This window comes from Chlorocebus sabaeus, chromosome 9 (assembly GCF_047675955.1).
Source record: "Chlorocebus sabaeus isolate Y175 chromosome 9, mChlSab1.0.hap1, whole genome shotgun sequence".
NCBI lineage: Eukaryota > Metazoa > Chordata > Mammalia > Primates > Cercopithecidae > Chlorocebus > Chlorocebus sabaeus.
Genome location: NC_132912.1, coordinates 79,492,371 through 79,740,794, shown reverse-complemented (window position 1 = coordinate 79,740,794; position 248,424 = coordinate 79,492,371). Strand labels below are relative to the sequence as shown.

General features: G+C 38.9%; 1 protein-coding gene and 1 pseudogene across 17 annotated transcripts; both read right to left on the bottom strand.

The window, feature by feature from the left end:
- Positions 1-5,580: 5,580 nt before the first annotated feature.
- RHOBTB1 (Rho related BTB domain containing 1) lies at positions 5,581-137,921 on the bottom strand. 17 transcript variants are annotated; one of them, XM_038009189.2, is made up of 15 exons: positions 137,843-137,921; positions 123,217-123,317; positions 78,267-78,317; positions 73,869-74,030; positions 72,666-72,737; positions 68,877-69,070; positions 47,952-48,153; positions 47,498-47,601; positions 29,426-29,611; positions 24,855-25,828; positions 22,749-22,867; positions 14,389-14,539; positions 11,102-11,190; positions 8,326-8,431; positions 5,581-7,795 (listed from the first exon to the last, which is right to left on the bottom strand). In XM_038009189.2, exons 7-15 carry the CDS (start codon positions 48,141-48,143, stop codon positions 7,626-7,628), a joined length of 2,091 nt encoding a protein of 696 aa, XP_037865117.2. In that variant the 5' UTR covers positions 48,144-48,153; positions 68,877-69,070; positions 72,666-72,737; positions 73,869-74,030; positions 78,267-78,317; positions 123,217-123,317; positions 137,843-137,921; the 3' UTR covers positions 5,581-7,625. The 17 variants fall into 17 exon arrangements, with proteins under 17 accessions (XP_037865117.2, XP_037865122.2, XP_072875218.1 ...); XM_038009194.2 differs by lacking the exon at positions 73,869-74,030; XM_073019117.1 differs by lacking the exons at positions 123,217-123,317; positions 137,843-137,921 and adding an exon at positions 81,110-81,215.
- Positions 49,345-49,498, bottom strand: LOC119628247 (U2 spliceosomal RNA; annotated as a pseudogene).
- Positions 137,922-248,424: the final 110,503 nt, after the last annotated feature.

Genomic DNA, 248,424 nt, shown 5'->3' with positions numbered 1-248,424 from the left:
CATCCTTTTTAACTTGTCTGGGTGCCCCTCCCCAGCTTCTGTGTTCTTCGGTTTGCGTTTCAGAGTCCATATTGGAGACTCCCATTGCAGGACTCCTCCTACACTGCTGCAGCTACTTTCCCTGCCTCCGGCCTGAAATGCAGGAGTTTCCATTATCCGCTCCCCCTCCGCTGCCTGAGCACTTAGCCGTCGACCACTAGTGCAGGAATATAAAAGCGCCCTCTGTGGCGTAGTCTATACTCCAGAGCACCCCTTGAGACCAGACTGAATGGGGGCTTCCTGGCGTGGCTTTTCACCCTTTCCAGTCTCCCCCTTCCTTACTGGTCTCATGGAAGGGCATTTCCTAAGTAAACCACTTGCCTGGGAATCTTCACCTCAGGCTCTGCTTCTGGGGACCTCACTATCCTCTCCATAAGGAGTGGTTGTGGGAACTAAATAAGACCAATGCAAACAAGGCAGTCATCACAACGCACGGCCATAACATAGACTCAGAAATGTTATTATGATGGTGATGAGTCTCACATCACTTTTTTGGACTCTGGTAGAGTGGTGCCAAGACTTACACCTTTGATCCCTCTGGTTGGCCATGGGAATATTTGAATAAAACGGAAACATTTGAATAAAACTGAAAGAGCATATAAAAGTGCATCTTAACATGCCCGCGACCTTGCCACTGGGGTAACTATGCAAACATAAGCAGAAAAGAGCAAAAGCAACCAGCGGAACAGCATTTGCTGAAAAGACAGTTCACATTAATTTTTCTTTTCTTTTTTTTTTAGATTGTTAAGCCCATTTCTCTAAGAGTTAAAAATTTCAAATGACTACTTATTTTATTATTTATTTATTTATGTATGTATTTATTTTTTGAGACAGAGTCTCACTCTGTTGCCCAGGCTGGAGTGCTGTAGTGCGATCTCAGCTCAATGCAACCTCCGCCTCCGAGGTTCAAGTGATTCTCCTGCCTCAGCCTCCTGAGTAGCTAGGATTACAGGTGCCTGCCACCATGCCTGGCTAATTTTTGTATTTTTGGTAGACATGGGTTTTCGCCATGTTGGCCAAGCTGGTCTTGAACTCCTGGCCTCAAGTGATCTGCCTGCCTCGGCCTCCCAAAGTGCTGGGATTACAGGCTTCAGCCACTGTGCCCGGCTTGACTACTCATTTAAAAAGAAATCTCAGGTATATAAAGTGAAGTGGTATCCTGGTGACAGTGGTAAAGGGGTCCAAACCTGATAATGGGAGAGGGGCTGAGAGAGAAAACACAGTGATTTCAGCACTCTCCATCTAATTAGGTGGTGTGCTCTGTGGAGGGGGGACAGGAAACTAGGAGATAGGGAAGTTTTATGTCCAAGAAATAATTTATCCAGGACTTCCGAGGCAGTTTCAACAATCTCCAAAATTTGTACTGGAAGGTTACTTTTCTTCAGATTTCACATGTGAAATGAAATTAGAAGACATCCTTCAACACATATGCACAAGCTCACTAGGGAATTTTCCCTCCGGCTTTATTAAGGTATAATTGACAAATAAAATTGTACATATTTATAGTGTGTAACGTGATGCTTTGCTATCTGAATACACTGTGACATGATTAAATCAAGCTAGGGAAGCTTTTTAAACGCAGAAAAACAGGCATCTTAGTATTTAGGGAGCTCTTAAGAAGTCACCTTGGCCTCTTGCCTTTCACAAGGGTCAGATGATACAAAAGGCCAAGGCCAGATGGGATGGAATAACTCATTGTAATAGGTAATAACTTTCACAATCAGGGAAGCCTCTTGAAGCCTCTCAGGTGGCAGGAAGCTAAACCTAGTTTCTCTTCTTGCTGGTCAGAGGAACCAGTCTCTGGGCTGGCTCATAGCCTTTCAGATTCTTTGCATGTTGTCTTAGTGCTAAGGTAGGGAAGGATTTTGGTCATTGAATTCGATGTTCCCTTCCCACACATGCCTGTCACCTTGGGAGACTTTGATTCAGTACATCTGGAGTGGGACCTGGAATTCATTTCTATTTTTTCTGAGACATAGTCTCTCTCTGTCACCCAGGCTGGAGTGCAGTGGTGCTATCTTGGCTTACTGCAACCTCTGCCTCCCAGGTTCAAGCAATTTTCCTGCCTCAGTCTGCTGAGTAGCTGGGATTACAGGTGTGCACCACCACACCTGGTTAATTTTTGTAGTTTTAGTAGAGACAGGGTTTCACCATGTTGGCCAGGCTGGTCTCAAACTCCTGACCTCAAGTGATCTGACTGCCTTGGTCTCCCAAAGTGCTGGGATTGCGGGAGTGAGCCACCATGCCCAGCTTGGAATTCATTTTTAGATCTGGACCCCAGGGCATGTACAAGAAGGCTCACTGTAGGGCCAAGGAATGGGAATTGGCTAGTGGTTCTATTACCAGTTGAATGGAGGAATCACATGGGGTAGATGCCGCCTATGGGAGGCTAGGCAGCCCTGGGGAGCCATGGACTAGATGCACACATTGTAAAATGGCTAGATTTCCAGAACAGTGTGGAGTCAGAAAAGTAGATAGAAGAAAATTTGCTATGTAACACCATTTGTGTAACAATTATGAACATGAAACAACACTGTGTATAAAGAAACCCACATGTTTAAAGACATACATTGAACAGAAGATGGGAGTGGGTATTTTGGAAGAAAGAGAAAATATAAAAAGAGAGGGCCTTGTGTTGACTGAGGATGACAATGTGACAAGCACTGAGAAGCATGGCTAACTAGACTTTTTGCATCCAACCCTCAAGAAAAGAAGGAAAAAAATGATTGGGAGAGTGAAGACGAATTGCTCCTGAGTCAATCAGTGGTTCAGCCAAGCTCAGCCCTGAGGTGGGCTGGCTTTACTTAATAGAGAACGTGGAGGCCCTAGTGAGGGCAAATGTTCTCTTAGAAAGGGTCACCCTTTCTTCTTTTCTCCCACCACCCACCTTTCCGTCCAGCCCATTATTATTAATAACAATAATTATTTACCTTATCACAGCTCTTATTTTCTAATTGTGAAACCACTGTCATGAAGCACTAAAGCAGCAACGTCAGCATTTGGTTGAAGAGACTGGCAGGAAAAGACCACACTGCTCTGTTCTGCAACATGCATCTCTCTTGGATTTTTGACCTTGGTTTTGGCCTAGAAAACCAAGGTCAAAAATGCTGAGCACACAGGTTCCATTTCATCTGTTTTTCACTTCCATTCACTAAGTACTTACTATGTCCAAGATATTTGGCATATGGGTGCCTTACCTGAATCATCTCATTTAACTTGTACTGAAAACAGTGATATCTGTTCCCATTCTCTAGATGACTAAAGCTTAGAGAAGTTATGTATCTTTTCACATGACAGTTGAACTTAACCTTCCAGGGAACTATCACCCCAATTGGGACTACCATGAATCATCAAATCAAAGGAGATATATATATATATATATATATATATATATATATATATATATATATAACCATATTGGAAGGGAATTTTAAGAATAGTCAGACTTTGGTTGGCATCCAAGTGGAAAGAAATGAACCAATTCTGTCCTCACTGATTGCCTGTAACATCTAACCATTCTTGTATTTGGGATTGAGAACATATTCAAAGAACTTAAATACTCCTTCGAAGCATGAGGCCACATTTAGGTAACACCCATTTCATCTATGTTCTGTTGGAAATCCATGTCACTGTGGAAACTGAACGACAGGAGAGGCAGGTCGCTTCACGTTTGCTACTGTCGTTGATAATGCTTTCATGTCTGTAGATATCAACTGCATGATTGCTTGGTTTCCACCCAAGAGTTACCTGTTCATAAATTACTTTCATATTTCATAGGCTACAGTCTGTAAATATCTAACTGATGAGCACCTGTATATCAGCCCAGTAAAAAACTATGCATCTAAATGGCTCAAGTAAAAATATCCAATTTAGAAGCACTGTCAGCATGGGAGAATTTTCTAATGCAGCCAAGGGGTATAGCATTACTTCTACAGAAATGTAGCTTTTAAAGAAGGTCACTAGTATTGCTACCCCAGTGTCTTCACTTCTAAGTCTAAACCTTTCATGATGCATATATCACCTGTTTCCTAATTGGAAATTCAAGAAAGCAGTCTTCATCATAAAATAAATTACGTCGAGGGATATGCAGTAATCTCTCGACTTAATTTAGCACTTTGAAATAAATAATATATCCATGACTCACAGTGTTTAATTCAATTCTGTGTCTTTCCTCAGTAGTCCTTTCCCTCCCTCCCTTTCTCCTTTTTTTTCTTTTTTTTTTAAATTGCCCTTTTCTTCATTATGCTGCTTCTGGTTACACACACATACATGTACAACACAAATGCATTCTCCCTGGCTAACTTTTACCTTTACGACTTTTATGCAATAGTCACATTCTTCTAGAAAAGAGAAACTATTGCTATTTGCCCTCCAGCATCCAACTAGGAGATCTCTGTCTGTCTATCATCTATCTATCTATCTATCTCTGTGCCAATTAAAAAAAATACCCAATTCATGAAAAGGGCTGGCAAATCTTCAGCTTGCAGATAAGCATTCATTCAGAAGTGTTGAACTCATAAAACTGTTTCCAAACTCAAGATTCACTTTGTTTTTTTCCTCTGACTAGTAGTATTTCTTCTGCCTAGCCAGTGTCATAGTGATGAAAAACGGAATTTTGACAACTAATATACCATACATTGGAAGCAAGCATGAAAAAACCTCTTAGAAACATTGGACATTTTGCTTCTGAGTGTCCATAATGAAAATATTTGAGTTCCATTTAGACCAGCAGTATCTGTGGTTCTCAAAATGCCAGTGTAGGAAACTTTGCTGAAGTTATATAAAAGAAAAAGAATGCCAACATAAGGTGCTGACATCCCTGATGATTTGCCAGACATTACTCCCAGAAACTTAGACCACGACTTTCTACAGGGAAGAAGAAACTGGTATGCTTTATGTAATAGGTGCCACGACTGGGACCACCCACCTCTGAAAGGTAGAAAGGTGTTGGGAATCTCATTATCTTCCTTTCACGGCTATTTCTTACAGTGGTCAGCACCTTCCCATAGAGTTATACGTAGCCTGTCACTCAGAAAAGCCCCTCAGTGAAATCTCACTGGAGACTTTCTTCCCTCTGAGCTTGGGTAAACACTATATTACCTAGAAGTCCAGAAATTGTCCAGACATTTTCACAAAGGCTTTCTCAGACCTGCTTTTCAAGAAACTTTTCCTGAACTCAGCAACTCAGACCTATCACTTAACTGCTGGTGGAAATTATCTAAACCGAGATTATGCTAAGTCCTTTAGGATAGTTGTAGTTTCTCCCCCTGCCCCCTACCCGGCCCCGGGCAGCACTATGTCTAGTGACATACTGTGTTAGCCAAGAACAAAGCGCCAGGCACTTCATTTACATTATGACACTGGAATCTCTGCTGACACCACCAAATACAAAAATGACAAGTCATTCAAGCTTCTTTGTTACTGGAGCATGCACAAGCTCCCATGATCCAGCACCCTCAACGTTTTGATTGATAGTTTAAAAAGAAGCTGTTAAATTACACACACAATATGATGTCTGTCCTTAAAACAAAACTGGAGGCATTTTATAGCTAAACAATTTTATTGGCTTTTTGTGAAATAAAAAACACACAAGAAACCACCATGGTTAAAGGCCATAATCAGCATCAACCAAATGAACCAGCCACTTGGTTACAGCAGCTGATAACAACACCAGTGGATATTATTGCTTATACCCCAAGTTCATTTATACATCCATTACATTTTGGCAAGATTACAATCAAATGGGAGCTTTGGTTGTAAAAATTCAACTATGACTACTCATTGAAAACTCAACTTCTACCATTTTATGATGGGATACATGTCAATTCTTCTGCATCTTGACATTTATCCTCTCCTGTCTCCTTTCTCCTTCCATTAATAAGATGTACAAGCCTACTGAAAAAAATTAAGGTGGATGCATTTGTAACTATCCTTCCTCTGCTGCCTCCTCTTTTGTCATGACAAGGTGCTGCATTTCTGGGCCTCTCCCAGGATCTTCTATCTGGTGTGTTTCCACTGCCAGTAATAAATGCCCGTCTGTAATCTAGATAGATTTTCAAATGCATATGGCTGTCAACATTGGGGTTTGGACTTAACTGTCTCATTTCCATCTTCTGAAAAGCTAGAAGAAAAAATAAAAATAAAAACAAAATCAACAGCCCTTGGCATTGGTAACTTGACCTCCCAACAGAATGAGCCCCATCCGCTGCCACATAACATCCCATGGCAGGTGTGGAGCTGTGGCCTCGAAATGCCCTCTGTGTGTGTATGTGTGCTGTCACATTTTACTTTGCAGAGAAGCAATGACTGACTGCCTCACAAAAGCTCCCCTGCTCTCACACTTCCTAGTTTAACACTGAAAACTCAGAATGAGAAAGAGTCAGAACTAACTCACAATAGCACCATTTCCTAGACTCTTGGAATGAGATTCCTTTCCGTGTAGGAGAACGCAGGCGCCCAGCCTCCAGCTGTGTGCTTTCACAGGCTCCCAATGCATTTCAGCAGAAGTGGGTGGTCTGCCTTAGCCTACTTCTGCAGAAACATGAATTTTCCCTGGGAAGAGTTAAAAATATGGGTCTTACAAAGTGAAGTTGGCCACAGGTGAGAAGCCTGAGGAAGCCTGTTTCTGGTGGTGAGATGTGACAAGCCTGTAGATGGCAGGAGGGAGTCCAGGGACCTTTTCCCTTGCCCATCTCAATTCAAGTCAGTGAAGAATCTGCATGCAGAAGCATGGCAAGTTCAAGGAATACTGAGAGACGTAAACCCTAATACAGCAATCGGAACACCAGCGCGCTAACGGTATCTTACGTATTCAGGTCCACCAGTGAGTTTGCCCTGGATAATGTTGGGATTTAATAAGCCCTTCTAATGATTATAAAGATTATCCTCTTGCAACTAGACATTGGAAACAACAGAATATTTGATATCACTATATTTTACATGGCACATATAACCATATAATTACCAGCACTTAACACGGCAAATATTGTAAATACACATTCTTGGAGTTGACTTTGTAATTACACCGATGTTATTCAACAGAACAAAGATTAAACACTCTCTAATTTGCACTTTGGGGGATTTCAGTCCCCTCCTTCCCTTCACAACAAAAGGATAACCCTCTAATTACGTAATAATGCTCGGTGGTCATGTGGGCAAAGAGAATCACAGGGTGACTTCATAGTCAATTGTGGCCTGTAAAATAAAGTAATACACAGTATTTTCATTTCAACAAAATACAAGAGACCATATAAAAATATTTTCCAATTTGGAATCAGAAACATGAAAGCTGGATTTTTTTTCTTTGTATAAAAAGAAACAAAATAACAGACTAAAGTTTATTAAGCCTCCTAACAAAAAAAATATACATATCAGTTTAAGGAATGCAGTGAGAGTCAGCTTCCCTTTTTGTCCAGGCTCATTGATGGTGAGCTTGTGCTTTGATCCTAACAAAGATAAATGCACAAAAGTGGAGGAAGGTCAGTGTCTGAAACCTGAACTATGTCGTATCTCTAACAAGACGAATTTTACAGTAGTGCTTTGAAAAGTGGTGGATCAGATTACCGATTTTTTTTTTCTCTTCCTCTTCAGGCCACTGCTGGAGATGAATTCCAGAAGCACCACTTTCGTCTCGAGTGATGCTTATTTAGTGCAATATCTTCCTTCTCTCGTTCCCTTTTCACACGTTGGTAGTGATCTTCTTCCTTCAGGTACCACACAGGGGGCCAGCGGTGCCGCTCGAAGTATTCCTGGTTGTCTGGTGAAGGAAAGAATCAGACCATAAGACCTGCAGCTCATTGACGCTTTTTACGTGCTAGGCCTTGAGCTTAAAGCTTCTCGAATATTCTCTCAAAAACGTGATGTGGCAGGGACTGTGATTAGGGTCATTTGCAAAAAGTAACACTGTTTTGAGAGGAAGAATCTCTTGCCTGTAGTCATGCGGCTGGGCACAGAGAACCTGAACCCAGGACCACCTGATTTGAGAGTCTAAGCCTGCTCCTAAGCTTGCCTCCCTAAATAAGGGGAAGCCCCCGACCTCTGCGCTCTCTGCAACAGGGCACCATGGACTCCAGCCCAGCCAACTCCCCTCAGCATCAAGTTCTTCAAAGAGAATTCCCAGCCTTCTATTCTTTATGTCATCTCACATGAATATGTGACCACCAGCTAGTCTCAAGGAATTATCCATGAGCTGCCTGCTGACTGTGTTCCTTTCCAGGGACATAGAAGGTAAAAGCTTCCATGAGAGGTGAGGAGAGCTGGATGAATGGGGGCTTCGCACAGTCTCACCTGCAGATTTTGATTTGATTTCCTTGCGGAACTTGGAGCATACACTGTTGTAGTTGGTGCAGATGTGGTGCAAACACCAGGCGGCCAACTGGTGGGCATTGTGAAACTGCAGAAAAGTGAGCAAAAGGAGGGTAAGATTCTATTTTTTAAAAGGGGCTACAAAGAAATTGGGGAAGCCATCGTAAGGATGAAAATAAATGAAAGGCTTATATAACTAATTTGGTAAACCTCTTGTTTTGACCTCAATGTTTTGACTTTGGTCATGGCCCTGATGCCAGCCAATGTAGTGCTGGGCACACCCCTCCCTTCCCCACTGTCCTAGGTGCACCAAAAATAATTGCTGTATCAAATCACGAGCTTAAAGTATGCCTCGCCCTCTCACCCTCCCCTGCCACCTGGCCCTCTAGTGCTAAGCAACCGTGGCCTCTGGAAGACACCAGCCCACAGCAGAAAGCAGCGATGTCATCTCTGTTTAAGGAAGCCTCGGCAATGGAATACTTCGTGTCGCATGTCAGGGCTCAGCTTGCTGGGGCCAAGATCCGAAAGAGGAGACTGCAGAATGTGTGACTGTCCTATACCTGTCCTTTGGTTACATAAGAAGAGCAGGCAGTATGGGCAGGGTGGACAGATCCAGATACTTCACCCTTCCTTTCTAAGCAATGCTCAGGAAGGTGGCAGCTGAGGTAGCTATGATTGAAAAATACGAGATGCTCAAAACTCGACTGTCAACTCCCCCATTCCCTCTCCAGACCTGGCGGGCCTGCCGTGATCCCTCACTCTTTCCGTCTGTGCCCTTCTCTGACATCCCTTCTGTTGTCTGTCACTCTTGATGTTTCTTTGGTCAGGTGGAACCTTAGAACCTACAGCATGCTTCCTCTGCAGCCCTGTATCTCCACTGTGAGGCCAAAAGCCAGAGATCTCAGAAACCCACTCGAGGGACTCATTGAAAATCACAACCCAAACATCAGAGACAGTTTTAGCTGGTGCTTCCAACTTCTCTTGCTGTTAGATTTCTCTCTGAAAACAAGACTAGGGCAGTGTTCCGCCGGGTGGGCTTGTTCCAGCTTGAAAGAGCCAATTGTGTGCATTTCTTCCCTACTTTGAGTTTAGTGACTTCATATGCTATAATCAGCCATGATGGGAGTATTTATATAATAGAAATTGGCAAATGTAACAGATTAGGGTCCCACTTGCCCCCAAGCTGACTGTTAAAACACTTACTAGCACATCACTGGGTTAGGGTCTAATGGACGAGCTAAGACATGAAAGAATCCATCCTAAGCTCGTCCTGCCAAGGCTTGTCAGGGCTTAGCAATAATCATATTATTTCCTTGTAGTGGGTATGTGTGGGGGTAAGGTGGGAACACAGTGCAACAAACAGACACAGACACAATTGCAAATCATTCCCTCAAGTGAGTGGTCTCGATATGAAATTCCGGATCATTACATTTTTCTCTAGGAGGAATACTTGCTGGAGTGAGTACAAGTTATAAACCATCCCCCAGAACTGTTTCAAAAGACCCTAAATTCCAAGTGTGGACAACCAGTTTTGATGGGGGCTTGCTGATTCGATTGCATTAGATGTCTACTCTCAGTTTCAATGTAATCCCTAATTGGATTTTAATAATTTGTATTTGTGTCTGTTTCCTTTACTTGCCTATGATTGCCCTGGGGCAGAGGATCTACCATTTATATGTACACGTCCTTTGCCTAGGGCAGTGCCTGGTATTTGGGGAGAAAAACAACAAATATTTGCTGAATGCTAAGTCAAAATGAATCGGTCGCTGTAAAGTTCAATTCCGCCTTTTCTCCCTTTTGCACCCGAGTCATCTCCTTTGGCCACAGTAGGAAGGGCCTGAGCAGCACCTGCTAGATGCCACCTCCTCTCCCTAAAACCACCTCCTTTCCCTTGATTGAGAAATATTGATTTAAATGGACTGACATAAGACTTAGTAAGCCATTGTCTTAACGGAAAGAGGCAGCACAGGAAGCCAAACCCAACAGGCTGAAGAAAAGACAGAGGAATTTATTCTTAGTTCCCTCAGAGTGTAAATTCATTGTTAATCAGCCTATGCCAGGGACTAGAAAATTCTGCAGATGTGCCTGGCATTCTAAGAGGGCTTACACTCTTCAGTGCTCGCTCTTGAACATTCTCTCCCACTTGATTCTCAAAATAATCTGTAAGGTTGGTAGGATGCAAACTGTCATCCCATTTCCTGTGGATGAGGAAAGTGAGGCAGAGTTTAGCTTGTGCTTTGAGGAAGTTACTCCATGGTGAAGCTGAAGCTGAATCTTGGACCTTCTCTGGAAGAAGACGGCAAGTCTGTATTGGGATTATGTTATTACAATCTGAATATTAGCAACTACTGACTTTAGAAAACTCCAGGACAGCTGTAGTGAGATGTTCATTAACAGAGGGTCATTGCAGGGCTTCACAGGATTCTAGAAACTGTCTGTGCTTGGCCAAATACATGGCCAATAATTCAAAGAAGGAGGAGAGACAAAACCTCCCCCAAGTGGTTCTCCCACATGTGAAGCTGGTGCCTTAGGTGACAATGGGACTGGTGTGGGGACCGTGTTGTTTATTCAAATGAAGCCCAGCAGGCTGAATGGTATGTGAAAGGTAAAACTCTCAGATCTTCTTAGTGTACACAGGGGGCCTCTGTGACTCAGTGGTGACATCATTATTTAGACAGATGCAACAATGGAATGTTTTATCAGCATTAAATGAACTGATTGAACACACTTAAAAGGTGAAAAGCAAACTGATACAAACCTGAGCCAATTCCAAGTAAGAGAGCACTTCTCCGTCAATGCCCACGCCACTCATTGCGGCCTTGGTCAACTCCTGAACGGCATGCTGTTCTGGGGAAGAAAAAGGGGGCCGGAGAATGTTAAACCATGCCCTGCAAGCCAGGTAGCTTGCCTGGAGGGTTGGTCTGGGACCACTTACGAAGGGAGGAAATGTGGGACACAGCTCTGGGCAGCCATCTGAATTAAATCCAGAAGCTGCTCTGATGTGTGGTCTTTCACTACTTGGGGTTCTGGTGCCAGCCACTTCACCCACACCTCTGGGGACTCTTGTTCATGGCTCTAAAATAGCCAGAATCCTCCAGACCTGCAATGTTCTGTGCAGGATGGTAACTCCTGGCCACACGAGACTATTTAAATTTAAATTACTTGAAATGAAATGAAATTAAAAGTTCAGCTCCTCATTCACACTAGCCACAGTAAGTGCTCAACAGCCACATGTGGCCACTGTTTGGACCATCCAGATATGAAATGCTTTCATCACTGCAGAAGGTTCTACTGGATGGAGTGGCTCTAAACACTCTAGCACCTTCCTAGAGTCCTCTAGACTTTAGACACGCTCCAGTTTGACAGTTTCCCCACTCACATCACCACAATCCTTAATACCCCTGACAGTGAAGAGGTTGAATGACACAGGAATGAGTCTATTCGAGGAATTAAAAATGTGATTGCGTACATCTGTCTCAACAGCTACAGATGGTGACGTATTGTTCAGCCTCTTGGATTCTAAAGACTGGGGAGACCCGCAGTCCGAAGTAACAAAAATGCAGTAGGGAGAGCCATTTCTGCTTGGGAGCTTGAGTCCAAGGATTCCAAGCTGAATTTACATTGTGGCCTGAAGCTAAGACATCTCTTTCCTTTGTAAAGGCTGTTGCCTGCCTCTGAGACTGACATGTGAGGGTACAGCCTTGGCTCAGCATTTCTAGGTCTTTGACATTGATGTCATCCGTAGCACTGCATTTGTTTTTCTAATCCAGCACATTGTCTAAATCATGCTTACTTTCTGCTCCAGCTCTGCATGCTTACCGGTCAGTATGCCTATATCTGGTCAATATAGTATCGGGAATGGAATGATTTCTTTGGCACAAACCTCCTCACCTGGATTGAACTATTTGGAACTAAACTGCCCAGAGAAGTCATCTGGGCTTTGTCGTTTTAAGTAACTGCAACATTTCCTGACATTTATTTAACACGGGCGCACAAAGCATCGTCACTAGAAACTGATTTTTAAACACTATTTAAACACCATTTAGAAACTGATTTTCTAAACACTCTACACTAGACAGTACAAAGCAAATACTATAAAGGATTAAAGGAATCATCTTGGGAAGCTGTATATTAAATAATCGTAACAGTAACAACAGCATTTAATAACTAAACTAATTGTTCATAGAAGTCTAGAGTTCACACAAAAAGCTTTATTTGGGTCAGTTAAAAAAAAAAATTTCATGGAGAAATCAATCCCATGTTTTCATTGCCAGACTTAACATTTAAGCAAAAATGGTACTAGTCTGAGATTGATCACAAACCTTGTTGGGCAGATTTGGCTCCAAATTACTTTTGACAATTTCAAAAATAAAATAAAAATTTATCCTCAGGACTAATGTCATAAAACCTGTGGATAGTGAGATGGCTTGGAACCCATGTTTCTGAAGAAAGTAATTGCCCACTGAAGCCTCCCAGAGTCAGTATTTAAAAAAACTAGCACCCTCTTTTGGATCTATTAGGTATATTGGTTAAAAAACAGTTTTTAAAAATAAATCTAATATTGATGCCTCAACTCGCTATTTCTATCCAACAACTGGGGAGGAAGTAGGACAAAGAGAGGACTTTGATCTCCAGGTGGTTGTGTGTAGTAGAAGCCTAGAGGACAGAGAAAATAATCTTTTTTTTTTTTCTTTTTTGAGACAGAGTTTCGCTCTCCTTGCCCAGGCTGGAGTGCAATGGTGCAATCTTGGCTCACCGCAACCTCTGCCTCCTGGTTTCAAGCGATTCTCCTGCCTCAGCCTCCCGAGTAGCTGGGATTACAGGCATGTGCCACCACGCATGGCTAATTTTGTATTTTTTTTAGTAGAGACGGGGTTTCTCCATGTTGGTCAGGCTGGTCTCGAACTCCCGATCTCAGGTGATTCGCCCACCTCGGCCTCCCAAAGTGCTGGGATACAGGCGTGAGCCACCATGCCCGGCCTATCCTTTATTTTTTCTAAAGACATTGCCAGAAAGTCAAGTGCAGATAGGACTGGTTGGTTTGTTCATACACTCATCTTCATTCATTCAATTGTTCAACAAATATTTATCGAAAGCTAATATGCTCAGGCACTCAGAAGAAAGGCCAGTGAACAAGACAGGCACTGTTTATTTCTGCTTTGATGGTTAATAGGAATCAACTAAACAGTGTTAAACACCCAGCTTGCGACTCAACACCTCTGGTGTAAAGTGAATGAGGCTGAAGATCTGAATTCCAGAGACAGGCATTTAAGTGCATATATCCTATACAGACCTGCTTCAGCTTCCCAACTGAACAAATCTAGAAATGATACATAAAATTTTGTGAAGTTAAGCCAAGTTTCCCTTTTTTCTCTTTCTCCCAAAATGAACTTGACAATGTCAGAACATTTTCTAAAATAGCTTTAAGAAAACCACTTACATAATGCTTACTATGTGCCAGACGCTGTTCTAAGGACTTTATATTTTAACTCATTTAATCTTCAAAACAGCTCTATGGCTGAATAATATTAGCCCCATTTTAAAGAACGAGAAAGCTGAGACACAGAGCGAAGGTTACAGGACAAAGTCACCTGGTCTGTAAATGGTGGAGTCAGGGCTTGATCTTAGGCAATCTGGCTCTGTCATCTGTTTTCCTAAACAGTGCATCTACCGCCTTCTTAAAGACTGTGTCTATGCAGTTATTATGGAGATAATGTTGACAAAATAGTATTATTTCAAACTCTGGGGTGCACAAATGACTCAGCATGCATACAGTGTGTGCCTCAAGGGCCGGGGTCATGCATTACTCACCTTCATAGCTGTATCACCTAACAGGGTCCACCACAGAGTGGGTGCTTAAGGAGTATTTGTTGAATTGAATTGGGCTGTCTGATGTAATTTGATTAGTTCATATCATTCTACACAAGACAGTCCTATTTTGAGTGATAAAAAATCAACTTTTATTCTCTGTAAACATATTTTTATTTAAATGTGATTTTGGATAAATATGACAGACACTGCATGGCCCTGAGTCATCAGCCTTACCTGCAAGTGCAACCAAGTGTGGCAGGCAAAATCTGTTTGCCAAGGCAATTAATTCCAGCGGGTCCAGATCCAAGTTAGGAGACAACTGCTTGGTATAGAGATAATCCAATACTGCTTGCATTGATATCTTGTTTATGTTCGGGAGATACACCTGAAATGTTATACAAAAAACTAAATTCTGCTGCAGAAAGCAGGGAGTGGGCACATTTTCAGGCTATGCTGCTTATAAATATCCTGTGTGACTTGATATTGGCGAGTGTTGGACACCTGCTTTGAGGCTGTGCATAGGAATCTTTCTGTATTTATGACTTTAAACATAATGGTTTGATTTGTAGATGACAAAAGAGTGGAGCTGCCTGACACAGCCTGATGTGGAATTTTTAAATGACTATTTGGACTTATAAATCAGACAAATGGGCTGGAAATGTATGATAACATTAGGGGCCCTCATGCCAAACACCTTGTAATACTCTATTGTGGGGAAAGAAATCTCCTAGCAACATGACAGGTGTTGGGGGGAGCTGCAAACCACACTGTTGCTGACACGATGGAGCCTAGCTCTCCAAGATGTCAAAACAGAGGATGAGGCTGAGCAACCACCCTAGCTGCCACAGTGACCAGCTTGATTTTGACATTCTGTCAGTATATGCACAATATATTACAATGTACTACATAACGTATACACTTCATTATTTTTTCCTACAACCACATGGATTCAGAACTACTGGAACATTATCAGTTATCAGTAGATTCAGAGAATCCAAAGGAGTCCTTGCTTAGGACTTCCAGGGGAGTATGACTGGGTACAGGTGAACTGTCCCCTGTAGGATTCCCACAGTCTCCTTCATGAGTGCCTGCAGTTGTCCATATAAATGCATGCTAGAGCTTGCTAGAGAGCCAGGCACTGCCTGGGAGGTGGAAAGCTGGAGAGGTGGGCATGGATTAATGGAGATGTACACTGTGTAGCAGCTACTCTTTATTTTAGGTCTCTAACTCCATGAGACACGCCCTGGAGTAGTTCAGAACTGTACCACTTGGATTATTGGAATACCGACAGTTACAAATATTAATCGTAATTGAAGGCATCCTAGGCACAGGCACTGCACTAAGCTTTCCACACACATTCTTTAATTTGACGCTTATATCTGCCCTAGAGAGAAGAGACTTACTTTTGCCATTCTACAGAAAAGGAAATGGAGGTTCAAGGAGGTTCATTTAAATCTTGTGTCCAAGGTCACAGAGCTAGGAAGCGGTGACTGGGATTTAAACCCAGGGAGTATGATGCGAAAGTGTATGTTCAGAATTGCTGTGCGGTGCTGGAAACGTTTAATGCCACAGAAGCACAGGTTTGAGTTACAACAATAAAGCATCATAATTTATTAATGGTTTGTAAGAATTCTACTTCAAAAGGATGAACAATTATGAACTTCTTTTTCTTTCTTTTTTATTTTATTCATTTTTTGAGACAGGGTCTAACTCTGTTGCCCAGGCTGGACAGCAGTGGCTTGATGATAGCCTGGGCCTGGGCTCAAGCTATCCTCCTACCTCCACCTCCCTAGTAGCTGGGACTACAGGCAGTACCACCATGCCCGGCTAATTTATTTTATTAATTCTTTTTTTGTAGAGATGGCGGGCTTGCTATGCTGCCCAGGCTGGTCTCAAACTCCTGGCCTCAAGTTATCTTCCTGCCTTGGCTTCCCAAAGTGCTGGAATTACAGGCATGAGCCACTGTGTCTGGCCAGTTATGAACTTCTTAATTCTCGTACTTAATAAACCTCTATACAACATATAAAGATATATATCTATATATTATATATGATTACATCTTTATAACATGGTTACATCTATATATTTTATACGATCGCACCTCTCTCTCCATACACATGCACATGCACACACACACACACACTCAGGCACACACACACAGGCACACACATACTCAGGCACACACACACAGTCAGGCACACCCACACACTCAGGCACACACACAGGCGCACACACACACACACTCTCAGGCATATACACACAGTCAGGCACACACACACACTCAGGCACACACACACAGTGTCAGGCACACATACACACTCAGGCACACACACACACACTCGGGTACACACAGGCACAGAGCCAGACCTCTATATCTGTGGGTTCCACATCTGTGGATTCAACCAACTGTAGATCAAAAATATTTGAAAAAAGGCATGACTGCCTCTGTTCTGAACATGTACAGACTTTTTTCTTGTCATTATTTCCTAAACAATACAGTATAACAACTACTTACACAGCATTTGCATTGTATTAGGTATTAGAAACACTCTACAGATAATTTAAAGTATAAAGGAGGATGTGCACCGATCTATGCAAATACATTGCCATTTTATATGAGGAACTTGAGCATTCATGGATTTTGGTGTCTGAGTGGGTGGGGGGGTGGTCCTGGAACCAATCCCTCACAGATACTGAGGGATGACTCTGTGTGTGTGTGTGTGTGTGTGTGTGTGTGTGTGTGTGTGAGAGAGAGACACAGAGAGAGAGAGAGAGAAACAGTGAGAGAGAGAGAGTGTGTTATGTATGTATGTATAATGGCTCCACATTCTACAGGGTGCTTATGGCTCATGCATTCTGGCAGTGTGGCTCCAGAACTGTTCTAAGCTATAGAAACCTTCTTTGTTATTCTCCTATGCAGCCATTAGCCACCTCAGAGAGGGAATATCCTTTCAGATAGGTAGACCTGTCCCTTAACATATCACAGGGAAGGTTTAGAAAAATTCCTAGAAATATTAACGAATTTATCCCCCACTTTCAGACACAGTTGGTGAAAACAATAATTCCATAAATGAGTTACATAAGTCATTACCATAAATGATTTGATAAGCATGATCATTTCAGGTTTCCAGCACAACCTCTACAACAAATAGAACTCAATGAGTTGAAACTATTACTGGGATTACTTTAAAATAAAGTAGCTGTTGGGCTTGCTAGATCATCTGCAATATACAGATGTTGGAATGTTATTCTTCCCTTTAACCAGCTGTATCCACATATCAATAATTATTCAACTAAATCTAGCACCAGTTACACCGTGTGTATGCTCGCATACATATATGTTTACATACATGTGCATTTATCTTACACAAATAATGGATTTATTTACAGATATCCAAACAAATTTGTTTCTGTGTGTAGGAACACGTAACATTTCATTTCTCTGATGAAATAATGTTTGGATTAGTGATATGGTTTGGCTGTGTCCCCACTCAAATCTCATCTTGAATTATGGCTCCCATAATTCCCATGTGTTGTGGGAGGGACCTGATGGGAGATAACTGAATCATGGAGGTGGTTCCCCAGACTGTTCTAGTGGTAGGGAATAAGTCTCACGAGATCTGATGGTTTTATAAGGGGTTTCCCCTTTCACTTGGTTCTCACTGTCTCTCTTGCCTGCTGCCATGTAAGATGTGCCTTTTGTCTTCCACCATGATTGTGAGGCCTCCCCAGCCATGTGGAACTGTGAGTCCATTAAATCTTTTTCTTTATAAATTACCCTGTCTCTAGTATGTCTTTATCAGTAGTGTGAAGATGGACTAATACAATTAGTATAGTTTTTTAGACAGTTGAAGGTCGAGTTGTGAAACTTTAAAATTTGAATCATTTTAATAGTGAAAGTACTCACATTTTACAAAGTGCTAAGTGCTCTAAGATGTTAGTAATTGTTAATATACAAAGTCCCAGAGCTTCCTATTAACACCTGCTCTCTCAGAGTTGGGGATGTTTGGTGCTTCTGAAAACAATGCCTCTAGTGATAGTGCAAGAGCCTGGGGCAGGCCCAGGGATATATCACTAAAGTGCTGCATGACCTTTGATAAATCACTCACCCTCTCTCACCCTCAGTCTCATCATCTGTTACATGGGAGGAATTTGGAATAGATGCTGTTAAAAGTTTTTTCTTCACGGAAACTCTGGGTTTTGAAGATCTTCAGATTACCTTAGCATTTTTTGGGAAGAGTGTGTTCTAAGTCATGGCTTAAAGAAGAAATAGCAAAATGAACATCCTAAATAACAAGAAACTATTTCTGGCTGCAGCAGATGACAGATTCGAGTAAGCAACGCTGCCCAAATACCCTCAACGCCCTCGAAGTGCTCCGATGTTTGTAATCACCTATGACCTGCTATCTTCTTTTAGCTGAATATAACGTTAACATTTTTTGAAGTGATGGCTCTATTTGGCAAATAACGTTAGAGACCCTTAGAAAAAAAAATCAAATTAGAATAAACTCAGAACACTTTTGGAGCATGCATTTTTTTTCCCCTCATGGCTGATTTTTAAAAAAGCCTGTTTCTGTGATTTCAACATTTATAATTAACTGCATGACAACAGAAAGACCTTTATTTATAGCACTTTAAAAATAGTATAAGCAAAGCTTCATAAATAATGGAATAAAAAAAAATTTGCATCCTACCTGCTGGATATAGTTTTTTTTTCTTAAAAAAAAAAAGAGTTATCAAAGAGAATATAATGCTACCCTAAACAATGTTCTATCTTGCAGTTTAGTTGGTTTAAAATTTTAATTGTGAAGATTAGCTGAGACTATTAGGCTTATAATTAGAGACAGTCTCATAGAGAATGAGAAAGTATCCTAGATCCAAAGCATTGCTTACTACAACGCAGGCATGCATTTTTAATGAACCACTTGCTGAGTACCTCTGGGGAGAGAATTATGCTTACTGCTACATTAAAAGTAATGAGAAAAAATATAAGTAAGATACAATGTTTTCCTGAATATTAAATGACAAAAAAGTTAAATTAAAATCAATGGACATAGGCATGTTTCATTTGTTTCTGGATTAATGCACATTAATTCTATTAATTCTCCAAAAAAGGCTGAGTTTCATGGTGGGGGGCAGGAGGGTGGCGGGCATCAGATTTTCAGATTTTCTCAAGATAATAGAAAGTTAAAAGGTGGCCTACAAAGGCCAAATCCCAAGTGTGAACATGGACCTAGGTTAATCATGAAGCATTAACTGAGTGCCTTTCCCCTACAACTATAACCACCTGAATTGTACTTTCCTACTTTAGAAAGGGGACTGGCGGCTTTTTAACTTAGAGCTTTCTAGGGCAAATACCTTTAACCCCATATGGAAAGAATTTAACAAGAAAACTCCAGCTTAATAGTCGCTAACATTTATTGAACATTTGTATGTTCTAGGCATCAAATTCAATGCTTTACACATGTCCTCTCGTGCCTTCTCTGCCCTTTGACGAAGGTTCTCTTGTTATCCCCATTTTACAGATGAAGAAACAGGTTTAGAGTGAGCCACTTGCCCAAGGTCAGGCTGAAACTATATTATAGTTTGCACAGGAAATAAAGTGAAGGGACGGGAAGGAGTGAGAATGTCAACAGCTCATTGCATTTTCAATATACTGGCTAAAGGAATTGTGGCACAGGTCTTCAGTGGCTTGGTTCCATGGTCTTTGTCTTTTGAGCTGGTTTGAATCTATACAAACCTATTAGCCTCAACTCCAGTTCTAAGCGGTGAGGGACCTCGTCTCTCCAGCAGGGTGTGCTAAACAGGTGGCCTCCTCCAGGAGAGGTTATCAAACAACCATATACATGTGCATTCACATTTGCTGCCAAGTTTTTGTTTTGGTCACCTCTACTGCACATTTTAATCTGGAGACGATTACAGTCCATTCTTGGAAGGGATAAAGGAGATTAGCATTCGTGAGGTCAGCTCTGACAGTGTCCCTTTGTGCCTGCGTTCCTGACCTCGATCAACTTCTCCCTGCTCTGTGAATAGCAGGTCCTCGGCTGCACAATCAGCAAGCACTTCAGTGAGCTGGACAAAGAAGGGGAGCAAGCCTCCCAGCTCTTTATCTCCAGAGATTGCTGAAGTCAGTGAAATACCAACTGGATGAGGTTTTACAAATTGGTGGCTACCCTAACTTTTTCCTGGACACAAGAGGGAAAGAATATCATCACTACCAACAACATCAGAATAAGTCCAGCGGCAGCTACCATTTATGTAATGCTTCTGAAGTGCTTTGCAAGTAATGACTCTTACACCCCACAACCACAGTATGGGTTATAACTGTTTTCCAGATGGGAAGACTTAGAGCCAAGAAAGGTTAAGTCACTTGCCCAAGTCACTTGTAAGTGGAGGAGTTGCAATTTGAGTCCCACAGTCCTGTAACTGTGCAGATTCCATGTACTGCAGTTGTCTTAGTAATGATGCTCCAAAACACCTCTGACCCAAGCTCAGGAGACATTTTCATTAGTCACAGGTGAGAGTCTTGTAGTTTAGAAACGCTGTTAGACACCGTAAGAGGCCATCAGGATAACTCTAATATTTTTTCCCTGAAAAGCAGATAGCCCTTTGCTGGGAGCGGAGTGGGGGGCAGTTGGTTTAAGAGCAGCTGCAGTTTGTTCTGGATGCACGAGAGTGGCCTAGTAATCTTAGCCCCTGCTATCCAAGGCTTGTGATTCTAGGATTCTGTTTCCCTACTTGGGGATGCAAATGCAGGCTCCTGGGTCACAATGGGAGTGCTCGAATTTCTTGTGCTACTGCCTCATTTGAAAAGTTAGCTATTGTTTTCTGCGTTTCTTTGAAAAATCTGGAAAGATGCTGAGACAAGCAAAACAAGCCTCTTAGGACAATAAACTGCATGGGTGTACCCATGTTTTTATTTTTACTTTTTAAAAAAAGATGTTAAAAATACTTGCAAAACTCCACAAAAATGCTTGCTCACTCCTAAAGTTAGAAGTGCTTGAATTGAATTTTTTTCTTTTCCAACAGTTTTTAAAAAGACAAAGAGGATGTACTCCCATGTTAATTGTAGCACTATTCACAATAGCCAAGATACAGAGTCTGCCTGTGTCCATCAGTGGATGGTTGGATAAGAAAATGTGGTACATATACACAATGGGATACTATACAGCCCTAAAAAAGGAAAATTCTGTCATTCAAGACAACATGGGTGAACCTAAAGGACATTATGTTACGTGAAATAAGCCAGGTTTAGAGAGACAAATATCACAGCATCTCACTTATATGTGGAATCTAAAAACGTTGAACTCCAAAGTAGAGAGTAGAATAGTGATAACCAGAGGCTGGGATTAGCAAGTGGATGGGGAAAGGAAAGCCATCTGTCAAATATACGAAGTTTCAGTTAGAAAGGAGGAATAAGTTCTGGTGTACTTTTTTTTTTGTCTTTTGTTTTTTTAGAGACAGGGTCTCACTCTGTCTCCTGGGGTGGAGTACAGTGGCACAATCATAGCTCACTGTAGCTTTGAACTCCTGGGCTCAAGTGTTCTTCTCACTTCAGTCTCCCAAGGACCTAGGACCACAGTTGCATATAGTCTAATGCACCTATAATTTTTTTGGTGGTGTTCTGTTGCACAGTATGGTGAGTATGGTGAACAATAAGGTACTGGATATATTTCAAAATAGCTAAAAGAGGATTTTAAATGTTCTCATCACAAAGAAATGGTAAACATCTGAGGTGATGGATAGGCTAATTAGCCCGATTTGATCATTCCACAATATATGTATATTGAAACATCAGGTACCCCATGACTATGTACAATTATTATTTGTCAGTTAAAAGTAAAACAACAAGAAAGACAAAGACATAGGGTCTCCAAGATGTTGTTTGCTCTGCTCTAAGCATATCCCTCTTCTAGAGATAGAGCCAGTGGCTGACAAGTGATGCAGCTAATTTCACTAGACCTAAGTACCTTGAGAAGTGTGTTCAGGGGAGTAAACGTTCGCTCCATTACTGTTGCCCTAAACTTAACAAACCCTCATACCCCCTCAACACAGGCAAAGTCAGGGCAGAGCCTTAGATAGTATTGTAGCTTATGGTAACCTGAAGGACAATTTAGAGCATCCCTCAGCTTGCAGATGAGGAGGTTGAGCCACAAGAATGTGGCTTCTCAAGGTCCCCTGTCTGGTTAGGGGCACAGCTAAGCCCAGGACTTAGGTGGCTGACCAACTCTTTTCACTTTCTGAACTACTGGGAGACATGCTCCTCTTGTACTTGGTTTTGATAGTACCATGCCTGGTGACATTTGCAAGAGGTACAGCTGATCTTGTCTTCATGGATGAGGACGGCTCTGAGGATGAAAAGATACAAGGCATGTAAAGCACCCAGGTGCCCCCACACAAGTGACTGATAAACAATAACTCCTCAAAACTGCAGAGCTAAGAGAAAGGTGACCAAACACTCAAGCACTGCTAAGGAGCTATTTCATGGAGCCAGTTTAAGGATGAAAGTCATCTGGCTATTTACCCACTTTATATAAATACACAGGCACACACACATTCATAAAGACACCACTATGCTTTAGGAAGGCACGTACCTCACTGTTGGCACTTTCCACAAATGACCCGCCGAACATAGCTGCCATCCACTCACAGCTACAGATCAGCAGCGGCTTGTGGGCACTGATGGCTCCATCGTCCAATTTAAATGTCACATCTGCCAAGGAATTGAGGAAACACAACCATAAGCCAACTTTGCTGAGAGCTTCAACCAAGGTTTCTGCTCCCATATCCACTGACCTGTGTCTCTCTCACTCTCTCACATGTCTTTACTTGCTGATTTTACGTCAATCCCCATCTTTGGGCTTTGGCACACCCAGCTCCCACCTAAGCGAGCATGTTGCATTTAACATCATCACACATAAAGTCACGGCACAAACTCTCTGAACCAGAAAGTAACAGAAAGGAGGGAATATTTTTTCCTCCTTACTATGCAAAACTTCAAGCATATAAAACAGTGGAACAAACAGTATGATGACCACTCATTTATCCCTTGTTAACATTTTGGCATGTTTGTTTTAGGTATATTTTTAATTTACACCATTTTACTTATTAATACTCAATTAAACCTTACGTTTATAATATGCTCTACTGGTATGCTATACCGAAATGTAACCGGATTACTGTTTTCTTAAGAGATGTCGGGGGGTCTGGTTACGTTGCCAAGGCTGGATTTAAACTGCCGGGTTCCAGTAATCCTTCTGTCTCAGTCTCTGAAGTAGCTGGGACTATGGGCAAATTAGTCACCATGCCTGGCTATATGTGTATTTTTGTATAATTCTATATATGTGTATAGACTTTTTTTTTTTTTTTACAGATAGCATGGCACTTCACTCCTAACTACCTTATCACAAGTTTTCCCAAAATAACAACAGTCTCCTAAATAACCATACCATGATTACACCTAAGAAAATTAAAAATAATTCCCTACTATCATCCACCATATAGTTCATATTCAAATTTCTCCAATTATCTCTAAATTGTATTTCATAGCTTTTCTTTTTGTAAAAAAAAAAAAATAACAGAATCCAACTGAGACTCCCACATTGTATTTGATTATTATGCCTCTCCAGTAAGGAGGGGGTGATTTGATCAGCTCTACCTAAGGCTGACTTTTAAGTTACTGTAGGTTTGTAACATATTCTTTTCATTGATTTTCAAGACTATTTCTGTACCACAATGGCCAGTGTTTGAAGTAAATACTACTCATAAGCTTTAAAATGAATGAACTGAGTCTTCAGGAACCACTTACTAAATGTGTAGTGCCCTGGCAGAGATTATAAAAGATAAAGACAAAGGTAGACGTATCCATATAAATAGAAGTCAGGAAGTCAACATTTTACAATGAAATTACACACACCCACACACCCGCCCAGAGGACAATTTCAGAACAAAAATAGTCCAAGTGTAAGACAGTGCAAACATGGGTCAATAACCCATATTGGATGCGGGCCACCAGCGGGCTTAGCAATTATGAAAGGGTGCTGTGGGCAGCATATGGCATAGTTATCAAAGGCATAGGAGGTGCAAGAAAACTGCAGAAGTGCAGGGCCAAGGAGCATGAGGACAGAAAAGGAGAGGGGATGGAAACAGATGGGGCACCTCTTGTAGGAAGGTGGAGGGCCACCAAAATTGCCTCAAGGACTTTAGTGGCCTCAGAACTTGAGCTCACTGATTTTTGTCAAGGGTCAGTGCTGAAGGGTCAATGGAGAATAGAATTAATCAGAGAATAGATACTGAAGGGGAATTGTATGCAACAAGCCCACTGGAGATAGACTCGGGGTCCCTGATCCACTCTTGAGGAGCAGTGTGGTACCACAGTGGTTTATGGAACAGGTTTTGATACCCACAAAAGCATAGGTTCTAATCCTGGCTCTACCATTTATTGCTGGTGTGACCATGGGCAGATTAGCTAACCTCTCTGTCCCTTGGTTTCCCCATCTGCAAAATGGAGACAATCACATTTAACCTTTAAGTCTGATGAGGATGAAAGAAGTTAATGACTGTAGCTTAGAAAGGTACATGGGAAAAAATAAGTACTTATAAATGTTAGCTATGGTTCTTCTTTCTCCTGCTCATGTCTGGCTAATGTTCAATGAAATACAATCAAAGGTATTAATGGCTCTGCCCCGCAGCCCACTCACCTGAGAACGTCCCCTTGCTGAGACACTCTTTTATCCGATTGGCTTTCCTGACGTGAAAGGCTTTCGTAATCTCCTGGTTCATGAAGGCTTCCTTGTTCATGATGTTTTCCACCATCATCCTCAAATCGAACATCTCTAGGACCTCTGCGATCTGAGCCAGGCCCACCAAATCCTTTTCCTTTTCATCCAGTTGTCCTGTATAAAGAAACTGGAGCAGGGTCCGAAAAGGGCCTGGCTGGACTGAGGCGTCCATCCTGACTACAGTCACAGGGCCCACCCGCTTTGAAATGGGGTTGACTTGCATTTCCCTGTGCATGCCAATGAACCCCTTACTCCAGTCGGCCAACGTCTGTGTCTCAGGGACTGCACCCTCAGCTTCCAGCCCCAGAGCCTCCACTAGGCTCTTGTTTGAGGACTTCCACTGCTCGGCCTGAGGTGTCCTAGGCGGGCCCTCCTCCCTTTCCTCCTCTGGGTTGACACTCAATATCTGCTCCTGGAAATCTCTGCTCTGCTTCTCTTTCTCACAAGCTCCTTCACTCCAATTTGGGGATTCTTCACATTCCATTAAAAACAGATCATAAAATTTGGAAGAAGAGGTAGCAAGGTAAATTCGATGTGCAAAGATGTGTTCCTGGTCCTGAAGGATGAACAGAACATCGGCACACAGAGGATTGTCCAGTAAACAGGCAGCTTCACTTGTCCCCATGGAAGGACACTCTGGAATTTTGATGACCGGTGGAGGGGCTTTTGGAGGTAGGAAGGGTGCCTGAAGTAAAGGTTTCTGGACTTTCTTTAAGTGAGATTTCCAGAATTGCAGGTGCCTGCGGGAAATCAGCGCTGCTCGGATTGCATTGTCAAACACATCCTTGATCCCAAACTGGTCAAACACGCTTGTTTCATAGTATGGTATGCCAAGTTCCTTCGCTACCTCTCGGCCTTTTTCTGGGGGCAAAATATCCCCTCTCTTTATGGGTCTGAAATAGAACATTTTAAAAATTATAATCAGCCTTATTTTAGGAAAAAAATAGTAACCAGGGCCTATCTAAGCACCTAATGGAACTATACACTGAAAACTCTAGTCAGGCTTTTAGTCTCTGGAAAAATCCGCCACCATCTCAAGTCTTTCAACTGGAGCTATGATTGCAGGAGTTATGATTGCAGGAAAAAATAATGCTTTCAAATATTTCAGAGTTTCAATGCACATAATTTGTGAAGCTTATCCATAAATATTCCATGTTTTTATGTTATTATAAATGGTATTGTTTTTAAACTTTATTTTCCAATTGTTCATTTCTTAGTTTATACAAATACAATTGATTTTTGTGTATTGACCTTTTATCCTGTTATTTTGCTAAATTAATATGTTAATTCTGATAGCTCTTTTTGTAGATTCCTTAGAACTTTTCATTTACATGACCATGTGCCTAAATAGGGAGAGTTTTACTTCTTTAAAAAACAAATGCTCTCAGCAGTAACCACAGTAACTGAAGTATCATCCCTTTACTAGCTATTTAATCTTGCGTAAGTTACTTAACCTCATTAAACATAAGTTTTTCCAACTGTAAAACAGGAATAACAATAATAATGAGTAATCATATCTTGAAGAACTATTGAAAGGTTTACATTATTAGCATGACTATGCTAAGCATAGTATTTGGTCCACAGTAAGTGCCTGATAAATGTTAGCTGTTATCATCATTATCACTATTCTCTTCATCACCTTCATCTTTATCAACAGCATCTTATGCTTGAATTTTACTTTATAACTTTAAAATGCATTCATATACATTTTTCATTTGAGCCTCACAATAGCCCTGTGAGGTATTATTTCTGTTCTACATTCTGAGGAAACTGAGGCAGAAAGGTTAAAGGGTTTGTCTGAGGTCACATTTGCAGGCTGCTGAGAGACTTCTACTAAGCAATTAGAGTCAAGACTTTCCCACTCCTAATCTCTGCTGCATTTTGTGAATTCTCTTTCAAACCCTCCTCTTCTTTTTTCCTCCAATCCCTTCTTCAAGCCGTCATCATCTTTTGCTTAGACTGGTGTATCAGCCCCTTAACTAATCTTTCTTCACTCCCACTCCCCACATTTTGGTCCAAAGTCCTCACTGTTGCAAGAAAAGTCCTTACATAAAACAGCTATGACTTGGCGGCAGTTCTGTTTTAACTTCCTCTGATTTCACAAAGCCCCAGGAATAAAGTCCATACCCTTTAGGTTGGCACACAAGTCCAATTTACAATCTAATCAAACCCTGAGAGGACAAATCTTTGGAAACAGCAGACTCAGGACAGTGCTGGGGTTATGGCATAACCATGGTAAAGGCATAGATGGGTTCCAGAACACAGGCAGGAAGTACTTTGTTGTGACACTCATTACAAACACTTGCTTGATTCTAACACATACCCTTAGGACCTTATCTTCTTATTTGGCCTTCAACACCAAAGGTAATATATAGGACAGACACTGGTCTTAGGAGGAAAAAGATGATACTGGATAGAATTTGGAGTTGACGACTTAGATGGAAAGGAGGGGAAATTATAGGGTGTGGACAAAGGTGGAAGGGACGTGCAGGGAAGAAGGTTTAACTTAAAAGTTTGCTCCTGGGAGCATTGTGTTCCTTGTTCTTAAGACTGACTTGAAATTTACCAACTGATGAAACTCTTCAAGGCTTAGCTCAGATACAAACTCCTTCACAAAATCTTAGAATTGCTCCGTAGAAGGGATTGTCCTCTCCACTGTTCTCTACAGCTCTGCAACTCTCCTCCAGTCCATGACTGTGAGGCCTGATTATCATAACCTACTCTTTTTATACAGAAAGTTGCCGAGGCCAGGACAGTCTCTCATTTACTGTGGTCTTCCTAACCTCTATGTGGCTCCTAATATTCAATTCCTAGTCCATGCATTGAAGAACAGAAGGATTGTGGAAACTGAATATAAAGTGTTTTTAGAAATGTAATGCAAAACATACCTAGAACATCAGAAATTGTCTAAAGAAAGCACCATTTACTTTTGCTTGGAGAGAATAAAAAGTTGTGTCAATATAAAATTTTGTAATAAGCCTGTTAGGTAAACGTCAAAATAAGATTTTGTTTGTTGTTGTTGCTGTTTGCTTTTTTTTTTTTTTTTGAGACAGGGTCTCGTTCTGTCACCCAGGCTGGTGTGCAGTGGTGCAACCATGGCCCGCTGTAGCCTTGTCCTCCCAGGTTCAGGTGATCCTCCCACCTCAGCCTCTCAAGTAGCTGAGTGCACCACTAGTCCTGGTTGATCTTTTTTTTACTTTTATTTTTCTAGTGACGTGGTCTCACTATGTTGCCCAGGCTGGTTTCAAACTCCTGGCCTCAAGTGATCCTCCCACCTTGGCCTCCTGAAATGTTGGGTTTACAGGCATGAGCCACTGTGCCCAGCCTAGAGGAAGGTATTAATATCAAAAATTTTTGAAAAGGAATGCTTTCCAGCCAAAAAGTTCAACATAAAAATAAAAACATAAAAAGTTGTTTATTTTATAAAGGGGATTTGAGGGAGCTCACATTTTAAGAAATGTATTTCCCTCCATATGGTTTGGCTATGTCCCCACTCAAATCTCATCTTGAATTGTAGTTCCGATAATCCCCATGTGTGATGGGAGGGACCCGGTGAAAGGTAACTGAATCATGGGGGCGGCTTCCCCCATGCTATTCTTATAATAGTGAGTAAGTTCTCACGAGATCTGATGGTTTTATAAAGGGCGTCCCCCTTTGCTCGGTTCTCATTCTTCTCTCTCCTACCGCCATGCAAAGAAGAATGTGTTTTCTTCCCCTCTGCATGATTGTAAATTTCCTGAGGCCTCCGCAGTCATGCTAAACTGTGAGTCAATTAAACCTCTTTCTTGTATAAATCACTCAGTCTCAACTATCTCTTTATTAGCAGCATGAGAATGGACTAATATACCCCACCAAAATCAATATCTACATTTTATATATACTGAAACAAATTCTCCTTCAAGTTGTATTTTACATTTGTGATACTTAAAAATATAACCACTAGAGAGATTTAAAAAGCCGTATTTGTTTTGCAACTATAGGCCCAAATTATTTTCAAAAAGTGGACAGTGTCATCTTGAGAATGAAATACTGTAACAGGTTGGACTGAGGAATACAAGGAAGATGAAAAACACTTCAATATGTGTGTTTGTATGAATCTGATGTTCTCTGAAGTCCAGATACCTCTAAGTGTTAATTAATTTTATTGTAATAATTATAATTTCAAGGACGACGTTATTATGAGTAACCAATATTTTGTCTAATACTTTATGCTTTTCAAAGTGCTTTTATTCGCATCCTTTCATAATTAGAGAATTTACTTCAAGTGCTGTCCAATCATTTGACAAAAATGAGTTCTGACATCAGAGATGATGGTGCCTGTTAGAAGGGCTCAGGGCACACCCCTCATGATTCATGGGCTGACTTAAAGCCCATGGCTGATTGATGGGATCCAGGAGTGTTGAAGAGTAGAACACCAGGCTACAGAGACACCTGCTGCCTGTAAATTTTAACTTGGCCAGGACAGGGAAACACTGACTCCCTTGGCTTACCTTGCTAATGGGCGCCTGGCTCGATTAACAGCTTCCAGGTCGGCGTAGCGGAGATCGAGCTGGCACCCAACAAGGACAACAGGTGTTCGAGGGCAAAAGTGCTTGATTTCTGGATACCACATGCTTTTCACATGATTTAGGGAATTGGGATTAGCGATTGAAAAACAGAGGACCACAACATCGGACCTAAAAGGAAATCACAAAAGAAGCTTGTATTGCCTTTTAACATTTCTTTTTCTTTTACCATTATGGTTCCTCCCAAACCCCATCCTTCTAATGCCATCTCATGTCACAGTTAAAAAAAAAAAGAAAAGACCAGATATTAAAACACATCTTGGAGTCATGCAAACAGCCTGATAAGCCCCCACATTCCAGCACCAACACAGCCTAACAGTTCATGTCCATATTGCACTGCAGAATGCTGATGCATTGACGTTTCCGATGAAGTTTTTTTATGGTAGAGATGATAACCCAAATTTGTCTCAGTCCTGGAACCACAACATGCTGAACTATTTCTCTTCATCACAAGAAATAGTTTCAAGAGAAAAGAAAATAATACAAACTACCTTTCACCAGTTTAAACAACATAAAGGTGATGATGACTCATCCCAATGAGATAAAGCAAACAGTTTAAACATTACTGAAAATGTAACAAGTATTTGCTGTACAGGGTCAGCAAATACACAGAAGGATTTCTGCCCTTCTTCCCACTTATGCACACATGTAGACAGCATAGCCACTTATCTGTTTCCGAAAAGAAAAATCCTGAATTTGCAGGAATTTTGACTCTTTACTAAGTAAGGCAAGAAGGTAATATTTAACATGTAACTAGGCAAGAATTAGACTGATGGCTAACAAGATGAGGAAATATTGGAAGCAGATTTCTCAGATGTTATATGAGATACAAAGCAGGTATATGGGGAAAAGAAAAACTGCTTTATAGTAAATTTTGACATAAGGGTCTTCCATTTTTACATCATAACTTACCATTCTAGAAGTCAAAGAACTATTTTACAAAACAGTTGTCCAATTATGGTGTTTGATAAATATCTGTTAAAAGGTATCCTTCACAGGAATTATAAACCATCATTCTAGGTTAAAATGTGCTGAATGATGACTTTCAAAACACTGAGGCAAAAGGATATAAAGAGTAAGAAAAGTTACGCCCAAGGATTCAAGACTATCTTGTGGCTAAATTCAGAAATAAACTCTTATAGTTTCATTTGATGTTAATTTATTGCCTTTATTGTTTATGTAATGAGAAGAATCAAGTCGATGAATCAAAACACCTTCCTTTTAAATCATTAATGAGCTTTCCCCCCTACATATCAATGAAGACAAACAAATATACACAGGCAACCATAAAATTTCTAAAAATAATCATTTGCAATGCAGAAAACTGTAGGGTGCTTACATTAAATGTAATTCACAAGCTGTGTCTTTAAATTTATATCCAAGAAAAGCTGCACCAGACCACAACAAATAGAGGAGAAAATCCTGAGATTAAAATATTTCCAAATTATAAAAGAGGACCTAGGACTTAAAGCAGATGAATGTATTAATCTGAATGTTCAGAATCATCTTGAATAAAGATACCAAGATTCTTGGATGCTGGGATAATATGAGTGAAAATATGCATAAATATATAAATGAAAAGGAAACGTCTTGTCTTTGGGATTCTGATTTACTTAGTGAAATATTCTGTGCTCAGTCTTACTTACAATCAGCATAAATAACAGTATCCAGTAAAGCCAAGAATGCTTTGAATTTTACATTTTTTATGGGCTGAGTTTTCTATTATTCATAATCCTATTTATATCAGGTATCCGATGAGACTCTGCTATAAGCTTCATTCTGATCATAAAATAAAGCCACCAAGAATTTTGGCACAGTGAGAATAGAATGAGAATATCTGAGGTTCAAAATTATACAAAAAGAATCGAGGAAATATATCCAGCACCTAAATGTGTTATAATACATATAAAATAGTTCTAATTGGTGCCTTCTATTTCCCTATTAAGGCACATGGCTCTAAGGGGAATCATTCTCAGAGCTTAATTTATGTGACAGACATGTAGCTAAATGTCAATTCTGTTCTCTAATTTTATGATACAGCATGTGAGGTTTTGAAATCAGAGCTAGCTTGGTTGTCAAGGTTACCATGATAACACTCATGGTATTGAACACATACTAGCTGCTATCCATATGACCTGTAAACAAGTACAGACAGGACCTTGGGGGTTGGAAAAAAAGGAATCTTGTGATGATAGGAGCACAATGCCATCACACAATACAGGTCCTGAGGGCCCAACTTCTAACTATGTCACATCAATATTTAAATGCATGAAATGCCATTGGAAAGCTGGAAAGATAATTCAATGTCCTATAAATATTTTGCCTCAAAATAATGATAAAGAAAAGAGGTTGTGCTGAGAGCAATACTAACTCTGAAGATAAAATAACTTATTGAGTCAAAATTCTATTTGTATATCAGAATAAAGGTCTTTTTTTCATATTCACATTTAGGTGCTATAAGAATCTGTGCTCATTATTTTACACTGAAAGCAGTTAAAAAATAAGATAATTCTTTTTTTTTTTTTTTTTGAGACAGAGTTCTGCTCTTGTTGCCCAGGCTGGAGTGCAATGGCATGATCTCAGCTCACCGCAACCTCTGCCTCCCAGGTTCAAGCGATTCTCCTGATTCAGTCTCCTGAGCAGCTGGGATTACAGGCATGTGCCACCATGCCCAGCTAATTTTGTATTTTTAGTAGACAGGGAGTTTCTCCATGTTGATCAGGCTGGTCTCGAACTCCCGACCTCAGGTGATCCACCCACCTCGGCCTCCCAAAGTGCTGGGATTACAGGCGTGAGCCACCACACCCGGCCCAAGATCATATTTTAAGTACCACAATGCTTAAATGTCTTTTGGTTAACCTTGTTGATCTAAATACAAATGTAAGTTAAGAAACCTTTATATAAAGATTACATAAAATTCTATTCTTAAGGTCTGCCATATGAATGTAACTCCCTAAAACCAAGTTTAACCAAAAGGCTGAGCATTGGGAATCAATGGACACAGTGACAGAGCTATAGAAAGATGTTGCTTTGATGCATTTCTCCTTACCAACATTCTTTTCTAATTCCTAATTCTCAACACATCAGTATCCTCTGTGATATAAACACATATACAATCAAGTAACTATTTTCAGAATGCCATTTATTCTCTCTAGATTTTGAGCCATTTTTTTTTTAATCTAGTCAAAGAAGGCACAAGACCTGCAGCTAAGAATATCTCCAGCTTGAGGCATAATGCCAAGGAACCAGAGATATTAAATAACTTTTAATCAAAACATACATTCCCATGTGGAGACTGTTCAATGTCTGACATAAGCTTGTGTTTAAAAAATACCATTCCTCTGAAAGATAAAAAGAAACAGGCAAGTTCTAGCATTTCTATTTCTATGGCTCTGTTACATTTTTTAACTTTGAAGAGTCAGTTTAAAAATAATTGGGAGTGGTGAGTGTGATGAGGACATTCTCACATATCAGGCATAGGGTTAGTCTAGAAATGACCTCAGGGGTCCTGTTTCAGCTGTAAAAAGAATCAAATAGGATTTAAATGGAGTCCTGCAGCTATTTGGGGTAGAAAGCATAAGAATTCGAGAATGCAGAGGCAGAGTACAGGGTACATGAGATTGTAAACTCCAGAACCTGAATACTGAGAAGGGGTAGGAAGGAGTTTCGAATGTTTATTGTATTTACTTTTATTACATATTTAATGTTTCACTGGGCTAAACAGTTTTATCAGAGAAAGCCAGAATTACAAAGGACTTCAGGGTATATGGTCTTAGCTGCTTGCCCACAGAATGTTTATATCTTAGGGAAAAATGACTTCTTCTTTCTAAGGAGAAAATATCAGTATAAAAATTTCACTGGGTACTAACACATCAAATAATGTCCATGAAATAGTGTTTTGACTAGTCAAGTCAAAAACAATCTGAAATAAATTGAAATGTTGAAACAATTGGGCATCTTGTTTCATAGAGTGAATCAGAGAGACCAAGTCATCCAAAAATGCCTGAGCTGATAAAGCCAAGCTCAGCTGCATCAGTTTTACTTCAGATATTAAACAAACCAAAAAAGCATATTTTTTTTTTCAGTTATCTTTCGAGGGGAACACTGGCCAAAGATAGCATGTGAAAGATTGGCAAGGATATTTGAATAACATAAGGAGTACATGCAAAGTTGGGACCAATCTTTGTTGGAGGATTAAAGAAAAAAAAATCCAAAAAAAGTGCATCTTACCCACATATCTTGGCCCTAGCTAGACTTTGAACAGCAAAATACCACACATGTTCTCAGAGACTGTCTTTATAATGTCTACAGTCAAATATAGCAGAGTCAGTGGGAAAAGATCAGAGAAGCAACCAGAAGCTAAACTTTTTTTCCAATCTGAAATACCAAATTCATCCTTTGAAGACGTGGTCAGAAAAGGGTTGATAATCAGTAACAAACTTTTATTGTTAAATGAATTTTCTTCTAAGTTCTTTCCCGTCACAAAAGTACTCTGTTTTCTTAGTTTGACTTTCCTTTTCCGGTCCCATCTATTTTGCCACTATCATCCAGCTTAGGAGCTGTGGGCCTTGGGTTTTCTTACCTGGTTAAGTGAAAGAATAATTCTGACATTATCTTTTTATCTAGAAACTTCAGATCAGGTCATTTTTACAGGCAATGAGAACTGTAGACTCCACCGAGTTCTCCAGAAAGCTGTGAGTGGGACAGCCAAACGCCCTTCTCCAGTGTGTCTGAGTCTGGTTGGGTCTCTTGATACATTAACACTTGGTGACCAAGAATAAGCTAATAATTGTGTATATATATGTGTATATATATATAATTTTTTTTGAGATGGAGTCTTGCTCTGTTGCCCAGGCTGGAGTTAAGTGGCTCAATCTTGGCTTACTGTAACCTCTACTGCCCGGGTTCAAGCAACTCTCCTGCCTCAGCCTCCTGAGTAGCTTGGACTATAGGTGCATGACCACGCCTGGCTAATTTTTTGTATGTTTAGTAGAGATGGGGTTTCACCATGTTGGCCAGGTTGGTCTTCAACTCCTGACCTTGTGATCTTCTCACCTCGGCTTCGCAAAGCGCTGGGATTACAGGTGTGAGCCACTGCGCCTGGCTGCTAATAATTATATTTACCCAAGTTCTGCTTGAAGTATTTCCTTTTAATGTACATTTGTACAAATTCTTTCATTCTGTGGTAGGATCCCACCTCTTTATATGTCATCATTGACTATTATTACTTATTTTTTTTGGGAGAGACTCCACATATCCAGCATATGGGCAGACATTGTGGTCACATTTTAATGGGCTTCTTTTCTTTGTCACTGTGCATGAGTCCCCCTCTGGCAAAGATTCAAGTAGGAGTGTCTGACCTCCTTCCTTGGGGCTTCAAGCTTCTTTTTCCCTGCTGGTAACTGAGGTAGGTTCTTTACAGAAACATTTTCAAAACCATTCATGTTGACAACATATCTTTCATGCATATAGTCTGACAGGGCTATGCAAACAGACAGATCAAAACAGCACAAAACAGCTGGGAGCATGGCAGAGAAAAGGAATGTGTAACACGTGGCTTTGGAAAATTTTAGTAGGGGAGCAGCCCAGTGTGTATGAGATGCAGAGGGAGTTGTCAGTGATGGTGCACATAACCACCAGGAGATGAATGGCCGTGTAAGCTCATACTCATGGAGGATGGAGAGGCCTGTAGGGGAGCGCCTGGCGGGGGATCTGGGGAGAGCAGGGCAAACCATGCAGCGCCCTGGATGTGAGCAGAGAAATCAAGTCAATACTTTACCAATAGCGTGAGGCTTCTTAAGTACAGATGTTATGTGGGGAAAACTGTCAAAACATCCTGAAATATATCCAGATTTGGGAGTGATTAGCATGTGCAACTATTTTTTTTTCAAGCCCGTATCTGCATGTTTAGTAGGAAGCAATATTTTAAACCAGTCTTCCACCACCCTCTGAAAGTGGGGCCAAAGCAACGCATGCTCTTAAGTGCAGGGAAGTCACATCAACATCCCAGCAATGCCACCAAACCCTAAGATAGATACTATTAGGTTGGTGCAAACGTAATTGCATTGAAAGCAATGGCAAAACCCGCAATTACATTTGCACCAACCTAATACTTGAGTCTTAGAAATGGTTGGTTCTACCATCATAGTACAAATATCACAGCGGGCAATGGCCTTGCCAAAGAAGATTGTGGGTTATCATTCAATGAAATCAGGCCATTTTCCACCCAAAATCTCATTTTCTATACTTGGCAAACCATACTCCCTTTAGTATATTCTTACACCTCACGTAATCATCAGAAGTTGAATGCATGTGAAATTGCGTGAAGCACAAATAATTTATTAAAAGAAACAGCTTAAACAGTCTCACTTAACTCCTGGTCAACGAATGCAGGAGGCACTGAAGTAAAGAAGGCTTGTTAAACAGAAGAAAGTGAAACTGTGGTAATAAATTCCCTTTCAACTCCATCTGGAGTTCACACTCCTCTTTGGCATTCCCTGAAGCTAAATGACTGAGGAACTTCCTTCCTAAACTTTTCATGTTTTCTCCTGAGGGCAAGTTGCACATATAAGAAAACTTCAGTGTCAGCTGCAATGCTATATGGGAGGTTTCTGGGATTAACCTCCCCGACTCTTCTGAGACCAAACTGGGTAAACCAGCACGATCATTTGATCACGATGACAAAGGGACTCTACCCAGCGTCCTTGGCAACTCTCTTTGAATCAGTAAAGGTATCAGGAATGGTCAAGTCACTTATCCAGTATTATTCATCAACCATCTAATCGTTTCTTGCAGAAATAGTAACTGAGAACCTACTGTGTACCAGGTACTCTTCTAGACATTGGGGATAGAGTGATTAGTAAAAGACACAAACTGCTGTCCTTGTCGCACTTGTCCTCATTATGTCTACATTCTAGTGAAGACAGACAATAAAGAAGAAAAAATATTTAAAACAGGTAGTGCTAAGTGCTAATTAGAAAATAAAGCAGGGAAAGGGGACAGACATATTGGGGAGCAAAAATTGCTGTTGAAAATGAGGTAGCTAGGGAGGGCCTCGCTGAGAAGGTGACATTTCCAGAAGCCCTGGAGAAAGGGAGGGAGTCAATATGCCAGTGTGTGGGGGAAGAACCTAGCAGAAGAGGAAACAGTTAGAGCAAAAGCCCGAGGTAGGAGCTTGCCTGCAGTGCCCGCCCTGGGGGAAGGGACCATGCCATTCTGCTGGAGCACAGTCGTGAGGGGAAACTGAAGTCTCTGAGCAAAACGTCGTGATATAATTTATGTTTGAACAGTGTCAGTCCATTGCTTTAATGAGAATGGACTAAACTGGTGGCAAGGTAGGAGTGGGAGAGGATGGGGAGGGTCAGGGGATAGGGAGGGAAAGGCAGGAAGAAGCAGAGGACCAGTTAAGAGGTAAGAATCCTGAAAGAGAGGATGGTGACTCTGCCCAGCCTGGGAGGGGTCCCCTACAGGTGGAAGTGGTCGCATTCCGTATACACACGCTGAAGGTATAGCCTGAGGACCAGATGTGTGATGTGAACCAAAAGAGTTCAGAATAATGCTAAGCTTTTTCCTGAGCTATTTATTTTTGCTTCCCTGTTCTGGGAAGTGACACCTTTAGTTCAGCATTGTTAACACTGAACTGTAATGGTTTATGTAGCTGTCTTTTCCACCATACTATCAGGTCATTTTCAGGGATTTTTGTCCTGTTCCTATTAGTTTCTCTCCTATTGTGCACACACAGTGTAAGAAAACGGGCCATCAATTAATTTTTATTAAATTAAAAGGCCTTATGGATATCAGAAAGTAAAACCTGCATATACAAATGTGTCTGCAGACTCAAAGTCTAAAAGAGATGAATTTAGGCTTAACGTAAGTCAGAGAATCACTTGGAACTTTAATAAAGAATGAAAATATAATGTGAGCCATTACAGTTCTTCAGACTATTATTGCTGAAAGACTGTCATGTAATACCTCTGGTATACAGCAGAGGTTAACCGGTTAATCTCTATATATTTTAATTATTTGAATTTCTCTAAAAAAATCTCTTTACCCCATGTAATTGGATAATTTCATAACACCAGAATAATAATGCATTAATAATTTCTTCCAGGAATTAGATTATCTCCAGAAGCAAAGGAAATGTAAAGAAATGGACAGGTTACTTTCAGGATTAATTCCAGGTAAGTTACAACAGAATTAAGGCTTAAGAAAGCCCTCTATTACACAGACCATCTTGCTTTTTAAAAAACACATGAAACAAACAAACAAATCACTAAAAGGATAGTCAAGATGATAAACTGGAAAAAGAATTCACTAATGTGCTTTCTGTGTCTGCAATTCAGAACTTCCTCCTTTTGACTCATCCTCTCTAGGCTGGGGGCAGAGGCATTTTCGGGGGAGAATAAAGTGGTGGACTAATTTGAAAGTCAGATCATGGCCAATATTAGAAATTACTGGTAGAACTGTTGTTAAGATTCACTAAGGCAAATCTCAGTGAAAGTGTTCTATAAACCGTTAAGTGCCAATTATTGTCAGACAAATATAATTATGGGTTCAAAAATCACCAAGAATGTATCTTGTATGTTGACTTTAATAAGAATGGCAGACCACTTTCATCAAGAGATCCTTTCCTTTTGGATTACCAGCTGTGTCCTTTATTGATAGGGAATAGCTGAAAGATAGGTAACAATTATCCACTGAAGATATGCAGAATTATTTAACAGTCTCTTTGTTTTCACCACCTACTTTAAAAGGAAAAACTGTATGGGCTGGAATATATTTCTTCCTCAGAAAGTTCCAGTATAAACACATCACAAACTGATGTTTTTTTTTCTTCTTTCATCGTGAAAAGTCAACACACTTAGTTGTATTTGACCCAACTTGTCAAGTTTCCTGTTATTAAGCAGTAATAGAAAAAAAGTAAAAGGAACGCAGAACACAAGACATTAATGTACTGAACAATGCATATATTCCCTATTCTCTTTGCCCATCGCTGTGGCCTCATTAATTGCACTCCTGTGGACTCTCTTGGGCCCATCAGTGCTTTTCTGGGCTGAGCCACAAAGAACCCAGCCATGTGACCAGTGCTTGGGCAGCAGCCAAAATCCTTCCTGGCCCTGGCACATGGGTGAGCCCCAGGCATCAATCAAGCCCTGTTGCTATCTCATTTGGCACTCCGCTTTCCAAGGACAATTTCATCCTGGGGACAAGCCTGGGTCAGGCATAGGAATCCCAGCTCTTCTGTTTTTTCTTCTGGATAGAATACAAGATGTACCAGTTCAGAGCGGGAAGGACAGTGTGGGACAGCAGGCCGAGGGTGGCACAGAGAATGGTACATGTATTTTCTGTGCGCCAGATGATTCAGCTTCACTGCAATCCTATGCTTGAGTTCTTTAGTACAGAATCCCTAAACTTCCACTACAGATTTAATTTTTTGAGTTATTTGTATGCATGTAGTCTAACGTGTATCTGTTTGTTTTGGATGATCACATAACAGCAATAATCCACCTTTAATTGTTCTAGTTAATGCTCTCATCTTTAGGCAAATGGATTAAAAAATGTCTCTCTCTATAATTATTCTTAAAAATTATTCTTATAAAGATCTTGAAAATGATACCCAGAGGAGAAACAACCTATAATTGGAAAAGCATTATTATTCATACAAGTAATTCGCTGTTTAAGAATACTCATTCATGAAAGGCATTACTAAAACAATTTACAAGTCCAAAAACTTGGGGAAAACAAGGGAGGATTTGAGGGTATGGCTGACTGTAACTCTCTCCTTTTTCTCCTGGTTTTGCAGCTGATCTTTCTGTTTGCTAATTCACTAAGGAGAGGCTAAGCACCGGTATTTTCCATCTTCATCACCTGCAGGTTGATCCATCACTTGTTCTTATTATAAAAGTGCACATGTAAAATTCAACTTAGGAAAATAATTTGGCATTTATTATAAGACTATTTCCTTGTCTATGCCTTAGAAGATCCTGGAACACATGAGAGATCTGTCGACTCATTCAACTAACATTGACCAAGCTCCTACAGGACACCAGGCCCAGGTACAGGGGATAGAGAATAGAAAGAAAAAATCTCTGTCCTAAATATACTATGATAATAGGATAAGGGGAATGGGAGAAAATTAAGGAGCCAGTTTTCCCACAATACAGTATTGCTACAACAGGAATTTGCAAAGGTGTCCTATGGGAACATAAGGAGAGACACCTCACCTAGATTCCAAAAGTGACAGAGAGAGTAGGAAGAGTGCAGAGAGGAATTCTAGGAGTACGTGACACTTGTTCTAATTCTTAGAATATGAGTAGTGATTAGCTAGCTTGAGAATAGGTAGGATAGAGGTCTAAATTCTAACATAATGCACGTTTGTGGGCCTGGAGGGTACAAAGGACACGGAACTGCAAATACTTTGTTATGTCTGGACCAAGACAGGCGGCTGGGAAGGTAGGCTGGGATTCAATCCAGAGAAACAAATAAGAATGGAGTCTCATGCCCATGAGTCTAGTAACCACCCCCAGTGAGAGGACACACTTGATCACTCAACTCAGCACCCAATTTCCAGTCAGAGTGACTGGGTAGAAAATGGAGTCACATGCATGCTCCCAGAGATTACCACCATGTGCAGCAGTTTCAGAACCAACCAGCTACAAAAGACAAAATTGTTACTATTTGATGAAGAAACGGAAAACTTTCACAGAACTTGGTGTTCTCTATTTGGCTATCACAGGGTATCTGGTGAAACGTTTCTTGTTAGAAAAAGACATAAACATAACCACAGGCTGAGATATAGGCCCCTGGGTCAGATTATGAGCCACTGAGTGGGGGTTCTATCTCTGAGAAAAGGAAACCAGCATGATTTTGTGTGACAGTATGACACTGTCCCATCCTTAGTTTCAGGGTTATATTCAGCTATTAAGGATCTCGTTCCATTTTTTTTTTAAGTTCACATAGTGATTTATGTTTTCAATGAGAACTAACTTAAAGTTCCATAAATAATTTAAAAAAATATAGTCTAACATGCAAACCTTTCTTCACATATCATAGACTACTTTGTCCATCAAGATATTTCTTTTCTTTTCTTTCTTTCTTTTTTTTTTTTTTTTTTTGAGACAGAGTGTTGCTCTATTGCCCAGGCTATAGGTCAGTTACACAATCCTAGCTCACTGCAGCCTCTACCTCCCACACTCAGGTGATTCTTCCACCTCAACTTTCAGAGTAGCTGGGATTACAGGTGTGTGCCACCATACCTGGCTAATTTTTTTTGTATTTTTAGTGGAGATGGGGTTACACCATGTTGGCTAGGCTGATCTCGAACTCCTGGCCTCAAGTGATCCACCTGCCTCAGCCTCCCAGAGTGCTGGGATTATAGGCATGAGCCATTACACCCGGCCTATTTCTCTTCTTAAAGAATTTTTATTGAGATATAATGGAAATACACCACATTTGCATATTTGTTGTTTAATTTGATTAATTTTGACATATGTATTCCCCCGAGCCATCATCATGATCAAAATGACAAACATTTCCATCACCCCTAAAATATCCTTATGTTCCTTTGTGATCCATCCCTCCCCATCATCCTCTTCTCTAGGAAACCAGAGATCTACTTTCTGTCACTATAGATTAGATTGCATTTTCTAGGACGTTACAGAAATGGAATCACACAGTATGTGCTCTTTTTTGCTTGGCGTCCCTTACTCAAAAGCTCTGTCTCTCATCATCAAAGATTCTTCCCTTCTGACTGAGGTTTGGTAACGAGCATCAGAAAATTCCAGGACAGTGTTTACCAGAGTGGGGCCAGAGGACCATCTGCCTCAGAGTCATCTAGGTACTGGCTAAAATGGGCTGATTCACCTCTTCCAGAACTCTTACATCCGAATGACTGCTCTGTTCAAATAGCAGAGCTAACAGTTTTAACCTAACCTCTTAGGGAACAACTATTTCTATCTCTTGGTTCAAATTGCTGCTTTTCTTTCATGTCTTTCTACCTTTTTTCTGTAACCTGAGCAATTTTTAGTTCTTTTTGTTACAGCGGCACACTGAACTGAATGTCTTTAAGACACAACCAGTGATAATTTTCCAAGACCTCTTGGTACCATATATTTAAAAGTGTGGTTTGGATTACTTTTCCATAAAAAGCACATGCATTACTAACTTTCTTCCCTTACTTTGCTATCTATTTATAAAGTCTGCCATTAGGGCCAGGACTTGAATGAAGAAAACAAAGCACTTGCTTCAAGTGCAAAATGTAAGAGGGTACCAAAAAAACCTCAGTGATCCAGACAATACTTAAAAAAACAAACAAACAAAAAAATTCAGGCTGGGCCCGGTAGATCACACCTGTAATCCCAGCACTTTGGGAGGCCAAGGCGGGCAGATCACAAGGTCAGGAGTTCAAGACCAGCATGGCCAACATAGTGAAACCCCATCTCTACTAAAAATACAAAAAGTTAGCCGGGTGTGGTGGTGGGTGCCTGTAATCCTAACTACTCAGGAGGCTGAGGCAGGAGAATTGCTTGAACCTGGGAGGCGGAGGTTGCAGCAAGCCAAGATCACACCACTGCACACCAGCCCGGGCAACAGTGCAAGACTCCTTCTCAAAAAAAGAAAAAAAAAAATTAAGGCAAAAAATCCATGGTGGACAAAGTATCAAAATTTTAAATAAAGTCAGCATCGGTAACAGTGCCATATTGTGTCTGAGGCAGAAGGAGGAAAAAAAAAACAGCAATGGTGATCCTGTCTTTTTAAGATTATTATTATTTACATTTTACACCCAAGACAAGTGACTCCCTTAGTATGCCCTAGTCCTGGCCCTGGTCCACATCCTGGTCCACTTGACGTTTCACTGTGCAACAGGCTATTTGCCATCCTAACATCGTCATTACAATGTTACTTCTGGCCCAGCCTTTAGAATGTGCTATGAACATTAAGAGCTAACTCAAAATGCTCTATCTAGACACATACACTGATCCTTACTTTTTCCCTTGCCATAAAACACAAGCACAACCAATCCCAGGCAAAGATACAAACACCAGTCACTAGAGTCCTGAATTTTTTAAAGGGCCTCAACAGTGCATTGAGAATGGGGTGTGTTCATTCGTGTCTGATTACAGGTACCTTCATCATGAAACTAGACACCCAGAAACCATAGTTCTGATTTAAAACATGTACTTTACTTCTCATAGGAACTAACGTTTGAGAAAAATCAGTGTGTAAGAATAAGCTATATAATAAATGGGTTCCAACTGGACTGAAAATATGCCCAGAAATTGCTGGGGATAAGGGGAAGTACTTACTGAATGTTTTAGTTAAATGATTTGGGGAAAACATGCCAAGATTCCCATTCACTCTCAGAAAGTTTGCTTGGATGTATCACTTTTACCGAAAACAAAAGGACTCATGCTCAGCTAGTTAGGGATGCATATAAAGAATTAAGTTCTTTGCTGTGGAATAAAGAATATAAGAGGAACACTGGAATATCAGAGCTGGTAACAGATTGTGAGTGCTGGTCTTCAGGGTCCACATGGGACTGTGTAAGATTCAGACTGTACCAGGAGGAAATTTCAAGTAATTTTGTCATCCATCATTATCACCAGCTACAACAGCATAGTGGATGGGGAAGATGTGGGCTTTGGAGTCAGATAGACTCAAGAGGAAAGTCCAGCTCCACTCTGTCCAGGCTCTCTGACCTTGGTCCTTTTTTGTGCCTGTTTCTCCAACTGTGAAATGAGTCTATTTTGCAGACTCGCCACAAGAATGAAGCAGGACAGGACACGTGCAGCACGTAGCACAGGGCTGGCACATGGGGCGCCCTGATTAAACTGTACTTATTGTTATGACTGTCAGCAACATAGGCTTTATTCAGTGTCTGGAGGTTCTCTGACCTGCAGGCAGATCAATGAAGGAAATTTTATAGGGGGAAAAAAAAACCAATAGAATCTGTGATTACCTACCTGTGCGTGACTAGACAAAAGGGAGTGATATGGTTTGGCTGTGTCCCCACCCAAATCTCGAACTGTAGCTCCCATAATTCTCACATGTCATGGGAGGGACCCAGTGGGAGGTAACTGAATCATGAGGGCAGGTCTTTCTCATGCTATTCTCATGATAGTGAATAAGTATCATGAGATCTGATGGTTTCATAAAGGACAGTTCCCCTGCACATGCTCTCTCTCTTGCCTGCCACCATGTAAGATGTGACTTTGCTCCTCCTTTGCCTTCTGCCATGATTGTGAGGCCTCCCCAGCCACATGGACCTGTGAGTCCATTAAACCTCTTTTTCTTTATAAATTACCTAGTTTCAAATACATCTTTATTACCAGTGTGAGAACTGACTAATACAGGGACAGAAGGGCCAGATTCCTGATAAAGGCAGAGCCCATCCTGTTTGTCTATATTTTCAGTGCTAAGTCCCTAAATGTGGACATTTCATTCTCATAAGAGCTCCAGGAGACAACTCTTGAGTTGAGCGACATCCCTTTAAGAAGAGGAGCTTTCCTTGCCAAAAACGAGCAGCTGATCGAAGTCGCGGTTACTATGTACGGTTTTGTTCCTGACATTTTAAAAGATCCAGAAAAGAGCTTCAAAAGTTCATCCAAAAGTGGATATAAAGTAGGTGGTGGGAAAAAGGCCATAAGAGAGCTGGAGTTATTCACTCCAGAGAAGAGAGGGTCGACAGTTTTCAAAGTGCAGAGCATTACAATGCTCATGCTACTCTGTTTCTTTCATCTCCATGGAATAGAAGGGCTCCTATCCATACTTCTTTTTGGATAGATGGATGATTTCCCTTCCTGAAGACATGGGGTCAACCAGATGACCTTTTGAAATCTCTTCTAGTTCCAATCTTTGCACAAATCCAAAAGAGCAAATAGAAATCCAGTTCACCAATGTAGGATCCCAGTAGGTTGAGGTAGCTTGGCACAGTGGAAAGAGTGAGAGCCAGGAGTCAGGCAGAGTGACTTTGAATCTGCCTCTGAGACTCAGTTGTTGGGAAAATTTATGGTAGTAAAAGAACTCAACCCTTTACTCAATGGTAGCACCAAGATCACCTCTGCCTCCTATAGTTCCTGAAAGGATTAACTAATGTTGGCAAAGGACCTAATGTGTTGACTGGCACACAGCAGGTTTTTGATAAATTGAAGACTTTATTCTAATTGGCAAAAAATGGATAGAATAGTTCCATTTAAATCATAAGAGAGCAATAACACTGTGGTTATACCACATCAGGAACATTGCAAATTCAAGTTGGCCAACTGCCTACCACTGACAACTCCTCATCCCACAGAATCCTCTCTGCAAACTACAGCTTGTCCATGCCAAAGAATGTTTGAGGGGCAACTTATTAACTATCTTTTGCTATGAAGCAGAGGAAACTGAAGGCAAGGTCTAAGACATGTTGGTTTAAATCTGGCTTCTCTCACTGTCACCACAAGAATCAAATTAATTATTCTAAAAAGGTTTCAAATACATTTCCAAGTATAGGGAACGTATTTCACATGCCTCAAAGTTTATGTCTGAGTACATCCCACTGAATTGTAATTCTCACTAAGTATAGTAAAAACGTCAGTCACAAAACAGGTTTGCAAAACAAACATTGTCAGAAGCTATAATTATGATTCCTCGCCTTCACGAATGATATAAAGGTAAAACTTGAAGTCATTAAGAAATTAAACAGCTCTCTCAGAGCAGGGAAATGTACTGGTCAGGGACCTAGAGTGAATAAAAGAACTACTTCTCTCAGGTTTTTCCATAAAAATATAATTTTTTTTTGGCATTACGTCAATGTGATCTTACATATTTAGCATTTACAGAGAGATGCTGGAGTGCAAGAGAGAGGAGCTCTGGTTTTTGTTCTTTAACTAGAGGTGGGGTCTGTGTCAAGACACCTGGAGGCTGTGAGGAATTGGAAAAGACAGAGGAAATACAAGGTACAAACATGCACACAAAGTGAGGCCCCAAGGAGAACGTGGCCAGAAACACGGGAGTGTTCCTGAAGCCCCTCTATGTTCCTCAGAGAATCAAAGTTGGCTTGGGGGAGCACTTCCTGTTTCTACCAAAGGGATAATGGGTTACAGTTGACAGAACCAAATGTTACAGACAAGGGAGCAGAACAAAGCACTTTGAACTGATGGAGTCACAGGAAAGAGCAGCTTATTTTTGTTGGGAGGGAACACACACGCAGGTATGGCATGTTGTATTGTAAAATGACTCCAGCTATGTCAGGTAGCTGGACAGGGCCCAGTGTGGATCTACGAAGGCCATTGTGCCATTAAATAAACGCTATGCAGGAATCTCACAAGATAATGAAGCAGCCCTTTTATTACCACCGCACCAGCTTTACGCTGAGGGGTCATGTTAAAATTCATTGTTTGAAATGAATATATTTCATTGTTGTTGTTTTCTCTTTTTTTCCGTGGTATTTTTTTTTCACAGGTATTGACAAATGCATACATTTCTAGTGGCAACAAATCACTGAGCTGTTGAAATAGTTTCTAGAGTCTAAACCCAAATATTTCCATTAACTCATCATCAGGCTCATCATTTTCACAACACCGTTTTAGAAGTGGGGATATAAAAAAGTCCTTTGAAATCTATTGTATTTATCCTTACACTGCCTAAAGTCATCAAATCAAGCTTCCTCAAAACCACAGGGGTTACAAACCTGACTGCCCAGCAGTTACAAGCAGGTTCATTTATAATTGTTATTTTTACACGTAGAACAATTGGACAAAAGAAAAAAGCAAAACGGCAACTAAGATAACAATCAAGAACATTACAGGAAGAAAAAAAAATCCAGGAAATTCAAGGAAAAGAAAACTATCTATGATGTCGGATATTAAGTTCAAAAGTCCTTGTTACCAAGCGGACATTAAAACCGTGTTTTGCTTCCATATCTCTCTTTCTGAGTCCCCTTGAAAAAAGTGGTCTAAGTCACAGATTCTTTCAGTGTGTGAAATAATTCCTAGGAATAGGGCAAACTCTTTCAGCAGTTTATTCATTATTTTAGGCCACTTAGATAAATGACAATAAAAGTCTGTTCAGAGAGCTACTGGCTTGGACAAACAGAAGAATCTTCAGAAATGCTTATCTCGATACCAAGGAGTAATTCATGTGCTTGGAGTTCCTAACTAATAAAATCCTGTAAGGTAACATGATGTTTAATGTTAAGAAGAGACAACAAGGCCATGATATCTACATTCCACACTTAAAATGAAATGTGTTCATTTATAATTAAGTGGCAAAAAAAAAGTCTCCACTAATCCAGATTTTAATAGCTATAACCCTTTCACTGAGAGAGACGTTAAGTTATGGTGGCAAGCAGAGGTTGCTAAATATTTTAAGGCACTTTGACCATGTTCCTACCCATATTAATGTCCTTCTAGAGGAGTTTTCCCATTACTAGATTTTTTTCTCCTTTTTTTAAAAATAAAAAATAAACATTAGTGTTTCCGTTCATTTTGGAAGTATGTCTTGCAAAGGACTTCAGAGATGTTTTTCTTTCTTTTTTAAAAATGACCTTCTAATAAAAATAACAGACTTTTCAGATAACACAAAACCCAAAGCAAATAACATTAGACTCTGCCAATATGGTCATGAAAAGACCAAAGAGTCCTTCTGAAGTAGGGTGACCGAGTGCCAAAATAACATAAAACATTCTAACAGAAGGCAAGTGAAGTGTTACACAGAGAACCAGCAATCAAAGCAGCCTGCAGTTGGAGGGTGTTACAGAATCCTCATCTAGCCAACCTTCCAGCTTGACCACTGCTTGTTTTCAACACAGTACTTCCTCATTGGCAGGGCATGCTGCTTTTCTTGACATCAGGAAACAATACCATTTTTTTTTTTCTTTTTTCTTTTCTTAGACACAGTGCAGAACCCAACACATTTCAAGGCCATATGATGTGGTTTTTGTTGATTTGTGAACCAGCTGCTGGTTTTGAAAAGGAAATTGCACTCAAGCTCAACCGCACTGTACTAGTCTTGGTTTACCTGCCATATGCAAAGCGTCTGTCTTTGTGATGATCACCAAAAGTATCCCAAAGCCTGAGAGAAACACTCACTTCATCAACAACATCCCGAGAACGCTCCAAGACCTGCAGGAGAGAGAGACAGCATCTGTGCTCAGTGTCAGTAAGAAGTTCCCCAGGAGAAGCGTGTTCAAGTCAGCACCTTCAGTGCCCCTCAATTCACTTGCATTAAGTTTCCTTATTCTATCTAATGGGATTTAAGCTAAGTCTTAATTCCCTTTTTGGAACCACCTGTCTCAACCCTCATTCAGGATACCCAGAGCCATAGTCTCCGGTTTGCATTTTACTTTTGTGGCACTAAAAAGGTTAGTTTAGTTTTGAATGTGCAATTTACCCATGCTCCTCCTTGAAAAAATCAGACTGGTAACCAGCAATGATGCGCCCTAGGGATGCTAAAGACACTCTGTGCATCTTACCTCCTGGCACACGCGGTACTGGTCAATCGCCCACACGGTTGGCACGTGGGTGGCCAGCAGCTGATACTGCGTGAGTGTGGTATTGCATGCCCTGGCACAGATCAAGCGCGTCTTTCCCACGGCATTGTCACCCACGACCACACACTTGATGGTTTCAACGTTGGGTCTTTCGTAGTCCATGTCAGCGTCCATTTATAAAACTCTGTAAGGAGAGAGTGAACACCGCAGTAAGGACACCAAGGCTTTCCAGAGCAATCGAAGACGTGAGAGGTTCAGGGAGTTCTGCCTTCGTCCAGCCACTTCCTTGGAGGTGCACAAGCATGGGCAAGAATGTTTGGAAGTTCATACTAAGCCTAATTGACACTCAAGTTTTCTTTTTATATCTCACACAAGTACAAAAACATGGGACTGTTATTTTGACCCCAAACGGTTTATTCCCGTTAACATGTTATTTTCTTCTTGGTTTTCTCTAAACACAACCTGCCTACTGGAGCTCCATTCAGCCACTGTCGGGACAGCTGGCACACATTTATAGCCAACTGGCTACTCATGTTGGCCTGCTAGCAAGTCCGGTCACCTGTAGGGCTAAACATCAACACTGGGGCAATAGGCAGCCTTGGCAATGCTAGCATCTACTTCATCACAATATTGCCCATTAGCCAATATCTGTTGTTGAAAAGCAGTTTTCTATAGGTTCAAAACTGTTATGGGGACTTAGAGAATAATCAAAAGTGCAGGCTGAAAGACTACCTGACGTCAAAGAAGAGTAAACTGTAAGTCTAAATTTAATCAAATTAACATACTTATTTGTATTAATCAAATTCATAATTCATAAATATATATATATATATATAGAGAGAGAGAGACAGAGAGAGAGAGAGATAAGGAATCTCACTCCATCGCCCAGGTTAGAGCACAGTGGTGCAATCCCCACTCACTGCAACCTCTGCCTCTTGGGTTCAAGCGATTCGCCTACCGCAGCCTCCTGAGTAGCTGGGATCACAGGTGCCCACCGCCATGCCCGGCTACTTCTTATATTTTTAGTAGAGATGGGGTTTTGCCATGTTGACCAAGCTGGTCTCAAACTCCTTATCTCAAGTGATCTCCCCACCTTGGCCTCCCAAAATGCTGGGATTACAGGCGTGAGCCACCGTGCCCAGCCACAAAAAAGATATTCTTAAGAGGGCCCATAATAAGATTCAAAAAAATTATCTTCCGTGTTTTCATCAAGAAATCTGGAACATATGGCAAAGAATAATTTTACCAGGAGAGTTACTTTGGAATCTTCCTGAAATCATCCAAGAAGGTTTAAACAGGGTTGCTGATGAGAGGCCAAGAGGAAGAAAAAAAGCACCTGCCAGCTTGGTCTCCCCAGGGACAGGACCCTTCACAAACGGGGTGCAGACTGCTTACCAGTAGCAGCTGGGTAGAAGGCCAGCCATGTATGAGTTTAATATTGTAATTAATTATAATTGCCTTTTTGAGGGAGTCTATTGTAATAAGAACAGATACTACACTTGATCTTAGTCAAAAGGCTGACAAGCAATGGAAGTCCATTGTTAAACTGAAAAAAGTGGGTGGACAGTCATTTTTAAGGAGTCAGTAAAGATTTTAATGGCTATGGTAAAGAAACTGTTCAGAGTAAAGCCTAATACATAATTGGGACTCAAGTGTTTGTTTAATTCATCTGATTTGAGAAAAACAATAACTTGGATAACATGAGATTAAGGGCATTGACAGGGATATAGAGAAAGAATATTAAGAAGAATTATTTTTCACAGTTACGACTATTGGAACATGGGCTGTCTCAGAAAGTGAAGGGTATGGAACTGTCGACTGTAACGCCATCACAAGACGTGTTAAAGCTGAGGCTGGAGAACAATTTGGCAGGAATGGAGTAGAGTGATTCAAGGAACAGATGTGTGCTTAGGTTAGGATTGGATCTGTAATTCCTACACCGTGGAGAGGCTTAAAACAGTCAGATACCTGTCCGCCTGACAAATACTTATCCTGAACATCCTGGGTGGGGAAAAGGAGTCTTTAAAAATCTCCAATTCTGATGATCAACCAGGCATGGTGACTCCTAAAATTGATTTCTTGCAAATTTAGTTTTAAACTTCTATGGTTTTCTTAGTTACCCGTCTAACAGTGTAACATAGCAAAAGCATGAATTTGGTGTTAGATTGGCGGGTCCTAAACAAATCCCAGGGAACACTCTGCAGTATCTGGAGACATGTCTGGTTGTCAGTTAGTGGAGGGAGTTCTGCTTCTAGTGGGTAGAAGATCAGAGATGCTGCTGCTAAACATTTTGCAATGCACAGGACAATGTCCCACAACAAAGAATTACCCAGCCCCAAATGTTACAGGGCTGCGGTTGTGAAACCTTGCCTTAGAAGGATGTGAGTTTGAATCCTAGCTCCCCCCTTTTCCAGTCATTGGACTTTGGGCAAGTTGTTTGTACTTTCTGAACCTCAGTCTCCTCATCTGTTAAGTGGGAATCATAATAATACTCATCTCCTAAGGTTGTTGTGAGGATTATGTGAACTGATGAATTAAGTCCTCAGTGCAGTATCTGACACGCTGATGGTTTCAAAAATTATAATCATGATACTGAAGACAAATGCATTCAGATGACAAAACTGAGTCAGGTGGAAGGTCACAATTAGATGCAAACTCATAAACCTAATAATAACAAAGTTCTATAAAAAGGATACAACTTGGAAGAATTAACCAAACAGTAACTCACTGAAAATGAAAGAACACAGAAACAAGACGTGGTGTAGCTGATCTTAAGCAAAGAAGACAGAAAAAGTTTTGGGTGTGGAGAGGGCGGGGAAGAGGTCACAGTTAATGAAAAGATAATAGAGTCGGAAAGCTGTGTTAAAAATGCTTGCCTGAGGCATTTCTAAATTCCAGAATAAAAATGGTAATACTTAACACCCTTTGAGAAGTTTCTGGTTACATTAGCATGGGGTAGTAGCCGGAATCAGAAAAACAGATTCTAGTTGGAGTCTCACAACTTTGGAAATGGAAGTTCATTACTTTAAATGTCCTCAGTGGTGGGAAACCTTACACTTTTAAGGGCGAATTTTATTTATTTATTTATTTATTTATTTATTTATTGATAGATAAATGTCACATAGAGCCAATCCCTAAAATTTGGGAGAATGTTTAGACTTGGTAAAAACAGAGAATAGGACACTAATAATACAGAATTGATTTTCTGGTAGGCTTGCAAACTAGCCCTGCTAGCAGCCCCCAAGAAGGAATCCCCCAAATAAGTTGAATCATAGCAGCACTGATGAAATGGCTATGTCGCTTTCACTGAAGATGACTTCGAGAGTAACAGAAGCCCTTCTAGTTTCGTATTAAGGCTATGATTACAAAAACTATCATTACTTCACTTATTTTTAGATACATTTAATGAGTAGTCCTAAGAAGAATTTCTGTGTCAAAGGTGAGAATAACATCCGTGGGTCCTCTAATCCCTAACAGTCTGCTCGAGACCAAAGTGACTGCCAAAGGTGCTGACCCTTGTGCAAAATGGATAATATGTAAGGGAAAATAAAAGGCCGGGCAGAGTTAAATATTCATGGCCCAGATCACTTGCTGCAGATATGGAATTTCCAGGAAGCATTCACTGAATTTCCAAATACTGAAAATCTTTTATTTGGAATAAAAATATCTCTTGTGGTATTCTAAAAAGCATTTTAAGAATGTGAAGTCACAGCTAAGGATGGAAACTCATGCTACAGTTGCATTGTTGTAAATCATTTGTTCATTTGTTACACATAAACACAGAAACATTAAATTATGGTAGTAATTATAAAAATATGCAATTTTATCCTTCTCCACTTGTTACAGGCTCTAATTTATTCATATCTAGCATTCTGATGCTGATGGTTGTGTGTACTCTTAGGACCATCTGGATAATGACTGTCTGGTTTCTGATTTTTATTTACCTAGAATGAGAGTAATAAGTATTATTCATTTAACACTATTAATAAATGTTACCACTATAAATCCTGCTGATCGATGTGGAGACCCTCTCATACTTAGATACATACCTGAGGAGACAAGGAAGGTAGAAAAAAAAAGAAAAGCTTGAAAGAATGGACACTGGTAATCTGCTACCATGGCAGTTCTGTCATCTTACTCAAAACTGACTTGAACGTTATTTCATATTTTCACCAATACCTGATGAATCCACTTGCACAGTATTCAGAAATCAGAAGGGACAAGTTTATTTGAAAAACTGTTAAATAAACAAGACCGTGCAGGTGGGGAAGTTAAAGGCATGGTGGAGTAGTTCTGGTCCCCACCACTCACAAGGCTGACCTAGAAAAGCGTGATCATGCTCTTCATGGTCTACAGAATCACCCCATCTGGTCTGATCATCTCATACCTGCCCGCTATTATTGCTGTCATCTCCTGGACTTCATGTCACTCCTCCACACTCCCTGCCCACACAGTGTTCTTGGGCCTACAGGATGGTGCAGCCCAAATCCTAGCCTCACCATTTCTTCTCTCCTTCAGTGCCAGTGCCACATTCTACTTGAGCCATCCATCTCCTTTTGGACACGTGCTGGATATTGTTGTCATCCAGAAACATTTTACTTCTGAAATCCCAAATTTCAAAATTCCACTCTCAGAACAAAAACTCCTACCTGTACAGCCTGTGCTGGATGAAATAAGGCCACGGCAGCAACTCCCATCAGGAGGTGAAATCTATTTCCCTTCCTCGAATTAATGCTAAGCTTCTGACTGCTTGGCCCAAAAGCATGCAGTGGAGGTGATGCTGTGTGAGGTCTAGAGTCTAGGTCTCCAGAGACCCTGCAGTTCTACCTTCTTGCTGTTGGAATGCTGCCACAAGCCCGCCATGTAAGGAAACTGGCCTAGCCCAGCAGGGGATGAGAATTCACATTGAAAACCACTGAGGCAGCCCTGCCAATGGCTGTCACTACGTGCCAGATAATGCAAAGCCATCTTGGACCTTCCAGCTCGGCCAACCCTACAGCTGAATGCAGTTTATGAATGAGCCCAGGTGAAACCAGCAGTGGAATCACCAGCCAACCCTCAGAATCTTGAGAAATCATAAATCATTACTGTTTTAAGCCACCAAGTTTTGGGTTTATGAACCTATAGTCAACAGAAACACACTCATTATACCTTATGAAAATCTCCAGTACCTTCACTCCTCTATTTATTTTTAAATGTCAGATGATAGTCCCTTTTGAATGGATGATCTTTTCCACCTAGGGTTGATGGGTCATGCCATCTTTACTCTTTATGGTCACCCTCAATGTCTTGCATTGTATATGTGGTATGCAGAATAATGGCCTCCCTGAATATGTCCATGGAATCCGCGAAATCTGTGAATATGTTCCATTGCATGGCATGAGGGAATAGGGTTGCAGATGAAATTAAGGTTGCTAGTCAGCTGACCTTAATATAAGCAGATTATCCTGGACTATCTATGTGGGTGCAACACAATCACAGTGGTCCTTTAAATGAGGAAGAGGTAGGCAGGAAGTCAGAGTCAGAGGGAAACATGAAGATGCTATACTGCTGGCTTTGAAGATGAAGGAAGGGGTTGCAAGCCAGGTAATGTATGTGATCCACAGAAGCTAGAAAAGGTAAGGCAACAGATTCTCCCCTAGGCCCCCCAAAGTAACACAGCCTGCCAACACTTCAAGCTCAGTGAGACCCATGACAGACCTTTGATTTTCAGAACTATAAGAAAATACATTTTGTTTTATGCTCCTCAGTTTTGATAGTTTGTTACAGCAGCAATAAGAAACTAACGTAGCACACTTCAGCCACACAAAATGACTTTCTCAAATTCTAAATGTTTTTTGTTACCTTTATACACACGTTTCCTTCTTGCCAACTCTCCTCCATTCCTTGTATGCCTGGCAAATTCTATTCATTCTTTAAAACCTTATTCAGATATCCTACTGTGGCAGCCCTGTCACAAAAGCCTTCCTAATACCCTCTAAAAAGCTTTTCTAACTACCCCCTTAGTCAGCTTCAGCTGCCATAACAAAATACCAAAGACTAGGTGGCTTAGCCAACAGAAATTCATTTCTCACAGTTCTGGAGGCCGGAAGTCTGAGAGCAGACTGCTGGTGTGGCTAGGTTCTGGTGAGGGTTCTCTTCCTGGCTTGTAGGCAGCTGTCTTCTTGTGATGTCCTCACATGACAGGCAGAGACAGAAAGCTCTGGTGTCTCTTCCTCTTCCTAAAAGGACACTAATCTCCACCCTCATGGCTTTATCCAAACCTAATTACCTCTCCAACACCCCACCTCTTAATACAATCACATTGGGGGTTAGGGCTTCAACATATGAATTGTGGGAGGATACAGACATTCACCCTGTAGCACTATCTCAGTGCCTATAGACACACTACTCCCTCTTGCCAACCCTCTTCCATTCCTTGTCTGTCTTGCAAATTCTAGTCATTCCTTAAAACCTTACTCAGAGATCACCTCCTCTGGAAAGGTTTCCTAACAATCCTCTGCCTCATAAACTATTTTTTTCTCTGCATCAATAAAGAGTTCTAGGAGAAGCAACGACAAACAAAAACAAATGTACACAGATCCATACACACATTTTTTTCCTGTATTAACAAATCATGGAATGGTAGCTTGTGAATTTGTGTGCATGTGTGTGTGTTGGTTATACCTTCAAAATGCCCCTTTCATATACTTAATAAATCATCAAGTGTTTGTGGGGTACAGCTATTTGCTAAAGTGCTTGGAACATATGCTTATACAACACCCTTTTACTGCAAAGCCTTTCTTGACTACCCCTCTGGTCCAAAGGTCCCCTCATTTAATGGTGACTCTCTCTGAGGGCCACCCATTGGAAAAATAGGGACAGAGCCAAATGTGACCTTAGTTGTTCTGGTCTTCTCTTCACATCATTTCCCTCTCTTTGGTGGTACCTCAACCCAACCTTCAGTCTTTGCCTTGATGACCTTCATGATGTTCTGTCCCTCTCTTATGAAACAGACTCCCAGGAAGTTCGGTGCATGCCCGCTCCCTCATTTACAAGACACCTAGAAGACCTCTAGAGTTCTGCCCCCATAACTCAATAACTCAGGGCACTGTGGCTGAAGTACTTGTTTGCTCAGATAGGCGCACTTCAGTGTAGGGCCACTAACTGATTTCAGGCAAGTGTGCAAGACTCCTCTAACATAAGAAACTCAGAAATCAAGATGAGTGGGTAGGAAAAGAGTTATCATTTGCCTAAGAAACCCCACTAGGTGTCTCCTAATTGCTGCAAATCATCCAGGCATTCGGATATGCTGCATCTTATCATTTACGCTATGTCTCTCGTTATATTTGCTATTTCTTTTCTTTTTCTTTCTTTCTTTTTTTTTTTTGGAGATAGAGTTGCACTCTTGTTGTCAGACTGGAGTGCAATGGCACAATCTCAGCTCACCACACAAACCTCTGCCTCCCAGATTCAGGCAATTCTGCCTCAGCCTCCCGAGTAGCTGGGATTACAGGCATCTGCCACCATGCCTGACTAATTTTTTATTTTTAGTAGAGATGGAGTTTCTCCACGTTGGTCAGGACTTAAACTCCCTGACCTCAGGTGATTCGCCCGCCTCGGCCTCCCAAAGTGTTGGGATTACAGGCATGAGCCACCACGCCTGGCCCTATATGCTATTTCTATCAAGGCATGGTGAGCAGTCTGCTTAAAAACAAAACTTGAAGGCCCATGGAGTGACCTTTGTACTCTTATCTCCATTTAGCTGTTCACAGACAGTCTGAATGATGCTATTGCACAGACACTACATTTTCTTATTCCTCCCAAAAGCATATAATCTTAACTTTAAGAAATAATTTAGCTCAGCCATTAGAAAATACTAGTGCAACAAATTTTAGTGTATTTGAAGAGTTAGCTCTGAAATAAAAAACTGAGAATTTTATTTTATTGACAGGAACAAAAGAAAAATGTTAAGAGTTGCATAATAACTATAGCCAACAGTCAAGTTTCGACGGTGCAGATTTCATTATTCTGAGCTTTTAATCAGCAGTCGTAGGTAGATGGGAGCTGTTTCATACATAAAATAAACATCTCAGCTGGAATAAAGAATGGATCCAGAGCTGGGAAAGAGATGCAAGGGCTGGGTTGGACTTTTCCTAAATCAAAACTTCACAGAATTATATCTCCAGGATAACATTGTGTTCCACCATTTAAATCAACAGATTTCATTGTTGTAATCAATATTATTTTTTCAATGGACTGTTTTGATTAAAAAAGAAAAGAGTAAGTAACAGAAAGGATGCTGCATAGAAGTCTATGGATGCAAATACTACAAAACCACCTGCTGACATGAAAGAAGTACTTTTTGCTACATCTGCTCATGATTCTCACCAGGGCTCTATGACAGTGGAGACCCACACAAGAGCGTGCTCTCTATGTTTTTAAAACTCAAGGTCAGTTGGGGAGATGAACCAAGATTAGAAACCAACCTTCTTTCCTACCTTATGTACTGTTCTTAATAAACATTGCCTTCATTGAAAAAATAAAGACTGCATTTATTTTTTGAAAAACTAAACCAAAAATTTAAAAGATGCATGAAAATTCCAGGGCAGATTTCAAAACCATCATAAGTGAACTGTGCTGGGTTCAGACACACGGGTCTACTTTCTTCTACAAATACACCAGGGAACCTCTCCTTTGACAATTTGCCTATGTCATTACTTCTGCTCAAAGGCCCTTTCCTCGTGCCCTTAACTCACCTGCTGAAATCGTTCTCCACCTGTGGGACTAAGGCAGTCTTAATTTAAAAATTATATGCTAAGCCCTGAATGAGTGCCAGGCCTATAGGTATACAGTGAAAAGCAAGCCGGGGGTGGTTCGCAGTCAGGTGGAAAGAAACAACTAAACAGATAAATACATCATCACAAATTTGAGGGGTTCCTTGAAAAAAACCAAAGGATGTTGAGAAAAAATAATGGATGGGAAGCCTGAAGGCGCAGACTGGCTGACCTCTCTGAAGAGGCCTCATTCGGGCCGTCTGGAGAATGAGAAGGGCCCAGTCAAGAGACGGGAGAGGAAACAGGCCTGGAGAGCTTGAGAGAGAGGAAGTGGGGAAGCGGGAAGGTTAGAAAGGTAGGTGGGGATAGATCATACTCAGCCTTTCAGGCCATAGTCAGGAGTTTGGATCTTATTCTAAATGTAGTGAGAAGCCACTGCAGTATTTAAGCAGAAGTGTGGTAGGTTCTGATTTGCCTTTTTTTTTTTTTAAAGTTTTGTTTTGTTTTGTTTTAAGTTGAGGCTTGCTCTGTCACCCAGGCTAGAGTATAGTGGCACAATCTCAGCTCACTGCAACCCCCACCTCCATCTCCTGGGCTCAGGCCGTCCTCTCACCTCAGCCTCTTGAGTAGCTGGGACTACAGGCATGTGCCACCATGCCCGGCTAATTTTTTGTATTTTTGGTAGGGATGGGGGTCTCACTATGCTATCCAGGGTGGTCTTGAACTTCTGAGCTCAAGCTATCCTCTCACCTTGGCCTCCCAAAGTGCTGGGATTACAGGCCTGATTTGCTTTTTTTTGTTTTTTTATGAGCCAGTGTCTCGCTTTGTTGCCCAAGCTGGAGTGCAATCGCGTGAGAGCTCACTGCAACCTCTGCCTCCTGGGTTCAAGTGATTCGCTGCCTCAGCCTCCTGAGTAGCTGGGATTACTGATAGCCACCATCATGCCTGGCTAATTTTTGTATTTTTGTGGAGATGGAGTTTCACCATGTTGGCCAGGCTGGTCTTGAACTCTTGATCTCAGGTGATCCTCCCTCCTTGGCTTCCTAAAGTGCTGGGATTACTGGCATGAGCCACCATACACAACCCTGATTTGCTTTTTAAAGGAATTACCAGTATCACTGAGACTGCTGTATGTACAGAGAACACGTCATGTCGGCAGGGGTGCAATGGCAGAGGAATGGTGAGGAAACCCTAAGTTCTCCAGGAGAGAAAGGATGGTGCCTCCAACAGGGCAGAATCAGCAGAGATGCAGCCAAGTACAGATTCAAGTTACATTTTGGAAGAAGACACACTGCAAACATCCTTCCTTCGCACAGTCTCTAAGGGGGTTTATCAAATTCTGATTTGTAATACTGATTATTATGTTTATATGCATTCCACTTCTACCCCACCGAGATTATACATTTTTGGCAACAGAAATTGTGATTCATCCTCAAATCTTGTCACAGTGCCTGGCCTATAGGTAGCTTTCAATAAACGTTTGTTGAATTGAATATAAAAATACAGCCACTCCACCTTTCTTAGAAAACCTTCCACCTGGGGCTGGCAGAGAACTTGCACACAGCTATCTCTGGTGACTGATCATTAAGTTCTGTGGCCTCGAAAGCAGCAGTGTGTGGCTAAGCCTGCAGTTGGTGAGAGGAACACCTCGAGGGACATCTGTGTGGCCCATCAGAAGAGCAGTGTTTGACAGATGGCATTGCACCAACCATTGCTTCCTGACAGGAAGTGCATCAGTAACCACGGGAACCACCAGAGACCAAGGACCACACCCTTTCACCAAATGGGAAGGTGGTGGCGGGGGGGAGAGTCCCAATATGTGCAGACAGGAGGTCCTTAGGATTGGACTGGATTTAGAAAAACAAATGAGTGCTTGTTTATTTTGTTCTAGTTTCTAGAGTCGATTTATAAATCTTAATAATATTTACATATAAGAGTCTCATAAAGTTCTCATCCACTTTTAGACTTAAATATCCTAATTCAAGGGATTCTCAACTTTTTTTGGTGAGTCACCACTTGGCTGGAAAAGAAAGGAAAAAGAGAGGCACATGTACCCATTACATATGGATAATGATTTATCACTAACATGAAAGTGAGTCTTGAATAAAGGAGTTCAGACTAAGCCCAAAAGAGCCACATCACATAATGCAATTAGCTGTACTTCAAGACAAGATGGCAATGAAGGCACTGATGACTTGAACCCTCCTCTACCATCATCTCACTGCAAGTAGCCTTAGTCTGTACAGATAGCAGCCTCTACAACAGTACCAGAAATTAATGGTAAAAAGGAACCACGTACCAGAAACTTGAAGGATTTCTGCCAAATTCACTTCCATGGAGCCAAGTGAGAACGTCACTGATGACCAGCAGACTGCCATGTCCACAAGGAAAAGAACTGGCCCAGGAAGTAGGCAAACATTTTTCACCACAGATGCCCATTATCTGGAGTAATGAGAGTCACACTGACTTGGGACAACGGTGAAGAAAGAAGGGTGGAGGAAGAAGGTTTCCTAGTGGCTCCAGTAGGAAACCAGCCTGCTGCTATCAGCATGGAGTAACCCTGCTGACTGTCCCTTGCTGAGGATGGACCAGGTAGAGAGAACAAAGTATGGAAAAAGATGCTCTCTGTTCTGCTTTTGCTTCCTCCAGCCCACTCAACCAGACCCTTTCAGTTTTGACCCTATGACAGAACTGATTGATCTTGTGGGGTTAATGCAAGAGGGAGTCAGGTGAGGGGGTGCTGCCTCTTAAGACTGAACATTAGTGTAACTTCCATGGTCACATTCCTCACTGTTGTCCTTAATTCATTCACCCTCAAAGGTTCTCTTAGCTCATATTATATTGAGTTCCTTTGCTTGTCTGCTCTGGAACTGGGTGATTTCCTGGAATGCTATGAGACAGCCCTACCTTGATCTTTGGCAGAGCCTATGGTTATCCAAGCATTTGGAATATGCTTCAGTCCTTGGCCTTTGTGAATCCTTTTGTGTATGGATAGTGTAAACAGAGACCATTCAACACATGACCTATTAAAAACACTGAAGCATAGATGTGTACAAGCAATTACCTAAAGGCACAGAAGAAAGGTCTTCCACTTAGATAAATGTGCTATATAAAACAGCAGAATAAAAACTTCAAAAATCAGATTCATGAACTTAATCATGTAAAAGAAGATAATATACATTTATAAACTAATAGTAGATGAAATTATAAGTAGGTAATGGGACGAGATAAAGAAAGACCACGTACAAATGAAATATAAGGTCACCAAATTGAAAGCCATGCTGGCAACAGTACATAGTAGACTTGAAAATGTTGTAAAATTAATTAGTGAGGTACAGGTCAAGCATAAGAAGCTCTCTCTAAATACAGACGTTAAGACAATCTTTCTTTGTCTTTACTGATGATTGACCAAAGACAATAAAGAGACTGACTGTCAAAATGCAATCTCTTGAATAGTATGCGATATGGTCGCATCTAAATCTTCATCCAAATCTCATCTTGAATTGTAGATCCCCTAATTCCCACATGTTGTGGGAGGGACCCAGTAGGAAATAACTGAATCATGAGGGGTGGTTTACCCCATACTGTTCTTGGGATAGTGAGTTGATCAAGATCTGATGTTTTTGTAAAGAGTTTCTGCTTTCACTTTGATCTCATTTTTTTCCTTGTCTGCCTTTCACCTTCTACCATGATAGTGTGGCCTCCTCAGCCCCATGGAACGTGAGTCCATTAAACCTCTTTTTCTCTACAAACTACTCAGTCTTGGATATGTCTTTATCAGCCATGTGAAAATGGATTAATATGGTATGTGTTCCTGAAGAACTAAGGAGCATAGTGTGATTTAATAGAACAAAACGTTCCCACTACAAAAAACAGGAAGGAGCAGGGAAAAGCAAGGAGGAGAAGGAGGAGGAGAAAAACAATGGAAGGCTCCAAATCTATGCATTTTTTTCAGTAAAATGTTTACATATCAATGACAAATTATATAAGAATCCCATTGTATCGTATCAAAATATCTTCTAAAACTAATGGACACAAATCTTCTCCATAAAGAAATAATGATATGAATGACTATAAATTTCACTAAGACACTATTTGAAGATGATTTTAAAAACACATAAGAGAGTCTTAAGGATGGAAAAAGGTATTCCATGCAAATAAAATCCCCCAAAAAAGAGCAGAATTAGGTATCTCTATATCAGATAAAATAGATTTCAAGACAAAAACTGTAAAAAAAGACAAAGAAAGTCATTATATAATGACAAAGGGGTCAATTAAGCAAGATGATATAGCAATCAACACTGCAGCACCCAGGTATATAAGGCAAATATTATTAGAGCTAAAGAGAGAGAGAGACCCTGATATAGTAACAGCCAGGGACTTCAACACCCCATTTTCAGCATTGGAAAGATCATCTAGACAGAAAATCAAGAAAAAAAATTGCTATAGACCAAATGGACCTAACAGACATTTACAGAACATTTCATCCAACAGTTGTAGAATACATATTCTTCTCCTCAGCACATGAAACATTCCCAATGATAGACCATATGTCAGACCACAAAACAAGTCTCAAAATTTTTTTTAAAAATCATATCCAGTATCTTTTCTGACCACAATGGAATAAAACTAGAACTCAATAACAAGAGGAACTTTGGAAACTATATGAATACATGGAAATCAAACAATATGCTCTTAGATATAGTTTGGGTATTTGTCCCTGACCCAATCTCATGTTAAATTGTAATCACCAATGTTGGAGTTCAGGCTTGGTGGGAAATGTTTAGATTATGGGGGTAGATCACTTATGAACGGCTTGAGTCATCCTCTTGGTGATAAGTGAACTCTTGCTCTCAGTTCACACAAGATCTGGTCATTTAAAAGTGTGTGGCTCCTCCCCCACCCCACTCACTCTCTCTCTCTTGCTTCTGCTCTGGCCATGTGACACTGCTGCTCTCCTCTCACCTTCCACCATGATTATAAGCTTCCTGAGGCCTCCCCAGAAGCTGAGGAGATGACAGTACCATGCTTTATGTAAAGACTGCAAAACCATGAGCTATTTTAATCTCTTTTCTTCATCATTTATTCAGTCTCAGGTATTTCTTTATAGCAATGCAAGAAAAGACTAATATGCTCCTGAATGAACATTGAGTCATTGAAGAAATTTAAAAGAAACCTTAGAAATGTATTGAAATAAATGAAAATGCAAACACAACATTCCAAAACCTATGGAATACTGCACAAATGGTACTCAGAGGAAAGTTTATTGCAATAAATGCCTAAAATGCCTATATCAAAAAGGTAGAAAAACCTCAAATAAACAACCTTATAATATATCTTAGACAAGCAAGAGCAAACTAAACCCAAAATTAGTAGAAGAAAATAATTAATAAAGATCAGCACAGAAAGAAATGAAATTGAGATAAAAACAGAAAAAATCAACAAAATGATTTTTTTTGACAAGATAAGTAAAATGGACAAATCTTTAGCCAGACTAAGAAAAAAAAAAAGAAGACCCAAATAAATAAAATCAGATATAAAAAAAGAGATGTTACAACTGATACTGCTGAAATTCAAAGAATCATTAGGGACCATTATGTATAACTATCTGTCAATAAACTGGAAAACCTAGAAGAAATGGACAAATTCCTAGACACATGCAACTTACGAAGACTGAGCCATGAAGAAACACAAAATCTGAATAGACCAATAACAAGTAACAAGATTGAAGCAGTAATAAAAACGTCTCCCATCAAGTAAATAGCCAGGACATGGTTGGGCGTGGTGGCTCACACCTGTAATCCCAGCACTTTGTGGGGCTGAGGCGGGCAGATCACTTGAGGTCAGGAGCTCAAGACCAGCTGGACCAACATGGGGAAACCCCATCCCCCGTCTCTACTAAAAATACAAAAATTAGCTAGGTGTGGTGGTGCACGCCTGTAACCCCAAGCTACTTGGGAGGCCGAGGCAGGAGAATCACTTGAACTCGGAAGGCAGGGGTTGCAGTAAGCTGAGACTGCACCACTGCACTCCAGCTAGGGCAACAGAGCAAGACTCTGTCCAAAATAAATAAATGTCCAAACAAACAAACAAACAAACAAACAAATAAGGACAGGAACTGATGGCTTCACTGCTAAACTCTCAAACACTTAAGAATTAGTAGCAATCCTACTCAAGCTATTCCAAAGAATTAAGAAGGAAGGAATACTTCCAAACTTACTCTACGACTCCAGTGTTATCCTGATACTACAAACAGTCAAAGACACAACAAAGAAAGAGAGCTACAGGCCAATATATCTAATACACATAGATGCAAAATTCCTCAACATAATACTAGCAAATCAAATTCAACAACACACTAAAAAGATTTTCATCATGATAAGTGACATTCACCCCAGGGATGTAAGGATGGTTCAACATATGTAAATCAATAAATGTGACACATCATCTGAACAGAATGAAGGAAAAAAACAACATGATCGTTTCAATAGATGCCAAAGAAGCATTCAGTAAAATTCAACATTCCTTCATAAAATTTCCCAAAAACCTGGGTATGGAAGGAACATATCTCAACACAATAAAAGACATATATAACAGACTGACTGTATCATACTGAATGAGGAAAAAGTGAAAGTCTTTTCTCTAAGATCTGGAACAAGACTAGCATGCCCACTGTCACCACTTTTATTCAACATAATACTAGAAATTCTAGTCAGAGCAACTGGACATGAGAAAGAAATAAAGGGCATTCAAATTGTAATGGGAGAAGTCAAATTATCCTTGTTTGCAGATGATACAATCTTATATTTAGAACAAACTAAATATCCCACAGAAAATGATCAGAACTGATAAACAGTAAAGTTTCAGGATATGAAATCAATACACAAAAATAAGTAGCATTTCTATATGCCAACAATGAACAATCTGAAAAAGAAATCAAGAAAGTAATCCAATTTATCATAGCTACAAATAAAACAAAATGCCTAGAAGAAGTGAAAGTTATCTAAAATGAAAACTATGAGACATTGAGGACACAAAAAATGGAAAGTTACTCCAAGTTCATAAATGGGAAGAATCAATATTGTTACAATGCCTATACTACCCAAGGCAATCTACAGATTCAGTTGACTCAAGTGTTAGTCTCCTTTGGCAACACCCTTACAGACGCACCCAAGATCAGTACTTTGCATCCTTCAATCCAGTCAAGTTGACACTCAGTATTAATCATCACTGCTTTCTTAAGCAAAAAGAATAGAGCTGGAGGCATCACATTATCTGACTTCAAATTATACTACAAAGCTATAGTAACCAAAAAAGCATGGGACTGGCATAAAAACAGACACACTGACCAATGGAAGAGAACAGAGAACCCAGAAATAAATTCCCACATTTACAGCCAACTTGTTTTTGACAAAGGTGCTGAGAACATACACTGGGGAAAAGGCAGTCTCTTCAATAAACGGTGTTGGGAAAATTGGAGATCCATAAGCAGAAGAATGAAACTAGACCCCTGTCTCATGCCACACACAAAAATTAAATCAAAATAGATTAAATACTTATATCTAAGACCTCAGACTATGAAACTATTATAAGAAAATATTGACGAAACACTCCAGGACATTGGGCTGGGCAAAGATTTCCTGAGATCACACAGCAAAAATGGACAAACAGGATTACATCAAGCATAGCAAAGGAAACAATAAAGTAAAGAGACAATCCACAGAATGGGAGAAAATATTTGCAAATTACCCATCTGACAAGGGATTAATAACCAGAACATATAAGGAGCTCAAATAACTTAACAGAAAAAAAATCCAATTTAAAAATGGTAAAAGAACTGCATAGATATTTCTTAGAAAAGGACGTACAAATAGCTAACACATATATGAAAAAATGCTCAATATCATTAGTCATCAGAGAAACACAAGTGAAAACTACAATAAGATATAATCTCACCCCAGTTAAAATGGTTTTTATGAAAAAGACAGGCAATAATGATTGCTGGTGAGGATATAGAGAAATGGGAACCCTTGCAAGGTGCTGGTGAGAATGCAAATTAGCACAGCCATTTTGGAAAACAATATGGATGTTCCTCAAAAAACTAAAAATCAAACTCTCTTATGATCCAGCAATCCCACTGCTGGGTATATATCCAAAACAACAAAAAAAAGGAAAATTACTATATCAAAGCGATATCTACATTCCCATGTTTATTGCAGTACTACTTAAAATACTAAGATATGGAATAAACCTGTGTCCATCAGCAGATGAATGGAAAAGAAATCCTGTTGTTTGAAACAACATGGATGGAACTGAAGGATATTATGTTAAATAAAATAAACCAGGCACAAAAAGACAAATATTTCATGTTCTCACTCATATATCGGAGCTAAAAAAAAATTTGAGCTCATGGAGGTAGAGAATAGAATAGAATGGTGGTTAGCAGAGGCTGGGAAGGGTAGTGGAAAGGGGTACAGAAAGGGGATGGCTAGTGGGTAAAAAATACAGTTACACAGAAGGAGTAAGATCTAGAGTTTGGTAGCACAACGGGGCAACTATAATAAATTAACAATAATTTATTGCATATTTTAAAATAACTAAGAGTGGAATTGGAATGTTTCTAACACAAAAAAATGATAAATGCTTGAAGTTATGGATACCCCAATGTATTAGTCTGTTCGCACATTGCTATAAAGAATTGAGAATGGGTAATTTATAAAGAAAAGAGGTGTACCTGACTCACAGTTCTACAGGCAGATAGGAAGCATGGCCTGGGAGGCCTCAGGAAACTTACAATCATGGTGGAGGGTGAAGGGGAAGCAAGCGTGTCTTCACTTGGCAGCAGGAGAGAGAGAGCAAAGGGGTAAGTGCTACACACTTCTAAACAACCAGATCTCCTGAGAACTCCAATATGAGAACAGCAAGGGGGAAGTCTGCCCCCATGATTCAATCACCTCCAACCAGGCCCCTCCTTCAACATGTGGGGATTATAATTGGATATGAGATTTGGGCGGGGACACAGAACTAAACCATATCACCCAGTTACCATGATTTGATTATTATACATTTTATGTTTGTAGCAAAATATCACATGTACCCCATAAATATGTACAACTAACATGCATCCATAATAATTGAAAACGAAAAATTAAAAAAACAGATTATTGAAAGAAAAAGGACATGATAATAAATTTCTGACTTGGGTCAAATTGATATTTATATGAAAGCAACATAAAGCTGTTCTTAGATATCAAAGACTCAGGTCAAAAAACCCAAGTTCCCTTAAGGAAACTGCTCAAAGATACTAGCCAAAACACCTAGAGATAACTGAAAATTAAATACTAAAAACAAACAAAGGCATCAAGGCTTTAAAGAACTACGGAAACCAAAGCCAATAAAAACGTAAGATCATCCTACGTAGTTATTTTGAATTTGGTTACAAAATGGTATAGAAAAAGTATCTGCCAGAGATAATCTAGAAGTTTACAAAAGGCCAATTCATAATAGAAGTCACATGAACCTTCATAGACCAAAAGACATAGAATAAAACGAAGAAAACTTAAGTATAAGGAGAAACTCACAACAATAACAAATATATGGGACAAAAAATCAGAATAAAGCAATGTCAGATTAAGAAAGTGAAAATAAACAACACATGGGTGATCTGAATAACAAATACTAAGGCTAAATTAATAAATATCCCACATTTTTAAACCTATAGAAAGATAGCTTTCTTTCAAGTGTTCTTGGCACATTTAAAAAGCTGACCACATACTGGGCCATAAGGCCCCAAATCCCCCAAAGTGTAAATTGTTGTCAACCAAATTCTCTGCCCACAAAGAAGTAAATGAAACAATTGAAAGGAAAAGCTCTATAACATGAACAAAAAATCTCAACCCTTGTAAATTTAAAAAATACTTTCTAATATATCCATCTAAGGTAATAATTTTATAAATAGGCAATGTTTTAAAAGCAAATATATTTACCACATCTTTAAAAAAAAATGAAAACAACCTATGACAAGTGAGGGAATGATTAAGATACTTGCTAAGTGATATTAGACAAATTAATCTGTCGGAGCCTGTATTTTCTTATCTGTAAACTGGGGATAATTATCTCCTTCCATGGGTTGTTGTGAATATTATATTAGATAATGCTTGTGAAATATTTCAACCTCTGTGCTTAGTATCAAGAGAACATCAGTACGTCTCATCTATTAAGATTGTCATCAAAGTTATGCTTATGATGAGTTTGCAATAATCCAGAGAAATGCTGATATTATTGAGGGGAAAGTGTGGAATAGTAATGTGAAATACATTGGACTGAAACAACAGTAAATAAGTATGTGTAACCCAAATAAAATTGTGCCTCACGCACTCACCCAAAGCACTGTCTTAGCACAGTGGCAAAGCAAAAGAAACACAAACTGATTCTTAGAAAGCTGTGAACCATGTAGCTGCTTATGAATAGAGAGGTGTGACTTACCTCACCTGTTACGCATCTTACAGTGAACCTCCTAAAAAAGTCTCTTTGAAATGTTGCCCTCTGGAGTCTCACCTTTCATGACAACTGCTCAAATCTGTCTTTCTGCCTCTCAGGACCTGGGATCTCTTCCTTTCAGGTCCTTCTTCATCCCTTCTTACAGGGCTAGCCATCATTCTCTGCTTGTCTTACTTGCATTCCCATCCATTACTTCCCTCTGACAAATAAACAAATCTTTCTTGGGACTTAACCCTTTTTTAAGGGGGTTGGGTTGGTTTTAATATGTGACTATTTAAAATTCAATAACTGTATCTCTGTCATGTAACAGGAAGCAACACTGACATTTTCCCTCTGCAACAACAATACATGAAAAACAAAACAAACTGGAAGGAAATACACTAGAAAGCAACACTAATTGTTTCTGGACAATGAGGCTATAACTTGTTCCTGCCATTTTCTACTTTACTTTTGATTTCACATTTTCTACAATGCACGTCTTACTTTTTTAAAAAAAATGTGAGATAAAATCCACATGCTACACAACTTATTCTTTTAAAATATACAATTCAGTGGTGTTTATGATATTCACAGGGTGGTGCAACCATTCCTGCTATTTAATTCCAGAATATTTCCATTATCCCCCAAAGAAACCTTGTATCCACGTATCCACTAGCAGTCATTCTCTATTCTCATTCGCCCCAGCTCTGGCAACCACAAATCTACTTTCTGTCTCTACAGATTTTCCTATTCTGGACACTTCATGTGAATGGAATCATGCAATATGTGGCCTATTGGGTCTGTCTTCTTTCACTTAGCGTAGTATTTGCATTTTCATCCATATTGTAGCACCTTTCAGTACTCCATTACTTTTTATGGCTGAATAATATTCTTAGACATATTATTTCTATAATGAGAAAGATGTTTTAGCTTTTTAAAAACTAATGGATAGATTAAGTATAACCCTTGATTGTCACTTCTACTAAGAGTACACTTCACTAAGAGTACAACCCAATCATAACACATGATTTTTGATAACACATAAATTGTTTTTCAAAACCATATGTACATAAAAAGCATAGAGAGTCTGCTAAACCTGTTTCTTTCTCTGACTCGAGCTCTCACATAAAAAAAAAACCCCACAGGAATCAAAATGTTTTTCTGAATATCAAACACAGAAATTGAACCATATAAAAAGACAGCTGTGGATATTCAGGACAAACACATACAATTCTATCTCAAACAGAAGATGAAAAATTCTTGGCTTTTAAATCTTGAGCATTCAAAGGGAATACTTACGGTAACTGAAATGAGAATTTTAAAAAACTGGAAACAGGGCACATGAAATACTCTGTGGCAATCAATTGTAGTTAAAGATAGTCTAAGCTCAGATCAATATAGCATAATTCAGCTTTACATTCATTAAGAAGAAAGTAGTTCCAGATTTGTTGGTATGCATGCCATGTATGTATTTGTGTACCTGGAAATCACAAACACATAAATATTGATGCACACTCAGTGCCCAAATTTAACGTTGCAATCTTTACTTGGAAAGGCAGCTTTCTACACATTTTCAGTGACAAGGGAGACATCCTGATGGAAGCTAACAGTAGCTAGCTCATATAAAGTAATGGTTCAGGCAAACATAGAATTCTGTAAATGAAGGACTTACCCTGGACATAAAATGTGAGGTGTTTCAAACACACTGAGGGTGAAGTCGGGTGGTGACCAGAAGTAGGGCACTGGTGGTGTACTGGTTCTTGATCTAGGTGCCAGTTACATAGGTATGTTCAGTTTGCAAAAAGTCATCAGGACGTACATTTGCGATCTGCATACATTTCTCTATGTGTTATACTTCAGTACTTTCTTAAAGTAAAAAAAAAAAAAGAAAGAAAGAAAGAAACAAGAAACTCTACACATTGATTTTGGAGGCCCTATCATCCTCATGGGGGTGGGGCTTAGCTAAGAGCTGGATGGGGAAGTTTTGTCAAGAATTAATAATCAAAATATTGGTCAAGTCTTTAGAGATGGCAAAGTTGTAAGCGCTCATTTAAGAAAGCTAATACCAAGGCTGTAGACTGTGGGTGTTTAAAAACCCATACTCATGAAGAAAAGTCTCCACAGCCTTCTGTAGTAAGTTACTCATTGAAAGCATTCTCTAAAGATGTTACCAGGTTAGCTTCTGGAGCAGCAGGATGACCACCTGCTGTGGTCTTCTGATACAATGACAATCAAGCAATTGTATGTAAACATTCAAGAGACTATCATATGCTCGTTAGGACTAGGCTGTGCTTTGATTCAGGCAAAGGAAGAAACGTTTTGTCAGGTTTTCACAGCAACGTTAGACCATAAATGCAAAAGTGCTGGTGGAAAATTAACCAGACTTCCTAAGATCTCTTACTTTATTTGAAGTTATTGGCTAATAACAATGAATAGTTTCCAGCTAGTATTTTTCAGGGCATGTTCCTATACCTTCCAACTTTAGGTAGAAATTATTACATGAAAGATTGTACTATTTTAAAAAGCAGGATGAAGCACTGTTTGTGGAAGTGGAAAATGATACCAGTCTGGAGTGCGACTAGAAATTTTAAGCCAAAAGACTTTAAAATGTCATAACTTTCATCCAATTTTAAGGTTTTATTCCTGGAAAAATAATAAATGTATAGAAAAATATTTCATTTAAAGAATGTTCATCAGCTGGGTATGGTGGCTCAAACCTGTAATCCCAGCACTTTGGGAGGTCGAGGCAGGCAGATCACGAGGTCAGGAGTTTGAGACCAGCCTGGCCAACATAGTGAAACCTCGTCTCTACTAAAAATACAAAAATTAGTTGGGTGTGGTGGCACACGCCTGTAGTCCAAGTTACTTGGGAGGCTGAGGCAGGAGGTGGAGGTTGCAGTGAGCCGAGACCACGCCATTGCACTCCAGCCTGGGTGATAGAGTGAGACTCCGTCAAAAAAAAAAAAAAAAAAAAAAAAGAATATTCATCATCGTATCACTATTTGTGGAAACAAAAATAACTTTAGAAGTCCAAACAAAGGAGATGGGTTAAAGAAAAATGAATATATGTCCATCAAAAATGTGCTATAGGAGTACACTTATTGTTATATTAAGATGTTCATGATAAATCTTTACATTAAAAAAGATTTAAAAATTTACAGAATAACACCACTCCTTAAAAATTATGTGCCTAAATTCACACAAAAAGATTGAGATAGAGATATACTAAAATACTAATGCCAACATCTTTTATAGGACAGGATTATAAATCATTTTAATTTTTTTATTTTTCTCATCTATATATTCCATCTCTTCTATAGTGAACATATGCTTTTTGTGAAACAAAGAAATTTTACAAGAAAGAGGGCATGGAGGTAGGAAAACAAGGAAATAAAATACCTTCATGTGTGAGAAAACATTCTTCCTTCATTATGTGAAATTAACATCTACTCTTGACCTTCTCTCTGCGTACCTTAAGAACTTTGTGTGAAATGTCTTTTATATGGTAGGGAACAGCCTTGCTGTTCCTGGACACTTCTTTTCAATCCTGAGCAGATGTCCCACTCATCAATATATCATCTTGGAGTTCCTGGTTATTCAGCTCCCTTTACTTCTATCAAAGGAACTAATACCTCAATAGGCCCAACCACAAAAACTACATAGCCCCTCAGCCTAGAACAATGCAACAAGGATATACCTGTTGCATGCTAGGTGTAGGAACAAGGCCATGGGAAAACATTCTCTAATCTTTCCAGATCAAGTCATGAGACTTTGAGAGATTTCAGTAGTCATGTCAGAAGAGAGTCCCTGGTCTACTTCAAATAAATAGAGTTTAAAGAATATTAGAATCTGATCTAAGGGTTCATTGTTGACTTTTGTTTGATACACACAAAGGGAAACAAGTTCCTTTACTTGAAGCCACTTTCCAGGAGCCTTAATGATCAGCTGCCAAATTTAGCCTTTGGCTCCATGTCCACTGTGTCGATTATTCTCCCATGCTTACTGAAGTGAGGCCAAATCTCATCCCTATTTAGAGAGAACAAATCTTGATGAAATGGAGAGCTGGTGAACCTGTATTGTAAAGAGCCAGAACATACTCTAATGAATGGAAGCACATGGGCCTCATGGCTTATGTTTTAAAAGTACGTTCACATGAAAGGATCAATGGCCGTGGGCGTGCTATATGAGACATAGAGAGGAGGGGAAGATACAGAGAAGGCAGTCGAGATTGGCTGCTCATTGGACTCACTGGGGGATTTGTTTTGTTTTGCATACTGCTATCTGTACAAGAATGTTCTTGGCAGCACTATCCAAAATAGCCAACAACTGGAAACAACCCATCAACAGTAGAACGGATAAAAACTAATAAATTGAGGCCTATTTATACAATGGAATATTATACACCACTAAAAATGAATGAACTACTGCTACACACATTATGGATGAATCTCAGAAACATAATATTGAAGCCAGGTACAAAAGAATACATAGGATATGATTTCATTTATATAAAGTCCAAAAGCAGGCAAAACTAATTTATGGTATTAGAAGTCAAGATAAGGGTTACATTGATTGGGTAGTGGCTAGATAGGGGCATGAGAAGGGCTTCTGGGTGCTGGTAATGTTCTGTTTCTATATTTAGGTGCTGGTTATGTGAGTGTATTCAATTTAGGAAAATTTTTTATATACTTATAATTTGTTTTTCAAATATAAGATATACTTCGATAAAACAGTTTTAGTTCAGATTCCTGGGCCCTAACACGGATCTACTAAAACTGTAGGCTCTAAGTTCTTTGAGGTATTCAGTGTAAAGCAAGGTTGGGAATCACTACACCAGATAATCTATATCCATTGGTGTGCAGAAGCCAGCCCCTACTAGACCACAAGAACTAGCTGTTAAATTTTTAGGAATTTTGCAGGCCCATTAGTGCCAGTATTAAAAATTAAATTACATCAGTTTACAATTACATAAATTATACTAAAAACAAAGATAATAAGTACTCAAAATGCATCACTTTCTAGCTATTTCTGTTTACTATTATCTATATTTTGAGGCTATTCACGCCAATTTTATCTATATGGTGAAAGTACAATACAATGGTGTGACACCGCATCATCTCTTTCCAACTCTGTGCTCAGCCACATCAGCAGCTTGAAATTGGACGTGGTGGGAATATTTACACCACAGAAATCAGCAGCCACTACCAATCAGTGCTTGCGTATTGTTCTAGATCTAAGAAAATAATTTAAAACTGTTAATAATGGAGATTAAACTTAAAAGTGTGCTATATGTGTAGGTGTGGCACTATGAATAGTACGTTTGAAAAATATTCTTTCAGTATTAAAAATTATCATCCGGTTCAGCAAGGAAGTTATTCACATCATGGATGAATGAGTAGAGTTCTGACGTATGTCTTTGATGTTTCACTTTTGTCTTACTGATTAACATAAAAGAAAATACCTGCCAGCATTTATATGGGAGCTGCACCCCTTAATCAACTGCAACATAGGTTGGCCTATGGATAGAAGAGTTCTGCAAAAAACAACAAAAGCATACTGTGAGACCTAATCGGCTATACTGAATTTACAATAACAAGTACTACAGAGTTTATTATTATTTGTAAACAGTGTACTACACATTCTTTATGTCATTAAAATTTATGTCAATTTGTGTATGCACATACATGCATTTTACTTTTTTCCAGGAGAGCTGGTTGATTTACCAGGTCATCACCACCTACATCCCTCCTATGTTTAAGATTCCATGACTCTCTATTATGATTCAAGAAACAAGCAAACAAAATAAGGTCTGGTTATGGCCTATTAAGCATGAATTTCAGCATAAGATATAGTAACCACTATTCTTTAGGACCTCATGACTCAAAGTGTGGTCCACAGACCAGCAGCACTGGCATCAATGGGGAGCTTGTTAGAAATGCATGATCTCGGGCCCCATCCCAGAATTACTGAATCAGAATCTGCACTTTAACAAGATGCCCATTCTTGTACACACATGAAAGCCTGAGCACAGCTTTAAAAGCAATTAATTCCTTGGTAAGAATAAAAACTTACATATAATCAGTTTGAGATTAGTAGAAGGTTAAGGACAATATAGCAACTGGTGAGTTCTCAGCACCTAGCCCCAGTTCAGCCACTTCATAGCACTGGGAAAGACGTATACTTGCTACTTTTAAATTTGAAGAAAAGGACATCCATCTTGTAATATGCATTTACCAAATACTAAAAGTGAAATTGTACCATCAGGATAATAAAGTCTATTCTAGGCCACTTGGATTATTACTAAAAAAGGAAAAACAGGTACAAGTATTTAAAAAATATATATCAAAGCAGTAGCTTTCCTCCACATATGTGATGAATTGGAGGTGTTGGCAAGGACTCAGTTCCAAAAGTCCAAAGCAGGGCAGCAAGTGCCACATGTCGAAATGTGGCAGCTGGGGAGAGGAGTGCAGAAAACACTTCCCAGCGATGTAATTTAGGCCAGGGTACTTATCAAGTGCTGCCGGTGAAATGGGGAAATTGTGGTGTTTATGCTTTTCCTATCAATATATCAGTCAGCAACACGTGACAAAAAGAAAAGGCAGGAGCAGCATACCTCAAATACTCAATACTACAGTGAATTGAAATGAAGGTAGCGAAGTCTCACCTTTCAAAATTGAAAGCAAAAATTTTCTACTGGCAATAATATTCTCTGGAAATATTTCTTAGTTATCTGGCTGGAAATAGTGGCTTTGAGATACAAAGTTCCATGTAGAACACACGTTAGCTACTTAGGAACAGTGTCTGGAAGAAAATGAGAGCCACAAATCTGCAAAAGAAGCTTGGTATTAGTTTGCAGCAGAAACTAAGGCAATAAAATAATTCAATGCAAGTAAACTTTGGCAACCTTAGAGTGTGAAGAAAACAAATGTAATGGAGACTGGGCCACTGGAACCCAGAGAGACCACTGGGCCTGTTGTGTTCAAGAAAAAAAAGGTTCCTATAACCATTCCTTGCAAATCAGAATTCAAATGACTCCAGTAAATTTAGAGACAAAATGATACAACTGCCCTAATATATTAAAACACTTTCTTTTGACATACTCTAGGAAGGCTAAGAAGAGAGCTAACCCTTATTGAGCACCTACTATGTGCTTTACATGCATGAGGCTTTTATAACATCCTCATAACCCTCTGATGGGGGAGGGGATACTGTTCCCATTTTACAGTTGAGGAAAGTAAGGTCATATTTCACCTAAGTTGCATAGTTAATGAAAAGCCAGAGTTTGGTCAAAATGAAAAAGCGCCAAATGGATCACATAACAAAGACAGCTTGGAAGGGTTCTTGTAACAAAGACAGCTTAGAAGGGTGTTATGTTTTGAATAAGAGAAAAAGACTATTTTATCTCAGCACCACCGAAGATAAGTGAGGTTTCTCCTAGTACCCACCATATCTTTACACGACTAGAATTCTCTTATCAGCATTTCTGGATGTACCTTGGGTTTCACATGTATATCATACTTGCTAGTTGTATTTCAGGCTATGTTGGAAGATTTAGAAGACTTGGCACTTTTCAGGCAGTGTTAGGTAACGGAACTGGGCTTTGGCTGGGACTTGGAAGCCTGGGTTCAGTTCAGATGGTGTCACTTATTAACTATGAGAGTAGTCAAGTTACGTTGCCTCTCTGGGTGCCAGTGTTTTCCATCTACATGAGGTTGGGCTAGGTATCCTTAATAAGGACATTCCTGGCTCCATGATTCAACTCTCTATGACCCAACTGTTTAAGATTGTGACAACTTCCATCAAAATACATTTAAAATGACCTAAACAGTTAGCCAATTTATCTAGGCAAAAATGTTATGTAGTTCAAATTTAAATACAAAATTTAGAAAGTAGAAACAAACCCAGAAGAATAACTTCTATACTCCAACATCTGCAAGAGTAACCTGTAATGAAATGGTTTAAAGTGTTGCTTTTGGTGGTGGGTTGGGGGAGGTGTTATTTAGAGCAAATATATATTCAAGTTCTTAGACAGCATTGGGTGCAAATCCAAGCTCTGTTTCCTAGTAGTTCTTTAACATCTCTGAGTTCCATTTCTTGCCTCTGTAAAGTTGGAATGGATAATGAATATTAGCTGCAATTTAGTTAACGTGTCTGGCATCTAGTAGGGGCATAAATGCTAGTTTATTGTTATCACAGCAGTCATTAAGGGTTTGGTCTATGGTTGGGTAACAATTCAAAGGAAATTTCTCCACAGAGAGATGGAACCTAAGATCATAACCTTATTAACACTGGGAACTTGCCATTAACCTGTGTCTATGCAATAAATAAACTCAGGTGCACAGTGGAGACATGTAATTGCTTTCTTCTAGACCTATTGGCATCGCTTTCTTTGTAAAACTTGCTAATTCGTTCTTTAGTGGATAAAGCCTGACTGGAGGCATGCTGATGTATTTGATGACAGAGCTCAAGGAAGTTTCTGAAGACAGGAGTGTCCTGGGACATCTGGAAAAAGTGACAGTCATAATCACATGTCCATCCTTTTTGGCGTTTTTTGCCAGTTTTCCAATATCTGTCCTATGGGCACAAGGAACAAAAGGTGCCAGGAAAAGGAGGAAGTGGGTCCTATTTGTTTACAAACTAAAAATAAAAAAATTCTGATGCTAACAAATAACTAATCTGTAAATATCCCATCCATTGGAGTGACTGCTTCTTGATCCTTCCCCCAAAAGCTTTCCCTTTCCTTTTCCTCTTCCCTGCTGCCCATACACTCACCCATCTCCTGCCCTCGTCTACACACACTTTTTGGAACTCATTTTTCCCTCCCTCTCCAAGTTTTGTTTTGGTCTTGTGATGTTGGTGGGAAGCCTGGTGGAGAAGAGAAGAATTCAAATCACCTATGCTCTTTAAACCCTAAAACATGAAGCCAGAGGGAAACTTGAATGGCTTATTTTCTAAAAGGAAGACCAAGAGAAAGTTTTAAACATTTCTCTGTTTTCTACAGGTATATTTCTTGAGCAAAAAAATGGCAGAATTTCAAATGTTTCCAGCGATTTTAAAAGAGGTAAGTCATGCATACTAACCAAAGCCTTATGAAATTCAAAAGAGAAAATAAATGATTGCTAAATGATTATTATTAGAGATACCATGCTAATTCCTAGATCTCTTTTGTTCATAATGTTATGTGATTCAAAGTATAATTTTAGTGCTTAAAATTATAGGTTTATGTTTGCTATACTGATATTTTTGTTATATACCATTATCACAACTAACCCTGTTGATGAGGTCTTGGCCTGTAATGGGATCTTCCCAATAATAATAGTGCTGTTATAGAAAGTGACCTATTTTGTAATGATCCACTATATAACAACTTTTACAGGACAGACGTGTTATAGGACAGCTTATAACATCCCTTTAAATGCTTAAAAAATATCTTCACTAATTAAGATTTTAGAGCTATTAGCTTGAATGGGGGTTATCAGTACATTAAAAAAGATGATATCCTAAGGTTTGCTTTCATAATTTGTTTCCCATTTCATTTTTTAGTACCCTTTTATATAAAACTAGCTAAGAAGGATTAACAACTGTTACAAATTACTTTATGAAAAGAAAGAGGGGAGAAAGGAACTAGGGGAACAGAAGAGAGAGAAGCCTGTCAATTCAGGCAAAACCTGAAAAAGGCTTGCTTAACATTTGGTTGTTATCAGGACTTTGGTTAGGATTTATCTATTATGTATCCGAATCCATCTACGTGGTGCCTTTCAGACAAACTGAGGTTCCAGGAAAAATCCAGTACTTTTAAACATCATGCCAAATTATTATGCTTTCTCAAAGACGCCGTGCAGATTCAAACAGCTCACAATTTTAGGTTACTATGCTTGTGAGGCAATAACATCCTTGAGTTTGAGATACTGCAATTTAGCGGTTCTGGATGACTACATTATCTCTCCCTGTTGGGTTGAAATTCTACATTCTACCCTTTCCCAAACTCTCACCCATTAATCATCTACCCAGACAAAAAAAATGTGCTTGGAAATTTTTTTTCATGCATATATGGAATTGCAAAGTAATTCCACAGAGTGGAAAATGCTGAACTTCTCATAAATGTACCACTGATCCCCAATTCAGCCTTCTGGCAAGTATAATCTTGATTTATTCTCTATTGTTTCATACCTGAATATTTAACATCTTGCCTTTTAAATCTTCCGTAAAATCTTCAAGGCCAGAGACCCCACAATAAAAACTTTCTTATATCTTTGACAGTGTCATGCCAGAAAGTACACATGAATACTTACAATTTCACTAATTTACTTAAGAGAATAGAATTTATTATTTTGCAACAGCTGGGCCATTGTTATTATATGTGCTAGTAATTACCAAGTTATCTTAAACAAGTCACTTAACCTTCTTTGTCTTCAGTTTCCCTAGTGGAAAACAATTTTTCAACTAGAGAGTTTAGGTCTTAGGGTAAGACAAAAACTTTAAAAAAAATCCTATTTGTGCCATTTAATAGAAGTAAGAATTGAACATATTATTTAATGTCTCTCAACTTCCAACTCCTCACCTGTAGTTTGGAACTCAAGGTAGTGGTTTCACCTCCTAGAGATTTTTTTTTTCTTTTTGAAGCAGAATAAGACTATTAATATAAAGAATGCAGCACATTACCTGAACCGTGATTCATGCTCAATAAGTCAATTATTATTATATCAAGTTTCTTCCACCCCAGAGTGCTAAGATTAGCATAGAAGTAAACCCTCAATTATCAAGCACCCAGATCCCCAGTATTCTCAAGCGTGGGCACCATTCTGATGCCTAAAGTGAAAAATAAAACGTCGTATGAAGGACAAACTGGTTTGAGGCCCATATTTGTACCATGGTACTCACAGAGTAAGCAATAATTTTAACAATCATTGAACTCATGACATTCACAACTGAGTCCATAAAAAAGTCAAAGACAAAATTTTTAAAACACAAATGATTAAGAAACCTGTTCTGAAATGCATGCTCAAAATTAGATACAGAATGTTACCAATCTATAGTCATGGGTTTGCACAAAGACACTGACCTGGCTTGCTGGAAGTGAAGAACAGAACACTCGGCTCACAGCTGGACTTACCTACATAAAAGAGAGAAATACTTTATAAATTCTACTGCCTGCCAGGAGTACATGGGGAGCCACTAAAATTTTCAACATACGTTGTTTTCTTTTTTTTCCCCCGAGAAAGGGAAGAATCTGCTTTACTTTTGCTAAGTGCCAGTGTTAATGTGGCATTTCTTAGGGTCAAATACATCCTGAAATAGCTAGGTTAACATTTTGCAGGATTTGTGAAAATATATTTTTGAGCACTTGGGACGATACCAAAAAAAAAAAAAAAACCCAAAAAACATTTGGCCACAAACCGATAGATAACAATGAAAATCTTACAGGCATTTTACAATACAGAAGTCATAGATGTGGTCATCCTATTCAAAATAGCATTTTTAGACAATATAATCATAATTAAAAGACCAAACAATTTTGTTTTTTCCTGTTGTATTTGTATAACTTATCATTTGTATTATTGAGCCAATAACATCCAACTGTTACATGTGTTTCTATTTCCACCTGTGTGATCACACAGCTTGCGTTATGCACTTTAAAAATTTTACACTATCTTCAAACTCTGGGAAAGCAATAATGGGCAAAATTAGTATATTGACTATGATATTCTTGCTTCCTAATGATTTTCCAAAGCCTTCTGTACTAGGATCAACTGGTTAAAGCTTTTTCCCATTAGTATGTCCAAATATGATCCAGGAATCTCAGAGGAAACCATGTTTAATATAATAATTTACTGCCCACTCCACCTGTGGAGCAGAATGCAGACATTATTTATACTGAAAAGAGCTTGTGTTTATTTTCTAGCAAACAGTGACTCTGTTAGGCATCTAAAGGTTACTGGAAATGAAACGTAGTTCCAAATTTCTAAATAGCGTTTGTAAACAAACTTACCAGAGTATGTTTAAAAAGGTCTAAGGCTTGCTAAGACCAAACAAACACAGCCTATTGACTATTTACTATCTGCTGCTCGTCAGAGGACTTATACAAAGATGCAACCACCGATAACGGTATTTTTTTTTTCGGTTTAGAGTATGTTAGTGTAGAACGTACACCACAGCCTCGGTTGGGGGTGGGGGAGCCCCAAACCAGTGAAATCTCAAGCTGAGCGTTTGGCTGGAGTTCAGCAAGGCTCAGTGAACAGCACAGGATGGGGAAGTTCAAAGTCAGGGCGACTCTTTTGGTCTTAACTTCCTAGATTTTCCTAGATCTGGGTGCCCCTGTGTATATATTAACCTTCATGCATTTTTGCCCCCAGCAAATGTGTACAGTCAGCTCCAAAGGCACAGCTTGTGTGCTAACGTGCAAAGCCAAGTCAAAACCCTGTGCTTGGCGCTCTCTTCTAACTTTTTGGCTTGTCCAAGTCTAAATATTGACATTGCTCCTCAGTTGAGATGTTTGATACTGCCGGGGATGAAAACGGTGCAGCTAACAGTAGGATCTAATGATATATTTTTACATAGTTGTGCCTGCCTTCCACTTCCTTTCGGGGGGCAGAGGGCTGGATTCTCTTGCCTGCACATCTCCCCTTGGTTGTTTTCCCCAAAGCTGAGCACACACAGACAAGGTAAGGTGTTCTGCAAGCCCCTCATGGCAGCTTCTCCTGTTGTCACAGCAACTCACAACAGACTCCATAGACACGGGGTTGCGGGGGAGGGGAGGGGAACGCCAAACTGTGGGCTGGCCAGTCAACTCTCAAGAGGGTGCAAGCGCCAAAGGGGCTAGCTTATTCCCCTGTTCGGGTCCTCCGGTACCCGCCCTGCCTCCCCACACTAGCCTTCGAAGGGGAAGCGCCTTCTCGTCGGCGCGGCACCACCCCCTCCCTGGCGCAGCCAGCCTGATAAGGGTGCCTGTTGTACATTTTCTCAGCTCCAAGTTAGGGGTGCGGCTGTGCGGGCGCTCCTAGAAATCTCTTGTGCTCGCCTCTGATGGGAGGGTTCCTGGCCTCTCGGAGAGGCGAGGGCGGCCCCCCTAGCGGCTCGGTCCCACAACTCTCTCTCAGGGCGCTGCTGGCCGCGTGGCACGGCCCAGGGCCCGCACTTGCCACCCGCTGGGGCCGGGGCGGTGGGGGCTCCGCAGCGGCTGCTCGGAGAAGTTTCATAGCATAGAGCACTCACGACACAGAACCTACCCTGAAGCCGAGCGAGACGCGAGCTCTCTCCGCCTTCAAGGGCCGGGGGGAGCGGGGGGGCCCCCGCCACTCAGCAGCAGCCACGGCTGCGCGCGGTCGCGGGTGTGCGGGGCCCCTGCGCGCGGCGCGCCGCCCGCCGCCCAACTTTGCACAAAGGCAGCATGGCACTGCCTCGCCCTGCCGCCTCGCCCGGCGCCGCGGCCGCTCTTCCCAGTCCCGGGCGAGAGGGGCTCGCCCCTTTCCACCCGCAGCCCTCCCCTTCGCCTGCCCCCACCCCGCTCCCAGGCGGGGCAGCCGGGCGGAACGGAGCACCCGGCACCTCGCTCCGCCGCCGTGGCGGCCGCCGCTCGCACTGTGACGTTAGCAGCCTTCGCGGCTATTTATATCCACACGATTGGATTTCATTCATGAAACCGGGGCCTGGTGTGTCTGTGCTCTGGGACACGGGTGGCAAAGGTGCCTCGGCTCTACACAGACCCGACGGGCCCGGGCACGGAAGCGGATCGCCCGGGACAAACCGACACAGAGCATGGGAGACCCCCGCCCTTTCCCCGCGCTGCCGGGAGGGGAGAGTCTGGGCCATCTGTGTCCCCGTACCCCATCCCCTACATCCCATCCACTCCCGTGCCTTTGCTGGCCCTTTGTCCCAGGCTTTGGAAAAGTAAGTTGGGCCACTAACCGGCTGGGCAGCATGGCTCTCTTCCCCCTAGGAGCTGACCGGCCGCGGACTCCGAGGGAGGACATTGGCTTTTGTTTCAAAACCGAGCCCAGCTGCTGACTAAGGGCTGCGTTAGCCCAGCCTCCTCCTCCCTGGGCGGCTGCACGTGCTGGCCGGCTCCTCCATTCTGGGTTACCTTCCTCTGCGACTTGGCCGGAGGGGTCCCAGCAGGGGGCGTAGGGACGCACCACTGACCCCGACCCGGGTACAGAGGTGATTTACAACCTCCTGCAAACGGCTGAGTGAGGAGGTGAAATTGACTGTGGCCTTCCACAGACAGCCCATGCCTCCTCACAGAAACTGCTCTCTCCCAGGCTGACGGTGAGTTCTGAGGACAGAACCAGGGGTAGTTTTCATGCATTCGCATAAATGCTTATAGAGTGACAAGATGCCAGGTGTCTTACCAAGCTCTAAAGAGGTGACATGAAAGCAACCAATTGGGTTCCTGCCCTCAGGGAGCTTTCAGTCAGCCTACTAAAATTAGTATGCCTAACAAAACCTATCACTCCCAGCCTGCAAAGAGACCACTGGGGAATAAAGACACGACTGTGTTCAGCTACCCAGAGGAATGAATATATTCATTTAATATACCTTTATTGTGTAGGCTGTATGCGGAGAGCGGGGGATACAAAGATGGAAACAATGTCATTCTTGGCCTCACCAGTTCTCAGGTAATGTGTTCCTGAGATACTGAAGGACTGGGAAAAAGAGAGCCCATCCTGTTATAAGGGCTACTTCTTTGGCTTATCCCCCCAAAAACAGGATGCGTGAAAAAATTCTAAAAGCAAACACACTTCTCCGTCCCTCAGTTTCTTCCAGGAAGGCGTCTTCAGTTTCCTGATGAATTACCCTACGGCCAAGATTCCCAGGTGAATTCCAGTCCAGTGGATATTTCTATTCTTCCTCGCTTGCTTATATTCTCTTGAAGTCAAAGGCTTGCCTGGTGCTCTCTGAATCCCCAGAGACCCCAGAAAATAGTGGAATCCAATGTTTTTATGAGGAAAGGTATCACCGGTAACCTCCTTTGTTTAAGCCATTTCCATGGCAGTATCTTTGAAAATGGAGTTACCAAGGTCGTAGTCTTTGATACCAGAGAGAGTAGTGAAAAGTCAAGCACAGGTGTCTACTCCAAGAACACATCCAAGAGGTGGGTGATCATTTACTTGGCATAAAACTGACTTCCCATCCCGGCGCGGTGGCTCACGCCTGTAATCCCAGCGCTTTGGGAGGCTGAGGCGGGCGGATCACGAGGTCAGGAGTTCGAGACCAGCCTGGCCAATATGGTGAAACCCCGTCTCTATTAAAAATACAAAAATTAGGGCCGGGCGCGGTGGCTCAAGCCTGTAATCCCAACACTTTGGGAGGCCGAGACGGGCGGATCACGAGGTCAGGAGATCGAGACCATCCTGGCTAACTCGGTGAAACCCCGTCTCTACCAAAAAATACAAAAAACTAGCCGGGCGAGGTGGCAGGCGCCTGTAGTCCCAGCTACTCGGGAGGCTGAGGCAGGAGAATGGCGTAAACCCGGGAGGCGGAGCTTGCAGTGAGCTGAGATCCGGCCACTGCACTCCACCCTGGGCGACAAAGCAAGACTCCGTCTCAAAAAAAAAAAAAAAAAAAAAAAAAAAAAAAAAAAAAAAAAAAAAAAAAAAAATTAGCTGGGCGTGGTGGCACATGCCTGTAGTCTCAGCTACTTGGGAGACTGAGGCAGAAGAATCGCTTGAACCTGGGAGGTGAAGGTTGCAGTGAGCTGAGATTGCGCCACTGCACTCCAGCCTGGGTGACAGAGCAAGACTCAGTCTCAGAAAAAAAAAAAAAAAAAAAAAAAAAACCACAAACTGACTTCCCTTAGTATTTTGCAAAATGACTCCATCTTGAAAGGCTTAATCAAAATACATTCTTTTCAGGTACAAATTTCTTGGGAAAAGTTAATTAACCCTGTTCACTCCTAGCAATCAGCCCTCTTCATTGCAAGCCATTTCTCTTCAAACTGCTCTGGCAGCTAAAAAATAGGGTAGAAACTCAAAAGAAATGGGAATCAACATGTATGGCGGCCCCCATATGTGGTGGGCACAGGGCTGGGTGGCTTAAAACACATTTTCTCATGTAATCCCCACAACAACTGACAAGGCAGATGCTATTATTATCCTAATTATTTTACAGACGAGGTAACAGGCATGGAGAAGTTAGTTTTCCGATGTCTTGACAGTTGCATTTGCACCTGGGGTGGTCTGTGCCAAAGTCTTATTTTATCACTGACTGCTTTTTAACAGCCTGCTTTTCCTCAGTTTCTTCCATTTTCTCAGTTCTAAACTAAAAAGAGTTCAGTGTCATACTTCTCTTAAATAATAGGCAGGTGCCTATACCAGAAAGACACACAAAGACCCCACCTGGCAGGGTACCCTTCAGCTCTTGACCTCCACCCCCAGGGCACACCAAGGCTCACAGGCTTCCAAAACATGTTTCTTCTAAAGGGGATAAAGAAAGTCAGCCATCTTGGAATTACCTAGTTGAGTGCCTAAATCTGAGGGAAACTGGAAGCACTTTCAAGAAAATAAGTTGGTATCAACAGTAATTCAGACACAGCAGAGTAAAAGTCATTGTTCTAGGAAGTCCTTCCAAACAAGGGCAGTGATCAAAGAAAGACGTTGCCACATGGTACTATGCAGCCCCAAACTTTACGTATAAAACCTCAGACTGGAAAAGTTGAAGAAAATGCAGCAAGTAGTACAGACTGTATTTTGCCAATAGGAGAAGAGAGAAAGGGAATCATAGCAAATAACGCCTGTAATCACTGCCATGAGTGTATCCCTGCTCTTGTTATTTCCATGAAACGATCAATTTTTGTATACTAAAATCATTGCTTGCTGATAGAATCAGTACCATTCCCTTTAAGTAAACATAAAAAATAGTACCTAAGTGGAATTAAAGCAACATTGTGTATTTAAACACTTTCATGTTTCTGTTGCACAAAGGTGACTTAAAAACTTTAGATTAGCTTTTATGGCAGCCATTTTATCAAAGTCATAGGATTAAAAAAATCCCACAGGCCGGGCGCGGTGGCTCAAGCCTGTAATCCCAGCACTTTGGGAGGCCGAGACGGGCGGATCACGAGGTCAGGAGATCGAGAGAGACCATCCTGGCTAACATGGTAAAACACCGTCTCTACTAAAAAATACAAAAAACTAGCTGGGCGCAGTGGCGGGCGCCTGTAGTCCCAGCTACTGGGGAGGCTGAGGCAGGAGAATGGCGTAAACCCGGGAGGCGGAGCTTGCAGTGAGCCGAGATCCGGCCACTGCACTCCAGCCTGGGCGACAGAGCTAGACTCCGTCTCAAAAAAAAAAAAGAAAAAAAAAGAAAAAAATCCCACACTCTAGACATAGAATTGTTCCACCATCACAAAAGAATCCTCTCATACTACCTCTTTATATTTGCACCCCCAACCATAAATCTGTTGTCCATCTCTAGAGCTTTTTTATTATTGTGAGATTGTTATATTAATGGGAACGTAAGTATGTAATGTTCTGAGATTTACTTTTTTTTCCTAAGCATAATGCTCTTGAGTTTCATCCACGGTGTTGAACATATCAGTAGTTCATTCCTTATTATTGCTGAATAAATTTTTATTGCATGGATGTACCAGAGTTTGTTTATCCATTCACCCACTGAAGGATATTTGAGTAGTTCCCAGTATTTTGCTATTAATATTATGAAAAACACTTCCATAAACATTTGTGTATAGGTTTTGTGTGAGCATAAGTTTTTATTTCTGTGGGATGAATACTGAATAATGCAATCGCTAGGTCACATGCTAAATAAAAAACTGCTGAACCATTTTCCAAAATGGCTGCACCGTTCAGATTTCCACCAGTAATGTATGAGAGATCTCCACATCCTCAGTAACATTTGTATTGTCATCATTTTTTAAAAAGTTTCACTTGTTATAATAGTTGTGCAGAGACAACTCATTGTAAGTTTTAATTTGCATTCCCCCAATGAATAATAATGTTGAATATATTTTCATTGGCCTTTTTGCCATTCTTATCTCCTCTTTGCTAAAATACCTGCTCAAGTCTTTTGCCTATTTTATAATTGGATTGTCTGTCTTTTTACTGTTGAGTTTTTAAGAGTTTTAAAAAATACATTCTGGGGTGGTAGAATTTTCAAATTGCAAATTAAGTACTACCATCCCAAGGGAACTCTATTTTCAACTCAAATGTATTGTTCAACATTTCTATTGCCATCAATTTTATCAAGAACATTCTTAGGTAAGAGAAGTACTTACATAAAACTCCTATAGAAAGGGTCTTTTCAGGATTATTTTATAAGACTGCATTTCAATGGTTGGTAAGACACAGGGAGACCTTAGCCACGTGTAGCCGAAGCTGAGCCTTGTGACAGGTGCAGATGCCTCCTGGGGCCAAAGCAGCTGGACACAGCAGTGGCTTTGTTCAATCAGAGCTAACCTAAGAAGAGAGATTCATGCTGTCCATCTCTCTGCTCTGGATGCAGCATGTGATGCTGTCATTGGCTATTTACAAGAAATTATCCTGGATGATGAGTTCCAGGTGTTACAGAGAAATTTTGGGGACTAGTACTAATAGGGGTTTGAAGCACAAAAGAGAATACGCTCATGTATGGCCCCATTTTAAAGAATAAGTGTTTGGTAGAAAGGTATATTGAGAAACAGTTGTTGGAGTAGATTTTTGCAGTTAAGCCAGTGGCTTTAATAACACCCGACAACTTTTTGGCGCCCTAAAGAGGAAGACATATTTATGTCTGCTCTGCTGGTGACATATTTATGCTGCTCATGCTTATGGATTTTCTGACTTTTAAGGAAATGCTTCTGGACTATGGAGGAGAATAAGAAGGCTGGGAACTGGCCTTTAGCAGTGGTTTAGTGGCAACTGCCTTGTACAAATCATTTTACATGTTAGCTTCTAGCAATGAGGTCAGTCTGGACAGCACGGGCCTAACAGGCTGTTGGGCTCCAGCTAGTGAGGACAAACAGGAAAGACTGACTGTTCTGAGGCTCTTCATTAATGCTAAGTATTGATGGGTCATAAGGAAAATGACTTGACCTCCTGGGACCTGTTTCTCCTAAAATACCTTATTGCGTTCAGTCACTCTAGTATTCCTGCTAAAGTATATACTTCTCCAAGGTGCTTCTGAGTGAGACTAGTCTCGAACAAGATGATGTCCAGCCTTCCATCTAGGGTCCCTTCCCCAGCTTTCATGTCATGGATATGTCAACATCATGGCGTAACCTACCATCACTAACCCTTTCTGTCCCAAATACCACAGGCTGTCTTTGAACAAATCTGTGTGTTCATAGTTTTTGCATATGTGCATAGTTTTGCACAGTTTGGGGTAAAAGTGAAAAACCCTTCAGTCTGAGTGGCCGAGCTCTGCAGGATTTTGACTACTTGGGAATTATTTCAGGTATTACTCAGACCAACTCTTCAGATCTCTAAAGCTCCTATGTCTTCCCACTGTTGTGGGGGAAGTCAGAGCAAGTTTTGGTTGTGGGAATCAACTAAAAAGTGATGTCTTTTCCCTAAAAGCTACAGGTGGACATTAACTCTTAGGTTTGTAGTCCAGTTATGACTGTTGGTGTTGATGTGGTTTCCAGGAGAAGCTTCTTTTTAAAAAAAAAAAAAAAAAAAAAAAAAAAAAAGTATAATTTTGGAAACAGATTTATAGATGAATACTCAGGTTAACCTAATGGATCTATTCTTGGCATTTCCTACGATTACCCATTTAAAGACAGAAGCATTAGATACTGTGCATTTTTCATTGTTAGTTCTATGAAGACAAAGTGTCTTTTCCATAGCAGTTTCTATTTTACTGGGCACCAACGAAATGCAGGCTATGTACTGAAAATAGACCAAAAGGTATCCTTTTCTTATAGCATGTTAAATTATTTGTGTGGGTTTGCCTAAAGTCCTTTCTGTGTGGATTCATTCATTAGGTTTTCTGTTGGGGTAGGGTGATTTTGGTAAAAATGTGATTTTGCAAATTCTGCAACTCTAACTACAGTCTTTCTGTCAAAATTTATCCTACCAAGATGGTGTTCCACTGGTCTAACTTAACATGCATAAGAGGAGGTAGCAAACAGTTTTTATGGTCATCTCTCTGACTTTGTTTAGGCATGGCTTAGCAGATTGAAAAACGTGTATGTCACAACTCCAGAAAAGAAAAAGACAACAGTTTAATGTATAATGTGTATCTTTGACTTTTTAATAAGCAAAACTATGATTTTGTACTGGAAAAAATCTACATTTGAGAGAGAAATTTATTTCATGAACTACATTCTTAATATTACAAAAGGTGTTAATGCTAGATTTCAACTTTACCTAATTAAAAATTACATTTATGTGTCATAGCATGTTTAAGGCTATCTTGCCTGACCACCTGTTTCATATAACTGTTTCTTTTTATGAAACAAGTTTAAAAAACCAAAAACGAAACACAGATTAAAGGGATGAGAGGGTAACACAAAGAGAAAGAAAACGGAATTGTATTTTGGCCATCTCACTAACTAGGATATAATTCTGTGCTATTTCCTTAACCCACTGCACTGCAAAGTTCCATATATCAAGTGGGGACAAGAATAATAACTTTCCAAAAAGTCGTTAAGAGGGCTAAATGAAATAATGTTTGTGGAAAATGTTTTGTAAGATGTAAAGCTCTACACCTACTCATAAGTGTAAAAATGGGCTCATTATGAGGCCCCTTAAACAATGCTGTGCAGCATAGGGTATCATTTGATTTGGGAGTGCCAAAAGTTAATAATATAGCAACTATACCATTCCCCTAACTCCTCCCTCCCCAAATGCTGACTGTAAGTATTATACATAAAAGCTTCCACCAAATTGTATGAGGTAGAAAGTTTAGTATTTGAGGTTTGAATATTTTGCTCTGCCATTGACTTGCAACTGCTGTGTGTTCTCCCATCTGTACAAGTTAGCTAACTACATGCAGAAACAAGGAAAATAAGTGGACTACAGATACATACACAACACCCTATTTCAGACAAATAATTTCCCCTATGTTCATATTACATTTTCCTGCCTACCAAGCATCTGTAATATACATGTCATTTAATCTTTATGACAACCTCAAGAATTATTCCAAATGGGGGAGATGGGGAAAAGACATTTCCCAGAGGATAAGTGACTGGCTCTCTGTTAGCAGAGGGGGACCCAGAATTCTGACCAATACAAAATTCTAACCCTGATCTTCTGACTATGTGGATGTAAAGCTTTTGAAGTAATTTAGTGTGTAGTGCACTAACTTGTATATAGATACCACTTCAAAAGGAATACAAGTGCTTTAGAAACACCAGTGTCCTGGAAGGAGACCTACCCATCAGTTCCTGGAAAGAAGCTGAATTGTGAGGCTTTCCTGAATTGGCACCACTCCTCCTTTCATAATGGTTCCTAATCTAAAAGCAAAGATGACCTCACTTCTTACGCTGGACTCAATAATATCCTTGTCTCTGCACACAATTTCAGAGTCTCCTTAGCTCTGTAAATATTTATGCCTACTTTAATATTTCATATGACCAAAATTTATCATTTGGTAAACTCCCCCTTTATGGTCAAGTAGCTAACAGTATCACATGTGGGTGACCTAAGCCATTAAACACTTAAGGATCAGCATCGACGGTGCACAATCACTTAGCTTGTAAACATAAGCCGATGACTCCAGGGATCAGGGGCTAAGGCTCACATCCTGTCACAGTATCAATCTTAGAGGAGCTTGAAGATTTGGTGAGAGGCACGGAAGCTTCGTTGCTTCTCCATCCCCATGGTGCTTTGAATGGCACTTTGGGCAGGAAAGTGCATAGTCAATGGTTGTTAATAATGGTAAATGATTTGGGAGGCCGAGGCAGGCAGATTGCCTGAGGTCAGGAGTTCGAGACCAGCCTGGTCAACATGGTGAAACCTCGTCTCCACTAAAAATACAAAAAATTAGCTGGGCCTGGTGGTAGGTGCCTGTAATCCCAGTTACTCAGGAGGCTGAGGCTGGAGAATCACTTGAATCCGGGAGGCGGAGGTTGCAGTGAGCTGAGATCATGCCACTGCACTCCAGCCTGGGCAACAGAGGGAGACTCTGTCACCACCCCCGCCCCCCAAAAAAGAATGGTAAATGATAAAACTTTTATAAGACACCTTAGTTATAATTTCTTCTAATCACTCATATATAAAGGCTATCTGTATGATTTATGACAAAGCTGGAATTTTAAAGCTGGATTTTAAAAACTGTCTTATAAAGTGTTATCTGTTCTACTGTGATCACTGTCAACACTGATCACCCATGAAAAGGCACTTTGAGATCATAAAAAATGTTTCACAAAGATTACAGTGTCATAAACAAGTATGGGACTAGTGTGCATGATAATATTAAACACCAAGATCACCACCTGTCTTTTTAAGCTGTAATAATACTAATTAGCACTTAGTAAGTACCCACTATATGTCGGGGGTGGAGCCAAGTCCTTTTACACTCACTTTCATTAACTCCTCACAATGACTTAATGAAGAAGGCACCACTAGTATCCCCATTTTACAGATGAGGAAGCCGAGGATCAAAAAGAGCAAGTCACTTGCCACAGGTCAAATACTTAGAAAGTTATTATTCATCTTAAAGTGGGTACTACTGACAGAGAAAGATTCTACCTTCATATAATTAGCATTTTATATTTACCCTTCCTTATTCATTCAAAGTACTGCTGATTACAATGCATGACATCACCCTGTGTACTTGAAAGACTAATGGGCTACAGCTCATCTTAAATTCTGATATCAAACTCAGGTAAACTACCTTAGTATTTTATATATCCAAAGTTTCATGTAGATTAAAGGTTGAGTAGAGTTGAAGAGAACTGATCTCTATGAGGTGACAACTTCAGGAGTCTCGGGGTCCTTGACAAGCAGCTGATACTTGTGGATCAGGTGTCGATGAGTGATATGCCCTCATAAGCACGAATTCAAAGAAAACACAATTTGTAGAAAAATACAAAATGCAATCTTTAGTTCACTTCTTGCTATTTCCTTAACAAATTAAACTATTGCTCCACTTTCTGATGAAACAAGCAGGATACTACAGTGATTGTATCTTGTGCCAGCAAGGTCGGGTTGATGAGATAAAATGGGAGAGTCATGAGGAAAAACACACAGCCCATTTCAACAGATGGAGTTATTATAAAATTTGATTTAAATATATGGACAACGTGGGTAAGGCTAGCCTCCTTGTGAGTGTATCGTTTATTCTCAACTACTCAGTAGAGAATAAAGATTTCTCGATGTTTAAATACCCATATCTATCCAGTGGGGGAATAAGCCATACACACAAGACCCCATTAGTTCTAAAGTGAGGCTCCTTCCTTCTTAATTCTTGGCCAATCCCATATCTTTGCTGAAGGCCCTGCTTCTCTCATGCCTTTCTCTGAAGTTACACGGCACCTGAAGAAACAGTGGCATTTGTATGGGATGAATACCAAATGAGACACTCCTAGGAAATAAAAAGTAGTACCTAAGCGACTTTTGTCTTAACAGTTTTCAAAACCTCAATCCAAACAATTCCTCTTTTTAATAACAGAGGTGATACGCCATGTACTGTGAAGATAAGGAGTTCTGCTTTCTATAGAAAGAAATCTATCACACCTGTTGCTCTTATAAGCATTATTGTTTATACTGTAATTACAGTGTACAGTATACTGTTATTACAGTGATAACAGTATAGAGTAATAACAGTATCTTATTTATACTGTAATATTTCTGGGCTTGATGTTTCTTCTCAATAAAACAGTTGCGGTGGCTAATGATGAAAAAAAAGCATATATATCCTGAACAATAGTTTATAAATAGAAACACAGAGACATGAAAAACCCTTTGAAATTCACTTTCAGTTTATACTCTTTCCCCCTACACATTAATGAGGGACTGAGATATTGAGAGATAGTAAAATGCCCTGTTAAAAGAAACATTAAGTTATATCCAGTATAATTTTAAGCTTTAAATTTATTTTAACTCTATTCCGTGTTATTGTGGTTTAATCAATTAAAGTGGTAAACCTGGCTAATTATAACCATTACCTTTTTTTAAAAGTGTGTGTGTGTAGTTTTATTTATTATTTATTTATTTGGCTCTACAAATACAATGAACATTAGCCTGGTGAGAATCCAGACCATTGGTTTGAAAATAGAAAACGCCTCAAGCCTGGCAGCTATCAGCTCCTGTGGGAGAATTTCCCTGGGCAAGTCAAGTCACTTCTCTGAGTCCAGTTTCCTCCTTTGTAAAATGAAAGTGCTCTGAGTGGAGTAAAAGAGTTTATGGCAGACCAGAGTACCAGGGTTATCACACTCCTCATGTTGAAATTATTATAAAAATACAGAAGACATAGCAGTCTCAAAAAGGCTTTATACTTTTAATTTGGAAATACTTAAAAACATGTTCAATGAGCACTGAATGAATTCTTTCCATGTTCTTCTTATTAAATTAAACTGACAGTTTCATTATTTACTCACTGATGGCTATCATTTGCCTTGGGTTTAGGGTTGCCAGATAAAATAGAGGACACCCAGTTACATTCAAATATCCCACGCAATATTTGGGACATACTTGTACCAAGAGATTATTCAGTTTGTTTAAAATTCAAACGTCAGTGCTGTCATGTATTCTTATTTGTTAAAGCTGAAAACCTACTTGAAAAAAGGGATGAGAGAGAGGAGAAAAATTGGATGGAAGGAAAGGTGACAAAATCATTTTTTAAATTACCCAAATAGTGAATTTAATAAATAAAAGGAGATAAGTTGGTCAAATAGTATTCCCAAAGTGTGTGCCGTTGTACCAGCCCTGAGTGAAACTATTAAAAAAATGGAAATAGTCTTTTAGTTTTTAATATAAATGATCAAGTTTTGGAAATAGTTCACATTTCATCCCCCACCCCCCTTTTTTTTTGAAACAGTCTCGCTCTGTCGCCCAGGCTGGAGTGCAGTGACCGGATCTCAGCTCACTGCAAGCTCTGCCTCCCGGGTTTACGCCATTTTCCTGCCTCAGCCTCCCCAGTAGCTGGGACTACAGGCACCCACCACCATGCCCGGCTAATTTTTTGTGTTTTTTTAGTAAGGACGGGGTTTCACCATGTTAGCCAGGATGGTCTCGATCTCCTGACCTCGTGATCTGCCCGCCTCAGCTACCCAAAGTGCTGGGATTACAGGAGTGAGCCACCGCGCCCGGCCTGTCATCTTCTTAAAGAAAATTATAATTTTTAATAAGAGTTCTCAGGGCATTTATATGTGAAAGTAAATTATGCATTTATAAGAGGGAAATAGTCCACCTTGAGCTGCCCATACTTATTTGACAAGGGGAACCTCTTCCTTTCCTTTTTCCTTTCCTTTCCTTTTTTTTTGATGTAGTCTCGTTCTGTTGCCCAGGCTGGAGTACAGTGGCGCCATCTCTGCTCACAGCAACCTCCGCTTCCTGGGTTCAAGCGATTCTCCTGCCTCAGCCTCCTGAGTAGCTGGGATTATAGGCGTGTGCCACCACTCCTGGATAATTTTTGTATTTTTAGTAGAGATGGGGTTTCACCGTGTTGGCCAAGCTGATCTTGAACTCCTGACCTCGTGATCAACCTGCCTCGGCCTCCCAAAGTGCTGGGATTACAGGCATGAGCCACCGCACCCGGCCAACAAGAGAACCTTCTTTATGGTTTTAAAATACTGCAAATCAATTCACATGTTAACAGAACACTTTGTGAACACTTCGTAACACTTTGTGAACATCATAGTAAATAACAAAAAAACGCTGTACAGACACGGATCAATCATGCACAGGAACGTAACAAGAATGCTTCCTTCTGATTGAGCAGGGTAATTATTCAAGGAGTATCTGTTCCGAGCTATCCCAAACCACAGAGAGTTGCCAGCTATCAATACACAGCACAAATACTTCCATTTAAATTGCCAGACTACTGTGTACCAGCAATGCTGATTAGAAAGCAGAGCAATTAGGGTAGTAGAGAGGCAGCTGACTCAGTGTTAAGAAAGCTTTCCCTTAGTCTAAATTTGTAGTCTACAATGTGTCAGTTACAGATACTCAAAAGGGTCCAGAGTTTGAATGAAAGGGAAACAGGAACCCATATGTGCACCAAACTTGTTTACAGCTTGAAAAAAGAACATAATCACTATCTTGAACACTAAGGATGTACTATCCTGATTGATGAAGTAGTTTTCATTTAAACATTTTGTTACATTTATAACAACTTTGGGTCATTAATTTTCTCACTAAACACCTTGAACTACTATCATGTGGTATTCTGCAAAAGTATTACAGTGGGCCTCATTTGTTAATAGTCTGGTAATACAGGCATGCGTCCCTTAACAACCGGGATAGATGCTGAGAAACATGTCCTTAGGCAATCTCATCATTGTGCAAACATCATACAGTGTGCTTACAGAAACCTAGATGGCATAGTCTACTACACACCTAGGCTGTATGGTAGAGCCCATTATTTCTAGGCTACAAACCTGTACAACATGTGACCGGATTGAATCCTGTAGGCAACTGCAACACAATGATCGGTATTTGTGTATTTAAACATAGACAAGGTACAGTAAAAACATGAATAACAGGTTAAGAAAAGGGTACACCCGTGTAGGGCACTTACTAGGAATGGAACATGCAGGACTGGAAGTCGTTCTGGGTGAGTCAGTGAGTAAATGGTGGGTGAATGTGAAGGCCTAGGACATCACTCTACATTCCTGTAGGCTTTATAAACACTGTACTCTCAGGCTACACTATATTTATAAGATAATATTTTTCTTTCTTCATTAATAAATCTTAGGTGACTATAACTTTTTTATTTTGCAAATGTAATTTTTAAAAATCTTTTGGCTATTTTATAATAACATTTGGCTTAAAATACAAACACATTGTAGAGCTGTACAAAAATATCTTCTTTATATCCTTATTGTATAACCTGTTTCCATTTTTTTAAGTGTTTTATTTTCATTTTGTTATTTTTTTAGACTTTTTTTTTTTGTTGTTGTTAAAATCTAGAATACAAACACACACATTAGCCTAGGCTTACACGGGGTCAGGATCATCAGTATCACTGTCTTTCACCTCCACGTCTTGTCCCACTGGAAAATGTGATTATAAAACAGAGTAATTAGGGTAGCAGAGAGGCAGCTGACTCGGTATTAGAAAGCTTTCCCTTAGTCTACATTTGTGGTCTACAATGTGTCAGTTACAGATACTCAGAAGGGCCCAGAGTTTGAATGCAAGGGAAACAGGAACCCGTATGTGCATCAAACTTGTTTACAGCTTGAAAAAAGAACATTATCACTCTCTTGAACACTAAGAATGTGCTATTATGGTTGATGAAGTATTTTTCATTTAAGCATTTTGTTATATTTATAACAATTTTGTCTTCTGGGGCAATAACATATATGGAGCTGTCCTCTCCTATGGTAACAATGCCGCCTTCTGGAATACCTCCTGAAAGACCAGCCTAAGGCTGTGTGACAGTTAACTTAAAATATGTATAAACAGGAACACACTCTAAAATAACAACAAAAAGTGTAGTAAACACAAAAACCAGTAATAGAGTCCCTTGTTATCATTACCAAATACTATGTGCTGTACATAATTGTATTAATATGTTCTGTACTTTTATATGACTATCAGCGTCGCACATTTGTTTACAGCAGTAGCATCACAGAATGTGAGTAACGCGTAGTGTTCAGATGGCTGTAATGTGACTAGGCAATAAGAATTTTTCAGCTCCATTATAATATTATGGGACCGCTGTCATATGTGCTGTTCACAGTCAACTGATACGTCATTATGTGGTGCAGGACTGTAGTCTTCTGAGGGACTTAAACGGTTCCCAAATTGGTGCAGTGGTGCAACCACCACTAAGCCTTTGGGTCAACACAAATTCCCCTCTTCTCCCACCCTTGAAACCAACCAAACTGAATCAAATGCTAAAATGATATTGAAAGTGCTAAAAGGCAGATCCAAGTGAGTAAGTAGAGGTAAAGAAAAAAAATGGTTTTTAGATAACCTGGAAATTTGATAACCTGAAAATTTGATAACACGCTTCTGAATAACTGAAAGATTCATAATTACTTGTCCAATGGTAATGATTTTTATTGAATGCTCACTCCATAGATGACACACTGTTCAGTGCTTTTCCTGCTGTATCTTGTTTACCATTCCCACCATACAGACAGGAAAGCTGAGGGATGGTGAGGTTAAGTCACTTGTGCAATACCACATCCCTAGAAAGGGGAGTTCGAGGATTAAAACTGGAAGTCTAAATGAAACTCAAATTCACAACCATAGTACAGTATTACTGAAAAGTGGAATGACTTACTGTGAGCAGACACCACTTGTGAGTGCCTGCCGGAACAGACACAGACCCCACAGTTAATCTCATTAGTAAGTCAGTAATTGGGTCCTCGGGACATGTGGTGAAAAGAGTCCGTACACAAAACACCCAATGCCAAACTAAAGGAGGCAGAAAAGTCAAGCACCTCTAAAGGAAAGAAATCATAAGGAACTTGAATTGAACCCATTTTTATATGCATAAGGTTGAAGCCCGAAAAAATTTATTTTTGAGCACAGCATGTTATAAAGAACACTATTGGGATTCTAAATTTTCTGAAAATATGTCCAATATAAAAATGTTCAACTCTTATTTCTTTAGAAACTCAAACTTCTGAGCCAGCCGTCTTGCAAAAGGAACTCAACAGATTTTTAGTTTTTAAGAGGTTTGGGACCTTAATATTGCACAGGTCAGAGAAGTTAAAATTTTTCTTTTTTATTTGAAGAGTAGGAATAAATGGATCTATAGAGCAAAACTTGGAATTGAAACAGTCTATAGATACGGATTTCCAAAATTTTTTTTTTCAGGAAAATCTCACAAAATATCAACCAGCAACCACATTTTCAACACAGAAGACAGAGTAGAAGCTTTCTGGGTTTATGTTGTTGTTTTGTTTGTTCAAAAAGGGGTCTCACTCTGTCGCCCACGCTGGAGTACAGAGGCACGATCACGGTTCACTGCCTTGACTGCCTGGGATGAGGTGATCCTCCTACCTCAGTCTCCTGAGTAGCTGGGACTACCGGCGTGCACCACCATGCCCAGTAAATTTTTGTACTTTTAGTAGCGAAGAGGTTTCGCCACATTGTGCAGGCTGGTCTCCAACTCCTCGACTTAAGTGATCCTCCTGCCTAGGACTCCCAAAGTGCTGTGATTACAGGTGTGAGGCACCATGCCTGGCCCAGAGTAGGATATTTAAATAAAAAGACTTCATTTTGTAATTAATATAGTGGCATCTTCATTTTGGTAAACTGTTACTTTGGTGGCCTCCAATTAGCCCTGCCTCCCAGTATATACAAAGGATAGTACATCAGGACTAAGTGGTCAGGAATGCAAAGTTGCCTCAACATTCAAAAATCAGACATAAATCACCACATTAGTAAAACAGAAAACCATATGTTCATTTCAACAGATACAAATAAGCAATTGGTAAAATGTAACACCCGTCTGTGATTAAAAAAATACAAAACAAACTCTTATCTGAAGGTTTAAAGCAAGGGAAAGGCATGACCACATACTTGCTGTTTAGACTGAAAGGTTCGTTATGAAACAGTCACAGTTCTTGCCCTTGAAAAAGGGTCCTACAGTATGGCACTCTCTGGGAAGAGTTTCCAGGGATGTGGGAGAAAGCAAAATCCAGATACCTAACTCCACCATTTGAGGAACAACGCCAAATATTGATTGCCAAGTGAGCAATAGATTTACTCCAGATCACTTTAAAAGCTACGTGGACAAGAAAGGACTCAGACACACAGTCCATTAAAAATGTGATTGCTCTATACATCACAGGCAGCAGTGCTAATGGATATTGCTCACATGTCTCCGAGCCTGGCTGCTATTGGCTGAAACAAAAATGAAACAAACAAACAAACAAGGAGCTGAACTTCTCAGTCCTATAGTGAGGGCTCTGGCAATAAAAATAACAGGCAGGAGTCAGAAAACCTGAGTGTGTTTTGTCTCTGCCACTTTCCAGTTATGTGTACGTTGGAAAGACACTTTATCTCTCTGGGCCTGTTTCTGCAACTAAAAAATAACTAGATGGGACTTGGAATGAATCAGAACTGGCAGTCAATCCTGGCTGTCTTCTTTACCATCTAAGTGATCTGTGCCTCAGTTTCTTCCTTTGTATAATGGGAAGGAAACCTCGAAGTGTTTCTTTGAAGATTAAATACAATTATGTAAATGGAGCACTTAACATATTCACTGCACATATTAAACACACAATAAAGGCAGATGTATTAATGTTAAGATTGAGCTATTAAGCTCTAAAATGCCATAATAATAAACAGTAGGCTGGAAATACTAATTTGTTCTGACATGGAGATTGGTAGGTGGTGTAGAAAGCTTTGAAATTCTGTGTATCCTGCCTATCATCACAGGTGGTACTGTAAGAAGCTTTATAATTTTAGCAGAGAGGAAAACAGAAGGGTAGACATTCTTGTATGATTTAATCTTGGTAATGTACCAATGATTTCATTACCATGTGCAAAAAACTATGATGACATTTCTTATACTCTGGTAAGTACTAAGTGAAAAATCTAATTAAATGATGCTTCCATAGAATTTCCATAGAATGTAATTAATGTGACAACCAGAACCCCCTATTGATTATGCTGGTGAATTTAATCAAATAGTATGTTTACGTAAGTAATACAACTGTTTGACGTCTAGTCAGACATGTGGTTCTTGCCAGTTGTAAATAAACTACTCACACGAACAAAATATGCCCTTAGAGAACTAGAAATTTAATAATCTGTATTTGTAACATAACATATTGTACCAAATAAATGACTGTTTTATCTGAAAGTCATATTCATAGTATCTGTATGAGAGTTTGAACTATTTGGTTGCATGGAGTATTAATACCGGAAATATTCATGAGTGGGGTTTAAGTTATATTCCTCTTGGATCATGTCCCCACCATACATACATCTGATGCTTTCTTTTTATGGGCGATCATAATCCAAGTCGTAAAGAACTTGAAATGATTACAATTAGATTGCATTTTCTGTGGCCACTTGGGCTACCCTGGCAGCTACCCCTACTGGCCTGCACCATGGATGTCAGTGGGTGCTGCCTCTTGGCAGCTACCCCATTGCTTACCACTGCTAATATCCATGAGCTTGTTATTACTACTTCAGGAAGATGTTTTGTCACCATCATGTCCACAGGGCTGACAGCAGGATTGTGGTCATTGTCAAACTCTTCCCTTCTAAAGCTCTTCTTTATCTTTTAATTGACTTGGGGTTCATGGGGGTAGAGGGTGCTAAGTATGGGGATTCACCAACTCTATCTGTGCTGTACTCAGAGAGTCAACTGTGCTTTACCCAGCCCCTTTTTCTTCTAGCCCTTCAGCCAACCAAAGGAAAGGGGTGTGGGGCTGTCATTCTCAAAGGACCCTGGGGCTTCCCAGGTGACTTCAGCTGGTCTTCTGTTGATGCTCAAGAGGCACTGTGGCATGCCATGCACATTACACTCAAAACAGAGCTCACATTAATGTCCTTGTGAACACATAGGAAACCTTATAGTCAGTAAGAACATACTATGAGACACAGTGTGCCTAGAGTTGGACATACTTGGATTAGAACCCTGGCTTCACTGCTTACTAGCGGTACAATTCTGGATGTATTATGTGACCTTGCAGAAGCTCCGCTTTCTCCTCTCTAAAAGGGGGCAAATAATACCGGTGCATTAAGTATAATGCCTCTCACACAATAATAGCACCATTGTGAATATTTTACATCAACATATAAGTAGGCTGCCTTGTACAATAAAATGAATACAATGATGTAGTAAATACAGCCTCATAAGAATGTCACATGGATCTAGATTCAGGTGAAAGCTTGTCTGAGAACCAGCTTAGCAATTTTCAAACTATATGACCTTGAGAAACTCCCCCAACCTCTCAGATTCTTAGAGACATCTGAAATGGACTTAACCATACCCACCTAGGATCATCGTGAAGTTCAAATGTATTGCTGTATATATGAAAGTGCTTTTACAAGCTATACATTCTAAGGAAGATAAGTTATTTTTCTATGAATATGTTATTGCAATGTTATTAATGCAGTGGTCATTTATAATTTTTTTTTTTTTTTTTTAGACACAGTTTCCCTCTGTCACCCAGGCTGGAGTGCAATGGGGTGATTTTGGCTCACTGCAACCTCTGCCTCCTGAGTTCAAATGATTCTCCTGCTCCAGCCTCCTGAGTAGCTGGGATTATAGGCATGCACCACCAGGCCTGGATAATTTTTGTATTTTTAGTAGATATGGGGTTTCACCATCTTGGCCAGGCTGGTCTCAAACCCCTGACCTTAATTGATCTGCCTCCCTCGGCCTTCTAAAGTGTTGGGATTACAGGTGTGAGCCATCGCGCCTGGCATATATATATATATAAAATATATAATATATATATAAAATATAATATATATATAAAATATACAATATATATATACACACACACATTTTTTTTTGTACCTGAGATCCAATGATAGGACCATTGTAAGTAGAGATTTTCATAATGAGCCACAAATTAGAAAATATCTACTCATTATAAAGTTTATATGCCGTTAGCAGTCTGTAATTCTTTGTTAGAACTAAAATTAAAATAATCTGGTTGTCTGTGACCACCAATATAACTCTTCACAACAGAAAAAGAGATACTTACCTACAATAGATAATATATTAAAATATGCCCAATGACTAAGTTTTCCTTTTAAATACAAATGCACAGACATGATAGGGGAGGAAGAATGATCATTTAACAGTATCCATTTACAGGTTTGTCTCAAATTGCAAAAAGTCAAGAGTACTTATAAAGTTCAAATTGGATCTTATGTATAAAGTATGCTCTTTATACAAAACAATATTTTTTGCTTTTTAGGGAAATTTCCATACCTCAGGAAGAAGCAAATTATATAGTATTTTTTTCTGTATAAGATAATTTTCTAGGTCTTTATCATAATTTTGGTTTCCTCTAAAGAAGTTTTCCATTTAAGAAGTATTTAAACTTCTGTCCTTTGGTAAAGTCTTAAAACAATTTACCATGGCCTTGGAAAAAACGGCTGGCCCAGTCAATTTTGGGGAAGTAGAAATAGTTTTTAAAGTGTTATGATTTCTGGTCCCATCGTAACAATTTTGTCTTCTTTCTGAGTCAGTCCCGGTTTCCCAAGCATAACCTGTACACTAACAATACTGTGATTCTACTACTTTAACTCTTCAAAGCAATGCCACTTAAAATATCTACCAGTTTCAATGTATGTCATTCCTAATCTAGAGTTAGAATATCATAATCCCCAGCCATGTTGTTAGGACTGAAAATCTATTTCCTAACATCTAAATAGTCTTGATTGTAATACAGACCATGGCTACAGATGTGATGGCAGAATTCTCCCAAGAAGTACTGCAAATATGTATAATTTGCAACCAAAGCAATCTGCATAAACAAGTGACCACATAAACAATCCACACCATTTGGTTTGACCAAAAGTTATGGCAGGAATGTTCTGGAAGCCACACATTGCTGTATGGGTAGGCAGTTTTCATTGCCCTCCGCTCCATACGGAAACCCGAATGGCTCAGCAAATATTGACTGAATTATAATTTTGATGTCATCAATCTTTTTCTTTGCATACTTGAGGTTTGTATCTTGCTCCCAATTTCAGATGATGAAAGTGAATTTAATCAGCAAATATTCTGATTACAATAAAAGAGATCCTGAAAGATAAATTCTCAGGTATTATAAGAGGCTTTTAGGGCAAACCCTGCAAAAAGGCTCCTTTGAAAGTTGCACCCTTTACATAAAACTGTCTCTCAGAAGAATAAAATATTTAGACAGCAACATTACAACAGAACGCCTCTGCTTTAGAAAAAAACGCAAATTCAGGCTCTCCTTTGTCTATCTAGGAAGCTTCCTGTGGTTAGTCATCACCTTTAAAACATGAGGTCATGTGTTCCATTGGAACAGGAAAAATATTTCAGATCTGTGGTCCTCCAAAAGATATCCAAAGCATTTGTAAAGGAAGCAATGGTTTTTGTGTTATGTTGCTACTAAAATTCACAAGTAGGATACCTTCCTGTGTCATCCTTCCTTATACCTGTATCAAGTAATTTAGTATCACTTTCCAAATTATAAGTTCCCTGAAATATTTTCTTTGTTTCACACATTACCAACGATAGCATCTAATAATGGTCTTAGACTATTAGGCAACTCCTCAGTAAATAAATGATTAGATGAGTAGTCATTCAGTAATACTTAAGGATTGTTTCAAAATGAATTTCCAACCAAAGAGAAAAAAACTTTGATTTGTTTGCCTTGACACATCTTGTCACCTTTCCCCACTGTCTCACAACATTCTCTATCCCCAAATTCATGAAAAATGCACAAAAAAGACCTACTAAGCTTGCTGCATGTGTTAAGGCAGGCAATACACGCAAACATAAAATATAATCTTCGCACAATGAGATTTTTCTTTTCCATCTTTGTAAAAATATAACGCATGCAACGTTCTTTTCTAATATGTAGTAGTTTTGCTAGTTAGGTACTTAGGAATAAACACTTACTGCCAATTTGCTCACAGAAGACAGATTTGTGAGGTGAAATAGCAAAGAGGCTGGAGAGAAGGTTGGCGCCAGAGAGGATACAACTGATTATAAACCCTCTCCTGGGTTTTGGGCCACCACTGCCCTCTAGGGGACACATGGAAAATAAGCAAACTTTCTCAAGCTGAGAATTTGAGACCTTGGGACATCATCTTGTCCATTCAACTTGTATTAAGGAAGACAAAAACTAAAATTACTTCAAGGATAGCTATATAACCCTTAAAAAACTTTACACTGCATCCTTTTCGAGGGCCACCTGCTTTGGAGTCACTATTGCCAGATAAAAATTTCTTTATTGTGTCTATCCTAATTTTCCTGCACCATTTTAAACATGTCATTTCTTGTTCTATTAGAAAACAGCTGCTTACTATGACTAATGGGTTAGTCATTGCTTAGACTTTCAGCTTTTCGTTTTCAACGCCCCAGAAACCAGAAACTCCAGCTCTTTTAGTCTTTCTTAAAGAAGTTAGTTTGTACAGAGAAAAATATGCAAACATTTCCAAATTGTTACTTATTTCTGGGAAGAGAAGCTTCAGTAATTTCAAGTGGAGAGCAAAGATCAACTTGTGGTTTTTACAGGGTGGATTAAACTTCAACCTTCTTTATAAAAATTAGGGATAATATCTAACGTTATCCTACTTTATAGGCAGAAATTAATCTGCTCTTTCATTCCTAAAGTCTTAAGGAAGAATTTAAATTAGTAATACTAAAATGAAGTCTCTGGAAATAAATCCTCTGCCTTTGGGAGAGAATTTCACAACTTTAGGGTGATACTGTGGGAAGAGTGAGTTTCTTATAAGGCATCTATTTGTTCAACCATTTAACATTCGTTGAGTATGCCATTACTTATCAGATACTACGTTAGGGGTTGTACATATACAAAGAAACTTACCATTCAGTGGAGAAGATAAATATTATAGCAGCATATTTTGTCATGTATTAAATTTAATTGTATTCAGTATTATTGAAATGCTTAAGTTTTATGTATATCATATACTAAACTCCAAGTACCTTGAGAGTACAGAATTTATTTTGCTCATCTCTGTATCACTAGAATCTTGGATGACTTAGTTTTTAAAAGTCTCATAATAGTCCTTTAAGTGGACTATTATTAAGTCCTCAGTTTATAGATGGAAAAAAATGCTTCAGCAATTTATAAGCTAGAGCGTAGTAGATTTAAACTCGAGTGTGTTTGTATTGTTGGCATCATGATTCTTCCTTACTTGTGTGCCTAGCATGGTGCCTGGCATGTAGGAGGTGTTCAATAAATATTTGTAAGATAATTAATTGGTGTGCCTTTCATAAGTAATGTGCTCCTTGATTCTAAGATGGTATTTCAAGTGCCTCCATGTTTGACACAAAATAGGTCTTCAGTAATTAATAAATGAATGAATGAATGAATGAATTCAGGTTTCTCGGCAATTCTTCAAGATTTTTCCATTACCTTCATTCTCATGGTATATCCATAGTTGGGGAATAAAGTCATAAGACTAAATGAGATAAGTGTTTTTATGATGGTAACCTCTAACCATCCATCCTGGAATTCATTTTCTGGTAACCTCAGGACATCTGATAGGCCATTGTCTTGCCTTGTTGGCAATTTCATTGTTCCAAATTTTGAGGAAATAAAGGGAGGAACTGACATTTCAAAAAAAAATCAAATTCTAACTCATTGGGGGAAGTGGTTGGCCATGTGGAAGTAACAGGAATCTTACAGACAATAAATATATAGTTTTTAAAACTGTGATGGGGATAGGTCTGAAAAAAAACAGACAAATACGGCAAATTTATGAGAACAGAATTTTTTTGAAGTTCAAAGAACAGACTAGAAGAATTCTACAGCATAAGAATTTGAAAGGAATAATGTCTTGAAAAGATTGAGATGTTTGCAAAAATTCTAAACATACCAAAAAAACTTTTAATATTAGTTTTCTCTGATGTTAGGATTATGAGTAATTTCTTTTCAAGTTTATCTGTCTATATTTTTAGTTGTCTACAAAGTGACTTTTCAGGTGATCAAAGCAATTCTGATTATATTCTAAAAAATAAAACAAAAGTTACTTTAAAATAGCAAGTTCTACCATGTAGTTGCACATAATTCTGAAGTGAAAGACAGTTGGATGCCAGGCATGGTAGCTCACCCCTGTAATCCCAGCGTTTCGGAGGCTGAGGTAGGAGGATCGCTTGAGACCAAGAGTTTGAGATAAGCTTGGGCAACACAGCCAGACCTTATCTCTAATTAAAAAAAAAAAAAGTTGGAAACTATAATGAAGAAACCACTGCAGTGGTTATTATGTGATCTTCTTTCTAGTTTCTATGTATCTCTGCTTTACATAATCTTTAAACCATCTATTTTGCTTCATTCATAGGGCACATGTTTACTGAGAAACTTCTATATAGCAGCACTGCGCCAGGCACTGGGGACACAAGTGTCAGCAAGACAAAGTTCTTGGGGAGAAATATTATAAATAAATAAGGCATGTCTTTAATTCCAGTTAACAATGGTGCTTTTTGGGGAAATAAAGCAGGGTGGGGGTGAGGGAATGATGCAGTATGGTTGTTTTGGACACCGTGGTCAGGGTTTGAGGAGGCACTGACTCTAGGTTGGAGGCCTGAATGGTACGCATTGGTCTTGTGAAAATCCAGGTAAAGAGTAGTAGTCCAGGCAAGCGAATAGCAAGTAAAAAGGAAAATTCTCAAATGAGCTAAGACTAATTAGAAATATATATATATATATATATATATATATATATATATATATATATCAGAATACATTTAAGTTTTTCTTTGTTTGCCTGGTTTTTTTTTGTGTGTGTTTTTTTTTAGACAGAGTCTCACTCTGTTGCCCAGGCTGGAGTGCAAAGGTCCTGTCTTGGCTCACCGCAATCTCCACCTCCTGGGTTGAAGCGATTCTTGCACCCCAGCCCCCAAAGTAGCTGCGATTACAGGTATAAGCCACTGTGTCCAGTCTTTGTTTGCTTTTTAGGTTCAAGGAACACATTGTTCCCTCAAAAGACAGACCTGCAGCTGAGAGAGGATGGCAATCCTGATGGATGAGAAAAATAACAGAACTATATGATTTTTTTTCTTTTTGTTGTTTATGTCAAGGAGAGAACGATGTTTGGAAGGGAAACGATAGACTCCTATTGCAGAGAGGGAAGAGAAGATGAATAAAGAGAGTGTAAGGGGACACTTTGCATTCTAAATTCCTTCAAGGGTGAGAGCTGTGTCCCTGTGTATCTATTTCTTTATTCCTTGGAAATTACTGCAACCCCAGGGCAAAAAGACAATGCTGGTGTTTCTATAGTTATTTTGATTAATCCAAATAAATTACCAGAATTTTATTGAAATGTGAGATTTGGTCATCATTACCCTTTTACTTGTGTTCAGAAGTTGTTGTTTCACTCAAAATGTCCCTGTCCTGGCTTAAATTTACTTAAGGAGACTGAGGAAGGGAGAAGTTCCATTATGCTCTTGGAAAAGTGGTCTCGTCCTAGGAGAATTTAGCCCTTGAGGGAAAGAGGGGAGCTGAGGGAATGTGGTCCTAGAAAGACAGAGGGACTGAATTGGAAACCTACCCCCAACCCCACTTCTCTGAACCCTGCTCTGCCTTTCTCTTATTTTCTTCAGTGTCCCATGCTTTTCTCTCCTACCTGTCCACCAACCAATTCAAATGTAGCTCCGTCTGCACCTCTACAGGAAAACTGGTGCTCAATGTGTCTCCGGAGAAACGTAAATTATCTTTCTGGAAACCCAGAGAAAGTCATTTAAAACCACAGGAAGATGACATGGAAGGGTGGTAAGTGGGTGTGGCATGTGGTCAGGTGTAGGAGCGTTCCTTTGTTCAATTCAAAATTCAAATGTAGTGTGTAAATGAATTTTGTTTCCAGACATATGTAATTCCTAGTTCAATGTTTTAAAACAGGAGTATGAGCACCAAAATAACAAGTTTTGAGTGTTTTGATTCTTAAAAATAGCAGGGTGTCTCTTATGTTGCAGACACAGAGCGGGGTGCTAGGAAGTCCCTGTTATCAATGAAACCTACCGAGTCCTTGCTGACCATCTTTGAGGAGCTGCAGAAAGCACAAGAGGTGTACACAAGCAAAGGATTGTTGAAGGTGGATCTGATTTTCAAAGTGGGGAGGGAGATAGTTTCTTAAAACCTACATATCAGTGAGCCTCAAATAAAACATGGTGAGACTGACAGCTGGGCACTAGATGATTCACTAAGGAACAGATTTTGTACATGAACATCATTTCTTTTCCCTGAAAGAGTTACTAGGTTAACCAATGGTGGTTATTAGTGTATCTCAATTTCTACAGGATATTTGCCAAGGCATCACATGGCATACTTGGGGCTAAGATGAAAAAATATGAGCAGGACATCAGGGGTGTTGGCAGTTTGTTGAATGGTCACAGCTAGAGATGGCAATGGATGGCAGTCTAGAAGGACATTTTTAATGCTGATGCCCCTGTTCTTGTTATTGTCAATATTTTTTAAAAATCAGGTATTTGAATAAATAGAAAGTATAAGTATGCTAGGTAAATTTACAGATGGTGCAAAGTTAGGATTTCACTTAGTGAATAAGTGAAATGACAGAATTAGAATACACTCTACATTCCAAATGAAAATAAAATTGAAGTTGAGATGGAACAAATTTAATGTGATAACATTAATGGAAATAAATGTGAGGTCTCCTATGGAGGCCCTAAACAAACAAAAAACCCAAACCCAACTGTGCAGATACAGGGTGGGGCACATATGACTTGGCTTAGATATTTGAGAAGCACTTAGGAATTTCAGGTGTCACTCTGATATAGCAGCCACAAAAGCAACTTAGGTGTTAAGAGAAAGACAGTGCTTAGAATGAGCTGTTGCTAATTGTGTTTTATCCTGTTTTTGCAATACCCTGGGTTTGTGAAACATTAAAAAATCAGAGTATGTTCAGGGGAAAGTGAGTAGGGTGTTGAAGGAAGGAAAACAGAAGAAATAGTGAAGTGTTGGAAAGGAGCTTGTCAGGGCATCAAAGAGGAAGTCAACAGTTCATTAGCCCGAAAGGTTATATCTGGGATGAGTAAGGGAAATTTATAGAGAGACACATTATGGCTCAATTAGGATTTTCTATCAATCAGAACAGCCTGAATTTGGAAGGTCAAGAGAGTCCTATTGTCTGTGTGTTTTAGCATCACTTCAGTTGTCAGAAGAGTTTAGGATCATCATCTATGACCTTTAAGGTCCCCTTCAATCTTGAGAGTCTTCAGTTCCAGAGTTGTTTACTAGGCATTTATTGCATCATAATATGACTTAGCTTTTTGGATCACTTTTAGGCTATGCTTTTAGTATTTAAAGAAATAGAATAATAATACCTTGGATGATAATGGAATATAAGGCTTATAATCCCTTCCCCCATTCTCAGGTGGACACCTAAGAGAAGACTACAGGACTTCAAACATCAACTCATTTCAGTTCTGGTGTCAGCAAGGAGAGAAATGGCAAACTGGGCCAACTGTTTGATTGACACATAGAAGGCCAACTGGGTAAAATCATTACTTAAAGACTGGATTTCCAGTGTACTCTCCAATTGTATCTGGCCAGGGCCTCATCCAATGCCATGGATGAAGCTTGCTTTCATTTAGCAAAATGTCATAGTGATCACCGATTGTTTGTCTGTAATAGTAAATAGCAACCTTTCTGTCAATGCTATAATAAAAAAAAAAACAGGTTATTGATGGTTACAAGTCTATTCCAATTTTGCTTATTATATTAAAAATGCTTCCTCATTTTGAGTACAGTGGGGCTTAGGTGATTTGAGTAGTAGTCACAGCTTATATTATATCAGCATAACTAAATCCTACTCTCTTCAGGTATATAAACTCATGATTCCATCCAGAAGTCATGTATTTATTCAAGAGACAGGAATATTAATAATAACATGCATTTTCCTTTTTAGTTCCTTAGATCAAATATTTACTGATCCATATAATTCAGATCTGTATTGAATATTAATTCTGTATTTCATGGATCTTGGTGATTGTATCAAGTTCAATGCTTCACATTTACCTGAGGAACTAATAAATTTTTGATAAAAATAGTTCACTATGAAACTTCAGAATCATTTTGGACAGTAGCATAATTATTTTTGCATTTATAGTAAGCACAATAGAAACGTTACCAAACAACGTAAGTCCAATACTTTTTAATAGTACCGCGGTCAGAAAAGAGCTTACATAGCTTTTTTCTTCTGCTTGCTTTACATTTATATTTTTGTCACAATACAAATAGGGTTCCTACAGTGCAAGATTAATGCTATGGTTTTCTATGTTCATTCTATATCATCTAAACTGCAGTTGGACCAAATAACAAAAAATAATCAACAGAATGCTAAACAACCCCTTGTAAAAATATGCATGGAGAGTCAAAGTCAGTATCATAAAAAATGTCCCAGAATATATGCATAACTCACCATTTTTATTTTGGTAAAACTTCAGAGAACTTTTGTGATGATTCAATGAAAATCATACATATAAAGCTTTGCCACAGATTAGCTCAAGGTAGCTAGTTTTTATGGGATGCTCTTACCATCATCATTATCATTATTGATGTAATTAATAATAATAACATTAGCACCTGATTTTAAGTAAATTATCCATCTGATACATGAGAGGTCTATTTTTTTCACTTTATATTTGTAGAAATTATTCCTAAAATTTTCTACTGGTTCCAAAATAGCTGAAAAAGAGCGTGTATAGCCAAGACAATCCTAAGCAAAAAGAACAAAGCTGGAGGCATCACACTACCTGACTTCAAACTCTACTACAAGGCTACAGTAACTAAAACAGCATGGTACTGGCACCAAAACAGATATATAGACCAATGGAACAGAACAGAGGCCTCAGAAATAATGCCACACATCTACAACAATCTGATCTTTGACAAATCTGATAAAAACAAGCAATGGGGAAAGGATTCCCTATTTAATAAATGCTGTTGGGAAAACTGGCTAGCCATATGCGGAAAACTGAAACTGGACCCATTCCTTACACCTTATACAACAATTGACTCAAGATGGATTAGAGACTTAAACATAAGACCTAAAACCATACAAACCCTAGAAGAAAACCTAGGCAATACCATTCAGGACATAGGCATGGGCAAAGACTTCATGACTAAAACATCAAAAGCAATGGCAACAAAAGCCAAAATTGACAAATGGGATCTAATTAAACTAAAGAGCTTCTGCACAGCAAAATAAACTATCATCAGGGTGAACAGGCAACCTACAGAATGGGAAAAAAATTTTGCAATCTATCCATCTGACAAACTGCTAATATCCAGAATCTACAAAGAACTTAAACAAATTTACAAGAATAAAGCAACCCCATCAAAAAGTAGGCAAAGGATATGAACAGACACTTTTCAAAAGAAGACATTTATGCAGCCAACAGACACATGAAAAAATGCTCATCATCATTGGTCATTAGAGAAATGCAAATCAAAACCATAATGAGATACCATCTCACACCAGTTAGAATGGCGATCATTAAAAAGTCAGGAAACAACAGATGCTGGAGAGGATGTGTAGAAATAGGAACGCTTTTACACTGTTGGTGGGAGTGTAAACTAGTTCAACCATTGTGGAAGACAGTGTGGTGATTCCTCAAGGATCTAAAAGAAATACCATTTGACCCAGCAATCCTATTACTGAGTTTATACCCAAAGGATTATAAATCATTCTACTATAAAGACACATGTACATGTATGTTTATTGTGGCACTATTCACAATAGCAAAGACTTGGAACCAATCCATCAATGAGAGACTGGATAAAGAAAATGTGGCACATATACACCATGGAATACTATGCAGCCATAAAAAGGAGGAGCTCATGTCCTTTGCAGGGACATGGATGAAGCTGGAAACCATCATTCTCAGCAAACGCACACAGGAACAGAAAACCAAACACCGCATGTTCTCACTCATAAGTAGGAGTTGAACGATGAGAATACCTGGACACAGGGAGGGGAATATCACACACTGGGGCCTGTCAGGGCATGGGGGGCTAGGAGATGGATAGCATTAGGAGAAATACCTAATGTAGATGACAGGTTGATGGGTGCAGCAAACCACCATGGCATGTGTACACCTATGTAACAAACCTGTACGTTCTGCACATGTATCCCAGAACTTAAAGTATAATTTAAAAAAAAAAAAAGAAAGAAAACTAATAACCTAATTGCTGTGCTTCTAAGTATGATCATCGGCTTAGTACACAATACCAGTAGTGGTGGATTAAATGGCAAACTCAAGCTTAATCTAACTACTTCTTAATCTTCCCCAGATAGCCTTGTCAAATGCAATTTGCTCTATGGCAACCCTACTCGGAAGGTAGCCTCACTTGGAGGCAAAATATCCACTGATGTTAACAAAATTCCCCATTTAAATAGAAACAAGTGCAGTGTCGAAAGCGAAAATGATTTTAGTTTGAAAAAATGAGGTTCATGAATCCTTAAACCATGACTATAGAAGTAAATATTTCTAATGCCGGGCAACAAAAGCAAAAGTCAAGGACTGATTGCATATCATTATATAGTATGTCTGTTAATTTTTTGTTTATGATTTTCTCTGTATTTAAGGATTCAATATGGGCTGCTTCAAATACAAAGGTAAGCATTATTAAGAAAATTACTTCCGAGAAAACAAGCAGAGTCTTCACTTGATTAAAAGGTTCTCATCTGTTAAACACTCACATATCTCAGGGCAGATAAGATTTTAGTGGTTGTAGAAAATGAGATGTTACAAGCTAAGATTATTACAGAATCATAGAACTAGGAGATCATCAGGGAGCCACTGAGTTTATCTTTCTGTCTACATTCAAAACAGCATCCAAGAGAGAAAATTGTCCATCCTCTTCTTTAAAATTTTAGCATAAACTGTATTTGAGCCTTCTTAACAGCCTTCTTTTTTGTTGTTGTTTTTAATTAGCACTTCATTTCCGAAGGAATTCTGAAAAAAGTAACTTAGGGATTACATCATAGAAATATCAGAACTAAATGAGGAGGGCAACACTTGTTGAGTTTCATATTCAAAACAAACAACACCAACAACTGAGATAATGCCATCAGTAACACAGAAGGCCCATGAAGCTATACTAGACTAGGAGAAACCTGGTGGCCTGGGATAATGGGAAAAGAACATAGATTCAAACTGAGCTTTAAAGGATGAAAAATCAAGAATAAGCAAAATAATTAAGTATTACATTACTTGCAGAAGAGAACATATGGGCCATTTGGGGACTGACTTGGGTTATATGTCAGGAAGAATTTCTTCAAAGTGAGGAAGGACACTAAACACTGAAATGAGCTCCTGGTGTAGGTGATACAATTTTATCTTTGATGATGATCTTTTCTCAAAGTAAAGGTGCTAATGTTTGAACTAGTTTAGGCAAAATAGTTTACCTGAAGATGGAAGTATGACCTTATTAAATTAAATCAAAATGACTGAATAAATGCCATTTGGTGTCTGTTATTCTTTAGGATAAAAAATAATCATCAGAATTTTCTATCTCCATAACACGAAATATAATACTCCTAATACCTAATGTGTGTGGTGCAAACCTAAAATATTTCACCTGTGCATCACTAAGTCTATAATCAGTTAAGAGTGTCATCACTCCTCTTTCCAAAGGTTTCAAATACATATATTTAAAACCATTTTCGAATTAGTTATAGGTAAATAATATAAATGTATACTTGGAAACAAAACAATATTTCAGTTGACAAAACGTAATAATGGAAACTGGGTTCATGACTAATTACATACTCTGACTAAATCAGGAGATATAAATAGACATGAAAGACAACTATCAAACTGCTTGATAAAATAACTATAGTTTCTCTTTGTTTTTCAAATTCCAAGATAAGGAGAATACAATGAATACCTAAGTTTACCATGAACAAAATGCCTTTGTGTTGCCATTCATTTTAAAATCAGACTCCAAAAAATATACATAGCTAAATGATTAGACAAGGTTTTCCCACACATCCATCAAGATTGGGGGCCAGTAGAGAACACCCATTTCTCGGGCATGGGATTTGAGTTTAGACTTGTTTAGAAGAAGTAACCAACAGGATCAGTGTTTATTCTCTAGCAGCCAAAGAACTCTCATCTGTTTCTCCTAGTCAGGGCATGTTGCTAGTAGTTGATTCTAGGCAGAGACACAAGTTTCATTGAAAGGACATCTGTCAGAACTGAGTTTTAATGTCACCTCTAATTACTTACTGGTTGCATGAACCTGCAGAAGAAACTTTATTTCTCTGAGGATAGTGGTAAACTGACCGTAATTTCTTATAAACATTAGTTCTCTTTTCTGTGGGTTAGAGGAGGCATCATGATGGCATGTATGGGGATGACTATACTTTTTATAAGCAAATGTGGGTAAGAAATGATTCTCTCGTCTCTTGTTCTAGAAATGGAACTTCTACCTCTGTATGTGTGGCTGATACCTGTATGATCTTAAAATGACCTCATTGGTAACATCCACATTAATTAAAATGCTTCCAAATAGCAGCATGCCAACATACTAATTTATAATAAAAATATATCCATCAAGCTAATGAGCTATATTGACTGATTGCTGTATTTTTCCCTAAAGGTATAGATATAGATATAAATCCAAGTATATGGGAAGGAGAATCATAATCAATGAACTGGTTCCAAGTTAGTCTGGGTTCAGAACCAGGGGAATTCACTGGAAGGTGTAAATGGCTGGTGTATTTAGGCCATGACAACCTAATGCATTTTTCTGTCACCAGGGACACATTTGCTACATGGTCCAGAGACTTCTGTTCCTGTCCCAGAATCTCCACATCCTATCAATTGCTGGAAAGATACTGCCTGCATTTGCCCTTTTGAATCTCCTTTTTCTGTACTTGCACTATCAAATAAAAACAATTTCTGATGGATAAGCATGTTTACTCATAAGAGTTTTTAAGTGATGTGTAGGCTAAATGCTGGAATTTTAAGCTAAAATGCTACTTACTCGCTTGCATGGAAATACTAGGTAATAATTGACTAAGTGCTGTGCTGACTTTATATGGAAGCAAGATGGAGTTTCAGTAACATTCTCCACGTGCTGTTCTGAAAAATCATGAATACCTGATTATATATAAATTCTCTTTGAAAGGGAATACAGTGTTTTTACTTAGCATGAACAAAATGATTTTTCAGTTTTTCCATAGCATCTCTCTTCAAAATGTTACATTTTGGCAAAAGCTAACAGAATAATATATACAAAGATGACAATCAATGAAAACAGAAATGCTATAATAATGGGTTCTGAGATTACAAAACTGAGAACCTGGGAATCAAGCCCAGTTCAACATTTACAATAATGGGATGTCACTTGCACCTCATGGTCTATAAGGGGATGGTGGAAAAATGAGGAAGTGGAAGGGAGGAGTCTTATCTGGTTCTCTGCCCAGTTAGTTCATTGTTGCACTAGAAAGTGATATAAATTCACAGTTCTCCTGTAAGGCTAGGTAAGGACATGAAATTCTCAGGGGAAAATGATATATCCAATTTAGAAGCTGCAATATGGGTCAAATAAATGTAAATGGGAATAATAAATGCCATCGAAAAAGTCCTAGACTAGGAAAAGTCCAGGGGTACTAGATATTGCAACAGTGGCACATAAGGAAAGCAGTAACAGCATTTCATTAGGATATTTTATTAGCTGGAAGGATTTTTTTAAAGGAGAAAATTTATGTACTTCATATAGTTAATTTGTACTCAAATATTTGAAATGCTTCTTTTGACTATGTGTGTGTGTGTGTATATATATATATTCATTTCTATTTTTATCACAGAGAGTAAGATCGCCGAAATCTCCCTATTTATATACATATAGTAAAAGCCTTCATTATATAAAAATAATCTACAAAGCCCACTCACAGGTCAAGTGTATATAACTCTGAGTTAGGAAACTGTATACTGAAGTACAGCCCACTCTTGTTCCTTTTACAGCCAGTCTCTATGCAAGAAGTCTGAAACAAATATTTCAGTGACATTCCTCTGTGCTAATGCCCCTTGTTTGTTTTAAAGATTCAGTTTTTAAAACTTCTGTGTCCCAATTAAGTGGATATTGTCCAATAGACTTGATAGGAAATCACACATTTAAAAATATTACCTCATAGTATGTTGTCTTATTGGTAGATCTAATGTAATGGGTTTTATATTTCACTATGTACAAAATTTTTAATAATAAAAATATTTCCTTCAAATTCAGATCAGAGCACTTTCTGGATTGGTAAGTACTTTTTGGTTTCAAAAATACATTTTAAATTTGAAAGAGAATTTCTGGATTCAGAAAGAGTTTAATATTTAACACACAAAAATGTGTTTTAAATCATCTGCCTTTGACAGCTCAGCTAACAAGCCAATCTTTAGACTTTACCAGAAACTTTTGCATGTGGAATTAGGGCAGGGACTCCTTGCAATAAATTTTTTAAAATCTTAGCTTCATTGGCTAAATTCAAGAGTCTTGAGATCTGGAAATGAAGGATAATTATATATTATAAATTATCATGGAAAGAAGGTACATTTCTAATTAAATGAATTTTGACTTAGAATAAAATGACTGAAACTTTTGGTGCTTTTCCTGTCTAAATTGTAGGATTAGAGTAGTAGGATGATATTAGAAGTGTATTAGCTGAGTCAGTGCTTAGGGAGCATTTTGAGATCCTTGGCCTTTAAGTACCATACACTTTGAAAGAAGCAATTTTACTTATAGCTCAATATAATATAATACAATATGGAGAAATAATGTCAACGACAGCTTCAGGGGGTGTTGCCCTATTTATGAAACCTTAACATGTCACTTATGTGTGGCTGGTTATGCTCCTCCATACAAGCAGCTAAGACAACCATTTTACTGACGCAAAAATTAATAAAGAAAACAAAAGTAAGAAATGAAGGCAGAAAGTGAAAGAAGAAAGAGACCAAAAAAGATGCCTCACAATCACAAGCCATTCCACAGGCAGAGGCAAATGATAAGATTTGTTTACTTTGTTCTCACCAAATGTAATTATAAACCACTTGGTTCTTTGTTTTACCGTTAATATTGTAAATTCTGTAAATCTCAATACATCTTTCCTGTCCCACTCCCCAGATGCCACATGGTCATTTTATAGAAGGACCATTTCTCACCCACATGAACCAAGGGGGTGAAAAAGGGATGACTGATTTAAATATCCTAACTCAGAATTTATGTGGATTTAAAAATCTCTGACTTAATGTTGCATTAACTACTGGTGGCTGCTTTACTGCCTTTAAAACATGCATATATAATTGGATACTGTAATGCTTTGCGGGTAAAATAAATACCAACTCACATTAAAATAAATACTCTGCATGATGAAGTTCATGTAGACATAAATTAATCATTTACCCGTTAACCAATATGCACAGGAAAGAAATAGATCACTTATTAAAGGTTGCCTCATCTATAAAATGGGAAAATAAAATGCTGATATATTTTACAGTGCTGCTGTGAGGAAAAAATGTATAAAATTATTGCTAAGCCGTTTATAAACCATAAAATGCAGTATGAACATTAAATTAATAATATTTGTACTAATTCAGATTCAACACCCTCTGCATTAAATATATATTTTTGCCTATTGGAGCATACACAAACCTGAGCTGAGGCTTTTTATTTAATTTTTAATGGTGTCTTCAGAATTCTGCAAAGCATCACAGAAGTTATTGGCCATGTGAAAACAACTTTTCAGTGGCTTATTCCCACCATTTCTGAGACAAAGTTCCTGGCTGTTCACATCTCCAACCCCATATTTAAAGTCTTCTCCCAAAGGGCCTTATGTCTCCACTTGTATAGACACAGCAGTTACAAAAGGAACATGGGTTTGAATTTCTCAATCAAGTGGAAGTTATTAACATGCTTTGGGCTTTGTTGTATTCTACATTATAGATGGAGATAGAGAATTAATGCTAAGTTGGGAGTGAGAGTGGGTATGTTGGGTCTCTGCATATTGTATCAAAATGATCTGCACTGTAAACCCGTGCTGGGACAGCAGCATGGCTATGAGTCAGCAGGGTCTCAAGGCTATCAAGCTGCTCAAAATGTTGCTGGCTCTAGAGATAAATCAAGCTTTTGTTTCTCAGCTCGCATCCAGAAATGTCATTCAAGGGCACAAGAGAGAGTTAAGCAACATAGAACATAGTTCCTTTCTTCTTCTACTTTTTCTTCTCTTTTTTTAATAGAGTATTGTTATTTTGAAGACTTACTTGTACAAAATCTGTAATACACTCAGCACATTTTTAACATTGTCAATGTCCCTTTGATTCTCAATGACAAAACATATCAGACGTTCCTCCACTCACTTCCTTTTATAGAGGCCATTAATATAGAAATATCTCCTCTTCTATAAAATGATAAATGGCTGGCTGGAGATGTCTGAAACACTGCCAAATCTCCCCCAATGTATCATGTGTCACCAGCAATAATAAACAGTGACTAATCTTTGGTCATGAATTATATTTATGGCTTCCTTGTCATCAGTAGGTAGGTATTTTCTCGAACCAGGTTCAAGGCTCTAATATTTATGCTAGGAACATGTGTGCTAGGACAAGTGTGCCTAGGTTCAAAGGAAACTAATCCTCATTTGTTTTTTTCATTTCATTGCTTATGGAGCTTGTTATTTTCATCTGTATCTACCTCTTTTTGCCTCAGGATTTACCCAGGAGTATTTTGATCAGGATTCTAATTTATCCCAGTAAATTTACCATTTTGGTGATAACAGTGTCTTGCCCAATAGGAAAAATAATAAGGAAAGGAATATGGCTAAAATGCAAACTTACCTAGTTAAAGTTTATCAATGGTCAAAAAGAAAATACAATGAAACCATGCCCTCCATCTCATAAATCCAGCTGTGGGTAAGGGGATCAAAGTTTTCCTAAACAAACTCTAATAAAGGCAGAACACCAGAATACACAATCACTATATTGCAGAATGGCAAATTAAGGCTCTGAAGGAAAAGAAATGAGGTGAATACGGGTACAATTCAACTTCAATTCGATTTAAACAATACCAGGCACTGGAGTACATGGTTGGGATACAGCAGTGAAAGTCAACAACAATCATTGCCTGCTTGCAGTTTATGTTTTAGATGAGGGAGAAAGACTGTAACAATGAGTGAATTACATCATTTATCAGAAGTTGGCAAGTATCACAGAGAGAAATAAATCAGAAAAGGGAACTGGAAAGTGTGGGAAGAGATTACATTTCTAGAAGGGTAATTAGTGAAGATCTTATTGAGAAGGTGAGATTTGAACAAAGACTTCAAGGAGGTGAGAGAGCAAGCTGTGGATGTGTGACTAAAGAAAAGTGTTCCAGACAGAGGAAATAGCAAGTGAAAAGGTCCTGAGGCAGAAACATACTATGTGTTCTGGCAGAGTGGCTGGAGTAGAGTAGAACGGGAGAGGGAGGAACCGGAAGGAAGTGAGGTCAGGCAGGTCATTGCTGGCTGACTCTGCGTGAAACGGGCAGCCAATGGAGGATTCTGAGTCAAGGAGCAAAATGATATGATTTATACTTTATTGAAAAAAAGACTGTAGGAGGCAAGGGTGGAAGCAAAGTGATCAGTTAAATTCATTAAAATTAATACTTCAATTCTCCTCTTTGCATTAGCTTAATGAATATGAGCAAGACATTAATGATAGGGGATAGTTTAAAATTAAATGCAAACATATTAGAGTTGTAATTACACAACACTAAAACTGGCTGGAAGAGAGAATTCAATACAAAAATCAATAAATGCCCACTGGACCAATTGGTAAGTTGAACACATTTTTGACTAAGTTGTGAATACATGATTAAAAAAATGATTAAACTTTGGGAACTTCAAGCATCGAATGCTAAGGAATAGATTTAAAATGTTGCTCCTTAACATTGACTGGGTTGTGGAATTAAACAAGTGTCTATCATGACACTGAGATGCTCTTCTCAGGTACCTTTCAGTCCTTTGCTTATTGAGAGTTGGAAGTTGGGGAAACATGAGCAGTTAAGCAGAAAGCATACCACCAAGAAAGATGAAAGAACCCAGAGTTTGGATTCATGGTAAGTGTTTTATTTTCAAATTTAGAACATATGAACGATGGGAACACACATAAAAAGTGGGGTCTTCTCTGGGGAATAAAGAAAAAGGAAAAATCTAAACACTGATGAAAGGCGAATTTAGAATTCAGCCTTCTTCTTAACCTTCCTGGCTGTAGAAATGATTAGGTTATGAAACAGAGCTCTTTCCCATCTCTCCTGAGCTGTTTAAGTTTAGAACAGATTGGGACTGAAAAACTGTCAAATTTCACAGTAGGAATGCCCATTCAAAGAGCCACTTCCCCTCTCTGAAGTAGGTTACTACATTCACCTGGGGAAATTTCTACTGGTTTATAATTAGGTGGTAATTAAAAAGTGGATTATCAACTATATTAAAATATGCTAGAAAGATGTGTACATTTTTCTTTCTTTAATTTTGGAAATCTGCCATTTCCTTAAAAATATCCTTACTGGGAAATTCCATGTTTGATATGTAAGTTTTCTTTTTTCTTCAGAAATAAATTTTTTTGAAGTGAGTCTAAGATTTCTGTTTATTGAGGTAATGAATGTAATTTGATGTTTCTCTGTCAGTAAAAAGTACTTAACATCATAGCTATCATTCTTTACAATCAGAAGAGAAGGCTATAATTAGAACTCCAAGGCAATGCAAGGTCCCCAGAATTACTTTAGAGTGAAAATAATAAAGATGATGAAAATAATAACTGTTTTCATTTACTCACTTATATGCCAAATGCTTTGTGTCTCAATTATCTCAAGAGCCCTACGAGGTAAATTTATGCCCATTAAACAGATGAAGAAACTGAGCGCAGAGAAATTAGGTAAATTATCCAAGGTCACACTGCTTGAAGATTGTAAAGCTGAAATGCAAACTTACGTCTGACCTCAAAACTCTTGCATTAACCAAGATTTTTTTCCCCTCTTAAAATAGTTTAGCATCAAGTCAAAACTATTTTGATGTATTCAACTGGTCTTGAAATTGATAATAGTCACGTATCACATAAGCAATGAATCAAGATCTTATATTAATCAGACCATATTTCTGAGCCATTTGTCCAAATATTAGCTTATTTTACAAAGTAAAACGTGATCATCAGGAGACTCCTGATGCATTACTAACAGCACAAGTTAAAAAGTTAGCAGTCACTTGGTACTATGAGTTAATTTTTTTTTTTTTTTAACATGGAGTTTCGCTCTTGTTGCCCAAGCTGGAGTGCAATGGTGCGATCTCGGCTCACTGCAACCTCCACCTCCTGGATTCAAGCGATTCTCCTGCTTCAGCCTCCCAAGTAGCTGGGATTACAGGTGTGCATCACCATGCCTGGATAGTTTTTTGTATTTTTAGTAGAAATGCAGTTTCACCATGTTAGCCAGGCTGGTCTCAAACTCCTGACCTCAGGTGATCCACTCGCCTCAGCCTCCCAAAGGGCTGGGATTACAGGTGTGAGCCACTGCGCCTGGCCTGTAAGTTACTTTTTATTTGTCCTTTTCTATTTCTTTCAATTTCTGAGAAGATTAAATGACTAATTTCTGAGAAATTAAATGGCAGCCCATGAACTTTGCTATAATCATATCTATGTGCCTTCTAGACTAGTCAAGTATTAAGTGGGTAACTCTACTCCTAAAGGCACCTATATATTTGCCACTTCAAGTAGATAACTTAGCAGACAGGCATAACTAACTGTACTGGGATAGGCTTACTGAACTGTTGATAGTACTCAGTACTGATACCATTTGGGTGATGTGGAGTTCCTTCTCAAATGACAACAATAACAACATAATTGTACTAATATTTTTGAGGGTGTACTGTGTATCAGGCATTGTGCTCATTGCGTATATTACTTCACATTATTCCAGGGTTTCTCAACCTTGATACCATTGATATTTTTGGCCAGATGACTCTTTGTTGTTGGGGGCCATCTTGTGCAACTAGGATAATTAGCAAGCATCCCTGGCCTCCCTAGATACCAGTAGCACACTCAACCCCTCCAATTGTTGCAGCCAAATTTCTCCTGGCGGGCAAAACTTCCTCTTATTGGGAACCTCTGTTTTACTTCCTCTATGACTCTAGGAGGCTGATACTGTTAGACTAATATTACTGATGAGGAAATTGTGGCTCCCAGAGACTTACATAAAATGCCTAAGGTCTCATAGATAGTAAGTTACATAGCTAGAATGCATATAAATTGTCTCACTCTTGAACATGGTTACATTGAGGTTGAAATTCACATGTGAATTTCATGTGCATTTCATTTCCCCTCTTTCCTCTTCTTCCTCTCCTCCTTATGGTGAGCATGGGACAGTGGGAGGGAAAGGCAGTGCACATGACATAAGGCACATAACTTTTATTGTTCCATAGTCTTTTAATCGACAGATTAATTCCATTTTAACTGGAATTCTGGAAACTAATGAAAAAAAATTACAAGTGCTAGATGGTCTATTCTCAGTGTTCTTGAATCTGTCTGATTTAATTCTAACCAATTAGCATGCCATTATGGAGGAATATTATGTTGGGAATCAATATTAAGCTAAATACTAATATTTTATTCAGTATTAAAAATTTATACAAATGGTAATACAAGTGCTTTATCCCTACTTTCTCTAAATGAGAAGAAATGCTTCCTTAGGGCGATTTCAGTGAAAATGATATCTTCTTAGGAGACTATTGGTATTATGCTTTACATAGATCATTGCTTAAATGAATCAATAACAATTAACTGAATGAAATTTGCTTATTATAAGACAATGAGTTTTTCAGGGTTTCAAAAATTGTTTTTCTTCTTATAGTTACAGTGTAATCCTACGTTGAGAACAAAAGCACATTATTGTCCAATATTATTCTATGTAAAAGAATAAAATAAGTGTCACACTTATCCTGATTTTAGTATATTATTTCTTTCTTTTTTCCTCTTGGATACTTTACTCTTTATTGATTCAGATATAATACTAGCCTGGAATTTTTGAATCTAAATGTATTCAGATTTTGCATTTTACATCTTTGCAAAGAGGAATACACCTAGATGCACTCAAATACACCTAAACACTGAGCGAGATGAGCATGTAATAACCCCTTAAAGACAGTTTAGTAAGGCATGATTTCAAAACTAGATTTCAAACCTGCTTTCCAAATTGTGCCCCTGGGTACCTTCCCCAATGTCTGGCCTTGCCTTGCTACATAGCATGGACCCTGCAGAGCTTCCGGGCCCTGCCCTCCTTCTGGCCTGTCCCTCTATTTCTTCTACCTCCTAATTGCAGTAACTTTTTCCAGCTTCCAAGGTAGGGTAGCAATGAAAGATTTCCATAGTTTGGATCTAATGAAGACATTTACAATTTTTATCACTTACGTACTTTAATTCCCAACTTCTTGGTCAAATATTTGACAACTACCTGAAAACTAAACCATTTAAAATCTCTCTAACTTTCTGAATTATTGTACTCTGTTCCTCAGTATTAAAATTAGAAAAGTTTTGCTCCATATTTTTGCTCCAATTGGGTAGGCAAGATCTATCGGTTAATATGCACGTAGCTTGTAAAGGGTGCTTGTAACTCTAAAGCCGTATTAGAAGTTAAAAACTGATACGCAAAATCAAAGGAAAAAAATCATTGAATAAATTAAGTTAACTGAAACATTACAGATTGGAAGTCTGTTCAGCATAGTAATCACCATTGCCAATAGGAAAATTTAAACGAAAAAAATAACATTTAATGGATTGACTTTTCTAAAATATTGATAGGATTTTATTAATAAGTGTTTTATGCATATGGCTATTCTGAACATTCCTTTAAAAATGAAAGACTACAGCCTTAATGAGAGATATTATTACATGAACATATTTGAATCTGGCTTATGAAACATAGGGCTTGAGAATTTGAAATGTGTGCATAAAATGCAAATCGATTTAATTAACTGAAAACCCATAAGACAGAACTTCTTCAAATAAGCAATTACTTTGGGGACTAATAGTGTAAATAGGATCCTGGTTCATTAGCACAAACACCCATATGAGAGAAGGATCAGCAAATTTTATTCTTTAAGTTATTTATGCACACATGGTAATATCTCATTAATTTGGGGCTTCAATAAATTTAAAATATTTTGGTAATTTGTTCATGAGCTGGGTGGACGTTTACTTTTGCTTTATAAACACTTTATTTATAGGTGGATAATATATGGTGTTTTAAACATTTATTTTCAGTCTTATGTACACTTTTTAGACAAAGAATAAACAATTTTCAAGGAACCTCAGGCACTTTACAAGTTCCTACATACATCCAATCTATATGCTAATAACAAAATGTTCATATGATTTATTATAACAGGTCTCCTTAAGGACTTCTACTTTATAAGGTTTTGTTGAAGTTAGTATATGTAGTTAAAGGTAATAAAAGCCACATTTGTTTAAGAGTTATCTATAATTCAGCTTTCCCACAAATTCATATATACCCACCATCTTAATTCTTTGGAATAAATGAAATGTTACAATATTTGCAGCTACACACAGAGAGTTTTCCTTTTAAATATGCATTAGACCATATAAACATATGAAGAAAAATAAAATATAATGAAGAGTGAAAATAACAAATAATTTTATGGGTGGACAAAGGAAAGTAAACTGTCCATACTGTCCTTTTCAAATAATTCTACTTTTTTTAGGCACAATACTCTGGGGAAAAAACTCAATAATGTGGACCTTTTTTCAAAAGCTGATTTTACTCACTTGGGATGACTCTAGTTCTAATAAGATTTTCTAATTAAAGACATTCAGTGCCCAGGCCAAAAAGGGCGGATGCTCCAAGCTAAAGCATCTGGGAAAAAGAGAAATGCCACGCACAGCAATCTGGTCATTTCTAAATCTTTCTTGTATATGGCCATGACTTTTCAGAGTCCACATGTCAATTTCCTGTACAAAATGCTACGCACTAAAGAATTTTAAGTGCGTATAAAGTGGGTAGAAGAGTTATGTTATTTTAGTAATCAAAACTCATATGTAGGTCCAAATGACTCAAATTCTAAACCGGAGAAAACATATTCAACTAGAATTTATAAAACCCATAATTGAACTAAGAAATGAAATATTTCTATTTTTTGTGAAACATAATGAAGACAATCTAGATATTATTCATAAGTCATGCCATCTTTACGCAAGATGGTTTTCCATTTCTTTGTTAAATATTGTGAGAAAGGGGAAAGCCAATTCTGTTACCTAAATTAGTAGTTACTCACCATATGAAGGGGGAAAATCAACTTCAATTCCATTTTCATAACTTAGTCAAGAATGCTTGATGAAGAGGCCTCTTTCATGTGCTTCTTGATTATTATAAAACCTAGGAAAGAGATACATACAAGCATGGAATGTTTCACTCTCAAGAAGAAAACCAAACAATATCAGTTTCTTATGTCAGTGATTATTTCTCATGAGAATGAGAAGTGTGCCAGCCAACTACATGCCATTTACAAATCTCCTAGCTGCTTACAAAAGTCAGAGCAAAGACGGCTGGAATGACTACTGCCTTTGGAGACAGAATATCTGGGGTCAAATCTCACTCATAGTTTTCATCTGAGTGAACTTTAAGTTCTTAACTTCCTGGTGATGCTGCCCTCATCTTCCAGGTGGAAGTAATAATACCAGTTACTCAGTAGGACTGTTTTGACAGTCAAATGAGATAATGTTTGGAAAGGAATTTCTTTAACAGCAACACTTTGTATTTATGCTATGACTTTCTTTTTACCTTGAGGATGTGAGGTGCTTTCCAAGAAATTAATGAAATATAAATAAAAGATATATATATATATTTTATATATATAGGCCTTATATACTGGTCAACACAGTTGAAGTGATTGACGTTATAATTTGAATTTCTTGGTAATTTAGGTGAAAGGAAAACAAAGTCCTATTCGTAGGAGAAACCCTGTAAGTCCTATTCTTAGGAGAAAGCATATCACTTCCTCCAAAGAAACCAAATATTTTATCCTCCTAATAAAAAATTCATTGAGAAATTTTTCATGTAAAACCTGAAATAGAGGCATTGAGATAAAATGGACTATTTTATGAGTAGGACTGACTACCTAATATAAAAACTGAAGGGCAAAACAGTAGTTTTGCTTGGAGGTAGTTATTATTGCCATAAAAACTGTCTTATTCCTAGAAACAAACCTGAAGCTTGAATCAGGAAAACCTTAAATACAAAACCAATAACTCCCAATTGGCAAGTCATCCAGCTTTCCTCCCTTTCTGTGCCTCTCTAACAAAGACACAAGCAGCTTCTTTACTAAGTCATTTTCTCAACAGTAAGGAGGAGTTTCTGAAGGAAATTGTTGATTGCCGGTGGCTCCAGGCCAGTTGCTGTTCATTAATGAGTAAGGGTAGAGCTGCAAAAATGAAGCGTGGACCCAGATGTGAGACAGAACGGATAGCTACACAGCCCATTTCATGGGGCCGTTCCACAGGGAAAAGAAGAGAAACAGAAAAGGCACAACCTAGTGATTATATCAGTGAAACAAATCACAGCATGAGGCTTCTTCCTTGAAATCCACATCTTTTTCTTGTCTTTCCTGAAACCTCAATTCCCATCTCAAAAAACTCCGCTGAATTTTCTTCTTCTGGCTTTTCTTCTTCTGCCTTCCCTTAAACGTGGGCCTTCCACAAGATTCTCCACTTGGCAGCAATTTCATTCACATTTAGAGCTTAAATTATATCTTTTTGGATGCTTTTGTGAACTAGATCTTCATTCCCATCCTCTCCTGAATTTGACTTTTTTCCCTGTTCCTTAAAATCAGTGGCACTGCCACTCTCCCTGGTTCAACACTTGGCATCATCTTCATTCTCTTACTTCCCACAATACACATATCCAATGATTAGATTATGGCCACCTTGCATACAAAAAGCCCTATTTCTCATTGACATATCCAAGGTCGCTGACATAGTTCAGAAACTCACCCACCATCCTCTATCTCCCATGTAGGCAATGACCTCTCATCTAATGTATTCCTGCTTTCAATCTCCCATCATTTCCCAGGTTCCCAGGTGCTTCTAGTCTTTTTCTTAAACCTCATGCTTCTCCCCTTGCTTGAAAACTTCTAACAGCTCTTCAACAGACCTGTACAGGATAAACTTTCCAAGCACAGCTTTCCAAGATCTGAGATCAATATACTTACCACTTTCCACATAACCTCTCTAGTCATTCTAAACCATCTCCCCTCACTATCAAACCCTCCCCACCCCCTAACTCCTGTGAAAAGTTGTTTCCTGCCTCTGAGACCCTGGTTAGTAGCTTTCTGCTGTCTGAAATACTCAACTTTTAACACACAGTTACATTTATTTATTTCAAGGAACCAAGATTTTATTTTTAAAAAAATATAATCTCAACTTTTATTTTATATTCAAGGGATACATGTGCAGGTTTGTTACATAGATACAATGTGTGGATGCTGAGGTTTGGGGTACAAATTATCCTATTACCCAGGTAGTGAGCAGAGTACCCACTAGGTAGTTGTTCAGCCCTTGCCCCTCCTTCCCTCCCCCTCTAGTAGTCCCTAGTGTCTGTTGTTCCCTTCTTTATGTCCATGTGCACCCAACATTTAGCTCCCACTTATAAGTGAGAACATACAGTATTTGGTTTACCATTTCTGTGATAATTCACTTAGGATAATGGCCTCCAGCTGCATTCATGTTGTTTCAAAGGACATGATTTTGTCACTTTTATGGCTGTGAAGTATTCCACGGTGTATGTACACCACGTTTTCTTTATCCAATCCACCACTGATGGGCTCCTAGGTTGATCCCATGTCTTTGCTATTGTGAATAGTGATGCGATGAACACATGAATTAATACCAAGTTTAAATACCACCTCCTTCAGGGATCTTCCTGAATCCTTGGTTAAGAATTCATTGTACCCTCCTCTTCTACAAACCAAGGATCCTTAATTGTACCCTTCCTATGAAAGTAGCATTTATAGTACTCTGGCTTTATTCTGGATAGCTATACACCCAGCAGTGCCTTTACTATCAGGAAGTTTATAATCTAGCTAGGGAAACCTTGCTTTAATCACATTTCTAACTTCCATGGGGTAATACTGAATGCTCTAAAAATTATAGGAGATTAAAGCATTTTTTTTTTTCAGTCAAATAGCACTGTGAAAGGCCCTGAACATAGGGTTAAGGACACCATTTTAGAAAATATTTTTGAACGATAAGTGACAACAGTAAGACTGTCTGATTTGAAAGACAAAAAGAATGAAAAGAGAAAATGAGAGAGAGAAAAAAGTAGAAGTTGATGTGTTACTTTTCTTTCTTAAAACACAAATTTGACTATTTTATAAAAATCAAGTAAGTATTTACATCTGAGGAAAAATGTTGCATTTGTTTTAAGACATCAGATTACAAAATGCATTTGAGATTATTACATGAATTTATTTTATGGCATAAGTATATTTTATGGTAGATTTTCCATGGGGAATGGAAAATGTCTTCCTGGTGCCTGTCCTAGTCCTAATGCCTAGTACATATAAGATAGGTTGATATTTGTTGAATGAATAAATGTTTACTCAGCCTTATCTCTCTCCAGTTGCCCCTAATCTCTCACTTCCTCTTCATAGGCAAACTACTGCAAATAATCATAGACACATCTTTCTTCTCTTACCTCCCAGTGACAGCTCACAGCTGTGCAATCTAACCTCTGCCTTATCACCTTGTCCCTGTGCTGAGACAGTGACGTCCACTCTGCCCCTACTCTGGGTGGGGTTCAAACTTTGGTGCTAAAGCAGAAGCAGGAAGGAAAACTGAGGCTGCAGTTCATGGAAGTCCCCAAGCATGCGCTCTGTGATGTCCCAGGCTCCCCCCACTCCCACACTGCACCCCACATAGCAATGCAAGCAAGTGGGAGAGGCAAGCCAGCATTGCTTCGTGACATTTATTTACCATGGCCGTAGGAGCACCACTGATGGGACGAACAGGTGGGGCTGTGCTCATACAATACTCTTGGTGTGCAGGTTCAATCTTTTCTCTCCAATTCATATCTCAGAACCTCAGACTGTTCTATGCACCATCCTAGTTTCTCTCTCTTTCTAGTGGTCACCAATAGGCCAGTGATTTTTCTATCTTGCCTATTCCTCAAGAATCTTTTTGAGACAGATGCAAGATGTGAACATGTAAAATATTCTCAAATAGGCAGGATGACAGACAGAACCAGTTACAACTGTTATTTCCCGTACATATCACTTAGCAATTTCTCTTTATTTTAATTCAAAAATAATTCTCCCCTGACCAGTATTCTCCCTTCATGCTCAATAAAACACACATTTCTCAGTCTTCTTCTTTCAACTCAGCTGACCCCTGCTACTTTCCTAGAACCCTTGCTCCTCTGCCCACCATGACCCAGGAATCCCTGGGTTTCCTTCTGTTTCTTTTGCTGTCTTTCATCCTCTGTGGGCTCATCTTTCACTGCTGGGCCATTATGGGTTTGATTTCCTCCAGGCATTTTGGTCTCAGTGTTTTCTTCTATCACTTGCTTCATTATCCTTCTCTAAGCAATCATATCTGCCTCCAGACCTATGAATGTCATGATGAGTCAGAAGTTTATATCTTTGACAAGCCCCACACCCATAATCCAATGTCTGTCTGCTGTCTCCCGTGATGTCTCAAGACATCTCAAACTCAACATGTCCAACACTGAGCTTAGCATCTGTTTTCACACACATGTGCCTCCTCCATCGTTCCCTGACACTTCCTCATGGGGTGCACATAGATAACACAGAAGGTGGCCTGTCAATTTTACCTCCTATATATCTCTTGAATCCATTCACCTTTCAGAAGTCACTAACACCTCATCCTTCTCCATTAGGCCAGGGTATCACTCTCTCTACTGAAATATTTCACTGATCTGCATACCTTTCCCCCTTGTCAACCCATATTCCACATGGTAGCCAGAAATATATTTTCAAAATGTAAAATTGATGTAACTAACTACAGCACTCCCTACCCCCCACCAAAAAAAACCAAAAACAACCAAAATCCTCAATCTTCTCACTGGTCGTAGGATAAAGGCATATTTCTTGATATGGCTAAAAAGGCTCCCATGGTGATGGACCTGATGACATCTCCAGACTTAAGCAGTTCACTCCTCTTCTGTACTCCAGACATTGTGGCCTTCCCTCAGTAATTTTTTTTTTTTTTTTTTTTTTTTGAGATGGAGACGAAGTCTTGTTCCTTCCTCTGTCACTCAGGCTGGAGTGCAGTGGTGCAATCTCGGCCCACTGGAACCTCTGCCTCCTGGGTTCAAGCAATTCTCCTGCCTCAGCCTCCCGAACAGCTGGGATTACAAGCGCATGCCACCATGCCCGGCTAATTTTTGTAATTTTTTTTTTAGTAGAGACAGAGTTTCACCATCTTGGCCAGGCTGGTCTCAAACTCCTGACCTTGTGATCCACCCGCCTCAGCTTCCCAAAGTGCTGGAATTACAGGCACGAGCCCCCGCGCCCGACCTTCCCTCAGTCTTTCATGCTGCCTGTTCTGTCTCCTGCTAGAGGACTTCCCTGTGTAGCATGCCTTCTGCCTATATGCCTGGTCTAGTTGATGCCTGTGCATCATTTGGATCTCATTTTACAGAACCTTCTATCTCTCTTTTGTAGCACTTAGAACAGTTTCGATTTCATATTCATGTATGTCATTCTTTTACTGTCTGTCTTCCCTTCCTAGTCCATAGGCCAAATGGAGGAAGGGAGTATCTGATGCAATTCGGTGTCTAACACATAGTAGATTATCAATAGAGACAACTTTTTTGAAACTGTGAGTGTGTGAAATCAGTATGAAAAGACATAAATTCAGTGAGAAACATGTACCAACCCAGGATTTTTAAATGCCAGGCTAGGAGTACATTTTGCACAGAATTGGGGTCAGTCACAAGAGCAATGAGAGCTTTGAATGGATATAAGAAATGAAAGGAGGAAGATTTCCGTTCTCATTCAGGTTTAGTAGTGGGTGAATGGGAATGATAGGGGTTTCTGAATGAAACATTTCACCTGAGCAGATGCAACTGGTTTTATGATATAAGATGTGTGCTAAGATATGAAGGTAGCATTTTCCAGTCCTATTATCTTCATTTTTGCTACTGTATATATTGAATAGAAGTCATTGCAAGGGGAGGAAAGGAGGACAAGGTCCACAGACATGCTGGGGACACAAAGGAGAGAAGAGATTTCAAAAATGCCTAAGTCTCTGGATTGTAGATATTCTGCTGGATATGCCTTTTTATATCTTAGCTTCTAAAATTCATGTCATCAAATGCAATATAATTGTCTCTGCTTCCATATGGTGACAGAATTCTAGCAACTGTATCAGGATCTCAATAAATAGGCGAAACATAAATGTTGCATAAGATGTTTTCCCTCAGTCACATTTTTCTCATGCCCCCAAATCATGAAACACAAATTTTGTAAATTAGAATAGTATCAGTTATGAATGCATTTTTGCAATTATGTGAGTAAAAACATTCCACATTGAAATAAGAAATGTCATCTGATTTTGATCTAACACAAAGGGGAAAAAAAACACATTCCATTTAAGAATGACAAATAAAGCTGTCAATGTGATCCATTTATAGCCCCTCAGAGAATGCCACAAATCCACATAATGTTCTAAGAAGCTAGTTATTGTATTTGCTCTCTCAAATAAGGAAGGCATAGAAGTCCCAGATAGACTCCTATCCAAGGAAAGTAAGGTTAGCAGGAATAACTTGCTTTAGTCAATGTCCTAGGTGCATGCCTCTTAAGGAGAGAATGAGAGCTTCTGGCTTTTTATTAAATAGTGTGCAACATTGGAAATGGTGGAGTGATGGAGGGGAAGTGTCTCTCTGCTTGGTTAGGTAAAAAGAGGGACTGTAAGAAAACGGAGAAAACCCATTGTCTTCATTACACAAGCTCCATCTCTCCTTACTGGTGTAATGAGGCCTCCTTCCAAAGGTCTACTGCTGACAAAAATTACAATAAGCCATAAAACCTTAATTATAAACATTCAAAGTGCTAGTCATTTTAAAGCATTTTTTAATGGGTTATTTCAGGCTCAGCTACAAGGGCACATGCCAAAAACAAAACACCAGAAATATATCTCTTTATTCCTTATTACAATACTCAAGCTTTCTCCTTTTAAGAGGCAGTTTCTATTATATACATATACATATATTCATGTGTAAGTATATATAAAATATGACCCTCTGCAAGGCATAACTGATTTTTTTCTCCTTTGCATTGGCTGCTCAAAAACTGAGAACAAAATTTGTTACTATCTTCTAGAAAGAGTGTTGAATTTCATGACATAAATTTTGAGTATGAATCTCTCTCATGACCCTATCTTATGTTCTTACCCTTATTTTTTTCCTTTGACTCATTTTTTTCTTACCTACTTGAAATACATTTTATATTGCTATATGGTATATATTTTTATTAGCCTTTTTCTGTAGGCCCTAAATCCTTTCCAGCGTATAAATAAAATATATAACATTTATATGTAGTCTTTTTTTTCCTCTGGAGGGTTGCAAAATTCTCCAAAGGCAATATGTAATTGGTTAGTGTAAAAATATGAGCATTAAAATTTATAATTCATTTGTAGTAATTAACTTTTTGGTGACATTTAGCTCAATAGTGCAATTAGATTTTCTTAATATTTGTATATACACCTTTAGAGCTGAGGTTCTTAGCCTGAGATCCATGAACTTAAATTGTAGGCAAAAAGTCGTGTATGTAAATTTTCATTAAGGAGGAGTGTCAAAATTTTAATCCAATTCTGAAAGGTAAACGTGACTCAAAATATTAGAAATTACTGCTATGTGTTAGGATAACACTAAAAAACCATATCTTGATCTTTATTAATTCAACAAATTGACAAAATATTTGTTGAGTATCTGTGAAATGCCTGGCACTATACTAGATCCTGGGAAGATAATAGTAAACATGTAGGCTTGACCTCTGACCTCAGGGTACTTCTAGTCCAGTAAGGATGAGGATAAACAATTAAAAAAATGAAATAATCACATGGTAATATACTACAATAAATAAAGAGATGTAATAGAAAGTGAGTGAGAGTAGGTGGTCAGGGAGGACTTCTCTGAAGAGGTGATATCTTATCTGGGCCAAGCACCATCTGAGGGAAGAATATTCCAGGGAAACGGAACAGCTAATGCAAAGACCCTATGGGAGAAACAGGCTTGTGAAAATGATAGCACTTCCAGAAAATACAAATGGTAGATCTCCAAGTTCACATTTTCAATAATACTTCGGTCTAGAAATATCTGCATGATCTTTCCTTCTCTTTTTTTTTTTTTTTTAAAGTTAGATTTTCTAATGTGAGATAAAGATATCCTCAGGGAAAAAAATGCAATGCATCTTATTATACATCAAATTCATTCAATAAATATTTGAGTCTACTATCTTTAAGGCACTGTGGGAGATGCTCTTCAGGTGCTTAGCAAAAACCAAATACAAACTAACTGTCATACATGCAACTATAATGTACCTTAAACCAGTCTTATATTGTTCTGTCTCATAAGTTTATGAGCCAAGTAAATTCTAGGGCCCAGACATTTTAATGCGCAAGAAACCCAAAGCTCTTTAGAAAGGCACCAATCGCCCTGTTACAGTTGAAGATAGACAAGTAAAAAAAAGAAACACGTAACGAAAATTGCAGCTAAAAATTCTTTCAAATTTTCCAAGCCGTAGAGTAATATTGTACTCTATGGCTTAGAGTACATGGAGTACAATGTTACTCTACGGCTTGGAAAATGCTCTAAACAACCCTGGTTGGGTACATCAATACATTAAGCTGTGACTAAAGATCATAAATAGCTCTCACATTATTAGACGCTTTCCTGAACTAAATTCTTTATGAGTATATTAAAGAAAATAATATACCAGTAAGATGACTATGTTGCTTTGATCATAAAATTTCATGCTGGGAAATTTTTACATGCTGGCAAGTGCTTACCGTGTACCAGGCACCTTACTGAGGACTCAGTGCACATACCCTTTGAGGAAGGAATGTTACTACTTTTATTTTACCTATAGGAAGAAACTGAGGTTTAGAGAAGCAAAATGACTGACCTGGGGGAGGAGCCACCAGAGACTGGAACCTAAGCAGTCTGACTCCAGAGCACCCAAGAAATCATTTCCAAAATTAGTGGTCAGCCTTATTACCTACTCGAGGGGAACCTGGCTGCTTTGTAAATTGTCTCTGATAACCTCATTTTCTCTTACTGTTTAAAAGGCTTTGGGGAACAACAATCACATGCTGATTAATTTAAATACTGGCCATAAAAGATGGCAAACTGCTATTAAGAGTAAGATATATAATTTTAAAATGTTTATTTGGATCAGAGTAAATTATCTGAATTATCCATCATATTTCCTCTTAGGAGAAATAATAAAGGGTTGAATGTACTTATTTTAAAAATCTCAGAAGTACACACGGCATTTTGCTCACTTGTTTCTGCCCTTTCTGTTTTTTGTTAATGCAATTTCAACTTGGAAAAGGGAGGTTTTAAAGCTATATTCAAATCCAGTAATCAATCATTTTCCTCTTTTTTTTACTTCCCCAAAATAAAAAAAAAAAAATCAGGTTCAAGCAGGTTGCTGAGACTTCTCTTTCTTGAACAATATTAGGGGCAGCAGGAGCATGTCATAGTACTTATGCACCATTAATTGAATATTTATGCAGTATCACACACTGTGCTAAGCACCAAACAACTTCATTTTATTCGCACAACTACCCCATTAGTAGCTTCTATTATTATTCCCAATTCACAGCTCAGGAGATGGGGACTTACAGAAGTTGCTCACACGTCGAAGACCTCATAGCTCATAAATGAGGAGCTTGTACCAGGCTGACTGACTTGGGCTTAGGCCTGACATAGGAAGCTTGGACTTCCTATGATTTTCTTATTCTTTCCTTTTGTTCGATCATGTTCTCCCCACTGACATATCAATGAAGACTCTTTATTTTCCAACATGGGCAGTCTAAACCCTTTAAAACTTAAGAATGTACACAATCCAGTTTTTGTTTTTTTTTTTAACCTGCCCAAGCTGATTTCTCAGTATTCTGCACTAAATACCCTCAGGGCCTGAGGGAATCTGCCTCCTCTCAAAGCTTCAGATGTCTTCCCACCCACAATCCAGCTAAATTCTGCTCCTTAAGGCCTAGTTCAACTATACTTTTCACAGTCACCTTCCAGACCTTTCCAGCCCAGAGAAAATAGCCTGAGGAGCTTGCCTCACTGTCTACCACTGTAGATGACCTGATGTCCCCCATTATAGATGACCTGATGTCCTTGAGAGCTTCGGCAGCCTGGAACCCAAGGGATGGTAATGCGAGGCCTGTTGGAATGTGCCATGGGGGCATTTTTCTCAGGAGCACGTCCAGAGCTTTTATCAATTTCATTAAGCTTAACAACCACCGCTCAGCACCCTTACTTCTAGAAACTAATGACACTGAACACTAATGTTCTCTGATCAGGAATGCCAGATTTAGCAAATAAAAATATTATAGGGGAGACACAATTTTATTAAAACATGATTTGTTGTGTATTTGAAATTCAGATTTAACGAGGCATCCTGTATTTGATTTGCAAACTTATCCTGAATGTTTCGTGGATATTAATGTTATCTCTCAACTGTACAGAATGTAACCATCCGGAGAACAACGGACTTCACTATTTCCTCATGAAACTTAACACTCAACTCTTATTACTCTTATTACTACTTATCAATTTATTTTTGTGGTCCAATAGAAACATTTTTGAACATGCTTGATTTGAGGCCAATATCAAGTCTAGTAGCCACATCATGATTATACACACACACACACACACACACACACACACACACACAACTTTTGCTACAAAGGAAACAAATGTCATCATACCTAGTAAACAATTTTAATCATCTCTGCTATTAGCTGGATTCAAACACACTGAGTTCCTCCCCAAATATCTTTTTTTAAAATATCTTCTTAGGAAGAATCTGGGGAAATTAAAAACATACCAAAATTGTTATTGGATCTCAAAATGAGATCTTCAGATCATTTGATTGAGAAATCACCAAAGGTATTTGTTAAAATGCAGTTGTGTGGGGGCAATCTCAAACCTATTAATTCAGAACTGTGCAGAATGGCTCCAAGCAATCTGTGATTTTAAAAAGCCTTCCAGATGATTTTTATGCCCTCTAAACTTTAAGAACTGTTTGTTTATAAAATGTAATACTTTAGCAAGGATTGCTGTCTATGTTAGAGAAGAAAAGTTATCATTTTGGTGCTTAAAGATAAGCCACCAATATTTTGAGGTTCAAACTAGCAATCATCTTTGAAATGTATCTTTAATCTATCACACCAGTGTTAAATGCTCAGCACTGTAAATTTTCTATTTGGACCATCTAAGCATTTAAATAGAATTCGTAAACTAATGATAGGCATTAAAAGGCTGCTTGATGGATTATTAAAATAGTAAACGTGTCACCGAAGTTTACAGAGACCAGAAGAAATTTGAAAATAGACTATACATATTAAGATGTTCTAATGCTGCTATTCAGGATTGGTCTGGGCAACATAAGTCTCTTTTGAATTTTTGAAAGAAAGCATCATTGTCCAAAGCTCCTTACTCCTGTTGACTGTGTGGTTCTCACTATTTTTGATCTCAGAGTGAAAAGAATGCTGGTTTATAAGTCAGAAGGCTTAGGTTCACACATGTCTTTTATAAGAGATAACTATTTATTCAAACATACAGACTAACAAATATGTGCCATTCATCATTGTGCTAGGCCCTGGGAATACAGTAATGAAAAAGTCAGAAAACAGAGTTCTGGCCTATGCAGCCTACATTCTGATGGGGAAGTAGGGAGGGATGGGGAAGAAGATAAAAACAACAATCATATTAAACAAATAAAAATAAGAGACTTTAGTTTGTAATCAGCTCCATGAGGGTTCACTGAGGGCTGAGATGGAGAAGAACAGAAGGGAGTTCAGAAAAGCCTCCTGGAGGAAGTGCAATTTACTTAGACCTAAAGGAAGAAAAGAAGAAAAATGGGAAGGAAGGGGGTGGAGAAAGGGGAAGGGAGAGCATATTCTGGGATTCTGTGGGAGAAATAGCTTATGTGCTTGCATACAAAATCTTGGAACTGTCTCTTCTATCTCTGAGAGATAATTTAATTCAAAACTAGTGAAAGGAAACCAGAGGCCCAGAGGGTTAAAGGACTTCTCTGAGGTCAAATGGCTAATTAACAGAAGAACTCTTCCACACTTCAGTCCAGAATGTGAACTCTTCTTAGAGATTGCAACGGAGCAGGAAGTACCAGACTGTATTGATTCAAATCCTGGCTTTTCTATTCATAAACTGTTCATCCTTGGGCATGAGAGCTTCTTTGAGCCTCAGTTTTCTTTTCTGTGAAACACAGACAACATCTACTTCACCAGATTATTACAAGAATTTAATGAGATATTGTGGCACAGTGCCTAGTATATCACAGCTGCTCCGGAAATGCAAACTCTTTTATTTTTCACCTAGTGCACTTTCACCCGTAACAACTTGTTGTCAAGTTAAGACAAAGTAGAGCAGAGGTTTAAGTTACTTGGATAAAGGAGGAGTGGCGGCAGAGGGAAGGTTGTGGAATACGGGAATGGAGTCTATTTAGCAACTGCCTATCCAAATTCTAGTGGAGGAAATGAAAAGAAAAGTCCACTAAATTGGACAAGTGTCAAAAAAAAAAAGACATCCTCAACTTCATTAAGGTCACAGCACAACCTGCTAGTGATAAATCTAGAGTTGTCTATCTAAAACAAAAGAAAGATCACCTGTATCTGTATTTATACTTAAAAGTAACATAGAAGAAACGGGTTTTATTCTAGGATGTCAGTAAACAGAAGAATGACACACTTTGTTATTCAAAACATGCTCAGAGAAAAATGTTAATATACCACTAAATCAACTGGGAACAAACCAGTTATCTGCAGGATGTTAAAATGATAGCTGGTGTTAAGGATGCCTCAAAACCAAGCCCATGATATTGGAAGAATCAATAATTAATCCAAGTAACTATACAGATTTTCTTCATTGTCTATGAACAAAACCACAGGTTGAATTCAACCTTAAAATACCAAGAGGCGTATTTCTTGGATTAGACTGGAAAGCTATGAGGCTGTTCCACAAAACCTGCATGCCCTCCCTGTTAGGGAATGTTGATGGTTCAGACACACATGAACCAGGGCTGAATATTTCTTAGTTTCAGAAGTTCACTGGGTCCCTCTTCACTCAACCATAAGGTAAATGCCATTTCATATACAGCTTTTTGAAATGCAGCTTATTTTATGATTCTCTGCTGTTGCTGCTTTATGGGAGAAATTTTATTTCAAAGTTTCATAGGATGTGAATTGAACTCATTATTTTGCTCCAAACTCATTGTTTAATTGACAGGAAACATGCATCTAAATCATCTTATATGCATGGCAGAAGCAGCTACATAAATTTAACTATGGGTGGATTATTACTATTTAGCATATTTATAGAATTTTAGATTCAGGAAGCATTTTACAAATCTTTTATTAGTTAATCCTTACACTTCCGAGTGCATCTGACAGGTGGTAAACAATGCTTTGGGGTTTAAATTACCAATACATGAAAACTTTAATGGGGAAAAAGAAATCTACAGCCTTCCTCCTTGCTCCCAAATGTGCCTAGGGCACATTTTTGATACCTATTTCTTCTCACCAGAGACTAAGGTTAGTGGCCCAAGAAGCACAGTTGCACACACTGAAACACTAGTGATAAAAAATATATATTTTGGGTTTTGTCCCAAGTCAGGTGGCCACCACCAGGGGAGACCCTCTCACCAACAGCAAGATGATGTGACAGGATTCTCAGCACACATACCTCCCAATAATACAGCGCATAAAAAGGCACATAAAGAAGCAGTCAATTTCTCTAAAACTATAGGGTAAACTTAGTTTCAAATTCAAATTCTAACAACGCCACACCTGGTGGACTCACTATTTGAGTGACATCACCAGTGATTACTTTTGAGTGACATCACCAGTTATTACTTCTGTTAAAATACAAAATGTGTATTGAAAAATAAAACTCAATTTAAACTAAGAGAATGCATATCTTCATTTTTTTTTTAATTCCCAAGTATTAAAAACCAAGCTCCCTTGAATACCAATTCAAACTTTGTATGAGTGCTCCAAAATACCCCAGACACCACAAGGTGTAGCATAGCAGGGCAAAGCAAGCCTCAATAAATCAAAGTCTAGTTCTTGACCCAAACCTTTTTACAGCCCGGGGATTTCACAGCTAACAAACCAAGAAAAATCAATCCCGCATCACCTTAGGGCCGGGCATGAGGAGCTGCAGATGCTGCACCTACTTTCAGAAGACCCCAGTGTGGCACGTCCAGCCCAGATTCTTATTTTTTCTGAATGACAGTGACTTTATCCCTCTAATCTCTCTGGCCACCCACCTCCGCCAGTGTGTGTGTGTGTGTGTGTGTGTGTGTGTGTGTGTGTGTGTGTGCGTGCGCGTGCTGGGGGACGCTAAGGTAGGAGGGTGCTCAAGACACCCAAAGTATTCTGGAAGCAAGCACCCTCTGCGGCCCTGTGCTTTGTCAGAGCAGCTGGGCTAGCTGTCAGGAGGTCAGCGAAAGGTAACCAGGTCACCCTCCTTTCAGGGGTGCAGAGGGATGCGATGCTCCAAGCTCTCGCGTCCTCAGGAGTCTGCGGATGTGGGGACTGCGGGTGGGCAGAGAGACCCCCCCATAATCCCGCCCACCCTGGCGCGGCTCCTCCCGGGCGCGCTCCCGCTCCGCCCCGCGACGCCCGCGCTACCTGGGGACGCTGGAGGCTCCCGCGGCGGCTCTGGGTCCCGCTGGGCGGCCGAGGCTGGCGCGGGCTTTGTAAAGCCGCGGGGAGACGCCGACCCCGCCCCGCCCCGCCGACCCCGCCCTCTCCCACCTCGGCCGCCTTCCCCGCCCGCATCCCGGGCCACTGTCTGCGCTCCGCCACCTCGCTCCCGGCCTGGCTGCCGCCGCCCTGGTGGGCGGGAACCACGGGTCCCTCCCCATCCTCGTAGCCTGCCGGACAGTCCTCAGGCGGGACCCCAACGCCTAGGCGGTCCCGGGAGCCCTGGGCCGCCGCCCCCCGCCCCCCGGGGCTGTCACCCGCTGGCGCGTGGGGACCCTGCTGGGACCCCGGTCTTTGGACCCGGCCCTTGTGGCCCCAGTGCCTGCGGCCTCGCCCTTCTCTGCGCAGGGCCCGAGGGGTCGCCCCTTCTGGAAGTCTCCCCAGGACCCATCCACCTCAGGGGCTCGCGGGGGGCGCCAGCGGGAGCATCTCCTGCAAATGGACGCCAAGTCTGGGGAAAGTTTCCGGCGATGTCAAGGGTCAGCCATTTCTTATAGGGACGTTCTCTAGCCAAGTGATGGAAACTCAAGGATTCCATCAGGGGGTTCTGCTGACATCACAAACCACACATGACTTGGTGTACTGTCATGCCGTTTACATAAAGACTCTCCATCCTTACTGCAGCCTTCTGTACGTTCACCTTTGGAGGCCCCAGGCTAGTGACATTTCAGCGACAGGGTGTAAGGAACTTAATTTTGAAGTAAACAACATTAGAAACCCGCACATTTATGCGTTTGCTGTGTACCAAGCTCTAAGTGTGGTCACCTTTGAATAGTTCAGACCTTCCAGTGGTCAAAATGATCTAGGCCAATCACTATTCTGCACTTCCTTTTGGTCTTTTTACTCTTATTTTTCGTTTTTCCCTTGATGTCAAGGAGAGGTGAAAATAAGCTGCGACAAGATCAGTTTGAAGAGCTTTTAACAACTAGGGTAAAACTTGATGGGAGAGGCAGTCTGCAGTCATTGGAAATAAGATAAGAAAATTATCTGTACACGTAACTGCAGTTTTACCTTTTTTTTTTTTTTTTTTTTTTTTGCATGAGCTTGCGTAATGAAGGGCTAGAGGTAGCTATTATTTTTAGCAGAAATAATGCTTTTCTAAGAATTAAATAGATTAAAAGTATGGTATAGCTAGGATGTCAGATCAGGGTAAAACTCTATTGACAGAAGAATGAACGAAACGAGCTGATAGTATAGGAGATCCAACAATTCTTTGGAGTAGTAAAATTGGTTTTGTCTTGGAGTCTAAATTATACAAATGGATATGCTAGAAAACAGGACTTTTATAGCCCTAGTTACCATTTAATGAATTATTTCCTTTTGAATATCTCTATTTCCTTCAACTGTTTCTAATAAGATGTAATTTCAAGATTGCTCAAAGCTTTGGACATCCAGTCATCCTTTTCTTCTTTGTATTTTTTCTTTTCTTTTGTTATTATTATTATACTTTAAGTTCTAGAGTACTGGGAAAACACGTGCCATGGTGGTTTGCTGCACCCATCAACTCGTCATTTACATTAGGTATTTCTCCTAATGCTATCCCTCCCCTAGACCCCACCTCCAACAGGCCCCCGTGTGTGATGTTCCCCTCCCTGTGTCCATGTGTTCTCATTGTTCAACTCCCACTTATGAGTGAGAACATGCGGTGTTTGGTTTTCTGTCCCTGTGAAATTTTGCTGAGAATGATGGTTTCCAGCTTCATCCATGTCCCTGCAAAGGACATGAACTCATCCTTTTTTTATGGCTGCATAGTATTCCATGGTGTATATGTGCCATATTTTCTTTATCCAGACTATTATTGATGGACATTTGGGTTGGTTCCAAGTCTGCTATTGTGAACAGTGCCACAGTAAACATACGTGTGCATGTGTCTTTATAGTAGCATGATTTATAATCCTTTGGGTATATACCCAATAATGGGATTGCTGGGTCAAATGGTATTTCTAGCTCTAGATCCTTGAGGAACTGCCACACTGTCTTCCCCAATGGTTGAACTAATTTACACTCCCACCAACAGTGTAAAAGCATTCCTATTTCTCCACATCCTCTCCAGCATCTGTTGTTTCCTGACTTTTTAATGATCGCCATTCTAACTGACATGAGATGGTATCTCATTGTGGTTTTGATTTGCATTTCTCTGATGACCAATGATGATGAGCATTTTTTCATGTGTCTGTTGGCTGTGTAAATGTCTTCTTTTGTGAAGCGTCTGTTCATATCCTTTGCCCACTTTTTCATGGTTTTTTTTTTTTTCTTCTTGTAAATTTGTTTAAGTTCTTTGTAGATTCTGGATATTAGCAGTTTGTCAGATGGATAGATTGCAAAAATTTCCTCGCATTCTGTAGGTTTCCTGTTCACACTGATGATAGTTTCTTTTGCTGTGCAGGAGCTCGTTAGTTTAATTAGATCCCATTTGTCTATTTTGGCTCTTGTTTCCATTGCTTTTGGTGTTTTAGTCATGAAGTCTTTGCCCATGTGTGTGCCCTGAATGGTATTGCCTAGATTTTCTTCTAGGGTTTTTATGGTTTTTAGGTCTTACATTTAAGTCTTTAATCCATCTTGAGTTAATTTTTATATAAGGTGTAAGGAAGGGATCCAGTTTCAGCTTTCTACTTATGGCTAGCCAGTTTTCCCAGTACCCTTTATTAAATAGGGAATCCTTTCCCCATTGCTTGTTTTTGTCAGGTTTGTCACAGATCAGATGGTTGTAGATGTGTGGTATTATTTCTGAAGGCTCTGTTCTGTTTCATTGGTCTATATATCTGTTTTGGTACAAGTACCGTGCTGTTTTGGTTACTGTAGCCTTGGAGTATAGCTTGAAGTCAGGTAGCATGATGCCTCCAGCTTTGTTCTTTTTCCATAGGATTGTCTTGGCTATGCGGGCTGTTTTTTGGTTCCATATGAGCTTTAAAATAGTTTTTTCCAATTCTGCGAAGAAAGTCAGTGGTAGCTTGATGGGGATAGTATTGAATCTATAAATTACCTTGGGCAGTATGACCATTTTCACGATAATGATTCTTCCTATCCATGAGCACGGAATGTTCTTCCATTTGTTTGTGTCCTCTTTTATTTCATTGAGCAGTGGTTTGTAGTTCTCCTTGAAGAGGTCCTTTGCATCCCTTGTAAGTTGGATTCCTAGGTATTTTATTCTCTTTGAAGCAATTGTGAATGGGATTTCACTCATTTGGCTCTCTGTTTGTCTGTTCTTGGTGTATAGGAATGCTTGTGATTTTTGCACATTGATTTTGTATCCTGAGACTTTGCTGAAGTTGCTTATTAGCTTAAGGAGATTTTGTGCTGAGACAATGGGGTTTTCTAAATATACAATCATGTCATCTGCAAACAGAGGCAATTTGACTTCCTCTTTTCCTAATTGAATACCCTTTCTTTCTTTCTCTTGACTGATTGCCCTGGCCAGAACTTCCAATACTTTGTTGAATAGGAGTGGTGAGAGAAGTCATCCTTGTCTTGTACCAGTTATCAAAGGGAATGCTTCCAGTTTTTGCCCATTCAGTATGATATTGGGTGTGGGTCTGTCATAAGTATCTCTTGGCCGGGCGCGGTGGCTCAAGCCTGTAATCCCAGCACTTTGGGAGGCCGAGACGGGCGGATCACGAGGTCAGGAGATCGAGACCATCCTGGTTAACATGGTGAAACCCCGTCTCTACTAAAAAAAATACAAAAAAAAAAAAACTAGCCGGGCGAGGTGGCGGGCGCCTGTAGTCCCAGCTACTCGGGAGGCGGAGGCAGGAGAATGGCGTGAACCCGGGAGGCGGAGCTTGCAGTGAGCTGAGATCCGGCCACTGCACTCCAGCCTGGGCAGCAGAGCGAGACTCCGTCTCAAAAAAAAAAAAAAAAAAAAAAAAAAAATAAGTATCTCTTATTATTTTGAGATACGTTCCATCAATACCTAATTTATTGAGAGTTTTTAACATGGAAGGCTGTTGAATTTTGTCGAAGGCCTTTTCTGTATCTATTGAGATAATCATGTGGTTTTTGTCATTGGTTCTGTTTATGTGATGGATTATGTTTATTGATTTGCATAGGTTGAACCAGCCTTGCATCCCAGGGATGAAGCCAACTTGATCTTGGTGGATAAGCTTTTTGATGTGCTGCTGGATTCAGTTTGCCAGTACTTTATTGAAGATTTTCGCATCAATGTCGATCAGGGTTATTGGCCTAAAATTCTCTTTTTTTGTTGAGTCTCTGCCAGGCTTTGGTATCAGGATGTTGCTGGCCTCATAAAAGTTAGGGAGGATTCCTTCCTTTTCTATTGATTGGAATAGTTTCAGAAGGGATGGTACCAGCTCCTCGTTGTGCCTCTGGTAGAATTTGGCTGTGAATCTGTCTGGTCCTGGACTTTTTTGGTTGGTAGGCTATTAATTATTGCCTCAATTTCAGAACCTATTATTGGTCTATTCAGAGATTCAGCTTCTTCCTGGTTTAGTCTTGGGAGGGTGTATGTGTCCAGGAATTTATCCATTTCTTCTAGATTTTCTAGTTTATTTGCATAGAGGTGTTTATAGTATTCTCTGATGGTAGTTATATTTATGTGGGATCGGTGGTGATATCCCCTTTATCATTTTTTATTGCATCTGTTTGATTCTTCTCTCTTTTCTTCTTTATTAGTCTTGCTAGTGGTCTATCAATTTTGTTGATCTTTTTAAAAAAACCAGCTCCTGGATTCATTGATTTTTTGAAGGGTTTTTTGTGTCTCTGTCTCCTTCAGTTCTGCTCTGAACTGTAGTTATTTCTTGCCTTCTGCTAGCTTTTGAATTTGCTTGCTCTTGCTTCTCTAGTTCTTTTAATTGTGATGTTAGGATGTAGATTTTAGATCTCTTCTGCATTCTCTTGTGGGCATTTAGTGCTATAAATTTCCCTCTACACACTGCTTTAAATGTGTCCCAGAGCTTCTGGTATGTTGTGTGTTTGTTCTCATTGGTCTCAAAGAGCATCTTCACCTCTGCCTTCCTTTGGTTATTTACCTAGTAGTCATTCAGGAACAGGTTGTTCAGTTTCTATGTGATTGTGTGGGTTTGAGTTCCAGTTTGATTGCACTGTGGTCTGAGAAACAGTTTGTTGTGATTTCTGTTCTTTTACATTTGCTGAGGAGTTTTCTACCTCCAACCATGTGGTCAATTTTAGAAAAAGTGCGATGTGATGCTGAGAAGAATGTATATTCTGTTGATTTGGAGTGGAGAGTTCTGTAGATGTGTATTAGGTTGGCCTGGTCCAGAGCTGAGTTCAAGTCCCGGACATCCCTGCCAATTCTCCAAATTCTCCATCTCGTTGATCTGTCCAATACTGACAGTGGAGTGCCAAAGTTTCCCATGATTACATGGGAGTCTAAGTCTCTTTGTAGGTCTCTAAGAACTTGCTTCATGAACATGGGTGCTCCTGTATTGGAGCATAGATACTTAGGATAGTTAGCTCTGATCCCTTTACCATTATGTAATGGCCTTCCCTGTCTCTTTTGATCTTCATTTGTTCAAAGTCTGTTCTATCAGAAACCAGGATTGCAACCCCTGCTTTCTTCTGCCTTCCACTTGCTCAGTAGATCTTCCCCCATCCCTTCACCTTGGACCCATGTGTGTCTTTGCACATGAGATGGATCTCCTGACTACAGCACACCGATGGGTCTTGACTCTCCATCCAATTTTGCCAGTCTGTGTATTTTAATTGGGGCATTTAGCCCACTCACATTTAAGGTTAATATTGTTATATGTGAATTTGATCCCACCATCATGATGCCAGCTGGTTACTTTGCCAGTGAATTGATGCAGTTTCTTCATAACGTCAATGGTTTTTACAATTTGGCATGTTTTTGCAGTGGCTGGTACCGTTTATTCTCCTCCATGTTTAGTGCTTCCTTCAGGAGCTCCTGTAAGGCAGGCCTGGTGGAGAGATTTTGGCAGGACCAGATCTCTCTGCATTTGCTTGTCTGTAAAGGATTTTATTTCTCCTTCTCGTATGAAGTTTAGTTTGGCTGGGTTGGAAAATCTGGGTTGAAAATTCTTTTCTATAAGAATGTTGAATATTGGCCCCCACTCTTTTCTGGCTTGTAGGGTTTCTGCTGAGAGATCTGCTGTTAGTCTGATGGGCTTCCCTTTGTGAGTAACCCGACCTTTTTCTCTGGCTTCCCTCAACATTCCTTCCTTCATTTCAACCTTGGTGAATCTGACAGTTATGTGTCTTGGGGTTGCTCTTCTTGAGGAGTATCTTTATGGTGTTCTCTGTATTTCCAAAATTTGAATTTTGGCTTGCCTTGCTAGGTTGGGGAAGTTCTCCTGGATAATATCCTGGAGAGTGTTTTCTAACTTGGTTCCATTCTACCTGTCACTTTTAGGTACACCAATCAAACATAGATTTGGTCTTTTCACATAGTCCCATATTTCTTGAAGGCTTTGTTCATTTCTTTTCACTCTTTTTTCTCTAATCTTGTCTTCTCATTTTATTTCATTAATTTGATCTTCAATCACTGATATCCTTTCTTCTGGTTGATCAAATCGTCTATTGAAGCTTATGTATGCTTCACACAGTTCTCGTACTGTGGTTTTCAGCTCCATCAGATCATTTAAGCTTTTCTTTACACTGGTTATTATAGTTAGCCATTCATCTAACCTTTTTTCAAGGTTTTTAGCTTCCTTGTGATGGGTTAGAATGGTTATAACATGCTCCTTTAGCTCCAAGAAGTTTGTTATTACCAACCTTCTGAAGCCTACTTCTGTTAACTCATCAAACTCATTCTCCATCCAGTTTTGTTCCCTTGCTGGTGAGGAGTTGTGTTCCTTTGGAGGAGGAGAGGCATTCTGGTTTTTGGAATTTTCAGCCTTTCTGCTCTGGTTTCTCCCAATCTTTATGGTTTTATCTATCTTTGGTCTTTGATGTTGGTGACCTACAGGTGGAGTTTTGGTGTGGATGTCCTTTTTGTTGATGTTGATGCTATTCCTTTCTGTTTGTTAGTTTTCCTTCTAACAGGCCCCTCAGCTGCAAGTCTGTTGGAGTTTGCTGGAGGTCCACTCCAGACCCTGTTTTCCTAGGTATCATCAGCAGAGGCTGCAGAATAGCAAATATTGCTGCCGGATCCTTCCTCTGAAAGCTTCATCCCAGAGGGTCGCCCACCAGAATGAGGTGTCCATTGGTCACCACTGGGAGGTGTCTCCTAGTCAGGCTACATGGGGGTCAGGGACCCACTTGAGGAGGCAGTCTGTCCATTATCAGATCTTGAACACTGTGCTGGGAGAACCACTGCTCTCTTCAGAGCTGTCAGGCAGGGACGTTTAAGTCTGCAGAAGCTGTCTGCTACCTTTTGTTCAGATACGCCCTGCCGCCAGAGTTAGAATCTAGAGAGGTAGTAGGCCTTACTGAACTGTGGTGGACACTGCCCAGTTCGAGCTTCCCTGCTGCTTTGTTTACACTGTGAGCATAGAACTGCCTACTCAAACCTCAGCAGTGACAGACACCCCTCCCCCCACCAAGCTCCGCATCCCAGGTCGATCTCAGACTGCTGCACTAGCTGCAAGGAAGGCTCCATGGGCATGGGACCCACCGAGCCAGACATGGGAGGGAATCTACTGGTCTGCCAGTTGCAAAGACCATGGGAAAAATACAGTATTTGGGCAGAAGTGTGCAATTCCTCCAGGTACAGTCACTCATGGCTTCCCTTGGCTAGGAAAGGGAAATCCCCTGACCCCTTGTACTTCCCAGGTGAGGCGATGTCCTGCCCTGCTTCAGCTGGCCCTCCATGGGCTGCACCCACTGTCCAATCAGTCCCAATGAGATGAACCAAGTACCTCAGTTGGAAATGCAGAAATCACCCATCTTCTGCATTGATCTCACTAGGAGCTGTAGACTGGAGCTGTTCCTATTCGGCCGTCTTGGAAGTGACCTTTCTCTTTTCTTTTTTAGAGACAAAGTCTCACTCTGTGGCCCAGGCTAGACTGCAGTGACACTATCATAGCTCACTATAACCTTGAACTTCCACCCTCACATCATCCTCCAACTTGGCTCCCCAAAGTGCTGGGATTACATATATGAGTCACCACACCTGGTCCCATTCATTCTTTTTTTTTTTTGGAGATAGAGTCTAGCTCTGTTGCCCACACTGGAGTGCAGTGACCATCTCTGCTCACTGCAAACTCTGCCTCCTGAGTTCAAGCAATTCTCCTGTCCCAGCCTCCTGAGTAGCTGGATTTACAGGCATGCACCACTGCGCCCCACTCATTTTTTGTATTTTTAGTAGAGTCAGGGTTTCACCATGTTGGCCAGACTGGTCTCAAATTCCTGACTTCAGGTGATCCACCTGCCTTGGCCTCCCAAAGTACTAGGATTACAGGCATGAGAAACCTCTCCTGACCAGTCCCATTCATTCTTTAAAGAATGCAACGAGGGCTCAGCAACTGGCTGGCGTTGAGCTTGGTGCAGGTAATATAAGTGGGAACCACATAGATAAATACAAGTCCTGCCTTTTAGGGGCTTGCTTACATTATAATGAGGGAGGAAATACCTGGTAAACAGTAAAGTGCAAAAATGACTAATTGCACCTTTGAAAAGTTGTGTGTGGAGGCATGGAGTGGTAGGAGAGCACATCCTCTAAGTGGTTTTAATTTTAGATTCCTCTTTTGATTTGATCCCTAGAATTATTTCTTTTTCTTTTTCTTTTTTTTTTTCTGATACAGGGTCTTACTGTGTCACCCAGCTGGAATGCAGTAGCACAACCTCAGCTCACTGCAACCACCACCTCCCGGGTTCAAGGTGCCTCCCGAATAGCTGGGACTACAGCCACTGGTGCATGACCATGCCCAGCTAATTTTCACATTTTTAGTAGAGATAGAGTTTCCTCAAGATGGCCAGGCTGATCTCGATCTCCTGGCCTCAAGTGATCCACCAGCCTTGGCCTCCCAAAGTGCTGGGATTGCAGGTGTGAGCTACTGCTCCTGGCCCCTAGAATTATTTCAAGCCAGCAAAGATTTTGATGTTGTTACCCTTTCTTTCATATCCCATATCTAATCCATTAGGAAATCCTGATATCTCCATCTTCCGAAGGTATTTCAGATCCCAGGTCTACTCTCTTCCAAACTAGCATTGTTTACTTGGATTTGCGAAAAAGCCTCTAAACTTGTCTTTCTACTCTTAGTCTTGCCCCTATAGTCTGTTATCCAGATAGCGTTTAATGTGACACTTTTTGAAAGTATATATCATAATTCATGTCAATCCTCTGCTCAAAACAAACAAACAAACAACAACAACAACAACAAAACGCTCAATGGCTTTCTGTTGCTATCAGAATACAATACAACATGACCCTGTCCATCAAGGTCTTACCTGCTTGCCACCTCACCTCTCTTACCTCCTACTCTACCACTGTCCTCTCCTACATCTTGTCACAGATTCTCTGGCTTTCTTTTGCTCTTTCAACCTCACTCTCCTGTCTCTAGACCTTTGAACTAAAACTCCTCCTGTAAATATTTAGAGTCTTGCTCCTCAGTTACATCAGATGTCTACTCCCATGTCTGCTATTGGAGAGGCAGTCCCTCACCACCCATTCTACAAATAGCCCCTTTCTCAACCCCCTCATTCTTTGTCTCCTTAATTTACTTTAGTTTCCCTTTTAATACACAAGTTAACATGTGTATGTGCATTGTCTGCTGTTTTCCCCCTACAGTAAGAACAGCAACTTGGTTACAGTGCCAGGAACATAGAAAGCATTCAATAAATATTTGTTGAAAGTAACCATATCAATTATATTATAGAATGAAGTTTTGTGTTCCCACAAGATTCATGTGTTGAAACCCTGATCCCCAAATATGACTGTATTTGGGCATAGTGCCTTTAAGGAAGTAACTGGGCCCTGATCTGATGGTATTAGTGTCCTTATGAGAAGAGACATCTGATAACTCACTACCTGTCTTCGTATGCATACACTGAGGAAAGGTGGTGTCAGCCGATACTGGGAAGGTGGCCACTTGCAAGCCAGGAAGGGAGCCCGAACTGAATCAGCTGACACCTTGATTTTGGACTTTCCAATCTCCAGAACCATGAGAAACAAATTTCTGTCATGTAAGGCAACCAGTGTATGATGTTTTGTCATGGCAGCCCAAGCAGACTAAGACAAATTACACAGAATATAGTACGAAAGAAACAAGGAGTTTAGATAGAATCTACACTCACACAGAAATCATTTTAGGATCACTCCTGCAATTGAAAGGTGTAATGGTGTGACCTTTAAACAGTAAATAACCCTTTGCAGCCCTTCTCAGAATAATCGAGGCTTCAAGAATACTCTTAAGTTAACCTGAGAGTACAATAAGAGTTCAAGATGAACGAATACCTTCAACTGCTTTTTTTTTGTTATTTTTTCTACAGTCATGAATGGTTGAAGCTCACAGGAGAAAGAATTATCTAGTTACAATATGGGAAAAAATGCTCTATGAAAGTTCCCAACTGATCACAATGTAGGAGTCACATGCAGCTGGGTGCCTAGAGCATAGCCATGACCTGTTGCTATTCAAGCAAAATATCAAATGCTTCCAATAACAGCTTCAGCTACCTACCACAACTGTTTATACTCTTGATCTCCAAAGTAGGCCATGAGGAATAAATATTAGAGCTTCCACTTATTTTTTTTTTATTAAAAAAGAAACTAAGCCTCTGCAAATGTGCAATAAACAGATAGAAATTGGCACCCTTATTTGCCCAGAGGTCAGCTGGTCTCTTGTCCTCCCTTTCAGAGATATCCTGAGGAAACACTGGGAGAGTCACCGTATGGAGGGGCTACCGTGTGGTCTTTACACTTCTTTCATTTCCAGTGTGTTGCCTCTTATTGATGTTTATGTGTGTTCTCTTCAGGCACTGAAGATTCTGTTATCCAATTTTAACCAAGTGGAAGTATCAGAATGGAAAAGTGGCTTACAGGGATTTCTGCAGAGAAGACAATACTAGCAATACAAGTTTAAGCAGCAACAGGAAATTGATGGAGTTGACACATTTCCTACTGTATTCTTAGCCTAATGGAAGAGGTTAACAACAGTGATGATCTATCTAATTCAGACTTACAAGAAATTAGCTCCTCCCTTCCATTGAGATATAGGCTTACATTTACTTTTATTAATGATGAACCTTGCCTTGAATATATTTATTGTATTTTGAGAGGTAGGCCAATGCCAATGATAATATGAAGCATTGTGGCAAGCAAAATATTAATAAATATGATATGTTCCATCATTAAATGATTTTTCAAATTAACTTGTATGTATGTTTTATAATGTACAATGGTGTGTGTAATAAATAAGCAATCTTATTAATAAGTTAACAAATAAATGTTGGGGACATATAATGAACATTTCTAATTGATGCAGTGCTTTATCAAAAAAGTTTGGAAACCACGGATTTACATATACAGGAATAAAATAATTTATTGGAACACAAAACCTTGGTCTTGAAGGAGAAGAACAAATAAATCGAACTTTTTTTTATTTATTTTTACTTATTTTTGTGAGACAGAGTCTCATTCTGTTGACCAGGCTAGAGTGCAGTGGTGTGATGGCTCACTGTAACCTCTACCTCCCAGGTTCAAGAGACTCTCATGCCTCAGCATCCTGAGCAGCTGGAACTACAGGCACAGCCAATTTTTGTGTTTTTAGTAAAAACATGGTTTCATCATGTTGGCCAGGCTGGTCTCGAACTCCTGGCCTCAAGTGATCTGCCCACCTCGGCCTCTCAAAGTTCTGGGATTACAGACGTGAGCCACTGTGCCCTGCCCAAATCTAACTTTTTAATTACAGAATATCTACTAAGGGTATGGATTATTCAGCACCCTTCTATATCTTTCTTCTCTCCTATGCCTTTTAATCATTTCTCAATTTCAAGAAAAATGAGAAGAGAATAAAGTTTGTTAATTTACCATGATATTTGGAGAGGAAATTTAATTTGCCAAATAAAAGAAGTTTGAGATCTAATTATGGGTTTTTCAGTTTTGATTTCTTACAGATGATAATAATATGACTTGAGATTCACCCATCTTCAAATTTGTTGATTTTTCTCTTACAATGGAAAGTACCCATAAGACTTGAGATTTGAAGTAATATTCAAACATGGTCAAATTCTTCTCACTGTTCTGTCTCACATATAAGAAAGTTTTGTCCTATTTTTTCAAGCTATCAAAAACTCCCTTCTTCACACTCTAAAATTTTACATGTTCATTGGCAGCATGAATTTTTACATTTTCATATTCAGCCACATGTATTGTATAACTATTGGTATAATATTTTAATTAGGACTGTCTAGTTCTAGTTTCTTAGCTGAGTATCATCATATTATAAAATTTTGAGGTTGGAGGGATCCTTGGTTACAGTTCATTGTGTGAATGAAGATGCTGAGTTTCAAGATGCCTAAGGGGCTTGCTCATGGTCAAACCACTAGATCCTGGCAGAACAGAGACTAGGCATAAGTCTTCTGACTTCTCATTCTGCATATTTTCTACTGCGACATGCTGCTGCAGAGTGAGCTTGATAAGAATGTTGTTTTTCTTGTCAGGTATGAGTTAGAGAAAGTGGGAGGCCTTCGGCTGTCTCAGGCAGCCCAGGAAATTCCAGTTCCCCAAATACCCCAACCCCAAATGGTGCCCATGAAGGAAAAGGAATCTCTCCTGGATATTTATTTATTTTACAACTAATAAAAAATGAGAGGAGACCTTATAGGTAATTTAATTTTTCTCCTTGAGTCTTAGAGATTAACTCACCGCTAAGCCACTGCCAGCTACTATTTTCCCAATTAGAACTTTAACCTTTATAAAAATTGTTATTTTGATAAGATGGTCCTAGTGAAAAAAATGGTAATAAGAATATCAGTAAGACACAGGCATGTGGCATACTTTAAACTAGTTGGTAGGGATTATTGGTTACTGATTAGCAATAACACCTAATGGTTTGGTAGAAAATTTTTAAGGAGAGTGAATGGAAACTTAATTTACTGAGGTACTTAAAATACAACTAAATAAAATAGTGAAGAGTGTATTGTAGAGATAATCTAGTTGCCCAGATGACCTTTCCATAGTTACAGTTTTTATTGTTCTCAAATGTGTGTGTTCTTTATCCTTTTATGAAAAAATAAAGATTTTCTTTTTCCCAGGGGCATGAAGTTACCCTGCAGTTTAGTTGTTAAAATACACTGAATATTTTTTTTGTTACTTCTAGGACACTCATATTTATTCTGGAAGTCACCTTAGTTCCTGTGTTTTCCCTCTATATTTGAATTTCTGGCTCCAGACTCCAGATTTTAAGCTTGTTAGTTATTTCTCATGATACTCCTCATAAACTAGTTAATATGAGATTTTATGCCATGGATTAAAGAAGAAAATTGTTAAGATTTGGTTGTAGTCTTATGTTTTTAACTTTGATACTTTTTTTTTTCTCTCAACCTTGGAAGCTGCAGTAGGGTGGGGTATGTCTGAAAGGAATTTAGAAATTTATTTGTAGTTGCTACAAAGGTGACTTGTAAATTCTATAACCAAATTCCTATGGATTGTGAAAAGATTCCTTTCATTTTCTTATGAACAAAGTCTCAGAGTTTAAAAAGTACGTATTTTTACAGCACTATGCCTTCTGAGTTTTATTACAAAAGAAAACATTGAATAGTAAAATGACATCTCTATAAAGTCTGTCCAGATGGATTTTGTACATGTGGGCACCATCTTTTTTCCTTCCATAAAAGAAGATAAGTCTTTGATTATAAGTATTCTGTCTGTTTTGCTTTCTCAATATGCAGTGCCTAATAAATTTGGTTGTAATGTATTCATTTTCCACCTACAACATGCTTTGTGAGTAGAAACTGTAGACCCTGGAATTTATTGCAGGGGTTACCTGGAATTCTGAAACCATAATGTTAGAGTGCCAATATGAGAGCAAGTATTTGACCTTGAGAGGATATCCAAGCCTGAAGAGATGACAGCCAGAGATGTTAATATCATTAAATATTAGTAAATTAAAATCTGATGCTTCATCTCCCACATATTCCATTATTTCCTAGGATAGAACGGATTGCTGAGGGTACAAAAATCTATTTTTTTTAGGCTTTTTATGCTTTGGTCTCTTTACCTTATGCTTTTATATCTTTCTTGCACCTCTCTCCATGATTAAAAAGGATGCATTACCTATACTTAAAAAAATTAGGTTACAATTATGCCACTTCCCTCCTTAAAATGTGGTTCCCATTGGACCTAGAATTAAATTCTCTTAGCATAGTTGGCAAGGCCCTGTAGGAGCAACTCGAACTCTGTCTACCTCTCTTATCACTAAGTTGGTGATACTAGATGACTTTTAATTTCTTGAAGATAGTTTGCTCACTTTTGACCTTGCATCTGTAAACTTGTAATTCCCTGTCTGGAATGTTCAGAGCCCAAAATTTCAAATGACTGGTTCCTTCTCAATGTTCCTTTCCTCCCTACCCATCGAATGTGGCCACATACCCCTCCAGTCCTTCCACATCACTTTAATCTATTTTTAAAGGCCAATTTTGAAAATGGTATTTATTTTACATGTTATGACATAATCTTCATTAAAATGCAATTGCCAGGAAATTAAAGACCCTGTCTACATGTTCACATCTGTATAATCATTATTTAGCACAGAACCTAGAACATAGTAGGTGCTTGGTAAATACATATTTTTAATGAAAATATGGTTGCAGGGATGATATAAGTAGTAGTTAAAAGTATAGAATTGCCGTGATCAAATCCTGGTCTCTTGCCATTTAATTTTTCTCAAGTTCCTTCGTTGCCCCAATCACTATAAGATGGTAAAAATACTCATCAGTCAGGCTCTGGTGGATATTATTTTGAGGTGATGCATATTAAGTGTTCAGCACATGCCTAGCATATAGCAATTGTTCACTAAATAGTAGCTATAATAGTTTTTCTTCAAAACAGGAGCAGAACAGGATGGGCATCAGGCCATATACACTCAGAATCCTGAGGCATGCCAGGGCTTAAAAACCAGAGAACAAATTCTTTTTGATCAAGTTCAAAAGTGCCAACATCCAAAGTTCAGAATTTGGGTAAAGTAGGTGAGAGCAAGAAGCAAGGATGAAGGAAAGGCAGAACGCTGAAGACAGTGTTTGCTAGTGGGATTTAGTCCATTTTTATTGGCAGGATTGCACATGAGTAGCTCTATTTGGCTGAAAACTCCAGAAGCAAGGCTAGAAACTGATTCTCTACAAGTAAAACTTACATTACTTTGTTTGTTGATTTTTGAAACTATTTTGGATATTATATCTATCTTGTTCTAAATAACTAAGAAGAGCCTAATTTGATTATTCTGTAAGATAAACTATCCTCTTTTATATGTATGACTCTTCTCAATTTTATACTGAAATTTAGTGACTACATAAACCTTATTTGATCACTTGATGGTAGTTTGTTCTAAGTTATACAGGCACCGTGCTTAGGGCTATAGCAAAATAATGGACAAAAAAATGTCTTGTGAAAACAGTTTAATCTTTGATGGTTTAAAAAATAAGAAAGAGAAACAAGGAACAACAGCATAGTTATAAGAAAAAACATCTAAACTTGGTTAGAATTCCTTACACATAGTTATGACTTTGCTTTGCCATATTGAATTACATATAGATAGAAGGGTCAGGGCCAAACAAAATATCTCCAGGGCTTGGGCCTCCAAAGGCTTTAATTCAATCCTCTCTAGACACATTTTTATAAAACAGGATTGAAGATTTTAGATCTCAAATCTCAGGTCCCAGCTGCAAATTTTCAGTCTCCAACCCTAAGCAACTCTTCCTTAAATGAAAACAAACAAACAAAACCAAATACCTACACATCCAAATCTTTTCTGGAAAAGGGGCATATGCTGTGGGGAGGGATGTTTACATTTCCGTTTTTAATTTTTTAAACAACTCTCCAAAGTAGAGAAAATTTGAAGAATTAAAAAATTAAAAAGATTATATTCTAATCTCTGATGTCATTTTATAGTAGTTCCATTCAATATTCTTTTTACATGCATTTCTTTAATAGCCTAGTAGTAAGCAGAGTATCTGAGGAATTAACAGTTGTTTGGGCCCTGTATGTTTTTGAAGTTAGTTGTAATCAGGATAGATTAGGTTATTATGAGGTAACAAACAACTCCAATCTCTCAATGCCTTTACATAATAAAAGTTAATTTCTTCCTCATGCAGACCCAGGGGATTTGAGTGATTCTTCAGTTGTCTTCCACAAGGTGACTTGGCAATTTAAGGTCTTTTGATTTTGTTGCTCTGTTATCTCAAAATCTCAATTCAAGACTTCCTTGATTGTTACAGTGAAGAAAGGGGACTATACGGGCCTTTTGAGTTTTTCGGCCCTGCTCACATTTCACTGGACAGAACTAGGCCCTGTGGTTCTGCCTAACTGCAAGTGCATTGGGAAGTGAGGTTTTCCATGTGCTGTGAAAGGAGCTAGGAACCTGAAATATATAGGTTAGTTGTGTCTATCATTCCCCAAATTAATTTTTGAAAAGCAAAGGATTTAGCTCAGAGCTCAAAATTATTCAAAAAGGGGGTTTGACATGCATACAAATTTATAACCAGTAGAACTGGATTATTGGCCACCTGAGAATAATTGACAGTCTAAGGATCATGCAAGGACTGCTCTAAAGAAAATACATTCTTATGGCAGATGTTACATAGCCAAGTACATTTTCATAATGTTATTATACTTATGTTCTTCAGCTTCCTTCAGAAAATTGGTTCTTGGCTATTTTGTCTAACCTCTTCACTTGGGCAATGGCCTCTACAAGAATAGGAGATTTAAGTTATTCCTGCTGTGATGTAGACTTGCAATGCTATTCTGAACTGAGACTATGTCTTGAAGAAACCCAGCCAAACTATTAGTTTGCCTTATGAAATTATTGATATTTAATGATTTTTTATTACAAAAAACGAATTTATATGATTCATCTTTATAGTTAATATTAAGTAGAACAATAACTAGAATATTGCCATTTCCCTTATTTTACCTTTTTGCATTGGTGTAACTCTAATTTGGGTCTTTTAATGGTATCTTTGATCTCAAGTAAGGAATTTTGTACATAGAATTTTGTATTGTAAGCATCACTGTTTTACACAACCTTTTCAACCATGACCAAAGGGTTCACAACATGACTAATGGTTAATTTTAGTGAATTATTTAACAAGTTAATTATCCCCAGTTTCTTTAGAACATGTGGTTCTTCCTTAGGTCAACTACTTATTTCACGTCTCTTAACTACATGGCTTATGGTAATAAAATATGCGTGAAGTTTATTTTTTTCGAGGTTTATTGAGATATATTGACAATTAATAATTTTATATATTTAAGAAAAATGTGATTTGATATATATATATCACTAAATAATTATCACAATGAATCTAATTAACACATCTATTGCCTCATAGTTACCTTTAGTTTTGAGAACACTTAAGATCTACTCTCTTAGCAAATTTCAAGTATACAATATGGTATTATTAATTATAGTCATCATGCTGTATATTAGATTCCCAAAACTTATAACTGAAAATATGAACCCTTTGACCAACATCTCCCTGTTTCTCCCCCTTCCTGGACCCGGGCAACCATCATTCTACTCTCCACTTCCATAAATTTGACTTCTTTACATTCCACACATAAATGAGATCATACATTATTTGTCATTTTGTGTCTGGCCTATTTCACTTAGTATAATGTCCCCTAGGTTCATCTATGTTGTCAAAAATGGCAAGATTTCCTTCTTTATTTTTTAATGGTTGAATGATACTGTGTTGTATATATATTTCACATTTTCTTTCTTCCTTCATCTGTCAGTGGATACTTATGTTGTTGCCATATGTTGGCTGTTGTGAATAATGCTGCAATGATCATGAGAATGCAGATAACTCTTTGAGATACTGATTTTATTTCCTCTGGACATATGCCCCAAAGTAGGATTGCTGGATCAAACGGTAGTTGTGTTTTTAATTTTTTGAGGAACCTCGATACTGTTTTCCTTAATGGCTATACTAATTTACATATAAATGGCCAACAGACACATGAAAAGGCCCTCAAAATCACTAATCATGAAGGAATTGCACTTCATTCTTCAGCCCAACCCAAACTTAGTTGCTTTACGATAACATACCAAGGAAGTATAGATAGTGATGTAAATTCTTGTTGTTTTGCAGTTTTAAAAATTGTTGTCACTTTGGGAGGCCGAGGCAGGTGGATCATGAATGAGGTCAGGAGTTTGAGACCAGCCTGGCCAACATGGCAAAACCCCATCTCTATTAAAAAAATACAAAAATTAGCCAGGCATGGTGGCCGGCACCTGTAATTCCAGCTACTCGGGAGGCTGAGGCAGGAGAACCACTTGAACCCTGGAGGCAGAGGTTGCAGTGAGCCGAGATTGTGGCATTGCACTCCAGCCTGGGTGACGAGAGCAAGACTCCATCTCAAAAAAAAAAAAATTGTTGTTACAGCATCCCTGAAAAATGACATCTTACCTCTTCCTCTCCAGGTTACTTCATTTCCAATAATTATGAAGATGACTACCATTTACTGAACATGTTCTTTGTTCCTAGCATTGTGTTAAGTGCTTCAATTACATTATGTAATTCTCCCAAAAACTCTATTAGGGAAAACGTACAATTATGTCTATTTATGGATGAGAAAAACACATCTAAGTCTACGTATCTGGTAGGGGGAAAAACTAGCATTGGATCCAGCTGTGTCCCCTATAGTCCACTAGTTCGTAACCACTTAGCATGTTATCCCTGTTCTCCTTCACCTTCCGTTTCTTTAAAACAGCAATACAGTTCTTAAAACTGTACTCCTGTAAAATCACCCTTGTACATAAGTATCATTTCTATTTCGATTGAAGGGAAGTCTTAATAGATGGTTTGGCAAACCAGAAATGTAATAGTGCCGTATGTCTCACAAGGCTTGGGTGTACAGAATTCTAAGTGAAAAACTGAGTTGTTGATATGTCTACTGGATTTTTACATAATAAAAACAAGATAATAAATATTTAACCTTTCTTAAATCTAGCTGCTGTGAAAGCGATGTCTGTTTTATTATTTTCATAATAAAAACAAACAAAATAAACAAAATAGTCTAAAAGATGAGCTCTTTGAAGTCATATCCCATACAGTATCCCTCATCGGGTCTTGAGTATGATAAAGGTTCAGTAAGTTTTTGATGCCTGACTACAACAGTGGTTTTGAAATAGACCATAATGCATTGTTTTGCTCTAAAGTCTATTTGGGTGAAATCCTTATATTCTCAAGTTACTTAATTTGCTCCCCAGTGTAAATATTTAAACTTTTTAATTTTCATAAAACAAAATTAAATCAAGGAATATTTTGGCTAAATTTCATATAGTTTTGGTTTCAGATAGTGAACCACGAAGTATTCCTGAATTGTAAGCTATCTTTATTAAGATAACATGTTAGTCATATTTTCTAAAAGGCTCATAGGTTTCTAAACTTTCAGAGAGAAAATGGTGTCCTACCTATTTTATGCACATAATCTTCATGAATATGATACTAATTGGACTACAGCAAATGGAAAATAATAAAGGGAAACAATGAATATCAGATTTTATATATTTGCTTCTTTACAAAAAATAAATTCCTAAAATGGATGGCATGTAATGTGGTACTATCAAAACCTTCGTGGTTAAATTTACTTTTAATCATTTTTCCTTTATTATCTTTTGGTGGCAAGAAAACCTTTGATTAATCTCTGTGAAAAGAAATTAAACTTTAAACCTTACACACTAAAGAGAAAACGCTTCCAAGGTACACAGTGAATAAGCTTATTAACTTTAAAATTAGTCAGTTAACACTAGAAAATTCACAGTTAGGAAACTATGCTGATAATTATATAATACTTATATTATGCTCCTATTTGATTTACTCTATTTGCTAATTTCTCAGTAATAATAATTCATTATATTTTTGATAGCCTGTAATTTCTATTGCAAAGATTTCAATTTGCACTCTTTACATACTTTTGATTTTATGACAGAATTTTAAAATGATATGCAAACTTGAGTTTAGAGAAATAATTACACAGATGCAAGAAGTACGATAGATAACTTCCAAAATAAGCAGATTCATCCTCACCCTCAAAGCACAGTAACATGGAATGAAATGGTATGGGTTTCATTTCTACCTCTATCACTTATTAGTTTATATATTTGTGTAATTATTTCACGTGTCTAAGTCTCAGTTTTCTTTTCTGTAAAATGAGAGTAATTGAAACTTCTACCTCCTAGCAACCTTGTGAAAATTAATGACGTAATCTACCTTAATGCATTGAGTGTTGGAAGAGTAACTGACACATGGAAAGAACTCAATAAAGTTTAGCTATTATTTTTATTAACATGTCAGTAACTTTTTAGAAGTAAAAGATCATTTGGTTCTTTTGAAGTTTATATAGACATAAATATGTCCATGTTGATTATGAGGGACCCGATAAAACAAATATTAAATACATTAAGGATGTTTCTAACAATTGTGGTTTATTGGTAGCATTTATAACAGTAATATGAAATACTGCTTACAATAATAAAGATCCCCATGAACAAATCATATTTATAATAATGAGTCTAATTACAATGGATTAATGGCATAATTAGAATTGTGGTAACTATTTAAAAGTGAGTTAGAAAATATTAACATTATATATGTGTTAATATAGATGGTTTATGTCAATATGGAATTGCAAATGTGTGAAAGCTGGGAGATAGCACTGAAGGAACTTATGCTGCCTGAAAAAAGAATTGCATGTAGGGAAAACAACTCTTGATCAGAGAAATAGACACGCCTGAAAATAAAAAGACATTTTCTTTAAGAAAATGAAATCACATGGTAAGTCAAGAGAGGGCAAGACATCCCACTGGGAGTCAATATTGTGGTATTCTTTCATAGCATGCAAAGTAGTGGACTATTAACATTTGACAAAGACTCTATTGAAGCAACACAGAGATAATTTGCATGCAAGTCAGGAGAAATGCTTATGCCACAACACTGCATTTTATATAAAATGAAACCATGAAAATACAATTCTATTAAGACTGTTTTTTGGAATCACAACTGAAATTTCACGGTCTTCATGCTTTCTCTGCTCTGTGAGATCTCACTGGATACATTCATTATGAACTGACCATATATGAAGGAAAAATAAAGTAACCAGGAATAAGTGATTTCTTTTCAGAGATGAAAATTTGAGATTAATATAGAGTGAAAGAGTAACAAGTCAGAATTTTATTATCACTGATAACTTGTTCCAAACCTTTTTCCTTGACAAAGAGTACTTTGTTACAAATACATCATTTATTTTATTTGACCACTATTTTAAATTCACTTAATCAGTTAAAATTGGTGGAAGACTTCATAAGCGCTATGAATAGGTATGCAACTGTAGGATGAATCAGGCACACAGATCTTGTTCTCAAAAAGCTTATGGTCAAGAAAGAAGGTTAAGAGTATGTGATTAGGCAAGAAGAGATCAAACTCTAAGAGATGTACTGTGAAGTCCATTATGCTGTGAACAGGCAAAATTATATGTAAGTGCTAGTTCTTCTGATAAGATTCAGGATAATGATCTCTGGGCTATTTACAGAGATAATGTAAACTCATACACTTAAGCTCTTCTTACTATTTCGTTGTAGCAATCATTCCTTTATTCGTCCATATATCAAACATTTATAGAATATCTGCTCTGCCAGGCATTGAGCCTATAAGAATGAGTTAACCTTTCATGGGGTTCATAGTGTAGTAAGAGAGACATCACACTTCATTGTATTTTATTTCCTTGTCTCAGTGCTAGGACTGAAATATGAATCAAGTGTTTAGGGGTAAATAGGATGTAAGTTTAGGGTACAAGCAGAATAATTGTTGTTAGACTTGGCTTAAAAATGATCAATTTAGAAATACAGAGAGATTTGCCGGGCGCGGTGGCTCACACCTGTAATCCCAGCACTTTGGGAGGCCAAGGCAGGTGGATTGCCTGAGATAGGGTGTTCAAGACCAGCCTGACCAACATGGAGAAACCCTGTCTCTATTTAAAAAATGCAAAATTAGCCGGGCATGGTAGTGCATGCCTGTAATCCCAGCTACTAGGGAGGATGAGGCAGGAGAATTGCTTGAACCCACAAGGCAGAGGTTGCAGTGAGCCGAGATCGCACCATCGCACTTCAGCCTGGGCAACAAGAGTGAAACTCTGTAACCCCACCCAAAAAAAAAAAAAAAAAAGAAAGAAAAAAGAAATGCAGAGATTTAAATCTTAGGGGTCATAAAATTGACCTTCTTCATTTTACACGAGACAAAATGTTCAGAGAAGATAAATGATTTGCTCAATGTCACATGGGTTATTGGCAACTGAACTGAAAGTTGGATCCACCTTTGGCTCTTTCAGTTCCAGTCCATTCCTCTTCTGATCAAGCCCACTCCCTCAGGAGGGTTAATAGCTAACATAGATGTTTTATGTAGAGTCTGAGCCAAAGAAAACATGCCTAAATGGCTATTTTAAAGGAAAATAAATTAGTGATATGAGCAGCTTAATAGCAGGTGCCAGATTAGAAATAGATTTACTCTGCAAAGACCAACAAAGGAATTAATGCAACTCTATGAAGATATTGTCTTACAAATTAGAGAGTCATAAATATTCTGCATGACTCTGATGAGAATGCGGAGAGACATTTCATAGAATGTTAAAAAATGTAAAAGCTGGGGGCAGTTTTATAAATCCAATAGGAAAATTTCCATGCCTAATCAGAGGTGAATACAAATGGTATTTTTTTTTTTCAAACTACAATTCCTTGTGATAAGGCTAAAGTAATCTTTTAATAAATTAAGGATGTCTTCTTTGTCTACCTTTTTCTTCTTTTGCCACACAGGAATCTGTAGGCCTATATTTAACAGCTGATAGAGAAAAAATATTAGGACTCTAGGATAGTTATTGTAATAAGACAGTCTGGAAGCATGACATCTTCTCTGCCATTGAGTAGCTATTGACTTAGGACCAGTTACTACATTTCACTGAGCCTCAGTTTCCTCATTTATAATGTGACATATGTAATATAAAACTATTAGGGCTCCTTCCAGCTTAAAAACTCAATGTCTTCTCAGTAGATAATAGTTGCTTGTTCAAAAGGTACCTCCAAAGATGGTTAGCTGAGGTTTGTGTTCTACTGAATATGCATTGGTAAATAAAGTTGCTGATAACTAAGAATAGAAAGAAAAATGATAGCTCACTCATTTTAATAAGAATGCTGTAAGCATATGCAATGGTTTATTATTAAACTATTCCACTAGTGGAGAAATTGGAAAAATCACAATAAAATTTTTCAATTTTCCATTTCAGTAACTTTATTGAATTGCCAAGTCATATAACAACAGCCAAAGTTGATACATTAAATGTGGATGTTTAAGAACAAAGTTAATATGTAATATTATTGTTTCTCATTTTAGTCCTTTTCTGCCAACCCCCTCCAAAGTTAAATAAATCTTCTTTCTTATTGCTAAAAAGTGTCTTACTATTTCTGATAGTTTGAATACTTTTTCAGTTAATTCTTTATTCTTATGTAAAGGTTGTAAATCACTATGGATTTCTATTTCTTTACTGCCAAGTATAATACAATGTCAATATTCCCTTCCTTTCCAGAGTCTGTCTTATGGTTTCTATTTTCAGTTTATGATCCTTGTGTCTATATTTGGTAAAAGTCTGCTTATGTTTTTCAAATCTGATGTAAGGCAATCTTTTAACAAAATGTTTCTGAGTGGAACCTAAAGCAATCTGAATTATAATTTTAGATATATGCTTCCCAAGAAAGCAATATAATTTTTTTTCAAGGAGAGAGTTGCTATTTGGTTTCAAGTGTTGTTACATTTTATGTATTCACACTATATTTAATAATATTCTCATCTTTTTCTTTGACTATCAGGAACTGCCTGCCTCCTGACCCAGATTCCTTCTTTGTGTTTCCATACCCCGACAGAGGAAATTTCTTCTGGGCTCTAGGCACTGTTTGCTGCAACCGCTGTGGGCCTTTATTGTGACCACTAGGGGTCTTTGGCTTTGCTCACATTCTAACAATTAATTAGAAAGAGCAATTTTTAAAAGAAGTTGCACAAAGAGTTAATTATAACCTATGTTCTTTTGCCTTAATAGTTCTCAGTAGATAAGTATGATCCACAAAGGCACATGATCAATACCATCTAAGGATGATCGCTGATGGCCCGGATTTTTTGCTAGAGAGGAGATTGTCAGGCTTCTGTGGCTGAGATTCCCCGAATCTCAGCCCTATTCTTGTCCTCTCTGAGGTTTAGTTGGTCATCATCTTTAACTCTACAAGAAACTCTCGCATTCTTCTATTTTTCTTCTTTTTTTGGCTTAAATTATGCATTTTCGGTTTTGTGCTTGCAGCCCAAGAGTGCTCGCTGTCTTTGTCAGCTCGGACTGCGGTAACAAGTTACCATAGAATGGCTGGCTTAGACAGTAAGCATTTATTTCTGACAGTTCTGGAGGATGGAAGTCTGAGATCAGGGTGCCAGGATGGTTGGGTTCTGGTAAGGATCCTCTTCCTGGCTTGTAAATAGCTGTTCTGTCCTTTTTCTTATGAGGATACTAATCCCAGCAAGATGGATTCACCTTCCTAAGGCCCTACCTTCAAGTAATATGGCATTGGGGAATGGGTATCAACATATGAATTTTGGAGGAACACAGTCATGTGGTCCATAACAAATACCTAGAATAACTTGGTATATTATTTTGCTCTATTTGTATAACAGAACAACACATTACCTATGCTCAAATAATACACATGAATTCCATTGTTATTAACTGCAAATGCTGAGAGGAATGATTTTGACTTCTTCCCATTCTATCTCTGTAGTCAATGACAGCAGAATTGATATCCTATTTGTTCCTAGGTCCTGATGTCAGCTGAAGAGAGAAATGGTGTCTCCCAGAGTGTCCTCGGCTTACCTTTCCATCTGGAGGGTGCCTACTCAATTCAAGAGGAAAGAGTTTTTGAGAGAAGACCCAGTTTTCTTATTTTGCCATTCCAGTGGTTTCTGGCAAGCCAGGACACCCGCTCCTCCTTTCTGAAACTGATCTAGCTGTCATGTTTACCTTAGCAGAGCCAGGAACTGCACCCACACAGACTCTTTGTTGGGCAAGTCAAGTCTCTGTTCATTTACTAGGAAACTTCTCTTTCTCCGCTGAGTTTTCCGAGAGAAAGATATTTATACATGGATTTGTACATGGATTTATCCTAAAAATGATGACAGTATGGGTTTTGATTTGACTTTTCTCCAAGATGATGCCTCTTAAACCACCCTTCTTATTTTATTGTTATTATTTCTATGAAATCATTTAACTGGAACCTTTCTAACTACACAAATCATCTACATCTGCAGAGTCTTCTCTGCTCCTTCACCAAGAAACCTCACTCCACAACAGATCATAGTGATTATACTATGTAATTTTGAAACCTATGGCATTTAAAAATATATGTGTGGTTCAAAAAATAAATTCAAAGTCCTTTTCTGATACAAAATTGTATCTGTGAAGATCCACTATAGAAAGTAAAATTAAAAAACCAATAAAAAAAACCCAAGAGTGACTGTGGTGGAGATGGAAACCAAGATGTGGGATTGGGCTGAAACTCAATGTATTTGATACTTCTCTTATTTTCTGTGGCAGCTTTGAGAGTTACCCTACTCCCACCCCAACACTTGGGGTTACCTGGAGCACAGTTTGCAAACTACTGATCTCAATATTGTTCACTTAACACTTAACCAGTTACTGTCCTTTGATATTTCCTGCACTGCAAACTTGTTATTATATTTTGCATGGTTATTTAACTTTTCAAGTATTTGTGTTGACTTCCCCAGGAGGTTGTACTTTTCTTGAAATTAGAAACAGTATCTTGTATCTCAGAGAGGAGCCAAATCAAAATCCACATAGCCAAAGTTAGTACTCAGCTTGTGAATATGGAGCTCTGTCAATTCTTAATGGATCATTGATTCTGTCTGGTTTTAGACTCAGAAGAGGAAACCATTCAGAAACATGGACATAAGTAGGTAGTTAAGTCTAAGTAGCACAATCAGGTGGTAAGTTGGACTCTTGCTCTGAGAAGTCAAGGTATGGATCCTAGGCTTCTGACACTCTTACAAAAGAATGCCATCAGGTAGAGTGATTCAGAAAACTGTGTGTACTTTTTACTAATGGCAATATTTGCTTGATATAGCTGAATTGATAGCTGAATAAAAGACTCAGAATATGGCTCCACCTATTCCAAGTGTGATTTTGATGTGTGCAAAGTTTCAAATCACAAGCAGAATTGATAACAGATTCTGTCCTTCATAGAACACTGTTCAATATCCAATAAATCAGAAAAGATATGGGAAGCTAAGTTCTCTTATTGAAACTAGCAATGTTACTAATTACATGGAGAAAGAATGGGCAATATTATGAGCAACACTTCAATAGTCAGCTTAGGATAAAATTTTTCATTCTGTTCATTGGTGTTACCACTGATTAATAGCCAGCATGACTCAAAAAATATATTTATATCCACAGTAGTTGGTGACTCCCATGATTGTTATTTATCCAACATATACTATCTGAAGATGGTTGTGCTTTTCAATATGTTTTATAATCAGAAGTCACTTGTTTCTCTCAGTGTCAACTAAATGTTTTATAAAGGAAGAATAAATATATAACATATGCTATAGGATGAAATTTCCTTAATATGTATTATAAAGCTCCGACTTGTTATTTTAAAAAAGTTAAAACTTTCTTGAACAAAGATCATACTGGAAATATTTAGTGGGAAGTGCTTATATGGCAATCTATAGTAGAAAGAATATAGTATATATATGTAGTAGAAAGTAGTATAGTCTTTTACTATATATAGTAGAAAGTAGTATATTCTTTACTACTTTCTATACTAAAGAATATTTTACATTCTTTCTATAATAGAGAGAATATACTATATTCTATCTACTATATTTAGTATAAAGTGATAATACAGTGATCTCCTGTTGCTTAAAAAAGTACCTTCAAATTTCCAAAGCCTAGGTAGCACAAAGAACTGGTATCATTACAGAGGAATTACACACACCTGGCCTTTTGACAACAGTGTCTAGGCAGAATCTTTGAATCCAGTTTTTATTATTAATAATATAAGGTAGGCACACATTCTCATCTTCTGAAGAGCGTCTCCACATATGTGATCTTATTCCCTTTTACAAGGACCCTTTGCAGGAGAAATGAACAGAAATGGCTGTGATTCTTTTACTGCTGGAGCAGCTGAAGAACAAAGAAGTGGTTGATTTGCCACTGTCACAAATGGATTGGGTTGAAATGAAGATCCCTGGTCTCCTAGCCCAGTACTCTATTCATCAGCCATGGAGTCTCAGTCTTGCTTCCGCACTGGCATCATGAATGTGAGGATGAGACACATTCCATGGATAATCACAGATCACAGTTCTAGAGATTTTCATGGGACATGTGTATGTGTGTTGGAGGGGATATTTCAAAGGGGTGTCTCAGAATTTTGGTGGGGTTACTGAGTGTAGTTTTAAAATGCACCAAGAAATCCCCTACCCTTTTAAAATCATAGTAGCATTAATGCATTTTCTGTGCTTTTCCCAAATCTTTCCATCTATACCCCCTAAGCTTTTCCTTGGGAGTCCAGAAATCTTTTTACTTTGGAAGCTAAAATGCTTCCTCGTTGGGCTGTTTATATAATATATGTTGACTGTTTCATTTACACAGTGAGCCCTTTGCCATATTGATTATTTTGGGTTTGGTTCAAAGCCAACCTGCTGCCCAGTGAAACCCAACCTCTCTCTTCTGACAGATTGTGACCTGGCTTCTGGCTGTACATTTCCCTACACCCTTGAAAGAGCACAGTGTGCTCCTCTCCTTTCTGCTTACCCCCTGAATCCTGGCTGAATCAGCCAAATATTTTCCATGCTAACAATAGTAATGAGTATGAGGTAGCCCTGTCTTCCTGGGGAGGTGGTCCAAGGATGAAGGAGAGGTGGAGAGAATGTGACTCTGTTGGTTGTTGGGACAATGAAGTATTCTGCTCAAGACACTCCTTGGTGAGATACGGAGACACCAAAGGGATATGACTGAGTTTCCAAAGAAAGTAGGAAGGCATGATCATACCTGTGATGTGAGGTAGTCTGGGATGGGGAGAATGGGTGTCTTAGTCCATCTGGGCTGCTGTAACAAAATACCATAGAATGGGTGGCTTATAAACAAAAGAAATGTATTTTTCTCAGTTCTGGAGGATGAGAAATCCAAGATCAAGGTGCTGGCAGATTCTGCGTCTAGTGAGGGCTTGATTCCTGGTTTATAGATGTCTATCTTCTCACCAAGTCATCACATAGCAGAAGAAGCAAGGAAGCTCTCAGGGGGTTTCTTTTATAAGGGCATTAATCCCATTCTTGGAGGCTCCACTGTTATGACTTAATCACCTTCCAAAGGCTTCACTTTTTAATACCATCTTACTGTGGGTTAGCATTTAAACATACGAATTTTGGGGGAACATAACATATACATTCAGTCTATAGCAGTAGGCAATGAGGGCATCATATTCATTACTCCCTAACCCCCAACTTCCTAGGAAAAACCCATTTGTAACTGCCAGAAACATGATAGAGTCAAGTAACAGATATTTGCTCAAGGTCTACAAAAGTAGTAAAATTAATGACTAACACACAGAATGTGCTGACAGTGTGTCAGGCGGTGTGTGGAACACTTTGCACTCATTATTTATTTAATTCTTACAAAAACCTGTGCAGTATGTCATGATTTTACAAGTGAGGAAATAGAGGCTCAAAAAGGTAGAGTAAAATGCTTACAGTTACACAGCTTGTAGGTGAAAGGCAGATTTGAATACATGTTTTCTGATCCCGAAATCCCCCATATTTAACCACCACACTCCATTACCAAGGGCCCCAAAATGGAGATGCTCCAGAGCATAAAGCAGATCAGGTCATCTGCTTTCATGAGACTCCTCTGCCATTAGGGTGGCCAACTACCCTGATTAGCCTGGGATCATCGCAGTTTTAGCACTGAATGTCTCACACTGTAGGAAACATCTCAGTTCCAGGCAAACTGAAACAACTGGTCACCAATGCTGCAGGTGCAAATCTAGGTCTCCTTTGGGCATGGAGAAACCTGCCACCACTATGTCCAAGGGAACGATGCCTCCCTTGTCATGTTATCTCTTTGTGAAGCCCAAACTGGAAGGAGTCAGTGGTGTGGAGGAACCCAAGACCCTTTGGAGTACACTTTTCAGCCCTCTTTGGTGTCCATGAGGACGTAAACATAGCACAGAAAAATGGCTCCAGGCTGGGCACAGTGGCTCATGCCTGTAATCCCAGAACTTTGGGAGGCTGAGGCTGGTGGATCACCTGAGGTCAGGAGTTCGAGACCAGCCTGGCTAACATGGTTAAACTGCATCTCTACTAAAACTACAAAAATTAGCTGGGTGTGGCAGTGCATACCTGTAATCCCAGCTACTTGGGAGGCTGAGGCAGAAGAATCACTTGAACCTGGGAGGCAGAGGTTGCAGTGAGCCGAGATAATGCCACTGCACTCCAGCCTGGGCAACAGAGTGAGACTGTCTCAAAAAAGAAAAAATTGGCTCCAGGATGGAGGAGACTTATCCTGGAGAGGAGTCCGAGGGAGACTTTCCACTCTCTCCTCAATTTCCTCTCTCCCTCTTTCATAGTACATCCTCTCTCATGCTACATATTACCCACTTCTCTTTCAGTCTGTGTTTTACTTTTGAGGAAAGATTCACTGCTTAATAGCTAACTCTTTGGTGATATAGGTGAATCCTACTATAGTAACCTCAGCATCTAGAGATACAAATGTATTACATAAGAGACTAACTCTGGACATGATTTATTTTCTACCTGGATATTTTTTAGTGAAGACGAGAATAAGGTACCTGTATTCTTGCCAGCAGTAATTCCAGTTGCCACTATCATAAGCTCAGGTTTAAACTGATGGAAGCTTTGTATTTTACATTTGTTTTACATCTGTTCTTTTCCTTCACATCATTCACCTCATGCATTCTAATTGCACTTTATTTATGGTTTGAGCTCCTCCCTACTAGACTCTAAACTCCTCAAGGGTAGACACCATAATTATTTTCCTATATTATTTTATTATGCATTCAACACAAAGCATGACATATGATATGCCTTCAATAAATATTTCTTGAATGAATAAATAAATCCTATATCAGAAAAATAATAGCATTTAACTTAATTTTCACTTTTTAGGCTTACCTCATGCAAAGTAAAGTGTGAGTCTAAGGTGTTTTCCAGTATGTACAAAACAACTAAAATGGATTCAGTGTATATTATGTGCCACACACATAAGCATGAAATACACACACACACACACAAACACACACAGACACACACATACATACACACACACACACACAAACACGTAAACTCACTGAATTCTCACCTAGTTTCATGAATGAAAAAAAGGCACAGAGAGAGATTAAATCATTTGCTGAATATTAACTAATAAGTGATCTGAACTTATTACTGACCAGAACTTAAGTGTGGGAAATCCAACTCCAGTTTTCCAAGCATTGTGGACAGCTGCCCTGCCTACTTACTTTGTGGCTGACTTTGTGAGTGTGACACAGCAAAATGACTCAGGGCCATGCACCAGCTTCCTCATGGGGCCAATGCTCAAAACGAATGGTTCAGCAGGTACCCTTTCCCATCCCCAAAGGGCTCTACAAATATGCTTATATAATCCAATTTGTTATTCTCCCATTAAAGAGGTTTATTTTTGGCCCCAATAAAATTGATTTTGACGTTCACTTATTCTGATATCAGTCTTTCAGGAAAAGATGTTTATGTTACTACAGAAAGCATCCAAAGATATAGACTTGTTGACAGTGGCAGAAAAAGGAAAGGTTGAAGCCATTCAAAGAAGGAAAAAGAAAGTGAGGCTGCTCAGATGGGATTATTATAAAGGATCATGTGGTTAGGACTTTAAATTTGAACTATATTACATCTAAAAACAAAATTATGACATACAAATCAAATAATATGCTAGCTAACAGTGCTCCAGGAGTCACTCCAGCTCAGATTTTTTCTGGGCTTCAGTAACCTGGTGCCCTGGTTTTCTGGGAAGCTGATTACATGTTCTATCCTTGAAATCATGGGTCCTCCAGTGACCTTATGGCGACTGCTGCCCCACGTACTCTTGCAGCAAATCTCAAACTTACCTCTTCCATAGTCACAAACAGCCCAAGTGACACAGCTAAGCAATGTACAAATACATTAAAAAAAATCCATAAGTTAAATTTTGGCCACTAATTGCTGTAATAACAATATTACTGGGTTATTCCACTTGATATATTGGCAAAAGAGTCTTAAATATAGCAAAGGGTGAGCAAGGCAAAAAAATAAATAAAATACATTTGAATCAGTATAATCCGATATTATATGCTTTATTCAGTGTATATTTGAGTCAGTACAATATAAACTCTATAGGAAGCACTGAAATTTTGATTGCTGGTATTGAAGTATACATAAAACATGACATAATATACTTAGTTTTTAGCAGAGTAAATATTCCTTAAAATGGTAGTGTGAAGAATGAAAAATAATCAGTCAACCAAAACTTACCCCAAATCTTAAAAAAATCAGCTGAATCTCATTCAATACTAATTGCTGTAAACTTGTAAATAGTTAAGAGAAAAACATTTTTAATGAATTGATAAATTTGGTGAATTGACTCTTAGCTTAATTGATTTTTCAGCAAAATGATTTTTAAAAACATGCTCAGTTCCCAAAAGGCCTCCTTTTCCAAGCTGCCATCTGAAACATGTCATGTATCATCTCAAATGGGCATTGGATGGGAACTGCTAAAACGGCCGGGTGTTATCCACCCCAGGAGAGCCTTAGATATGTTTCCTTTTAGCTATGCTGACAATCATTCTTCCCTGACAGGCCCTATTAAGAAAGGGTGTGGGCTTTCTTCCTTATTGTCTTCAATACTGCATTCCAGGATTTTCTTATATGTGCTTTATCCCTTGAATGGCCTTTCTTCTTGCCAAACTTTGCTTCATTTTTCATACTCTTTCTTATCTAATTCTTAGTACATTTCTTTATATTTCTTCCTCATCCCAGTCCTATGACCTCGTTCAATTTTCACCCACCCTTTCAACTAATTTCTTTCCACTCTCTGCTCCAGTGGTCACCCATCAAGCTATTTACTATTTTATTTCTCTCTGTATCTTCTTATGTCTTGAAGATATTGTCTAATACTCATTATTCTGATTAGCTACTTATTAAATTCTCAACCAACTGTATTTGGCACCCAAGGTTTCACTCCCCTCCACTGAAATGGTTCTTAAGATCATCAATGCTTTCTTAATTTCCAAACTCTGTAACCTTTTGTTTGTCCACATCCCTAAAGTCATGTATGCAATATTTGATTCTCCTTCTTCATTTTTCTTTTGACACTGTTCTCTTAGCATTCTCTTACTTTCTGCCTGGCTGTTCTTTCCTAGTATCTTTTGCTCAACTTTCCTCCATAATTCTCTTTAAAGAGCTGTAGAGCTCTACACAAATGTAAGTGGAATTGTTGTCATTAATTTATTGATGTTTAAATTCAAACAAGGGACTGGAGGTTTGTTTTCCATATCAAGAAGAGTGCACACACACTCACAAGGGACAAGCAAGTCACTCAGAATTCTACATAGAATACCCTTTCTTGGATCTCGATGACTTTGGCAGAAGTAACTATGCAATTGTTACCAGGAGTGGGGGGCTGGTAACAATTGTTCTTAGAGCTCCGAAGATGGTGGTGGGCGCTCCCAAGATGGCAGCAAACCTCTTGTTCTCTGATCTGGGGTTCTTGGCCTTATGGATTCCAATGAATGGAACCTTGGGCCATGTGGAGAGTATTAAAGCTGTATTAGAAGCTGTGAGTCATGGAAGAGAACCATGGAACCCAGTGACTAGCGTTCAGCTCGATTAAGATGAACCTGGGCACTTAGCCATGCAGGAACAATGGCAAGCCTTTAGCCCGATTGGGAGTGGTAAAGGGCACCTCACTGGATCAGGAACTCAGCAGACACCCTGCTGGATCCAGAGGGCTGGAAGTCAGTGGTGGATCTGTGATGGTGGCAAACAGCAGTGGTGGATGGTGAGCGAAAGTTCAGCTTGAGCCTAACAAACGCAAACCAGAAGAGTGTGCAGTTGCAAGATTTAATAGAGTGAAACAGTGCTTCCATAAAATGGGAGGGGGCCCAAAGGGGGTTGCCACTCCCTACTCGAATGCATGGGTTTTTATCCCAATCACTGTTCCCGCCTTGTGCTCTCAGGTGATATATGATTTGACTATTTCTTTACCTTCTGCTTTAGCCTAATCTGTATTTTAGTGAGTCCTCTTTACTACCTGATTGTTCGGGTGTGAGCTGAGTTACAAGCCTCTTGTTTAAAGGTGGGTGTGGTCACCTTTCCCAGATAGCCTTAGGAATTCTTAGTTGGCCTAGGAAATCCAACTAGTCCTGTCTCTCAGTCCCTGCTCTCAACAGGAAAACCCAAGTGCTGTTGGGGAGGTTGGCCGACGACTGCTCTAACTGCTTCCTCCTGAATTGGCGTGTAGTAGGGGTTGTGCAGTTGAGATTTCCTTGGGAGGGATGCCTCCCATGTCATTAATATCAGAGCATTGGCTAGCAGGCTGGTTCAGGGGTCCACAGTAGATCTTAGTCATGGACTGCATCTGGGGCTCCATTCGAAGAATGATTTGTAATTTTACAACTTCGATTCTGGAAGAGACGAACTTAACAAGGAGGTTAAAGATATAGGGATTGAAATGTATGTCCTGAAGTGCAGGGGCATATGGGTATGGTGGTGAAAGTGGGGTTTCCTTTAGAAAAACTCCTATACAATGGGGCATCAATATTTCTGGGAAGCCGCATTCTCCATAGAAGCTCTTGGTAAGGGGAACTACTGGTAGTACAGCAGCATGGAAGAGGAGCAGTGAGAGTGAAAGATTTGGTGAAGGGTTTTAAGTAATTTCCCTTGGTTAGTTGCAGGCAAAACTATTTTTCCTTCTTCAGTGGCTAGCCATCCTGAGGGGAAGAAACTATGTCCTTGTGAGGTTCCTCATTCTATTTCTTCTGCTGAGTACTGGTGCCTGGTTTCCCGGAGGGGATTACCCCATATTAGGGGTCCTTCTATAAGCATTTCTAATGGAGGGTCCTGCCTTGTGGCTCTTTTGGCTTCAATATCCTCTTGGCAGTTACCTTCTATTTCCCTTTCCTTTCCTTTCTGATGACCCCAGCAGTGTAAGACTGTCATCTCTTTAGGTTTCTGTACAGTCAAGAATAATGTCCTAATGGCTTCCTGATGTTTGATAAGTGTTCCCTCTGAAATTAGGAATTCCCTTTCTCTCCATATTGCTGCACGGTCATGGAGTACTAGGTAAGCATATTTAGAGTCTATATATATTTACCCTTTTTTCTTCTAATTCTAGTGCCCAAGTGAGGGCTATTAGTTCTGCCAGGTGAGTGCCTGTTCCTGGAGTGAGGGGATTATTTTCAAGTATTCCATTATACTGACCACTGCATACCCTGCTTTTCAAAGTCCTTTTTCTACAAAGGAACTTCCATTAGTATACAAGTTGAGGTCAGGATCAGTCAAGGGAAACTCTAGAATGGCGTAGGTTTGAGCAATCACCTATTGACAGTTATCTTCCATTTTTTCTTTATTGTTTGGAAGAAATGTGGCTGGGTTAAGAGTTGCACAAGTGAGCAGTCACAGCACTGGCCCTTTAAGTAATAGAGCCTGATATTTAAGCAAACAGTTGCCTGACAGCCACAAGTCTCCTTTAGCAGGGAGTATGCCGTTTACATCATGAGATGTCCACACAGTAAGATCTCTTCCCTGTATTATTTTAACTGCTTCAGATACTAAGACTTTTACTGCCACCTCTATCCGTAAACAATGGGGCCAACCCTTTGCCACTACATCAATTTCCTTACTTAGGTATGCCATGAGTTGCAATCTGGTCTCTTGGAATAGCTCCTGGAGCTATTCCTGTTCTTTTCTGTGACATATAAAGAAAAGTCTTGCCCCGTTGGAAAGCTTAGCACTGGGGCTTGGGTTAGGGCCTTCTTTAGGGCCTGGAATATCGCTTCTGCTTCAGGTGTCCATCTTACTAAATGGGTATTGGTTTTCTGAGTCTCCTTAATTAGTGTATATAATGGCCTGGCTATTTCGCTGTATCTGGGAATCCATATTCAGCAGAAGCCTGTTATGCCAAGGAACCCTCTTAGTTGCTTTAAGGTTTTGGGATAAGGATAAGCCAGTATAGGTTGGATACGTTCCTTACAGAGGGCCTTGATGCCTTTGGATAATTTTAGCCTGAAGTATTTAAGCTGCTGTGAGCAGAGCTGAGCCTTTGGTTTGGAAACTTTGTAGCCACAGGTAGCGAGGAAATTTAAGAGCACTTGGGTGACTTGATGGCACAAGGTTTTTGAATGGGCGGCTAAAAGTAAATCATCCACATACTGAAGGACAAGAGTGTCCAGGTATGAGAATTGGCTCAAGTCTTGGGCTAATGCCTGGCCAAATAGATGGGGGCTATCCCTGAACCCTTGGGGTAAAACAGTCCAGGTGAGTTGAAATGTTGGGTTCAAAGGATCTTCAAAGGCAAGCAAGAATTGAGAGTCAGGATGTTACAGGGATGCAGAAAAAGGCATCCTTAAGGTCCAGGACTGTAAACCACTCTGCTTCCTCTGGTATTTGGGAAAGCAGAGTATAAGGGTTAGGTACACCTTGGTATAGAGGGACAACGGCCTCATTGATAATCCTGAGATCTTGCACTAACCTCTCCTGTCCTTTGGGTTTCTGTACTCCTAATATTGGAGTATTGCAGGGGCTATTGAATGGTTTTACTAGGCCTTGGGCTTTTAGGTCCTTAACAATCTTTTGGAGTCCTTATTGGGCCTCAGGTCTAAGGGGGTACTGCCGTTGGTAGGGAAAGGAGGCAGAATCTTTTAGTTTAACTTGAACAGGATGGGCATTCTTTGCTCATCCATATTGTCCTTCTGTTGCCCAGACTTCAGGATTAATTCCTTCCTCAAGCAGGGAACAACAAATGGGTGCTCCTTCTTCTATGTTCAGGTGTTTAATGGCCCCGGCTTTTGCTAGGATGTCTCTCCCTAACAAGGGAGTGGGGTTTTCAGGCATAATTAGAAAAGCATGTGAAAAGAATAAAGCTCCCCAGTCACAACTTAGTGGCTGGGAGAAGTATCTAGTGACTGGCTGTCCTAGGACCCCTCAGATAGTGACAGATCTGGAGGACAGTTGTCCGGGACAGGAGAGTAAGACTGAGAAGGCCACGCCAATATCCAGGAGACAGTTAACCTCCCGGCCCTCAATGATCAAGCATACCCGGGGCTCTGTGAGGGTGATGGCATGGGCTGGCACTTGCCCCGGCCACCCTCAGTCCTGCTGCTGGATCATCTGGTTAGTGGCGTCTGACTCAGAGGACCTTCATCCCCTGGGGCAGTGGGCCTTCCAGTGATTCCCCTGACATAAGGGACATGGGCGAGGGGGTGGCTTATTTCTATTCGCACAATCTTTTTTAAAGTGTCCTTGTAGACCACACCGGAAGCAAGTCCTATTAGGCTTCGATTTGCCCAGCCTTTCCACATTCCAGAGCCTCCAAAGTCCGCCTGCCTGAGGGCCGTGACTAAAGCGGTGCCCTTTTTCTTACCTTGTTTGCCCCGTTCCGCCTGCTCCTCCTGATCTCTATTATGAAAACCCGAGGTTGCCAAGTTCAACAGGGTTTTTAAGTTTTGCTCCGGGCCTAAGGTGGACTTTTGAAGTTTTTTTTAATATCTGCAGCTGACTGAGTGATAAACTTATCCTTTAAGATTAGTTGGCCTTCAATAGAGTCGGGTGACGGAGAGGGATGCTTCCTCAACGCCTCCCTTGTCCAGAAAAGCAGTAGGATTTTCTTCTTTTCCTTGTGTTATAGTGGACATCATTGAATAATTCATAGGCTTCTTCCTAGTTTCCCTTAGTCCTTCTAGAATGCAAGTTAGCAAATGTCTGCCGCACTAATCTCCATGTTCTGATTCTGCGTTCCAATGAGGGTTTACACTGGGACCTGCCTGCTGGCCGGTGGGGAATCGTTCTCTTTCTTCTGTTGTTATCCTATCATTGACCTGACTGAGATACCAGAGATCGCCAAACTCTCAGGCTACAGTTACGGTGGCACTTCTCTCACTTGGGGTTAGTGTCTGATCTAGTAGTAACATTATATCTCTCCATGTCAGATTAAAGGATGGTCCTAACCCTTGTAAAACATCCGTATAGCCATTAGGGTTACTTGAGAATTTACCTAGGCCTATTTTAATTTGCTTTAAGTCTGACAGGGAAAAAGGTACATACACTCTGGGCCGAATTCTTCAGAATACATCTTAGGGGCGGTTTTGCCTTAGGAGGAATGTTTCCCATTTGACAAAACAAAACAAAACAAAAAACACAGGATGCCAGCACCCCTAGCCATTTTCCGATGAGCATTAGTACTAGAGCGTCCTCTGTGGTCCTAGTGCTTATTCCTCTCTGGGGTGCGTAACCACTCGTGGACCTCTGCTTATCGGATTAGTTACGCTCACCAACGTAGCAGTCCTGCACCCCTTTTCCTGCCTTCCTTGATCACAAAGAAAGGGGTCTGGGCTGCTGGATTCTAGTGGTCCTTTACCAGCATGCCCAACATTGCCTTTGTGCCCAGGGGTGAGTCCTAGAGCTGGACTGGGTTCCTGAGTATTTAGTAACAACCCAGTTGCCCCATCAAAATGCATTCCCACAAACAACAGTTCTTATGCAAATTCGTTTCAGAGAGGGCATAGGTTACCTTTTGAGTCAGGATCCAGATAGAGATTTTTGATTCTGTAAGTACTTTAAGGCTTGGCTGAGTGCAAACAGCTCTAACGTTTGAGCAGACCAATTATTAGGCAATTCTCTTAATTCTGCTTCCACAAGAGTCTCCCTATCAATTACTGAATACCCATTGTGGTTTTTTTTTTTTTTCTCAATCACCTGGGAGGAACCATCTATCATCCTGTCCTGAAGGGAGATCCTCTTAGGTCTGGTCGGAACTTTGTATGGTAATTAAGATTTAAATCCCCTGTTAGGAAATCTGCTGGTTTAAGGGAATTTTCAGTGGTTAATGTTAAATTACCTTTTTCTAACAGAATAGCCCCAAACTTTAAGATTTGAGTTAGTAAGCTACTTTTTGATTTTTGACTTAGGATAGCTCTGAACTGGTGAGGTGTGCTCACAATGAGGTTTCCTCTAAAAGTTATTTTTCTTCTTTCTTCTGTTAGCAGAGCAGTTGCTGCTACAGATTGAATGCATTTGGGCCATCCACGGGTTACTGGGTTAAGGATTTTTGATAGGAAGGCTACGAGTTGTCAGTGGTCTCAGTGTTTTCAGGCTACACCCTTGTTTAGACTGACAACAAGGTAGTATTGGAGTGTTGTAGGGTCACAGAGAAGACCTTCAATTATCAATTATAGGTTTTACATTTTCCCTGGCTTTTAAAGGAATAGGACACACTGTTTTTTCTTTACTACTTCTATCTTTCTCTATCTTTCTCTCTCTGACTCTCTCTTTGTCTCTCTTTCTCTCCTCTCTGTCTCTTTCTTTCTCTTTTCTCATAGCCCTTTACAAACTTGGTGCCCTGGTAAGGGTGGTGGGAAACGGGTCCCACACAACTGCCCATGTTGAAAGCTGTATGCCTAAATTGGGAGGGACACCAGGGACAAAACTCTCTGGGTTCGTAGCCTAGGGGCCTAAGGACACAGTGTAGAGCTTCCTTAGATCCCTTTGGAGATACAACCTGCAAGAGGAAATGAAAGTCTGAACCATTAGTACTTAGGAGGCAGGGATCGGAAGAAGTAGATTCAGAGGTAAGGAGAATTTTGGGGCTACACTTGCAAGAATGTCGTGGTTGGGACCTAGGAGGTATGGATCAGAAGGAAAGGTAGTGGCACACACATGGGCGACTGTTGAGTAGAGACTTCTGACTGAGCCACGATCTCAACCAGCTAACGCCAGGAGTTCAGGACAACAACTTGCTACCTCTAGTTGGCCCTTGGCTTCCCCAGGAAAATTGAAAGTGGAAGCTAGTTGTAGGCAGTCCAACACTCCCAACCCAGAAGGGTTGGGGGTTGTTAGAAAGCCCTTTCCCAGACAGCCTCACACCTGCGTCTTAAGTCTGGTGGCACTAATCTTTTTTCACTAGCCAGCAGGTGCCTGGTATTTTCCTCCAATTCTAAGGAAGGATACAACAGAATAGCAAGCGAAAGTGGTCCAATATTACTTACCACTTTGGATGCCCCCTCGTGGTCACCAAAATATTACTGGGAGGGTTCTTGTTCTTAGAGCTCCAAGATGGTGGTGGGCCGCTTCCAAGATGATGGCAAGCCTCTTGTTCTCTGTCCTGGGGTTCTTGGCCTCATGGATTCCAAGGAATGGAACCTTGGGCCATGTGGTGAGTGTTATAGCTCTATTAGAAGCCGTGGGTCACGGAAGAGAACCGTGGAACCCATCAACTAGTGTTTTCAGCTCGATTAGGAGAACCCAGGCACTTAGCCATGCAGGAACAATGGCGAGCCTTTAGCCCGATTGGGAGTGGCAATGGGTGCCTCGCTGGATCAGGAGCACAGCAGACACCCTGCTGGATCCAGAGGGGTGGAAGTCAGTGGTGTGTCTGCGACGGCAGCAAGCAGCAGTGGTGGATGGTGAGTGAAAGCTCAGCTTGAACCTAACAGACACGAACCAGAAGACTGTGCAGTTGCAAGATTTAATAGAGTGAAAACAGAGCTCCCATAAAACGAGAGGGGACCCAAAAGGGGTTGCCACTCCCTGCTCAAATGCCTGGGTTTATATCCTGATCACTGTCCCTCCCCTTGTGCTCTCAGGCGGTACATGATTTGACTATTTCTTTACCTCCTGCTTTAGCTTAATTTGTATTTTAGTGAGCCCTCTTTACTACCTGATTGTGGGGTATGAGCTGAGTTACAAGCCCCGTTTTTAAAGGTGGGCATGGTCACCTTCCCCAGCTAGGCTTAGGAATTCTTAGTCAGTCCAGGAAATCCAGCTAGTCCTGTCTCTCACAATGGCATCAGAGACACCATGGGGCATGGGATCAGAGAATCTACAGAGAAGTCATGGGAGTCTAAGCCTGACCTTAGGAGAATAGATTTAGCCAGAGGTGTCAGTGCTGACAGGAACATGAGAAAAGAAACCCAAATTCCTGAATTTCTAAGTGTTGTGAAATGAATTGTGCCCCAGCCCTCAACCACAATTCATAATGTTGAACTTCCAATGCTCAGTAACTCAGAATGTAACTGTATTTTGGAGATAAGGTCCTTAAAGAGGTCATTGAGTTAAAATGAGAATTTTACAGTGGGGCCCTAATACAACCAGATGGGTGGTTTTTTTTGTTTGTTTGTTTTGTTTTTTTTTGAGAAGGATTCTTGCTCTGTGGCCCAGGCTGGAGTTCAGTGGCGTGATCTCAGCTCACTGCAAATTTTGCCTCCCAGGTTCAAGCGATTCTCCTGCCTCAGCCTCCTGAGTAACTGGGATCATGGGTGCCCACCACCGCACCTGGCTAATTTTGTATTTTTGGTAGAGATGAGGTTTCACCATCTTGGCCAGGCTGGTCTCGAACTCCTGACTTCGTGATACCTCGGCCTCCCAAAGTGCTGGGATTATAGGTATGAGCCACTGCGCCCAGCTGGGTGTCATTTTAAGAACAGGAGATTAGGATGCACAGAGAGACACCAGGGATGTGGGTGCACAAAGGGGTGACTATGTGAAGCAGCAGAAAGAGGGCAGCCATCCACAAGCCAAGCCACTTGTAATCCAAAAGAGACCACAGGAGAAACCAAACTCACTGATGCCTTGATCTTGGATGTTCAGCTTCGAGAACTGTGAAAAATAAATTTCTATTGTTTAAGCCACCCAGTCAGAGGTATTTTGTTATGGCAGTGCTAACAAACGAATATGCTAAATTCCTGGATAATGAGTTTGGTACCTAAAAGCTGATGGGTTTGTCAGTAAAGGGAATGTACCCTAATAAGGTGTTCCTGCTTGGAGTAAGTAAAATTCTTCCTTATGGATATTTTTCCCTAATCAGAAAAGGTTGGAATTTGCTATTTCCAGAAGAGCGAAGTAACCCTCCTCAATATGCCACTTGCTTTTTCAGTTGGAAAGACTATTAGCTATGTATGACCTTCACGTAGAGAATTGTTTGTGACAGTGATCTAGCAAATATCAAAATTTGCCTCAGCGAAGAGCTAAAAAGCAAAGCAAAACAAAAAATCCTTGATATTTGAAGAGTTTGTGTCCGTTACTCTAGAAAAAATTTTCTGCAGTTCAAACAAGTTTTCTGCATCAGGCTTTGTGCTAGCTTCAACAGAGGATATACACTCAATTGGAATAGGGCTTTAAATTTGTTTCATGACAAAGGCTATAAATTTTACTAGGTGACTCAAATTATTCATGAGAGAGGAGATCTTGATTTATGCTCTAGTTTTGTGTAAATTTCATTTTTGTAAAGTAAATCACTTTTCCCATTGACTCACATTACTACTTGAGAGACTTTTTATCTTCTTTTCTGAGTAATCTCCTATTGACAAAGGCTTTTTGCACTTCTGTGCAAGCATTTAATGACCTAAAAGCAAACCCTTAAATGAAGCATAGCTATTTTCAGAAACTGCAAGAAAACCATATATTCGTCCAGCAAACATAACAAGCACTGAGTGCCAACTATGTGGCAGGGGCTGTGGATTCAGACACTGACCTCCTGTCTTCAAGATGTTTACTGTCTTTAGTAGACTGAAAAAGTCTTTTGAGAAGCAAATAATCAGCCCCCACATATAAATGCTGTGTAATATACATATTTTGAATGTTCTTAAAAACTGAATTATATAACTGTCAAAAATAAATGAGGCTGGATAACTACTTAAAGTGGTAAGTATAGATATTCATCGGCAATAGCTACTATAACAGGGAAAACTACCCAGTTGGAACTGAACTCAACTTCAATTTGTACAGAGGTGACTGGGGATTTTAAAGGGAGAATGAGGGAGCAGGGAGGGAAGTGAAAAATTATCAAAAGCAGCATGAGGTTGGTCCATGTTCATTCCCTTTGGGCTTGGTAATTGTAGCTTATCCAAGTTACAGTCCTTTCCCTCCTTCTCCACCCCAGAGACTTGGAGACAGGACTTGTATCTACATGGTGACTGGAAAAAACAGTAAATGCTTTGGGCAGTCTTGAGTTTTCTCAGGCAGGCGCTTTAGGCAGGGCTAGGGCCATCCCTAGGGTCATTAAGGGATGTGGCCTTGAGCTGTTAGAAATGATACTAGAGTGTGTTCAAGTCTTTATTGGCCAAGGTTGAAGCCTAGTTCAGAAGAGAGCTCAGAGGAGCCTGGTTGAAGTTTGGTCAAGGAGAGAATCTTTGTCAAACACTGTAAAGAATTTTGTCATTGTTTGCTCAGATCCAGTCTAGTACACATCACTAAAATTGATGTCATGTGCATCACCAGCATTTCCATGATCATTTTATTGCTTTGGAAATACAAGAATTCTTAATCTGGAATTAAGTACTTAAAAGATGTAATATCTAAAATTGATGTAATATCAAATGTGTATGTGTACATGTAGATTTTTCTGGGAAGAGAGTTCATTACTTTCATCAAATTTGCAGAAGAGTCTGTGACACTAAAAATGATTATTTTGGGCTGAGCGTAGTGCCTCACACCTGTAATCCTAGTACTTTGGGAGGCCAAGGCAGGAGGATCACTGGAGGCCAGGAGTTCAAGACCAGCCTGGGCAACAGAGTGAGGACCTGTCTCTACAAAAAATTTAATAAAAAGGATTTAAAAATATTATTTGTTGCCTTGGTCCAGTATCCACTGATAATATTTCTAAGAATCCAGTTTCACTACAAACAATTTTGAGAAAATGAACTATAGTTCTATGAGATAATTTATTTCTATACAAGAAGCATTTATTGAACACCTAACATGGTCATTGCATTGCACTAGCCCCTGTAGGGTCAATATGGAATCCTGAGATACAGCTGAAGAAGCCATAACATTAAAAAAAATTAAATACAGATGGGGGTCTCACTATGTTGCCCAGGCTAGTCTTGAACTTCCAAGTTCAAGTGATCCTCCCACCTTGGCTTCCCAAAGTGCTAGGATTACCACTGTGAGCCACTGTGCCTGACTGGTAGCACTTTTTTTTAAACGAGGGAACGGGTGTGGGGTGGGTAAGGCTAGTTGACAGGAATAGCATCAGGATGGACAGTTGCCATGAACAGCTAATAGTTCTATTAGGAACTATATAATATTTGTGCAGAAAATCTTATTAAACATCGATGGCTAGTTATGTAAGGGAATTTTAAAAATATTGTGCCAGCCTGTAAGTAGTAAGCAACTTATTGACGTGAAATGCTTTATTGCATGGAAAGCGTTACTAACGTAGAGTATTTTCCATTTTCCATTCATGTTTTTCCTCATTATTTCTCTTGGGCTAATACTGTTTGGACACAATGAACACATTAACAGTACCCACCCTTGAACGCTCTTTAGAAAAACACAAAGTATTTATTGATTCTTTATGGGTTTTTATACCTAATTAAAGCTGGTTAGAATCAACAACCTTAACAGCAATGTGTTGTATTCTCCCTGCTGCTAAAAAACAGCAGGAAAACATTTTTTAAGTAACAGAGTCATGCTGCAAGTTAGAAGTAAATGAGCACTTTCCAACAATAAGATCTGCGAAATTACTGCATTTATATCCTTTCCTTAATCCCTATTATGAAGATCATACAATGAAGAATATCTCTGTATAATGAAGGCTGTTGCTAACTCAAACACGATAGCACAAAGCAGGATGCCATCTGTTAGAATAATTTGGAACCTCTAATTTTACAATTGTTGGGAGCCCATCATTACTTTTCTATTTATTTAAAATATATATTCAAAAACTTAATGCTTCAGGCTTCATAATAAGGCTTTGGTGATAAGTTCTATAAAAACATGTCGCTATAGTTTTCTCTGTGCTTGTCAGGCAATGTCTTTTACAAAGGAACAAAAGAAACCTCTAATATTGAATCCAAGACATTCAGAACTCAAAGAAAACAGATTGACAAAAACAGTCTATCAATTTTCTTTATTTGTGAGTTCTGGTACATGGAGTGGATGTTTGGACTTCATTATAGAAGTGGTGGATATTGTAGCATCCTGGTCTTGATTCTTCAAGCTGTGTGAGCACTCTTACCCTGGGTCATTCTCAGGCAACGTGTGCCCCCAAAGGCACAGCAGACAGGCAGGAGCTCAGTTATTTCAGAGAACCTGGGAAAATGAAAAACATTGGTTGAGATCCAGGGAGCTTATCATACTGCTTAGTATAGCTGCTGGCTAGCAGAACCCATAGGAAGCTGATTTGTCAACTCTCTGAAGGGAGACTTTTATTGTTTTTGTCTTTTGAGAAGGAGTGTCACTATGTTGCCCAGGCTGGAGTGCAGCGGCATGATCACGGCTCGCTGCAGCCTTGACCTCCCCAGTCTCAGATGATCCTCCCACCTCAGTTTTTGTATTTTTAGTAGAGACAGGATTCCGCCATGTTGCCCAGGCTGGTTTCAAACTCCTGGGCTCAAATGATCCATCTGCCTCGGCCTCCCAAAGTGCTAGGATTACAGGAATGAGCCACTGTGTCCGGCCTGAAGGGAGACTGAAGAAGCTCAGTTCTGCTTGACCATTTGGCTTAAGTATATTTTAGCTATGAACAGAGGTTGAGGTCAGAGATGGAAGAAGGAGAGAATGTCCATTCCTTGGCAAACAACCTCAGGGATATGCTCATGATCACGCAGCTCTTGAGGGGAGCAGGATTGAGATTAGAATTCAGGCTCCCTGGACTTTCAGTCCAGTATTTTTGCCCCTTGATGTTATGGTGCCTAATTGCAGACACCATTCTATGTCTTCACTTCTGAGCAGATCTCCAACACTTCAGAGTTTCTTACCTTTCTCTAAAGAGCTCCAATGACAGGGTTTTCCACGGCACCCATGCTTCCACCAGTTTGACCATTTGATTTTTATACCAACTGTCTCTTCCCCTTCTCCTCCAAATTTATTTATAACTCTTCTTCCACTTTTCTTTCCTCACATTTCCTTCCCATATTCACGAGAAACAGGTAACATAAGATGGAAGAAGAGCTCAATGTACCATTTTTAAATTTATTTCTTCTGTTTTTCAAGTTCTAGGGATAAAGACTTCAGAGGAAGTCATGCAAACTTACAGATTCTCTTCCTCTTGGCTAGAGTGATGATTCCCTATAGCTCACTGCCTGGTCCTCAGGCTTTGCCTGTCTGTTTTGGTTTCCTCATCTCTGAGATACCTCTCAGCAGAGGGGCAGATAATTGAACTGGTGATTGTTAGCCATTTCCTTTCTTGGCCAGTGAGCTGCAGTCCCTCTCTATTTCAGGGGCAAGTTACAGCTTAAAGAAAACAACAACATCACCTGACAACACCTAAAAGAAATGTATTCTGTGGAGAAAGAGCATCTCCTTGTACTCTGAGGCTTTCTTCTCACAAAGGCTGTTTATCTATCACAGCTCAGAAGGTTGTGCAGTTGAATTTCCTAATGTGACAGCTGGGTGTTCCAATATACAGATGTCCCGGGAGCCAGGGTGGTGGCAGAATGAGGGGAGCTGGTCCAGGGGATACGTAGGGATCACCAGTAAATACCCTTCCCAGGTGCTTGGGTGACTTGGGTGCTGTGTAGTCTGTCACTCTCCCAGGCAGAGCTGCCTCCAAGTCGGGAATATTGTCAACAATTCTGAACTGCACATTTGGAGGTGGTGAAATATTACAGTAAACATGTGATTTTTATTTTTCTAATATTCCTTGCTTCCCTGCTGCTGTCTATGTCTTCTCTTCCACACTCAGCCACATCGGTTCCTGTTGCTCATTTGGCATTCCTGGCTTCATAAATATAAATTTTATGGTTTACTTCCTTGACTCTATCTTAAATGCTTCCCACTCTGTCAGTTTCCCATGCATTTTTGAGCTACAGCCAGTTTTCTTTAACAAGCTGTACGTTCCTTCACAGTCTGTTAAAAACCGCTATTTCTTTACCGCTGTCCTATAGACTCTTATCAATATTTCAAATCTTGTGATCACCAAGTTGCCCAAGAATAGCATCTGCAGTTAAATTAACAGGGATAAAATTACAAGATCTATCAATCTTTATGCTTCACGATGTAAGGAGGTCATTAACTGAGGTCAGGAGAAACTTTTGCCTGACAGCGAGCTCCTTCAGAATTAGTGCGTGATGGGAACATTTACAAATTAGTCTCATTATATTTAGGAGCATCTGGTATGAACCTCTTGTCACAATCATGATTCTGGGAAGGCAATTAATAGGTTCTTGTGAGTTCTCTGTAACCTCCAGCCTAATTTAAAAAAGAAATTTGGATGCATTTCAGCTATTTTATCCAAAAAGACTTTTCCCCCTCTCTCTATGGTTGTTAATCCAGCAGCCAAGAAGTCCATTATGAATTGTGGGTCTTGATGTAATTGTATAAGTAGTGTCAGTTAACACAAGACGACAATGCCATTACTTGTCTTTTCATCATGTGTATCCTACACTTTCCAACTTACTATCGGTCACAGAGTCACAAAACACCAGAGCTGGAAGAGACAACAGGGGTCACATTCTTCGCATTTTCCAAAGCCCATTCTGTGGAACACCACTTCTGTGCGATGCTATGAGGTGTGACTTTGCAGGGCAAGGATTTGTGGTCACATCATGGGGTTTAGCTAACTTAAACCACATGACTTTTCTTTACCACATGACTTCTCAGAAACCATAGGATGTCAATGCCCTCTGAGTGTCTCCTAGAGGAGACAGTATGCAGGCTTCTTCAAAGATATTTAAACACAGAATTCTTTTGTCAATTTCTGTGCTTTGTAGCAGGTACTTTTGTAAATGCTGATTCCGTTGCACCCTTTCATTTTGCAGCTGAAGACTCAGCAGAGGAGCAGAGGCTCAGGTAGCACACCAACACATGGCAGAGGCAGCCTCGGGAGCCTTGTCCCCTGATTTCTGGCCCAGGGTTCTCACTGCTTTCCTCTGTGCATGCAGAGCGGACCTACAAAGGCCTCTCGTAGTGGGGTGATGCACATCAGCGACTTACATTCACACAGCTTCTTCTGCAGCTTGGCTTCTTCCAGGTCTAGTGGGGAGCCACAATGGGCTGGCCACTGGCATTCCCAATCCATGTTGGAGGAATCAACTGAGCTATGCTTACGATTGGGAGTCTTCTCATTTTGCCCATGACTGAGAAGGTTTCTGGTATATAAGATTTTCAATGCTAAACCAGTAGAATCTAGGGCAAACCAGGACTAGTTGGTCATCCCACTAGGCTGCTCACCCAGTATCTTGAGGGGTCACTGTGCTGAATAACTTCCTATTGCTTCTTTACCCACTAGATCCTCTCTTCACCTTTTTTTACCCTGTTCTGTTTCCCAAAAAGGGATCCCTTACCCTTCGGATTCCAGATGAGCTGGATCAAGGGTGGTATTATTAGGAAGAGGTAAACGTATTTATTCTCCTGCTTCTTCCTTGCCACTGCTGCCAGAAGCTGTCTGCATCCCTTTTCTGAAGGCCACAACTCCTTGTAGATGGTCATCTTTGTGCAGCTACTTCCCATAGCTAATCAACCTGGATTCTGGTTCTGGTAACCACTGGTTCCTCTTGTCTTTTCATTTCTAGGGGTGGTAATAGCTTCCCATTATTGCTGGGTCTGTAATGCTGCAATATATCTTTTTTTTTGTTTCCTTAGATTCTGCCCACAATTTTACAAACAATTCCTTTATTAACTTCTCTTCAAATTACCCAGTTTGAGAGTCCCGTCTGTTTCCTGTCAGACCCCTGGCTGAGACAGTCACTGGTTGATCAGTGTCGCTTTGAGATTCAACTGGCTTTTGCCGAGGCAAAGTGATGGCATGGCTTTGGAGGATGCTGTGAGAGCAAACAGATCTTTCACTTGAGGACACTTTTCCTCTTCATGCTGGATGGGAAGCCAGGTAAAGGAACCTCTGATCTTAGACAAGGCCTACATAGCCAATAATTAGGGGCAGTAATATCTGCCCAACATAACTCTTCGGACTAGCAGCTATTCCATTTGGAAGCACAGATAAGATAATTAGGCGATAATGCTTTCAGAAGTAAGACTTCTTAGTCTTACCTTCATTCCGAGGTTGAGGGGAATAGCTGAGGACCTAATTGCCTGTACACTACCAAACTTTTAGGTGAGCTTTGTATAAAAACTAGAATTGGAGGTAGAAACATATATCTGCAGGCATCACAAGAAGACAGGGGCTGCAAGACTGGCTCCCTTCCAGCCCAGCCTTGTTACTTCTAGGTTTGAATTTACCAGTTGCTTGGTGCACGTCCAGGCAGCATTGGCATTTGATGCAGAGTACTGTAACATGACTATTGCTGTTTGCAGGAAGATGGATATCTAAAAAATCTTGAGATTGGACCCAGTTTCATGGAATATGCTAGAGGCATGTTTCCTAAATAACCCTGATCCAGAATCTCATTTCCGGAACCAAAATCTGAACACAGCTTCAGTTTAGTATGATAGCTGCTTCAAGTAGGTGATCTGTCCAGACTATGTAGAGAATTCTTTAATATTCATTCATTCATTCGTTCATTCATTCATTCAATATAAGTGGACTTCTATTATGAGCCAGGTACTGTGCTCAGTGCTGGAGATAATGCAGTGAGCAAGGCAGGCAATGTACCTGTGGAAAGAATATTCTGCCAGGTGTGGTGGCTCACACCTGTAATCCCAGCACTTTGGGAAGCCAAGGTGGGAGGATTCCTCAAGCCCAGGAATTTGAGACCAGCCTAGGCAACTTAGTGAGATCCAGTCTCTACAATATATATTTTTAAAACAATTAGCCAGAAGTGGTGGTGTGCATTTGAAGTCTCAGCTACTCAGGAGGCTGAGGTGGGATGATTGCTTGAGCCAGGGAGGTTGAGGCTGCAGTGAGTCATGATCACGCCACTGCACTCCAGCCTGGATAACAGAGCAAGACCATGTCTCAAGAAAACAAAATTAAAAAAAAAAAAAGAATATTCTAGTGTAGGTGTCTGAGAGAGACAAACAAGCTGACTAATGTGAAAAATAATTATAAGTTATGATGTATTTTATGTGAAAGGTACAAGTAAGGAACACAGAGAGAGAATGACAGGAAAGAGATGCCTAACTTTAGATGGGGTAAAAGGAATGCCTCCTAAGGAGGTGGCATTTAGGCTCAGAGCGAAAAGATGAGAAGGTACCAGCCGGGAAGGATTCTGCAGGCAAAGAGAGCATGTACGAAGTCACCAGGCTGACGAAAGCCTCTGAGGGATCAAAGGACTGGAAGACAAGAGGGTATCTGGAGCATGAGCAGCAATTATCTGGGTTTGAATCACAGTCCTGGCACTTAGGCTGTGATCTTGGGCAAGTCCCTTAACTTCTCAGGACTTGATTTCCTCTTCTGTATAATGGGGATAAGAATAGTACCAACTATTCTTAGCATTAGCTAAGTTTATTTTAAGTTAATATTTGCAGAGTCCTTAATATTTTTTATATAGTAAGTACTCTCATTACATAGCCAGTGCTGTTCATATGAGGTTGCAAAGAGAGAGACAGAGAGACACACAAGCCCAGACTGTGTATAGGACTTCAGAGAAATCAGTCACAGATAAGGTATTAAAAGATAAAATATAGTAGAACATCTTTTTTCAAGGCACAACACAAACTAACACCTGATGATGGAATGTGTAGTGCATAAATTACTGGATTTATTTTTAAAGACAAATGATGTCTTTTTTGTGGTCTTTCAAATTCATCAGATGTTTATATAGGCAAATAGGGCCCTCTTTGACCCCCTTACTCATCCCCCCCCAATAATTCACTCTGATATATATAGAACATTTTTTTCTCAAGGACATTTGAAAGTTCAGAAGTATGGGGTACTATTGATTATTTTAGTAAGTGTACCATGCCTGTCATTTTATCCTGCTTTTGTGCCTCATCAGAATTTAAACCTATTTTTAGTTCCACGTGGGCATAATTGTATATGATCTAAAAAACAATCATGGTGAGAATAACATTGGACAAAATCTAAAATGCTCCCTATAGCTTGCATGACAATAGCGTTCATTGCAAGCATTTTATATAGGTTCTTTAGGAATGCCACTTGTTAGTATATTTTATTTTCTAATTTTTCCTATATTTTGAAGGAAAAAAACCACACATCATTTTCATATATGTCTCTACTTACAAAACTGAAATACAAGGTGGTGAGGGAGACAGAAAGATAAGAGAAAATGTCCTCAAGCCATATGTTCAAAAATCTGCTCTAGAGAGAAGAGGAACCAGAATAAATATTTTGGTGAAAATTAGAAATGTGGTTGCACACCAGAAGTTTTCCAAAGCCCTTCATTTTTCTTGGTACGCTTTCTGCACACAGTTCTAAAAAAGTTATTCTTCCCACTGCAAAATTACCTCTTTGGAATAGATTTTAGAATTGGTATATATTCAGGCAGACTGCCCATTCCTAATTCAGAACTTGGGATGAATAGTTTAGAATATTGAATATGACACTCTTTCCAGTCTTGGCCAAGAGAAATCATATGCTAAGGGCCTTGACCAGAAAAGCCAATTGGAATAAACAGAGTTGAAACAATGCCTTTTACTGCCTTTCATTTTGAAAGTGCACATTTAACAATAGATGTTAGAGATATTCTGTGTTTTTGGGACTCGGTGACTGTGAATCTCGGTAGGCTTTAGGAGAGTAGGGAAAGAAGGGAATGTAAGATTAAATAACATGTTGGATATTGAGCTTTAACAAAGCTTCTTAACCTTTGTACACAGATGACTGTGATGCAAGGTGGTAGTTGGCCGGGTAGAACAGAATGACTATCAATAGTATTCTTTGATGTTTTCTAATCTTCTTCTTCTGCTCTTTACTTGCACATTCTACCTTGCTGTTGTTTTGCTGCTGTTTACAGTGTTCTATCAGGTGAGAGATAAACCAGTGGCCATCAGAGGCAGAAAAATGTATTTAAGAAACCTTAACCTAGGTTTACCTCATATTCTTGAACTCAGAGAAGACAGAGTGATATAAAGTTCACAGCTATTGATTAATTCTTAAATTAAAATATTTTTAATGTCCTGTAAACGATTATAACGACCAAGTGAGTAAAACTGTAGGGTCTTACAAAGTATTTTATTTTAGGGTGACCAACCATCCCAGTTTGCTTGGGACTGAGGAGTTTCCTGAGACATGGGGCTTTCAGTGCTGAAACCAGATAACTGGGATGGTTAGTCACCCTAATAACACGATGTATCATAGACCTTTTCCTTCTTCCTTCCCCATCCTGGTCTTTCTCCCTCCCCAAAACTGTCATTTGCCTTAGCTCCATATCTGTTAGGATGGTGGCATTCTTGGCAGATGCTATAGCCCTTCCCCTCAGGCATCCAGAGCTCTCTGCCTTTTAGTTCAGTGGAATTTGAGAATAAGTACTCTTAACACTTCTCACAGCAAGTTCACATTCCTTGTAGCATTTGATTTTCATAACAATTCAGAGAAACAGCAAAGGCAGGTATAAGCCCCATCTGACTGATAGGAAAACAGGAGGTCAGAGAGGTTGCTGGTTACTTCCTGGGATGACACAGCTCGACTTGACCCTCCATCTCCTCACACTAAGGGCAGTGGTTCTTTCAGTTCACAATGCTGAGGCTTCCAAATTTTTGTGACATGGACAGCTGGGAATAGTCTTAGGATAAGAGTCTGAGCTATTCCTGGGGCTGGTAAATTGGATAGTGGAAAAGAACATTAGCTTGGAAGTCACGGGATTTGGGGTGCGTTACTGAGTTGTGAGCGGAGTGTTACTGGACAAGTTGTCATCTGTCTGGGTCTCACTTCCTTCACAGAAAAGTGCTGATGTTGGAGTAGATGAACCTAAGATCCCTTCTTGTTCTAAGTTCCATCCTATCTTCTCTTCGCCATCCGTGCCCCCTTTTGGACATAAGATGAAAATGGCAGAAAACTCTTAGCTGGCTAGCAGGAAGACTGGAAGGGTTAATGGTCTAAGTCAGGCCTGTTGAGCACCTCTTAAGTATTCCAGAACTCCACCTTTTAAGGAATAACTTTGACAGGGGGCTTTAGCTAAATGATCTCTCAATGATACCACTAATCTTGGGACCAATTATGTGGAGGCATTAGAGGGAAAAAGAAATGAAAAGAGTGGACACATAAACCAGAAGAGCAACTGCCTTCAGAAGAAATGATAGTTCCATGTCTTTGATGTCAAAGTTGCAAACTGCAAATTCAGACTAGATAGCCTACTTAAAATATAAGGTCCAAATTCCAAGCAAACTGGAGTTTGCGTATGCTCCTCAGAGACATCCACTGAGAAGCAAATGGGCCTTCCAGTACACTCCCTGCTATCTCTGTGACTCCATGAGAAAAGGCTATCTTAAGGACATACTTGTCCATAACAGGATGCTGTACTAGATTTTTGGAGTCCTTTGTAAGTTTGGAATCTTAGATCTGTGCACTAGAGATAAGATGATGCTTAAGGGTTTTCCAAAAGAGTTTGCAGAACTTCAGAAGAAGAAATTGGAAAATTTGCCTTCTCGCCTCCGTTCTGACATAGCAGTGAAGAAGGCAGGGAGGTAACTCGGGGAAGGAGATACTAAAGCTCCCTTGAACCTCATGTACAGCCTTGAGGACAACCTACTTGCTTCCAAACAGCAGCCTTGGAAGTATATTCATGCCTAGAATTGAGCAGCATTTATTTATTGAGGGGTTGCCATGGGCTTCTGGGCTAGGTACTTTCTCTAGATCCTCTAATTTAATCGTCACAACAACCCTACGGGCAGGTACTTTCATGACCTTTTTACAGCTGAAGAAACAGAGACTTACATTGTCAAGGTTATGTAGTTTGAGATCATACAAGTTGTAAGTGGTGGTGCTGAGAAGACTCAAACCCAGGTTTCTTTGCTTTTTCTTATCTGCACCTATCAGCTGTCTCTATAAGGCCATCCTGAACCACAAATGAAAAAGCTTGCTATGGCATCTAACAAGCGTAATGGATAAGATTGATGTTTAATAATTAAGAGGAGGAGAGGAAGGAGAAAAGGGACTAAGAGTTTCTTCCTTTGTTTCTACAAATGAACAGTGTTGTCATAATTGTGCGACCTGAGGGCAAATACGCATCCCCGATTTGTCAAGTATTTGATGGTGGTGATTATATTTTTCCAAACCCACTTTTCCTTCTGTGAGTCACTTAGCAATAAGCAGGCTGGTAAAAGAATGGCAAAGATATCACCTATTTGCTGGGAGGTCTTTTATATGTACTCTGTGTACTTTGGGTGAAGGTAAGAGAGGGCAGCCAGAAGGAAAGAGCCCTGGATCCAAGGGGTGACGATGGGAGCTTCAATCCCCACTCCTCTTCCATGTTGTACATCCTTAGACAAGTCCCTCAGTGGCTCTGAGCTTTAGTTTCTTCATCTGTGTAATGGTCACCACAATTTCATATATAGAAAGAGTCATGAAGAGGTAATATATATGAGAGTTTCTAAAATAATTCTTACTTCCCCATAAATACCTTATGGAGTCTAAATAATTCTTCTGGTAAAGGTCGTGTTACAAACGTAAGCATTTAACGGCCCATTGAAAACAAACATCCTAAGTCTGCTCCCACCTCAAGGCTTCTGGACTTACTTTTCTTGCCTCCTGGGCCACTCTTCTCCCAGATCTCTGTAGAACTGCCATGACTCATCATTCAGGTCTCAGCTTAAATGTCACCTGGCAAAAGATCTATCCTGACTGTTCTATCTAAAGAAAAGTATTCTGTCACTATTTCATATTTTGTAATGTTCATAGCACTGCTATCTAAAATTAATTATTTACTTGCTTGTTTATTCTTTTCTCCTTCCATTCGAGTACAAGCTCTTTAAAAGAGAGGGCTTGTCTGTTTCACTTGCTGCTAAGCAGCAGGGGGCTAGATCAGGGCTGTCTAATAGCAGAAGAATCATTACGAACAGTAAAGAGAATAAGGAAAATGCATTTTGATGACACATTTTCTTTAATCTTATATATCTCAATAGCATATCCACATGTTATCAATATAAAATTATGGAGATATTGTGCATTCTTTTTTAAAATATTGACTGTTCACAATCTTGTGTGTATTTGACACAGCATCTCAATAGTAACAGGTGTGTCATGGCTGCAGCACTGGGCAGCACAGGCCTGGGAAACTAGCATGCCCAGGTATTTCATATTTGCTGGCCGAATATGTGTGAAAAGATTTGGTTGAGACCCAGCTTGTGTGAATCAATCTAAACCCTTTGTTTTCAAATCAAAGAATTAGAGCTTTAGAGATTATCCCCATCTTCCATCCCAATATAGATGAGAAAATCTTCATCCAGAAAGGGGCAACATTAGTTTCTACATTGTCTTATGGAATGTAGGTGGCCCCATAGAAGGTGGCAGGGCCATGCCTGGAATTCGTGTTTTCTCATTCTATAGTGAATGCCCTTTTCAAATACTCATGCTGATATAGAGTTTTAAAGAAATCCTCTGTGATATATACTGCATCATTTTATTTCAGAATATACCAAATGATTGTATACAGCACTTCTTGACATATTTGGGCATAACGTCCAGAGTTTGGCATCAAACAAATAACCTAACTTTAGTTCCCATTGTTATGAGAAGTCTTTTTTCATACCTTGTTTAATTCAGTCATTTAATCTAGATAACTCTGAGAGCTTGTTTTTGTTGTTGCTGTTGTCGTTGTTGTTTTATGAGGTGGAGTTTCGCCCTTGTTGCCCAGGCTATAGAGCAATGGCGTCATGATCTCGGCTTACGGCAACCTCCACCTCCGACGTTCAAGTGATTCTCTTGCCTCAGCCTCCTGAGTAGCTGAGATTACAGGCATGCACCACCACGCCCAGCTAATTTTGTATTTTTAGTAGAGAGTAGAGACGGAGTTTCTGCATGTTGGCCAGGCTGGTCTCAAACTCCCGACCTCGTGATCCACCCGCCTTGGCCTCCCAAAGTGCTGGGATTACAGGCGTGAGCCACCGCGCCCCGCCCACTCTGAGAACTTCTTAAGAACTTTAGCTAACAGCTTTAAAAACCAAAACATTCACTTTCTTGCTAGCATTGTATATTCCAAGATGTTAAGAATTCAAATGTCACTCACACACCTGTAGACCATGTGACCACCTTATTCACATTCCTTCCTCTCTTGAATCACTGGGAAGAAGGCGAGCAGCTGCTTGTGAGGTGGCATAATATTGATTAATGGTGTCTACAGGAAATCAGCTCAAGACAATTAATTTTTACAGCACCAGCCCGGTACTTTCAAGCATTCTATTATAAAATTATGCATTGTTAATTGATACTGCTGGGAATTAGGAGCAAAGACCAGTTTGCCAAAAAAATAAAGAAAGAAAGAAAGAAAGAAGGATACAACTCTGTTGCATATTCATATTGACTTTCTACTTAATAATCCAGTGGGGAGGGGAAATCAGAGCCATGGTCTATCAAACACACTACCGATGAGGAATTATTGCCTGTTTCTTTTATTGTTAAGTTATGAACATTAGGAATTGTGGGCTAAGATAATGAGTTGTCACTTCTGCCAACGGAAACACGGTGCATATTTTGTCAGTCTTCCACTTTTGAACCTCTAGGGGCAAACAACACAGTTCCTGGGCTGCTGTGCGTGTTCTGATTTAATTCTCTTTTGGTGTCTATTTGCACCTTCAGAGCATGGGAGGGCATGGGATTACTGCCATCTTTGCTGTGCAGGGTCTGGGGAAGGAGACTAAAGAGAGACTTCCACAGTCACTACCCACATCTCCAAGGCACTTGCTAAAATACATTACAGAAAGTATCAAGTTGAATGTGGATCCTAAGAATGAGAATTTTCTTGGCTTAGAGAAAAATTATTCTTTGTTATTCTTTTTGAGTTTAAGTAGTTACATTTTCCAATATTTCCCACAGACTTGCTGCTCCATTCTTTTGCAAGAAAGATTGTCACCCTCATAAATGCATGCATATGGTCTCTATAATAATATAACCGAGGGAACAAAGAAAGGTGAAGTTTTCTAGAAATTTTCTGTATAAAGCAACAACAATAAAAAGAATTCTATTCATTAAATACTTCTTTTTTTAAATAAAAAATTATGTTTTGTTACCATTTTACAAAATAAGAAAACAAGGTGTAGAGAAATTATTAACTGTGTTATTTTTTCCTGTCTTTTAAACAAGATTTTTATGATTTTTTTTTTATTTTTACAGATTCAGGGGGTATATATGCAGGTTTGTGGCATGGATATATTGTGTAATGGTGAGGTTTAGGCTTCTAGTGTGCCCATCGCCCAAATACTTCACTTTAGTAGTTCAGTAAACAAGGAAAAAATGTGTCTCTTAACAATGGAGAAAGCGGATTAAAATCCTGAATGTTTTTGTTGAACTAAAATGTCTTTATTTTGAGTTTGGCATTTCAGCTTAGCTGCTTTAAATTTCAAGTTTTGCTTTTACATTTTAAACTTATTAATTGATTATCATTCATTGAGTCTTTATTTGATAAGAGCCCTCTAGTTTTAGTAAGATTGGGAAGAGGAGCTGAAGATGGATGAGAAACTTAACTGAGAGGAATCAGCTCTGGATACCCACCAGTGTACTTATTTTTATTTATATAAATCTACAGGATACAAGATCAATTTTGTTACATGCATAGATTGTGTAGTGATCAACTCTAAGTGATCAACTTAGAATATCCATCACCCGAATAACATACAGGGTACTCACTAAATAATGTCTTATCATCCACCACCGCCCCACCTCCTCACCCTTCCTAGTCTGCATTGTCTATCATTCCCCTCTCTATGTCCATGACACCCATCAATTTAGAGTGTGCTCATTCAGAGGCAGTTCGGAGTGGAGTTAAGACTTTAGGCCATGACGTCTAGTGGACAGGGGCCCCACTGCTGATAGCTATGTGATCTTGGACAGGAGTCTTACTCTCTTCAATCTCAGCTTCTTTGTTTGTAAAATACCATCACTTTAGACCCCATCTCAAATTGCCATAGTGAGAAAATACATGTACAACTTCTGTTATGTTCTAAATGCCCAATAAACATCAATGACTATCATCATTACTATAATTTTGTTTGAGTAAAAGTGTCCTTTTTTTTTTTTTTTTTTTTTTTGAAACAGGGTCTCACTCTGTGGCCTAGGCTGGAACACAGTGGAGTGATTATAGTTCACTGTAACCTCCAATTCCTCGGCTCAAGTGATCCTCCCACCTCAGCCTCCTGAGTAAATAGGACTACAAGCACCTGCCACCACACCTGGCTAATTTTTAAATTTTTCATAGAGACAGAGTCTTGCTATGTTGCCCAAGCTGGTCTCCATATCCTGGGCTCAAATAATCCTCCCACCTTGGCCTCCCTAAGCACAAGTATTACAGGTGTGAGCCACTGCACCTGACCTTTAGTTCCTTTATCGCAGAGTAAAGCAATCGATGTCTGGGTACTGAAATAACTGTATATTTTTGATATATTACTTTGTAATAGAGGCCTTTTTGTCATTTTTTCATTTTCTTAATTGGATTTACTTTTAGTACTCACATATATCTGAGTTTCGAATGTGCACAATATTTGAAAATAATAAAGCCATCTTTAAGATAATTTAAAATATAGCCTTGAACTGATGCCTTGATTATTTTTTCCTGAATTTATGAGATTTTTAAAGAGACCGTAGTGATTCTACGTCATCCCAGAATGACAGCCCTAATATAATTGCAAAATAAGGGTCAGGGCAGGATGTCACAAATTTTTTGTTTTCTGCAGGCTCTAAGATTCTCTCTGCACAGTACCATGACAACGGGTTTGAAAGAGAAAAATTTAGTTAATCAGGCAGTTGTTTTAGCTACATGAAGCCAAACAACCGGTTTCAATCTTGTTTTCTTCTGCTTCATTGCATTGACGAGATTCAACCCATACTTCTGACATCATGTGTGTGACCTAGATCACATTCTTTTACATTCTGGAAATGGCTTTAATTGAGTATTTAATGGAGTATTTGCTCTATTCGAAAGACCTTCCTTTGCACATATGTGTGAGGAGAATTGTAATCCAGTGATTATATTTCTGGGAGAGGCTCTACTTCAGTCAGTGCTGGTGCTTTAAAATATTTTTCCTGTCGTTGGATGGGGAAGTGGGTGGTGACTTTAAGATGGGCTCATCTGAAGTAGTTTCACAGCAATGACAGATGACTTCGATGAAGGCTGTTTGTATGTATTTATTTTCTTATTTTAAGTACAACTCAGCTCTACCCCTGACTAGTTGCCATATATTGTGTTAGATAAGAATGACTGTTATGAAATAAAATAGAGGCTACTTAGTCTAAGAGTTTAAAAGTAGAGACTCTTAGTAAGTTGCTTCATGTTTCTAAACTCCTGTTTACTTTTTAGTAAAGTATATTTGTTTGCTTATTTGTTTATTAGAAAGAAACAAAGCAATAGTGCATGTAGAAAATCCTTAGCCCGGTAGCATATTATAAATATGCAATAAGCAGCAACTATTTTTATTTTTTTCTGTGCTCATACCTATGACCTCGGCATGGTAGAACACACACATAAATCTTATTTTCTAACTAATGTGCCCTGTTAATCAAAACTTCAAAAAGTCTTCTGTTCAAAGGGAAAGGGAAGCTGCTAAACAGTATTACTTTTCAATTAAAAATGTTCCTCTGCCCTTCTTGTGCCAGCGATTTTGGTTCCAAGAAGATTCCACATGAACCTTCTGATGTGTGTGAAAGAACAAATAAGAAAAGCTCCTGGAGATGGGCTGAGGAATGACACTGCAGTTTCGCTCCCCACTTCCCCAGGATTTGGTGGCAATGACAAATGGCAACTCAAAGCAGTTTTCCAAAGGCTTCTTTAAAACAAGCCAAACAGTTCTTGTTTGAATTGGCTGTTTACTGTCATTCTTACATGAAAAGAAAGAAATGTTTGGCAAGAGCAAATTTCAGCAGGCTGCCAAAAGGGAGCTTCCAAGAGTCAGTGTGTCACTGGGCAGTCGTTCAATCCACCAGGGGAACATCATTTAAACTCAGCTTGAACGGGCCCATTTCTCCGCATACCGCATGTCTGATGACAGCTATTAAGATTCACACATAGGTTTCAGATATATTCACACCTTTATCATTGTTTTAACTTTTTATTTCAAAATAATCTCAGACTTAAAGAAAAGTTGCAAAAAATAGTATAGAGGTCCTATTAACTTTTTCCTCCGAAACATTGTATATAACCATGGACAATTGCACTCTTATTAATTCGATACCTATTATAGAACTTGCAATATTATTGTTAATACAATTTCTCATTCTTCTCAAAATCCTATGCCTGGGTAGAATGGACATTTTGTTCATATCTATGAATGAAGAAATTGAGGCACAGGTCATAGAGCCAGCTAGGGCTGAATTGGAACTGGATTTGGTATAGTTGATTCCCAACCCAGATGTAAAAATAAATGAGTTTAATGTAGAATAAATCATTTACACACACACACACACAGACACACACACACACACATTATGTGAATCATTTTGATAATTAGTTTGCTAATAAAATAGCTCTTCCCTCCCTCGTATTTAGTCCACCCTTTCTGTCCCAAATATCCCTAGAACCTATTACCTGCTTCAAGTACCACTAATGTTCCCTAGAATTCAGACATTCCCTATTCCTTACTTGTATTTTTGCAAAAATAAATTTCTTTTTTTTTTTTTTTTTTTTTTTTTTTTGAGACGGAGTCTTGCTCTGTATCCCGGGCTGGACTGCAGTGGCCGGATCTCAGCTCACTGCAAGCTCCGCCTCCCGGGTTTACGCCATTCTCCTGCCTCAGCCTCCCGAGTAGCGGGGACTACAGGCGCCCGCCACCTCGCCCGGCTAGTTTTTTGTGTGTGTGTTTTTAGTAGAGACGGGGTTTCACTGTGTTAGCCAGGATGGTCTCGATCTCCTGACCTCGTGATCCACCCGTCTCGGCCTCCCAAAGTGCTGGGATTACAGGCTTGAGCCACCGCGCCCGGCCTGCAAAAATAAATTTCTTATTTATCTTCCTGACTCCATGCTCTTGCCAGAATGTCTTTTTTCCCTAAGTCACTGATCCAATTACATCATTCTTTTATTTAAACTCCTTCAATAAGCTCATGTGTGTTGTTCACTCATTTCCAAGTACCAAACAGGGTATTCAGCATTCATCATCTCCTTTACTCCACACAACCACACTATGAGGTAGGCCTTACGTCATTTCCTTGGTTCAATAGGATCACAGGTTGAGATTATGTGGTAGCTAAATGGCAGAGTCAAGAGCTGAACTTAGGACTCTAGATACCTCAGATCACCCAGTCTGCCCATTGCCTATAGGATTCCTGAGCCAGTCCACTAAGATTCAGGCTTGACTTTAGGTCATCTTTATAGTAATTTGGTTCCTTGTATCCTGTGCTTAGGTGTAACAAATTTCTTGCCCTACCTAGTTGTTTTTTCATACTACCATGCCTGTTCAAATATAGGACCTTTCTCTTTGCCTAAAATGACTGTCCCCATTTTTGCTATTAGCAAGACCTACTTCAAATTCACAGTGGCGCACTAGGATAGAGAGGGCAGGGTGGTGGGAATGCTCCACCTGGGTGCGGGCAGTAGTGAATGCATTCTGTAGACATTGCAAGTAGTAAATGCACTCTGTAGAAAGTTACTATCAAAACTGAGTAAAATCATCTGCTTCTTATTAGCATCAGGTACCAGCAATTGAAAGGATGTCAATGTCAAAAGACTCCTCTCTGTGGGAGGCGTCAGCTACCCCTGCCTAGGTAACCCTCCTGCAGATTCACTATCTCCTTGTTTCTACCGCATTTACTATGGAATCTCCGTTAGAACTGCTGTCAGATTATGTTACAACTACTTCATTGTTTCTTTCTCACTCAGACCATGTGTTTCTTAAATCCATTGACAATGTCTTAGACACCTTTTTGTTCTGGGTGCTGAGCATAAGGCCCAGAGTACACGTGTGGATAAACGAGTTAAAAAAAAATCCCGGAATTATTGCCTTTATATCCTTCCTTGGAAGTACTTCTTATTAATAATGAGTATGAATACCTTTGTGTTCTGAAGAAATTTTGTGAAGAAGTATCTAGTATTTTAAAATTATCTAATTACACATCACAACCAGTGATTTCAAAACTGTATGTGGTAACTTTTAAAGATAAAATCTGGATAGTCTAAAGAATCTAGGGGCCGTTAGTTGAGTAACATCAAAGAGGCATATTCTGTGGAACTCCTGATAACGTCATAACGATAATAAGCATAGCTTTAGAGCTCAAGAGACTGGAGGCCAAGCTCTGCCTCTGCCCCATATGTCACACACAGTGATCATGAACAACTTTTTATTCTCTCTGGAACTTAATTTTCTCCTGTATAAAATAAGCACTGTGCAAAATAAACATACAAACATGGATAGTGTTTAGCAAAGTGTCTGGTACATTATATTACTAATGATGACCGAATCTTGAAATTTTGCCCTCATTATTAGTATTTCAGACATTTCTATAACAGGAGTTATTTTAGAAATATAAAGTCATTTAATCAATTTATATTAGTTATAAACATAAAAGTTTTCATGAGATCACGGAGTAAAAAGCTACCTCACAATGGAGAATTTTCCATAGGCATTACCTTGATTTTAGTACACTGCAATGTAAACTTTATAGTATGTTGACATGATTGTATGTGGAGGAGATAATTTCTATGTTGACAAGGGTTTAAAATGTCATACATTTGGTAGAAATATTACCTTGTTTAGATTAAACATAAGGTTTATTTGAAATGTCCATAGTAGTGGCTCTATTATCTAACGTGATTGCCATTGGTGGATAAATTCGTCAGTAAATTGAAAAGAGATTCGTGAAAATAATATACATGTATTTTAAGTATTTATGTTGTCAATTATTTTTGATGAAAAGCCAGTGTCTTTCCTTTGAGTGTAGGTGCACTGATTGGAATACTCACTCATCTTTCTTGTATAAATTATACCCACAATACATTGTCTACTGTCTCTACTAGTTTCCATTTATTAAAAGCAGAGCTAGAAGTTAAAAGACCATTGTGAAGCCGTCTGAAAGCAGAATCTGTCTAAATTTTTACAGATGTTTCCTACTCTTTCATGGATATCTCACCCACATCTTAATAATTTGCTTTCAAACTTGCTTTTATGAACTCTGTCTAAAGTACTCAAGTTTTTTATAGAGACCAAAATCTCTCTTTCCACATTCATATTGCCTCAGTCTGTGTGTATTTGTGTAATTCTAATAGTAAGTAAACTGGCATAAACAGACTTGAGAAAAATGTAAGCAACTCATTGTAAGCATAAAACCTGTGTGTAGACATTCTAGAAAATAACCTACTAACCATAATTGTTCACTGTAACATCAGTCAAATGTCTTATAGAGAAAACGGAGACCATGGCTCAGTCAGGTGTACTAGTTAGGAGCATTGAGAGTGTCAGCTGGATTTAATTTTGAGAGCTTAGCTCCCTTCTGTGAACTGAATTTTGCTAATTAGAAATGCTGTGGGATTCAGAGCTTTTGACCCTTAAAATGTTTTAAACTTTTATAACCTTGTTGTGAGGTTATTTCAAGGCAATTCAATTTAAGATGTTGCTTAGTGTTTGAATTTTATCTTTTGCCAAACAATTTCTCTTTTTATTAGGGCACATGGATCTTCTCTAATCCATGTGCCCTAATAAAAATATAGTTTAATTTTAAAGAAGGAATTGGACAATCATATCCTGAGGAAACAGTATCTGCCAAACACTTGCTGGGGAAAAACACCAATAATGTCCTAATGCTCAGCTGAACACTCACATCCCTAAATCCTTCCTGAGCAGCCAAGCTTTAAGAACACTTCCTGACACTTTTACCTAATTTGATGTCGAACGTTTTTAATGCAACTCACAGAGAACTGATCTTTTGTCAACTCACATAAGTCTCTTTTGGCCTCCGATTAATACAAATATTGTCTTAAATAGAAACAATTCAATGTTCTTTGTTTAGGCTGAAATCCCATATTTCAAAGGATTATGAAATAAATGTGTTTGCTATAGGGTAGATGAAAAGAAGATCTGGCATTTGAAAATCTTGATATAATTGATCTGATACATTCTTAACTCCTGCTGACGTCGATGAGAAATAAGGGCATGTGTAAAGAGACAGAGGTCACATTTGAAGTATTTGAAATTTGAAAATGTTGCCAAGAGGGTTATCTAAACCTTACTGATGGCGCTCATTTGTTGAGCCATTTAGTTGGGAAAGATGAAAATTTGCATGACTCTCTATAATGTAATAGGTTAGATTGGTGTAAGTTTACAGATTTTTTTTTCCTTTGTAGCATTTGAAAATCTGGGAAATTTTACAATTAAAGAGTGAAACAGAGGTTGATACTAGCTTATATTATTGCATGACAGCAAATGGCTGGAGCTAAGCAGCAACTGCTGTTATATAGGATCTTTCCCCTCTGATACCCTATGGTTCCCCCATTCCCATCTATAACATGTGCCCATAGCCAGTCATTTCTGTTACCTTCTGACAAATTACCTATAAGCAGGTGAATTTGCAGTTCCTCTCACGGACTTTAACTGTTTGTTTTTTTAAATGTAAGTTTTGTATACAAAGATGTACTTATCTAGAAGGATTAGGTTCTTCCAGTGTAATGAGTTGTTCCTTCTGCTGTCTGCATGAACACTTTCAGGCTGCTGTGCTGTACCTTAATCTACTGCAAACACTCAAAGCAGAAGTTGCCTCCCCCTCACATTAAGAATCCCAGTTTAGACAGAGTTAAGAATTTACAGATTTAAGAATTTACAGCTTTAACGTAGACGTGCCATCTTGCAAATACATCTTCAGATCAATATCTCCCTAAACCCAAGGCATATGTGGTCATTTACCTTTTGAGTGCCCTGCACATTCCTGGGTTTCCTGATCCTTCAGATTGCATGCAGTTTGCATTGTGTTTTCTTGGTGACGGTATTGAAGTATGAAGGGAACCCCAGAATTAACTCGGTTTTTGTCCTGATTTCCTGAAGCATCTGAACAGGTTGCCCTTGAACAATGTCCTTGTCACTAAGACTTTTTGATGGTGCTTCCCCAGTGGTTTGGCATAAGGAGCATCAGGGTTGGAGATCATCCCGGAAGGAGAGGGGATCTGAGGACAAAGACAGACTAAAGATAGTGGGGAGGTTAGAGAAAGTGTGACAAGTAGGATCAGGCCAGGGGCGCCACAGGAAAGGTACAGCTAAGGACAACAACTAGAGTGGAAGTAAAGCTAGAAATGAGTGGAAAGTGAAAAGAAAGAAGAGTTTTCTTGTTTGTTTGTATACTTACTGCTAAGGCCAGGCATTCATTTCTACTAGATATGAAATGGATGAATCAATCTTCATACCTGGGATTGTATGGAGGCTGAAGAGAAAAAAATGATTTCTAAGGAAACAGACTTGTATTTCCAGTTACTTAGAACCCTTCACACATATTTAAAGTTTTATTTTTGGTCATTAGCAAATGCAAGGATAAATTGGCTAATGAGAGTCTTACACTTAAGTGGCTTCTTAATCCTTAAATTCTCTTAGTCTGCAGACCAGTGTGTCTGTCCATGGGAGATGCCAATATTAGCAAAGGTATTTCTTGTCGCCTATTTACAGCCCTTTTTCTGGGAACCCTGATTAGTACACATGATAAAACTGCTTGAAAAGGAATCTGTGCATGAAAGAAGGTGGGGAAATGGGCTGTGGTATGACTGGAGGAAGCAGAGCTTATATGGCTAAATAGCTCACTTTTAAAATCCTGATATAAATAAAATGTGTTTCTTAATATTATTGTTTGGCTATTTTCCCGGGTAAGTGCATGAACCATACATCTTTGACCTTGGCTCTAAAATATGAATTTTTATCTTGCAAGAATGTAGGGTCATGGGTTATAGATCATAGGTTGTTTGAGGTGAAAAAGACTTAGAGATCTGCTAGTCCAATCCTTAATTTTATGGACGAAAAAATGTATTCCAGTCTCTGTCATATTTAAATAACTCTGAATACATTGGAACATATGAGGTGATATATCTGTTTTAATTTATTTTTTTGGAGAAGGAACTTCTGGGGAGCCTTCTTTGCTCATGCTCCAGTCTGGATTCATGCTTTCTGAGACTGGGCACAGGGGTCACCCTGGGACTTCATTACCATCCTAGGACTTGCTTTGCCTCTCTCTTATGTGGGATCTTGAGTTTCCTTGTTTTTATGTCTTTCTCTTTTTTGGTTTATATATTCCTTTTGGTGGAGAACACATTATCCTGCATCTTTTAGAGTATCGGGGCATAGATGATAAAAGTTTTGAGGTCTCCCAAGTTTAAAAAGTCTTTATCTCCACACTTATTGATAACTTGGCTAGATATATGTCTGTATTAGTCTGCCCTCATTCTGCTAATAAAGACGAATCCAAGACTGGATAATTTATAAATAAAAGAGATTTAATTAACTCACAGTTCCACATGGCTGGGGAGGCCTCACAATCATGGAGGAAGGTGAAAGGCACATGTTACAAACTAGCAGGCAAGAGAGAGCTTGTGTAGGGAACCCCGCTTTATAAAACCATCAGATCTCATGAGATGTATTCGCTGTCACAAGAACAGCATGAGAAAAAACTACCTCTGTGATTCAATTACCAGGTCTCCCCCATGACACATAGGAATTATGGAAGCTGCAATTCAAGATGAGATTTGGGTGGGGACACAGCAAAACCATGGCAATGTTTTAGTCCATTTGTGTTGCTATAAAGGCATACCTGAGGCCGAGTAATCTGTAAAGAAAAGAAGTTAATTTGGCTCATGGTTCTGCAGACTGTACAGAAGTTCAGTGCCAGCATCTGCTTCTAGTGAGGCACTCAGGCTGCTTCCACTCATGGTAGGTGTGTGCAGAGATCACATGACAAGAATGGAAGCAAAAGGATGGAGGACATGCCAGGCTCTTTTTAACAAGCAGCTCTCCTGGGTACTAGTAGGGTGAGAACGCACCCATTACAGCAAGAGTGGCACCAGGACATTCATGAGGTATCCTCCTGCATGATCCCACACACCTCCCATTAGGCCCCATCTCCAACATTGGGGATCAAATTTCAACATGAGACGTAGTGGAGGAAAACACGCCATATCCAAACTACAGCAGTACAAAATTTTGGAAATCACTCCTCTCTCTGAATTTTGAAGACATTGTGTCTTTGGGTTTTAGCTTCTAGTGTTGGCATTAAGATGTCTGATGCCAATTTGTCTCCTGATTCCTTCTATTTGACAGTTTTTCATTCTAGCAGTTTTTATTGCTTGTATACTGGTGATGGGTCTTCAATCGGTCTTTTTCATTATACTGGGTACTAAGTTAGTCCAATAAATCTGGAAACTTTTGTCTTTCCATTCTAGGAATTTGGTATAAATTATTAATTTGATAATTTTCTGCCTTCTGTTTTTATTTTCCTGTGGTCTTTCCTTTCTTTCATTTTCAATATCTACTCTTATCTCTAATGCTATAATGATAATTTTCTAAGTTTTCTTATGATAATATTTTTGTATCTTTTCATCTTTGATGGTCATTTTTAATGTATTTTCCACCCTCTTTTTATGTTAGAGAATTTTCTTATTTACTTGGTAATTCTAATTTTTCTCTTACTGATAAGGAATGAGGAACTAAAAAAAGGTTTTAAAGTTTATGAGCAAGGATGAAAAACTTGTGAACTGCTAGGTTCGTGAGTCTATAATTCCTTGTAATAGATTTGGGGAGAAAAATGAAAGGAAATGCACTTGTTCAATCCATAATGTTTAGCTGGATGTTCTGACTGGTATATTCTAAACTAGCTGCAACATTACTAGAGCCTAATAAAGCTTTGGTGCTTGTCTTCCAACTTGCCTCCCTTTACCAACATCCTATCTCTCTCTCCTTCCTTATCTATCTGTGTTCATTCCTTCTACCATACTCATATCATGTTCAGGCGACACTTGTTTGGTATATTTGTTTTTCTTTAGCATTTCAAGCAATTTGGAAAAAAGCAGTATGGAATACAGTTTAAAAAATTAGATTTAAGGCTGGGCTTGGTGGCTCATGCCTGTAATTCTAGCACTTTGGGAGGCCGAGGCAGGTGGATTGCCTGAGCTCAGGAGTTTGAGACCAGCATGGGGAACATGGTGAAACCCGGACTCTACTAAAATACAAAAAAATTAGCTGGGCATGGCAACGGGCGCCTGTAAACCCAGCTACTCAGGAGGCTCAGACAGGAGAACAGCTTGAATCTGGGAGGCAGAGGTTGCAGTGAGCCGAGACTGCGCCACTGCACTCCAGCCTGGGAAATGGAGTGAGACTCTGTCTCAAAAAAAAAAAAAGAAAAAAAAATTGATTTATAACTGTCAAGGTCTGTCTAAGGCCAGTTAGGATGATATCACCAAATATCAGGTACCTTCCATTTAATTTGACAACGTATTGAGCTCCCGTTCTTAGCATTCCACATAATTACCACTGAAAGAAAAGTAAACAAATAAAAAATAAAATAGTACACTCTGTCTCACAAGGCTTACATGCTAATATAGTAATGCATCACTTAATGATGAGATTACTTTCAGGTAAATGCATCCTTAGGCAATTTCACTATTGTGTGGACATCATAGAGAGTACTTACACAAACCTAGAGAGGTGTCGTCTACTACTCACCTAGGCTATATAGCGTAGCCTATTGATCCTAGACTATAACTCCATACAGCATGTTACTGTACTGAATATTACAGATAATTGTAACACAGTGGTAAATATTTGTGTATCTGAACACATCGAAACAAAGAAAAGGTATGGTAAAAATATGATATAAAAGATTAATAAAAAAAGGGTACACCTACACAGGATACATACCTAGAATGGAGTTTGCAGGACTGGAAGTTGCTCTGGGTCAGTGAGTGAGTGACTGGTGAGTGAAAATGAAGGCTTAGGACATTACTGTTCACTACTGTAGGCTTTCTAACCACTGCATACTGAGTCTACACTAAATTTATAAAATCTTTTCTTTCTTCAATCATAAGTTAATCTCAGTTACTGTAACTTTTTTTACTTTATAAGCTTTTAAATTTTGTTAAACTTTTTGACCTGTAATCTCAGCACTTTGGGAGCCCGAGGTAGGCGGATCATGAGGCCAAGAGATCGATTCCATCCTGGCCAACATGGTGAAACCCTGTCTTTACCAAAAATACAAAAATCAGCTGGGCGTGGTGGTACACACCTGTAGTCCCAGCTACTCAGGATGCTGAGGCAGGAGAATTGCTTGAACCTGGGAGATTGCAGTGAGCCGAGATCGCACCACTGCACTCCAACCTGGCGACAGAGCGAGACTCCATATCAAAACAAAACAAAACAAAACAGAAACCCCACAAACACACTGTACAGCTGCACAAAAATATTTTCTTTATGTCCTCATGCTATGAGCTTTTCTCTATTTTAAAAACTATTTATTTATGTTTTAACTTTTTAAACGTTTTTGTTAAAAACTAAGACACAAATTCACATGTTAGCCTAGGGCTACCCAGGTCAGGATTATCCATATCACTGTCTTCCACCTCCACATCTTGTCCCACTGGAAGGTCTTCAGGGACAATAACGCAAATGGAGTTGTCATCTCCTATGATAACAATGCCTTCTTCTGGAATATCTCCTCGAGGACCTGCCTGAGGCTGGTTTACAGTTAACATTTTTTTTTTTTTTTAAGTAGAAGCAGGACACGCTAAGATAATGATTAAAAAGTATAGCAAATACATAAACCAGTAATATAGTTGTTTGTTATCATTATCAATTATTATGTACTATACATAATCATATGTACTAAACTAACACAGGAACAGAAAACTGAACACTGCATGTTCTCACTCATAAGTGGGAGTTGAACAATGACAACACGTGGACACAGGGAGGGGAACATCACACACCGAGGCCTGTTGAGGGGTGAGAGTCAAGGGGAGGGAGAGCACTAAAACTTACATCTAGGCTTAAAACCTAGATGATGAGTTCATAGGTGCAGAAAACCACCATGGCACATGTATACCTATGTAACAAACCTACATGTTTTGCTGCACTTGTATCCTAGAACTTCAAGTAGAATATAATAAAAATAATTGTATGTATGTAGACTTGTATAGGACTGGCATTACAGTTTTATTCACACCAGCAGCACCACAAATACATGAGTAATTTGTTGCTCTATGATGATATGAGGATGACTATGATATCGCTAGACAATACGAATATTTCAGCTCCATTGTAATCTTATGGAACCCTCATTGAATACACAGTCTGTCATTAACCAAAACATTGCTAATCAGCGCATGACTCTACTTTCTGCCTAAGTCATGACATTGGACCTGCTACTACTCTTTCCATTATTTTAATGGAAACTCTGAATTAGCTCACATAAACATCAAATTAATTAAGGTCCTCAAAAGTTTAAAATTGGAATTTTATCTCAGCTTTTTTTCCTGTGATCATTGTATGATTTCTGAAAATACTAACTCTATGTTGAACTTCTCTGTATTGCCTCAAACTGCCTTGCACCAAGCTTTCCCTAGCAGGTGTGCCATATGGGTTTGTGGTTATGATGCTGACAATAAAACTCTGGTCAATATGACTATAATCTCAGATTTTAATAGAAAAATCAATGCCTCAGTTAAACGTCAGAGGTAAGGAGCAGGCAAAAAGATCCCACTGTAATTGCCACATGTGGTGAAGGAGATTCAGAGGTTAGGATCAGGTCCAGAGAAAGGGAGCATGGTAGTACTTGTACCTTCTTGTTATTTCTCAGGTAAACAGTTTCCATGGTTCCCCAGTGAATATCGTTACTGGGACAAATAACAGAAGCAGTGATTGACTGGCTCAAAGTCAGATCTTTCATTTTTCATACCTCGTCAAGATTGTCCCACACTAAGTATTTTATAACCTCTTATCTGCTGGCACTGGATGGAGGAGACCCTGAGTTTTCTGACCACAGCTGTATTTTTGGAATGCCATGTTAAGTACAGAAAGGACAGTGTAGCTTTTCTCCTAAGAAATGGCAATTTGAATGAAAGTCTGCCTGTACACGATGCCGATTAAAGATCTATGTATATATGGTGACTATAGTTAATAATAATTTACTGTAATCTTGAAGGTGGATTTTAAGTGTTTTCACCATATAAAATAATGGCTGTGTGAGGTAATGCATATGTTAATTAGCTCAATTTAGCCATTCCACAATGTATGCACATTTCAAAACAACAGTTTTACATGATAATTACATACAATTTTTCAAAATCTCTTTTTTACTTTATGAGACAGGCTCTTGCTCTGCCACCCAAGCTGGAGTGCAGTGACATGATCACGGCTCACTGCAGCCTTGACCTACTGGGTTCAGGTGATCCTCCCACCTCAGCCTTCTGCGTAGCTGGGACTACAAATGCACACCACCATGCCTGGCTAATTTTTTTTTCAGTAGAGAGAGTGTCTCACTATGTTGTCCAGGTTGGTCTCTTAACTACTGGCCTCAAAGGATCCTCCTGCCTTGGCCTTCCAAAGTGCTGGGATTATGAGCATGAGCTACTGTGCGCAGCCAATTATAAACCATTTTTATCTGTCAAGTAAATAAATATATAAGAAAAGAAATAATGTGTACATTCACATATACATATTATACATGTTTGTACAGTCAAGTCTCTTTATTCAAAGTAGTTACATTCTGTATGGTCACTGTGAATACTCAGTATCAAATACTGAACCATTACTTCTAGGAAAGGTATATAGTTAGATTCCCTGTGGGCTCACAATATTCATTCTTATCAACTGCTCAATACATAACCTTGCTTTACGTGATTATCTATTTAATATATATTTTGATTCATTTGCTTTGAACTCATAGCCAACAGCACTATAACTCATGTTTAAAGGAAGTTTCTCTAACACACATGTTTTCTGTGTCAGGAACATCACAGCCTTCTTGCACTCAGGAACAGTAGACAGCACTTCAGCACTACAGTTGGGGGCCATTTTAAACAGTGAAATCACCACCAAAAAGTACAAAAAATGAGAAAACCATGGCATTGAATAGACTGTGGAAGGGACGCTTGGTAGCAGTATGAGGGCTGAAACAAGAAGGCAAAGTATTGTGGCCTTGTTCACCTAGGTTGGGACTGCATAGGCAACTACAATTTTTTGTCATTCTGAGTATGAAAACATCACAGGTATTGATTTTGGAGTGACAAATTTTATCAAGTTGGCAAATTTGCAAATACAGAATCTGTAAATCCACCAATAATGAGGATTTTCTGTGTGTGTATCTGTGTGTGTGTGTATCTCTGTGTGTGTGTGTGTGTGTGTATACTACGGGCAAACAGCAAACAAAAGTAATCCCCCGAGACTGATTACCTCTTCAACTTCACAGGTGCATAAAAACTGACAAGCCTGACCTTGACCTTTTGCCAGTGGAAGGACAGATCCTATTCCTATCAGCTATGGCAGCCAACATGTCACATGAACCTTCAGGTTTGTTTTCCTTTCTCCCTGTTTCAGTGGGTTCTGTTTTATGAAAGAAGACAGGTGAGTATACAGTGACCAATATTTTGGGCTGATATCAGGTAGGCATTGTTGAAACAGCTGAAGCAAGCTTCTTTCTGCCTGGGGCAGAGATCTTAAACTCTAACTACTATGAGCTGCCTGAATTGCCAGAACCATCTGCTGTTGAATTATTTAGTAATACCACATAGGCAGGGTTTGATCAGTTTCATTTCTTTGTCCCAGTTCATGACATTTAAAAAAATCTACTCTGCTTGAATAATTTCTATTCTTGTCACATGGTACAGTGACTTACTTGGATCTGGGGGGAAAGACCAAATCATGTGTTAACATGTGGGATCAGGAGGAAACTATAGAAAGAAACATGGCTGATTGTATTCACCCATACTACGGATAAGTAAATTGTGAAAGCTGTCAATATTTGGTAGACTCATTTTAACTGTGTAAAATAAATTTGTGGCAACAGTGGACTTTAAAAAAATTATTATTTTATTTTTTGTATAGTTGGGCAGGGAGTCAGTCTCACTGTGTTGCCCAGGCTAGTCTTGAACTCCTGGCCTCAAGCGATCCTCCTGCCTTGGCCTCCCAAAGTCCTGGGATTATAGGCATGAGTTGCTTCATCTGGCCTAAAATTTATTTTTAATTGACACGTAATAATTGTTCATATTTATGGAGTATAGTGTGGTATTTCAATACATGTATACAATGTGTAATGATCAGATCAAGATCATTAGCATCACTATTGTCTCAAACATTTATCATTTCTTTGTGTTGGAAATATTCAAAATCCTCTCTTCTAACTATGTGAAAACCTACAGTTAAGTTATTGTTAACTATAGTCACCTTGTAGTGCCATAGAACCCCAGCACTTCTTCCCCCTATCTAGCTGTAATTCTGTATCCGTTAACCAACACTTTTCTATGCTCACTTCCTCCTACCCTTCTCAGCCTCTAGTAATCACTATTCTATTCTCTACTTCTATGAGATCAACTTTTTTAGCTTTCACATATGAGTGAGAACATATGGTATTTATCTTTCTGTGTCTGGCTTATTTCACTTAACATAATGTTCCCAGGCTCCCCCATGTTGCTGTGAATTACAGGATTGCATTCTTTTTTATGGCTGAACAATATTTCATTGTGTATATATGACACATTTTCTTTATTCATCTGTTGATGGACACATAGGTTGAGTCCGTTTCTTGGCCATCATAAATATTCCTGCAATAAACATGGGAATGGAGATAAAGAACTACCATACAATCTAGCAGTCTCACGTCTGGTTATATACAAAGAAATTGACTTTTTAAAAACTCCACTGACTAACCGATTTTGAAAGTTGTTTTCTGACTCTCCTTGAATGTTGCCAAGGGACATTGGTATTTTATAACACTATGTCAAAGAGAAGTAATAGTATGGGGTGCATTGGAGGAGAGGAAAAATCTAGCATGTTCCTCAAAACCTTTTGTAGTTTAAAGTCCATGAGTGAGGGAAGGGTATCAGAAAAAACACTAGTTAAGAGCTGATTCTGATCCTGAGAGGACTAATCACATGATTTTAGATGGATCTTGGCACCATTTTAATCTTCAGGGATATTAGTCTTTGGATTGGTCAGGAGTCCTTTTCTAAGTGGAGAAAACCTGTTCAAAGGCTTCATGGTGAAAGGAAATGTATTGGTTTTCATAGAACAATGAATGTTCTATGTAGGCTTTAGGTATGGCTGGATCATGGGGTTCAAATGATGTTATCAAGAGTCAATTGTATTTTCTCCTTCCCTCAGTTCTGCTGTTCTCCCTGTTGGTTCTTCCCTTACATTGCCAAGTTGCCTTACATTCTAAAAATCACAGTAACACCATTAGAAATGAGCTATTGTGTGTTACTGACAATATTTCAAAAGTCCCAGAATTTAATCCCTTTGTTTCTTTTTTGGACTTGATGTTCATCCCTGAAACAATCACTACAGTCCAGGGAATACAGTGCTCTGATAGGTGAGACATCCATCACTTGACTGTTTCTAGATTCAGGGCAGGAGTTAGTGCCACATCTAAAACTTGGAATAAAGGTAGGGTAGAGATTATTTTTCAGAGAAAATCAGAGTATTGGTGTCAGAAGAAAAGTAAATGAATGCTGGGCAAGCAAAATAATAAATGCCCATCTTGGTTCCATTAAAACCATTAGCTTGCTATATACTTAAATTAAGATAATGAATATTGAAGTGCTTTGGAAACAACACATGAATGTAGTATATTAATATAATTATTACTGTATATTAATAGCATCAATTTAATTAAATATATATGTTTATATTTACATGTATATGTATATAGATCTAATGACTACTGTTTAGTAGGTGTTATGGAAGATATCAATGTGAGTAAGACATAATGCTTGTTCTCAATGAATTTTAATGTAGCTGGGATATTGACAGGAAAAAAATCATTCATTGTAACAAAAAGCAGGAGGAAATAATTACTAAAGAGCAATGTGAGTGGGGAAAGCAAGGAATGTTGGAATATATTAATTTTGAGCAAAGAAAGTTTAGAACATAGATCAGTGCCTTAGTAAACCAGATCTCACAGTTCTTGAAGAGAGCATGGGAGCCTCTGCTATCTGCAAGGGCAGAAGGAACAAGAAATATAATAGAAAGGGGATGAAATGAACAACAGGGTTGGAGATGAAGAGGAGAGAAAGGAGAAAAATAATAGCGTACAGAGAGACAAGGAGTACCCAGGGGTAAGAATGTGGAGGATTCATGTCTTGTGGTTTACAACAGTCAGAATTAACTGTGAAAATTAAAAAACTCAGGGAAGCACTGCTTCTCCTTGACCTTCAGGAGCAGTCTCTAGCTGGGGCCCAGAGACACTCATGAACAAGCCAGCAAGCTCCACCTGGGACTCTGAAGCATGCGACTGGTACAATTCTTTGAGGATTCATCAGAAGAGTGTTTGCTAATATGCTGCCTTTTATTTCTCTTTCCAAACATTTATGATCCCAAAATTAATACTTTGCTCTTTATGTGTTAAATGATGTTTATGCTCAATAATATTTTATTTACATTGCACATCAAGGTTGCACAATGTAGGGATGGAAATGAGTTGGTCTTGAAAGTTGAGTTGTGTGTTTAAAGCTTCAGATGAAAAGAATTTATATACTATCACGGCCCATTGATACCTCATTTATCAGAATGCCACTTAATCAGCCACATCGACTATTGGTAGCTTAACTAAGAGCCAGGGGAAGGAAAGGGAATCTGAGCCATTAAAAGTGTAGCTATCATGCCCAGTCACTAAAACTCCTGCATTTACTCTTGAAAGAGTCCTTAAAGGCTGATTTACAATCCTGTCACACACACACACACACACACTCACACACACTCACATACTCCCTAACATTTACTCTACTTGTACGTAGCAGATTAGATAGAACTAGGGATTCAGATCAGGATTCAAAACTAAGGATTCAGAACAAGAGCATTTGGGGTGGCTAAGAGTCTTAGAACCATCAGACTGAAATGATGCTGAACAGCTGAAAATAAAAAGGAAAGTAAAGAACTATAAAAAGCCAAATCAAAATGAATGCATGAAAATATTAGGATACTGAGAGTGCCACAGAGATACATGTTCCTGATGAGGGAGCCTGTGTTATCAAGAAGCAGCCACGGTCAATATCTTCTGCTTTAAATGGCAAAAAATAAGTCATATATTTGTAATTTGTATGTATATAATTATATAATATGTATTAACCTTATAAAGTTGTAATTTATATTTTTGTATTATATATAATTATATAATTTAAATTTTTTTTCTCTATTTGATGTATTTTTAAGAAGTTGATGCTTAATGCAGTAAATTTCAGTTATTTTGAAAATTCATTTACCTATAACTTACTATTCTCTGTTTCTGTTAAGTGAGAGATTATGATATTTTATGATTTAATCTCCCCTGATATCTAATGTTTCATGAAGGAAGGAGTATGCCCAGGGAAGAAACAGTGGTACATATGTATTTTTTAAATGTCTTTTTTCTATTTTGTTAGTTAACATTGTTTTCCAGTAAAGCAGCAAATCAGAAACTGGCTTAATCAACTACTTATCACTGAGGTCTTTACTGCTAATAAAACATGCTTCACGTTTCATTATAAATGTTCCTCCCCTAAAAATGGAAACTTCTTTCTTTGTGGGGTGAAGCTGGAATTCTGGGGTTTGAACTTCAGTGGAGACCTAAGCTGTAGCCAGTATTCTTGGGTTTCTATAGTTGTCACCTGGCAGAAATCACAGGGCTATATCCTAGGGGGCTCTTGGCTATTTCTTCTTTATCTGCTGGAGTTCCTAATTTCTCACTTTGCTAAAAATGAGACAAATACCTAGCAACAAGCCTATGGTTATGCAAATGAAGTTATAATTTAAAGCTCTGTGCAAATCTCGATAGTGATGAATACAAGCAGAGATATTCCATATTCAGTGTAGAATGTTAAGGTGTCAGTAAAGAATGAAAGGGTCTGATTCCCTCCAGATTCTTCTGCAGTGGCTTCAGATGTACATTTAATTATAGCTTCAAGTCAGGTATGTTAACATCTAATATCCTTGTTGAGGATGACTGTACTTTGCTGGATCAGTTCACCAATCTTTCCTTGTGTCCACTTGAGACTCAAAATGGTGAATTGGATAAATATACACAATCAATGTTATTTTTATTGTTAACAAAATATTAAAATAACCTGAATACAGGATGGGTAATATTGACTACAGGTAAGCCTAGGCTGAACCTCTACTTTGACTGTGTTTGAAATCCACAACTATGAATATTTCTGCCAAGAAATATGTTACCTTGACTAATGGAAGGCAGTGGCATAGTGGACACCTTTTCCTCCTACCTCATAGAGGTGTGGCTTTATAGATAGAAGGTGGGACATTCTTTTTTCTATCTTTTTTTTTTTTTGAGATTGAGTGTCACTCTGTTGCCCAGGCTGCAGTGCAGTGGTACAATCTCTGTTCACTGCAACCTCTGCCTCCCAGGTTCAAGCAATTCTCCTGCCTCAGCCTCCCGAGTAGCTGGGACCACAGGCATATGCCACCATGCCCGGCTAATTTTTTTTTTTTTTTTTTTTTTTTTTTTGCAGTTTTAGTAGAGATGGAGTTTCACCGTGTCAGCCAGGATGGTCTTGATCTTCTGACCTTGTGATCTGCCCACCTCAGCCTCCCAAAGTGGTGGGATTACAGGCGTGAGCCACCACAACCGGCAGAAGGTGGGACATTCTTCACTAGCCTAAACTTTGTTCAATTCTGAGTTTGATCTCCTGCTCTCAAGTGGTAAGCTGAAGTTCACTCAGATATTAAGAGCAAAGACTATCCTCCTAAATGTGCTAGTTGGCCAAGGATTGGGCTCCTTATGAAGATGTTAATGGTTCAGATCAAAAGTTTTCAAAAACTTGAGTAAAAGAAATAATCTGTTTCTTTACACGTAGTTTTCAAAAAGTATCCTTTCTTACCAAAAAATTTTCCTCTGTGGTTTAAATAGATGCCAAGACTTCAGATTTTCAAGACTTTGGAGATTAAGATCTCCTGTGAGTTCCCCTCATTAATCCATATTGCCCTTGGTTTATTCCAAGGATGTTAAAGCATGAAGAAGGCTTTGGGCCAGCTAATACTCAAGGCCAGCATGCACTGCTTCCATCTGATGCAGGGAAAATCATGACACATTGTTTGCTTCTTCAAAACAGGTTCTCAGGGTCAAAAAAAAAATGCATATCTCATTAGTTCTTTAAGCCACGCAATTTCATAGTTGAGGTTTAGTAATTTTAATGTTTAGATCAGATCCTTCATCAGAACCTCCAACCTCATGGCTTGTGTTTGGGATTTGGGATAATAATGTGGTGACAGATTCACTGTGCAGAAAAAATAAAAGATATTCCAAAGGAGGTATTTTTAATTTAGTAAAAGAAAGGTTTTCTGGAGAAATGAGGAAGTGTTTGATTTTTCCAGCTTTTATCTTTTGCCATGGATATACTGCTGAGGCAGATGAAATGCCTTGTTCCTCAGGTGCACCAACATCACCCTTTAATGACAAGCAATTAACTTCAGTTAAAAAAATGATGCTCTGGCGAAAATGCAGGGGATGGAGCAAGATTGCCTGTAATCTCTTATGAAGAACCCAGGAATCTGACCTTTAGAAGCGTGCAAAGGAGAGGGAAAAAATTCAGAGTAGATCTTTTGGAAGAGAGCGTGGGGAACATAACTCCTATGGAGGCCTAAAAGGTAAAGGACAGGAACACAGCTGGGCAGGGAAAATAACTAAGCAAGTCCCACCTGAGTGGTACAGGATGTGAACTGCAGATGGCAGGTTATACCCCAAAGGGTCAGCAACTGCTCAAAAAGAGCCCAATTTAGGCCATGCAGAAATGTGGGCTCAATGATGCTCCATCTAGGAAATACTTTCAAAAAAGATGAAGATCCAGATCTTATGTAAAATCTCCTCGTATGTAAATGTTTGTCCACATTCATAAAAACATGATATGGCCCAGCAGAAAATGATGGAGGTTTGCACTTTTGGGTTTAGAATGTCAGTATTACACCAAACTTCTTATGAAGTCCATGGTCACATGTTGTTCAAGTGGGCAGTTTGTGGTCCCAAAGAACAAAAACTCAAGCATATATAGTGTATGTATATATGTGTGTGTGTGTATATATATATATATATAAAATTTTGGGGGATGAAAGTAAGTATACAACTGGCTATCTCATAAACATTATGTATGACTGGAAAGAAATTATCCCCAGGGCTCATGGGGACAGGCCTGGGAACCAGAAATTGGGAATTGTAGTATTTGTCTCTGTGTCTTTCTGAAGCCACATGGTCCTGTGTTTCTGCCTTTCCAGAAACACCCCTCCATTTCTCCCTGCAGACTGGCTTCCTCTTTTTCTAGGTAATGCTGCTCCACATACATGACTTTTTAGCTCCAGAACCTACCAACTATGAATGGCAGTCTCTATATCTCATTCTAGAGAACTGGATTGGCTGAGCTAAGACTATGAATTGGTTCCCCTGGGTAAACAGCTGTTTGCTGGTCCAATTAGCAATGGCTGGACAGAGACTGAGTTGGGTTGATGCAGAATGTAATGTAATCAAAGATTCATTGGCAGGTTAGATTAAGACAAAAGGGAAAGTTAAATGTGGATATAGACTGGCTGGCATTGTATATACTATACATACAATACTGATATTTTTTATTTTAAATGTTGACAAATTTAAGTTAAGAAATAATATGTGATTATTGAAGAAAGTCTGGGAAATTCTGCAAAGGCTAAACAACAAAATCTCTCGTAATCTCATTACCCAAAGTCCAGTGTGAATATTTTGATATACTTACTAGCAGTCTTTTCTTCTACAGATCTCAAAATGCTACAAGAGCAAATCTTTTATTTTCTTCCAACAAAAACTTTACTTTACATTTTAGTGGAAAATTTTAGTTGATTATTGATTAAAAAACTCATCAACTTCCTGTCTCTACAAATCTGCCCAATAGCAATGTTTAATCTTTTTGCTTTTCATTTTAGAAGACAAAATATTACTCCACTTCTTCAATACCAATTCCTCTATTTCTTTACTTAATCTTATCCCCACAGATTTTCTTTTTTTTTTTAACTTTTATTTTAGGCTCGGGGTACATGAACAGGTTTGTTACATAGGTAAACTCATGTCGTGGTGGATTGTTGTACAGATTATTTTGTCATCCAGGTACTAAGCCTAGTACTCAATAATTATTTTTTTCTGATCCTCTCCCTCCTCCCACCTTCCACCCTCAAGTAGGCCCCAGTATCTGTTGTTCTCCTCTTTGTGTCCATGTATTCTCATCACTTAGCTCCCATTTATGAGTGGGAGAATATGCAGTATTTGGTTTTCTGTTCCTGCATTAGTTTGCTAAGGGTGATGACCTCCAGCTCCATCCACGTTCTGGGAAAAGACATAATCTTATTCTTTTTTTTATGGCTGCATAGTATTCCATTGTGTATAGGTACCACATTTTTAAAATCCTGTCTTCCACTGATGAGTATTTAGATTGATTCCATGTCTTTGCTATAATGAATAGAGCTGCAATGAACATGTGTGTGCATGTGTCTTTATGGTAGAATGATATTTATTCCTTAGGGTATATACCCACTGATGGGATTGCTAGGTCAATGGTATTTCTTTTCTTTAGCTTTTTGAGGAATCACCACACTTCTTTCTACATGGCTGAAACTTACACTCCCACCAACAGTGTATAAGTGTTCCCTTTTCTCTGCAACCTTGCCAAACATTTGTTATTTTTTGACTTTTTAATAATAGCCATTCTGACTGGTGAGATATGATATCTCATTGTGATTTTGATTACATTTCTCTAATGATTAGTGATGTTGAGTTTTTTTCATACATTTTTTGGACATATGTGTGTCTTCTTTTAACAAGTGTTTGTTCATGTCCTTTTCCCACTTCTTAATGAGATTGTTTTTTTCTTGTAAATTTGTTTAAGTTCCTTAGAGATGTGGGATATTAGACCTTCATCAGATGCATATTTTGCAAATCTTTCTCCCATTTTGTTTATTATTCTGTTGATAGTTTCCTTTTCTGTGCAGAAGCTTTTAAGTTTAATTTGGCCCCATTTGTCAATTTTTGCTTCTGTTGTGATTGCTTTTGATGTCTTCGTCATGAAATCTTTGCCAATTCCTATGTCCAGAAGGGAATTGCCTAGGTTGCCTTCCAGAGTTTTTATAATTTGAGGCTTCACATTTAAGTCTTTAATCCATCTTGAGTTGATTTTTGTATATGGTGTAAGGAAGGGGTCCAGCTTCAATCTTCTGCATATGGCTAGCCAATTATCTCAGTACCATTTATTGAATAGAGAGTACTTCCCCCATTGCTTGTTTTTGTCACCTTTATCAAAGATCAGATGGTTGTAGGTGTGCAGTCCTATTTCTGGGCTCTCTGTTTTTTCCATTGGTCTGTGTGTCTGCTTTTATAACATACCATGCTGTTTTGGTTACTGTAGCCCTGTAATATAGCTTGAGGTCAAATAATATGATGCCTCCAGCTTTGTTCTTTTTGCTTAGGATTGCCTTAGCTATTTCATATGAATTTTAAAATAGTTTTTTCCAGTTCTGTAAAGAATGTCATTGGTAGTTTTACAGGAATAGCATTGAATCTGTAAATTGCTTTGGTCAATATGGCCATTTTAATGATATTGATTCTTTCTGTCAATGAGCATGGAATTTTTTTTTTTTTTTTCATTTGAGCGGTGTTTTGTAATTCTCATTGTAGAGACCTTTCACCACCCTGGTTAGCCATATTCTGAGGTATTTTATTCTTTTTGTGGCAATTATGAATGGGGAGCTTTTCTGATTTGGCTCTCAGCTTGACTGTTGGTGGTGCATTGGAATGCTAGTGACTTTTGTACATTAATTTTGTATCCTGAAACTTTGCTGAAGTTGTTTATCAGCTGAAGGAGGCTTTGGGCTAACACTATGGGGTTTTCTAGTTATAGAATCATGTCATCTGCAAGCAGGGATAATTTGACATTCTCCCTTCCCATTTGGATGCCATTTATTTCTTTCTTTTTCCTGATTTATCTGCCCAGAACTTCCACTACTATGTTAAATAGGAGTGGTGCGAGAGAGCTTCTTTGCCTTGTACCAGTTTTTGAGGGGGAATGCTTCCAGCTTTTGCCCATTCAGTACCATGTGGACTGTGGGTTTGTCATAGATGGCTCTTATTATTTTGAGATATGTTTCTTTAATACCTAGTTTATTGAGAACTTTTAACATAAAAGGGTGTTGAATTTTATTGAAAGCCTTTTCTGCATCTATTGAAATAATCATGTGATTTTTGTCTTTAGTTCTGTTTCTGTGATGAATCACATTAATTGATTTGTGTATGTTGAACCAACCTTGCATTCCAGGGATAAAGCCTACTTGATCATGGTGGATTAGCTTTTTGGTGTGCTGCTGGATTCCATTTGCAAATATTTTGTTGAGGAGCTTTGCAACAATGTTCATCAAGGATATCGGCCTTAAATTTTGTTTTTTATTGTGTCTCTGCCATGTTTTGGTATCAAGATGATGTTGGCCTCATAGAATGAACTGAGAAGTCCCTCCTCCTCAATTTTTTGGAATAGTTTCTGTAGGAATAGTACCAGCTGTTCTTTGCACATCTGGTAGAATTCGACAATGAATCCATCTGGTCCTGGGCTTTTTTTGGTTAGTAGACTCTTCATTACTGATTCAATTTTGGAGTGTGTTATTGGTCTATTCAGGGATTCAGTTTCTTCCTGGTTCAGTCTTGGGAGAGTGTTTGTGTCCAGGAATTTATTCATCTCTTCTATGTTTTCTAGTTTGTGTGCCTAAAGGTGTTTGTAGTAGTCTCTGATGGGTATTTGTATTTTTGTGGGGTTAGTGGTAACATTTCCTTTGTCATTTCTAATTGTGTTTATCTCGATCGTCTTTCTTTTCTTCTTTATTAGTCTAGTTAGTGACCTATTGATCTTATTTTTTTTCCAAAAAGCCACACATTGATCTTTTGAATAGCTTTTCATGTCTCAATCTTTTTCAGTTCAACTGTGATTTTTATTATTTCTTGTTTTCTGCTAGTTTCAGGGTTGGCTTGCTCTTGCTTCCCTAATTTTTTAGTTGTGATGTTAGGTTGCTAATTTGAGATCATTCTAACTTTTTGATGTAAGCATTTGTTGTTATAAATTTTCCCCTTAACATTGCCTTAGCTGTGACCCAAAGAGTCTGGTATGTTGTATCCTTGTTCTCATTAGTTCCAAAGAACATTTTTGTTTCTGTATTAATTTTATTATTTACCCCAAAGCTATATAAACACATGGCTTTAATGATTTTTTTTAGTCTTTTTTAGTCTTGATTTCTATTTTTATTGCACTGTGGCCTGAGAGCTTGTTTGGTAGATTTCTATTCTTTTGCATTTGCTGAGGAGTGTTTTATGCCCAATTGTGTAATGTAAGTAATATATTTTAAGAAAGACTTAAAAATATGCATCATCTTTGATCCTGCAATTTCTTATTTAATGATTCATACAGAAGAAATTCTCAGAGATGTGTACAATGATGTATGTATGAATACATTTATGAATGTATTCATGATCATGGTCAGAAACTGGAAACATCTGAAACATCCAACAATAAAGGATTGGTTGAGAAAAGTGTAAAACAGACACCAGATGGAATATTTTGTTAAAAAGTAAAAAAATTTTTGAGAACCAGCCTGGGCAAAATAGCAAGACACTACTTCCACAAAAAATTTTAAAAGTTAAGACTTCTGTGGCATATACTTATATTCCCAGTTACTTTGGAGGCTGAGATGGGATGATTCCTTGAGTCTAGGAGTTTTAGACTGCAGTGACCTGTGATTGTGTCACTGCATTCCAACCTTGGTGACACAGTGAGATCACATGTCTTAAAATATATATTGGAGAAATATATTTAGAGTGTTTACAATAATTTGCTAAGCAGGCTACCAAATTACATGTGCAATATATGCATTTTTTTGTATAAAATTATATACATATTAAAAGAACTTGGAAGATATTCACCAAACTGTTAATAATGGTATCTCCAGGTAGTAGAATAATGAGTCATTTTCACTTTTTACTTTTCAGTATTTTCCAGTATTTCTGCATTGAGCATGTATTACTTTTGTAATATGTAAAGAAGCCAACTCAATACATACAATACAGGAAGAAAGAAATTTTCTGACAAGAAACTGCATGAAAATGAAGAATAAAATTATGGTGAGAGAGTGTTTTGCAGTTTCCAAGCTCAGTAAAGAGTGAGGTTGATGTTGGGCTCTTTGATTAGAACTTCTTTTAGAAAGCTGTCCAACCATGTGAGTCAAATTCAAAATGTAGGCACTTCCTTTCTTGTCTTATAAATGCATTCTATGTAACTAAAATGCATCCCTCTTCCTTTCATAATTGAAATCTCCTAAGTTTTCATTGGGTTTTTTTCCTGACAACTTTTATTTCTTTTCATATGCTGAAGATAATATGTCTGTATTATACACAATCAGAAAAATATTAAAAGATACAAAGAAGCAGAAAAAAGTCCCTCAGTTCTACAGAGTCACCTTTTTACACCACAGTGAGTCAAGGAAGATTGAAATGAAATGATACTGCTATGCTCAGGAACTTAGTGCTCAGGAACTTAGTATTTCCACTAGATTGGAAGTGGAGTGAGATGTGTACATGCATATTTCCTTTCTTCTTAGGGGTAAAATGCAACAAAACAACAATAACAGCAGCAGCAGCAGCAACAATTCTGGTTAGTTTACAAGAGTTCTACAACATTGAATTCTAAGTAATCAAGAGTTTACTTCATTTGTAATAAACTAAGCATATTTTCAAAGGCGAAGTACTAACATACTTCCTGAGCATATCTGATTCTGCAGGTAAAATGAGATTATTTCCTCTCATTTCTCTCTACCACTTTATTTTTAATTTGGAAATATATCACTCTGTGAAATAGGTAGAAGATGGTTGCTAAGGATATTTGGAATGGCTGAAAGGTGACTCCCATGATGTTAAAATGCTGAGGCTATTGAACAGCCACCAAAGAAATACAAAAGGACAGAGATAGCCTCTCAAATGGTTTGAGATCAAGGCCTGTGGAGGCTATTTGGTTTCTTAACATTTGCATTAAAATTAAATAAAAGTATATATTTTATTTAATGTGCATAGTTTAAAAGAACAAATAGTATAGAAACACATAGAAGGAAAAGCAGTAATTCTTGCCTTCTGGTAATTTCCTTACTCCATTTCCACTTCTCAGAGATAACTACTTATCATTATTTCTGCTTTTGTCTATTCATGTTTTTTTTTTCCATTTCTTCATATAAAAATTTTCATATTGCTGTTTCTAAATTTATTTTTTTTTACTTTATCACTATTCTGTCTACTAACAGTAGATAAGGATTTATTTAGCTTAATAATACTGACCTTTATAGTCTCTCATCCGCACCTCTATCCAAAGGTACTAGTATTTCCTTCACAGGTCATTTTTGCACCACTCAACAATATTATGTCATCATTTCTTGTTCCATCATAATAGACAGTATCTGTTGAATTCTTACTGTGAAGATAATGGCATCCATGTTCCTACACTTCTTCCACATTCATCCTCCCTTCATCTATTCTATTCTTGGTAAGGTTAAAAATGTGTACATTCTGTTCAGTAATTACAGTAAAGCTCTTTGTACTTTGCCTACAAGTTGATTCTAAAAATTGAAAATAAGGATAATTTATTTTATTTAGAAAGGATATAACAGTATTTTCCATCTCAATGTCTTTGTTGTACTTAGGAGATTTGCTTAATTTACTATTATAATATGTCTATTAATTTTTCAAAATTTGAGAGATTTTGGATTTTAAGAGTCTTCTTTTGTCTTTGTACTTTTTTCATGGTACCCTCTTTTTGGCTTATGGGTGCAATATCTTCTCAATCTTCTCTTTGGAGAGCAGTTAGAAGTACTTTTGTTCTCTCTCTCTTATTCTCACTCTCTCTCCCTTTACTTCTATTTTATCTTCAGTCACTTTTGTCTATTACCTTTATTGTGCATGTTTCAGCTTTTTCTCAAATCTCGTCGTCGGTGGCATTCAAAAACTGACCATAAGCCCTGTGTATGTGAATATGACTTGTTGAAGGGGAAGGAATCGATTATGGAAGAGATGACAGGAAACCAGAGATTATGCACTGGGACTCCTAAATAGCAGAATGATGAGAAATTTGCTCCGTGGTGATCATTCCTTCACTGACTGCCCTACCTCTTCACAGATAATTTATTTAACATATCCAGAGGACACTCCTTTACCAACCCCCAGGGGAAAGGATACATATATCTCACTTTAGAGTGCTCTGCATGGGTAGATGAGAGAAAGAGTGTTGACTATTCCATCTGTAGGCTTCAAATTAACCCTTCTCTTTTCAAGCCTATGCATTGAATTTGTCCTTCATATTTGTTCTCTTACAGATTGCAATCCACTTAATCAGTATCCTTGGTTATGGCCTTCTCCATCTTTCTTCAACAGTCTTCAGACTCATCTGTCTGTTTTATTGTCTTATAAAATTTTTATGAAATTTCTTGATTACAGATGATTCCACTCTCATTCTCTTTGTTGCTGTGGGGTTATATCTATCTGTTCCTTTAGTATCAAGTATGACAGTGTCCCAAAAGAGAGAGGAGATAAACGCTGATGTCATATTGAGATATAAGCCCCTGCTACAGTTTTGTCTAAGAAATTTTCTGGACTGTAAGTTTAGAAGAATTAAAGGCTATCAATATCCTAGCAAGACGCATACAGTAAAAGAGTTAATAGATACATAGGTTTCATATAGCATCAGGTTACCAAGTATTACCCTAGAAGAGGAAGGAGGATATACCTTTTGATTGAGAGTGACAAGAGATTTGTTGCTTTTGAAAGGTGGTGGATTGTGATTTAGACATTCACAGTCACAAATTCTATTCCACTGATGCATTTGGAAAAGCAATAGCTGACAATTATGAGGTATGTTGCATAGCAAAAATAGGTAATCAGAGGTAAAGTAATGTTTTAAATAACAAAATAACAGATTATGGTATTTTTAATATATTGCAAGACAAAGAAAATGCACTAGTATATACTGACTGGGACTTTGAAATGCTGAGAAACATCAAAGTTCCCTAAAAAGATAATTAGGGACCCCAAAATGTGCACAATTAATATAGTGGATCCTCTAATAACCCTTTAGAAGTTAAATGCTCTCACATTAAGATAAGATCATTTCTTTCAGGATGTAGGCTGCTGCTATTTACAAAAGGCAAAGCATGTTCCAAGTGAGCAGACTAGCACTTTGTTTTGACTATTAATTTCTACAGGACACTCATTGATGTCAGCTATCATTTTCTAAGTGTTCACTTTATGCCAGCACTGTACTAGATATTTTACATATATTTCTAAGTATCTAGTATGACATATGCCTTTCCAATGTATCTTAATAATTTTTAACTACATATTAATGCTATATATTATTTATTAATATAAATCATTGTACATCCAGTGACCAATCTTATTCTGTCAGATGCATTACTTAATAAATCCAGTGATCAAAATCTAGAGAGAGCAGTGGTTAGTTGCCTGCACAAATGAAGTTTTATAAGGTACAAGTAGATTTTGTGAAGTGTCTCTTCTTATGAGACCTCAGATATGCATAGAGTATTTTACACAGGTTGTGTGTACTATATTATTTTTAAAATAAGGAAGAACATTTTAGCATTACAAGTTGTAGGAATTATAAGATGGAATTTTAAAAATTAAGTGAACAAATACTTAGAAAAACGAATGATTTGTAAAGCACTCTCTTCATATTTCAGCATTGATATTGGAACTGATAGGCACAGTTTTCATATGATGTATGTTGCAGGCTTGGCCATGTGATCCCCACGTAAACCTTCTGGAGACAATGAAAGCCACACTCAAATATATTTAGATTTAGACTCTTCACAAAACCCTATGAAATAGATAAAACTTTACTTGTTAAGCAGGACGGAAAACAGAAGCCCAGAAAAGTCACTTTGCCAAGAACATCAATGCTAGTTCAATGATAGAGTCAGGATTCAAATCAAGATCTAGGACTACAGGATCTCTAGCTTCTTTCACTACCTTGCCTTCATTCTCCAAACAGCAGGCAGTCTCAGACCATTTGCCTCTTTGAGAGGCCCCTCACTTTATTTAAGAACTGAAAGGTAAGAAAAAAAAAAAAAGAAACACTTTACTTTTATGATTGACCCTGCAAAGGTATTCTTTATATGCTCACCTGGTAGGTCAAAAAACTCACTTCCATATTAGTTCCCTTCAATTCCATGCGACATAAGAAAGACAGACCAGTGCAGTGGCCATGATGTTCAGAGAAAATTCTTCATCAAAATATTGAATTATGATTGCTATGAAACCTGCCTGTCAGCATAATATTTTAAAAACCATCTAATTTGAGCAGAAGTATAGACAGGATATAATTATTCACCATCAGCTCAGCTGAAAGGGTGGTCATTTCCTTCTGAAATCTGCATCTGAAAACCCCAAAGTTTGAGCTGTCAGGGCACATCATTGCCCTGCCGCAGAGATGTTCTTCTGTTGCCATTTCTCTGAGCATCACTCTATTTCTCTGATCTTTGTTTTTCTTTCTTCCTGCACATTTTTGACAATGTGAAGGTCTGTGCATGCCAATTCAGGTAGAATACCCCGGTTCTGTCTCAGCAATGCTCTAGTCTCCTGTTGACACTATTGAGGCTCTTACAGTCTATTACCATAATGCCCACATGGTTCTGAGTCTCTTTGGTCAAAGCAGAATTTTGCAACATGTTCCTTGTGCTGGGATGCCTGAAACTTTCTCCCCATTAAGGCACATCATCATCTTCCCTCTACACTTTTAAGCTACACCTTGACATAGAGTTATTTCTTCTTAAAATACCTTAATTTCAGTAGCTTTTTTCGCCATTCATTTTTGGCCCCTGGAAAGCCAGCCGATGGTCTTGAAAGAAAATGTCTTAGATTTAAATAGATAGTGCTTTCGTGTAAGTAACAATTTAAATCAGTTAGAATGAAGGGCCTAAAGTTGTTCTTCATGCAGAATTAAGCTCTCAATAAATGTTAGTTTGTTTATCTCCTATCTGGTTTAGATACTGTGCTAGGTATTTATGTGTGTGTTGCTGTTGTTTTTGTTTTATAACTGTTAACTCAGATTGAATTCTTTAAGAATGTGCTGCTTACCTGGAGTTCTAGCTTGATCCAGGTGTTTTGTATATATCTACATCTTTCTGTAGATGCCTATAAGTCTATATCTATCTGTAGATACCTATTTATTTACCTATCTATATATTTACATATATGTATGTATATGTCATATATATTAAGTGAATTTCTCTTATATCTAATGGAGTACTTAATAAATGTTCTTTCATGGTGATTTGAGTCTCAGTTTCATCTTTATAAAGGAGTGGTGATAATCTTTAGAAAGCATAATTAAGCCAAAAGCCCTTGTGCCGGTCTGGTCCAGGTCGTCCTTAGAAGATGGTCTAACCCTAGGATTTTGGCTTCATGCTTCAGGGCTCATACAACTAATTTCTGAATGTTATTAGCTTTTAATTACATATGTGACCAAAATATAATCTTTGCATAGTGTACTTTCCCCATGAACATCTGTAGATACATAATTGGTTTTTAATAGCATTTATGTAATAGGGTGACTAAGTGTATTGAGTGAGTTATGATATGTGAAATACCCAAAGGAGTTCTGTGCATCTAATAAGGACCATGTCCGCATTTGGACTGTGAAGTCAGACCTCTTACATTCTGGTTCCAACTCTGCCACTTCCTAGCTGTGCTATCTATAACAATAGAACTGCTTCACAGGGTATTGTGAGATTAAATGTAGTAAAGTATTAAAATGCTTCAAATAATGCCCGGCAACAAAAAGCCAGCTACGTTAGCTGTAGTTTATCAGTAGCATTAGAATCACTATTTTTAATGAAAGCTTTGCATTTATTTACAGCGTTTGAGTATGATTCCCCTCCCTGATCTTCCATTCCACCCTTACCTCTGGGCTCTCCTGTTAAAGGTGCTCTAACTTTACTTAGATTGGTTCAGCAAATATTTTCTAGCTGCCCATTCTTGGCCTTACCTGCCCATGCATGTTTCACGTGATAAGCCATCTCTTTTCCTTCATTTCTTCTCTACTGCCTCCAAGAACTTCACTTAAAACAAACAAACAAACAAACAAAACTTTTTCTTGCTTCCCAAACCTGTTTTTATACAAAAAAGTTTATTTTTGCCCGAAGTATCCCAACAGATGAGCTCATATACTCTCACATGTGACATTGTCTCCCCAGACTCTGATAAGAGACAGTGAGGAAGGTGGAAGGCAGGTGGATGATATTCTTTGAAAAATGCTGTCTGCCAGCTTTATTGCTGAACTGTGGAGGCCATCTCTCTAACTTAGTTGGTCTTTAGCTTTTGCCTTAGCCTTACTTTTTTTCTGCTCTGATTAGCATTCATCGCGACCTGCTGCTATTCAAGGGTGGGTGTTTTTAAACTCTCTTGTAGGAAGATAGTTCCTGGAGTTCAAGGTGACAGCGGCTTCCTGATTGTACAGCATAAGAAACTTCCTCTGTAATACCGTTAAATACCCCACTGGCATTACTCTTAGGTCAACTCCTGCACGACATGTTATGAGTTACACTTTCAAGTGTTATCACACACAATTCTTGCAACAGCCATATGTAATATTATTACTGCTTAATAGACAAAGAAATGGAGGGGCACATTAGAACATCTATGCAGTCACCACTGTACTCTAGCTGTCTGAAGGCACTGGCCTCTTTACCAGTGTTGGAGACAGTAGAAATATCTCCTTTGCATGACCCTTTGCATACCAACTAAATAGTCAAAATGCTCACCTTCAGCTTCTGGGAACATGACCCTGTAATCAGCAACTTGGGAAGAGGCCCAGAACCTAGTCATTTTAAAAGTTTCACTTAGAGTGATTTCTAAAGCATGTAATATTAATATCTGTTTTGTTCTCACAGTTACAAGAGAGTTGGAAAATAAATGAGAGTAATTTTTCTCTATTTTTTAACTTCCTCAGAGCGACCAAGCCGAGAGTCCCAGAAGTTGGGCATTTTGCACCCTTAGGGGCAAATGACCATTTTTATGTTTTTGAAAATCTAAACTCACTGAGGGAATGGATTGCCTAAAAGGTAATAGGCCTCAGAGTACAAGAAAAAGGAGATGTGATTTGACCTGGAAAGGAGAGAACTGGATTTCCTCACTCCTATTCAAGGTTAGCTACCTTCTAGATACTTTAGGTGGGAATGTTCACATAAATGCTTGAAAAAAATCTCTCCACTGCATCCCAGTCAGGGTAAAAGGTCCCATGTCCAAGCTTACAAGAGGCAGGGGGAAACACTTGCCTTCACAGAGCCTAGACTATGTGTAAGTATTTATGAGTGAATGTGTGTGTTTTTGTATGTATGCATGTACCCTACCTAACAAGCATCTCAAAGGCAGTCATGATGGTATGAAGAGACCTCTTTCCCCAATTTAAAGATTGGATATACCCTCTGGCTCTACTGAATAACTCCCTACAGAGAAGGAGAACTCCCTAAATATGAGAGGATTTCAAAAGGTTGATGGAGAATGTAATTAAAAGATAAAAACCAAAAATGTAAACTTTATTTCTCAACATAAGCTTCATCAATTCAAGACACTTTTGGAAGCAATGATATCAATCCCCCCTTAAGAACTGAGGGTCACGGGAATTTCACCATGTCAATGAAGGATTTTTCACATTATTAACTGCAGACAAATGGGTGCCTTTTACGGATTTTTTTAAGATTAGAAAAAAAAAAGAGAAGGTACCGAATCAGGACTGTAAGGGGGATGCCTAATGATTTCTCACTGAAACTCACAAAATTGTCCTTGTTTGATGCGAGGAATGAGCAGGAACACTGTCATGGTGGAGAAGGGCTCTGGTGAAGCTTTCCCAGGCATTTTTTCTGCTAAATCTTTGACTAACTTCCCCAAAACACTCTCATAATAAACAGATGTTATTGTTCTTTGGTCCTCCAGAAAGTCAACAAGCAAAATGCCTTGACCATCCCACAGAACTGTTGCCATAACCTTTGCTCTTGACTGGATCACTTCCACCTCTTGGTAGCCATTGCTTTGATTGTGCTTTGTCTTCAGGATTGTTCTAGTAAAGTCACATTTCATCTCCTGTTACAATTCTTTGAAGAAACGGTTAAGAATCTTGATCCCACTTGTTTAAAATTTCCAGTGAAAGCTCTGCTCTTTTTACGAAGCTAATCTTGGTGCAATGGTTTTGGCATCAATCAAGTGGAAATCTTGCTCCACTTAAATTTTCCAGTCAGAATTGTGCACACTGAACCCATTGAAATGTCTGTGGTATTGGCTATTGTCTGTGCTATTTATTGCTGGTCCTCTTCAATTAGGGCACAAACAAGATGCATTTTTTTCTTACAAACTGATGTAGATGGTTTGTCACTGAGGGCTTTATCTTCAACATTATCTTGTCCTTTGTTAAATGGCATATCCATTTGCAAATTGCTGGTTTCTTTGGGTCATTGTCCTCATAAACTGTGAAGCATCAACAATTTCACCATTTTCCACCCAAGCTTCCTTATAAACTTGATGTTTGCTCCTGCTTTAATTTTAGCAGAATTCATGTTGCTCTGATAGGATCTCTTTTCAAAGTGATGTCTTATCCTTCAAAGTGCTTCAAACTAAATCCTATTTAGACATGTTATAACAAGTTAGTATGAGTTTATTTTAGTGCAAAAAAATTTGAAATTCATAAATAGTGTGTGTCATAATTTTCCATAAACTTTTACAAAGAACATTTGCATGTCTAAGATTCAATTTATTAACTCTCTGATTAGTGAGGGGCTTAGCACAAGAGTAAATTTGATTTAGAACAAATGAAGCAAGGTAACATCTATTTTATCCCTATTATCCCTCAGAAATCTATTTTATCCTGATATCCCTTAGACATCTATCAGTAAAACAGCTACTATAACTTGATTTTAGTATTCTATACAGATCCTAATTTAGTTCTGGATGGAATTGACGGCTGAAAAACTGGAAAATGAAGGAAGAATAGAAGAAATGTTAAGTAACGCAGTTGGAAAGAAGGAGAGGGGTGTAAAATGAATGGTTAAGGGAGAAAGAGAAGGCTTCATTATGGCCTGTGAATTGTGGGTGCACCTGTGCAATGGGGTGACTGTGTGCAATACATGTGTGGGAGTGACTAGACATATTTACAATGGGTGAGAGAAGAAATGGGAAAGGCAGTAGACTTAGCACTATTTTCTAATTTTGGAAGTGGTTGAGAATTTCCCTGGTTGTTGTGGGACAGTTCTCTGAATAGCCTCGGACTGACCCACTTCCTTTTCCTTTCTCACTTATAGTTCTCAACAAAAACTGTAGAATGTGCTGGGAATACAACATCTTAATATAAAGAGAAATTGGCTGAAAACATCCTGGGCTTTGTTTCTGTCCCTCCTAGAACAAGACATTTTACACACTATAGCTCAGCGTGTCACATAATCCTGGGGTATGTAACCCATAGTGGGCTACTTTTCAGGGTCTCTCAGCTGAAGTATGATATGGGGAATGCACAGACAAGATTCCATCTCCCCTATGTAGTTTTCCTGAGCCTTGGAGAACTAGCTTGTCTTAAATCATTGGCTTCTATTGTCCCTTGCTGCCTATCTGTGAGTAATAAAGTTATTTCACTCAACTTGTTTTGTGAGTCTTCTCTCTCACTCATGAAACTGGTAGAAATTACTACCCAAGATGAATGGGCTGAAGGGATAACCAGTGCAACATGAACTTGCTTTGCAGTTGTTTAGGACCAGACTTTCAAAGTTGCTCATGATCTTAGTTTTTGAGAGACGTGACAGCTATGCCTGCCCATTGACCAACAGCACTGTGCTGCAGCTTTATCAATGTCTCTGGGCTCTTGATGCATAAGAAACAAAGCCAAAGATAACATCTTATTGAGAAACTGAGTTGACCTTCTTTGGGTTGCATGCCTAATTTACACTTTCTTCCTTCCTTGGGAACTGCCCCGAGTCATAGCCCTTGCTGAAGGGATGGGTCTGAGTAGCTGCTTCTTCTGTTTCCCACTCCTGTCACAACCTATCAGAATAGAGATAAACTCAGTTTGCCAGAGACAAGCCATATTGTTTGTCTTGCAAGTCTGATGTTAAAGACACTGAGTGTGTACTCATAGGAAGGTGCATGCTTACATCCAGCTACCACATAGCAATAGGGCTGGGACAGGGTATATTTTCAGCCACGTGCTTTCCTGATTAGTAATAACAGCCCTCAAAGTGACATGGGTGAGGGAAGGAGACGAGAAAAGAGAAGCAAGGAAGAGAGATCAATTGGCTTCAGAGGAAAAGACAGAGAGAAGCAGAGCAGTTGCCTTGGTCACATGACGTTAGTGTTCCTAAGTCATCAAAGACCTTTCCTTGCACTTTCCCATATCCTTCCAATCTCCTTGCTTTATTTGAGCTTAGTTTAAATGAGAGTCTATTCTTTGCAGTCTGCAATTCCTGATGAAGAAGAGAAGCTATCATTTAACGAGGCGACTTTATAAAAAGGAAATTAACAAAAATGGCTTTCCCTGTCCCAGCACGCTATAGGAATACAGAAAAAGAACACTTATGAGAGGACCCTCTAATCCTAGGGAAAATAAATATTTATTAAGCCAAATTTCCATGTCTGCCATTGTGCTAAATGCTTTACAAATCATTTTTCATTTAATTCTCACAACAATCCTGCAAGGTATGTAATTATTTATCCCCATTTTACAGATAAAGGCAGAGACCCAGAAAAGTCAAGTAATCTTTCACTTTACAAGAAAGACCCAGGAATCAAAATCAGATCCTTTTATTCCTTCTAACATACTCTTTCATCTAAATTCATGTAAACTGGGATTTTGAAATTTTTCTTTCCCCATGGTACTGTTTTAAAATTTAACACAGTTTGTTAGTCTTGATAAGTAAAGTACTTTTAGTATTTGGCCTTTGTGTCCTTGAATTTGCTATTTTTGAACTTAGAAATGTTATTCATGTTTCTCTGGGAACTTATGAAAAATTTTTACCTGTACTTCTACTTTGGGACTTTCAGACTCTGAAGCAGTTCTGAAACTGTTGAGGAAGTGTTGTTGAAACCAAAGGGATTCAGAGGATGCTAAAGGAATCTGGATAAATTTAAGAAGAATGCAGGATAATTATTCTGAAGAGCCCAATAATTCCTAGTGGTGGATTGTTAGCTAAGTAATTCCTGGGAGCCACCTGGTTGGCCATGATTGTATAACATAAGAAATTACTGGAAGAATGTTAAGACATTACTTATGAGACTTAAAATTTAGAGGGAAAAAATATCTTGGAATCTGCCCTGAGGAAGTTCTGAATGGATTCCAGGCACACCATACTGTTCTTTACTGATTGATGTTCTGTTTAGTTAAATCCTGCTGTTTTGCAGTTTCAGTGCCATCCTATAACTTCATAGAAATTCCCGGAGGCAAAATTAGCATCTGTCTCCTATTCCTCATCACCTTAAAGAATTAGTGCTAAGGACTGTGAAAAAATTTTTTAGGAAATTATAAGATGCTTAAATGTGTCCATCAATCAAAACCTTTTCTAATTCTTAAAGAATACTTTAGGATATTTTCAATAAAATTACAGGTGGCACTTGAACTAATTCAGATAAAATTATAGTACTTAAAATCTATATGGCACATGCTTTTAACCCCTGAAGGATGCTAAGCATCTTGGATATCTATGGATTTTGAAACGTATTTTTCAAGGAGAGAATTTTAATTTGAGCTCCTTTGCATGAATGCAGACTCAAAAGTCTGGCTGTTATGAGTTTTTATCATACAACGTGAATGGGGAGACCTACTTATTAAAGATAGCTGTATTGGATTCCATTAAGGGATGCTCATGAAATGTAGATTTTCAGTTTATTGTAAACTATCCAACAGGTTTTTAGCAGGAACCCCCGTGAGAGAGATCCACTTTCCCATCAGATTTCCATTAAGATCCATTTGCCAGAGCCGCTGTTTGTTACTCTGCTCTTGGAATGTCTTGAGAATCAATCATTCCATTTTATTTGCCTGAATGTCATGTGAATATAAAAACACATGGTCAAAGGTTTGTGATCAGTTAATCATAGCAAGCGCTCCTTATATTTGTTTTTGTGTAGCTGTGCATTTCAGTTATTGGAGCAAAACTTGTTGATGTTTGCTTCAGTGGGAGGTGTACGGACTGAAAGTTGGCTTTGTTTGTAATAACTGCAGACTCTGTCATGATTATTTTTTGCAAGTTTCTTCTAGGGTCATAATCACTTCCATGCTATGCTGTAGTACTAAACTCTGAAAGTTAATGCCATGTAGGTGCTGCCACAGACTAATAGCTGAATGTGCTAGTCTCTCATTCCTAACACTGCTCCAATTCTTCTTCTTTGGGATATAATTAAGTAGGAATGGGAATTCTGCAAAAGATTTAAACAGTGACATGAAATAGTTGAAAGTTGCGATGGGCATTCCTTTCACAAGAGTCCTAAAACCCACTGGCCTCTGAGACTGAAGACCAAAAATTTTATCCATTTTTCTTTTTCTGGTTTTATAACTAAAATTGATTCAAACATTTGCCAAATATAATTCAGACTTTCTGGTTACAGACCAAGTTTTCACACTAAGCATTATGAATTTGCAATGAATTCATAACATTTAGTATTCATGGTAATAACACTGATCATTATGAAAAGATTTAATATTCATGAGGGTTACACTGCTATTTTCTCAGGTGCCATGATAATTTTTAATAATAATTCAGCATTTCTTAATGGGCAGTTGGCATAATAGAGCGTGATCCAAGAGTTTTGGTTAAAGGATATTAGAGGAAAGAAAGCAAGGCATTAATACAAATTTTAAAACTTGATCTTCCATGAGAACGTTTGATCAGTATTATTCTATATTATTAAAACAAGCTGTCTCTGTTAAATGGCTCTGAAATGTCAAACAAATCTCTCCATTGCGTATTCAAGCTGATGACTGGCACAGTTCACAGTTTAAAAGGGGAGGGAAAACAAAAATATCTTCAAGACCATTTTTCTGAGGGAAAAATACTTTTAGTATTTGTTTCAGTGTTGGCCTTTGTGTCCTTAAATTTGCTTTTTACCAGCGCATACACTTCAGAGTATTTTTTTTTTCAGCACGCCATCTGTTTCTTTGCAATTGGGGATGGTTGAATAATTTCCTGAGGAATTGCTGACAAGATGTGTCCCAGGAACAGTAATCCAGCAGGACTAGATTTCTCATTAAAATCGCTAAGCTCAGCTGTGTTATAGCAAGCTCTTGATTTAAGGTGGTCACCCTGGGCCATTGAAGGTCAGTGGCCACCAGCTACACATTTTTTTTTTCTAAATATAAGACTGTAAAATCTATGCATGTACACTACAAATGATTCCAGGTACAAGATCATTTAGGAGGGAAAGTGTCACTCGTCCCAAAGGGATTTTCTTGGGGTCACCTTGGTAGCAGTGATCATCCTTGTTTACCTTCACATAGTACTATCTCTCATCGCCTGAGGTGACTGATGTATGGGCAAACATCTCTCACTCATTACACCATTTTAGCATACACTACTCTACTGCCCCTTTCTTCCCCAGTCCACAGATAAACTGGGATGCATATGTGCTTTTCTGGAACTTTCCATGGTTCTTTTAGCAGAACCTGACCCTTTTCCTGAGATGCTCTTGAACTGCTGGCTGACGGCAGGAGGCATCTAGAATTAGCAAGATTCCTAAGCAGGGCAGATTGGAATATGAACTTCAGCTATGTTATCTCACTTAATGTCCACAACAACCCCGTGACTTAGATATTATTATTTTTCTCTTTTTACAGATAAGAAAACTGAGTCTTGGGGCATTTAATAACTTGCCCCCAAACACACAGCTAGTTAGTAACAAATCAGGAATTTGTAACATCTTGCCAGCTTTCTTTACCACCTCCGGACGCATGTAGTCTCATAATTCTATATTTCTAGACTAGTGTGTCCCAGAATGTTGTCAACTGATCACCAAAATCAGATGCAGCAGGAATGACTGTTAAAAATAAAATCCCTGCTCCACACTTCAGACACACTGAATCAGAATCTCTGGGTTGGTGGGTGCCTGGAGTTTTTAACAAGCTCCCCTGGTAATTCTGTTGCACACTAAAATATGAGAACCACTGCCCTACAGCATAATAAATGTTATTTAATTAATTGGTTCATTAAATATTGAACAGTTAAAGTCATTATAAAGCTAAGAGTTGAGCTGGGTGAAATTAAAAGTAAAACTAGAAAGCTATGGTGGAGGTGGGGGTGGGGTTGAGGCCCAGAAAAGAGAACCAGGCAGGGACCCTCTTCTGTGGAATAAATCTTTGCCATCAAAAATTTTGGTACTCAGTAACAATGACGGCCTTAAATGGAATAAATCCTGCTTTACTACCTTGTTTTGCATTTCAGTTGACCCAGTTGTAGGTGGACCCAACCATTCTGCCTGCATTTTTCCTATGGTGTCTCACTTCTCTGGAAGAAAACAGAAAAAGAGGCAGCTCTATGTTTGTATGGACTGTGCTCTGCTTAAGGAGGTCCCCATTTCAATTAAAGATTCATCATGTCATGTTTCTTCTTACCTCTCCATAAGAACTTGACTAAATTTGGATGGACATCTCTAAAGATACACCATGAGTTTCATTTTGCAGCCAGTCATTTTTAGGTAAAAAAGTTGTTTGGTTTTTATATCATACAATGTCTTGGATTGAACTTGATAAGGTTTGCGAAAGAGAATTACTGTTGAACTCATCAGTTCTTGATAACAGATTTGAACTGGCTTATGAAAGGAAGAGGAGTATTTGTTTTAAGGGTGTAGAATTGTCACAAGGAGCCCAACAGCCTGAATGCTGACAGGCAGTAGAATGCATTTAGAAACATGAACAGCAGTTCCCAGAACTTTCTCCCTGTCTCAAAGTATTGCTCCGTCTCTGCATTACTCTTTGCTGTTTCTTAGGCTGGTGGAAGGTAGCCACATCACAGGTGCCCATTTCATATCTCCTCTATTTAAAATAAAAACTCAGACTGTTTCTTAGATTCCACTTCAATTACAGGGGTAAAAAGATCTAATTGTTTAGCCTGGGGCAAGTCTCTTGGCTTAGTGGATGCCTGTAGCAGGCAGGGAACCTAGGATGTGGGTGAGGGTCATACAACTGGCAGGGGAGGAAAAGATTCCTACCTTCCCAGTGAAGAGGGATGGGGAAGATGGTCCAAAAGTTAATCCTTTAAGAAGATGAACAGAACATACCTTGTCAATGCCTCGAATCTTGTTTTCTCTTTGGGTGGAAGGCAGGTGAGGGATAGAATTGGGAAAGGAATGCAAGAAACACAGCTTCCCATTGAAAAACCAGAGTTTCACAAATCCTCTGAAATTTGACATCAGCTTTCTTCTTTGCTCTTGAGTTATCTTCTCCTAAGAGTGATAGTTATTCATCCTGGAGAAAAAATACACAAATAAAAACCATGTTATCTATTTGAGGTATGGGTTTTATATGTAATGCATCTTGCAATTAAATCCTAATGACATAATATTATGTGCATAACTTTTTATGCATGACTTAATGTTATCATCTTGAAGGAATGTTCATCGTAAGTATGGGAAGTGTAGTAATGTTTCCAATTTGACATTTAATCAGGTGGTGAAAGTCCACACCTATTTCATCTATAATGACATCTTAACTAGGGATCTTTATGAAGTATTTGTATAACAGAGAAGAAATGACATTTGATGGCAACTTCTTTCAGTCATTTCCATAATTCTTAGCGGCCAATTCTCTTTATAGAACAAAGATGAAAACCAATGTTGTACCATTCCGACAATCCCAGCTGCTGGTCTGAAAATACCAGGACTGATGTATTCCTCAATTGGAGGGAGAAGCAGTGTATTCTAGGATAGTTTTGATGTCTTCATTTAGTAAGTATTTATTGCCTATGGCACAGGTTAAAAAGTGGTGACCTGGGGGCTGGACTTGTCCTGAAAATGTGTGTGCATATGTATATGTACATGTGTCAGGGGCAGGACTATATTTATATCTGTATAGAGAGAGTCTAAAAATGTCTAATTGGTTGCCAACATTTAAAAGTTAGAATATTTCATATAAAAATCCAGATTTCAAGCTTTACTTGAAAAATCAAGAGATGTGGCAGCACTAATTTTACATATTTACAAGGTAATATTGGCTAGAAATCTGGAGTAGGAAGGGCCCTATAGATGAAGCATATATTCTCCAGTTTGCTACAATTCCCACCACTCCCTACCATTTGTACTTTTGACCAATTATATTCATTTGCATTTGCCATGTTTGTTCCTGTGAATGTTTGCATTTTCAATTCCGTATATGTTCATAGCACATTAAGTTAATTTGTATTAGAATGTTCTCTTAAGCTATGTAACTTTCAAATAAACAAGCTTCTTCTCATTATTAAAAAAAAATGAAAAAAACAGAGATCTAACACCAAATGAGATGCAATAGCTTTGTGACATAATTAATTCCAGTTCCTGCTTTATCTCTACACCGTGATGTGTGAAAAAGGAAGCATTGGAGTTAATCAAGTTAACCATTTACAGAGGGAGGCTACCGATGATCCTAGTTGCCTTACTTCTTGGGCCTTAATCCATAGAGCTGAGTTATCTGCCTTGTATTCAAGTTCATTTATGTGATGATTTCCCAAGATTCATGCCCTCTAAACAGAAGATTTCTTGGCAGGGGTTGGTTTGAGCCCAAAAGGTGAGAGTAATATTTACTTTTCAATTCTTTCTCTTTCTGTATTTGGTAGCCTCCAAAATGATTATCACAGTGTAAATCTTTCTTCCTAATGTCTTAGTAGGGCAATGGTGGAAGTTGGTGGAAAGAGATACATAGGCAGAGAAGTGAATGAATACGACTTTTAATGTTGGAAGTTTTAGCCATGAAGTACTCCTATGCTATCTACTCTTCCCGGGTCAGTAAATTGCTCATACTCCTGAAATTTGATGAGGACATCAGCTTAAAACAGATCATTTTACAGATCCCTCAAATAACTTGCTAAATTCCCCCCTGGGCCCAGACTAATTTAAATCCTACCTTCTCAGTAAATGAGTCCTTGTTTCCGCCAACATAAGCTGAATTCACCCTACTAAACTTCTATTATACACCGTGTTTTACCAGCATTTTCCAAACTGCTATGAACTGAATTGCATCCCCCTCTCTCCACCCCTACAAACTCATATGTTGAAGCCCTAATGCCCAAGGTGACTGTATATGGAGACAGGACTTTAGGAGTTAGTTAGGGTTAAATTAGGTCCTACGGATAAGGTATTAATCTTGTAAGATTTGTGGCCTTATAAGAAAAGGGAGAGAGAGAGAGCTCTTTCTTTCTCATCATGTAGAGACATAATGAAAAGATAGCCATCTGCAAGTCAGAAAAAGAGCTCTCACCAGACATTTACCACACTGGCAACTTACTTTTGAACTTCCAACCTCCAGAACTGTGAGAAAATAAATTGCTTGTGGTTAATCCACCCAGTCTATGGTATTTTGCTATGGTAGCCCGAGAAGCCTAAGACACAAACCATGTCCTAAAACATATTGGAGCCCAGCAGATGGTAATAAGTGCCTCAATATGAGGGGAAGTTTGCAATGATCAAGTAATTTTGGAAGTACTGAATTAATTTAAATAGGATTCTTTATCACATGACTTCTCAAAACCTTTAATTGTTAACGTACACTTATAAATCTCTAAAGGGAGATATTTTATGCAAGGTTTTCTAAACTTATTTAACCATAGAATACGTTTCTCGAGAAACACCTTTTAATATCTTGAGCAAAAGTTATATTTTATGAAGCACGATTTAGAAAATGCATATCTATTAATCTAAAAATTATTTTAAAACTGCTTTATGGTATCTTTTATTCTATTGGATTGTTACTTTACTTATTTATTTAAGTTTTCCATCAACAAAAATTTACTGAGGACCTTCTGAGTGTCAAGTGCTATGGTAGTTGATCTCCCAGCTTCATGCCACTTAATCATACTAACAACCCCATGATCATGATTTGACAGATTATGAGACTGAGGCTCAAATTAATTGGCTCAAAATAATGATTAGCAGAGAATATGAGTTGGTCTGATTTCATAGTCTATGCTTTTTTTTCATAATCTCCCCCAAATCCACACAGACAGAGATACTGAGACTGCGAAGTTCAGTAATCTGTACAACACCTCACAGTTAATACAGTGATGATCTTGATTTCAAAACCTGGCTTCTTAGACTCCAAAGCCTCTGCTCTTTCCACTAGAATGTGTATATTCTAGGCCAGGGGATCTACATGAGCAAAGCCACAGGGGAGGAAACGCACAGCATATATTTAGGAAATAGCACATTTGGCTGAAACACAGTTTGTAGAGGGTGGAAGGGTGTCAGGTGCAACTGAGAAGTAATGCTGGGAATGGATTGTGAATTTTTTGACACTATATGTATTAGTTAGCTTTTACTGCAGCAATAAGCAACCACAAAGTTACAGTAACTTACTACAAGAAATATTTATTTATTGCTCATGTTACGTAAGGTACTCAGGCTTTTGCTAGCTCTTGCTGGGCTTGACTTGGTTTGATTTGTCTCAACTTGACTAGGTTACATGTGCCTTCTCATTCCCAGACCCAAGCTAAAGGCAGAGCCAATATATGGGATGTGTTGTTTTCATGGTAGGGGCTTAAGCTTCAGGGTGCAAGCAATGCCTCTTAAACTCTCTGTTTAGAACTGTCACACTCTCTTCCATGCACATTCTTCTGCTCAGAGCAAACCACATGACCAAGTTGAGTGTAGTATTGTGTATTTTTTCTCATTCTACCTGGTGGGACTGCAAAATCAGATGGCTAAGGGTGTAGATGCATTTTTTTTTAATAGAAAAGGAGTGAAGTATTGAAATGATAATCTACTCCATCATACTGTGATAAGGAGTTTGGACTTTATATAGAAAATGAAGAGTTATCGAAGGTACTTAAGCATATTTATATTTCTTCTTTCTCCTTCTAGATTAAAAAGCAAGAAGTGAAGTTTGATTCTGCTTTTATCTTTCATAAGACTTTTTACACCACCATGCATGTAGTAGGAACCCAGTTAATGCCCCTTTCCAACTCCATAAATATAATGTAAAAATAAGTTAACCACCACAGAGTTTTTCAGTTTTGGCCTCATAAGAGTTAAACCTTCCCTTTAAATCTGAACTTTGTCACTGGTAGACAGCTGTTGACACATTTATTGAAAAGCAGAAATAATTCCTTTTGGTCTGGAAAAGTGGGTGTCGGCTGTATGTGTGAGAAAGAGTTATGTTGGACAGACCAGTTATTTTCCATCCCAGAGTGTGGTGTGTAGGTAAACTTTTGCGGCAGAGTGGAACTCTGTTCCCTTATCACTTTTGTTTCTCCCCATATTCACATTGGTATGAAGGGTTGTTAAAACCCTTCTCAATGTTACTAAGAGAGAAACTGAATTATCTTTTACGAACTCCAGTCTAAAGAATATCCATTTCCAGTCATACCTTACCAGGAGGAGGGGAAAGGAACCTGCTTCTATCACCTTGGACAGAAAGACAGCAGTAGAATAAACCAGAACTTTAGGTTTAAAGCTAAGAGGTAGAAAAGGAAGGAAAGAGATCAAGAAGAGGAGACATCTGGATACCATATGAGGTGCACATAACAAGAACACACAATTAATGTTTTGTGTTAGTTTTTAGATTCTGAATGGATTTACAATTAGTCAAAAATAGGGTGGTAGGATTGTTTCTGATGGTTTTGTTGTTGTTGCATGCTTTTCAAGACATTGCTCTGCAAACTGTCAGGATTATGCTATCTAGGTTTTTGACCATAACTCCATGGGTGAGAAAGGAGATAAGAGAGAAAAGGGAAGGAGGAGCTTTGCTTCAGGGTGTGCAAGGCAGTAAAAATTTGCCAGGTCAATCTGGACCAGTGATTGGGGACCTCTGGAATAAGCAGTCTCCAAGGGAAGGGACTTGTCTCGAAGGCTTGGCTGTCAAATTCTTAGTCTGTTGGTGTTGATCCATACTAAACACTCGTGCATATCTCCACCAGGATGGCAAAAACTGAGGTTTTAATAGCCTTTTGTGTCTTAGTATCTTCTGTTGGCTATGTCACTGGGGATTCTTTACTATTGTTAGTTAAAAGCTTGATAACTGTGTTCTGTTACAATATAATTAAATATTTGATTAATTGCTGCAGTTTTATTCCATGGAGTATGCAGCTTTCTTGAATCAAAGAGTTTGTCTCAGCACGGTGTCAAAAAACACAAAGATTTAAAGCTCATCCAAGCATCAATTCAGAGCTAATACAGGCACCTTGACTCTCAAGGCTGCTGAATGGTAGGATTAAACAAACGTTTTTAAAAGGGGGACTGTTCCTGCTACCGAACAAGAATGGTAATAAAGTGGGATAAATATAGAAGAATGCAAACTTACATTTTTATATCTGAAATGTGTGCTCTGGCTCCCTGGTTTTGATCTTCCCTATTAATAGACAAAAAATGAAATCTAATCTATAAGAGAGAGATCAAGGTGTTGAATAAACTGAGATGTGAAGAAAGTGTTTCCCCAGTCACCAAACATTTAGTGATCACCTTTTGTGTAGCACATACCTACAGCAGTAAGAGTGCTTTCAAAGTGCTCATGTTCCATTAGGGAATACAGATCTTTGTGAAATACATTACAGATAGATAAATACTAATAAATGCACAAACAGAGATAGTGTGATGTGTGTGGTGGGGCAAGACAAGAGTGAGAAAGAAAGAAAATCAGAAAAATAAATACTAAAATAACTGACTTTTTGAAAAGGGTCTCTAAAGAAAAGCTAAATGAATGGAGTGAGAAGAAGGAAAGCAGTATGGGTAACTCAATGTCAACTTTAAGATGGTGACGTCACAAGGACATCTGAGAGCTGCCTGGATTTTGCAGACTCCACATCAGCAAAAACCAAACTTCTATTGTTTTGAGTCACTGAGCTTTTGGGGTTATGAATTGCAGCAGTTAGCCTAACAGGAGCAGTATAAAAATGCAAATAATAGCTATTCTACATTTCATATGGTTGTCGAGAGCCTGAAACATAGCAAATGGGAAAGACATTGTACAATTTTAAGTACCAGACAAATGTTAGGGATCGTGGTTGGAAAGAAAATCAAAACTTACCAATTGAAAATTCATATCGAATTTAATAAGAAATGTAATTGGATCAATTGAAAACATGTTTTCAATGATTACTTGGGTTATATGCTGTTATGAAAACACCTTTAAATCTTAACTGAAGGCCTTTTGTTTTGAGTGATTCTTAATGCTATAAGATAAGTTTAATAAATATCTACTTCTGAACATAAAATTGTATGATATCTGATCTGGGTTCTTTGGTTTACTTTTTAACAAAATATAGACAGATTGTCTCAAGGGAGATACAACTTGAAGTTAGAAATAAAGAAGAGCAGGAAAAGACTAAGTAAGGAGGATTTATAGGGGAAAATGGTGAATTGGTCAGAAATATTTCAGGTACAACTGACAGAATCTTGATATGAAGTGGTTAAAGCCAAAGCAGGACTTTATTCATATGACATAACTGCAAGAATGGCAAGGCTGCGGCTGGGGCTCAGCAAAAGACTAAAATGCCATTAGGTTCCCTCTACTTCCCCATTTCAGCTTCCCTCTGCAGGTTATATCATGCCTTTATTGGACATTGCTTTTTCTCTTCATGGTTGTTGACAGTTCCCTGGTTCCCTATCCTAAACCTTCAGTTACCAAGGTATGCGTTAACTGCAATCTGTTCTCTTTCAAGTCCTAACATTCTATGGAAGGGATTTACTGGGTTATTTGAGTTACGTGCCCAGTCCTGAAGGGGATGAAGTCATTAACATGGTTGCTTCTGGGTTAGTCATGTGTATGAGGAAAGAATTTACTAGGAAGAAATCTCAGAGGCAAATTTAGCAGCAAAGAGAATTTCTAATGCAAAATAGTCAATTAAAAATTACTGTAAAAATATTATTCTAGACTGTTAAAGGACTGTAATAAATGAACAGACACTACTGTTCTCTGGGAACATCTACTACTCTCTGGGAACTTAAAATCTGCTGTTCTCTGGGAACTTAGAATCCACTGTGGAGATAAGACAAATAGACTTATAAAATGTTTATTTATAATGTCATTTGAGTGTACAAGGCAGATCTTTGCTTACTTTCCATTAATATACATGATATCTATTATGATTGAAAAGTCTTGATTCTTGGACAATATACAGACTTGTGACTCATATATTTTGGGATTCTCACCAACTTTAAGATTCTAAAGAAAGTTTCCCAGCTTAGTATTTTCATATAACTAATTTCAGCCACACTTTGTAAAAATATACATATGAGATTTCTTAAAAAAACTTTTTTTTATCTTCACTGCTGAGATCACAAAAAGGGAATTTGTGTCTTGGCAACAGAAACTTATTATAAGAGATAATAATGTTTGACTTTGATTCTCTGAATCAGAATGTTGGTATGGATTTAACTGGATTATTCTAAAAGCATGCTAAAGTCAACATTTGCATGGTCAGAATTTGAGTAAATTTGCCTACATTCTGAGACATCTGATTAAGGAATCTTTAATCTTGTCTTTTGTTGTCTTACTGTCAGCATTTGCTATTACTTTCAACAAAATTTAATACCACCTAGGTCTGAGATGGGATGGAGGAGGATTGTGTTTAAGGAAGGGAAGGCTCAAAAAGATTTGCTTTCAAGGAACATTGAAGAGACTATTTTAGATGATCACTGTGGGTAGCCATAGATTCAATCTGCTTAGGGCATAGACACAGATGATGCTTTCAAACTGTTTTCAAGGATTCATTGCATGGATTGCCAAGGGTGCTGAATTCCAGGGTCATCTTTTAATCATTCCAAGTTCAGGTGCTGTTTTTCTTCATCATAGTTACCAACAAAAAGAAAAGTAAGATGTAAAACGTGAACGCACTGGACTCACCTCTTCACTCTTTGAACACTCAATGTTCATACTCTGGCACCTCCTAGATATGTAAACAGGACTTTTGGAATGTGATCTAAGAATCAGCAAAGAGTCTTCCATTTGCCTTCCTTTGTCCCCTGCCTAGATGCACCCAAAGGCTTCATCATCAAACTCATTCAAGTTGGTTAACTCAGTGTCCATCTGGGATACTTTGTTAAACTGTAGAGGTCAATGGAGTTGAGCAAATCTGGGGAGGCATTTAATGAAGTCCAAGAGACAACATATTTATAATTTGTGCCATTCTATAAAATGTGATATAGTCTACTTTCCTAGAAAAAATGGAATAATACTATGCTTACTTGTTTGTAATTATTTTTTCTTTTGAGACAGGATCTGTCTCTGTTGCCTGGACTGGAGTACAGTGACACGATCACAGGTCACCGCAGTCTCGACCTCCTGGGCTCAAGTGATGTCCTGCCTGTGACTACCTCATAATTAGAGTGTATTTTACTATTTTGATAATTCTCATATTGTGGAAAATTTAGGTCATTTCTAAATTTTTCCTCATATAAACAGTGCTTCCCAAACTTTATCACTAAATCTTCATTTACCTTTTTGATATCAACTAAAATTTTTTTCCTAGAAATATAATTAATGAACCAAAGGACAGATCTTTAAACATTTTATTTTTCATATATGCTGCTCAGTTGCCCTCAAGAAATATTGTATGGGCTTAAACTACTAATATTAATGTGAGGGGCCTAATTATCAGCATCTTTTTTTGAAATCTCAGTGTTAAATTTATTTTAAACACTGACCATTTTATACATACAACATTCTGTAGCGTTTTGGTTTAATTTTTATTCACACTGTATGAGATTAAATATTTTTCATGTTTATTAGACATTTATGTTTGTTTACTTGCGAATTATGTATATACCCTGTGCTTGTTTTAATCTTAGGGTGTTTGAATTAAAAAATTGATTTGTAAAGACTATTGATCTATTAAAGATAATAACTTCCATATTTTTATTACATATATTCCAACATGCAAATTTATAAATATATACTTTTTATATGGTCATATTTATTCTTTCTTTCATGGTTTCCCTCTTTGGTGTTATGCTAATAAAGATTTTCAAACTGCTACCTTACACACACACACACACAAATTTTTTGTTTCTAGTGCATCTATATTGCAATTTATTACATCATCTTGAAGATGTTATTCAATTGTCTTCTAATTTTCATTATTATTTTTGAGATATTAGCTGTAAATCTTATTAGGATTTCCTTTTAGGTAAGGTGCATTTTATTCTGGCTTCTTCGAAGATTTTCTCCTTGTCTTTGGGTTCTGGTAGTTTCACTATGATAAGCCTATGTGTGTTTCTCTTTGTATTTATCCTCATTGTGTATCTGTGTCTTGATATCTTTGATGATAGGAACCGCTGATTAAGACAATCAGATCTGAATTCCCTTCCAATCAAACTTTTTGTTTGTGCAATTGTATGGAAGTAATCTTTCTAGGCCTGTCTATCATGGAGCTAGATTGGACTAAAGGGCTTTTGAGAACGGAGAGTGAATGAGTTGGTTTGTGATTTTATGCCTGTGAATGTGAATCCTGGACTCTGTGTAAATAAAGTTGTATGTTTATACTGGTAATGGGAACAGTATAAGAGAGAGGGAGAAAGAAACTCTCTGTTGTACAGATGAAAGTGTGTTTCATTTAGGATTTTTTGGATTATCCAAGACATCATAAACCTTTTGAAAAAGAACTTGTTGGCTCTGGTAACTTAATATTCAGTTGTAGATTTAGCTTCAATCTCTGTTTTCTGCAGGGATCCAAATGATGTAATCAGGCCCTGGTTCTCTTTCAAAGTCTCTCAGCTACCCTTCTTTCTATTGGAGTTATTCTCAGATAAGTAGTCTGTTGTGTTAAAAATATTACCTCTACCAACTTTAACTTAGTTATTTCAGATTCAAGTCTCAAGAGAAATAACACCTCCCTTAGTTTCAGAGTTGCAGTGTCTTATTTGCTCTGATTTGGCCTTTTGGTCATCCTTGAACAATTATTATGGCCAGAGAAAGGAAATGCCTTGATTGGCTGGACTAGTGTCACATGGTCACTCTATCCTAGGTCTGAAGAGGGGAGTTAAGTCAATTTGAAGTTTGCTACTTGATAATGGGTGAAAGGGTTATTTGTTAGAAGAAAATTGGGATTCTGTGGTGACCTAGCCTTCATTTCTTCATCCTTTGGCCTTTTGAGATTTTTATAACTCCAGTATTTTATGATGCAAAATAGTTTTTTTTTTTTTTCTTGAGTGGCTATCTGGAATTGTTATATGCTTCTGAAATACTTGAATATACTCATGTCCTATATCAATGTTTGCAGTTCTTGATTCAAATAATCTGCAATAATTTTATAGCTAGAGGCAGATTCAATGGTTTTGGACTCTGGATACATATTAGAAGAAATACCTGGAGAACATTTATGGGAGATTACTGGCTTTTCTGTGGATATTCTGATGTAGATCACCTAAAGTGAGAGCAGGGCATTGATGATTCACTGTAAAACCAGGATGAGAACCATAGGTTAACAAATTCGGGAGCAAATCAACTATAGAATTTCTTAGGAGGTGGGTGGATTTTAGTTCCTGAAGTGTTTGATAGTTTCCTTTAACCATTATATGTTGACATCCTTTATTTCAATGCTGCTTGATTTTGAGTTAAAACTCATTGCTAGACATGCTGGGTTAGCAAAGGGGATGATGAGAATGAAGGTGGGAATGGCAGGAGAGTACATACAGCTACAAGTGAGATGCTTTTCCTTAAAGACCTCTGTGAAGCCACAATAAAAATAGCCCACCTTGAAATTCTACTTGGTGAAGCACTCATTTACTGATATTTAGGCAGAGAGCACATGGTGGATATTTTCCTTCCATGCTTGGCTGCCTGCCATTAACTGTTTCTTTCTAGCTGGGGGACTTCAAAAGATAACATAGCACTTGTATGTATATCCAGCTGTCCCATGCTGTGGACTTCGGTTTTAACTAGGTTCCTTTCAAGCCGTATTTTCAGTTTCTACAAGTGCCTTAGAAGAGAGGTGTTTCTCATGGACCATTTCAAATAAATAGATAGACTCAGAAAAGTAGCGACCCAGCCGGTGCCTGGAGAGCGTCTACTTCCTAGCTACACAAGATATTTCAGCACAGACATGATGGGCACTAAATGTTTGCAAAGGTTCGAAGACTGTTTTCAAATAACAATGAATGAGACATTTCAGCATAAGCATTATGGGCACTAAATATTTGCAAAGGTTCGAACACTGTTTTCAAACAACAATGAATGAAAATCTTGTACTTTTTTAAACTTTTAATTCTATATTATTTCTTCCTTTGCCTTAAATTCATAGCCAGTTACAGTAACAGAGGTGAATATTTTCGTGAACTCTCAGATGCCAACATCCAGAAGTATGCATCTGGCTCCAATATTTTTAAAAACATAAGAACTCTTCTCTTAATATTTATTTATTTATTTATTTATTTATTTATTTATTTACTTATTTATTTACTTACTTACTTACTTTGAGATGGAGTTTCGCTCTTTTTGCCCAGGCTGGAGCGCAATGGCATGGTCTCAGCTCACCGCAACCTCCGCCTCCCGGATTCAAGCAATTCTTTTGCCTCAGCCTCCCAAGTAGCTGGGATTACAGGCATGCGCCACCACGCCCGGCTAATTTTGTATTTTTAGTAGTGACGGGGTTTCTCCATGTTGGCTAGCTGGGTCTTGAGCTCCCCACTTCAGATGATCCGCCTGCCTGGGGCTCCTAAAGTGCTGGGATTACAGGTGTGAGCCACTGCACCCGGCCAACATTTATTTATGTGTTAATTTTTGCCGGAGAGCCAAGAGTTTGCCTTTGCCTTGCCAGTCTTCATGTCTGTAGATAGAGGTGGAGATAGGGACCCATTGGAG

Bases quoted from the DNA above. Each gene is read 5' to 3' on its own strand.
- RHOBTB1 (XM_038009189.2), bottom strand. From the start codon at position 48,143: ATGGACGCTGACATGGACTACGAAAGACCCAACGTTGAAACCATCAAG. The intron at 8,432-11,101 runs GTTTGTATCAGT...ACTTTTCTGCAG, and splicing joins CTTACTTGGAATTGGCTCAG to TTTCACAATGCCCACCAGTT. The intron at 7,796-8,325 runs GTGAGACTGTGC...TTCCTTCACCAG, and splicing joins AATCAAATCAAAATCTGCAG to ACAACCAGGAATACTTCGAG.